The 287,663-nt window shown below is 46.6% G+C and overlaps 5 protein-coding genes, 1 long non-coding RNA gene, 2 other non-coding genes and 1 pseudogene across 12 annotated transcripts in view; 4 read left to right on the top strand and 5 right to left on the bottom strand.

Moving 5' to 3' along the window:
• Positions 1-3,973: 3,973 nt before the first annotated feature.
• Positions 3,974-21,587, top strand: CAPG (capping actin protein, gelsolin like). 2 transcript variants are annotated; one of them, XM_065929099.1, is made up of 10 exons: positions 3,974-4,054; positions 13,518-13,553; positions 13,714-13,886; positions 13,985-14,139; positions 14,362-14,529; positions 16,303-16,452; positions 16,766-16,858; positions 17,743-17,875; positions 20,301-20,389; positions 21,410-21,587. In XM_065929099.1, exons 2-10 carry the CDS (start codon positions 13,531-13,533, stop codon positions 21,473-21,475), a joined length of 1,050 nt encoding a protein of 349 aa, XP_065785171.1. In that variant the 5' UTR covers positions 3,974-4,054; positions 13,518-13,530; the 3' UTR covers positions 21,476-21,587. The 2 variants fall into 2 exon arrangements, with proteins under 2 accessions (XP_065785171.1, XP_065785172.1); XM_065929100.1 differs by lacking the exon at positions 3,974-4,054 and adding an exon at positions 6,949-7,058.
• Positions 21,588-24,301: 2,714 nt separating this feature from the next.
• ELMOD3 (ELMO domain containing 3) lies at positions 24,302-57,862 on the bottom strand. 4 transcript variants are annotated; one of them, XM_065929096.1, is made up of 13 exons: positions 57,354-57,862; positions 56,063-56,231; positions 54,229-54,515; positions 50,508-50,585; positions 49,735-49,804; positions 45,724-45,792; positions 44,675-44,766; positions 42,974-43,097; positions 42,625-42,747; positions 37,441-37,571; positions 26,080-26,156; positions 25,672-25,799; positions 24,302-25,198 (listed from the first exon to the last, which is right to left on the bottom strand). In XM_065929096.1, exons 3-13 carry the CDS (start codon positions 54,277-54,279, stop codon positions 24,996-24,998), a joined length of 1,146 nt encoding a protein of 381 aa, XP_065785168.1. In that variant the 5' UTR covers positions 54,280-54,515; positions 56,063-56,231; positions 57,354-57,862; the 3' UTR covers positions 24,302-24,995. The 4 variants fall into 4 exon arrangements, with proteins under 4 accessions (XP_065785168.1, XP_065785169.1, XP_065785167.1 ...); XM_065929097.1 differs by having other exon boundaries at positions 57,410-57,862; XM_065929095.1 differs by having other exon boundaries at positions 57,570-57,862.
• A 60-nt stretch (positions 57,863-57,922) lies between these two features.
• Positions 57,923-75,927, top strand: RETSAT (retinol saturase). The gene is made up of 11 exons (XM_065929093.1): positions 57,923-58,184; positions 60,116-60,298; positions 60,716-60,957; positions 61,669-61,870; positions 62,980-63,177; positions 68,805-68,924; positions 73,191-73,329; positions 73,558-73,667; positions 73,743-73,909; positions 74,097-74,256; positions 74,459-75,927. Exons 1-11 carry the CDS (start codon positions 58,016-58,018, stop codon positions 74,596-74,598), a joined length of 1,830 nt encoding a protein of 609 aa, XP_065785165.1. The 5' UTR covers positions 57,923-58,015; the 3' UTR covers positions 74,599-75,927.
• TRNAC-ACA (transfer RNA cysteine (anticodon ACA)) lies at positions 71,434-71,505 on the bottom strand. Its single transcript has one exon. It is a non-coding gene; the product is annotated as a tRNA-Cys (tRNA).
• A 217-nt stretch (positions 75,928-76,144) lies between the features above and the next one.
• TGOLN2 (trans-golgi network protein 2) lies at positions 76,145-84,124 on the bottom strand. Its single transcript, XM_065929094.1, has 4 exons — positions 84,024-84,124; positions 82,914-83,779; positions 80,817-80,900; positions 76,145-80,066 (listed from the first exon to the last, which is right to left on the bottom strand). Exons 1-4 carry the CDS (start codon positions 84,067-84,069, stop codon positions 80,061-80,063), a joined length of 1,002 nt encoding a protein of 333 aa, XP_065785166.1. The 5' UTR covers positions 84,070-84,124; the 3' UTR covers positions 76,145-80,060.
• A 10,080-nt stretch (positions 84,125-94,204) lies between these two features.
• On the bottom strand, positions 94,205-283,780 carry TCF7L1 (transcription factor 7 like 1). The gene is made up of 12 exons (XM_065927283.1): positions 283,245-283,780; positions 283,099-283,162; positions 282,731-282,858; positions 119,121-119,204; positions 102,731-102,863; positions 101,207-101,309; positions 100,799-100,882; positions 99,922-100,065; positions 99,076-99,235; positions 98,885-98,992; positions 97,461-97,539; positions 94,205-95,602 (listed from the first exon to the last, which is right to left on the bottom strand). Exons 1-12 carry the CDS (start codon positions 283,482-283,484, stop codon positions 95,169-95,171), a joined length of 1,761 nt encoding a protein of 586 aa, XP_065783355.1. The 5' UTR covers positions 283,485-283,780; the 3' UTR covers positions 94,205-95,168.
• On the bottom strand, positions 195,085-195,191 carry LOC136165652 (U6 spliceosomal RNA). The gene has a single exon (XR_010662656.1). It is a non-coding gene; the product is annotated as a U6 spliceosomal RNA (small nuclear RNA).
• LOC136162843 (small ribosomal subunit protein eS4-like) lies at positions 264,589-265,360 on the top strand (annotated as a pseudogene).
• A 2,615-nt stretch (positions 283,781-286,395) lies between the features above and the next one.
• The window catches only part of LOC136163263 (uncharacterized), a 16,699-nt gene continuing 15,431 nt past the window's right edge, over positions 286,396-287,663 (top strand). The window contains exon 1 of the long non-coding RNA XR_010662201.1: positions 286,396-286,430. This is a non-coding gene — a long non-coding RNA (uncharacterized lncRNA). The remainder of the gene's footprint in view (positions 286,431-287,663) is intronic.

The raw sequence follows: 287,663 nt of genomic DNA, 5'->3' as shown, positions 1-287,663 counted from the left end.
GTTTCTATAGCTTTGCCGATTTTGGACATTAATTGTAAATGAAATCATATAATATGTGATCTTTCATGACTGGCTTCTTTCACTTAGCATGATGCTTTAAAAATTCAGGTTGTAACATGTATCAATACTCTGTACTATTTTTGTAACTTCTTGTGAGTCTAGAATTATTTTGAAATAAAAATTCTTTTTTTTTTTTTTTAAAAAGCATGTTATCTAGAAAATGAGCAGAGGTAGCCTTTTATGTGTGCAGGACTCAGAGCTGACACTAGCATTCAATGCTGAGAGCAAGAGAGGCCTTGGGAGAGGAGTAGAGAGAGCAGGGCCGGGCAGGGAGGAGAAGGGCAGGTCTCAGTTCCGATGCACCTCAGGAGATCAGGGAGGCTGGGGGTCCTACCACCTGGCTCTGTATTTACTAAGGGTGTCTTAGAGCAAGTTATTTCAACACCACTTTGCCTCCATTTCCTCATCTGTAAAATGGGGATAATAAAAGGATCTAGTTTAGGACTTCCTTTGGTCCAGTGGTTAAAAATCTCCCTGCCAGTGCAGAGGACAAGGATCTGAGAAGATTCCACATGCCTCAAGGTAACTAAGCCCACAAGCAAGCTACAACTACTGAAGCCTGAATACCTAGAGCCTGTACTCCTCAACAAGAGAAGCCACTGCAAAGAGAAGCCCACACACTGCAACTAGAGAGTAGCCCACACTTGCCACAACTAGGGAAATCCTGCTCGAAGCAATGAGAACTCAGCGCAGCCAAAAAGAAAATAATTTTTAAAAAATAATCTAAAAAAAAGAGGATCTATTTTAGAGGGCAAATGGAAGGATTAAATGAGAAACCCATATGAAGGACAGCACCTGGCACTGAGTGCCAACACTCAAAAGAGTGTCAGCTATTATCAGGACCTTGGAGTGGTGCTGAGGATCCAGTGTGATCTTACCTGGGCAAACCTGTCCTGTCTTGGGCACAGTGCTCCACCTGAGCTTCTCTTGGCCTATTCATTTGCGCTGTATTGGACAGTCCCATTTTCCCAACCGGTCACCAAGGAAATTTGGGACCTCACCATCCAGGAAGCGTCTGAGTACACTTCAGTGCTTGAAAACAAACTTTTAAAGAAAAAAATCTATTTATTTGGCTGTGTCAGTTCTCAGTTTTGGCACATGGGATCTTTATTGCATCATGTGGCATCTTTCATTTGAGGTGTAGGCTTCTCTCTATTTGTGGCCTGCAGGCTCAGTAGCTGCGGCACGCAGGCTTAGGTTCCTACAACACGTGGAATCTCAGTTCCCTGAAAGTGAAATAAGTGAAGTGTTAGCGGCTCAGTCGTGTCGAACTCCTTTCGATCCCATGAACTGTAACCTGCCAGGCTCCTCTGTCCATGGAATTCTCCAGGCAAGAATACTAGAGTGGGTAGCTATGCCCTTCTCCAGGGGATCTTCCCAACCCAGGGATCGAACCCAGGTCTCCTGCATTGCAGACAGATTCTTTACTGTTGAACCACCAGGGAACTAGCCCATGTCCCCTGTATTGGAAGTCAGATTCTTAACCAGTGGACCACCAGGAAAGTCCCAGAAACAGACTTTTAAATTGTGAGCTTTATCCAGAAAATGGGCTTCCCTGGTGACTCAGATGGTAAAGAATCTGCCTGCAATGCAGGACCCAGGTTCAAACCCTGAATCAGGAAGATCCTCTGGAGAAGGGAATGGCAACCCACTCCAGTATTCTTGCCTGGAGAATCCCAAGGACAGAGGAACCTGGCGGGTTATGGTCCATAGGGTCGCAAAGAGTTGGACACGGTAGAAGTGACTTAGCATGCACATTCAGAAAAGATAACCATCCAGACTCCTGGGTGTTCCTCAGAGCAGCTGAAATGATCTAGAAAACTTCATTGTTGATCAGATTTAAAGGCTAGTAGCATCCTGAGTCAGTGTTTCTTCAATGAATATTTTGGGAGAATGTGATATGGAATGTTTAGATATTATGACAGAACCCTACCATCCCCTCAGGCTGAGGAAATGCAACAGTTCAGCCTGATCTGCTCTTCTGGACTGGAGTCAGAAGAGCCAGAAGAGGGTGGACACCAGGTGGGAGGATAGTGTCTAAGCATTCCTCAGGAGTGGAGTCCCTTGGTGTTGCCCAGATGGAAGCAGGTAGAACCAGGCTTTGAGTTGTTTCCCTTATACCCCACCAGGCAGGTGGTGCTAGTGGTAAAGAACCCACCTGCCATTGCTGGAGATGTAAGAGACACAGGTTTGATCCCTGGGTCAGGAAGATCCCTTAGAGAAGGGCATGGCAGCACACTCCAGTATTCTTGCCTGGAGAATCCCATGGACATAGGAGCCTGGCGGGCTACAGTCCATGGGGTTGCATAGAATCAGACGTGATTAAAGCAACTTAGCATGCGCATATCAGACCCCATGCATCTGGTCCCATCACTTCATGGCAAATAGATGGGGAAACAATGGCAATAGTGACAGACTTTATTTTCCTGGGCTCCAAAATCACTGCAGATGGTGACTGCAGCCATGAAAATTAAAAGATGCTTGCTCCTTGGAAAAAAAGTTATGACCAACCTAGACAGAATATTAAAAAGCAGAGACATTACTCTGACAACAAAGGTTCATCTAGTCAAAGCTATGGTTTTTCCAGTAATCATGTATGGATGTGAGAGTTGAACTATAAAAAAAGCTGAGCACTGAAGAATTGATGCTTTTGAACTGTGGTGTTGGAAAAGACTCTTGAGAGTCCCTTGGACGGCAAAGAGATCAAGCCAGTCTGTCCTAAAGGAGATCAATCCTGAGTATTCATTGAAGGACTGATGCTGAAGCTGAAACTCCAATACTTTGGCCACCTGATGCGAAGAACTCACTCATTTGAAAAGCCCCTGATGCTGGGAAAGATTGAAGGCGGGAGGAGAAGGGGATGACAGAGTATGAGATGGTTGGATGGCATCACCAACTCGATGGACATGAGTTTGAGTAGGCTCTGGGAGTTGCTGATGGACAGGGAAGCCTAGCATGCTGCAGTCCGTGGGGTTGTAAAGAGCTGGACACGACTGAGCAACTGAACTGAACTGAACCAGACTCCATCAGTGGGCCTTGGAGAAAGTCCTACTGGTTGCAGTTTTCCAAGCCCTCTTACTTCTGGGTCAAGGGGCCATACCCTAATCCTGGTGCCTCTTGTCAGCTGACATCTTGCGGGGGTTGGCCTGCTGTGCATGGCTCTCTTCATTCAAAAGCCAGCGTGGGAGTGTGAACTGTTGGTGGTTCACTTAAAGAAGACCTGGCCTCCAAGTATGGACACTGGCTGGTCTGTTTCCCTCTGAATAAAAGGAAGGGTGCGGTGTTGTATCTCCCGCACCAGTTTGAAGCCACACTAGCCTGTATTAGAATCCTGGTTCTACTACTGAACTGGAAGTGTGACCCTGAACCTGTGACCCACCCTCTCTGAGCCTCCCAGAGGATTATCTATTAGGCAGCATAATGACAAATAGTTGTGAGAACTGAAAGAGGTCACGTTTAAAGCACTAAATACAGAGACCTCCCTGGCAGTGCCGGGGTTAAAACACTGAGCTTCTGCTGCAAGGGGCATGGGTTCGGTCCCTGGTGGGGAAGTAAGATCCCAAATGCAGTGCGGGGCGTTGGGGGGTGGGGGTTCGGGGGTCGGGGGGTGGTGGAATAAATAAGTAAAAGATTTTAAAGCACGGAGTACAAAGCAGCACCAAAGGAGAAGTAGCTATTCCAGCTTAATCCAGCACAAGGATCTAACAATTGAATGGGATGTGAACACAGTCTTGCTCTGGCCAAGTTTACCACATAGTAAGGTTGTTCGTTTCCCTAATACCAGCCCAAATTCTCAGCCCCTCTCGGTGCCGAGCCTCCACTGGAGGGACGAGTGCGAGGGGCCCGGCCCTCCCCTCTGACTCAGTCGGGTAGGCGGGGAGGCTTCCAGCCGTTCACGTCGGGGACGGGGGCGGGGGCTGGGCTGGGGCCCGGGAGGAGAGGAGGGGAGGGCGGCAGAGACAGTGCCCGGAGCGAGCCAGCGAGGCGCAGACAGGCAAGTAGCGCTTGGGGTCTGACCAGCAGGCGCCTGCGTTTCCCCTGTAGGCTTCTGAGGGGCTCGGCTGGTCACGGGGCACCCTGCTCCCCCTTCTTTTCTTAGGGCTGCATCCGCGTGTCTAATCACCTCTCCTCCTTTCCCCTAAGGCTGGGGGCGCGGCCCGTGCGAAAGAAATGTTTATTTTACTCCATTTGGGACCAACTGAGCATCTCTCACGGGGAGACCGGAGAGGGAGGAGAAATATGAGTGTTAAAAAGAAGTTTTAGTGTTTGGCTACCAGATAATGTCAATAATAGCGTGTGTAGTGTTAAGAGTTCCAAGAGCCTTGAGACTCCTAAATTCTTGTAAACGACCTCCTCTTTTGTTTCCTTGTTAGTTTGCAAACCCTCCTCCGCCCTCCTCGGTGATGGGGCCCCCTTTTTTTTCAGCCGGACGAGGCTCCAGTTTAGAAAGAGAGCAGTGAGTTGGATTCATCCTTGTGCCCTTGGTCACTAGAGTCTAGAGTCTAGAGCCCCAGAGCCACTCAGGTTCTGCACTGGTGCACACTGGAGTGGACCGGCCTTGCTGGGGCGGGGTTCCGGAAGGGCGACAATGGAAAGTCAAACCCCAGGAGTGATCTGGGGTTTAACTTCCCATCTCTCTGCTAAATTGTGAACTGGGGGAGGAGGCAGGAGGATTGCTTCCAGAGATGCTGGGCACATGAACTGGGGTCCCAGGATAAATTCTCTGTTGGCCAGAGAAAGCCATCTAGGTTTATTGAGCACCTACTATTTGTTTAGTTGTTGCATAGTCTATCGGTCATGTCCTAATCTTTTGCGAATCCATCGACTGCAGCCCACCAGGCTTCTCTGCCCATGGGATCTCCCAGGCAAGGATACTGGAGTGGGTTGCCATTCCCTTCTCCAGGGGATCTTCCCAACCCAGGGATCCAACCTGCTTCTTCTGCAAGTCTCCTGCATTGCAGTCTGATTCTTTTACCACTGAGCCACAATCTATTATTTGCTCGTTAATTACACCATCTCATTTAATCTGCTTGTTTATCTTCATGCCCATTTTACAGATAAGGCACAGGGAGGCTATAGAAAGTTAAGTCACTTGCAAGAGGAAGCAAGTTGTGGTTCAGTTGCTCAGTTGTATCTGACTCTGCGATTCCATGGACTGCAGCCTGCCAGGAAGACGAAGCAGAATCAATAGTAATCAAACTGTTCAGTCTTTCCTTTACACCAGACCCTCTTTTTAAGGACCTGGAGACACTCAGGTATCAACTAGAGTTTGTGTTCTTTGAAGAGAACATTTAACTTCTCATCTTGTTCCGGTCCAGAAATTCTAACACGTGAATTGATTCTGCTCCACTGCCACTCCCTGGATGGGGCCCTGAAGGCCGAATCTTATCTTAAACTAGTCTGTTGATTAGCCCTGGGCCAGGCCTGGCCTGTATCTAGGGCAGATGGGCCAGAGTCCTGGGTTGAAAGGCCCTTAATTTCCTTCTGGAGTGTGTACAGATTCTAGCTGCATCCTCCCATACGGATTTAGGAGGGCATGGAAGCTTCTTTCCTTGTTCTGCCTGCCTCCCCCTGTGTGATAGTGGGCCAGTCACTTGTGCTCTCAGGGCCCCCCAGCCTCCTCTGGGAAGCAAACAAGGAAGTTGGACCGACTAGCTCCAGGCCTTATGATGTGCTGAAGGCGAGATGGCCTCTGGGTAGAGCCAGAACCATGATTATTTTTATTGCTGTCCTTCAGAGCGCCTGAGGCTGAGAATGTGTGATAGTCAACATCTGGTGAATGAGAAGCTGAGCAAGGGTAGACTTGAGAGGCACCCAGCATGCGTGAGTGCCTGCTAAGTCATGTCCGTCTCTGTGCCACCCTGGGGACTGGAGCCCACCAGGCTCCTCTGTCCGTGGGATTCTCCAGGCAAGAATACTGAAATGGGCTGCTATGCCCTCCTCTGGGGGATATTCCCCACCCTGCATCTCTTATGTCTCCTGCATTGGCAAGTGGGTTCTTTACCTCTAGCGCCACCTGGGAAAGGCTTAGTGACTACAGGGCATTACAGACTAACTTGCACCCTTAGAATTACTATTGACTCATTAGGAATTTGACCAAGGATGTAAGCACTCAGTTAAGAGAGATTCAGATTAAGTGCTTGTTCCCAATGTCTGCGTGCATGCTAAGTCGCTTCAGTCGGGTCCCATTCTGTGGGACCCCATGGACTGTAGTCTGCCAGGCTCCTCTGTCCATGAAATTCTCCAGGTAAGAATACTAGAGTGGGTTGCCATGCCCTCCTCCAGGGGATCTTCCCTACCCAGGGATTGAACCCGCATCTCTTTTGTCTCCTGCATTGACAGATGGGTTCGTTATCACTAGGACCACTTAGGAAACTAGCATGCAGGACAGTGCAAAGTCTGTGTCGCCCACCTCTGCCATTCCCTGGGAACTGAGCTTCAACAACTACAACAACAAAAGTCAAATGTAGTCATTCAGGCAAGGAGAAGGACAAACCAGGGAGGAGGAAAAAGTGGTGCCGAGGCAGTGACCCCACCCAGGAAATGTGACTAATTCAGCTGAAGCCAGGGCCAGGCAGTCATGCCTGCCCCGGGCTGGTAAGCCGGGGAATGTGGCCAGTCTCGGCTTTCCTGTGGTTTTCCTTGCAGGCCCCAGACTCAGAGCTGCTAGCTCTGGCCTGCCACCGGTGGCAGAGGCCACTATGATGGGGAGGCTCGGAGCTGGGGTGGGTTTCCAGCCTCCGGGCAGTGGCGGGGCAGGTCTCTGAAGAGCCAGCCTGGTCGCAGTGTTGCGCTCCTCTGTCGGGCCCTGCCTGGACCCAGCACAGTCCACCCCTTCCTGTGGAGGCCGGACCTCAGCACTAGCTGGGGCAGGAGCCCAGGGGTGGGGCTGATGGGTGGGGCCACCTGGAGGAAGAGCTGAGGGAAGTGAGATTCTGAGGTGGGGCTGGAGGAGCCTGAAAAGCAGAAGCGGGAGGAAGCGGAGCTGCGTGGAACAGGTGAAAGTGGAGGAAGGCTGAGGGAGGTCTGGTGTGGGGTGGGCTGGCCGGGACCCTCTTAGGTGGGCAGATGAGGGCAGACACAGGGACTCACGTTTCTGGAAGGCGCTTTGTCCAGGACTGCTGTGCCCCCTCCCCCAGCACACACACAGACACTGCTGTCCTGTCCAGTCCCTGGAGCCTTGTGGCTTCCCTGGGTGGGGATGAGGGACTCCTGGACCAGGGCTTGTCCTGTCTTGTGGAGAGGTGGTGTGTGACCTACTAACAGAGGCCACCACACCCGAGTGACCTGACCAGACTCCTGAAGGCCGTCTGCCAGCCCAGAGGTGCATTCAGCTTTGATGATACTTGTTCCTAAGACAGGATGGTGGTGTGACAGCAGATGGGTGGGCTGGAATGGGGGAGGGGGCAGGCCTAGCATTTGAATTCAAACCAAACTATGCCTCAGGGTTCATTATTTTTGCAAATTTAAGAAGAACCCTGATGGGGATCTGGCCAGCTGCCTAGGGTAGGGTAGGGGGAGTCGAAGGTGGAGCCCGGAAAGGGTGGGTGTGTGTACTTGTGCATGCTCAGTCATGTCTGACTCTTTGCGACCCCATGGACTGTAGCCGGCCAGGCTCCTCTGTCCATGGGATTTTCCAAGCAAGAACACTGAAGTGGGTTGTCATTTCCTGCTCCAGATGATCCTCCAAACCCAGGGATTGAACCCGCGTCTCTTTCATCTCCTGCATTGGCAGGCGGCTGCTTTACCAGCTTGCCACCAATTTGCACCTGGGAAAGGGTGGGAGTCCTACTTGGTGTCTGGGGAGGGAGCACTGACTGAGGATCCCCAGGTGAGGCTTCTAGACCCTGCAGCTCCTGTGAAAGCCCAGGTTCCCGGCTGGGAATAGTGGTGTCATCTCTAGTATTGACACTCACCTCTGACTCTTTCTTGGGGAGAGGGGCAGGAGCTGTTGGCATTTCATACCTAAGGGCAAACGATGAAGGGACCTCTTGGGAATCAGTGGAATCAGAAACTGAGAAGGGTGCAGACAGCATCGAGCACCTGTCATCCTTACAGCTGAAAGGCATTGCTGGAAAGATCTGCATAACCAACTCCCCCACTCCCAATGTGTCCTCAAAGGCCGACTCCTTCCTAAGTCAGGACCTTGGGACAGCCAGCAGGGCACCCATCCTCCCCTCCATCCCTGGCCCCTGATTTCTGCCTCCAGGGCTGTTCCTCCCTATTGAAATCCTGGGTTATCTCTTAGGCTCCATCTGATCTAATCATTGGAGCTCAACAAGTCCAGTTGATCCTGAGTGCCTGCAGGCTACTGGGCACAGCCCGAGGTTCCAGGCCAAATATGGTTCCTTCCTGAAAGGCCCTTATAGTCAATCAGGGAGATGGCCAGGCCTGTAACTCAGCACGCTGTGGCGGAGTGGGAAAAAGTAAAAGGTTTTAACATAAGAAGTGTAGAAGTGGCTCCCCTGTGAGGTGGTGAGTTCCCCACCAGGAGAAGTATTCAAGAAGAAAATGGTGAGGGATGTATGGATTTCTGTGCTCTGCTTATGTCTGGGTATGTGTTGGGAGGCAGATCTGGAGCGTGTGTGTGTGTGTGTGTGTGTGTGTATGTTAGTCTTTCAGTCATGTCCAACTCTTTGTGACCCTATGGACTGTAGTGCGCCAGGCTTCTCTGTCCATGGAATTCTCCAGGTGAGAATACTAGAGTGGGTAGCCATTTCCTTCTCCAGGGGATCTACTGGATCCAGGGATCGAACCTGGGTCTCCCACATTGCAGGCAGATTCTTTACTGTCTGAGGCACAAGGAAACCCGAGTATTAAATAAACCTTCTTCTAATGCTGACATCTGATTCTTTGACATTCCGCACCTAGGGGAAGTTTGCTGTGGTCCCCTGGAAGTGATGGCTTCCTGCTTCACAGCCCATTCTCTAGAGACCATGAGACTTTTGGGTTTTTCTTCATTTCTGGGCCCCTTCCCAATGCCAAGCTCCCAGCAGAGACCTAGAATGGAACTGAATAGACCTTGTCGTGGGCTGCTTGAGGAATGCAGAAGTGCTGGGCGTGTCCCCTGCTCTACCTGAGACACGGAGCTATGAGGTCACACTCTAAGACGCCTGTGAGCAGAAGTGAAGGTTATGCTCCCAGGTGAGGGAGCTGAGAGAACTCCCAGAGAAGGACAAAGCCGCCAAATGACAGCTGAGGCTTGAAATGGGTCTGGAGGAGTGGTGGGGCTTTGATGGTCCTAAGGGTTGAGGTTGGCACTAAGGAGGCTGATGGGCTGTGGGCTTGGGCGGAGGGGTTGTGGGGAGAGGACGAGTGACAGGCCAATGTCAGTGGGCGCTTGGTGGAGGCCAGGGAGCAGCGTTAGAGTCACCTGGAACTTCTCTAGCACTGAAACTCAGGCTCCACCCTGGAGAGTCTGGTTTTAACTGGCCTGGACATGGGGATTTTTTTTTAAAAAACCCAGATGACTCTAATATGCAGGCAGATAGAGATGCTGTTCTGGACACAGTTAAGTGGCAGAATCAGAACCACCTGGGACGTAGTTCAAATGCTGATGCCCCACTCCAGACCCATGGAATCAAGTCTCCAGGCCTGGGCTTTGAAGTTTTTGTAAGATCCCAGCTTAGTTCTTCTGCACTGCAGGAGCTGCAAGAGACATGGGTTCAATCCCTGGGTGGGGAAGATCCCCTGGAGGAGGGCATGGCAACCCATTCTGGTATTCTTGCCTGGAGAATCCCATGGAGAGAGAAGCCTGGTGTGCTACCATCCATGGGGTCGCAAAGAGTCAGATGTGACTGAAGTGACTTAGCACATGCACTCACAACGTAATTCTAATGGGTGGCCAGGCTGGAAAGCCAGAGAGATGAGGGACAGGCAGCCAGCCGCTCTCAACAAAACGCTGCGGTGGCTCTCAGAGGCCGGCACCCCACTTATGATCTGCCTGCTGTTTAGTTATGGCCTGAGCTCTTAGGTCAGGAACAACAACAAAAAATAGCTGACAGTGAGCACGCCATTTCTGTCCCTGAGCTCTACCCTCCCCGGCTTGTGCTTGGGGGTGGCCACCTCACCGCTTGGGGCCTGAGTCACAGGCTGAGCTGTCTGTTGCAGGGGATGTGGGCACAGCATGTGACCCTCTGTGGGACTGAGAATCATTGTTTCCTCCCCCAAACCTCCCACTCACTGCCTGCCCCCCTCCCTTGGGGAAGAGTGATTCCAAAAACTGCCTTCAGCTGTGTTTTGAGTAGGGCTTCCCCTGTGGCTCAGTGGTAAAGTGTCTACCAGTACAGGAGCCCCAGGAGACGTGGCTTCCATCCCTGGATGGGGAAGATCCCTTGGAGTAGGAAATGGCAACCCACTCCAGTATTCTTGCCTGGAGAAACCCCATGGACTGAGAAGCCTGGTGGGCTAGAGTCCATGGGGCTGCAGAGTCAGACACGACTCAGCACACACGTACTATGTTGTAAATTAGGAAAGAAAAGCAGAGTCATTATTCACATGGTATTTTACACCCATGGCCACTGCTCCTATTTCTTTTTTGTTTCCTACTCAGACTCCACGCCCTCTGCTCTCCCTAAAAGCACTCTTTGCACTTCCTTCTTCCCCAGCCCCCCAAGAGTCTCCTAATGGTGACTTTCAACCCTGAAATTCTCCAGGTCCTTCTCTTGCACCACTGGGGCTCCCACTGTGTGACAGTTCTTGACTGTGTGACCTCTGCATTTTAGTCAAAGAAATCCTCTAGAATTGGGCACATAGGAAAGAGAGTGAGTGAAGCTATAGCTACTGTAGTTGCTAATTTTTAGAACTATCTAGAAAGATATTTAGAACTATCTAGAACTATCTAGAAAGATAACATTTAAAAAAAATTTATTTATGTATTTATTGGCTACACTGGGTCCTTGTTGCTGCGTGCAGGCTTTCTCTAGTTGCGGAGAGTTGGAGCTACTCTCTAGTTGTGGTGTTCGGGCTTCTCTTGTTATGGAGCACGGGTTCTGGGGCGCTCAGTAGTTGTCGCGCCCGGGCTTTAGAGCATAGTCTCAGTAGTTGGGTCCCACGGGCTTAGTTGCCCTGTGGCATGTGAGATCTCCCTAGACCAGGGATCGAACGTGTGTCCCCTGCATTGGCCAGCGGACTCTCAACCACTGGACCACCAAGGAAATCCAGAAGACAATATTTTTTAAAATGCTTGCCTTGAGCTTTTTTTTTTCCCTAAATAACTTTTGTCCAAAAAAGGTTGCTCTTACTGTCCTACAGAATAAAGATGATATTCATCGTCCTTGTATTTGAGGGATGCTGGGCATATAGAAGTGATAGCTAATGCCTGGGAATGGAGGAAATTCCCTTGGTAGGCAGTTTAGAATTCAAGAAGGCGCTAAGTCTAATGTTAGCTGTAGGTTTTTCTGTTTTTTTTTTTCTGGGATTTTTTTGTTCAGTTTTGGTAGATGCCTTTTATTAGGCTAAGGACATTCCCTTCTGGAACTCCCCTGGCGGTCTAATTGTTAAGACTGTGCTCCCATTGCAGGGATAAGACTGGTTAAGACTGGGCTTCCCTTGTGGCTCAGCTGGTAAAGAATTTGCCTGCAATGCGGGAGACCTGGGTTCAATCCCTGAGTTGGGAAGATCCCCTGGAGAAGGGAAAGGCTACCCACTCCAGTAGTCTGGCTTGGAGAATTCCATGGACTATGTAGTCCATAGGGTCACAAGAGTCGGACACGACTGAGCGACTTTCACTTTCTTTCCCATTGCAGGGGCCATGCATTTGATCCCTGGTTGGGGAGCTAAGATCCCACATGCCCCACAGCGTGGCCCCCCAAAAAAGAGGAAATTCCCCTCTATTCCTAGTTTGCTGAAAGCTTTTTTTAAATAAAAAATGGATTAGAATTTTTCTAAATGGTTTGTCTTTATCTATAAAGATGATTTTATGTTTGTTTATATGGCTTGTCAATAGGGTGGATTACATTGATTTTTCAGATGTTAAAACCAACTTTGCATTTCTGGAATAAAGCCTGTTTAGTCATAATGTTTCATCTTTCTATATATTTCTGAATTCCATGTGCTAACATTTTGTCAGGTTTTTTTCTTGTGTTCATGAGGGATCTTGGTCTAATTTCCTTTTCTATATTTTTATCTGATTTTGTTACATCAGGAAAATGGTGGCAGCATGGGATGGATTGTGAAGGATTGGCATTATGCCTTCCTTAAGTTTTTGGTAGAATTTATCTGTACTTGAAATTTGGGGGTAGGTAGATTTTAAGTACTATTTCAGTTTCTTTTGGGATTCCTTAATAGCTCAGTTGGTAAAGAATCCGCCTGCAATGCAGGAGACCCCAGTTCGATTCCTGGGTGGGGAAGATCCACTGGAGAAGGATAGGCTACCCCCTCCAGTATTCCTGGGCTTCCCTTGTGGCTCAGCTGGTAAAGAATCTGCCCGCAATGCGGGAGACCTGGGTTGGGAAAATTCCCTGGAGAAGGGAAAGGCTACCCACTCCAGTAGTCTGGCCTGGAGAATTTTATGGACTGTATAGTCCATGGGGTCTCAAAGAGTCAGACACGCCTGAGTGACTTGCACTTTCACTTTCAGTTTCCTTAGTAGATATTAGAAGCCTTCAAATAATCTATTTCTTCTTCTGTTTTAAAAAATTATTTATCATTTGACTGTGCTGAGTCTTAGTTGTGGCATGTGGAATCTTTAGTTTTGCATATGGGATCTAGTTCCCTGACCAGGGATAGAACCCCGGGCCCCCCTGTGTTGGGAGCACAGAGCCTCAGCCACTGGACCACCAGGGAAGTCCCTCTAGTTCTTGTTGAGTGAACTTGCATAATTTGTGTCCTTCAAAGACTTTGCCCATTTCATATAAGTTGTTGACTATATTGGCATAAAGTTTTAGTGATATTTTGTTTATCCTTTTAATATTTGTAGAATCTGTAATGGTGGTCATCTCTCTTATTTCTGTATTGGAAATTTGTATCTTTTCTTTTACTTAATCAATTTGTCAAAAGGGTCATCAATTTTTTTCGAGGTTTCCAAAACCCAGCTTCATCGAGTCTCTATTTTTTTGGTTTCCTCTCCATTGATTTTAACTTATTGATTTTAGACTTTTCAAATATAAGCCGTTATTGCTTAAAGAGGCATATCCCAGCCTCATGCAATGCCCAGAACTAGGACTCCTGTCTAGAAGCAGCAGAGGTCACAGCAAGGGGAAGACCCTGGTCCAGGGAGCCCAAGACCTGGCTTTCACTAGCCACTCACTAGTCACTGTGTCACTTGGGATTTAGACTCTCTGAGCTTCAGTTTCTTTGCCTGAACAATGGAGCCAGGCAAAGAAATCTGCTCTTGGAGATGAATTAGTTGATGAATAGTGAAGCACTTGGCCTCCCGGAAGGACCTCCCCAGACCAACGTGAAGGCGGGTACTCACGACATTTGTAATCATAATGGCTTTGATTCTGTCTTTGCAGATCCAGAAACAGCATGTACTCACCCATCCCCCAGAGGTAGGCTGTGCACCCCTTCCCCTTTCACCCCTCTCCTCTTCACTTCCAAGGGCGCCCCTCCTCTCCCCCACACCGCAGTCCCCAGGCCTGCCCCAGGTCTCTCTGCTTGTGTCCACCGCACGCGGGCCTCGGCCTTCACCAGCCCGCGCCCCTCCCGCAGCGCCTCTCCCTTCCCACCGACCGTGAAGCTCCCTGGCCTGCACATATGGAGGGTGGAGAAGCTGAAGCCAGTGCCGGTGGCCCCTGAGAACTACGGCATTTTCTTCTCGGGAGACTCCTATCTGGTGCTGCACAATGGCCCTGAAGAGCTCTCCCACCTGCACCTGTGGATCGGTAAGGGAGGGAGCTGGGAGGCCTGGTGGTGGCGGGGGCTGGCCCTGGCAGGGGTCGGGTCTGGCCTAGGTCTCACCGGCAACTTCCCCCCACCCCAGGCCAGCAGTCTTCCCGGGACGAGCAGGGGGCCTGCGCCATGCTGGCCGTGCACCTCAACACCCTGCTTGGAGAGCGGCCCGTGCAGCACCGAGAGTCACAGGGCAATGAGTCCGACCTCTTCATGAGCTACTTCCCCCGTGGCCTCAAGTACCAGGTCAGAACCCACTGCCCACACCCTCTCCTGTGGGTTCTCCCTGAGCTCCCCTTCCCGCTGGTCGTGACCCAGCAAAAGGCCCAAGGCCACTCAGGGCCGGGGCCTCCCCCCACCGGTTTCCTGCTTGCCTGCTTTCCTTCCTGCCCAGTGGGAGGGGGCATGGGATGCTGGCAGGAGGGGACGGGGCGGGGGGCCCACTCAGGCTGGCCATCCGGGCTGCAGGAAGGCGGCGTGGAGTCGGCGTTTCACAAGACCTCCCCAGGGACCGCCCCGGCCGCCATCAAGAAACTCTACCAGGTGAAGGGCAAGAAGAACATTCGTGCCACCGAGCGGGTGCTGAGCTGGGACAGTTTCAACACAGGGGACTGCTTCATCCTGGACCTGGGCCAGGTAGGTGGGCAAGGCTGACTGAGCACCAGCTCATGCTAGCACTGTGTGTGTCTCTCTTTTTTATGCCTGTGCTAGATCTTAGTTGTGGCATCAGGGATCTAGTTCCCTGACCAGGGATTGAACCTGGGGCCCCCTGTGTTGGGAGCCGGAGTCTTAACTGTTGGACTGCCCAGGAAGTCACTGAATTGTTTTTTTTTTTTTCCAGTCACACTGTGCACACAGCTTGTAGGATCTTAGTTCCCCAACCAGGGATTGAAATGGGGGCCACAGCAGTGAAAGTGCCAAGTCCTAAGCACTGGACCTCCGGGAACTCCTTGGCGCTGTTTTAAAGGGCAGAGACTAGGAAGCCATAGCAGAGGGAAAGGGGCTGAGAAGCTGTAAGCCCATTCCAAGTGGGGTCACTGTGACTGTTAGAAGACATCCCTGTATTTGTTTGGACAGAAACCTCCCTCTGCTGTCTAGTCTTGGCCTCTAACCCTGAGTCTACTCTCTAGTGCTCCTGGAACCTTTGAAGCTCTGAGTTAGCTGCCTCCCATCCCATGCGTTAATCAGTTCATTCAACTCTTCCCTTGGTGAATCTATGGCACCTGCTCTGAGCCAGCATGTGTGCGTGCTAAGTCACTTCAGTTGTGTCCAACTCTGTGACCCCATGAACGCTGCCAGGCTTGTCTGTTCATGGGATTCTCCAGGCAGGAATACCGGAGTGGGTTGCCATGCCCTTCTCCAGGGGATCTTCCTGACCCAAGCGTTGAACCTGCATCTTATATGTCTCCTGCATCAGCAGGCAGGTTCTTTACCACTAGCACCACTTGGGGACCACAAGTTGTTGGCCCAGGGCAGGCAGCCAAGGCGGGGTGTGTCACTGGCTGTATTATAACCCATGACAGGATGTGATGAGGGTCCTCTTAGGAGCAGTGGGATGGGCTGGGGGAGCTTATGGCAGTGAGGGGTCTTCTAGGCCAAGCCACTGCCCCAGGAAAGTGCCGTTTGACTAGACTAGGGGAAATGCCATTCCAGGGGAAGGTGATGGGTGAGCTGAGGTGCTGAGCAGAAGGGCATAGACATGCCTGTCGACAGCCAGGAAGGATGCAGCCTGACTTGGACCCAGGGTGGGGACAGGACCAGTGGGAGTGGAAAGTGCTAAGGAGCTGGAGGAGACTGAGTCTTTGAGGGTCTGGACTGCACCTGTTGTGCTAAAAATTTGGAACAGGAAGAGGAACCTGGATGCTGTTTAGAGGGAGGACTGGAAGCAGTGAGATGGAGGCAGGGGACCTGCTCAGTAGAGCTGATGAGGGCCATGCCTGGTGAGTGCACAGAGGCATCTGAGATTCTGGGCCCAGGGCTGCCATTCACCTGTTCACCCATTCACCCTTTCATTCGCTCACTCACCAAGTCATTCTTGCATAAATATTTATTCTGGGCCTAAAGATGTGCCTGTTTCTGTTTGGCACTGAGCATATAGCAGTGGGTCTCAGGTCATGCCAAACAAAACAAAACCCCTCATGCCCTAATGAGGCTTACTTTCTAGTCAGGGAAGATAGATTATTAATAAGATAAAGATGTTTCAATATATGACACAAGTGATGTGGAAAAAAATAAAGTCTGTGGAAGATGGGGGTGTGGGGCAGAGAAATGCTGTCTCAGAGACCGTCATTCCTGTCCCCAGAGGCCTTGCTTCCCTTGCCTTCTTGCTTGTCTTTGATCGTCTTGCCTCAGTTCTGCAGAGAACAGGATGCAAGTGGCTCTAACCTGAGCCTCCCCACTTCCTTCTAGAACATCTTTGCCTGGTGTGGTGCGAAGTCCAACATCCTGGAGCGGAACAAGGCGCGGGATCTGGCTCTGGCCATCCGGGACAGCGAGCGGCAGGGCAAGGCCCACGTGGAGATCGTCACCGATGGGGAGGAGCCTGCCGACATGATCCAGGTTGAGAGATGTGGGGGTAGCAGGAGGGTGGCCTCTGCTTGAGGCCACCAAGAGGGGCAGTGATGACAGCAGGAGGGCTGTAGGGGCATCTAGGGCCCTGCTTAGGGCTTGGCTGGCTCATCAGATGCCTTGGTGGGACTCAGAGTCAAGTACCCCTTGGGATGAAGGGACTGGTATCCAGGGACTGAGCCCTCCCCAGCTCTGCCCGGTCCCTTGTGCAGACATGGGTGTGGGGGTGGGAGTGAGGGGGTGGTCCTGGGCATGATAGGTGCTCAGGAATCCCTGGAAACGTGGCCTGCCCTCGTCCCCACAGGTCTTGGGTCCCAAGCCGTCTCTGAAGGAGGGTAACCCTGAGGAAGACCTCACAGCTGACCGGACAAACGCACAGGCTGCTGCTTTGTATAAGGTGGGTGCCCTGGGCCTGCCCTAGGACCAGGCATGGGGCCAGGCCCCAGGGTGGTTTATCAGGGCATGGAGTGAGGGGAGGATGGGAAGTGGGTGCTCGGCCCTCCTGGGGAGGTAGGTGAATGTCACTTCCCTTCCAACACATTCTTAGATATGGAGGTTTGAAACAAGCCAATGCTAAACTTTACTGTTTTTTTTTTTAAATGTCTATTTATTTATTTATTTATTATTTGGCTGCGTTGGGTCTTAGTTGTGGTGCACAGGCTTCCCTAGTTGCAGCCCACAGTCTTCTTTCTAGTTGTTGCATTTGAGCTTAGTTGTCCCATGGCATATGGGATCTTAGTTCCCCAACCAGGGGTCGAACCTGCATCCCCTGCATTGTATATACTGACAGGAAGTGTTAGTTGCTCAGTCATGTCCAACTCTTTGCGCCCCATGAACTGTAGCCCCCCAGGCTCCTCTGTCCATGGAATTCTCCAGGCAAGAACACTGGAGTGGGTAGCCATTCCCGTCTCCAGGGGATCTTCCCAACCCAGGGATTGAACCCCGGTCTTCTCCATTGCAGGCAGATTCTTTACCATCTGAGCCACGAGGGAAGTCCCTGAACTGTACCTTTTTTGCATTCTTTGCATTTACTTGTTAATTTGGAGTCTACTTAATTGCCACGGATTCCGGGGCTCTGGGAGGCGGTGATTGAGGCTGAAGTGGGGGTGGGTGTTGTCTGGGATTTGCCTATCAGCTGTCAGTTCTTCCCCTTTGTCCGGTCTGCTGTTCAGCCTGGGGTGGTGAGTGGGACATCTACTGGAGGAGGGCTGCTCCTTGGTGGAGGTCAGAGCTTTGAACTGCAGGAAGGAGGGTGACACAGCACTGCCCACTCTCCCCCAGGTCTCTGACGCCACTGGACAGATGAACCTGACCAAGCTGGCCGATTCCAGCCCCTTCGCCCTCGAGCTGCTGATACCCGACGACTGCTTTGTGCTGGACAACGGACTCTGCGGCAAGATCTACATCTGGAAGGGTGCGTGTGGCCTCCACACCAGCCTGAGGCCCCTGTGGCCTCTCTAACCAGGAAGGCTTCCCACGGGAGGGCTCAGCCAGCCCATAGGCACCTGGCTCAGTGAGCCTCCGTGGCTGACGGTTAATTCCTGGCAAGGGTTCTGCACCTTCGGCCCACCTCTGAATCACCTGAGGGCCCTGTTAAGACCCAGGGTGAACCACACCCCTGAGACTCTGATTCTCGAGGTCTGGGCTTCCCAGGTGGTGCTAGTGATAAAGAACTCACCTGGCAATGCAGGAGACATAAGAGACACAGCTTCAGTCCCTGGGTAGGGAAGATCCCCTGGAGGAGGGCAGGGTAACCCACTCCAGTACTCTTGTCTGGAGAATTCTATGGACAGAGGATCCTGGTGGTCTACAGTCCATGGGATCACGGAGAGTTGGACATGACTGAAGTGACTTAGCACGCATGAGACTTTGCAGGCTCTGGGAACCATCTATTGGGTTCCCAAGTCTTGCTGCTGACTTTGTGTTGAGGACCACTTGCCACAGAGCTCTCCAAGGCCTTCAGTGCCACTGGCACCCCGGCTGCTGCCTGTCTGCCTTGACTATGACCAATTCTAGATATGAAATCTCACCTTATGCACCGGGTAGCAAACTGGTAGGGCTTGTTTTTCTAAGAGGTTGTATTGGCTGGAAATGAAACACCCTTGGGCAGAAGCCTGTTTGCTAGATCAGACTCTGAAAATATTGTAACAAAGCTCTGAGTCTGTGAGTAATTCTCTGTGCTTGTCTTTTCTTGTTTTTTTTCCCCCTCTATGCTGGGTCTTTGTTGCTACATGCAGGCTTCCTCTAGTTGCAGTAGCAGGGGCCTGCTCTTCGTTGTGATGCTTGGGTTTCTCATTGTGGTGGCTTCTCTTGTTGTGGAGCACAGGCTTTAGGTGGATAGGCTTCAGTAGTTGCAGCTCGCGGTTGTGGCGCATGGGCTTAGTTGCTCAGAGGCATGTGCAATCTTCCCAGAGCAGGGATCAAACCTGTGTACCCTGCATTGGCAGGTGGATTCTTATCCACTGTAACACCAGGGAAGTTCTGTGTCTTTTCTTGTTCTTGAATGTGTCTTGACTGCCCAGATTATAAACCGCTTGAAAGGAACCACATTCTCTCTAGTGCCTTGACGGGATAGCATTTGCTCAGTAAATATTTGTGACATGAACCAGGGCCAGGAGAAATTTCCAGCCAGGATGATGGAGAAGTGTTAGGTGTTGTAACTTGGCAGCTACTATGCATCACACTCTTGCCTCAGGGAAGGACCAGGAGTGGCAAGGCGCAGGGCAGGTTTCTAAGAGGTGAGAAGGATGGTGGTGGGGGCAGGGGGGAGGATTGTGCTGCTGGGGCTGTCTTTGCATGCCAGGCTTCCCTGTCTTTCACCATCTCCAAGAGTTTGCTCAAACTCATGTCCATTGAGTCAGTGATGCCATCCAACCATCTCATCCTCTTCCTGCCCTTATTCTTTTCCAGCATCAGCGTCTTTTCCAATGAATCATCTCTTTGCATCAGATGGCCAAAGTATTGGAGCTTCAGCTTCAGCATCAGTCCTTCCAAAGAATATTCAGGGTTGATTTCCTTTAGGATTAACCAGTTTGCTCTGGTTTGGAAGTGTCTTTAGCCCCAAGCAAAGAATGGAGAAACAGGAAACTTGGGAGCTGGGAAGAGAAGTGTCAGGCAATCACAGAGGAAGGATACAGCACATTAATCTCAGATACACTGTGGCTAACTAGACTGGCTGAAGAGCCAACCACAGTTGACAACATTGTTTCCTTGGAAAAATGCCTCCAGGTGCAGCAGCATTTGGTTAAAGGCAAGAAGGAAGGGCACAGCTGTTCCTTTTTACTGACTCTTAGTTGGTATAACCACTAGGCTGATGTTGGCATCTAGCTTGTGGGAGTAAGATTGCAATAAATCATGCCCTTTTTTTCTGTCCAATTTAATTTTGCAAGAAAGGCTTGATAACAGTACAGCTGACAAACTCAAAAGGCGAGGGGCCCTGGAGAGGGAGAGAGGGGCCTGAGTGTCTCATGCAGGGGCAACATTAGTTCTCCCTGAATATCCATGGGGTCCTGGCCCCAGTGAAGACTCTGATGATTGGAGCGGGCAGAGGGCTGTTTTCAGCTGAAGCTGTGAGTTGGGAGAGGCTGACTTCTCACTGAGCCCCCTTAGGGTTTTCTTAGCGCCTCCTGGTCCATTTATTTTAAAAGTGCCAGCTATTCTGTGGGTATGTGTGCTCCGTTGCTCAGTTATGCCTGACTCTTTGTGACCCCATGGACTGTGTAACCCACCCGGCTCCTCTGTCCGTGGAATTTGGACCTCCTTAAATCTCCTCGAGACAAATGGGATGTGGGCTCGAGAGGGTCCCTGATCTTTTAAAATTTCTCCTCCTTATGATCCAGGGCGCAAAGCTAATGAGAAGGAGCGGCAGGCAGCCCTCCAAGTGGCTGAGGACTTTATCGCCCGCATGCGGTACGCCCCAAACACTCAGGTGAGGAGCCCTCCCTGGGCCAGCACACCCTCTTCCTAAGACTCTTCCCTGGCCCCCTGCCCCTTGGACTGGACAAGAAGAGTGAGAAAGCCCAGGGCACAGTCATGAGCAATCAGACCTCCCCTCCCAGAACCACCCAGTGGGAAGGCCCTTCCCAGTCCTTCAGAGTTTTACAGTACATGTTATTTTCTTTCTTTCTTTTAACTTGTTAATGCACTTAAAAACAATTTTTTTTAATTTGTTTTTAATTGGAGGATAATTGTTTTACCGTGTTGTGTTGGTTTCCGCCATTCGACAATGTGAATCAGCCCTAAGAATACATATGTCCCCACTCTCTTGAATCTCCCTCCCACCACCCCCCCACACACGCTCCATCCTACCCCTCTAGGTTGTCACAGAGCCCCAGGCTGAGCTCCCTGGGTTACACAGTAACTTCCCACTAGCTATTTTTACACGTGGTAGTATAGGTATGTCAATGCTGCCCTCTCAACTTGTCCCAGCCTCTCCTATCCCTGCTGTGTCCACAAGTCTGTTCTCTCTGTCTGCATCTCTGTTCCTGCTCTATAAATAGATTCATCAATATCATTTTTCTAGATTCCATATGTATGCGTTATTATATTACATTTGTTTTTCTCTGACTCACTTCACCCTGTATAACAGGCTTGAGGTTCATCCACCTCACTAGTACTGATTCAAATGCGTTCCCCTTCATGACTGAGTAATATTCCACAATACATGTTCTTTTCTAAGAGGATGATGGGCAGTGCTCCCCTGGGGGTCCTGCTAGCCGAGTGTGCCTCTGGATGACTCATGTGGCTCCTCTGGGCCACGGTTGCTAGCTAGTTCTGACCCTTCTCACTGTTTTCTCAACCCATGTCCCTGTAATCTTTCTTGTCTCTTGGCTTATCTGGAGGAGCATCACTGGCTGGAAGGCCTGGTGCCCAGCACCCTCCTCCCTGGCTCTGGAAGAGGCAGAGGTGGCAGCCTTGTGAGCCAGACTCTCCCCTGCCATCCCTACAGGTGGAGATTCTGCCCCAGGGCCGTGAGAGTGCCATCTTCAAGCAATTCTTCAAGGACTGGAAATGAGGGCGGGCGTCTCCCTGCCCCTACCTCCTACCCACCTCCTCCTCCTCTGGCCTCCTGGTCAGTGCTGAGGTGCCCCTGCCCGTGGTCAATAAAGGAGACCAGTGCTTTTCTTGCTCTTTGCCTGCATTGCCTGCCCTGGGCTAATACTCCCTGCCCCACTGGTCACCCAGCTCCTGCCCCTGCTGGGCAGAGTAGATGTGTTCTATGTATGCTACGTCACTTCAGTCGTGTGTGACTCTGTGACCCCTATGGATTGTAGCCAGCGAGGCTTCTCTGTCCACGGGATTCTCCAGGCAAGAATACTGAAGTGGGTTGCCCCTTCCTCGTCCAGATCTTCCCAACCTAGGAATTGAACCTGCATCTCCTGTTGTCTCCTGCATTGGCAGGCAGGTTCTTTACCACTAGCGCCACCTGTGCGAGGCCAGAGATGGCTTTGCAGAGGGGCCAGCTCCTGAAGGGGCCAGGCGCTCCCAGTGGGCCTGGTTGGCACTGCTGCAAGCCCAGTAGGGAGGTGGCATGGGGCCAGGGCTGGGATCACTTTCAGCCTGTGGTTCAGTTCAGTCTCATATTCCCGACCGGGGGCAGGTTGTGCAGCGGGCATGTGCCTCCGTCCAAGCTGGAATTTCCTCAGGTGCTCCAGTGAACCATTGCCAGGCAGCTTCCAAATGATGTATGTTCACCGAGCAAGAGCATAGCTCTTCACATCCATGTAGGAGGTCAGCTCGTCATGTCCTCAGTACACGGTATGGGCTCAGGGCCACCGGGGGTCATGGGAAAAGCACCAGACTAATGTCAGGAGGGTTGTGGGTTCGGGTTCTCACCTGCCTCTCTTTGAGCCTGGGCAAGTTGCTTTTCCTCATCCAGGTCCTAGTTTTTTGTTTTTTTTTTTGGCCATGCTGCACAGCATGTGGGATCTTAGTTCTCTGACCAGGGATCGAACCCACACCCACCCCTTGCAATGGAAGTCTGCAGTCTTAAACCACTAGACTACCAGGGAAGTTTCCCTAGTTCATCCTCTTGTGTACTGGGGTGGTGACTAGAATAGCAGAGAAACTAGGGAGCTAAACAGAGGGAGAATGGAGTAACCCCAAAAGTCCCACCCTGGGGTGTGGCCTGGGGGCAGGATCGAGGTGGGAGCTGGGCAAGCCTGGACTGGACAAACCAGAGTCCTAGAGGCTTGGCAGGGCTGCAGCCATCCTGACCCACGGTCGCTCCAGGCCCTCAGAACTGTATGGCTTTAAAGCCCTGACACACTGGATCTTCCATCTGAAAAAGAGTGGTAGTAGTGTAGTGTTAGTCATTCAGTCGTGTCCGACTCTTTGGGACCCGATGGACTGCAGTCCATCAGGTTCCTCTGCCCATAGACTTCTCCAAGCTAGAATACTGGAGTGGGTTGCCATTTCCTTCTCCAGGGAATCTACTTGACCCAGGGATCCAACCCGGGACTCCTGTATTGCAGGCAGATTCTTTACCATCTGAGCCACCAGGGAAGCCTATTCCAAACAGAAATTCTGATCAATTTCATCTCAGTGGTTTTGTGTTGAGAAGCACAGAAAAATCAGCTCTTTGCATATCCCCCTTGTTCTCCAACTTTCTCTCCACACAGAGACATCCCGGCCATCCCTGGATAGCCTATGCAAAGACCATGTGCCAGGGGTGAATTTTCAAAGGGGAAAGAGGGATGTTTCCCCTAGAAACTGAAATTTTTAGCATTGTAAAGCATTTGGGGTCTCTCATGAAAAGCCTTGGAAGGTTCTTCCCAAGAAAAATGCACAGATTTAAGATTTTTGTTATCTATTTTCAGAGGGTTTAGGCATCCCTCCACAACCACAGAATTCTGTCCATCTGCAGAATCGCAGCTTAATCCCTGGACAGTTATTGCTAATGTCTCCAGGTCCTAAACTGTATGGAGAGCATCCCACTGGCAGTAACACAGAATAGGCTTCTGCAGGGGCCACTGGCCTCCCCTCCAGCCAGAGGCTCTCTTGGGCTGGTCCCTGCCGTGCCAGGGGCTGAGCACTAACGGTCAAGGTCTGTTGAGGTGGCCTCCAGGTCTTAGAGCAAGGGAATGGAATCTGCAGGAATCACTAAACTTGACACTCCAGAGTTGGGATGGGGTGGGGGGAGGGTTACATTCTAAGCCCACCAGGCCCAGTAATCTCTCTGCTGCCATCTCTGCTGGTCAGGACGAAGGAGGAGGGCACAGGATTAGTTCAGGTCAGGCAAAGACAAACAGCAAACAGCAGATCTGTTACCAGCCCTACCCTTGAGGCATCCTGCTGACGGGTTCCTTCCATGCTTGGGTGGCCGTCTGTCATCTTCACCTTTGTGATGGGTTCCCCTGTACCTGGTCAGACTTGGAGAGGCCCGCGGGGGCTGGACAGCTATCTTCCATGACTACTTGAGGGAGGTCAGAGGATAGGAGAAAAGCCAGGTGGGGCTCTTGCCTGGCCCCTGTTCCCTAGCTCCAAAGCCCTGGAGGCCCCTTTGTGAGTGAAAAGTGACCAATAGCTTCCCCAGAAGCAAATGTGGGAAAAACCCTGTGTGGATGCCTCATAACAGCCACCCTTAAGAACAGCCAGGGCCAGCTCGACCAGTGGCTACAGTGTGCAGTCTCTGGGTCTGTAAGTGCAGCCGGATGAGGCTGGATGGCCTGTGAACTAGGCAGGAGTGTGGCTAGGGCACAGTAGCCTTCTCTCCCGGGGCCTGTGACCAGTGCCGGAAACCACCAGGCTGTCAGCTGGCGAGTGCCTGGCTGTCACGGGGGACCCTGGGATAATGGCCACAGGATGGTGCAAAATGTGTCTGGAAGGAAAACACTTGAGATCCTAAACCTAGAAGAATTATTTTATTCAAAAACTGCTGGTGTGTGAATTTCCTCCTTCCCTCAACCAGGCCAGAAAACCAGCCCTGATGGGACATGTGCATCCTCCGTGAGGGGAGCCCAGCTGCGGCCTGGTTCCCTATCACGAACAGTGGGAGGAGGGATGGGGAGAGATGAGGGTGGGGTGAGCGCCAGACCAGAAAAGGCATGCACTCTCTAGCTCACACCGCCCCCTGTCGGCTGCTGCCGCGACTACCCTCTCCCTTCACATTCTAACTACTCAGCCCCCGTCTGGTCCCTGTCCTGTGGACTCCAGGGCCTGAAAGACCCACTGCCAGGTTCTGGCGCTTCTACTTGGGAGCATCTTTGATGGAGGACTGTGTGGAACATGCATATGGGGTCTCCCTCCTGATGATCCATTCGCTGTCACTGATATTACCTGGAATTCGACTATGGAAGCTGTCGCCCACCTAGTAATAAAGCAAATCTCTCCTCGCCCTGAAAGCAGGGCTCCAGAGAGTGAGTCTAATCTAATGGCTCCTGATGTCTCAAGCAGGTGAGGGCCCCTGGCTCCACCCACCAGGCCCAGGGACGTCCTACATTCCTTGGGCTAGGACCGGAAGGGGTGAGGCCCAGCTAGGGTCCGCCCTCTGAAAGCCCCTCCAAGGCTTCCTGGCCGGTAGCCACCGGGGTTGGTCAGATCAGCCACGTGCCTTTGGACGAGTGTGATGACAGGTCACACACGCCTGTGAAAGTGAGATCCTTGGAGTGAGGGGCCTGTGGCCCAGAGCACTTCTGTGTCCCCAACAGGGAGGCCTGTCCCTTTGACACTCCAGCCAAGTAGATCTCCAGGGTTTTGAGCAGCCGTTTGGGGCTCTTCTTGGCCGACGCCTCCAAATCTGGAACAGAGAGGATTGGGAAACAGAAGGCTGGGGGAGGGGGCTCCGGGATGCACCACCCAGAGGCTCTGGAGAGAAGGGGGAAGGAGTCTTCTAAGATGGAGAGCTCACCAGAGAGGAGAACCAAGACACCAGACTCGCGCACAGGGGCCACACACTCTACCCTGTCCGGGACAATCTCAATTTTGAATAGTCAGTCTAACTGAGCCAAAAGTTGGGCCCAGCTTTTGATTCAGAAAATACGGTCACCAGAGTTGTTTGGCCAGAAAGGGAGGAGAGCGGCAGGCTCCCAAGGGTGGGGTGATGGAGACTTGGGATGATGGAGACATGGGGAAGCTGAAACTTGAGAGGGTATGAATGGGGGTGGGGGGAAGGGAAGCCGGCCAAAACCAGCTGAGCAACCACCCTGGGGTCCCTGAGCCCAGAGACTCTAAGAGTGCAGGTGCTAGGCACCCTCAGAAGAGCGAGCGCACCCTTGAGGACAAAGCCTGAGTCTGAGATGGTCTTGTGCTGTGTCCTCCAGACGTGCGCCAGGCGGAGGAAGGTGGCGGCATAGAAGCTGTTCACCACGGGGATCACTTTCTGCTGTCGGTTACACTCCCTGCAGGATGAGGATGGGCACCGGCTCAGCAGTGGACAGACACCTGGGGGCGCCTACACCCTGTCCCCCAGGGGACCCTTCCCAGGGCAGCCTTCACATCTGAGGTCAGGGTGAGGAGGAGGGAGGGGTTGGGAGGCTGGTGCAGGGGTAGTCTGTCCAGGTCCCCTGGAGCCAGAAGGTTTGGAAGAGAGCTGGGGGGATAAGATGGTGGGGGGATGAGGTGGTGGGGTGAGGGAACCAGGCTCTGACAGCCAAGGCAGTGAGCAGCGTGAGGACTCACCTGGAGAGACACTCCTCCCTTAAGGCCTGGATGGCGATACGCGTGATATTCACAGACATCAAACAGAAGGGGAATTGCTAGAATGGATGGGGTACCAGGTCAGTGGCATTCCAGGCTCTCACCTTCTGTGCTTCCCGTTGCCCATAATCTAGACTGGCCCTCGGGAGATGACAACAATCACAGCCAGAGGCAAGCAGCCGGCATTATTGATGCTTTACACTTAATGTTCACCATAATATTCCCATTTTACAGATAAGGAAACTGAGGCCTAATGACCTTAAGTAACTTTGCTAAGGCACAGAACCAGGATTCCTACTGAGGTCAATGCACTCCAAAGCAGGTGCACAAACCTCTGTGCTAGTTCTCAGCCTCTTTAGCATCCCACCCCCCAGCTCTCCTTGGCCTTCATCAGACCCATCCTGTGTGCTGCTTGTGGACCACATCACCCCCTGGGGTTGGATGGACACAGGATGGGTGCGGTGCAGTTATCTAACCAATTCAGTAGGTTCTTAAAATCCCTTCTCCCTTCTGTAGGCTTCCGGTTATTTCACTGCTCATAAGCTCTTTACCCAAAAGCTGACAGAGAAAGTACAAGTAAGCAGAGAGTCAGCCTTGACTTGGGGTGCACCCTGACTCTTGGTAACACAGAGGCCTGAGAATGGGCTGTGCAGGTCACACTCCTGAGAGGGGCTGCCGGGGTCCACCAGGGTGCTTCACCAAAAAGGGCCTCGGAATTCCCTGTGGGGTTCACATGAATGCTGTAGTTTTACAGTGGCCACTTCCTATTCTTTTATAAAAGATTTAAAAAAAAATAAATTTATTTATTTTATTTTTGGCTTTGCTTTATTTTTGGGTCTTCATTGCTGTGTGGGCTTTTCTCTAGTTAGAGCATGTGGGGGCTACTCTTTAGTTGCAGTGCATGGGCTTCTCATTGCAGTGGCTTCTCTTATTGAAGAGCATGAAGCTCTAGGCATGCGGGCTTCAGTAGTTGCAGCACATGGGCTCGGCTGTTACAGCTCCCGGGCTCTAGAGCACAGCCTTATAGTTGTGGTGCACAGCATACAGGATCTTCCTGGACCAGGGATCGAACCTGCATCTCTTGCACTGGCCAGCAGATTCTTTACCACTGAGACACCAGGGAAGCCCCTTTCCTATTCTTTAACAACAAAAACCCAACCAAATGAAAAGGGGCTTTTCCCAGAGGATCTGCAAATATTACATGTTAGTTTCCGCCATAGTACCCACAAAAGGATGTTGGCTGAGAGCAACACGTAGACCAGTGTGTCCCTTAGTTTAGAACAAGAACCAAAAATCTACATGTTCCATCTGCTTCCCCCCAAAAGAAAATCTGTTACATTATGAAGTAGAACTGTGCTATCCAGTACAACAGCAAATAGCCATATGAAGCTCCTGAAATGTTAATTAATTGAAAATTAAGTAAAATTAAAAATTCAACTCCTTAGTCAAAGTAGCCATATTGCAAGTGCTCAACAGCCACACATGTTTAGGAGCTGCTACACTGGACAGTGCAGACAGAATATTTCCTTCATTGCAGAAAGTTCTGGTGGACACATTCAACTGTAGAGGGTCATCTAGTTCCACAAGGTCTTTCTCAGGGTCTTCCATGACACCTGGATTCCAGATCTTGGCCTGGCCATCTGTTAGCTGTGCGTCCTCAGGAAGGCCACCGAAACTCCATGAGACTCATCTCTCTCTTCTCTCGAAACCAAAAAGGAAATAAACATTGAGTGCTGGGGCTTCCCCGAAGGCTTAGTGGTAAAAGAATCCGCCAGCCAGTGCAGGGGACATGGGTCCCATCCCTGATCTAGGAAGATCCCACATGCTCCATAGCAACTAAGCTTGAGTGCCACAAATACTAAGGCTGCACTCTAGAGCCTGGGAGCTGCAACTACTGAAGCCTGTGTGCCCAGAGCTCACGCTCCACAAGAGTGTGTGTGCTTAGCCACTCACTGGTGTCCTACTCTGCGACTCCACAGACTATAGCCCACCAGGCCCTTCTGTTTATGGATTCTCCACGCAACAATACTGGAGTGGATTACCATTTCCTTCTCCAGAGGATCTTCCTGACCCAGGGATCGAACCTGGGTCTCCTACATTGCAGGCGGATTCTTCATCATCTGAGCCACCAGGGAAGGCCCACATCAAGAAGCCTGCACACTGCCACTAGAGAGTAGCCCCTACTTGCCGCAACTAGAGAAAAGCGCTCCTGGCTATGAAGACCCAGCACAGCCAAAAATAAATAAAAGAAAAACCAAAATACCTTGAGTGCTGTGCAGAAAATAGTGAACAAAGCAGACCTGTGGCTGCCCTCCTTAGAAAAGCATGCTTCGAAGGCTGGCATCTGGGAACCTGTATTTTGAGAAGGTTCCCACCACTCCCCCAGGCTGACTCACTGTACCTAATCTGTTTGTGCCAACCATATGGTTTATGCTGAACACCTGCTTTCCATCCTATTCTGGAATTCTGGTACATGTTACACAGATGGTGGGCTTCCCAGGTGGTACTAGTGGTAAAGAACCCACTGTCAGTACAGGAGACATAAAAGAGGCAGGTTTGATCCCTGGGTTGGAAAGATCCCCTGGAGGAGAAAATGGCTACCCACTCCAGTATTCTTGCTTAGAGTATCCCATGGACAGAGGAGCCTGGTGGGCTATCGTTCACGGGGTCACAAAGAGTCAGAGATGACTCAAGCAACACACACACACACACACACACATACACACACACAGATGGTGTCACAAAGAGTCAGACATGACTCAAGCAACTTCACACACACACACACACACACACACAGATGGTGCCTGCATGACCAGCCCCCAGTAGAAACCTCAGATATTGAATCACTAGTGAGGACCTAAGAGGGTAACAGGCAGGAAGGCCACAGGTCTCCAAATGGAGGAAATAGGCAGCAAGTGTCAGACATTTTTTTATCTCTCTCTTAAGCGGCAGGAGGAAACAAACTACAAGTGTCAGATTTTTTCCCCTTCTCTATACAAAATTATTATTATTATTTTTTAATATATAAAAATTTATTTTTAATTAAGATGTGCTATATTTGGTACAAGACTTAAATTTCTCTGACCCTCCAGGCAACACTGTCTTCATGAGGTGATAACTTTCACAAAGGGGCCTATGATAGAATTCGAGTTATCATATTTTCACAGCATCCCAGCGTGACTGTAGGCAGCAGTTGTTAACAATTGTTAAAAGAAAAAGGGGCACTCATTTCCTATCTCCCCTTCAACTCTCACCACACCTTGGTAACTATTTTCTCTCTTTAGATTTGCTATTCTGGACATTTTATGTACATGAAATCATAAGACGTGATTTAAAAGGTTTCTATTAAAATTCTGTGTTGCCATGACCACACCTGGTTCCACCTGAACTTAACTTTTCTCAAAACTTGAGCTAACAAATGCATTTTTCTTATGGAAATGTTTTTCCTAAGCTATGTTAATGAACTATATTTACCCTAGACTGTCTTTCTTCAGGTCGGTTCCCGCTTAAGACTCAGAACACATAAGGGTTCAACGAACCAGTATGCCACTGTTCTCCTAATCTATATTAATTAAACTATATATTTACCTGGAAATCTGCCTTTCTTCAAGATTCATGTCAATTGTTTTATGGCCCGGGATGACTCACCTTGTGCCAGTGTTATTGCAAAATGCATGTTGTGGGTGAGGGGCCTGGTGCCACTCTAAGTTTTGAGACATTTCCTTTCTCTAATTAACAGCTTGCTGATAGGTACATAACATACTGCCAAAGGCTAGCAGAGGGGCACACTTTCTGCCCCCTTCTGATGTCTACATCAGAAACTTTCTCTGTCTCTTCTATACTTTAATAAAAATTTACTACACAAAAGCTCTGAGCGATTGAGCCTCGTCACTGGCCCAGGATTGAATTCCTCTCCTTTGGAGGCCAAGAATCCCGGCGTCTTTCACGGCTCAGCAACAACCTTTCAGACCCTAGCTGGCAAGAATCCACGTGTTGGCCAATGTGATGCTGCTGGAATTCCATGCATCTCATGTGCCTCCATGGGGAAAGGAAGCTCCTGGAAGCCTGTGTCTGGTGTCCGATGGATTTTGTCCACACACTTCTTCCCTCTGCTGATGTTGCTTTTGCTGCAGTTAATCACAGCTGAGAGAACAACTATAGGCCAAATCCTGAGAGTCCTCTCAGTGAACCGATGAACCTGGCAATAGTCCTGGGGACCCCAACACAAGGGCCATGCTGGGTGGAGTCAATTTGTTAACCATTACACAAATTCTCTGAGACAGCATTTATGATTCACAGGCTACATTTTCTACTAGCCCACAACCTGCCTCGCAGAGCTGCTCTGAGGAGTCATTTAGATCACACGGGTAAAATGCTAATAAGCGCAGCGCTGGCCTGAGGAGGTGCTAACAGATGTTCATAATTATCCATAGCTGAGGTCAGCAGCCATGCATCTGTACATTCAGGCATTGACTACTTAATTATCACAATAGTTGTGTAACATCATGCCTTCCCTTGATTTCCTTCAGTCTAAAAATAAATATGGGAACGAGAACATGTAGTAACATAATTAACGCAGGGTCTGAACTTAGCATTCATTCACTCTTGGGAACATTTTTTTTTCCCAAAGTACTTTATTTTATACAATATCTTTTTTTTTTTTCTGGTTGTGTGGCTTGTGGGACCTTAGTTAGTTCCCCGATTAGGGTTTGCACACAGCGCCCACCCCCACCCCCAGAGCGAAAGCACTAGTCCTAACCACTGGACCAGCAGAGAATTCCCTGGGGAAGATTCTTATAAAAACTTACTAAAAACAATGAAAAACTGGAATTCGGAGCAAAATATCTCCTTTCCTTCAGCAGTTCCCTTGGACCTGAAAGGTGTGGCTTTGAGCTAAAACATTACACTGAGGTGGTGTTTTGGGAACTGACTAAAAGAACAGCAGAGGGAATCAGACCTGGACACGTCTGAGTCTTCATTTGAAATTTCATTTCTCTTCATGCCTCACCTCTGAACCCTGAAGCAGGAAGACCAAATCCAGATCGGCTGGTTATTTTTGTGGCAGCTGCTGCCAACACAGCCCCACCCCCTGGAGATTCCAGTTCAGTAGTTCCGTGGAGGGAGGGGCCTGGGCACCTGCATTCCCCCAGACGACTGTGAGGTGGGCTGCTGGCCAAGATGCCCACTGTAAGGAGCACACTGCTGGGCGAGCTGTCGGGAGATGGGGGTCCTCACGCCAGCTTCACCACTTCCTAGCTGTCCAACTTTGTGTAGACACATTTCATCGCTCTGATTCTCATGTTCCTTCACTGGGAAATGAAGACTTCCAAGGATCATCTCTGCCCAACCTCTTGGCAGGCTCATCATGTTGATAGAATAAAATAACAGGTAGATATGGCATGGAAGATGATACCAGTTGTTGACTGTGAGTGACTATTGTGGTGAGCTGCTTCTCTGCCTGCCAGCAATCAGCCCGATGTAGCATGCATCTCGCCCTCTGAACTGTAGCACTCCCCTCCTCAGGACAGCACGGATCACATGCTTCCATGGAGTCCCAGGGTCCCCCAGCATCTGTAATGTCTGGCCAATTCCTCTTTAGCAGGATGTATCACTGAGGCCTCAGCTCTCTCCTGAGGGAACTATGCTGTGCTTGGTTTCTTCAGTCATGTCCAATCTTTGTGACTCTATGGACTGTAGCCTGTCAGGCTCCTCTGTCCATGGGATTCTCCAGGCAAGAACACTGGAGTGGGTTGCCATTTCCCCCTCCAGGTGAATCTTCCTGACCTAGGGATTGAACCCACATCTCTTAAGTCTGTATTGGGATTTCCCTGGTGGCCCAGTGGTTAAGACTCTGCACTCCCAATGCAGGGGACCCAACTTTGATTCTTGGTCAGGGAGCTAGATCCCACATGCCTCAACTAAGAGTCTGCATGCCACAACTAAGACCCCATGCAGCCAATTAAAGAATACATAAAATATTAAAAAAAAAAAAAAAAAGTCTCTTGTATCGGCAGGCAGGTTATTTCCTACTAGCACCACCTTGTGGCTGACTGTATTTGGCCTTAGGGTAAGTTTTTCCAAAATTGAATGTCGAACCCTTAAACTAATGCACTTTCTTTCCCCCCAAATATTTACCAGCTGTTGTTTCAGCCTCTGAATTAGGCCTCTGGTTTCCTTTACTCTTGGCAGTCAAAGGTGTATCAAAAGTCAGTCCAAAGTTAGGACTGACTGCTGGTAGGGCTGTGTCCCTGAGCTGCTACTATGGCTGCCTACGTGCCTCCTGGAAAACTGTATTTTCAAGATTCATAAGGGCCTGAAGTGAAGTTTTAAGACACTGAAGGAAAGAAAAAGAAGGAAAAAAAAAAGGCACTGAAGGACTTAAGAGTTCAAAGAACTATAAAGGTGGAAGGGATCTTAAGATCATTTAGGCCAAATCTCTTATTTCATAAAAGAGCAAACTGATACCCAGAGAGGGTAAGTGCATTCGTGCTAAGTCGTTCAGTCGTGTCTGACTCTGTGTGGCCTTATGGACTGTAGCCTGCTAGGCTCCTCTGTCCAAGGGATTCTCCGGGCAAGAATACTGGAGTGGGGTGCCATGCCCTCCTCTAGCAGATCTTCCAGACCAAGCGATTGAACCCGAGTCTCTTACATCTCCTACATTGGCAGGTGGGTTCCTTACCACTAGTGCCACCCAGGAAGCCCATAGGTGACTTGCCTCAAATCACAGCTAAGTATTCATACCACAGGTGGAACTAGGATCTAGATTCTTGACACCTACACCTGCCCTCTTATTATTTTAAGCTGCTGTTCCTTTTATTGTCTGGCAATGCATATTGTGGAGTAAATATAAATTCACTATAAATTACATAAAGGCCAGTGGGCAAAGGGATGACGAACAGGTTAGTCAAAGTGGTCAGGCTGGTCTGTACCCAGATGGCCCCGTACCCAGGGCTTCCTCTCTCGTCTTGCTCTTCCCTCAGCCTGGCATGTTCTTCCCTTGGATATCCAGGGACCTGCCCCCTTCACCTCAGTCAAGCCTGTCCTTGAAAACAAACGAGGGATGCTGAACTGGCAATAACCCTCTATCCTGGCTTCCCTGTTTCTACAGGAAGGTCTAACAAGAGAGCCTTAATACCCCACCAGAAGGGAGGTACTGAGCTCCGAGATGATTTCTAGGAAATACTCATGAACTGTGGGACCCTGGGCAAGCCATCTTCCCTCTCTGGGTCTCCACTGCCTCTACAACCAGAGGCTAGCCCATGATTGCTAAGCTACCCCTCAACCTTTGGGACACTTTCTTTTTTAACTATTTTTTATTTTTGGCTGCACCGGGTCTTTGTTGCTGGGCATGAGCTTTCTCTAGATGTGGAGAGTAGGGGCTACTCTCTAGTTGCGGTGCACAGGCCTCTCATTGTGGTGGCTTCTCTTGCTGTGGAGCACAGGCTCGAGAGCTCGGGCTTTAGTAGTTGCAGTGCATGGGCTTAGTTGCTCCGTGGCTTATGGGAATCTTTCCAGACCAGGAATTGAACCCATGTCCCCTGCATTGGCAGCCAGATTCTTAACCACTGGGCCACCAGGGAAATTCTGGGACTCTTATGATGAAGCAGCGTTGCTGTAGGAGATTGCACTGTTTCATAAGCTAACTGATCTGGTTCTTAAACTTGACCGAGACATTACCTCCCTGCATCATGAAGACCACTGAACACACCCACATTCTCAACTTTTGGGTCCTGATCTATCTCAGAACCAGATCCTCATGAAGTGCCCTCCTGCCTCCTCCAGTGTCTCCTGGAAGAGACAGGCGAATGTGAAGTCATCAGATGTAATGAGTGTTTTTTCCTCAAAAGATAGTAGAGATATTCAGTGAACATCAGAAATGAGAAAACTGCCCACGTGATAGGAACTGTGTGATTATTTGTTTTTGTAGTCCCAGGTGGCACTAGTGGTAAAGAACCCACCTGCCAATGCAGGAGACATAAGAGCCAAGGGTTTGATCCCTGGGTCAGGAAGATCCCCTGCAGGAGGAAATGGCAAACCACTCTAGTATTCTTGCCTAGAGAATCCCATGGACAGAGGAGCCTGGCAGGCTATAGTCCATGAGGCCACAAAGAGTCACATACAACTGAGTGACTAAACACACACAAGAAGTTTTAGATTCAAATGAATCTACTTTACTTTACAATGGCTGTATATATACGTGTATGATGTTGTGTGTGTGTCTGTGCACGCTCGTGCCAGTACAGATAGAATTTTGAAAACACGATTATGTATTACATATGTTTATATTATCCATAAGATGTATATAAAAATATATTTTTACTCATGGAAATCAAAAGTTACTATGATAACTAACATACTCCTTGAGTGACTAATGTGCTTAGCACTTTATACAGTTTTTCTCTAACTCAGCATCTATAGGGTTGGAATTATTTTCTCACGTTACAAAGGAAGAAGCTGAGGTTCTGAGAATTAAGTGATAATGACCAGCAACATGGTTATTGGAGCTGTCTGTTCTTGCAGCACATGCTGGCCTGCCCAGGCTCTAAGACACAGTGATCTGATGAGAAAGCTGCAAGTCTTACCTTTAGTTACTCATCCTCAGCTCCTCTCTCATTACACCCTACTTCCTATTCTCTGTGAAGTGCGCTGGCAGCTGGGTGGGTCCACTTACCCCTGGAGACCATTGCTATTAGAGTCGAGGGAATCAGTGACACATACACATCTCCTAAGCTCTGGCCGCTGAGAGCGTCTAGAAGCAGGGAGATCATAATGGCAGTGGGAACACCAGCATTCAGATCTTGGTTTTCAGATACCATTCTCCAACTAAAGAACAAAAGTTCGTGCAGAAGTGTTTGGTTTCAGGGCTGGGAATCACACAGGGAAAATAAAACATGAGCTGAGGGTGTCTTCTCAGATCTACAAAGTAGAAAAGTGCTCAAAAAGGGACAGGGCATGTTCAAAGGGCACAAGTACCAACCTGAAAGAGCTCTTAAAGTGGACATGGCTGGAGCAATTTGAGCAACAAAATATATAATACATAATGAGAGTACTGGATTATAACCTATAGATAAAATAAATATCTGATATATAAAGTACCTGAATAAATACATAGCACAGATACTTCTTTCTTATAGAAGAATTCCAACTAATAAACGGTAAGGGGAATGAGGGAAACAGAAAATCACCATTAGAACCAAATCTGAGGAAAAACAAGATATTTTTCAAGGTATCATCCTCCAAGACAGTGATTAATTATGGTGGCTCAAATGGTAAAGAATCTGCCTGCAATGCAGAAGACCCAGGTTCAATCCCTGGGTTGGGAAGATCCCTTGGAGAAGGGATCTTCTACCCACTCCAGTACTCTTGCCTGGAGAATCCCATGGACAGAGGAGCCTGGTGGGATATGGTCCATGGAGTTGCAAAGAGCTGGACACAACTGAGCGACTAACATGTTCATATTCAAAGTATATTCCCCCAAGAGTGATTATTTACAAAGGGAAAAATAGTGACTTTACAGAGGAGAGACCTGGCTGGTACCACCTTAACCGTGTGCTCCAGGTTAACCTCACCAGTGGCATGGGTGCTCCCGACGTGAGGGCTGTCACTTCCGTAGGGTTCCTGCCCAAAATGCATAACCTCAATCTAAAATTCATATGGCAAATGGAACCCCCGCCCCACCCTTGCTCTTTTCCATTTCAGTCGCTTGCCACTCTGGGTTTGCAGCTGCTCAGGCTAAAAAGCACCACTGACTCCTCTCTTTTTCTTACACTTGCATGCAATCCATTCAAAAAATATGCTGGCTGTATTCTCTACAGCCCATACACGCAAGATTCTATACCCAGGATCTGATCACGTCCTACCTCCTCTGAAAAATACTCTGGACCAAACCACCATCACCTCTAGCTTGATTGTGAAAGTCCTCACGGAGACCACTCTCAACCCACTGGCTGGTAGGATGCATTCAAGAATGTAAGTTGGACCCTGTCACTCCAGGCTGTTCAAAACCCTCATTTGACTCAGAGTAAAAGTGAATGTCCTCATTACAGTCTATCAGGTGTGATACCACCTGGTCCCTGTTACCCCATCACCTCCTTCCCACTGCCCTCCCTGCTCCTTCTGCTCCAGCTGGCCTCCTGCCATCCCTTCCCATGAGACACACTCCTTCCTGGAACCTTGGCTCGTGATGCTTCCTTTGCATGGAATGTTCTTCCTCTAAACACCAGCTTGGCTAACATCCATCCCCCAAACTTCAAGGCATGGTTTAAGTCTCACCCTCTCATGAGAGCTACCCTAATACCCCATGAAAACTGTAATCCCAGGACTTCCCTGGTGGTCCAATGGTTAAGAATCTGCTTCCAATGCAGAGGATGGAAGTGGGTTTGACCCCTGGTTGGGGAACTAAGGTCCCACATGCCGCAGGGCAACAAAGCCCAAGTGCTGCAACTAGAGAGCCTGTAAGCTGCAACTACTGAGGCTACGCCACAACTAGAAAAAGCCCCCATGCTGCAATGAGAACTCAATGCAGCCAAAAAACCACTGTAATCCACCCATATTCTCCCAACCTTGCCTACTTAGTATTTAACATACCCTATTATTTATTTATGTATTAGACTTACTGTCTTGTCCTCTCTGCTAGATGGATCTCATTGATGCATCCCAAGCACCAAGAACAATAACTAGCACAGGGAATGCTGAATAAATATCTGTTTAGTAAATGAATGAATTCCAGGCCCCATGAATCTGGGATAGATGAATGACAGGAAACAGGTCAAGTTTGTTGTTTAAAATCAAGGGACTACCATCTTTACTACAGGGGAAAACCCTAAAGAGAGACCTGGACAGAACCTGAGGGCTACAGGAGCCACTTCTGAGCTTTCAGTAAGCCCATGTGTGTCACCCGGCTCTAGGAGGCAAAGCCTCTCCTCTGGGCATGTAAAGGCCGAATGCCCCCTCCCCCAGGGTCAGGAGAACATGCCGGTGTTGGGAGTGCAGTACGCTGAAACACTGATGCCAGGGCTGTGTCCCGTGCTTATGTACATTACCTCATTTAACTTCCCCAGCTACACAGCTGAAGTTTCCATGATCTCCTCTCTACGGATGAAGAAACCAAGGCTCTGAGCAGTTGAGGCACTAGCTTGAGACATACACTATAAAGAGTGGTGGAGCTCAGGTTCCAGCCAGGTCAGGGAAATGGGGGTGCCCATGCCTGTTTGCCTTAGCTCTCCTGAGGGCCCTCAGCAATTGGAGATCTACCCACGAAGCTGTCCCCCCTACTCAGGACAGCCCTGTGCCCAGGTCCTAGCCCTGCAGCCTTCTCTGCTGGGCTTCTCACCAAAGCCCCACCTGGATATGATGACGAGACAGGCGGAGAATCTCCCGGGCCATCAGCAAAGTCTTTGAGTCCATCACCAGGTACAGGAGATGCAGGAGGGCAAGGAAGCCTGCTCCTCTGAGGTCTGTGGCTGGATTTGTTCCTAAAACAGAAACCAAGAGAAAACTGAGGGAGTTTAATGAAACCCTTGGACAGCAAGAGATCAAACAAGACAATCCTAAAGGAAATCAACCCTGAATATTCATTGGAAGGACTGATGCTGAAACTGAAGTTCCAGTATTTTGGCCACCTGATGCAAAGAGTCACCTCAATGGAAAAGACCCTGATGTTGGTAAAGACTGAAGATAAAAGGAGAACTCTGGGATGACAGAGGATAAGATGGTTGGATGGCATCACTGACTCAGTGGACATGAACTTGGGCAAACCTGGGAGATAGTGAAGGACAGGGAAGCCTGGTGTACTACAGGCTTTGTGTCCCAAAGACCTGAACATAACTTAGTGACTGAACAACAACAACGAAATCCCTGCTCCCTGAGTCAATGACCTTGATCACGGCCCAGGTGGTGAATCTAGACTTCCTCTGACTGACTGCAATGAGGTGGCCCTCAGCTCTGCCAGGGCAGTCAGAGATGCAGGGAAGGGGCTTTTATCCTTCCCTGGTGCTAAGGAGCCCACCAGTCTCTATGGGATGTCAGGGGAGGTGACATGCGAACAGCAATGAGGCACCCCTGCCCCTCCCAGCCAGTGGTATCAGTGGAGGCTCAGTGGGATACTTGGATTTCTATCCCCACCTGGCAATAATGAGGTGACATCACCTTTCCCCCACTGCCCAGTGTCAGAGGAGGCCTGCTACAATAGAAGATTTAAAGAAGATCCACAGTGTCATTATATACTATGCCAAATGTCTAGGACAAAATTAAAAAATCACTTATTACACGAAGAACTAGGAAAATCTCAACTTGAATGACAAAAGACAATTAATAGCAACATTGCTGGGGGAAGGATGAGGGAAGGGATAGAGTCTGGGATGGTCATGTACACACTGCTATATTTAAAATGGATAACCAACCAGGACTTACTATATATTACAGGGAACTCTGCTCAATGTTATATGGCAGCCTGGATGGGAGGGGAGTTTGGGGGAGAATGGATACGTGTATATGTATGGCTAAATCCCTTTGCTGTTCTTCTGCAACTATCACAACATTGTTAATTGGCTAAACCCCAATACAAAATAAAAGACTTGCACAGCAAGGGGGAAATCAAGATTACAGTGAGAATGAAGGCTGCCAATCAGGATAGGGAGACTACCCTCGCTATTTGGCTGGGCCCAAGGTAGTCAGTCATGTCCAACTCTTTAGGACTCCATGGACTATACAGTCCATGGAATTCTCCAGGCCAGAATACTGGCGTGGGTAGCTGTTCCCTTCTCCAGGGGATCTTCCCAAAGCCTGTGATCGATTCCAGGTCTCCCACATTGTGGATGGATTCTTTACCAGCTGAGCCACCAGGGAAGCCCAAGAATACAGGAGTGGGATGCCTATCCCTTCTCCAGGGGATCTTCCCAACCCAGGAGTTGAATGGGGTCTCCTACATTGCAGGCAGATTCTTGACCAGCTGAGCTACCAGGGAGGCTAGTAAAGTAATGCTCAAAATTCTCCGAGCCAGGCTTCAGCAATACGTGAACCATGAACTTCCAGATGTTCAAACTGTTTTAGAAAAGGCAGAGGAACCAGAGTTCAAATTGCCAACATCCGTTGGATCATTGAAAACGCAAGAGAGTTCCAGAAAAACATCTATTTCTGCTTTGTTGACTATGCCAAAGCCTTTGACTGTGTGGATCACAACAAACTGTGGAAAATTCTGAAAGTGATGGGAACACCAGATCACCTGACCTGCCTCTTGAGAAAACTGTATGCAGGTCTGGAAGCAAGGGTTAAAACTGGACATGGAACAATAGACTGGTTCCAAATAGGAAAAGGAGTAGGTCAAGGCTATATATCGTCACCCTGCTTATTTAACTTATATGCAGAGTACATCATGACAAATGCTGGACTGGAAGAATCACAAGCTGGAATCAAGACTGCCAGGAGAAATATCAATAACCTCAGATATGCAGATGACACCACCCTTATGACAGAAAGTGAAGAAGAACTAAAGAGCTTCTTGATGAACATGAAAGAGGAGAGTGAAAAAGTTGGCTTAAAGCTCAACATCCAGAAAACTAAGATCATGGCATCCCATGGTCCCATCACTTCATGGGAAGTAGATGGGGAAACAGTGGCTGACTTTGTTTTTCTGGGCTCCAAAATCACTGCAGATGGTGATTGCAACCATGAAATTAAAAGATGCTTACTCCTTGGAAGGAAAGTTATGACCAACCTAGACAGCATATTAAAAAGCAGAGACATTACTTTGTCAACAAAGGTCTGTCTAGTCAAGGCTATGGTTTTTCCAGTGGTCATGTATGGATGTGAGAATTGGACTATAAAGAAAGCTGAGCACCGAAGAATTGATGCTTTTGAACTGTGGTGTTGGAGAAGACTCTTGAGGGTCCCTTGGGCTACATAGAGATCCAACCAGTCCAACCTAAAGGAGATCAGTCCTGGGTGTTCATTGGAAGGACTGATGTTGAAGCTGAAACTCCAATACTTTGGCCACCTGATGCGAAGGGCTGACTCATTTGAAAAGACCCTGATGCTGGGAAAGATTAAGGGCAGGAGAAGAAGGGGACAACAAAGGATGAGATGGTTGGATGGCATCATCGACTCAATGGACATGAGTTTGGGTAAACTCTGGGAGTTGGTGATGGACAGGGAGGCCTGGCGTGCTGTGGTTCATGGCGTCACAGAGAGTCGGACACAACTGAACAACTGTGGCCCCTGCACTGGAAGCACAGAGCCTTAACTGCTGAACTGCCAGGGAAGTCCCCTGTATTGTTTTAAACCACTAAATTTGTGGTAATTTTCTGGATGTAGTCAGAAGAATCCCTAAACGTGTGACAGGGAGGTATAAACACAGTATCAGAAAGAGGGATGTGAGGACAGATTCAGCTCTGAGAGATGCTGTGTTCCTGGCTTTGAAGGAGGAGGAATGTGGGAGGCCTCTAGAAGGTGGAAAAAGCAAGGAAATAGATTTTCTCCTGGAGAGTCTAAAAAGGAATACAGCCCTGCGATGACCTTGATCTTGCCTCAGAGAGACTGCGTCAGACTTCTCAACTACAGAACTAGAAGATGGTAAATCTGTGGGTCTTTTTTCTTTTGGGGATGTACTGCGCAACATGTGGGACCTGAGGTTCCCACCCAGGAATCGAATCTGTGGCCCCTGCACTGGAAGCACAGAGCCTTAACTGCTGAACTGCCAGGGAAGTCCCCTGTATTGTTTTAAACCACTAAATTTGTGGTAATTTTCTGCAACAACAAAAGAAACCTACAAATGCCTTTGATAAAGGTCTCAGTAAAGAAATATCAGATGTAAAGAACCAAACAGAAACTTTAGGACTGCAAAATATAATAACTAAAATTAAAAACTCACTGGGTGGGCTCAACAGCTGAATAGAGACAACAGAGGAAAGAACCAGTGAATTTGAAGATGGAACAATATAAACAGCCCACTCTGAACAACAGAGAGAAAAAACAAAACAGAATGAGCAGAGCCTTGGAGACCTCTGGGCGATACAGACATCCCCTTAAAACGAACAGAGCCTCTGGGACTAAGAGGAACAGTAACAGAAGATCTAGCATATGTGTGGTTAGAATTATACAAGACAGGAGAGAGAGAAGGGCTGAAAAAAGTACTCAAAGTAATAATGGCTGATAATTTACCAAATTTGCCAAAAGACATAAACGTACAGATTCAAGAAATTGAGCGAAACCCTAATAGGATAAACCCAAAGAAATCTCCACTAAGACATATCATAGTCAAACTCCTACAAACAAAAGAAAAAAGTAAGCAAAAAAGACCTTGAAAGTAGAGACAGAAACCACTCCTCATCTACCAAGAAGCAATAATTCAAGTGCCAGCAGAATTCTCATCAGAAACTATGGAAGCCAAAAGGAAGCAGCCTATTTATTTTCAAGGTATGAAAGAAAAGATCTGTTAACCTGGAATTCTACATTCAGAGAAATTATCCTTCAGGAGTAAAGCGGAAATCGAGACATTTTTAGATGAAGGAAAGCTAAGAGGATTTATGCTGGCTGACCTACTTTAGAAAATGGCTAAAGGAAGTTCCTGAAACAGAAGGGAAGTGAAAAAAGAAGGAATCTTAGAAGATCAGAAAGGAAGAAATAATAAGGGATAGAGTAAACATATGGATAAATACAACAGAATTTCCTTCTCCTCTTGAGTTATTTAAATTAATGGTTGAAAGAAAAATCATAACACTGATGTGATTCTCCATGTACAAGCCAATTATATTATAGACGAGGGAGGGTAAAGGGACTTAAACACACCGTCAATACGAACAGAGCACCAATAAATTTTGAGCATAAAAGTTTCCTTTTCAAATCAAGATCTTTTCCTGTTTTACACAAATGTAATTTTATATATGGTTTAGAAAAAAAAACAGACAATTGAAAAACAGGTGAAATAATTTTGTTTCACTCAAAAAGTGAAATAATGTAAAACACAATTTTCATCAACACTAAAAGAAAAGAACAAACTAATAAAAATAAATGGAAAAAAAGAAAAGAACAAAAAGAAAACACTAGAGGACTTCCCTGGGGGTCCAGTGGCTAAGACTCCAAGTTCCCAATGGAGGAGGCCTGGCTTGGAACCCTGGTCAGGGAACAAGATTCCACATACCCCAGCTAAAAGTTCTTGTGTGCTACAAGGAAGAATAAAGATTCCACGTGCTGCAACTAAGAACCTGAGCAACCAAATTAATTAATTAATTAAAAAAAAAACAACAACACTGGATTCTAAATCATATAGCTCCCATGCTTTCCATTCCACTTAGAGTAAATGTTTCACACTGGCCTGCAAGGCCCCGAGTGAACTATTCTTGTCCACTTCAGCCACTGCTACTTCTCAGGAGGCCTCAGGGCCTTTGCATTTACTGTCCCCTCTTCCTGGAATGCCTTGCCCCAGATATTCCATCTAATGGTGCTGGCATAACAGGAAGAGGACTATCTGGGTTCTCACGCTAGTCTTGGAATAAGGAGTCAGGGAGAAGATGAACCGTTTCTCTCTCTTACCCTGAAAGCCCAGATCTTCCCAGTGGTCTCCATGGAGGGCACAGTCGAACTTGGAGCCAGTCAGCTTCTTATAGATGGTCTGGAGGACTCGGCCATGCATGGGGTCTTGGCTATCCAGGCCACCTGCCCCCAAACACAAACATGCTCTGCTGGATTGGCCCTCAGGGGAGGACAGAGTGCTTCCCAGAGAACGTACAGCCAAGACAGACCCAGCCTGGATGCCCACACCCGGCCCTCCCCACAACGTGGTTAATGCAAGAGCCTCGGTTTAGTCTCAGTCACAGGATGGACAAACCGTTCTCTCTGTCTGACCGCTCACGCAGCACCTGCCTTGTGGCCATGCACTCACACTGAGCGATGGTCAAGACCAAGTCCCTTTCTTCACGGAGGCCCTGGTGGAGCTTTGGAGGCCCGAAGAGGCAGTGCCGGAGGGCAGCAAACCCGGTCCTTCGGATGGTGGGCTGGATTCTTTTCTGGGGAGAAAGGTACAAGAGTGTGCAGTGCTGAGTTCATTAGCTTTCGTGACCTTACCATGAGGCTCAGTACAGGACTGGTCTTACAGAAACAAATTGTTCTCAACTAACTGGCTGGCCTCTGAGCCAGGGAAACAGGGCAGAAGCTGTGAAGCATCTGCTATTAATAAATCTCCAGGGGACTTCCCTGGCGGTCCAGTGATTAGAACTTCACCTTCCATTGCAGGGGGTGTGGGTCCTGGTTGGGGTGTTTGATCCCTAAATGGAGAGCTAAGATCCCACATGCCTCCAAGCCAAAAAACTGAAACATAAAACAGAAGCAATACTGTAACAAATTCAATAAAGATTAAAAAAATAAAAATAAAAAAATAAATCTCTAGGGACAGGTTCTTCCAGCTCTCAGGTTCTTTGTAAGCAGAAAGAGATGTCTCTAAACCCAGATCTAATCAGCCTCTATTTAGCCTGTATCACTCTATATCAGTCTGTATTTAGCCTCTGGGCTTTTCTAGAAATGGCTCTGTCACTGACTTTCAAAGAAGCTAGAGGGCATTGGCTATGGGGACTGGCATCTGATAGACAGACAGACAGACAGACAGACGCCAGGACAAGTCTCCCAGCAGGGCTGCTTCCACCCTTTGTATGTCTGTGTTTGTCTCTCTCTGTAAAAGACATACAGTCTAACGGCCCTCTCAACTTCCAGGATAAGACAGTTGGTGAGAAGGGGAGTCTAGGGCACTTTCTTGGAGCTGGATACCCCTTAGGGGTAGCTGGCGCCTTCTGGCTACACCAGGTCCTGCTGACGCCTCCGTGTTCAGAGCCACTGCTGCAGGGCTTAGGATACTCTGATTTCAGCAGCTTCCGGCTCTCTGGGATCAGTCTGATTCCTATCTTCAGCCTCTCTCCTCGAGTCAGGCTTTAGGTTGAACATTTGAATTCACAGTCCTCTAAACTTACCACTAGGCACTCAAGATGTCTGCCAGCTTTTCATTTCCTTAGCACTCTTTTTCCAACCCCACATATTTTTTAAATTCCCAAAGAACTTCTAGTTCCTCTAGGATATGGAAAATTTTCCTGTATTGGCCATGAATCACTTAGCTCTCTGCAGGCCACCCTGCTTCCTTGAGGGACTTCTAGCATCTGATTCCAGACCCCCCCATCCCTAGGACGGGAGAGTGGGGAGCAGCTCCACGGACCCCTGTAAGACAGGACCACTAGAGCTCCGGAGACACAGTCCCTGAGACCGCACGACACATGGGTCCTCGGCCATGTGTGATCCTGTACCCTCGGATTTCTTAGTTGGGACAGAGCCCTCGACTGGAAGCTTCCCTCTTGCCTGCCCAGTGCCCTGTCCTGAGCTTAGTCACTCAGTCGTGTCCAACTCTTTGCAACGCCATGGACTGTAGTCTGCTAGGCTCCTCTGTCCATGTGGATTCTCCAGGCAAGAATGCTAGAGTGGGTTGCCATGCCCTTCTCCAGGGGATCTTCCCATGGCCTATCCTGATGGGGTAGAAACCTGGCTTCGGGGAAGAAAGTGCTTTGCTCAGGACCCCATCACCCCACCCCCCGCGGTGTCATACCTTGAAGGAGGAGAGGTCCACTGTCTGGAAATGCTGCAGGGCCTCACTGAAGGAGATGAGCTGCCCAGGCTGGTCCATGCTGGCCCGGCTCCCTGTGGCAAAAGGGAAGACACTCCAGGACTTGTGACAGGAGCCACTCTATCAGCAAACATGTACCAAGGGCCTTCTGGTTGTCACCTCTAAGCCCAGCACAGGCTTCCAGCTGTCAGTGTCAGACACCTACAGCGACAACCAAGCCGGTGTCAGGGGGCTGGTGGTGTTCACAGGGCGGACTCCCTTTCAGAGCTGGCTGGGTGGAGGTGGGCCAGGCCGAGCCCTGCAGAGTAGGAGCTGATCTGTAGGAGCCCCCAAGTCCACTCATCCCTGAGTGGGATGCGTCACTGCCTGGAGGAGGTATCCACACAGAAGCACGCGACAGTTCTGTCTGGGGGCCTTTCCCGGTTTCTACTTCTCCCCTTCTCATGCCCTGGAGTTGAATGATTTCTCCTCCAGCCTTTGTTCCAGGGAATTAACTCATCAACCAGCAATTTAGGCGATGGCTGATACAGCCCCTGTAACATCTCTCCAGGTGCTCAAGTGGGGCTCAGGTTAGATTTAGGTCTCAGTTCTCCCCTCCCACAGCTCCATCCAAACCTCCCAAAAGGAATGAGACACAGTTCTGACACAGCCCTCAGAGCCTTCCAGCATATGGCCTCAACCTCCATCTCCAGAGATTTCCTTGTACAGTGAACAACCTGCTCAACCTGATGCAGGGGTCCTGGCTGCCCACCTCCATCCTCTGCCCAACCTCATCACCCTGCAGAAGCTGACCCTGACCATGGTCCTCTTCGTCCTCTCTCAGACCCTGTGGCATTCATCTCCCTTTCCTCCAGAGGTTGGAGGACATCACCTTTGAATTGGGAAAAAAGGTTTCCTTCTATGTCACATATCAAAAATGAGAACACTCGGGAATTCTGTCTCCTAATCCCAAACAGAGCATCAGACTCGTAGGTGGACAGTGCCTTTAGCAGCAGCGGGCTGTGGGGAGAGGGTGCCATTCCTCTACTTACCTGTCTCTGGGTGGATGCTGTCCACAGCTTCCCATTCTTCTTGGGCTTGGAGGACTTCTGTACTCACAACTGCAATAGTGAGACAAGGACACACCCTGAGATCTAGGTATGTCTGGATCACTGTTGTGGTGCCTGGCTTTATCTGCCTGTCTTGCCAGACAGTTGCCAAAGTGAGCTTTCAAAAAGGCCAGACCTGATGCCAGCCCACTGCATGGAACCCTCTATGGATTCTTCGTAATTCTCACAATGAAACCCCAACCCACCTTCAGCTCCAGCTCCTCCTGGTGCAGCTCCATCTCAGCCTGCAGCCAACTTAGCACCGCCCTCCCCTGGCACCTCCTTCAGCCTCTGGAATCTGCTTCTAGGAGCAGCACCATGAGAGTCCCCGACACTCCGTTCTTGTCACAGTGTTCTAACTGTCCTGCCTGCTGCACTGGGAGCTATAGGAGGGCAGGGTTCTTGGGGTTCAATGGGTGCACCATGAATGTTTTTGTTGCTGTTTTTGTTTGTTTTTGGCCACGCCACCTGGCATGCAGGATCTTAGTTCCCCAATTACCTGGGATCAAACCTGTGCCCTTGCAGTGGAAATATGGAGTCCTAACCACTGGACCACCAGGGAAGTCCTCATAATGAATGTTTGATGAATGAATGAAAAGCACAATGAAAGGAGGGGGGACAGAAGAAAAAAACAGCAGCAGGACAGGCTCTCTATAATCACTGCACAGCCCTTTACTAAAGAGGACACAGGCAAACAGTGGGGAGGATGGGGAGGCTTCTGTTCAAACCAAACTGGTGAGCATTCCAGCCTGGATAGTGTAAGCAAGTTAAAACAGCTCCCCTCTGCCTTGCAACCAGGGCTGAGGACTTTCTGTGACAGTGAACTGTTCTGGCAGTACACTTGCAAAAGGGCTTCCCTAGTGGCTCAGACGGCAAAGAATCTACCTGCAATGCAGGAGACCTGGGTTTGATCCCTGGTTGGGAAGATCCCCTGAAGAAGGGAATGGCAAGTCACTCCAGTATTCTTACCTGGAGAATCCTATGGATAGAGGAATCTGCTGGGCTACAGTGCATGGGGCGTAGAGTCAGACATGACTGAGCGACTAATACACACTTGCAAAATTAAAGAAAAACCTACCCCAAACTCAAAACACTAATGGATAATGAGGATGAGGAGGCTGCTGGGGAGCAGGAGGGGACCACAGTGAAAGCACCCTGTAGAGCCAAATGGGTTGTGAACTTTTTAGCTCCCTCATGAGCTGTGCTTCTTCAGGCAAATTACTCAACCATCTGTAATCATTCTTGAGATTACTATGAGAACAGAGTCTAGGGGAGCATGTGGCCCAAGGTCACTTGCTTAGTACATCTCAGCTAGCATGGCCGACCCAGTTGTGGACTCAGGTCTAGCAGGACTGTAGATGTTGGTAGCAGATGAGATGGATCTAGATTCTAGGACATTCAATCTTGCCAGTCCTTGCCCAGGGTAGTAGATGGTACAATAGGGCTTCCAAACTAGGTAACTTCAACAGAACACGGGATATTCAACCTGGGACAATGAGGAAAATAAAGACTTACGTCCAGCATGCTGGACCCTTGGGAGGTGAGCTACAAGGACAAAGGGGTTGAACAAGAAGAGTGGACTGGCTGCCATGGAAGTTTATCAGGATGATAAGAGCTCCCCCACCCTTCACCCCTCATCTACATCCAGCCTCACTGACTTGTTAACCTTCAGATCATCACAATGCAATTAATCTTTTACCCCATTTATCCTTGCCTATAAACAAGTTGGTCAAAGGTTGTGAACCAGGATTAGGAACCTCATGGGCAAGGGTGTAGGAGTTTACTGTGATAGCAATGCAATCAAGAGGAAGCACATGGTCTCAAGGGGTAACTTCAATCTGGTGCCCGAACTAGAGACAAACACCCAACCCATGTAAGAGCATATTGCTCCTTTCCCAGTTCCTTTAGGACTCAGGGAGACGACTCCCACCTCTGCACACAATCCTGACGTAAATTCTGTTTTCCCCACATGAACAGAAAAGCGTGGAGCCAAAACCCAAATCTCCAGGAAGACAAAACCAGTTCACGTTAGTATGGCTCTTTATCATTTTTCCTTTTGTCAATTACCTCCTTTACTTAAGCCCTTTTCTCTTTATTCACATAGTAAACGGCACTGCTGATTTACTCAGCCTATTAATTTAAATTAGCTGAGTGCAGTCTGGAAAAAAAATGTAATTGTTTAAACGCATATGTGCGCGTGCTCAGTCATGTCCAACTCTTTGTGACCTCAAGGACTGTAGCCTGCCAGGGTCCTCTGTCCATGGAACTTTCCAGGAAAGAAAACTGGAGTGGGTTGCCATTTCCTTCTCCAGGGGATCTTTCTGACTAAGGGATTGAACCTCAGTGTCCCGAGTCTCCTGCATTGACAGGCGGATTCTTTACTACTTTACCACCTGGGAAGTCCAGTGTAATTGTTCAATATGACGGATTCTTTACTGCTTTACCACCTGGGAAGTCCAGTGTAATTGTTCAATATGATCAAAAATATCTGGGACATAACTGCCAGTTGTACTGAAACAGAAGATATTTTGGCATTTAAGGCAACATCTCTAATCAACGTTAGGTTTGTCCACATGTGGTAAAGACAAAATTCAATTAAAAGAAACTTTATAGGGACTTCCCTGCCCATCATAGTGATTGAGACTTTGTCTTCCAACACAAAGGGTGTGGGTTGGATCCCTGGTTGGGGAGCCAAGATTCCACATGCCCGAAGGCCAAAAAAATTAAAAACATAAAACAGAAGCAATGTTGTGACAAATTTAATATCCACATGGTAGGGCAGGGGAGGGAGGTTCAAAAGGGAGGGGATATATGTATACTTGTGACTGATTCATGTTGTTTGTGGCAGAAACCAAGACAACACTGTAAAGTAATAATTCTCCAATTAAAAATAAAATTTAAAAAATGGTTCTCTTTAAAAAAAAGAAACTTCTGAGACCTTCAAATAATTTTTCTACATTCGAACTTTTCTAATAGACTCCCATATTCTCGGAGATTACACATTCAGTTTGCAAGATTTTAAGATAACAAAACACACCAATGAGTGCTTGCTATGATTCTGTGTGCTAAGCACTTTCCATTATCTCGTTTAATCCTTATAAAATTTATATCATACAGGTTCTGATATAACCCTGATTTTACAGGTAAGTAAAGTGAGGGTTAGAAAGATTAATTTCCCCCCCCCCCCAAAAAAAATGAAGATTAATTCCCTTGCTCTGGGTCATGGAGCTGGTGGGTGAAAGAGTCAAGACTTAAGCCAGAGATATCTGACTCCAGAAGTGGTCCTTCTGAATTGGTGCAGTATGCTTTCTCATGCAGTATATTAGCAGGCAGAGTGAGCTTTAAACAGAGTATGGGAAACACCATGTCAAGCAGGTAAAACAAGATTAACTTTTCAAAGCCTTTTCATCTACTCTGTATCATTTCAGTATCACAACATCCTTTAGAGCACAGAGGAGATATTGATATCTCCACTATAGACAAGGAGATAGTATGATTTTCCCAAAAGGCAAATAAGCCACTAGCAGGGCTTTGGGGACCAAGTCAGAACTCAGGTCTCTCAGGACTTCCCAGGCAGTCCAGTAGTTAAGACTTTGCCTTCCAAAGCAGAAGATGTGTGTGGGTTTTAATCCTTGGTCAGGGAGCTAAGATCCCACATGCATTGCAGCTAGAAAACCAAAACATGTGACAGAAGCAATACTGTAACACATTCAATAAGAGACTTTAAAAATGATCCACATAAAAAAAAAAACCTTAAAAAGAAAGAATGAACTCAGGTCTTTTGACTCCTAATCCAGTGTCAGTTCTAATTTCCCTTGAAGAAGGATAAATCTATAAAATTCTATAGGAAAAGTAGTGAGAAATTCAAGGGAAGAAATTCAAGGGAGGAAAGGAAAGACCCATGTGCTCTGCCTTGAGTCCCACTCAGGCTGCGGGCCCCGAAGGGGACCTTACCAGCGGGCTCCCAGCCGTTCGCCTCTGCTGTCAGGGCCTGGAGGACGCTGTGGTTCTTCAACTCTGAGATCTGTAGGGGCAGGTGACCTTTAGTGTGAGGGCGGAGTCCACATCCTCCTATCCACACACACACATACTGCCCACTGTACCAAATGTTCTTAAAACTGGAGGCCATTAGAATCTGTCTTCCCAGATGCGTTGGTTAAAGCCAATCTTAATGAGTCCATGCTCAGTCGCTCAGTTGTGTCCGATTCTTTGAGATCCCACAGACTGTAGCCTGCCAGGCTCCTCTGTCTGTGGAATTTTCCAGGCAAGAACACTGGAGTGGGTTGCTGTTTCTTCCTTCAAGGGATCTTCCCTACCCAGGGATTTAACCCATGTCTCCTGCATTGACAAGTGGGTTCTTTACCACTGAGCCACCGGGGAAGCCCAATCTTAATGAGAGGCACCTGGAAAATACCAACTATGATGGAGAAGTTGGGCGATGTGGGGACAACATATGCCCTCCTTGAAGAGTAAATGGATAAAAATCTACTCAACTGAGACAGTGGTGAGCTGTTGATATCCCCACTGCACTTTATACTCTGCTTCGTTACAACAATTTTCTGATTAGGCAGAGATTGTTTTGCATGTCTGTTCCCACTCCTAACCCCAAAGTATGTACTGTTGGAGGGCAAGGTCTGTGCCATCCTATGTCCCGGCACCTGGCACCACACAGCGGCATGATACACGAGTGTCTACTGATGAGACCCTGGGCTGCGGGCAGTACGTACAGAAATTCCTCTGAAAGCCAGAACAGCACTGCCGTCCTCGTCAGGTGGTGGAGCGCACCCAGCAGATACACTTCCAACCTGCAAGGCAAACGAGAGTCAGTCTCTCAGGCACATATCAGTCCCCCAGAGATGAAAGCTTGAACAGCACACCCTTTCCCTTAACACACACACAATGCATTAACCCTGGAGAAGTCAACTACAGGTAATACTGTAAGGACATCTCCTGTTTAACCTGGTCTGCAAAAAGCTTAATGTTAATATAATCTCATACAGATTTCATGGCCCCGTTCAGTCTCAGGGCTCTGAGTAAGTAAAGTTGAGTAAAGCGGTTTCTTCATGTTCTGCTCAGCCAAATCTTTCCCCTGCTGTAGCTTAAAAACTATTCAACAAACCTTTTGCAACTCATATCAAAACACATGGCTGACTTTCCTGCCTTTGGTGTTAAGTTGCTAAGTTGTGTCTGACTCTTTGCAACTCCATGGACTGTAGCCGACTAGGCTCCTCTGTCTATGGGATTTCCCAGGCAAGAATACTGGAGGGGGTTGCTATGTCCTTCTCCAGGGGATCTTCCCAACCCAGGGATCAAACCCAGGTCTCCCACAATGTAGGCAAATTCTTTACTACTGAGCCACCTGGGAAGCCCTAATGCTCTTAATGTTAAAAAATAAAATAAAATCCTACAAGTCAGTAAGGGAAAAAAAAAAAGAAAAGAAGAAACCAGCAGAAAAATGGGCATGGATGTAGATGGTTTGCATAAAACAAAACACAAACAGTTCTTAAACATGTGAAGAAACACTCAACCTTACTCATAACAAGAGAAATGTCAACTAAAACCAACTAAAACTACCCTTGAAATAACATTTTTCACTTCCCTTGTTATCAAAGATCAAAAAGTGTGGTAACACTGTGCTGGTTAGAGGACCAAGAGCTATAAGACACTGGAGAGTGAACGGTTACCACCTCTCCGGGTTGATAATATCTGACACAATCATGTATGCTGTGTCTATTTGGGGCCTGCAACTGCTTTTGAGGAATTTATCTAATATATATACTCATCCATGTGCAAAATGACATGCTTACAGTGTTATTCATGGCATTGTTTGTCTGTTTTTGTTTGTTTGTTTTGGCTGCACTGGGTCTTTGTTGCCATGCCATTTCTAACTGTGGTTCGAGGGCTTCTCACTGCGGTGGCTTCTCTTGTTGTGGAGCATGAGCTGTAGGGCACATGGGGTCAGCTGCCCCGGTGGCATATGGGATCTTCCTGGACCAGGGATCGAACACATGTCCCCTGCATTGGCAGGCAGATTCTTAACCACTAGACCACGAAGGAAATCCATGGTAGTACTGTTTATAAAAGCAAAAGGCTAGAAAAACTCTGAATGTCCACTGATGGACTTCTTATTTTACTTTATTTATAACTGCCCCCCCAACCCTGCCCCACCGTTTCACCGAGATGTATTGACATACATCAGTGTACAAGATGCAAGGTGCACAGCATAATGATTGGACTTAAACAGATTATGAAAGGATGACCAGGATAGGTTTAGTGATCATCCATCATCATCTCTTAATACTACATCAACAAACAAAAAATGTTTTTCCTTGTGATGAGAACTCTTAGGATTTATTCTCTTAACTTTCATTCTAACATATAGTGGTGTTACCTTTATCATGTTGTACATTATATTCCTAGTACTTATTTATCTTCTAACTGGAAGTTTGCATCTTTTCACTATCTAATCCCCCTTCCCCTATCTCTGGTAGCCACAAATCTAATCTCTTTTTCTACGAGTTTGTTTTTGAGTTATAATTCACTTACAACATGATATTAGTTCCTAGTGCACAACACAGTGATTTGATATTTCTATACATTTCAAAATGATCACCATGATAAATCTAGTTGTCACTAGTGAACTAATTTTAAATAAATTAAAGCATATCTGCTTAATGAGATCCTATACAGTCATTAACAAAAAGAGTAAGAAAGTACTTTATAAATGATTTGGAACAGTTTTCATGATATTAATATATTAAGTGACAAAGCAAAGGTCAGAGTATACTTTACCATTGGATTTTCTAAAAACAAAACAAAATAAAACAAAACACATAAATATATTTGCTTGTCTTTACAGAGGCTATTTCCAGAATTATAGTCTTCAAGGAAGTACTAACTTTGCCTCAGCAGGAAAACAGGGTGGCTGGGGAACAAGAGTGGAAGATAGTTTTTTCACTATATGTACATCCTCCATACTTTTGGATTTTGAACCATGTGCAGTATTATTTTCTCTAAGGCAGATAAAAGAAAAATAATGATAATTAAGAGAAAATAACTAATAAAGGTATCATTGCTATGTCAAGGCCCTGGAATCCCAGACTGTCCTGTTACTCTAATCCTGTTTCACGTATTTTTGCCAACTAACACTCCTTAGACACAACTTTGATTTTTTAATTTCTTTTTGCCTTCATTTTTGCCAGAAGAATGAACCATAAACACACCACAGCAGAGCTATTCCTCCACAACTGGCCTCCTGATGTCTAAGCACCATTACTTCCCACTTAGCTAGAGTGAACACACTTGCTGCAACTCCTCTCACCTCTAGGCCTTGGTCATGTGGTCGTGCCCCCACCTTCACCTTCTCAGTGTTTTCTGGGCCCTTCAAGATCAGTTCCATCTCCTCAGGGTGGCTGAGCTACAACGCTTTCCTGCAGCTACAATGGTTTCCTCACATCTCTATGTCCCATAGCCCCTCTGTATGTGGCATAAGGTCCTCTGCAAAAGACCTGTCTCCCCAGTCAGACTCTTCTGGTGTACTTGTTTTATATTTCTCAGACCATCTGCACAGCACTAGGCTTAAGATGGGCTTCTCTGGTGGCTCAGACGGTGAAGAATCCGCCTGCAATGCAGGTGACCCAGATTCAACCCCTCGGTCAGGAAGATCCCCTGGAGAAGGGGATGGCTACCTACTCCAGTATTCTTGCCTGGGAAATTCTATGGACAGAGGAGCCTGGCGGACTACAGTCCATGGGGTCACAGAGAGTCAGACATGCTCGCAGGCTCAAGATACGTTCTCAATAATATCTGGTGATTCACCGTGCTGCACAACTCCCTTGAGGAGACTGTGTGCTCAGGACTCATTGCATCCTTCTCTTCCTCTAGTGCCCAAAGATAAATGCTCTCTGGAAGAACAGTTCACCTGTCTTAGGACAGTGAAGAAAACCTCCCTGGACTCCCAAAGCACAGGCTTTGTCCCCATTCTAGCCACTGAACCCCAAAGGCTCCATTTAAGACCATTTCTGGGCAAGGTAGGGAGAAAGATGGGGAATACAGGGTGAGCTGCCAGGCTCACACAGAAACATAACACATGGAACCAGGGATCCTGATGATAAACAGGTCAAAATGGGCGTATGAGAGAGAAAGGGCCAGTATACAACCCAAACTGATTGAAATACATACTTCCTGGGAGATTCTAATTGAAATTTTCCTCCCACCCAAGCAAATCTAAACCCAAATCGTATAACCTACTCTGAAAGCAAGCCGTCAGGAAAGGCAATTGACCCAGAAGTGACTAGGAACTTCTTCTAAAAGAACAAGAGAACTGTATAGAGAATTTTTCCTACACACTTCTAAAGGTCCACACCCTCTTGATATATGCTCTCTCATTATTATTAACAATACATCCCATACCAACACCTTCTTTCCCAAACGGATATGTTTGCTTACCTGTCCATCTCTTCTTGCTTTCTCATGGAAAGAGTGAGAGTTTTCATTCATGACTCAAACTCATTTGTTCAAGTGACTTTTGTCCTTGGGCTCAGAAAGGAGTTTAACAAGGTCTGAGATTAGAAGCTATGGGGAGAGCCTGGGATTTGACTGTTCTACCATTGCCCGCCTTCTTGGCAGTCGTTCAGACTAAGAACAAGAAAACAGTCCCTCTGTGCCATCACCAGGGTGGAGGTTTCTGTGAGTCCTGAAAGCAGTCCTTGAGGACTCACTCTGGAGTCTCAGCCCTGAAAAAAAAAATTAAAGAAGAAAACTAGTTTCATCATTCAGTTATGCCTCTGACTTGAAAAATCTTCAAGCAGGTACTTCCCTGGTGGTCCAATGGTTGGGACTCTGCTGGTTTGATCCCCGGTTGGGGAACTAAGGTCCCACATGCCACAATCTGTGACCAAATAAGCAAATAAAAATAAAGTGATTATGGGATTTTAAATCATTAAAAAAAAAAAACCTTCAAGCAGCTGTAAACATATTCTGAATAAACAGGCCGTCTTAGTGAATGCCTGCTTCTTACTATCCATGTAATGGGACAGAAAGAAGTGGTCCCTGCAGGAGTCTAACAGCTGGATTCTCAGTGTCCAGGAGGCAGCATCACGTAAGTGGTGGGGATCTGTTTTTTTATTTGCTTTTTAAATTTATTCTTAATTGGTGGATAACTGCTTTACAGGGATCTGTTTTTGACAATGAAGTTACTGAGATCTGGGGCAGTATCTAAAAGTGAAAGTGTTAGTCGCTCAGTCTTGTCCATCCCTTTGCGACCCCAGGGGCTGTAGCTTGTAGGTTCCTCTGTCCATGGAATTCTCCAGGCAAGAATACTGAAGTGGGTAGCCATTCCCTCCTCTAGGGGATCTTCCAGACCCAGGGATCAAACCCAGGTCTCCTGAATTGCAGGCAGATTCTTTACTGTCAGAGCCACCAGGAAAGTCCACGTGTCTCAAAAGGGTGAGGATAATTTAGGGTGACACATTGGTGGGTGGTCTTAGCTGAAGTGTTCAGGCTTTACTCAGGTCTCAGACCTGGCTGGGCCTAATACTCAATTCAGTTCCTATGATGGTATTAACAGAAACTCAAAATGCAACACAATGCCGCCCCTTCCTCGTGAGCAGCAGTACTGTACATGTGGCAGCTTCCTGGCCAGTGAAGCTAACTCTAAGTATTGCCTCCCATGAGTCCACCTCAGGAAGTGAGTTGGGCAGGCCCACACCTCACCATGGGAGAACTGGACATCATAAGTGCCTGTCACAATAAGAATCTGGGTAAGTGGGCAGGTGACAGATAGTCATACCTCACAGACTTGGTTTACCTTTTTTTTGGCTGCACTGTGTGACTTGCAGGATCTTAATTCCCCAACCAGGGATCGAACCCTGGCTCTCTGCAGTGAAAGCATGGAGTCCTAACCAGTGGACCACCAGGGAATTCCTCAGTTGACTAAGAAAGGCTGACTAAGAAAGAAAGGTGGCATTGCTTTGGGGTCAGCTCTTCAGAGAACACAATCTGGGTTCCCTACAAACTGGAGGCCAGTAACAAGATGGACTCTGTCAGGGAACTGGACGCACTGACTGTTCCTAACACCGACAGCCAGAATACCTCATGATTGCTGGGCGGGACGCCTGGCTTATTGTAACAGGGCGCAGACAGTGTCCCGCAGTTATAGCAGCTCAGGAACCAACTCTCTCCATGTCCTCTGGCGCCTCAGCATCTACCTCCCTTTCCACTCCTTCCCCGCTGACCTTCTCAAGTGTTCTGCATATGACAAAACACGTACACATCGACCAACCTTGGGAAGATGATTGGCAGGTATGGCTACCACAAGCTCAGGGAGGCTCTTCTATTACTGGGCTTGAATTGAATCCAGCAGTGCTGAATCATGACCAGCTTTACACGCCTGCTAGTGCCTCAGTTCTGGCTGGAGTCCTGCCGGGGACTCCAAGAGGGACAGTTACGATCTGTATTAGAGAAAGAAATGAGCAGAAACTGTCAGACGAGCAAGTACTAGAAGTTATCACATCACTCCTAACAATATTAGGGAAGTTCCTTAATGGCTTTCCTATAAAGATGGATCCTTTCAAAATTCAGTATTTATGGTGCACCCACTGTATTTTGTTACTTTTTTTTTTTGTATTTTGTTAATTAAAAAAAAAAAAATTGAAGTAGTGGCTACCCTGGGGGTCCAGTGGCTAAGACTCCACACTCCCAATGCAGCTGGCTTGGGTTCAGTCATTAGCCAGAGAACTAGATCTCACATGCCGCAACTAAAGAACCTGCATGTGGCAACTAAGACCTGGCACAGCCAAATAAATAAATAATTTTTAAAAATCGAAATATAGTTGATTTAGAATGTGTTATTTTCCGGTATATAGCAAAGTGATTCAGATATATAACACATATACGGGCTTCCCAGATGGCACTAATGGTAAAGAATCTGCCTGCCAATGCAGGAGATGCAAGAGGCACCGGTTTGATCCTGTGGATGGGGATGAGCCACTGGCGCAGGAAATGGCAATTTGCTCCAGTATTCTTGCCTGGAAAATTCCATGGACAGAAGAACCGGGTGGGCTACAGTCTATGGGGTCGCAAAGAGTCAGACACAACTGAGCCTATCTACCTATCTATCTACAAAACTGAATACATTCTTTTTCCGATTCCTTTCCATTACAGATTATTCAGTTCAGTTCAGTTGCTCAATGATGTCCGGCTCTTTGCGACCCCATGGACTGCAGCATGCCAGGCTTTCCTGTCCATCATCAAATCCCGGAACTTACTCAAACTCACGTCCATAGTGTCGGTGATGCCATCTAACCATCTCATCCTCTGTTAGTACAAGATACTAAACATAGCTCCCTGTGCTATACAGTAGATCCTTGTTAATTTTTATGATGCATCCACTTTAGGAAAGGAGCTACATTAAAGCGAATGATTTTAAGTTTAAGCTTGCTGGGGCTTAAACGCTAAATACGTATTTAATCTGGAAATTGGGGCCACACCTTAAGTATAAATGCACACAAAGGTAGGATAGTCCTTTCATCGGCCTTGCCGCTGGGCGCTCCCCGCCCCCCTCCAGCCCTTACCCGACCCCGGCCGTAGGCGTCGCCATCCCAGGGCGCCCGGGCCAAAAACTATTGACTAGTTTGAGGGTCCCAGAATCCGGTGCTCGTCGGCTACGATGCGCAGATCTCAAGGGAGATCTCAATCCAGCGAGACACCCAGCCAGACAGGGGCTGCGTGGGGACTCTGACCAGAAACCTTCTCAACTGTTCGGCGGGGAAAACAGGAAAGTAACTTGCCACCGGTCATCCAGCGAGTCCGCGGCAGAGTGCAGACCACAACCCAGGTCTCCTGTCTGCCAGGATCGGGAGTCTCTCTCGGTCCTACAGCTCTCAGCCTTGTCTCGCCCCAGGGCGACCATTTCCGCCCCACATTCCTCCTCCTCTGACCCCCGCCTGGGGATCGCCGGCCGAGTCCCCGAGTTCCCAGTTCTTTGCTATTGGGGTCTCGCAGCCCCTCCGGGCCTCCTCTGCGCAGGAGCACTGCCCTCCGTGCCGCAGACGAAGCGAGTACGGGGAGCCGCGAGGGTCAATCTCCGCGGGCGACTTCGCTTCTCCGCGTGCAGATCAGTGGGCACGGTTGACTCCGCCTCCCTGGTGGGAGGACAAGTTTAACCCGCAGAGCTGAGGCCCCGATCCCAGGCGCCGTCCAAGCGAAAGAGTTCCCGGTACCCGGCGCCGGCGCGATGTGGGTGTCGCTGCTGCTACTGGCTACCCTGCTGCTGGTCATCCTCGGCAAAGTTTACAAGGGGCTGTTCTCAGGCAGCTCCCCGAACCCCTTCTTGGAGGATGTCAAACGGCCACCCGCACCTCTGGTGACCGACAAGGAGGCCAGGAAGAAAGTTCTTAAGCAAGGTGAGCGGGGGAGACACCCCGGGGACCTAGGCTGCGCCCGAGCATCCTCACGGGTTAGCGTTTCCCAGATGCAAAGTGTTGGGAGGGCATCTTTCCGTGTGTAGGCGCCCGCTTTAGAATCCACTCCTGGCGAGAGCCTTGGTCCCCGCAGGCCCGGGGAATCTTGGCCTCTAGGGTCTCGGACATCGTCCTCGGCGAGCAAGGTTCTTGTCATAGCCCTGCCACTTGGTATAGCGATGGCTAACGGTTTAAACAAGAGATCTTTCCCCGTCTTTGACTTTAAGACCGTAACATTTTCACTTATCTTCCCCAGGGGTTCAAGGGCGTGGGAGAGCTGCACAGAAACCTTTGTAGGAAATTGCATTTGGTTCATCAAGGAATGTGACTGACTGATTATGCTGGTCCCATCTCTTGTGGTTGAAGCGAGGTTCAGTGGGGTGCCTCGGGCTCAGAGCTCTTTGTTTACGGAGGATCTGTACTGTCATCTTTTAAAAAGTATTTGTGGGTTTCTTTTAGAGTTTAAAGAAAGAGTTCGGCTGCTTAAAAAATAAATAAAATAAAGACAGTGTTGTTGTAAGTGAAAGGCCTATTATTTCTGAGATCAGAGGTTTAACTGGACTCTGTCACAGTCTCTGCCGAAGAGAGTCAAACAGGACTGAGCAACTGAACAACAAACACTTGTTTACTCTGTAAAAAAAGTGAAAGTAAAAGTGTTAGTCACTGTCCGACCCTATGCGACCCCATGAACCATAGCCCTCCAGGCTCCTCTGTCCATGGCGTTTTCCAGGCAAGAATACTGGAGGGGGTTGCCATTTCCTTCTTCAGGAGACCTTCTCCACCTAGGGATCAAACCCCAGCCTCCAACATTGCAGGCACTTTCTCTACTGTCTGAGCCACCAGGGAAGCCTGATTTACTGTGTAAACATTAGCAAATCACTCCATTTATCTGGATTGGTCTAAAGATGAGATGATTAGTTTGTTTTTCAAACCAAGTTTTGATCTTTCCTAGTGGGTCATGATATCAATTTAGTGAGTTGCAACTAGCATTTTAAAATTCAGTCAAATGGAAAAATATCAGTGTATCCTATATTGTTCTGGTAAGTATTGTTAAACTTCTTTATATTATACACTGACGTATGTTCTGGATTATGAAATGTATTATTTTTCACTGTAGGTCTTTTAAAAACTGTTTGAAAAGTTCAAAGTTTACCGAGTTCTCTGGCAGCTTGAAAAATTCCAAAGCTCAGTTCTGGAGTGATCTTGAAAGAATAGATCTTGTGGAGAAAGTGCCCATACAGCACCTTGGGCTGTCCAGTTTTGTCTTGTTTAGGTGCCTCCTCCTTAATCCCACATCCAGGCTTCCCCAATGTGAAGGGGTGGTGCTGTGATTTCTCAGAAGAGCTCTGTCCTGCCTCTGTATCAAGATCTTTAAGAATCAAGATCTGAGTGGGCTGCACCACTACTGCCTGCTGATCCTGCATTTTCTGAAGATAACCTGCTTGTGAATGGACTGTGGCATGAGCCACCATCCAGCCCCATGACACTCTTCTCCTGTCCCCCACCTCCTTGGTTTCTTTCTTCCCTAGCTCGGTCTCTGACTGCGCTAGGTATTCTCCACTTGGATCACGGTCAGAATTTGTGTGTTTGTGTTATAGTTTATGAATTATTCTTTCTTTGCAAGTAGGGAAAATCCTCAGCCTATGTAGTGGTTTTGGTCTGAATCAGTTCAGATCAACCTAAATCACTTTGTTCAACCTTCTCTGGTGGGTCCTGAGTATTTCCCAGGTAAAATGTTTGAGATATTTTAGTGAGGAGCCCTGTGCCAAACTGCTCTAGAAATTTTCTGGAGCATCATATAAGCTAGAACATTCTGCCTTGGTTTCCACCTCATTGTCCTTTCATTGCCTTCTCCATCTCCTCTTTTGCTGCAGCTTTCTCGGTCAGCCAAGTGCCAGAGAAGCTGGATGTGGTGGTGATTGGCAGTGGCTTTGGGGGCTTGGCGGCAGCTGCGATCCTAGCCAAAACTGGCAAGCGAGTTCTTGTTCTGGAACAACATACCAAGGCAGGAGGCTGTTGTCATACCTTTGGAAAGAATGGCCTTGAATTTGACACGGGTAAGGCTGCCAAGGCAAAGGGGTGGGAGCAGGAGGTTTGGAGCAACCATAGTGGGACAAGCCTGGGCTTTTCAGTGGTTTTGGAGGCCCGGGTTTTCTTCTCCCTGGGCACTGTTTGTCTGACAGCTTTCCTGCCCAAATTCCTTTTGAAAAATTCCAGTCTAATCTCAGATGAAGGGAAAAGGGGTTAGAGACACAGCACATGTATCTCCATGGTCTGACAGCTGTACCTGATGACCTGGGCGGGGATCTGGTGGTTTCTGCTGCAACTCCCCTTTACAGAAAGGGTGGGTACCCCCTCTGTGAGCATGGACTTGGCCCTGTAGGACGCCTCTTTCACCTTGCTTCCTTGTTGGAGCCTTTCCAGGGCTTAATTCCCTTATTGCTATCATGCCTTGTTTTTCTTTCTCTCAACAGGAATCCATTATATCGGGCGTATGCAGGAGGGCAGCTCTGAGCGTTTTATCTTGGACCAGATCACTGAGGGGCAGCTAGACTGGGTTGCCTTGCCCTCTCCCTTTGACATCATGGTACTAGAAGGGCCTGATGGCCGAAAAGAGTTTCCCATGTACGCGGGGATGAAAGCCTACATTCAGGGCCTCAAGGACAAGTTTCCCCAGGAAGAAGCTGCCATTGACAAGTATATGAATCTAGTTAAGGTAACACGGACATATGTTATTCCCAACAAGGCTCACCTTCCTCATTAGTGGAGTGACGGATGAGGGAGGCAGGAAGGAGGAACAGACATGTTTGTCTGGAACTCAGCCCTGGCCTGAATTGACCTCTGTGCTCAGCCAGGCCCTCTCTCTGGAGCCTGGGCTCAGCAGCTGCCACTCACACTCTGGCCTGACCAGGCTGGCTTCCATGTGGTTACATCTCTAACCTCTTTTCACTTCATCTGAGACCAGATTGGAATTTTTCAAAAGGAATTTGGGCAGGAAACTGAAAAGCAAAAAAAGGACTCATCTGAGGGGGAGAATGGGAAAAAAAGAAAAAAGAAAACTTAGAGTACAGAGTTTTATGATCCAAATTTAGCCAAGTTCTGCTTCCCTGATAGCTCAGCAGGCTCAGAACCCAGTCCAGGAGACCGCCTGCAATGCAGGAGACGCAGGTTGGATCCCTGACTTGGGAAGATCCCCTGGAGAAGAAAATAGCAACTCACTCCAGTATTCTTGCCTGGAGAATCCCCATGGACAGAGGAGCCTGACAGGCTATATTCATAGCGTGGAAAAAGTCGAACATGACTCAGTGGCTAAACCACCACCACCAAGTGCTGTTGGTCCCTTGGACTGTGCAGGCTGTTGGACAGGCAGTTCTGTCACAGCGGGTCTGGAGGTGAGCCCTGTTCCTCCTGCTTACTCCTCTCCCAGGTGGTATCCCATGGAGTCATTCATGGTATCCTGCTGAAGATCCTCCCGCTGCCCGTGGCTCAGCTCCTCACCAAGTATGGGCTGCTCACCCGCTTCTCTCCGTTCCTTCGTGCGTCCACCCAGAGCCTGGCTGAGGTCCTGCAGCAGCTCCCCGCCTCTCCAGAGCTCCAGGCCGTGCTCAGCTACATCTTCCCCACTTACGGTGGGTCCTGGCCTTGGGCCCTGGGCAGCCCCTGGCTCTTTGTCTTTCTTCCTGAGCCTGGTTTATTCAGTCACTCAGTCATGTCTGACTCTTTGCAACCCCATGGACTGCAACACGCCAGGCTTCTGTGTCCTTCACTACCTCCTGGAGTTTGCTCAAACTCATGTGCATTGAGTCAGTGATGCCATCCAACTATCTCATGCTCTGTCACCCCTTTCTCCTGCCTTTGCTTTGTGAGCATTAGGGTCTTTTCCAATGAGTTGGCTTTTTGCATCAGGTAGCCAAAGTATTTAAGAGCTTCAGCTTCAGCATCAGTCCTTCCAATGAATATTCAGGACTCATTTCCTTTAGGATTGACTGGTTTCATCTCCTTGCTGCCCAAGAGACTCTCTAGAGTCTTCTCCAGCATCACAGTTCAAAAGCATCAATTCTTTGACTCTGAGCCTGCCTGGCTGACTGAAGTGGAGCTGCACACACTCCAGGTCCGCTGGAGCTTAGGGGAGAAATGCCTGTCTCCCTCCCTGCTGGATACCCTGAGAAAAATCCCCCTCACCAACGTCCTGGCTGGTTTTCTTTCCAGTCCACACACTCTTCCCTGGCAGCATGGCAGTTCGCAGGGAGGCCATTCCTACTGGCCCAAGACCTGGAACGCTCCCTGTTTGCCTGTTTGGATAGAAAGAGGCTGCCTGAGAATCACTCGGATCCTGGGAGGCATAGACTCAGGTTGCATGTTTGTTTTTCTTTTTTTTTTGGTCATGCTATGCAGCTTGCAGGATCTTAGTTCTCCAACCAGGCATTGAACCCAGGCTCCCCGCAACAGGGAAAGCACCTAGACCTAACCACTGGACCACCAGGGAATTCCCAAAGGCTGCATGTTTTCTGACAGGAACCTGTGTTCCTTTTTAAAATTTATTTTTTCATTGGAAGAAAATTACTTTACAATATTGTGTTGGTTTCTGCTGTCCAGCAATGTGAATCAGCCATAATTATACATGTATCTCTTTCCTCTTGAGCCTCCTTCCCCTCCCCCCACCCCATCCCTCCCATGTTCTGCTCTGAATGGTGTCGCTGCCTGCTCTTGCCTCATCACCCTCTCCTTCCTTCTGCAGGTGTGACCCCCAGCCACACCACCTTTTCCATGCATGCTCTGCTGGTTAACCACTACTTAAAAGGGGCCTTCTATCCCCGAGGGGGCTCCAGTGAGATTGCCTTCCACACCATCCCTGTGATTCAGCGGGCCGGGGGCGCTGTCCTCACAAGGGCCCCTGTGCAAAGCATCCTGCTCGACTCAGCTGGGAAAGCCTGTGGTGAGAGCCCTGCACCGTCCTCACAGTCCTTGGCGCGGGTGGGAGAGACGGGGGGTGCAGAGCAAAGAAAGCTCCGAGGGCAGAGACCTCCAGATCGGGGGTTACAGCTGGAATCTGCCGCAAGCTGGGGCCTACTGGGAATAGCCGTTGACCTGGTCAGGAAGTGAAAAGGACACAGGAAGGATAAAGGGTGGTATGGTCCCCAGAGAACATATCTTATCATTTATTCAATAGAGACAAGTAGTCATCCTTTAATCCAGGAGTTCCTTGAGTGTAGAGGCGGTGTCTTTTTTATCTTTATGTCTATAGACCTTAGCACATACTGGAGCCCAGTAAATGTTTGTTCAGTGACTGATGGAGTGAGTTGTAACCTGGGTGCTCCATAGGGTGGTGTGGAGGCCGCCAGGATGCCCTGTAAATGGCAGAGTGGGGCTCAGACTCTACCCTGGCTCAGGTGTTTGCTGTCACCTGTACAGAGAGTCAAAATTCCACCAAGGATAAACTCTGTGAGGAAAGGGTCTATGCAGGGAAGGGCTCTGGTAAACAGACAGGCCATCTAGGGTAACTTCAGAAGCCTCAGTGAAGGGAGAAGAGAGAGGCCTGAAGGAAACAGGGCTGGTGTGATGGTGAATTCACCCAAGTAAGCTTTCAAGGAGGAGGTGGTGAGTGGGTGGCCCAAGGCACCCAGAAGTCAAGGGAGAAAAGGCCGTCAGTGATCTTTGAGGACCTATCTGTGGAAGAGCCTGGAAAGTTCCCGGCAGTGAGGCGGGGGCGGCCATCAGCTGCGCAAGACTTTCTCTCACGGTCACAGACCAGTTTTCCTTCCAGCTGTCAGGCGGTCTGTGAACCAAGGAGGGTTTATCAGTTGAATGAAGTTCAGTTCTGGATATATTTATGTTTTTCACATGCTATGTGATAAAAGATGGAGGTAAAAGATAAGTAAATCCTAATCTCTAACTCAGGAAGTTTCCAGCCTCAGAGGGCAGCAGATGACTGAGATATGATCAAGGTGCCGCATGGAGGCACGCACTGAGGCTGGAGTTGGCACAGGATGGTGGGACAGGGAGTCTCCAGAGGGAGGTCGTGATGGGTGAGAGGAAGCTGGTCAGAGGGGAGAGGAGGTCACTCCAGGCAGGGGGAACAGAATGTGCAGAGGCACAGCGATAGGAAAGAGCTGAGTTTCTTTCTTCTCTGTTTTGGTTGCACTGGGTCTCAGATGCAGCACATGGAATCTTTGGTCTTCTTTGTGTCATGTGAACTCTTAGCTGTGGCATGTGGGATCTAGTTCCCTGATCAGGGATCAAAGCTGGGCCCCCTTCATTGGCAGCTCAGTGTCTTAGCCACGGGACCACCAGAGAAGTCCCATGAGCTGAATATGTTTAGGAATCTGAAAATGTTAGGTTGAATCATAAGAGACTGTCACATTTCTAGGTTAAAAAAATGATTGACTGTCAGCTCTTGGGGGCTTCCCAGATGACACAGTTGGTAAAGAATCCATCTGCAATGCAGGAGCTGCAGGAGACGTATGTTTGATCCCTGGGTCAGAAAGATCCTCAGAGAAGGAAATGGCAACCCACTCCAGTATTCTTGCCTGGGAAATCCCATGGACAGAGGAGCCTGGCAGGCTACAGCCCATGGGGTTGCAAAGAGTCGGACACAATTGAGCATGATTGCACACACATGCTATTTGCATATCAGTTCAGTTCAGTTCAGTTGCTCAGTCGTGTCCAACTCTGCAACCCCATGAATCGCAGCATGCCAGGCCTCCCTGTCCATCACCAACTCCCAGAGTTTACTCAAACTCATGTCCATCGAGTTGGTGATGCCATCCAGCCATCTCATCCTCTGTCATCCCCTTCTCCGCCTGCCCCCAACCTCTCCCAGCATCAGGGTCTTTTCCAATGAGTCAACTCTTCTCATGAGGTGGCCAAAGTATTGGAATTTCAGCTTCAGCATCAGTCCTTCCAATGAACACCCAGGACTGATCTCCTTTAGGATGGACTGGTTGGATCTCCTTGAAGTCCAAGGGACTCTCAACAGTCTTCTCCAACACCACAATTCAAAAGCATCAATTTTTCGGTGCTCAGCTTTCTTCACAGTCCAACTCTCACATCCATACATGACCACTGGAAAAACCATAGCCTTGATTAGACAGACCTTTGTTGGCAAAGTAATGTCTCTGCTTTTTAATATGCTATTTAGGTTGGTCATAACTTTCCTTCCAAGGAATAAGCATCTTTTAATTTCATGGCTGCAATTACCATCTAGTGATTTTGGAGCCCAAAAAAATAAAGTCTGACACTGCTTCCACTGTTTCCTCATCTATTTCCCATGAAGTGATGGAACTGGATGCCATGATCTTAGTTTTCTGAATATTGAGTTTTAAGCCAACTTTTTCACTCTCCTGTTTCACTTTCATCAAGAGGCTTTTTAGTTCCTCTTCACTTACTGCCATAAGGGTGGTGTCATCTGCATATCTAAGGTTATTGATGTTTCTCCCAGCAATCTTGATTCCAGCTTGTGATTCTTCCAGCCCAGCGTTTCTCATGATGTACTCTGCATATAAGTTAAATAAGCAGGGTGACAATATACAGCCTTGATGTACTCCTTTTCCTGTTTGGAACCAGTCTGTTGTTCCATGTCCAGACTGTTGCTTCCTGACCTCCATACAGGTTTCTCAAGAGGTGGGTCAGGTGGTCTGGTATTCCCATCTCTTTCAGAATTTTCCACAGTTTATTGTTATCCACACAGTCAAAGACTTTGACATAGTCAATAAAGCAGAAATAGATGTTTTCCTGGAACTCTCTTGCTTTTTTGATGATCCAGCAGATATTGGCAATTTGATCTCTGGTTCCTCTGCCTTTTCTAAATCCAGCTTGAACATCCGGAAGTTTATGGTTCATGTATTGCTGAAGCCTGGCTTGGAGAATTTTGAGCATTACTTTGCTAGTGTGTGAGATGAGTGCAATTGTGCGGTAGTTTGAGCATTCTTTGGGATTGGAATGAAAACTGACCTTTTCCAGTCCTGTGACCATTGCTGAGTTTTCCAAATTTGCTGGCATATTGAGTGCAGCACTTTCACAGCATCATCTTTCAGGATTTGAAATAGCTCAACTGGAATTCCATCACCTCCACTAGCTTTGTTTGTAGTGACGCTTTCTAAGGCCCACTTGACTTCATATTCCAGGATGTCTGGCTCTAGGTGAGTGATCACACCATCGTGATTATCTGGGTCATGAAGATCTTTTTTTGTACAGTCCTTCTGTGTATTCTTGCCACATCTTCTTAATATCTTCTGCTTCTGTTAGGTCCCTACCATTTCTGACCTTTATTGAGCCCATCTTTGCATGAAATGTTCCCTTGGTATCTCTAATTTTCTTGAAGAGATCTCTAGTCTTTCCCATTCTATTGTTTTCCTCTATTTCTTTGCATTGATCACTGAGGAAGGCTTTCTTATCTCTCCTTGCTATTCTTTGGAACTCTGCATTCAAATGGGAATATCTTTCCTTTTCTCCTTTGCTTTTCACTTCTCTTCTTTCACAGCTATTTGTAAGGCCTCCTCAGACAACCATTTTGCTTTTTTGCATTTCTTTTTCTTGGGGATGTTCTTGATCCCTGTCTCCTGTACAATGTCACGAACCTCTGTCCATAGTTCATCAGGCACTCTGTCTATCAGATCTAGTCCCTTAAATCTACTTCTCACTTCCACTGTATAGTCATAAGGGATTTGATTTAGGTCATACCTGAATGGTCTAGTGGTTTTCCCCACTTTCTTCAATTTAAGTCTGAATTTGGCAATAAGGAGTTCATGATCTGAGCCACAGTCAGCTCCCGGTCTTGTTTTTGCTGACTGTTTAGAGCTTCTCCATCTTTGGCTGCAAAGAATATAATCAATCTGATTTTGGTGTTGATCATCTGGTGATGCCCATGTGTAGAGTCTTTTGTGTTGCTGGAAGAGGGTGTCTGCTATGACCAGTGTGTTCTCTCAGCAAAACTCTATTAGCCTTTGCCCTGCTTCATTCCGTACTCCAAGGCCAAATTCGCCTGTTACTCCAGGTGTTTCTTGACTTTCTATTTTTGCATTCCAGTCCCCTATAATGAAAAGGATATCTTTTTTGGGTGTTAGTTCTAAAAGGTCTTGTAGGTCTTCATAGAACCATTCAACTTTAGCTTCTTCAGTGTTACTGGTTGGGGCATAGACTTGGATTACCGTGATATTGAATGGTTTGCCTTGGAAATGAACAGAGATCATTCTGTCATTTTTGAGATTGAATCCAAGTACTGCATTTTGGACTCTTTTGTTGACCATGATGGCTACTCCATTTCTTCTAAGGGATTCCTGCCCACAGTAGTAGATATAATGGTCATCTGAGTTAAAATTCACCCATTCCAGTCCATTTTAGTTCGCTGATTCCTAGAATGTCCACATTCACTCTTGCCATCTCTTGTTTGACCACTTCCAATTTGCCTTGATTCATGGACCTAACATTCCAGGTTCCTATGCAATATTGCTCTTTACAGCATCGGACCTTGCTTCTATCACCAGTCACATCCACAACTGGGTGTTGTTTTTGCTTTGGCTCCATCCCTTCATTCTTTCTGGAGTTATTTCTCCACTGATCTCCAGTAACCTATTGGGCACCTACCGACCTGGGGAGTTCCTCTTTCAGTATCCTATCATTTTGCCTTTTCATACTGTTCATGGGGCTCTCAAGGCAAGAATACTGAAGTGGTTTGCCATTCCCTTCTCCAGTGGATGACATTCTGTCAGACCTCTCCACCATGACCCGTCCATCCTGGGTGGCGCCACACGGCACGGCTTAGTTTCATTGAGTTAGACACGACTGTGGTCCTGTGATCAGACTGGCTAGTTTTCTGGGATTATGGTTTCAGTGTGCCTGCCCTTTGATGCCCTCTCGCAACACCCAGCCTCTTACTTGGGTTTGTCTTACCTTGGATGTGGGGTATCTCTTCACGGCTGCTCCAGCAAAGCGCAGCTGCTGCTCCTTACCTTGGATGAGGAGTATCTCCTCACGGCTGCCCTCCTGACCTTGAACATGGAATAGCTCCTCTCGGCCCTCCTGCCCCTGCGCAGCCACCACTCCTTGGATGTGGGGTAGCTCCTCTCAGCCACCGCCCCTGGCCAGTCCTATCCAATAGTTTGGTGAAAACGGTCAGACAGTCAGAGATGAGGCTGGATGCACAGAAGGGAACACATCACAGAAGGCTGATACGAGACTCTGGAGTTTAATTAGAGGTTGAGGTGTCACTGGAGGGTTTAAAAGAGAGTGTGTTGGAACCAAAAACTCTGGCAACAGTAAAGAAGGACCTGGCATTCTAATGAAGGCTGTTAGCTCACAGGCTCTGTCTGAGTTAGTGTGGAGGTTGGCTGGTAGCTAAAGAGAAGAGCTCCCATATCAGGTAGAGAGAGAGCTAGAAAGCCAGTGTGGGGACTGTGGACCTTTTGGGCCTTGTAGGCAGTGCTTTGGGCTGATCCCTCACTCTGCAGTTTTAGCTGGGGCCCATCTGCCTGGGTCAGTGTGGGAGAAATGGGGGAGGGTAGGAATGGGGGCCTTTCTTGTTTTCTTGGAGTGCACAGAACCTCAGCCAAGCTCTTGTGCCTGCAGGTGTCACTGTGAAGAAGGGTGAGGACCTGGTGAACATCTATTGCCCCATTGTGATCTCTGATGCGGGATTGTTCAACACCTACGAGCGCTTGTTGCCAGAGCAGGCCCGCTGTCTGCCAGGTAAACGAATGAGTTGCGTGGCTCTCCTCCAAGTGCCCTGGACCTGCCCTCTGCTTCCAGCTGACTCAGCCTGGCTGACGCTTCCCCCAGCATCAGGGCTGCCCTTTGACCCTCCTTAGGCAGAAAAGGTGATCACACCAATTTCTATTAATAACATCCATCCCCAGCAGGCCTCTGTTTAGGGGGTGGGATCAACTTCCTTTGTACTGTATCCTCCCCAAAGACCCTTTAGTTTTTATCTCTTATTTCATTCTTGGCAAATATACACCCCTTCCCCTGATAACCTCAACCACGTTTCCCTTTCCTCTTTCAAGTTTCCAGTCCCAGTTGCCCATTTCCGTTTCCCTTGACTTAGATCATCTCCCTGATAGTTACTGGTGGTGGATTGAGTCTTAAAGGAATGTTTCCTGGGCTTTTCATTAAGTTTGCCATGGGAATTCTGCTTCTTTCCTTAATTTTGCACTTGTTCGGTGTCGGGAAGTCTGGCCTGACATTGCTGTTAAGGGAAGAGAAGGCTGGAGTGGAGACGAAAGTCTTGATATCATTGCTGTGGGCCTTATTTGGGACCTAAGGTTATGTTTTCCTGCCTCTGCAGGAACCAGCTTTGTATTGGTGCTGAGGCTACAGGGGTACCCTCCTGGCTTCGTCTCCTGAAACCCTGCTCTCAAAACCTGGGACCCAGATAGAAATAAGCCTCAGTCCAGTCATCTCTGGGTTTCCCAGGTGGCTCAGTGGTAAAGAATCCATTTGCCAGTGAAGAAGATGCAGGAGACTCAGGTTCAATCCCTGGGTGGAGAAGATCTCCTGGAGGAGGAAATGACAAGCCACTCCAGTATTCTTGGTGGGATAATCCCATGGACAGAGGAGCATGGTGAGCTACAGTCCATGGGTTTGCCAAGAGTTGGACATGACTGAGCACGCACACACATGCCAGTCATCTCCACTGACAGGCTGTGTCCAAAAATGAAAGCTTGTGGTTTTGGGTGGGGAGGCATGTTTGTGTGCGAGCTTTACCTTTGTCCTTGCATTTGATCCTCAGCTGCTGGGTAGAGAGCTCATGTTGATGGCAGGGGAAATGGAGGCACACAGTTGAATCACTGCCCAAGGCCCACCCAGCTGGAGGCAGCCAAGTGGAGAGGAAGAGGCTGATGTTTCTGACTCCTAAGCCTGGACTCCTTGCCCACTCTGGGCTGGGAAACATGGCTTCCAGAGAGAAGGCCTTACTAGAAGGAGGAGGAGAGCGGATCAGCTCATAAGGGACAGAGTGACTGAGCCAAGGTTAGCTGGGGTGTCACCATTTGGAAATGGAGCTGGCAGCTCCCCATGTGATTGAGGGAAGGACACCACTGGCCAGCAGGCGGCCAGCGATCTAGGAGGGTGAGAGAGAGGGTTCTGTGTCCAGGCCTCTGGCTGGGGCGGGAGGTGGGGAGTAAGGAGCAGCCCAAGATGCGTTTGGAGTGGAAACCTGAGGAGGAGCCTAGAGCCCAGTATAAGGAGCATCCACTCTGGAGGGTTCTTGGGGAACTCGGGAAGGAGGCCCAGTAGAAAAGTGAGGTCTTGGCTTTCCTGGTCGGGGAGAGGGTCAGCGGCCGCTGTGACTGTCTCTGGGGTACAGGACGTGTACTTGGGTAACAGGCCCTCAGCCCTTTGCCTCCTTTCACTGGGCCTCGGCCAATGTCTGCTGCCAGCGAAGGCCTCCCCTCTCTCAGGCTGGGTGAGCTGCGCGGCGTGAGGTAGAGACCGCCCAGTGGCCTTTGGTACTTCCAACCTCCCTCTCTCCCAGGACCTTTGAACCCTGACGCTGCCTCCCGGTGGGCCTGGGCGCTCATCAAGTGCACTTCCTCAGGTGACAAAAAATCCACAAGGAAGGGAATGCAAATAAATGACATGGAGTTATTGGAGGGACACCTTAAAAAAAAAAAAAAGTGAAAGTATTTTCCTGCCTAGAATGATTCCTAGTCTCCTTTGAATCTAAGAGGCATTAAGAACATAATTTGTTTTTTGTTTGTGTGTGTGTGCTCAGTTGTGTCTTGCTCTTTGCAACCCCGTGGACTATAACCTGCCAGGCTCCTCTGTCCATGGGATTCTCTTGGCAGGAATACTGGAATGGGTTGCCATGCTCTCCTCCAGGGAATCTTCCCCACCCAGGGATTGAACCCGAGTCTCCTGTGTCTCCTGCATTGGCAGGCGGATTCTTTACCCCAAGCCACATGTGTAAAGAACATAATTTCTTTTACACTTAATGTTCATACAACCTAAGTGAATAAGGAAAGGACCCTATGAGGGAGTTCTGTATTTTATGAAAATTCCTTTCCGTGCTTAGAGATAGAGGGGAAGATTAGTCCTGTATCTGTGGGCTCTCCTTGTTCCAGCTAGTTATTGTTTAGTCACTAAGTTGTGTCTGACTTTTTTGTGACCCCATGGACTGTAGCCTACCAGGCTCCTCTTTCCATGGGCTTTCCCAGACAAGAATACTGGAGTGGGTTGCCATTTCCTTCTCCAGGGGATCTTCCCAACCCAGGGATCGAACCTGGGTCTCCTGCATTGTAGGCAGATTCTTTACCAACTGAGACACCAGGGAAGCGCCACCTTAGTCAACCTCTGCCCCCCCGCTCCCCCCAAAAGACAGTACATGGTTTTGACTTGGTTATTCCACTCCAGCCTTCTTTCCCATCCCCAAATTCTATTTTGGTCACATGGTGCTGGGTACAAAAACAAAAAAGGGAGCTTGCCCCTCCTTCACTGGCAGGTACAGCTTCCACTGCTCCTATGTATCTCAGCCCTGAAGACAGTCTCTTGTGCCAGCACCCTCCCCCCTCCACCTGCCTGAAGGACCAGCCACCCCTCCTGAGTGGGAGTTGGAAGAATCCCAGTTTGAGAACATTTCAGACAGTGGTGGCAGTGATGGTCAACCTAGAGGCCCCAGAGACTCCTGGGATTCCTGATGTTTCCAGCTGTTTGGGGTAGAGATTCTGACAGTTCTGTCTATGTCTCTGAGATGGAAACAGGATATCTGGTGGCCTTGGGGACCAGGCAGTGCTGGTTGGGGTTGAGGGTATGGAGGTGAGGTGGTCAGACCGAGGGAGTCTTTGTGAATAGGACTGTTGTTCTTAAATTCTGGGGCTGAGCTTGGGCATTATTGGGGATGTTTTGAAGAGGACATTTTTTTGAGTGAGGAAGGCTCATTGACAAAATAAGTAAAGGAGCTGAGGCTGGTCTGGAGCAGTAGGGTTTGGTCTCATCATTGTGTGACTGATTTGAGACCCAAGGTTCTTTTTTATAATTGATTTTTTTTAATGGAGTATAGTTGCTTTACAGTGTTTTGTTACTTTCTGCTGTAGAACAAAGTGAATCAATTATATGTACACATATATCCCTTCATTTTTAGATTTCCTTCCCCTTTAGGTCATCACAGAGCACGGAGTAGTTTCCTGTGCTATATAGTAGGTTCTCATTAGTTATCTATTTTATGTGTGTATGTGTGTGGGGGGTAAGTTAGTCGCTCAGTCCTGTCTAACTCTTTGTGACCCCATGGACTGTAACCTGCCAGGTTCCATGGACAGAGGAGCCTGGCAGGCTATAGTCCATGGAGTTGCAAAGAGTCAGACATGACTGAGGGACTAACATTTTCACTTTTCTTCATTAGATGGTTTGTATTCAACTTAATACTGAAGCCAAGGCTTATAACAGACTACTGTTCACAGCCATGGTCTTTGTCACGTGGAGCCCTGTCCTTTGCTCATAACATTTATTTATTGGCTGTGCTAGTCTTTGTTGCTGCACGCGGGCTTTCTCTAGTTGTGAGCAGGGGCTACTCCTTCTTGTGGTGCACAGACTTCTCAGTGCAGTGGCTTCTCTTGTTTTTGAGCACGGGTTCTAGAGCGCAGGCTCAGAAGTTGTGGCACACGGGCCCTGAGGTATATGGGATCTTCCCCAACCAGGGGTTGAACCTGCATCCCCTGCATTGGCAGATGGATTCTTTACCACTGGACCACCAGGGAAGTCCCTGCTCTTAACTTAGACATTAAGGTAACAATGGGACCATCACGCAGATGCTGTGAATGGCTCAGGAGCTGGCATCTCTGCTTCTCAAGGCACTCAGAGCAGATGTCTGGGGCCATGGCCATCACAGGCAGGAGACTGAGGAGCAGGCTGAGTGGTCCAAACAGCTGAGGCTACAGATGAGGCGAGCAGGTGTCTGAAGGCTCCCGGGGTGGCAGCAGATCTTGGTGGTCTCCTTTTCATGGCTCTCCTAACTGTCTGCAGGTGTGAAGCGGCAGCTGGGGATGGTTCGGCCCGGCCTGAGCATGGTCTCTGTCTTCATCTGCCTCCGAGGCACCAAGAAAGACCTGGGGCTGCCGACCACCAACTACTATATTTATTTTGACAAAGACATGGACAAAGCGTAAGGCATGGGTGCAGCCTGGTCCCCCAGAGCCACAGATGCTAGGAGAGAAGCGGCAGGATACAAGATGGGAGGAGATGGGCAAGGATCTACTCCAAAAGGAATTTTTCCCACCTGGGCTGTGCCTTGGCTTCATCCCTTGGGGGTCCCTGGGGATGAGCTGTGCTCGGGGTGGGGCTGGTGGCTGTGGGGAACATGGCCGGGACCAACAGCCCCTCTCCTCCCCAGGATGGAGCACTATGTCTCTCTGCCTGGGGACAAGGCCGCCGCGCACATGCCTATTCTCTTCATTTCCTTCCCGTCGACCAAGGACCCAACTTGGGAGGACCGGTACCCAGGTGAGGCTTGATGTGCTGGGAGCTGGGGCTTGGGTGGGTAGGGGCAGCAGCAGTGACCCGGCTCTGCGTCCCCAGACCGGTCGGCAGCGATCGTGCTAGTGCCCACCTCATACGAGTGGTTCAAGGAGTGGCAGGACGAGCCCCAGGGAAAGCGGAGCAGTGCCTACGAGACCCTCAAGAGCTCCTTTGTTGAAGCTGCTATGTCGGTCTTCCTGAAGCAGTTCCCACATCTGGAGGGGAAGGTAGGAGGGCAGAGTTGGTGGTCGGTGCATCTCTGCCCCTTCTGTGGGGCTGGGAATGAGGCCTGGGGTGACTGAGCTCCAGGGGAGCCCATGCTGGCTGGCAGCTCATGCAGGGGCAGGGAAGGAAGAGGCGAGGGTCTCACAAGGTCCCCCTCCCACTCTTTGGCCACTTTTTTTGCCTCTTCAGGTGGACAGTGTGACTGGAGGGTCCCCGCTGAGCAATCAGTTCTACCTGGCGGCTCCCCAAGGGGCCTGCTACGGGGCTGACCATGACCTGGGCCGCCTGCATCCTGGCGCGATGGCCTCCATGAGGGCCCAGAGCCCCATCCCAAACCTTTACTTGACAGGTACGCTGAAGGCCCCATCCTGCCAGGAAAGCTGGGCCTCATTGTCACTCAGAGTGCTGTTTCTGTTGCCTCGGTGGCTGGGGCCCCTGGTCCTAGTCTGAAGGCATCTCTGTGGCCCTGGCTCAGGGGCCCTTGTCTTCCCACTACCCTGCTTGGAGGTGGGGCAGAGGGATGCTTACAGGCCTCCGCTCTTGTCCCCCAGGCCAAGACATTGTCACCTGTGGGTTGGTTGGAGCCCTGCAAGGGGCCTTGCTGTGCAGCAGCGCCATCCTGAAGCGGAACTTGTACTCAGACCTTCGGAAGCTTGGCTCGCGGATCCAGGCCCAGAAGAAAAAGAATTAGTTGGCTCAGGCAGGAGTCAGAGGAACTGGCACATCCCCTGCCTCACCTGTTTTTCTGCATTAGTTCCTTGATCACGTAAAGCACTCTTATTGTTTCTCATTTTTGGATACAGGTCCAACACACAGGTCTAGCATAGATGGTGGTTCTTAAACTGAAGCTCCTTCACACCTTTTAGAACATGCTGTTCCTACAAAACGCCCAGTGTGGCTACTGACATGGGTGGCTTTCATGACCCGTCAAGCTGCGCTCTGCATCCAACACCCACACCTCCTAAGTCTGAGCCATCAGATGGAATATTCTCATCAGGTGGCTAGAACCCTTGAGAGCTTGGGTCGGCTGAAGCAGGGGGGTCGGTCCCGTTGGCCTGAGGCTTCTCCTCCAGTTCCCCCTTAATGCCTCACTGCAGTTCTATGCAACAAAGAGAAGGTGTCTGGTGAGCATGGTTTGGCTTGTAGTTCCACAGGCTCAAGAGGATGCAGATCCTATTTTTCTGGTTCCAGTGGCTCTTCTGAGTGTGGGGAAACTCCTGTGATATGGCCCATGTGGATGTGGGGGCTGGCAGTGGACAGGACGCGTTAGCTAGCAAGGTATATATGTTATGGGAGAACATCCAATTCGTATGCGGCAGGGGCCTAGGCTTGTTTTCCTTATGATTGGGGTCACGCTGGGTTCTCACCGTGTCAGCACCAGGATACCCTCCCAGACCTCAGGGCCTGAGCCCCAAGGCGTAGCTTCCTAAAATACACAGCAGTCAGGGCAGAGGCCTAGAAAGACAGCTTCACTGGGGTTGACACAGGCGGAAAGCATTCCAGCCAAGGGTACAGCAAAGGACAAACACTGGGAGGTAACGAGTGTATTATGACAAGCAGCCCAGTTACCTCTGACCTAGAATCAGGGCTGCCTGGTGAGGAGGAATGGGGTTGGAAGTAAGGATCAGGTCATGGAAAGTTACAGAATGTATGCAATGCCTGGGAATGTGTTTCCAGTGTGTTGGAACTTACATGGGGATCAGGTGGGAAGGTGAGTGAAGGTGCTAAAGGTTAAAAAAAAAAAAGACCTTTTCCTTATTAACGTGCCTTATTTCAGTCAATTTTAATGCAGTACTAATAACCTTAATATTTAGAGCGGGATTAAGAGGTACAATATAATCATTAATACTAAAATAACTTCATATGGGGACAAATGGTTACTAGACTTATTGTGATCAATTTTGTAATGTATACAAATGTCAAATCACTATGTTGTACACCTGAAATTAATACAATGTATATCAACTATACTTTTTTTAAAAAGAGGAAAAAATTAAATTTATTAATTTTATAGCTTTAATATTTGAAATTTATTTTGGTTTCTGTGCAGAGATACAAAACTACGTGGTGATGGCATTCACAGAAGCTCAGTAAAACATTATATGGAAAAATACTTATCGTTGAACCAAATAAGCTTTAAAGAAATAACTCATCATTAAGTTACAAGCTAGAAAAATAAAACATTGCAAAACAGTGGTATTCTGCTAATTGGGTGAACAAAAAAGAAGGGAAACAACTTCAGCAATCAACCATTTATTGAACACTTTAAAGAGTTCTGAATTAAAGGAATACCAAAGAGTGTGAGGAAGCTGGCTTTGCTGGCAGCTTGAAACCTGATAAAGCTCAGACCCAATGCCTTTATGAGGAGTTTCAAGATTGGGGTATTTGGGAAATCCACATGTGACTTCATAGAACTCGGCTGTGATTCAGTCTTGGTTCTGGATATAGTTAAATTTGAGAAATCTCTCCCCAGGTTTCCTTCTTACGCAAGGCAAAGCCAGATACAATGGTCCCACCCAGAATGTTTAGGAGATAGCTGGCAGAAGTACAGGGTCTGGTGTACCAGTGTACTCTCCTCTCTGCTCAAATGATTCAGAACATGTGCAAGGTTTGCCAGTTTTCATCTCACATGCAGCAGCATTCCATACCAAGTCACCCTCCCGAAACGAGGGGCAGGCTTGTGAATTAAATGATGTGAAATGGGAGGAGGAAATGAGAATCACTATTGGGAATTTGAGAGGTTTAGAGGTCTATCACCAAAAGTTTCACGAAAAGCCATCATGTGGCAAGAAATGTGAGTGTACAGAGCTAGTTGTCAGGTCTTTCTGAGTTAACTTAGCCTTTTTAGGTAGACTCAAATGATTCTAAAGCACAGATTCCTCCAGAGAGAAACCACTCTTCAACCAAAAACTGGGTGGCAAAGCAAGCACAGAGCTGACTGGATAGGGCACCTCTCCTGCCTGCCCCGCGCCCCACACCTGGCTAGAGAGATCCTTCCCCTACCACCAGCTCACCCTCATCTACACGATCTCTAGGAAAACACGATTCAAAGAGTCTATCTTCAAAACGACAATGACCCAGAAGACAACTTTTCCTTTGGTGTGGGAGGTTTCTTTCAGTGCAATTTCTAAAGTGAAACTTAAACTCAACTGTATTCTTTCACACAAGAAACCATCCTGCTCAGAGGCTCAAAAAGTGAAGCTACATGGACTCCACAATACGTATGTGTCCACCTGGTGCCAACCTGCTCTCGGTGCCTGAAACCAATCTTGCTTTCTGCTCTCCTCCTTTCTAGCAAAATCCATCAATAAGGGCAGCAACCAGCAGCCGGAAAGCGGTGTGTGAGGCGTCAGTCAGGTCACAGCCAGATGTCCTAAAGAAAGAGCATGTCTCCATTGTGAGGAGAAATGAACTCAGGTCCCCAGGGACTGCCCCATGTGAGGCAGATTTGCAGATGGTGCCATGGGCGCTCCCGCGAGGAGCTTCATTTTCTTGGGGAGACCAGACAGAGATGTCAGATACTGACTGCTCTGCTCTGCTTTAGTTCCAAAATGCACAAGTGACATTCTGTTTACTGGAGTAAAACAGAAAGAGCTGATCAGGTGAGGTGGGGGATTAGGAAGGTGCATGGGCAAACTGGAGCTGGGGCCTGAAAAAACAGGTTTTGGGGAGGCAAAGGAAAGAAGAGAAGGGGGTGTGCCCTAACTGAAAAACAGCCACGAGAAGCCAGGGACTGGAGAATGTAGCAAGGATGTCGAGGCCTGATGGTTGCCTGCCAAGAGGGGCCTTAGGCCCCAGAAGGATGCAGGGAAAGATGGGCAGGACATCACCAGCCTGCAGAGCTGTAAACACCAGGGTCCATGAGCTTGATTCTCAGAGCCACAAGACAGAAGCTTCGGATCTCTGGTCTCTACACACACAAGATGAAGTGGGCAAGAGATCAATGAAGGTGGCTCCTAGGGAAAAAAAAAGATCCAAAAGGATAGTGAAATCGGTGGGGGTGTGGGTCAGGGAAGCAAGGAAATTGGAAAGAAAGACTGCAGCTAGAGATATTTTTCCTTTTAATAGATAGGAGTTTTGTGCCAAGAGATAAGACTGGGCAATTGAGAGGGGCGGCTTCATGTGTCAAAGAAGAGAAATTCTGTTTTAGTGACAACAGGATGACAAGCTGAAATGTTCACCACACGGCAGGACAAGGTTCTCTGGGAACTAGGCCGAAGATAGAAACTTGGGAGTCACTCATCAGTCACTCATCCAGAGGCTAAAGAATGAATAAGTTTCTGAGGAGACACAGAGATAGACCAGTCTTTGCAGGCATTCTCCGCCACCAGCGCAGGGAAGGCAGAGGAGTTCTCAAGAAGCCAGGGCACAGAGACCACAGAGGGGAGGCTGAACTTGGATGGTGTAGGTGTCCAATTCTGTTCAGGACAAGACTAAGCTTGGAGAACAAGCCACTGGATTTGGTGATCTGAACCTCTGGGAAAACATTCTTGGCAGAAAGACAGGGACTAATGAGTTTGTAAAGGTTATGAGGAGGATGAATGGCAAGGGAATGGAAGCTATACCTCCTAGAGAAGATGAACAGCAGAATGGACCACAAACAGGATGGAGATGGGAGCAGAGAATACGGGCACACACATAGGTGGAAGGAAAATGGTGCCAGTGGAGACAGGCAGAAGTAGAAAACATCAGAGGGGAGGAAGAAAGGCAGGGAAGAGGGAGACAGAGAAGGAAATAAAGTAACCATGGTCTTAGGGGATGATGCCAAGAGTCTTCATTCCTCACCTTTACAAATGTCACCTGGAGAGGATGAAAATCTCCACTCAGTCATGGGCTGTTTTAAGTGAGGTGGAAGATAGCATGGCAAACACTATGGCCCCTTTTTCCACCAGACTTCTTCAACAGCTCAGAGCTCACCCTCTTCCTCTCACTTCCTACTTTCTTAGAATTTCCCTGAGATTAGCTATTCTCATTCAGGTCCTTCTTTGCAGAAACAACTCTCTTTAGGCTCTCTATAATAGGGTAGCACAACATTTAAATGAAACTTCAAACAATGGTCTTATCTAGGTTACCCTTGGTTACCCCCCAGGGAATTCTCTAAATTTCTTAAACTTTAATAACCCCTGACATGGGACAGAGGGTGGAATTTTTACTAATTAGCCTTGCCATTTTTTATCAGATAAGAGGACCCTTAACTAGATTTAGGTAAACAAGGGAGTATAATCTGTTTGTAAATATAATACAAATATTTTAAGCAATAAAGGCAAAATAAGAATTTGTGGGAAGCCTGTTTCTTAAAAGTCCTTTAAAAAAGTGCAGACCCAAACCAAACAGTCCTACATGCTTTCAAAGCATGAACTCACTCTACTTCAAAAAGTTCCTGTAAGGATGGTAAGCAGGCATAAACACAGTGTTTCGATATCGTTAACTGTTATTTTTAAAACATCTGTGACAGGGAACAGTGGCTTTAAGCTTTCCTCCCAGAATCCCCAAGTTCAGTTTTCTGCTCAGTACAACTAAATGCAACTGGATTCACTTTGCCTTAAGTGATATGAAACTGTCAGAAGAGCACGAAGAGCTTGCACTAGGCAGGCTGGACTTGAGGGCAAGAAAGCCTGTTTTGGTTTGCTGCTGGAGACTTTGAAGAGAATTGTTTTCACAGGAGCCCTCAGGCCACCAGCAGTTACCATCTTCTCTATTTTTGTGGGGTACACATCCCCACAAAGGAAAAGGCCTTGGGAGCAATGGGCCTTAACCTGCAGTTTTCTCCTAGGCCCTCGAAGGTAAATTGTGTTGAGCGCAATGGTGTTTTCAAGGGCTAACTACCTTTAAGCCAAGGCCCCAGGCAGGGCACCTACCCAGGGCCAGGATCTCCCTTTGGTCACAGCTGGGTGCCCGCATGCTCCTCCACTCACACTCAGAGGGGGACAGCCTGGAAGACACCAGCATAAATAACGGGAACACAGGAGGACAAAGTCACCAAAGTGCAGGTGCAAAAACTAAAGCAATGCCCCTTCCCCACCTCTGCTAGCCCCGACTTGCCACCAAACCCTGGAGGAGGGGGTGTCTCTTAGGTCACAGTGTTTTTCTCTTCATTATTCTTGATTTAGAGACAAATCAGCAGGGAGGACAAGGTTCTCAAGAACAGAAAAATCAGATCTGAAACGAGAGCAATACAATCCATTGGTAACTTTCATCTGTTTTCAGAGGAATATATCTTACTGCTGGGAGGCTTGGGCTGAGGGGAAGAGATCTCCTAGGATCTTCAGTTCAGTGGAAAAATTCAAAATGAAGACAAACTGACCCTCACTGTACAAAGAGCAACAGATAAAATCAAAGATTTTAATCCCAATTCTCAGGGTGAGTCAAATGCCTGTTAAATCTTGTTAGGTGCTGGTCAAGTGTGAAAAGTATAGGCAGGGAGTCGAGGGAATTGCTCTGAGGTCTTGATTTTTCCAGAAACTAAGGGGGAAAAGATCACGTGTTTTGGGACTTCCCAGTGGGATTGCATTGGTCCAATGGTGAAGACACTGCCTTCCAATGCAAGGATGCAGGTTCAATCCCTGTTTGGGGAGCTAAGATTCCCACATGCCTCACCTGCCAAAAAAACCAAAAGGAAACCAGAAGCAACGCTGTAACAAATTCAATAGACTTTTAGAAAAAAAAAAAAAATATCACAGCGTTTCTGGGTCTGAGCTTCCTCATCTATTGAAGGAAGATGTTGCACAGGTTCTGAGAATCTTCTAGCACTAACACTGCAGACGTGCTTACAGGGATGTTTGTATGCTGTGGTCTGGGAGGGGCAGAGGCAATGGCAAACAGCACGCCCAGAATCAGCTGCTGCCGCTATACCAAACACAAGCCCATGGGTGCGTCCATCTGAGATTGCGTATTCCTCCCTCCTCTTACCTTCTGGTCCAAACGCTGGTAGTCAGTGGCCTTCGGCCGCCGTGTAACTTTGGATCTTTTTCCTTCCAGGACGAAAGCTATAATCTGGGGAAAAGGACAAGAGAGTGATTAACAAGTGATTAACAATCTGTCATTTATGGTGACAGATTTCAGTCTCTGAAATTATAGGTAATCACCTGGCGGCCCATTTGTTAATGATCTTGACAGCAAAAAGAGTAGGCCATTTACCGAAAGGCCCTATTGACAATTATAAGGAGAACAGGGCCTAGTTACATCAGAATCCTTTATCCTAAACAGGAAATGACAGGTGCAAGACAGCTGTTCTAGGCTCTAGTCAGCTGGAATCTGTGTGATTTACTCAAGAGAACGTAGCCTATTTAAAAGCAGAAACATCACTCTGCTGACAAAGATCTGTATAGTCAAAGCTATGGTTTTGCCAGTAGTCATGTATGGATGTGAGAGTTGGACCATAAAGAAGGCTGAGTGCTGAAGAATCGATCCTTTTAACTGTGGTGCTAGAGAAGACTCTTGAGAGTCCCTTGGACTACAAGAAGATTGAGCCAGTCAAACCTAAGGAAAATCAACCCTGAATATTCATAGGAAGGACTGGTGCTGAAGCTGAAGCTCCAATACTTTGGCCGCCTGATGCAAAAAGTCGACTCACTGGAAAAGACCCTGACACTGGCAAAGACTGAGGGCAGGAGGAGAAGGGGGTGACAGTGGATGAGATGGTTGGATGGGATCATCGACTCAATGGCCATGAGTTTGAGCAAACTCCAAGAGATTGTGAAGGATAGGGAAGCCTGACATGCTACAGTCCTTGGGGTACAAAGAGTCAGATGGGACTTGGTGACTGAACAACAACACAGTGAAAAGAACTGCCAACTCCTCCCCAACTGAGACTCCTCCAGGCTAAGCAAGTCCTCCACCTTTCATCTTAATATTAAGCAATAATTACTTCTAATCTGCAAATGTACTCTTTCACCCCACACTTTACTTCATCTGAACCTTACCACTCTCATTTCATACTTAAGGTAACTCTCCATGATAAACACTTGGATGTAGAATAAGGAATGTACCTTAAAAAAATTTTTTTTTCATGGCCATATTTATGTGGCATTGGGGATCTTAAGAACCCCAACCAGAGATGAAACCTGTGACCCCTGCAGTGAAAGTACAGAGTCTTAACCCCTTAACTGTCAGGGAATTCCCAGGAATGTACTACTTTCACTAAATGTCTTCTCTCACTTCTCACAGTCCTAGGCCTTTTGACTATCATGAATTGAACCCTTCAATTTTAGTCATACTATTAGAAACTACTAAATTCTTAGTGCTCATAAGAAATGCAATCATTTGGGGAAGAATCTGAAAATGAATATATATATAAAAAAACTGAATCATTGTCCTGTACACCTAACACAACATTGTAAATCAACTATACTTCATGTTTTTTTACATTTCAGTTAAAAACAAAAAAAGAAATGCAATCATTTTGTCGTTGGGAGTGGTTACTAAACAACACAACAAACCCTGCTGAAGTAAAAGATGAGTGTATTCATATGCAATTTTTAACCTTTCTTCTAATCAGAAACTCAGCTGCAGAACATAGAACCCCTGGGTGCTCTACTGCTGGTATTGAAGACTGCAACCATTCTTTCTGTTTCTGCAGGTGGAAGACAAACGCTTGGGAGAGGAAGCTAGAAATAAGATGACAGGAAGCACTGAAAACAGGAAGATCACTGCTTTAACTACATACAAACTGTCAGGTCCTCAGGTCCTCTCTCAGGATGTGAAAGATTCTAAGTTCCAAGATTATGGGAGGAGACCTTCATTTGGGTCAAATCATAATAATGTACTAAGCGTCACATCTGACGCAACAGCAGAGGGCACTCAGAGGAAACAGATGTGAAAATAAATGATTTCTAAAACAAAGGGGGAAAAAAACGAAGTTTGTTTATTAAATTCCCAAGGCAAAAAAAAAAAAAAAAAAAAAAAATTCCCAGGGCTTACAGGCTGATGAGTGATGGATACTCACACACCAGGCTTTCTGCAGGGGAGGAAATCCTACTCCTCCTCCTAAGGCCATTCTTGCCTTACCTTCCGCTTATTGTGGTAGGCGATATAGAGGATAGCGACGAGAATGGCTGCTGTCACCAGATATGCAAAAAAGTGGCTGCTCTCTGCACTGGCATTTCCAAGGTTATCCTTATAAAGGTCATCCTTCTTACTCCAGGTATTCGAAAGTGTCCCTTCACGGTTCTCCCTGGAGGCAGGGCCAACCATATCTTTCTCTTCTTTGAGTGGTGCGTCTTCCTCTGGCTCTGTATCCCCTTCCTCAGTCTCCTTGGGCTCCACATCTTCAGTTAGTTCTAAGGGCTTACCTTCTCCCTCCTGCTGGGGAGAAGAGGGGTCTGCCAACACTTTTTCCCCAGGTTCAGTTCTGGAAGTCTGCAGAGGTTTGCCAGCTACTGTGTTTACATGAAGCTTGGTGGACTCCTTGTTATCAGAAGAGGGGCTGGAGACCAACTTGTTGGATTGGTCTGTGGGGGAATTGCCAGGGTCGGCTCTCCCGGAGTGCTGTTCGGTTCCCGAATTGTCAGAGTCGGTTGTCGTGGGGCGCTGCACCGATCCCGAATTGCCAGGGTCGGCTCTCTCGGGGTGGTGTTCGGTTCCCGAATCGCCAGGGTCAGTTTTCTTGGAGTCCTGCTTGGCTACCGAAATGTCGGAGTCGGTTTTCCCGAGGCGCAGCTCGTCTGTCGAATTGTCAGGGTTGGTTTTCCCCGGGCCCTGGTCGGCTCCGGCACTGCCAGAGCCGGTTTTCGCGTCGGTGTGATTTAGAAAGGTTTGGTTAATGTGTTCTTTCGACTGAGTGATCAAGCCGTGCTGCCCGGAGCTTCCTGCAGAAGCCTGATCTTCCTTTGGAGCGCCTGCTCCGGCGACTGGAGCAGAACTGAGCAGCAAGTCTGAAACAGAGAAACTATGGGGCTGAAGAGAGGCAGTCGGGGAGAAAGGACTCCTCAGATCGTGGCAACGGGCAAACCGGAGGGGAGGGCTGGCGAGCGGAGCGGTGGCGAGGTTCGGGCAAGGAAGAAGTGAGGTCAGGGGCCGACAGGCCACGGTGAAGATGACGGGCCCGGGGGCGAGAGTGGGATTACTGGGGGCTAGTCTTGGGACGGCGGTGGGGTGGGGTCGGGGGGGAATTCTTACCCGCTGCCACGACGCTCAGTAACACGAACGAAACCGGGAACCGCATCCTTCACTGATTGCGCTTCCGCCCCCTAATGCTCTCGCGAGATCAGCACGCGGGGGTTAGTGTTACGCCCCGCCCCTTCCTGTGTGCGCCACCGAAGCCCCACCCAGGCAAGGGGCGGGGATTGGCAAAAAGGCCGGCAAGGTGGTGTTCCGTTGTGCTCCGCTGTTTCCCGCGAGGTGTGACTTCTTTTCTTGGTGGCGGGGCTGTATTGTTGCGTGTAGAAGGCGTATTTGTCTTTCCCTGCTCTCTTAGCTCCGCAGCGGCCGCTACAAACTTAGTCCCTCTTTCCTTCTTTGCTCTCGTACTTACGAGACAATACTCTGTCGTTGGGGCCTGGCGCTTGCTCGCTCCCATCCTCCATCTGCCTTTCTATCTTCTCCCTCATGGCTCTTTCCCTGCAACGCACAGACGTGTGGAAATCTGGAAACAGAAACCCACCCTGTCACCTTTGTAGCGGGAGTCTTCGCAACCCTACTCCCTGCTCTTTTGATCCCCACGGAAACGGTGTCAAAGATCTTTTCTAAAAAGTTAATCCGTTTTCTGATCGTGTCAATTACTCATTCACGCTAGAAAATTCACCGAATGAGTACAAGTAGAAAACAGAATCTCTGCCCCACGCTTCCAGAGTAGTGACTATCAACGTTTTAGTGTATTTCTGTCTTGCAAGCAATATTTTTGATTAGGTAATATGATCTAACGGTTGAAAAATCAAAATGGGATTTATTTTTTGAAAAGTTCACATTAGACCTGTAAGATTTTAAAAGTCACCTTTTGCCCTGGCCGGTTTTCTCTCACCCTTCATTCTTCAACTTTCAAAATTACTTGTTTACTGTCAGCTGCTGTGTTACTTCCATTATATGTAATCTGATGACTTGGTTGAGTGGGTTTCTCTCTCAAGTGCTTTTGAATTTGGTTTTTTTAACTTTAAAGACCACTTACCATTCCAGTATTAAAAAGTAGTAAATTCTATTCATACCTGAGATTAACAAACATAGCTTACTGTATTAAAATGATTAGTAAAAATCTATTCTGCCTAGATGGAAAAGCTTTCTTATATCCAGCAACTAAATATCCAGCAACTAAAAGAGTAGCCCAAGAAATCTGCATTTTGTTTAACAAACACCTCAGATAATTCTGGGGCAGACTGTCCTAGGGCCAAACTTTGAGAAACAGTTGTGAGACTACAGAGTCCCACAGAACTTACTCATTTACCAACAGTGTCTATTGAATGGAGGCTAGATGTTTTTTTAAAGGACTAATTTACACTGCTTTAAGGTTTGGCACCCTGACAGTTTTTCCTTTCCTGTACTATTATTACTTAAGGCTTTGAATCTCTGTCATTATCTGGTATTTGGTTTCCTAGTGTTTCTGTTTTTTCCTCCTTTCCATAAGGTTTGTCTTTTTTTTTTTTGTCCCCATGCAAATTATTTTTCATTGTATGTATCAGACTTACAATCTTTTATTGTTGGAACTCAGTCACATTAAAAAAGTTTTCGTGTTCCCAGATTAAGAAAGACATTTACCCATGGTTTCATTTCGTTTGACGTTTAAATTTCTGATTCATGTAGATTTTGTTTTATGGTGAAATATGAACACAATTTTTGACCTTTTCCCAAAGGACTGCCTATTAATTAAAAAGTCCATGTTTTCCACTACTGATTTGAAGTGCCACATTTTTCAATGTTGTATTTCCATATACACTTAAACTTATTTCTCAATTTTCTGTTCCCTCTACTAGTTTATGTCTTTTTATGCCCCTCTATCGTTGTCTTTATAGGGACTTTATGGGAGTTTCAAAACTTTCCTCATGGAGGTTTTCCATATTTCTTGATGCCTTGACCTTCTTTTTTCCTGGTAATACATATAAATGGAATCTTTGAGTCTCTCTTCTAATCGATTATCACTTGTATATATGAAGATTATTGATTTCTGAATTTTAATTACTAAACTGTTATTGTTTATACTATTTTCCAGATATATATATTCTGAAAACCAGGCTATCTTTCTTCCTCCTTTCTCTCCAATTCTTAGATCTCTCACTGCTTTCTCTTATGTAACTGCATGACTGCTACCTTATATTTAGTGTAAAATAGCAGTGAGGATGGTGGATATCATTGTCTTGTTCCTGATTTTCATAGGAATGCCTCTGGCTTTACCCCATTAAGTAAGATGCTATGGAATAAGCTGGTTGTGTATGCTTAAAATCACATTAAAGTATTACCTATCAAAAAAAAAAAAAGAAAAGTTCACATTAGAAAGTTACTGAAGCAATTATCTTTAAATTAAAAACCCTAAAAAGTTATTGTGGGATTTCTCTTGTGGTTCAGTGATTAAGAATCCACCTGCGGATGAAGAGGATGTGAGTTCTATCCTTGGTCCCATGGGGCAGCTAAGCCGGTGGGCCACAACTACTGAACCCAGTGACACAGAGCCCAGCGCAACAAGAGAAGTTGTGGCAATGAGAAGCCCCTGTTCTCTGCAACAAGAGGAAGCCTGAGCAGCGAATAATAAATAAATAATAAAAGAATGTTTTTGCTCTCTAGCCCTCCTCCACAAGTTCCAATTCAGTGATTTTTAAAAACAAATACAAGTAGGATAAATATAAATATACTCCAGCCCCCTGCTTCTTAAGTAGTGTATTTTCAGTCTTTTATTCTATAATTATTTTCACCCAAATTGCAATTATTGGATATATAGTTTTGTATCGTGCTGTTTAAAATTTCTGTTGTGTTCATACAGACGATGGGAAGAAAATAGTGTGTTTAGGAGTTAAACATTTAGGAAGCTGTTGCAGTAGTCCTAGAAGGACTAGCATAGGTACAGTGAAAATGGAGGGAAGTGGTTGGACTCAATATAAATTTGGGAGGAAATACCAACAGGCCGTGGAGATAGATTGGCTATGGGAGGGAGGTGTGATGTGAGGAAGATGTGGAAAACCAGATTTAATACGATTGGGGGACTAAAACTGAATTTATTCTTGCCTGTGAGACAGTCAAGTAGAAATAACAGAGAGGTAGCTGGAAACGTGAGCATCAAACGTGAGTAAAACGGCACTCTCCCCTAATTAATTTAAATATTGTCAAACATGACTGTTAATGGTTTCATAAAAATTTATATTTATCATTGATTTTGTGACAGTTTCCTTATTATTGGAGTTCTGAATTATTTTCTGTTTTCTTCTGTTAGTGATTACTGTTTATAATCAGATACTGATTAGGTGCCTGAGACAGAACCTCAGAAAACTTAAGCAGCTTGTTTAAGTCATGCTGTTATCTTACCCATCCTTGGTAAGTGACTATGCTTAATCTGCTAATTTGATAGGAGAAAAATAGTCCCGGTTATCTTTTTTAAATTAATTTTTAAAAAATTTTATTTATTTTCAGCTGTGCTGGGTCTTCACTGCCGCACAGGCTTTTCTCTAGCTGCGGTGAGTGGGGACTACTCTTCATTGCAGTGCATTGGCTTCTCAAAGTGGCAGTTTCTCTTGTCGCGGAGCATAGGCTACTCGGGCAAGCAGGATTCGGTAGTTGAGGCGTGTGGGCTCAGTATTTGTGGTTTCCAGGTTCTAGAGCACAGGCTTAATGGTTGTGGTGAAGCCTTAGTTGCTCCAAGGCTTGTGGGGTCTTTCTGGACCAAGGACTGAATCCATGTCTCCTGCATTGGTAGGCAGATTCTCTACCACCGAGCCACCAAGGAAACCTGTTATTCTTTAATGTTTATTGCATAAATAATTCACCTGACTTTGGGCAATTAATTGTTTTAGGTATCAATTTCTTCATTATGAAATGGGAATAAAAGTGTTGAGGGTGAGATAATTCATACAGCGTATTTAACAGTATCTAGCATATAATTGGAGAAGGCAATCGCACCCTGCTCCAGTACTCTTGCCTGGAAAATCCCATGGATGGAGGTGCCTGGTGGGCTGCAGTCTATGGGGTCGCTAAGAGTCCGACACGACTGAGCGACTTCACTTTGACTTTTCACTTTCATGCATTGGAGGAGGAAATGGCAGCCCACTCCAGTATTCTTGCCTGGAGAATCCCGGGGACGGGGAAGCCTGGTGGGCTTCCGTCTGTGAGGTCGCACAGAGTCGGACACTACTGAAGTGACTCAGCAGCAGCAACGGCAGCAGCAGCAGCATATAATTAAGGCTCCCCCAAATTGTTATAGTTAATATGTTCACTATAGAAAAATTAAAAAAAAAAAAGATAAACCAAGTAAGAAAATAAAAAGGTCCTGTTCAGTTCAGTCGCTCAGTCGTGTCGGACTCTGCGACCCCATGAATCACAGCACACCAGGCCTCCCTGTCCATGACCAACTCCTGGAGTTTATTCAAACTCACGTCCATTGAGTCAGTGATGCCACCCAGCCATCTCATCCTCTGTCGTCCCTTTCTCCTCCTGCCCCCAACCCCTCCCAGCATCAGGGTCTTTTCCAGTGAGCCAACTCTTCTCATGAGGTGGCCAAAGTATTGGAGTTTCAGCTTCAGCATCAGTTCTTCCAATGAACACCCAGGACTGATCTCCTTTAGGATGTACTGGTTGGATCTCCTTGCAGTCCAAGGGACTCTCAAGAGTCTTCTCTAACACCACAGTTCAAAAGCATCAATTCTTCGGTGCTCAGCGTTTTTTATAGTCCAACTCTCACATCCATACATGACCGCTGGAAAAACCGTAGCCTTGACTAGACGGACATTTGTTGATAAAGTAATGTCGCTGCTTTTTAATATACTGTCTAGGTTGGTCATAACTATCCTTCCAAGGAGTAATCGTCTTTTAATTTCATGACTGCAATCACCATCTGTGGTGATTTTGGAGCCCAGAAAAATAAAGTCAGCCACTGTTTCCCCATCTATTTGCCATGAAGTGATGGGACCAGATGCGATGATCTTAGTTTTCTGAATGTTGAGCTGTAAGCCAACTTTTTCACTCTCCTGTTTCACTTTCATCAAGAGGCCCTTTAGTTCTTCTTCACTTTCTGCCATAAGGGTGGTGTCATCTGCATATCTAAGGTTATTGATATTTCTCCCAGCAATCTTGATTCCAGCTTGTGCTTCCTCCAGCCCAGTGTTTCTCCTGATGTACTCTGCATAGAAGTTAAATAAGCAGAGTGACAATATACAGCCTTGACGTACTCCTTTTCCTATTTGGAACCAGTCTGTTGTTCCATGTCCGGTTCTAACTGTTGCTTCCTGACCTGCATACAGGATTCTCAAGAGGCAGGTCACGTGATCTGGTATTCCCATCTCTTTCAGAATTTTCTGAGTTTATTGTGATCCACACAGTCAAAGGCTTTGACATGGTCAATAAAGCAGAAATAGGTTTTTCTGGAACTCTCTTGTTTTTTTGATGATCCAGCGGATGTTGGCAATTCGATATCTGGTTCCTCTGTGCTTTCTAAAACCAGCTTGAGCCTCTGGAATTTCATGGTTCACGTATTGCTGAAGCCTGGCTTGGAGAATTTTGAGCATTGCTTTACTAGCGTGTGAGATGAATGCAATTGTGCAGTATTTTGAACATTCTTTGGCATTGCCTTTCTTTGGGATTGGAATGAAAACTGACCTTTTCCAGTCCTGTGGCCACTGCTGAGTTTTCCAAATTTGCTGACATATTGAGCGCAGCACTTTCACAAAATCATCTTTTAGGATTTGAAGTAGCTCAACTGGAATTCTATCACTTCCACTAGCTTTGTTCGTGAAGATCTTTTTTTGTACAGTTCTTATGTGTATTCTTGCCACCTCTTAATATCTTCTGCTTCTGTTAGGTCCATACCATTTCTGTCCTTTATTGAGCCCATCTTTGCATGAAGTGTTCCCTTGGTATCTCTAATTTTCTTGAAGAGATCTCTAGTCTTTCCCATTCTATTGTTTTCCTCTATTCAAATGGGTATATCTTTCCTTTTCTGCCTTGCTTTTCACTTCTCTTCTTTTCACAGCTATTTGTAAGGCCTCATCAGACAACGATTTTGCCTTTTTGCATTTCTTTTTCTTGGGGATGATCTTGATTCCTGTCTCCTGTACAATGTCACATATCTTGACCCATAGTTCATCAGGCACTCTGTCTATCAGATCTAGTCCCTTAAATCTATTTCTCACTTCCACTGTATAGTTGTAAGGGATTTGATTTAGGTCATACCTGAATGGTCTAGTGGTTTTCCCCACTTTCTTCAATTTAAGTCTGAATTTGGCAATAAGGAGTTCACGATCTGAGCTACAGTCAGCTCCTGGTCTTGTTTTTGCTGACTGTATAGAGCTTCTCCATCTTTGGCTGCAAAGAATATAATCAATCTGATTTTGGTGTTGACCATCTGGTGATGTCCATGTGTAGAGTCTTCTCTTGTGTTGTTGGAAGAGGGTGTCTGCTATGACCAGTGCGTTCTCTTGGCAGAACTCTATTAGTCTTTGCCCTGCTTCATTCTGTATTGCAAGGCCAAATTTGCCTGTTGCTCAAGGTGTTTCTTGACTTCCTACTTTTGTATTCCAGTCCCCTATAATGAAAAGGACATCTTTTTTGGATGTTAGTTTTAGAAGGTCTTGTAGGTCTTCATAGAACCGTTCAACTTCAGCTTCTTCAGTGTTACTGGTTGGGGCATAGACTTGGATTACCATGATATTGAATGGTTTGCCTTGGAAACGAACAGAGATCATTCTGTCATTTTTGAGATTGCATCCAAGTACTGCACTTCGGACTCTTTTGTTGACTATGATGGCTACTCCATTTCTTCTAAGGGATTCCTGCCCACAGTAGTAGATATAATGGTCATCTGAGCTAAATTCACCCATTCCAGTCCATCTTAGTTCGCTGATTCCTAGAATGTTGGTGTTCACTCTTGCCATCTCTTGTTTGACCACTTCCAATTTGCCTTGATTCATGGAACTAACATTTCAGGTTCCTATACAATATTGCTCTTTACAGCATCGGACCTTCTTTCTATCACCAGTCCCATCCACAACTGGGTGTTGTTTTTGCTTTGGCTCCATCCCTTCATTCTTTCTGGAGTTATTTCTCCACTGATCTCCAGTAGCATATTGGGCAGTTACTGACCTGGGGAGTTCATTTTTCAGTGTCCCATCTTTTTGCCTTTTCATACTGTTCATGGGGTTCTCAAGGCAAAAATACTGAAGTGGTTTGCCATTCCCTTCTCCAGTGGACCCGGAGTTATTATTAAGAATAATACTTTCTTGGTTCTCCCTTTGTATAGGCAACTATGGGCATATGATCAATTATTAACTGGAAACAAAGCAAGTCACAGAACCACACATGCAATTCTCATCTTGGTGGTCTCATTGTCACTTTTGTGACAACTAGTCATGTCACCTCTTTTGGGACACTAACATCTCCTTATTTCCCAGTTTCTTTACTCAGCATCCCTTGAGGACTCTCAGTTGTCATAGAACTGTTTTCAGAAGGATAATGAAATTGACAGCACAGAGTTGAAGTAAGATAAGGAGTTATTAGGTATTTCAGTAGAGGGAGTGAAACCTGGTTGCAGTGGGATAATTAGTGGATGGAAGGTAAGTAGAAACTACCTTTTCCTGAAAGTTTGTGAAACAGAGGGATTCTAATATGGAAGAGGACTGAGTGTTTTTACCTGACTAGAGGGATAATTTATTAGACAGCTAAAGATTACAAGACAGAGAGCTATGATGACTGCTGGAAGGGCTGAGATTCAGGCGACAGTTCACCCTGAGTCGACCTTGAGACCTGTGGAAGAGCAGTTAGAATGGCTGGAGGATGGGTGGATACTTAGGTAGGGATGTGGGAGATCAGAATAGAATTTTTTTTTTTTTAACCTTTTTTGGCTGTGTGGGATCTTATTTCCCCAACCAGGGATTGAACCTGTGCCCCCTGAATTGGAATCTTGTTGGAATTTTAACCAGTGGACCACCAGGAAAGTCCCCAGAATAGAACATTTTAGCTGGCCTCAATTTTCTTAGTATTCTAAGGGGCAGCATAATGTTTGAGAGAGAAAAGGTGGGGATTAACCTGAGGGCTTGCGGATGGTGGAGAGAAGAGTTGTTGAGCTGATTAATACAGGAAGCTGATAAAGGGTAAGTGTAGTAACTGACAGCGGTGCTGACAGCCTAGCTTATGTTAGGCACACGTCTACTGTGGCACCTACTGCAGGTGTGTGGTTTTGCTCCAGGAAATGCTGCTAAAATAGGATTAGAGAAGGTAGATTTTAGAACTAACTTCTTACACCAATACTGGTTTAAAGGAATGATAGGGTCATAACTTGAATAACTCTTAAATTTCCTGGCACTTCTATATATAAAAATACTCAACAAACTTGGAAAAGAAGGGACCTTCCTCGACCTGAAGAGGGCATGTACAAAAACCTTACTACTAACATAATGGTAATGGTAAAAGACTAGATGCTGTCTCTGAGATAAAGAACCATGCATGACTGTTCTTACCACTTTCATTCAACTTTGTATTGGAAGTAGCCAAGATAATTCAGCAAGAAAAGAAAATAAGAGGCAGCCAGATTGAAAGGAAGAAGTAAAACTGTATCTATTTGTAGATAACATGATCTTGCCTAGAGAGAATCTTGAGGATTTTCTAAAAATTTATTAGGACAGGTTAAGCAAGGATGTAAGAAGTGAGATCAATATATAAAAAATCAACAGCATTCTTATACACTTTCAATAGATAATCTAAAAATGAAATTAAGAAACAATTCCATCTATAATAGTATCAAAAATAATAAATCCCTCAGGAATAAATTTATCAAAAGAAATGCAAAATTATACTCTGAAAACTACAAATATTATTAAAAGAAACTCAAGAAGCCCTACATAAATGGAAAGGCATCACATATTCATGAATTGGAAGATGTTAATTGTTAGAATGGTTGTACTTCCCAAATTGATCTACCAGTACAATCCCTATTAAAATTCCTGGTGGCTTCTCTGCAGAAATTAATAAATTGATCCTAAAATTCATACAAAAATGCAAGAGACCCAGAATAGCTCAAAGAGGTTTGAAAAAGAATGAAATTAGAGGACTCTCATTTCCCAATTTTAAAACTAATTACAACATTGATTAGGACAGTGTAGCAGAGGCATAAAGACATATGGCTAATGGAAGAGAACTGAGAGTATGGAAATAAACCTATATATTTATGGTCAAATGATTGACCAAGGTGCTGACTTTTCATCGGGGGAAAGAATAGTCTCAACAAATGGTGTTGGGATAACTCACTAATGTATGGATGTTCACCATCATTAGTATTAGTTACATAAATGCAAATCAAAATTACAATGAGACACCACTCCACACCTACTAGGATGGCTGTAATTAAAAAAAAAAATAGGAAAATGCACCAGGGAAATGCAAATAAAAAACCACGGTATCATCTGACACCTGCCATAATGGCTGTCATCAAAAAGAACACAAATAGGACTTCCCTGGTGGCCTTCCCTGGGCCACAGCTGCTGAAGCCTGTGCACCTAGAGCTCATACTCCATCCACAGCAGGAGAGGGCACTGCACCAGCAGGCTAGCACACCACAACTAGAGACTATCCCACACACAGTAACGAAGACCCAGCTCAGCCAAAAATAAATTAGATAAATAATTGTTTAAAAAACATGAAATATCCAGAGCAGACAAATGCAGAGACAGAAAGTAGATTCATGATTGTCCAGGGCTGGAGGTGGTGGTGTGAGAAGGAGGAAGTGGAAGGTAAGTTCCAAAGAGTATGGGGTTTCTTTTTGAGGTAATGAAAATGTTCTAATGTGATGATGGGTACACAACTTTGAACACAAAACCACTGAATGGTACACCTAAAATGGGTGAATTGTATGAATTATATACCTCAGTAAAGCTGTACAACAAAAATGAATTCCAGTGCTTGGTGTGTGCAAAGAAACCCAAGGATACCCCTCCCATCTTGGCAATTACAAGAAGACAAATGAAAATAAAAAGATTCATCCCTTTGGATCTCAGTTATCTATACTGACTGGTCTGTGCACATTCAAGGCTGAAAACGGGATTAGATTTTTCTAGTTCTGTCGGGCATGACTTACATCCCCTTTCAAGAGGCATTCCTCCTTTGCATTCTGTAAAAATCTTACACAGCTTTTGGTGTGAAGAAAGGGGCTTGAGTCAACAAAGGACTAAAATACTCAGCCAAGTCTTGCAACTGCAATTTTATTTTCTTTTGTGAAAATAAACAACTGGGAGTTTAAATTGCTCCAAAAAACCCCATAAAAATGAAAAGAAATACACACAGAAGAAGCATGTGAGGTGATTGGGGAGGGAGGAGGGTCTCAGAGCTTTGGCAGATTGTGCTAGCACATTCCCGGGTGACAGGAGCCAGGCCTGTCTGCCACTCCAGGGCTGTGAGGGGACATCTTGACTGGTAAGGGGGTGGAACACAGGCTTCTTCGCTGAGGAAGTGGCAGGCACCTTGAGTCCCTTTAAATGCAGGGGAGAACCACTTTAGAGGACCTCTTCCTCCACAGAAAGCTGGAGGCTGGTGGGGTGGGGGTGGTTTAGGGCCACTGAGGGAAAGGTGCGCTGGTGGAGACAACGGAGGCCAAGGTGTCTTCTCACGTGGTGACAGCCTTACACTGGGCAGAGGACGAAGATGAAGGCATGAACCCACAGGAGAAAAACGTGGGCCAAGTAAAAGGGAATGTCAAGGAATGGGTTGTAGATGAAGAGGCTAGAAATGGCAACAAGGGCCAACATGTAAGCTGGATTGAGGGGAGCCAGGAAGCAGGGGGTGGGGGGTTGGATGTGCAAGGACGATGGGGAGAGGAGGGAGGGCAGAGAGTCCAGGAGGTAGAGAAAGGGGTGCCTTCTGCCCAGGTCCATCCACCGCTGCACATACAGGAAGAATAACACACTACTTTTCGGTTCTCGTTTTCTTTTTTTTTTTTTAAGATTTTTGTTTGTTTGTTTTTTTTAAAAAAGCCTTAAGATCAGCTACTGGTTACATCTACAAAACGTAAAGTGCTGCTGTTACCAGTCACTTTACAGAACAGTCCAGAGTGGTCAAATATTGACCAATAAAGTTTCCTTTTTTTTTTCCTTCTGCATCCTTACTACTCGATGAGTCACGTGACAGCCTGCATAGGTCAAGGGGGGCAGCTTAGTGGGCAGACTTGGTGACCAAGGACAGAGGCTGGGCCTGGAGCACCGGGAGGGCCTGGTGGGCGTGGAGCGTGGCGGGGAAGGATGGAGGGGACGTCAGCAGAGCTGTGGGCATGGACCCCAAAGGGAGGGGCCGGGACAGGAGCGGGGGCTGGCTACCCATCTGGCCAGAAGAGGTGGCGGCAGCCTTTGATGACAGGAAGGCAGCCGAGTGGAGAGCCAGCTGGGCCCGGGTCTCTGGCTTGGTGGTGAGGGAAAGGGGCTGGGCTTGCTCCGAGTGGGTGGCGGCCGGGGCGGCCGGCGAGGCCAAGGCCGCGGAGGGGGTAGCTGGGGAGTCCAGCATGCTGCCGTGGGAGGAAGCAGGGCTGTCACAGGGCTTCTCGGGGGGCAGGTACTGGACACATGGCTTCTTGGTTTTGGAGGCCAGAGCACCTGCGGGCGGGGCGGGGCGGGGTGGGGGGGAAACAAACAAGAAAGAGTCAGCCGCTAGGAACGCTGGGAAAGGCGGAAGTAGTACGTATGACCCGGGAAACAAGCATGCGTACAGGGAGGTACGTGAGACCCTGAAATGACGTCTAAGGCTTTCATGACACCTAGAGCACGGAGAAGGAAATGGCAACCCACTCCAGTGTTCTTGCCTGGAGAATCCCAGGGACGGGGGAGCCTGGTGGGCTGCGGTCTGTGGGGTCGCACAGAGTCGGACACGACTGAAGTGACTTAGCAGCAGCAGCAGCAGAGCACAGAAAAGGGCCAGTGCCAAAATGCCGAAGACCCCGTTCAGTATCTGCCTGGAGGGAAAATAGCTGAGCTTATCAAATTATCATGCTGTGCTCTGCTCAGTGATGTCCGCCTCCTTGCACCGCTATGGATTGTAGCCCGTCAGGCTTCTCTGTCCCTGGAATTCTCCCGGCAAGAATAATGGAGTGGGTTGCCATTTCCTTCTCTAGCAAATTATCATCTTCCTGCCTAAATCTTATCATTTGGGGGATGGACCTCCATTCAGTTTATTTTAAAATCTTTGGTTTATGATCCTCTTAGAGATAGTAGAGCGCCTGCCAAGCACCAATTCAACAGATTTTGCGTCTATACACAGTTAACTTATGTGTACTCCTATGGAGATGAATACACAAATTATAGAGGTATTAGAAAGCTAGGAAAGGAAGTGAAAGGAAAGGCGATAAAAAGCAACTTAGTGTGTGTGTGTTAGCTGCTCAGTCACATCTCACTGTTCACAACCCTATGGACTGTAACTCACCAGGCTCTTCTGTCCATGGAATTCTCCAGGCAAGAATACTGGAGTGGGTTGCCATTCCCTTCTCTAGGGATCTTCCCTACTCAGGGATCAAACCCAGGTCTCCTGCATTGCAGGAGGATTCTTTACCAGCTAAGCCACCTGCAAAGCCCTTTAGATGGAACTAAACTAGTTCTACCCTTGTCCTGGAATGAGTGTGAGATGGGAGGTGTGACTGAAATACTGGCCAAGGTATGGGCTAGTTGTGCTGGGTGAGATTCTGATGTAAAAAGATATTTGTGGCACAAAGGGGCCTTCCTAATCCAAGCAAATGATTATTTCTGATATTCGGCCAACCAAACATTGAAGGAAAACCTGAATCTACTGGATTCACTGTAAGGTGGTATGCTAGTGTCTAAGGGGCTGGGTTCCTAAGGGAATTTCAAGGCTCATTTCAACAACATTCAGTTTTTACTTTTACTGCATTGATTTTAGAACCTAACCCTCAAATAAGACACAAATCAACTGAATTGAAGAGCACCTTTCGAGTGACAAAGTGCTGGACCAAATCCTCCCTCCATTTACCAAGCAGCATGACCGGGAAAGTCCTTTCACTTCTCTGAGCCTCTGAACTGATCATCTCCAAAAGAGGGGTAATAATAACACCCACCTGAGTATACCCAGGTGGTGCTACTGGTAAAGAACCCGCCTGCCAATGTATATAGACATAAGAGACACAGGTTCGATCCCTGGGTCAGGAAGAGCCCCTGGTGGACAGTATGACAACCCATTCCAGTATTCTTGCCTGGAGAATCCCCATGGACAGATGAGCCTGGTGGGATGCAGTCCATGGGGTCGCAAAGAGTTGGACACAATGAAAGTGACTTAGCATGCACGCACAAGTGTATATGAGGCAGAGTCCTTGAAAATGGCAGCTATTAATATTAAAACACAGAGTTGACACGATGTCCATCAGAGAGCAAAGCACAGGGTGCCAGCAGGTGTAGCTGGCACAGCGGGTAAAAGAAGTAAAGGCGCAGTTCCCTCCTGAAGACTTACCGTCTGCCTCTTGGACTTGCTGCTGCTGGGACTGCGTCTGGGACAGCTGCTTTTCTCGCTTCCTCTTCTTTTTCTTACCCTGAAAGATATGGCCAAAGGAAAAGGTAATAACCAGGGACAGAATAACGGCTTTTCTGATGGATTCAGTTATGAAGTGGGGAGACAGGATATTTTCTGTACCAGGCGCCCAGGTCACATTCTGTGCAGCAGCCTTACGAGGAGGCACGGTGAGCCTTTCTGGGGGGCCACCTCCCTCCCCTCAGCTCAGATAGGCCCTGACTTTCTTGGAAGGTCTCATTCTTTCCCTGCCCTGCGGGCTTAGTTTTCTATTTCTCTCTCTGGAACAGTGTCAGGTTCCTGATCTTTTTTGAGGCATCCCTGGTCTCACTGAAAATCTCATCCAGCTGGAAATCCCTGGCGATTCAGTGGTTAGGACTATATGCTTTTACTGTTGAAGGTGTGGGCTCAGTTGGCACCAAAGGGGGAAAAAAAAACTAACTCAGCTATGAAGATTTTTAGCAGAAAAAGAGCAAGTAAGAACATACATACAAGGACTTCCCTGGCAGTCTGGGGTTAAGAATCCACCTGCCAATGGGGTTCGATTCCTGGTCTGGGAAGATCACACATGCTGTGGGGCAACTAAGCTCGTGTGCCACAACCACTGAGCCTGCATACTCTAGAGCCTGTGCTTCACAAGAGAATCCACTGCAATGAGAAACCTTCCCACTGGAACTAGAGAGGAACCCCCTGTACATCACAACTAGAGAAAGCTCGTGCAGCCCCACCAAAAAATTTTTTAAAAATAAAATTTAAAAACCTGTCCAGTTCCAGGGAGGTATCAGAAATGTAGGCAGTAGCTCATGGCATTGTGAGCCTCAGGTTGGGAACCCTTTGCTAGAGACACTGATCATCAGAACTAGCATACAGCTGACACCACACTCTGAATTATGGAATTAAAGGCTGAGTCCACTTCCAATTCCAATTGGCTTCCCAGGTGGTGCTAGTGGTTAAGAACCTGCCCTCCAATGCAGGAGACTTAAGAAACACAGGTTTGATCCCTGGGTCCGGAAGATTCCCTGGAGGAGGAAATGGCAACCCACTCCAGTATTCTTGCCTGGAGAATCCCATGCATGGAGGAGCCTGGTGGGCTACAGATCACAGAATTGCAAAGAGTCAGACACAACTGAAGTGACTTAGCATGCATGCATGCCCCACTTGCAATGGGATAGGCACAAATTTAAGTCTGTCCTCAGCACACCAAAACCATGTCCTTGTGGCCCTCCTGAGAAATAAAGTGTCTTCCTCATTTCTAGAGAAATACAGACTTCTCCCTGGCCTTAAGGGTCCTCTATCACTGGAGTCAGCTTCCTTCTCCCCCAAATCCTCACTTGGAGGCTGCCCCTGGTGTCTGAGTGGGCACGTACGTAGTTGTCCCGGGCTGACCAGGTCGGGTAGAGCTGCGAGTGAAGCTGCCGCTCCTTCCGGGCCAATTCGTAGTACTTGGCCTGTTCTTCTCGGGACAGGTTGTGCCACTGTGGAGAGGACCAAAGAGGACAGAGTGGTGGGCGTGGGGCACGTGGAGCTGCACAGCCTGGAACACAGGGGCGGCCCTTACCTTCCTCCCCAGGATCTGGTTGATGGCTGCACTCTCCTTCAGGGTGCACTCGGCCACCACCTTGGCCCTCATCTCCTTCATATATAACATGAAGGCATTAAGAGGCTTCTTCACGTGGGGCTTCTTTTCTTCCTCTTTCTTCACTGTGACTGGTGATTTCCTGGGAAGTCACAAGGCTGTAGGTTAGCATTTGTCAGCTGTCATCTCTCAAGGAGGCTAAGGGCTGGCTGCCTCTGGGGAGGAGGGATGAGCAACTTGGCAGCTAATGAAAGTTGCCCAGGGCCACTTTCAGCACCTGGGCACCCAGTTCCTAGTCTCTGACTGACCTCCAGCCATATATATTCTAGGAGAGGACAACTTCCTAACAAAGGAGCAGAGGGTGGTGGGGGAGCTGAGATGGACTGGCCCCAGGTGAGAAAGAGGAGGGGGCAGAGCACTGGAGGCAGAAACACAGCGGGGGCGGGTCTCCTTGGCCATGAGACTTTGATTTTCAGTGGACAAAGCGTGGGCCGTGGTGCTGGACTCAGCTCTGACCCAAGTCAACCATGTTGACTTGAGAAAATTTCCCTTGAAATTTTCAAGTGTTTGGGGGGACATGGAAGGAAGCTAAAAGCTCTCTCAGTTTCTCTTTCACTTTGAAAATCCTGATTGTAGGGCTTCCCCTACTGTGAGAAAAGATGTATGGTGTCTTTGAGAGGATGGGAATTCCAGGGGTCAAAGAGAACAGTTCGCAAGGAGGGGAGGATGGGGCCTAGGGAGCCCCCGGCTGAAGGTCCCCAGGAGAAGAATCAGTGGCACTTGCTGCTCAGAGACTGGCCACCTGCCACCAGGCTGCCCATTACTCACGCGCTCACAGCCGGGCTCAGGCTGGGGGGCGCTGGTTCCTGCTTGACGATGGGGGAGACAATGGCGGGGTGAGGGATCCCTGAGGTGGGCAGACCAGGATGGGCCGGAGCCACCATGTGAGGGGAGAACCGACTGGAAACCAGGCTGCAAACCAGGAGAAAACAAAAACAACAGAGGGATTCAGGCTAAATGCTTGTCACTTGCAGAGGACCTGGTGGAACCCAGCCTTGATGGCAGAGGCATGTGAACATCTCTGCCATGGCAGAGCTGGAGCCAGAGAAGGCTATTGACTGACCTCGAAAGAACTCATTTTGGGAAACACCCAACAAACCTCCCTTCCCTCACAAACACACAGGGTTCCTATATCCGGTGCTGAAAGCAGGTGGGATGAAAAACAGAAGATGCAGGAGGTCGGAGGCCAGGTACACAGGGGAAAGGAAAGAAAGGCTTATGCTCTGGGTTGTATTTTTTTTTTTTTATCATTGGTGGTACCATTGTCAGGTAGGTCGACCCCTGAGATGGACATCCTCTTTCATAGTTCTCTTCTCATGACATCATTTCAGGAACAATTAATCTCCCAGCCTCTGGCTCCAGTCTGACATATTCAAAATGCTTCAATGCCACCAAGCCCTGCCCAGCCCGTAGGGGAACATGCAGGAGGACTGAGTGCAAGGGCTTTAAAATTCTCCTCTTAGAGACAGAGATGGGGCAAGAGTGAGCAGAGCCTGTTGTCTCCACCCCACAACTAATCAGAGAGGCGGGGAGGAAAGGTGAGCACCTGCCTCTTTGCTTACTGCCAAGAGAAAACTGTGCAGGGGAGCCAGTAGACAAGCATTCCCTGTGCTGCCACTTCCCCGCTCACAGCCCCAGGACTCACCTGGACATCGAGGCATTCATGGCGAGGGCAGGGTAGGGGTGCCTGAAGCCACCGGGAGGAAGGGAGTACATGGGCTGTCCTTGCCTATAAGGGCCAGGAGTAAGGAAATCTGGTCAGGAAACTGGCTGAAATGGGAACGTTCATAGGGCCGGAGAAGGGGTTGGGAAGACAGGATGATAAGTAAAAGGCAATAAGTAGGAAGTGGGAGTTGGGAAGATGCTGTCTGGGGAATTTGTTCTGATGCCCTGGGGAAGTTCTGGGCTTGGTGAGAGGCCTCCACTGTGGGGATGGGGATTGGGGGGGGGGGGGCGGGCCATCTGTATTTGGACCCCAAAGACAAGCTGGAGATACAGGAGGCAGAGCTCAGTGTAAGGAAGGAGGGATAAGAAAGGTTGTAAGTTTCCTTACTGTGGGACGAGCCAGCTGAGGGGATGTGGGATTTGCCCAACAGCTCCAGGAGACAGTGGGTAATATGGAGACAGCTCGGATGGATGAGGGGGCCGGGGAATTCCTGCTTCCAAGGAGAAGTGTGTCAGACAGTTCCTTGGCCCTACACCTTAAAGTCACATCAAACAGGAGGCTACCCTTTGTTCCCAGATGCTCTGCAGCTTGCAGTGCCCTTTCTTTCACTGTTTCTGCCCTCAGTCACCAGTAACTTCCAACTGCTTATATTGGAGGTGTCCAAGACACAGGCAGGAAATCTTGGACTGAGAAACCCAAGCTTATCTCCGGAGTCATCAGCTGGAAAACCTGTTTCATTCGTGGAAAAATAAACTTCAGATTTCCGTGTAACAGGGAAGAACAGTAGCTGATTCCACGTTGGATCTGTTTTTTTTTTTTTTACTTTAACCTTTGCTCTCCATGCTCTTGTTACTATAATTGTTGAAAAGATGCTGTATATAAGCTGCAAGCATACATAATGGCCTGTCTCAGGGAACCTCTGTTGGAAACAGACTGTTCTGATGATCTGGCCCACCTGTGACTGGCTGCAAGAAGAAATTAACACATCTCTGTCCTGATGCAGGCCAAGCCAGGAGATATTCTGCAAGACTTAGGGCCTTTTTATTTTACTTCCTCCCCCTCTCTGTTCTATAAAAGAAACTGGCATCCAGACTCCGATAAGATGGTTCTCTAGGACATTAGTCCACTACCTTCTTGGATACCCAGCTTTCTGAGTAAAGTTGTTATTCCTTGCCTCCCAATTACAGGCCTGTCATGTGGTGAGCAGACTGAACTTGGACTCGATGACATCCGTTCCACATTTATCCTCCCTATTATCTGTAACTTGTAATAGCTGTCTAAAGAGGGACTCCAGAAATGCTCTGAGCCACAGCAACTCTATGGGAATTTTATGAAAACGATGGCTCTCTCTGGGATGAACAGTGTGGGTGAGCAAGTTGAGAAAAAAGTCAACTCAGTCTCTTGCCTTGTATCTCTACTTATAAGTGGAAACTATACTTGTATCTATACTTATAAGGGGAAACACACTGACTGAAACTGCCCACCCTGGCCAGGTACCATAGAAACCATTTGTGGGAGTTATTTTACGACAGGAGGTCCTGGCAAGGAACATGGAACTAATAAGCCACCACCAACCGGGAGAGTTTGCGAAAGGTCAAAATGAGACGCCATGTATCCTACCACCTCCCAGGATCCTTCCAACTGCCATCCATCTTGGCTGAGTAATGTGTGCGCCACCAGGAAGGACCCTGAGTCAGAACAATTGGCTAAAGACAACTCAGAAACTAACCCCATCACCGTAAAACCTGAGTCTGTGAGCCACATGTCAGAGCCCTCCTGGGCTCCCTTATCATACTGTTCTCCATGGGGGTGCCCCTTCCCAATAAAGACTCTTGCTTTGTCAGCACGTGTGACTCCTCAGACAATTCTCTTCTGAGTTACCTGGGCCAGCCTGAGCGGCAGCCAACTCACCTGTCTTTGGATCGATCTCTGGGGAGAGGTGTGTGGGAGGGGAGCCGGGGGAGAAGTGGTCGTTGCTGTAGGTGATGAGGGGCGTCAACGGATGCATGTGGTGCGGGTGCTGAACAACAGGAACTTTATTAGACTGAAAGACAGAGAGAAAGAGACTAGGGCCAGTTGCCAAGGAGATGGAGTACAGACGGGCCTCAGAGATACTGCAGGTTTGCTTTCAGACTGCTGCAGAAAAGTGAAAGACACAATGATTTTGGTTTCCCAGTGCATATAAAAGTTACACTTATACTATTCTATAATGTTAAGTATGGGGAAGCCCTGGTGGCTCAGTAGTAAAAAATCTGCCTGCAATGCAGGAGACTCGAGTTTGATCCCTGGGTTAGGAAGATCCCCTGGAGGAGGGCATGGCAACCCACTCCAGTATTCTTGCCTGGAGAATTCCATGGACAGAAGAGCTTGGTGTTCTACAGTCCACTGGGTTGCAGAGTTGGACACGACTGAGCACATGCAGTGTTAGGTGTGCAATGGCATTATATCTTAAAAAAAATACATTTGTTGTTGTTGTTCAGTCCCTTAGTTGTGTCTGACTCTTTGCAACCCCATGGACTGCAGCACCCCAGGCTTCCCTGTCCTTCGTCATCTCCCGGAGTTTGCTGAAACTCATGTCCATTGAGTCGGTGATGCCATCTAACCATTTCATCCTGTGTCATCATATATATACATATATATATATATATATATATTTGCCTTTTTATACTGAGAACCCCATGAATAGTATGAAAAGGCAAAAAATCCCCATACATACTCTAATCAAAAACACCTTGTTAAAAGATGCTAATCATCAACTGAGCCATTAGTGAGTTGTAACCTTTTTGCTACAGTGACATCAAAGATGACTGATCACAAGCCACCACAACAAATATAATAATAAGGAAAGAGTTGGAAATATTGCAAGAATCACCAAAATGTGACAGAGATACAAAGTGAGCAAAGATTGTTGGAAAAATGATGCTGATAGACTTGCTGGATAAATCTCTAATTCATAAAAAAATGCAGTATCTGTGAAGCACAGGAAAGTAAAGTACAATAAAACGAGGCATGCCTGTAAAATCTGTGGTTATTTACTGAGTTGACTATGTGCCAGGTATTTTCCATGCAGCATCGCATTCAGCCCTTGTAGAGAACTTAAGAGAAAGTAGCAGTCTATTTGCCCCTTGGAAGAAAAGCTGTGACAAACCTAGAAAGTATATTAAAAAACAGAGACATCACTTTGCTGACAAAGGTCCGTCTAGTCAAAGCTATGGTTTTTCCAGTAGTCATGTAAGGATGTGAGAGTTGGAAGAGGGCTAAGCACTGAAGAGTTGATGCTTTCGAACTGTCGTGCTTGAGAAGATTCTTGAGAGTCCCTTGGACTGCAAAGAGATCAAACCAGTCAGTCCTAAATTAAATGAGTTCTGAATATTTATTGGAAGGACTTTAGATCCAATACTTTGGCCACCTGATATGAAGAGCCAACTCGTTGGAAAAAAGACCTTGATGTTAGGAAAGACTGAGGGTAGAGGAGAAGGCGATGACAGAGGATGAGATGGTTGGAAGGCATCACTGACTCAATGTACATGGATTAGAGCAAATTCAGGGAGATAGTGAAGGACAGGGAAACCTGGCGTGTTGCAGTTCGTGGGGTCACAAAGAGTTGGATAAGACTTCATGACTGAACAACAAATACAGCAGAAAAAGAAACAACAGAATTAAAAGGGATTAAACCCAGCCTCCTACATACCCTCTTCAAAACAGCCCACCATCACTCACTTCATGTACACTGTGTGCTAAATGGTACAGACTGCTGAATTATGAATCATGCTCTGTGTAATCTCAGTGAATTTTGAAAGGCTCAACACTTGCTTGCCAAATAAACTTCTTAGAAATAGTAGCTCATGGGTTCAAGTCTGAGACTGGGAACAGAGCACTGAGAGAACTGTCACCACCAGGCCACATATAACCACTTGTCATGTTCAAGGTTTACATTTACAGATGCTACCAAGGGCACTTAGAACTGTTCTCTCTGGAGCGTATCAAACACCCTGCTGATCTAATTATCACATTTCATTTTAAACATCAGCAAATGTAAGGAGCACATTTTATAAAACTGTTAAGAAAGCAAAAACAGGGACATCCCTGGTGGTCCAGTGGTTAAGACTCCACATTCCAATGCAGGAGGCCTGGGTTCGATTCCTGGTCAGGAAACGAGATCCTACATACCACAACTAAAAGATCCTGCATGCCACAAGTGAGACATGGTGCAGCTAAGTAAATAAAATAAACATAAATTTTTTAAAAAAGAAAGTAAAAACTCAGGCGTGTCACCAACACATCATGATTTCAGAAATGTTGAAAAGGGGGGGAAACCTGTGTGCCCTGGAATCAGTAAACTGTATTTTTAATTGTTTTAACCTAATCTCACTTAACAGTAAGGATTTTTATTACAAAAATGGCTAGTGTCCTTATTATAACCTACTAAAGGAGCTATGATTATCTTGGTTTGAGGAATAAGGAAACAGAGTATGGAAAGATGAAGTGATGTAGCCTGAGTCACAGAGGTAGTAAGTCACAAAACTGGATTCATATTAGCCCTTTACATGTTAACAAACCAGGGTGTCTCCTCTTGCATCACCTGCCAACCCAACAGCCCAATCAAAACATCTATCAGAGAAAGGACATATACTCATCTTTTTGGATAATAAGGTAAATGAGTTCCAAGTGGAAGAGAGATGTCTTTAAAAAAAGAGATCTGTAAAAAGGATGATAATTTGATGGCATCTCAGGGGCCAGAATTCCAAACTTCTGTCTTTCCGGTTGAATGTTTCATTTCATAGATTCCATGAGCAATTTTTGCCTTTTAGTTGGTGCCCCTTTGGTGCTCATCATGCAAGCTACGATAGGTACATCTCCTAAGTATTCGTGCACTGACAGTAGCCTTGCTCTGTTTTCAGTAGTCTAAGCGGAGATGAGAGGCAGAGTCCTGGGGCAAGGCTTGGAACCGAGAGGCCCAGCTCCTAGACCTGCAGAACCGAGACGGAGATTTCAGACGTTCGCAACCACAACCACTAGGTGGCGCTGGTACACGGCTGGGCTGCCGGTACCTCCTCTTGGACAACTTCCTATGGCTTCCCTTGGTGGGCTCCTTGGGCGTTGCTTGTAGTTGCAGGTATACTAAATTATTTTCTTCTTTCACCTGTTCCCTTACTGGCTTTTGAAGAGGTCTCCACGTACAAGAACACGTAACACAAATAAGAATATTAAAAGATTATTTTAAGGTCAGATTTCTATTAACAGGATTCTGATGCAATCAATGATGCATTCAGGTTTCATGGAAGCAGCTTTATCTGAAGGGCGATTTTAATTTTATTTACTTATTATTAACTTTTTTAAAAGGTGTTTTTTTCCTTCCCAAGGCATAATTTAGCTTTGGGAGGTTCTTTTTAAAAAATGTTTATTTATTTGACTGTGTCAGGTCTTAGCTGTGGCATGCATGATCTTCACTTGCGACATTCGAACTCTTACTAGAGGCACATGGGAACTAGCTCCCTGACCAGGGATCAAACTGGGGCCCTCTGCATTGGCAGCCAGGGTCTTAGCCCCTGGACCACCAGGGAAGTCAATAAAGGGAGATTTTTTTATTATAAAAACCAATAGAATTATTACTAAGAGTGATAGTAAATGATAAAAGAAATACACAGAATGAATGTGCAATTTAAAAATTACAGTTTTTTTAAAACATGTAAATTTTATGATAAAAAAATTAAAAAGACTAGCGGGTATTCCCTGGTGGTCCAGTGGTTAGGACTCGGCACTTCACTGCCATGGCCTGGGTTCAATCCCTGGTTGGGGAACTAAGGTCCTGCAAGCTGCACATCACGGCCAAAAAGAGAAAAGAAAAATAGAAGCATACCAAAATGTAAACAGTAAGTATATTTGAATGGTGGGAGTACAAATGATTTTGTTTTTCTTGTGTTTTCCAACTTTATTATCTATTAAAAATATACATATGACGAATGTAAATTTCCTAAGGAAGAAAATACAGGCTATATTTTAAAACATTTAGAAACCACAATCACACACACAATAAACCCCAACAACCCCACCATGTCCACTGTCACACTAGCATAACCCAGTACCTATTATCATTTTGACATATCTCCATTCACTTGGACTTCTTGTGCATCTGTTATTTACATCATTTATAGCCATCTTTTTTAAATTAAAATTTTCAGCTTTATTTAGATATAATTGACAAACAAGATTGTAATATATTTAATGTGTATTATGTGATAACTGAATATAGGTACACAGAGCCATCCTAAAATACTTAACGGTGTTATGAAAGTAGGACTGGCCATGTGCTGTCTTCATCAGAAACTGGTGAACAGCACTGAATGGGTGTCAGAGTTAAGCACAAAGCAGGGAAACATGAGTTATATTGGAAAATGCAGTCTCCTCACTTAAAACACTCTGTGAGTTATTATTGGTTTCCATTAGGTGGCATCATTGTCCAGAAAACGGACGGGAAGGTGGTGAGTTCACAGAAAGAAAAAGGAAGGTAGACTTTTCCTTATCAGGCTGGGAATATGCAGTCTCTGGAGATGATTAGCAAAACTTGGTCTCTTGGGCTCCTCTAGTGGTTCAGTGGTAAAGAGCCCATCTGCCAATGCAGGAGCCATGGGTTCGATCCCTGGCCCAGGAAGATTCCACATGTCCCTAGCACCACAATCAACTAAGCCTGCTTTCTGCAGCCTGAGCTTTGCAACAAAAAAAGCCACTGCAGACAAGAAGCCTCCGCTTGCTGCAACCAGAGAAAGGCCGCGTCGCAGTGAAAACCCAGTACAGCCAGAAATAAACAAACATACAAAATTATTTTATAAAAGATCAACTCCTTTAGGGCTGACTCAGGGAAAGCTCTCCTTGGAGGCTCTCATCCCAAGAAAAGTTTCCCACTGATTTTTCTCCTTTGCTGTCCTCCAGGGACATGATGTTTGCAGCACGAAGCCAGGTCAAGGACAGGGATGTGGAGAACCAGCGGACAGTCCCTTGTACAGTGCAGAGAGCACACACAAGCCAGGACACAGATGTTACCTGGGCAAGGGAGCTAGGCAAGGCCAGTTTTACCTAAAGCAAAGCATCTCAGCCTGCCTTGTGCTCCAATCCTTCCGTCCCGTCACACAGACCCAACCCTTTACCAGCGCAGGTATTCCTCGTCTATTCCCTGTTTCTAGGGTGGTTGTTGTGCAGTCACTCAGTCGTGTCCAGCTGTTTGAGACCTCATGGGCTGTAGCCCACCAGGCTCCTCTGTCCATGGGATTTCCCAGGCAAGATTACTGCAGTGGGTTGCCATTTACTTCTCCAGAGCATCTTCTCAAACCAGGGATCGACCCTGTGTCTCCTGCACTGGCAGGCTGATTCTTTACTGCTGAGCCACCAGGGAAGCCCCTTTCTAGGGTTGGTCCAAGCCAAAGTTCTGGAAACTCCTGGTCCCCAGGAAGCAATGTATCCTCCCTTCTACTGTTCATGACTTTACTCCAAGCTGTAAGTAAAGCCAATGCTCCACTACAGACGAACCAGCCACCTCTTCAAAAGTTGTTTCTTTCAATAACTGCTTTGCATTCAGGCATGTTCAGTTGCTCAGCCATATCTGACTCTTTGCGACCCCATGGACTGTAGCCCACCAGGCTCCTTTGTCCATGTCATTCTCCAAGGAAGAATACCAGAGTGGGTTGCCATTTCCTCCTCCAGGGGATCTTCCCGATCCAGGGATCAAACCCACATCTCCTGCGTCTCTTGCATTGCAAGCAGATTCTTTACCACTAAACCACTGGGGAAGTTAGTGGTTTGAGGTCTTTACAAAGCCTCCTGCCTCCTAGGCTTCGTTCACTACCTCCTTTTCTTCCTGATCTGAATTTCAGAGATCAGAAAGATAAGGCTTTCAGGTCAGGCAAAGGGGAGCCTTAATTGTGGTATCCATGTCCCGCAAAGCAGACATAGACCAGTCAACAGGCTGCCCAGCAAAGATCCCCAGAGTTGCACTGGGTCACTAACTGTAACTGATTTTATATATTTAAGAAATATGCTCTATCCACAATCAATTGTCTGTTGACTGCTTGAGGGAATCTTTTCTTAAAATTATTCTCAGGAGACTGCTTAAATGTAAGACTTCAGGAGAAAAGGAAGTTGGTTTGTTCCTAAAGGACCAGTCCAGGATTTTCCCGGTGGTCCAGTTGTTAGGACTCCCAGCTTCCACTGCAGGGGGCATGGTTTCAATCCTTGATCATGGAATAGGATCCCACAAGCCACACAGCACAGCCAAAAAAAAAAAAAAAAAAAGTACCTGTACACTCATAGTGGTGGATTAACATATAATAGAGGCAAAGGCAAATAGGAACCTAATGAAAATTGAGGGGGAAAACTCTTAATTCTAAGTAAACATACCCACCACTCTCTAACAAATACTGCTTAAAAGGAAAAATGTAAGTTCTTTGCTAATTCTGTCATCGTATCCTATTAAAGAAAGGAAATTTGCATGTATGTCTTCTATACAGAATTTTCCTGGCAATTCACACATTGATTTATTGGGTGATTGTCTGTGAAGACTGTCTACACAGCAGGCACTGAGTTGGGTAGCCAAAGGGCTGAAGGCCAACAGCAGAAATGGAAAGAACCTGGGTCTCCAATGGCATGGTTTGCTTGTTGAACTAACTGGCCTGGCAGAAAACATGACTCACAACAAGTATTCATGCTGTATCTACTACGTGCCAGGCACTGTTCTAGGTCTTGTGAATGCATTAGAGAATCTGTCTATCTAGACAATAATCCAAACAAATAAATAAGATGCCGCATGCTACAATGAAGATGGAAGATCCTGTGTGCTGCAACTAAGACCTGGAACAGCCAAAATAAGTATTAAAAAAAAAAAAAGAAAGGTGAGGCAGATGTAGGTTATAAGTTACACAGGCCAACCAGGGAAAGCCTCAATGAGAAAATGACTTCTGTTTGAGTTTTATTTATTTGACAGCACAGGGTCTCAGATGTGGCACGTGGGATCTTTGGCTGCGGCATGTGACCAAGGATCAAACTCAGGCCCCCTACATTGGGAGCGAAGAGTCTTAGCCACTGGACCACCAGGGGAGTCCTCAGAAAATGACTCTTGAATGACTATATGAGGGCAGCAGAAGCGAGATGTGTGGGCAGGGGAGGGAAGGGCATTTGGGCAGAAGGCACCCAGAGTGTAGTGGCTCCCAAGTAGACAGGAAGATAGGTGTGTTTGAGCAACTCCACGGAAGACAGTGGACGGGGCGCAGGGAAGAAAACAAGGGGATGAAAGTCTGTCTTAATGTATGAACACATACATTTTGAGCTTCTCAAGTAGGCGGCAAGCAGTGTGCTGCAGACTGGGAAAGATGTGAACACAAATCCAGGATCTCTGGAGGGCAGCAGCATAGAGAAAATGCTTCGGGGAATTAGAATGTGCTTCAGGCTTCCCTAATGGCTTCGACAGTAAAGCGTCTGCCTACAATGAGGGTAGACCGGGGTTCGATCCCTGGGTTGGGAAGATCCCCTGGAGAAGGAAATGGCAACCCACTTCAGTACCCTGGCCTGGAGAATCCCATGGACGGGGAAGCCTGGTAGGCCTACAGTCCATGGGGTCGCAAAGAGTCGGACACAACTGAGCGACTTCACTTTTCAGGTCCTTCTTGGAAACAATGGTACATTTCTGAGGACTTTGTAAATTGGACTGGGCACAAAATTCTTGGGTTAAAAAACTTTCCTTATCAAAACTTATCTATGGCTTGCTGGCATTAAAGGCAGCACATGAGAACCCTGTGTTTACCTTTATTTTTCTTCCTTTGATACTGGCCTTTCCCCTGATGCATAGATGAAAGTGAAAGTGTTAGTTGCTCAGTCGTGTCTGACTCTATGTGACCCCATGAACTGTCGTCCTCCAGTCTCTGCTCATGGAATTCTCCAGGCAACAACACTGGAGTGGGTTACCATTTCCTTCTCCAGGGGATCTTCCCAACCCAGGGATCGAACTCGGCTCTCCTGCATTTCAGGCAGATTCTTTACGATCTGAGCCACTAGGGAAGCCCTGCATAGATGCTTATAAGGGGAAAAAAAAAATTAAACCCTTACAATCCTGATTGTTGCCAGGATGTGTCTAAGTTTATGTGAATTTTCATTTACTTCGTAGAATTCAGGTGAGCACTTTCAAGCTATACACCTTAGTTTTTATTTATTTATTTTTAGGCTGTGTTGTGCAGCATCTTAGCTCCCCAGCCAGGAATTGAATCCAGTCCCTTGCAATGGAATTGAGGCGTCTTAACCACTGGACTGCCAGGGAAGTCCCTAGTCTTTCGTTTTAAAGCCCCGCTTTGCTTTCTTCTCTCATTGCCTGTTGTTTTCACTGGTTGTGGTCTCCTCTTAAGGAACACTATTTGTAGACTGTTTTTCAGTTGTCTCCTCTATCTTCTTCTTTTGTGTCATCAATGTACAGACTTGACTTGCCACAGTGTCCACTCTGGTCTACACTAAGAATTACGAACTGGGAAATATGAGTTGTTGTTAAGTTGCTAACTCCTATCTGACTCTGTGACCCCATGGACTATAACCTGCCAGGCTCCTCTGTCCATGGGATTTCCCAGACAAGAATACTGCAGTGGTTTGTCCTTTTCTTCTCTAGGGGATCTTCCTGACCCAGGGACTGAACCCGCATCTCCTGCATTGGCGGGTGGATTCTTTACTGCCGAGCCACCAGGGAAGCCTGGGAGATATGAATAAGGTTTCCCCAAAGCTAAATCTCAGTGGCAGGAACTAATAAAGGAATGATGGCGGTAGATAATTACCAAGGCATGCCATGAATCGTGGGTGGAAATTTAATAAGAAATAGGACATTTATGCAGCTTCTAAGCCTCTGCCTACAGAGTGACTTATTAAGTACAAAAGGAAAGAATAACCTCAAAGAGAAAACACATGTCAAACATCACCTTAATTAAATGATCCAAGCCAACATCACTGACATTGGGACAAATGGACATCACAGACCTGCCTCCCGATGTGAGGCCCTGAGAGGGACACCTGAATGTGGTCCTGTTCTTGCCAAAACACACAACCGGAATCTAACCACGAGGACATCTCAGATACACCCGGATGGAGGGATGTTCCACAAAATAGCTAGTTTGTACTTCTCCAAAGAGTCAAGGTCAGGAAAAACAAAGGCTAAGCAACTCTGGGAGATTCAGTTCAGTCAGTTCAGTTGCTCAGTAGTGTCTGACTCGTTGTGACCCCATGGACTGTAGCACGCCAGGCTTCCCTGTCTATCACCAATCTTTTTTGTATAGTTCTTCTGTGTATTTTTGCCACTTCTTCTTAATATCTTGTGCTTCTGTTAGGTCCATACTGTTTCTGTCCTTTACTGTGCCCATCTTTGCATGAAATATTTCCTTGGTATCTGATTTTCTTGAAGAGATCTCTAGTTTTCTCATTCTATTGTTTTTCTCTGTTTCTTTGCATTGATCACTTAGGAAGGCTTTCTTATCTGGGACATTAAAAGAGACTAAAAGACATGGCAATGAGATGTAATTTGTGATCCTGGGTTGAACTCTGGACCAAGAAAAACACATCTCAACAGACATTACTGGAACATTTATGAAAATTTGAATAAATACTGTGAATTAGATAATAATTCACAAAATATATTGTGTGTTTTACTTGCTCAGTCATGTCTGACTCCTCTGTCCATGGAATACTCTAGGCAAGAATACTATAGTGGGTTGCTGTGCCCTCCTCCAGGGCATTTTCCCAAGGCCAGGGATCGAACTCAGGTCTCCTGCATTGCAGACAGATTCTTTACCACTAGTATCACCTGGGAAGCCCCCTTTATACACACACATACTTTACTTTTCTGGTTTCAAAATAATTTAATTAGGGACGTCTGTGGCGTTCCAATAGTTAGAACTGACATCATGCTTCCAAGGCAGGGGCCGTGGGTTCTATCCCTGGTTGGGGAACTAAGATTCCATATGTCTCATGGAAAAATTTTTTGGCAGGGCCAAAATATAACAAAGATTTTTTAAAAAGATTTACTTAAAATTCCTGAATGTGAAGAGCAACTGGACCCAGGAGCAAAGAGGGGTTCAGAGGCGGGCATCTACCTGTACCCAGATCACTGATTCTCCAACCATTCATAAATGCACCCTGAGAATCTATTCTGCCAGGCATTATGACAGTTGCTGTGTAAACAAATATGAACAAAACAGAGTGAATTTTACCTTGAGTTGGTTATACTCTGGAAGCCAATTTATCTGCCTTGTATGGTTGGGCACCATGTTCCATGGAGAGAGTGGAGGGCCTGAGAAGGGGCCGGGTATGTGGGGCCACAGTGAGGGGTCAGGATAACAGTCCACATGCAATAATCAGACATTACTACTTAGTTGTTAGAGATTGTTTTGAAGGCACACAAATTCAAGTGGTAATAACACTTAACTCCATCCCCAGCCTGGCCTCGTTATGGCTTGTTTATATGCATTTCCCTGACGGGCAGCTTCAACATGACTCACTCCATCTCTCCTAGTATGCAGGCTGTTTCCTTCACTTGCCCTTTCCCCAGGGCCAAACTCATCCTAAAATATTTTGCTCGTGATTCCAAAAGAAATTTCTTAATCAAGTCTTTTCATTTCTCTAAAAAAAAGAAAGTGTCCAAACCTCCAACCACTTCCGGTAACCTGGTTACCTGCTGACACTTCCAGCTTAGAAAAGCTGGCCGACAGCAGACCGGAATGTTTTCTGGTCTCTGCTTCCCTTTTGCCTCTGGTTTGCAGTGAGGGCAGTGATTCTCAATTCTGGTTGCCGCTGAGAACCTGCTTCCCTTTTGCCTCTGGTTTGCAGTGAGGGCAGTGGTTCTCAGTTCTGACTGCTACTGGGAATCTTCCAGAGAATCTTCTGGCTTGCGTGTGATAAACTATGATACCAGCCACCATCCCAGACCAGTTTAATCATATTCTTGGGAGCACTGATGCTAAATTCTATAGGCTTATTATCTCTATTATCTGTGAAATGTGTCTGTTTGGTCTGGCATCTAATTTCAAAATTCATCACCTCCTAATCTGCTAAATAAACTGTACTTTTATTTTTAATTTTTAAAATTCTCATTTATTTATTTGCCTGCATCGGGTCTTAGTTGAGGCACGAGGAATCTTCGCCGTGGCATGTGAGCTTAGTCATCCTGGAGCACATGGGATCTTTGGTTCCCCGACCAGGGATCAAACCTGCATCCCTTGCATTGGAAGGCGGATTCTACATTGCTGGACTGCCAGGGAAATCCCAACAATATTTTATTTAATTTCTTTCAGATTTTATTATTATTTTTTAAAAATATTTTTATTTATTTGGCTGTGTCAGGTCTCAGCTGCTTCGTTGCAGCATGTGGGATCCAGTTCCCTGACCAGGGGTTGAACCCGGGCCCCCTGCATTGGGAACATGGAGTCTTAGCCATTGAACCACAGGAGAACTCCCTATTTTATTATTTTTTTAAAATTGAAGTATAATTGCTTTATAATGTTCTGTTAGTTTCTGCTGGGCAACAAAGTGAATCAGCTATATGTATACATATAACCTGTCTCCCCAAACACTCCTCCCATCTCATCACTCTAGGTCTTCACAGAGCACTGCAATGAGCTCACTGTGCTCCATATAGTAGCTTCCCATAACAGTATTTTAATTGTTCTTTCCCTCTCTTATTAATAGCAGTGCTCGAGGTGGTGGGCAATCCCAAAGGGCAATGCCAAAGAATGTTCAAACTACTGCACAATTGCATGCCTCTCACACACTGCCAAAGTAATGCTCAAAATTCTCCAACCCAGGGTTCAACAGTACATGAACCATGAACTTCCAGATGTTCAAGCTGGATTTAGAAAAGGCATAGGAACCAGAGATCAAATTGCCAACATTGGTTGGATCATTGAAAAAGCAAGAGAATTCCAGAAAAACATCTACTTCTGCTTTATTGACTATGCCAAAGTCTTTGACAGTGTAGATCACAACAAACTGTGGAAGATTCTTCAAGAGATGGGAACACCAGACCACTTTACCTGCCTCCTGAGAAATCTGTATGCAGGTCAAGAAGCAATAGTTAGAACTGGATATGCAACAACAGACTGGTTCCAAATTGGGAAAGGAGTATGTCAAGGCTGTAGGCTGTCACTCTGCTTATTTAACTTATATGCAGAGTACATCATGCAAAATGCTGGGTTGGATGAAGCACAAGCTAGAATCAAGATTGATGAAAAAAAGAAAAAAAAAGATTGATGGGAGAAATATCAATAACCTCAGATATATAGATGACACACCACCCTTATGGCAGAAAGTGAAGGGGAACAGAAGAGCCTCTTGATGAAAGTGAAAAAGGAGAGTGAAAAAGCTGGCTTAAAATCCAGCATTAAAAAAAAAACAAAGATCATGACATCTGGTCCCATCACTTCATGGCAAATATAGATGGGGAAACAATGGAAACAGTGACAGACTTTATTTTCTGGGGCTCTAAAATCACCACAGATGGTGACTGCATCCATGAAATTAAAAGATGCTTGCTCCTTGGAAGAAAAGCTATGAGCAACCTAGACAATATATTAAAAAGCAGAGACATTACTTTGCCAACAAAGGTCTGTCTAGACAAAGCTATGGTTTTTCAAGTAGTCATGTATGGATGTGAAAGTTGGAGTATAAAGAAAGCTGAGCACCAAAGAATTGATGTTTTTGAACTGTGGTGTTGGAGAAAACTCTGGAGAGTCCCTTGAACAGCAAGGAGATCCAACCAGTCCATCCTAAAGGAAATCAGTCCTGAATATTCATGGGAAGGATGCTGAAGCTGAAACTCCAATACTTTGGCCACCTGATGTGAAGAACTGACTCATTGGAAAAGACCCTGATGCTGGGAAAGGTTGAAGGCAGGAAGAGAAGGGGACGACAAAGGATGAGATGGATGGATGGCATCACTGACTCAATGGATATGAGTTTGAGCAAGCTCTAGGAGTTGGTGATGGACAGGGAAGCCTGGCATGCTGCAGTCCATGGGGGTCGCAAGGAGCTCAGTTCAGTCACGACTGAGTAACTGAACTAAACTGAGAGGTGGCTGGGCATTTCAGGTTTGGCTCCCATTCACACACATGTGTATCTCAGATAACAGAATGAGAAGCTCTGACTTGAAAATGGAAGACGGTGGTCTCCTTTCACTTTCTAGAATATCAAGTTCAGGTTTTCTCCCATGAAGTTCTCTTTAAGCTTTTGAGGCCTGTTTTTCTGCTTTTCTGTATGAGAGTACAGAGTGTGATAATATACAGCTTCCTAGAAAAGTATCTATTTTCCTATCTACAATGTAATGTATCCACTATTCATGGTTTTCCACTCTCAGACATAACATGAGCCCCTGCTCCACCAGCTGTGCTGAGATGTCTTGCAGTGGCTGCAGGTTTGTCTGGCAGTGGATGCTATGGGTAGAGAACCTTGTGGAGAGCTTAGGGATTTCATGTATTTTTATGTCGCTTACACTGAGATAATAAGTAAGGATGAGTAGTTGATTTATTTGAGGAAAAGGGTCTTAAAAAATGGAATCACAGACAGGGCAAAAAAATTTGGTAATGTATATTAATACAGCTATAGTCTTTCCAATACTTATGAATGGATAAGAGAGTTGGACCATAAAGAAGACTGAATGCCAAAGAACTGACGTTTTCAAGCTGTGGTGCTGGAGAAGACTCTTCAGAGTCCCCTGGACTGCGAGATCAAACCAGTCAATCCTAAAGGGAAATCAATCCTGAATATTCACTGGAAGGACTGATGCTGAAGCTGAAGCTTCTATATTTGGCCACCTGATGCAAAGAGCCGACTCACTGGAAAAGATTCTGATATTGGAAAAGACTGAAGGCAAGAGGAGAAGGGAGTAACAGTGGATGAGTTGGTTGGATGGCATCACTGACTTCAATGGACATGAATCTGAGCAAACTCAGGGAGATAGTGATGGACAGAGAAGCCTGGTGCACTGCAGTTCATGGGGTCGCAAAGGGTTGGACACGATGTAGTGACTGAACAACAACAATCCATACAGTTTCCTGGGGCCAACAAAAGAATTATAGGAAGCAGAGGACTGAGAAAAGGTGGGCAAATGAGTGCTGTTAGGTATTAGGTGACAAACAGATCAGGGATGGCGGTGGAAGGTCTAGCTCTTGTGTGAAGTTGGGTGGTGAATACTAGAAGGGAAATATAGGAGGAAGAGGAGGGCTGATGGCAGGCTTTTTGTTTTATTTTTCAGAGCTGGATCACTCTGTGCAGCAGGAGGGATGGCAAACTCAGTCTATGTGCTTGTTTTAAAAATAATTCACCTCCTCTGAATGCAGATGGAGATTTTTGAAGATATGCAAACAACAGGATGTGAAGGATGCTGGATGGGGATGTGGCACAGGATGGGTGGGGGGCATGAGCAAGGATTTGAAACAGTTAAAGAGGGCTTCCATGGTGGCTCAGTGCTCAAGAACCCACCAGCTAGTGCAGGAGACTTCAGTTCCATCCCAGGTCCGGGAAGATTCCACATGCCTTGGAGCAACTAAGTCCGTGCGCCACAACTCCTAAGCCTACGCTCTAGAGCTCAGAAGCTGCAACTACTGAAGCCCGAATGCTCTGAGAGTCTGCTCTGCAACGAGAGAAGCTACCGCCATGAGCTGAACACCACAGCTAAAGAGTAGCCCCTGCTCGTTGCAACTAGAGAAAAGCCTGTGCAGCAATGAAGACCCAACACAGACAAATAAATCGGAAAAAAACTTTTTTAAACAATAAATAAAGACAGATGGCTGTGCTGGGAGGGGGCAAGCCAGTTTTGTGGTGGTGATGGGGGTCATTGGGATGCCTAGTCCTCGACTGACCACTAGTGGGCACTTGCACCTCGCACTTGGCCACCAAACAGTTGTCTTGGAATCTAGAGGGTCACAGGCAACTTCCAGGACTGCCCACCCCCGCCGTGGGGCGTGTTCTTTAGGCTGCTCAGATCTTGGTGACAGGCCATAGGACCTCTCAGGGCAGCCTGCTCGGGATGGCTGTGACAGTCACCTGAGAACTACACCGGACATTGGTCAAGGGCTCAGACCCTGGAAGTTGGTCTCACGATTACTGGAAATCATACAAGCTCACCGTGCCATGACTTATCTCTCTAGAGATACCTTCCTTCTCCTCAACTAAATTCTAAATTATTTTTTAAGCTTTTTAAAAAATATTATTTTTTATTGATATATACTTGATGGGTGTGCTGTGTGCTCAGTTGCTCAGTCATGCCTGACTCTTTGAAACCCCATGGACTGTAGCCTGCCAGATTCCTCTGACCAAGGGATTTCCCAGGCAAGAATACTGGAGTGGGTTGCCATTTCCTCCTCCAGGGGATCTTCCTGACCCAGGGATCAAACCCACATCTCTTGCATCTCCTGCACTGGATTCTAAGCTTTTAATGAAAAAAGACTGTCAGGAGATCTTAAAATAAGAGGAGATGAAATATGAATGAGATGAAATTCTACATCTGGGATTTGCTTGCAAACAACCCAGCATGGTAGAAGGGGGAGCGTGAGTGAGGAAAACCATTGAAATTTTACAGAGTTAAGTTTTAGAAGCATCATATATTCCCAGGTCTCCCTTCTATCTGTCTGCTCTGTGTTTCTGAGACTCACTGCACTTGAACAACACTAGTCAGCTTGTGGGGCACGTGGGTTGCCCCAAGCTCCTAAGAAAGCCCAGGAAAGAGGGATACAGGGTCCTAGCTGGGTGCATCTCCTGGCCTATCAATTTCAGTCTGTCCCAAGCCCTGAGGTGAGGAGACTGATCCCATTGCGCCTCCTCCCAGGACCCTCCAGACCTTCCTTTGTGAACGTGTTGCCTCGGACACTGATAGAAAGACCTCGGTTGCCCCTGGGGATTTTTGTTTGCATATATTTTAAATTACTCTTTCCTATAACATCTGGTACAGAACAGCCTCTTCAACTGTTGCTGTGCAGCTCCGAAGAGGAAGTGAGGGCTGTGAACCGAGCTCGAGTGGGAGAGAGAGAACTGGGCTGCCACGGTGGAGGGGCGGCGGAGGAGGACCAGGGTCACCAGCCAGGGGCAGGGCTGGCATTTCTGATCACATGACATCCCGGGTGGTGTGTGCATGTGCCGAGGTGGTAGCGGTGGGGATATGCAAAGGCAATATTCCTGACCGTCTGGCTCACGCACTTAGGGCAGCGCTGCTAGACCTTCGGGAAGGTGGAGGCAGAGATATGGGACAAGCTCAGTGACATTGTCCCTTCTGCGCTTTAAGAAGAAACAGACTTACCAAGTGTGCTGGCGATGGTGACCTGGCGTCCTTGACTGTGGCGCTGGCGGGGACATCGAGGAGCGGCCATTTCATCTGCAGGTACTACATAGGGGACAAAAACAATGTGGCTGGTGAGAGGGGGCCTCGCAAGAGCTCCAAGTGAGCCAGGGCCAGACATCAAGCTTCATTCGACCTGCATGCTCCTGACTGGGTCAACGTCCAGAGAGTGGAACAGAGCAGAGCATACACCGACACCACTGCCAACACCAGCCCCTCCATCATTTCGGGGTAAACGCATGACAGCACAGCTAACCAGAGTATAATATTCAAAGACCCTACTGGTGAGGGTCATTAGGTGTGAAGCAAGCAAGACTCATCAAGGGACCCAGGGCTCCAAGATGGTGATTCTGCCTGTTCATTCCATCTCTCACAGCATCACACACAACACTCCCCAGGAAACAGCCTCTCCAGAGCAGCCTGGGGAATGAAGGAATACGAACCATCTGCCTGACACCTCCAGGGTCATGGGGAATATCTGTCCTTATTCAAGGATGTGAATCTTTACCTCGCTGTAGTATTTCTTGATCTTGAAAAGATTTTCCAGTATCCTGCCCTCTCCCCTGCATCACTGCAAAAATGCCAACCAAACCGTCCCTAATACACACACACACTTACACATACACTTTAAGTGAAAAGTGATCTCCTCAATGCCAGCCTAGTAGTCTTGGGCAAGAGCCTGGGAGAGAGTGGGTAGAGAGGCAGTGGGGGGCTCTGGAGTTGGGTGTTCATGGGCTCAGGTTCTCACTCTGCTAATTATGCCGTGTAACCCTGGATAAGTGTCTTGACAACTCTGAACTTCAGTTTCTTCATCCATAGAGCGAGGTGATTATCACTAACTTGACAGGTTGTTGGAAGGATTAGGGACAGTGTCAAGTCTTGAGCACAGTCCTGTGCCCATGGATGGCGTTTGATATATGGCAGCTATTATTTTCATAAGCAAACCATTAATCTTTGCCGGGAGCAAAACACACATGCTGGCTTAGTGTCAACACTGATACGGTGCTTCTGGGCAGCAGACCAGCCATGCAGGCTCTTTGCAGAATTCTTGAGGTTGCTTTGAAAATTTGAGCTCTCATGGGAAGTGATGGCTCCAGGAAGTGTTCCCCCAGGGAGAGAGAAAGAAGTCTTTGAATTACCCCCTTGCTTCAATTTCAGGACTGGGGAATAAAATCGTGTTTTGGCTTGAGCTCTGAGCACAGGTCAGGAAAGAAGGATGGACAGTATCCCTTTGCTCTCCATCAACCACAAAAATATGACTGAGAGGGCAGGGGCTGGACTTGCCACAAGGTGTCCAGAGGCAGGAATCACAACCCAAGGACACATTAGCCAAGGCCCAGGAAGTGGACAGACAGCAGCTGGGGTGGGCCAAGTGGGCCCGGCCATGGGAGGTAGAAATGAATGGGGACCTCGTGAATAAGGACAGGTCCACTCTGAGCCCTCTGGTACCCTGCCTCTCCCCCAACTGAGAGTCATCTCTGTCCCTACCTCCTGCCGATCTTATCTGCTTCCTTCCTTCACACCCCCACTCATCTATTTCCCTTCTCAGAGCCTACATTTTGTGGATGCACTAACTGCGATTTAAATGCCTTTGGCAAGTCAACGGCACTGGACAAATGTATCATTAGTAAAAACTCATTTCCTCAGTGAATAACAACATTTGTGACACCCTGACAGTTTTCACAGCAGACTTACATATGTAAACCAGTTTAATCTCCATGGCAACTCTACCATGACATGCTGGGGTGGCTGTCCTAATCTGCAAGACCAGCTAATGGAAGTAAATTCAGGGCAGATGACTTGCCCACGTTATGAAGAACTGGAGCTGAGGTCTCTGGACTTCAAATCCTACACTCTTCACAACATGAGTCATAAAGCTTTTCTTAACACCATCTTCTGGAACATTCCACTGCACTCCAGAGCCTTTTCTTTGCTCTGATGGGTTTTTCTCTCTCCTTTTATGTCTTGAACAGGGCTGGCCACCCAGAAGCTGAATGAATACATACATGGCAATGTATTACGGTAGGAACTCTTGAGGTGGCCGGAGCTTGCATGTGAGTACTAATTATCACACTTGTTTCTCTACAACCACAAATACCTGGTGAAGTGTTCCAAATTTACCCACCGCCACGTGATAACACCAGTGTTCCTAAAATCCATCAACTCTTCCAGCATCTGATTCCCTAACGACAGGCACAAGGGTCAACACTGAACACTCTTTACTCTTGTTGCTTTCCAGGGATGTTCTTAGACACGCATGTTGGGGTGGTCCAGAGGATTGATCTAAATCCTGATTTGGGACAGTGCTGGAGTTTGGGCTCTTTAAGAATACTATCTGCTGACCTTATGGGCTGGTAGACATAGCAAGCTTGTAGGATTCTTGCAGTTTCTCAACTGCTACACCACTGACATTTGGGGCTACAGAGGTCTTTGTTGTGGGGGCTGTCCTGTGCCTTTGAAGATGTTTAGCAGCATCCCTGGCTTCTACCTACTGAATACCAATAGCACTCACTCTTTTGCCTGGTTATAATAACCGAAAATGCCTCCAGACTTTGCCAAATTTCCAGACTTCACTATCTCTGGGAGGAGCAAAACTGCCTATCTGTGTGTTTGTGTGTGTGTGTGTATACATTCCTTTTCATTATAGGTTATTGTAAGATATTGAATACAATTCCCTGTGCTATACAGTAGGACTCTATTTTATACATGACAGTCTCTATCGGCTACTCCCAAATTCCTAATTTAGCCCTCTCCCACCCCTTTTTCCATTTGGTGACCATAAGTTTATTTTCTAAGTCTGTGAGTCTGTTTAGTTTTGTAAGTAAGTTCATTTGTATCATATTTTAGATTTCCACAAAAGTGATATCATATAGTATTTGTCTTTGTCTGAGTTACTTCACTTACTATGATAATATCTAGGTCCATCTATATTGATGCAAATAGCATTATTTTACTATTTTTTATGGCTGAGTAATATTTCATCATGGGCTTCTTAGGTGGCTCAGGTAAAGAATCTGCCTGCCAAGAAGGAAGAGCATGTTTGACCCTGGGTTGGAAAGATCCCCCGGAGAAGGAAATGGCAACCCACTCCAGTATTCTTGCCTAGAAAATCCCATGGACAGAGGAGCCTGGTGGGCTATAGTCCATGGGGCCAAAAAGAGTCAGACACGACTTAGCAACTAAACAACAACAACAACATTCCACAGTGTATAGGTACCACATCCTCTTTATCCATTTATCTGTCAACGGATGTTGAGGTTGCTTCCGTGTCTTGGCTACTGCAAATAGTGCTACTACGTACGCGGGGGTATATGTATCTTTTCAAATTACAGTTTCCTCCGGATATATGCCTAGGAGTGGGATTGCTGGATCATAAGGTAACTCCGTTTTTAGTTATTCCAGAGTGGCTGCTCCAACTTACATTCCCACCAACAGTGTAGGAGGGATCCCTTTCCCGCACACAGGGTCCATTCTCACTAATTATAGCAGAAACCTGGAAGCTTGGAGGGTGGCTAAAAGATCTTTAGCCTGGTCCACTGCTGAAGTCTGGCTCCTCACAGATATAGCAGGCAGGCGTGGAGAGGGGGCTCAGGGAACAGTATGCATCTTCCCAGGACCCTTCCAGCTCCAGCCGATCATGGAGGTTGAGGGTGTGGCACATGGTGGGCCTGTGTTCAGAAACAATTCATTCCAAAAGGTAGGGAAATGGAGGGCTGTCATTTCCCTCTTTCTACTCTTTGGCTGATTTTTTTTTTTTTTTTATTTTTTTTTTAAAGATTTTGAAACCAGTAGTGGGGGTAAGGAGTGGGGAGAGACCTGTAAGGATTGGAGCCCCTGTAGCTTGGTGTCATGGAATATTATCATAATTCCGAGGAAAGGAGCCTTCTAAAGGGACAGCTGAGCTTCCCAGCACCACAGGCTGGGACAGAAGGAGCCAGCAACACCCCCCTGTAAGCCTTCCCAACCGCATCCCCAGACCTTTGGAGGTGGCTGTGCACTCCTGAATTCTTAAGCCAGGCTCAGCCCGATGTTCAGCGGAAATAAATCTCTCTTGGCTGTAATTCTCATCTGCGAGCGGCCAGCCCCACGGGGCTCATCACTCATTGGTGGAGAACATGTTCTTGGGGATTAAGAGATGTGTGGCTGAGCCTAGATGCTCTGCACAGTGATGGCATGTGGGCAAAGGAAAACTGCTGGTTTCTCCAAGCCCAGCCTAGGGTCCGTCCACCTGGCCACAGCTGGCTCCTGACCAGTGTATCATGGTCGAACTTCAGCAGCTCCCTACTAGGGGATGCTCAATGGGGTGGAACACAAGGGACCTGGGGGGCCTCAATGCACTGATGGCCAAGCAATAGCAAGAGTCACCACTTATGGGATAAGCACTCTCTTTTGACTCTCAAAAAAAGAGAAAGAATGGTGAAGACCCAAATGGTGAGGACTGCTAACCCTCGACTTACAAATGCTACTTAATATGCTGTTGTGTGCAGTGACTTTCTGAGACAGGCCGGGTAGGCAGCTTCCCAATCTTATTGAATCTGGGAAACTCTTTTCCAGGTGTGAGGGTTCCATGGAACACACTTGAGGTTTTTTAAGTGTTTTTTTTTTTTAATTTTCTTTTCTTTTGGCCAGGTCGTGCAGCACATAGGATCTTAGTTCTCCAACCAGGGATCAAACCAGTGCCCCCGGCATTGGAAACGTGGAGTCTTAGCCACTGGACCACCAGGGAAGTTTCCTGCCTCTACTTTTTTATAGTTGATTTACAATGTTGTGTCAGTTTCAGGAGTATAGCACAGTGATTCAGTTATATACACACATACATATACACACATATGTATATAGGAAGATCCGGTATTGTGGTTCAGTTAAGTAGAGTGAGGCTGTGGTTTAGAACATGTCTTTACCTTGTTAAGGAAGGATGATTCTATTCCTATTTTCAAACCTCTTTCACTGGGACAGTTGTTGACTTCTCTTAGGATCTACCGAAAAGGTGGTTTCTCTTATTTGACCCAGACCGGAGATTATACCTAGAAACAGATTTCCTTACATTGAAGCACCCTCGCATTCTCCAGGTAAATCCTATTCTATCATTGTGGCTTGTTTGTATGTATTGTACAATGGTAAACATGAATATTTTCAGAGTTTTACTTCTATATTCTTAAGTGAGACTGAACAGTTTTCTTTCCTTCCTACCTTTCTTTCTTCCTTCTTTGCTGATGTCTTTATCCAATGTTGCTATCAGCACTGCCTGCCTGTGGGTTTGGTCGCATCTGCCTCTCTACAACCACATGGGCTGTAGCCCGCCTGGTTCCTCTGTCCATGGAATTCTCCAGGCAAGAATACTGGAGTGGGTTACCATGCCCTTCCTCCAGGAGACCTTCCTGACCAGGGATTGAACCTGCATCTCTTACATCATTGGCAGGCAGGTTCTTTACCACTAGTGCCAGCTGGGAAGCCCCGCTATCAGTGTTATTTTGGCCTTATTATTTATAAGGGGTGCTCCTGCTCTTTTTCTGAATGTTCTGGATCCTTTCAGCATCTCGGGCCCCTCCCCAGCCCCCTCCGTGGGGATAGCCCTTGGCCAGGTGGGAAGGGGCTTCCTTGGTGGCTCAGACAGTAAAGAATCCACCTGCAATGTGGGAGACCTGAGTTCAAACCCTGGGTTGGAAAGATTCCCTGGAGGAGGGCATGTCAACCCACCCCAATATTCTTTCCTAGGAAATCCTAGGGACAGAGGAGCCTGGCGCACTATGGTCCATGAGGTCACAAAGAGTCAGTCACAACCAAGCGACTAAGCACAGCACAGGTGGGCAGTTTCCGCTCAGGTCCAGCCTGGGGAAGGGTCCCTGTGTAGGGTCTCTCACTGGAGAACCAGAGCCCTTCTCCTGGAGGGAGGTGGAGTGCTGGGCCCGCAGAACCGTGTTGCGCCTGGAGACTGTGCAGCAGATTAATTGCAGCTGTGCCCTGGAATTTCCCCAGCACACAAATCTTCATGATGTAAAACAGCTGGGAGGAAATCCCAGCATGCCCTGTCCAGAGGCAGAACTGCCAATGAGCTCTGGAGATTAACCCTCTGCCTCCCAGAAGGTAGGGACAGCCCCTTCCCTAGCCAGGCCCCCCAGTTCCAAACTTGCTGTGATGGAGACAGGACACTCCAGGACTCTTGGCAACGCCCACATTCTCCCCCATCTAAGTGTTCTCACAGAAAACCCTGTAAGCATGACCAGGCAAGAGAGGAAGCAAAGCCTCATGGTACAGATGTAACATCAGTGTTCCCAGTTAGGGGCTCCTTACAGCCGGAAGCCAGAAGGCAAGTCAGCTCCACTCCACAGAATCCCTCCTCTTCTCCTTGCAGGGAGGGACAGACCTGGCATAGAAAGAAAGGGCCCCTGTCTCTACCTTTCTTGTCTCATGGTTTTCATGTGTTGGAGCAGCTCACCAGCTTAGGTGACCAGTCTTTCCTGCCTCTCTGGTCCCTCATGGTGAATGAAGATTCTGGGACACTAGAATTGGGCCCCTTTTAATACAGAAAAGATCTTCCCCAAGCCTCCCTCCCAGATCATATGGTGGGCCAGCCACCCAGAAACACAGGCCAGAGACCCACCCCCAAAGGCAGATGACCATCCACCCTACAGCGACAAAGACACCATGCAAAACACTCTCTGATTTCTTTTAAAGGCGATTTTTAACATCAATAATTGTATCATAAGGATTTCCCTGGTGGTCCAGTGGCTAAAATGCTGCACTCCCAAAGCAGGATGCCTAGGTTTGATCTCTGGTCAGGGAACTAGATCCCACACACTACAACTAAGAGTTTGCATGCTGTAACAAAAAAATACAAGCTGAATTTAGAGAAGGCAGAGGAATCAGAGATCAAATTGTCAACATCCGCTGGATCATAGAAAAAGCAAGAGAATGCCATAAAAACATCTGCTTCAGTGACTATGCTAAAGCCTTTGACTGTATGGATGACAACGACTGTGTAAAAATCCTTAAAGAGATGCGAATACCAGACCACCTTACCAGCCTTCTGAGAAACCTGTATGCAGGTCAAGAAGCAACAGTTAGAACAAGACATGGAACAATGGACTGGTTCCAAATTGGGAAAGGAGTACATCCAGGCTATATATTGTCACCTTGCTTGTTGAATTTACATGAGGAGTACATCATGCGAAATGCTGGATGAAGCACAAGCTGGAATCAAGATTGGAGGGGGACATATCAATAACCTCAGATATGCAGATGACACCACCCTAATGGCAGAAAGCGGAGAAGAACTAAAGAGCCTCTTGATGAAGGTGAATGAGAAGAGTGAAAAAGCTGGCTTAAAACCCAACATTCAAAAAACAAAGATTATGGCATCCAGTCCCATCATTTTATGGCAAACAGATGGGGAAAAAAATGGAAACAGTGACAGATTTAATTTTCTTGGGCTCCAAAATCACTGCAGATGCTGACTGCACCCAAAAGACATTTGCTCCTTAGAAGAAAAGCTATGACAAACCTAGACAGTGTATTAAAAAGCAGAGACATCATTTTGCCAACAAAAGCCCACATATCAAACCTATGGTTTTTCCAGTAATCATGTATGGATGTGAGAGTCGGACCATAAAGAAGGCTGAGTGCTGAAGAATTGATGGTTTCAAATTGTGGCGCTGCAGACTTTTGAGAGTCCCTTGGACTGCAAGGAGATCAAACCAGTCAATGTTAAAGGAAATCAACTCTGAATATTCACTGGAAGCACTGATGCTGAAGCTGAAGCTGCAGTATTCTGGCCACCTTATGCAAAGAGCCAATTCATTGGAAAAGACCCTGATGCTGGGAAAGATTGAGGGCAGGAGGAGAAGTGGGTGACAGAGGATGATATGGTTGAGTGGCATCATTGACTCAATGGACATGAGTTTGAGCATCCTCCAGGAGATAGTGAAGGACAGGGAAGCCTGGAGGGCTGCAGTTCATAGGGTCGCAAAGAGTCAGACATGACTGAGAGACTGAACAACAACAAAATTAAGAAGATCCCACATGCCACAATGGAAAATAAAAGATCCTGAGTACTGCAACTAAGACCTGGCACAGCTGAATTTTTTAAAAAAAAGTCGCTGAAAAAGATAAAATGAAAGTAGTAGAAGAACTGGCTTCCCCGGTGGCTCAGTGGTAAAGAATATACCTGCAATGCAGGAGACACCGGAGACCCAGGTTTGATTGTTGGGTTGGAAGATCCCCTGGAGGAGGAAATGGCAACCCACTCCAATATTCCTGCCTGGAATGTCCCATGGACAGAGGATCATACTCCATGGGGTTGCAAAGAGTCAGAGACGATTGAGTGACTGAGCATGCGTTAGAACTGGTTCCCAAACTTGATGGATTAGACACAGTTACAGGAGCAAAAGTATAAAAAACAAGGTTTACACTCTTATCCCTTATTTCCTGTATCTATAGATGAGTAGTTTCTGCATCTGCTTAATTTTCTGAATAGCTCTAAACCCCCAATACAACCACCTTTTTTGGTTTTGCTCAAGTGTAGATGGCTGTGTTCCTTCTTGAAGTTTTGTTGATAGATGAGTTGTTACAAATAAATCCAATTAATAAATCTATAAAGCCCTATGATAAGTGACTTTTCAATTTAATACAACAGACCCAATTTTCCTTGGAAAAGTTATTCAGAACCACATTTGGCTAGTGTTTTAAGCCAGGGAAGGGAATTTTGTCTCTCCAGCACCTGTCACAGCAACTTAGTCAATAAATATTTTTGGAGCCCCTCTGTGCGCTGGCATCAGAGGGGCTCCAAGAACATTCCATGACTGTAGAGTAAACACAAAAACAAGAGTGGGATGGCTGGGTTTCACTTTCCCCATAAGTACCCACTTCCTGCCCTTTCCCCCCAATAATTCCCCTACTTTCCTGGATGGCCTCAAACTATTCTCTTCCCCTCCCAATTCAGAGAATCTGGCCATTTTGCCTACCAGATATTTTTCCCCCTTTTTTTGACCACACCTTGTAGCTTGTGTGATCTTAGTTCCCCAAGCAGGGATCAAACCAGTGCCCCCTACATTGGAAGCACAGATTCTTAACCACTGAACTGCCAGGGAACTCCACAGTGACAGATTTTATTTTCTTAGGCTGAAAAATCACTGCGGATGGTTAACTGCAGCCACGAAATAAAAAGATGCTTGCTTCTTGGAAGAAAGGCTTTGACAACCCTAGAGAGCATATTAAAAAGCAGAGACATCACTTTGCCAACAAAGGTTCATATAGTCAAAGCTATATTTTTTCCAGTAGTCACGTACAGATATGAGAGTTGGACCATAAAGAAGGCTGAGCGCTAAAGAATTGATGCTTTTGAACTGTGGTGCTAGAGAAGACTTTTGAGAGTCCCTTGGACAGCAAGGAGATCAAACCAGTCAGTACTAAAGGAAATCAACCCGGAATATTCATTGGAAGGACTGATGCTGAAGCTCTAATACTCTGGCTACTTGATTCGAAGAGCCAACTTACTGGAAAAGACCCTTTTGCTGGGAAAGATTGAGGGCAGGAGGAGAAGGGGGTGACAGAGGATGAGATGGTTAGATAGTATCACTGACTCAATGGACATTGAGCAAACTCCAGGTGATAGTGGAGGACAGAGGAGCCTGGCGTGTTGCAGTCCATGGGGTTGCAAAGAAGTGGACAGGACCTAGCAACTGAACAACACCAGAGCTGAATAAAGAGTTGTTTTTAAAAAATATCTCCACCAGAGGCCAATTTCTAGTGGTGAAAGGACAGACCACAAAAGGTGAGAGAGCAGGGTTCCAGGCTTCTCTAACCTCTCTGAACTAGGTCGTCTCACCTTTTAAAATGAGACTGTTTCACTTCATCAGCCTGAAGCTTGGGACCCTAACCAGATGGCCTTCAATGGAAGAGAAATCAAATGCTTGTCTAAAGTGCAGGGGGTGCCCGGGAGTAGAGCCTGAGTTGAGGGGCTCAATGGAAGCAGAACTTGGGGAATCAGACCCCCACTTCCGAGCTGTTTTCCTAAGGACATTTCTTGACCTTGAATAACCTCTGCTTTCTCTCCAGCAAAATGGGAATAAAGGGTTTTTAATTTACAGGATTGGTCATCCAGGAGAGGACCAAGGTCAGGCACATGACAAGCTCTCAGGAAATATGTGTTTAGTCACTAAAACGTAGTAATTTTTGTGCAATGAGCCTCTTCCCTGCACTTTTCCCAGGGGCAGGGAAGAACTAATTAGTAGGATTCAGTCCCTCACTCATCTGCGGGTGCTCTGTGGGGAGAGATCCTGTATGGGTAAACATTTAACTACTGGCTGTCTAAGTGAAAACAGAAAGATGAAGCCTGCTTTGCAGCACTTGCTGGTATTCATGGTGAAAACCTTCCCACTGTGGCTGACTGTGAGCTCCCACGGTGAGTCACCTACCGCAGTGTGGAGAAGAGATGCTTATGACTGGCTGGGGCAACACCAGGGCCTGTGGGCAGGAGAAGCTGAGGGAGTCTCAGGTCTGCCCCAACTGGCTGGGGCTGCTGGCTGTGTCCACAGGTGGTGGAAGGCTGCCACGCGTGGTCCTCAGCTGAAGTGGTCTGGAGGGGGAGCAGGACACCTGACCAGGCACGTCTTCCTGACTGCAGTGTCCTCCTCCTGGAGGGAGCAGGGGAACTCTGTCCCCGGAGCTGTGGGGGCTCCCACTCTGTGGTAAAAGGGCCTCTGGGATGGAGACCTGGGCTTTCCAGGAAAGTCAGAGTCAAACTGCTTTTGGGTCCTCATTTCCAAGTCTGGAGTTACGTGCCTCCTATGTCCTATGTACCCTCTTGCAGTGGCTTTGACCTTGGGCCTGCTGGGCCCACGAGCTTCCCCAGTGGCTCAGCAGCAAAGAATCCACCTGCAATGCAGGAGCCGCAGGAGATGTGGGTTCAACCCCTGGGTTGGGAAGATCCCCTGGAGGAGGGCATGACTACCCACTCCAGTATTCTTGCCTGGAGAATCCCATGGACAGAGGAGCCTGGCAGGCTACAATCCATGGGGTCGCTAAGAGCCTGACACAACTGAAGCAACTTAGCATGCATGCATGCTGCTGGGCCCAGGCAGTTTCTGTGCTCACTGCCTGACAACGGACATATCATAGAGAAAGAAGCTTCTTCACAGGGACTTGTGTTGAAGACCTGGCCATCTGTTCCCTGGGCAGACCCCTGCCTGACCCCTTCTCCTCTCCCTTCTAGCTCTGGCCTTGCTGTGGCCACGTCTGGTATATACTGACAGCACACCCCTGCCTCCAGGTACAATCGTCTGCCACGGCCCTGCTATGGCCTCTGCCCTTGCACCACCATCACGTGCACCTGGGGCTGATCACACATTGGCACGCGCAGAGCTGCCTCATTCTGGTAACGGCCCATGCTGTCCACAGCATGAAGGTAACACAACCTTCTAACCAGCTGTACAGTCATAGACATACAGGTGCTTCCCAGTCTTTTGCCACCATGAATAACCTCATCACATTGCTCATGTCTGAGTACAGTTGTAGTACCTATTTCCAGTTGCGAGGGAACTGCTAGGTCAAAGGTATGCACCTTTGGCTTTTTTAAAAGAATATTTATTTTACTTGGCTACTCCGTATCTTAGTTGCAGCACATAGGATCTCTTAATTGTGGCATGTGGGATCTAGTTCCTGGACCAAGGATCGAAAGCCGGTCCCCTGAATTGGCCGCACAGAGTCTTAGCCACTGGACCAGCAGGGAAGTCCCTGGACTCCTGGCTTTTGGAGAGTATTACCAAAGACCTCCCTGTCTACACCCTTACCAGCAATGCACAAAGGAGCTCATCTCCCCAAGCCCCTGCCCACATAGTGTTATTCAATGCAATGATTTTTGCCAGGTGGGCAGGTGAAAAACAGGAGCTCACCATAGTTTCCATTTGCATTTCTCTTATAAGTGAGGGTGGGAATTGTCATATGGACAGGTACTGATTTGAAAGACAGAAAAAACATGTGCAGCCAAAAAGGGCTTTACAGTCTATGGGGGTGGGGCAGGGGCAGAGAAAGGCTGAGAGCGCGAAATGAGCAGGTGTAGAGGCAGGTGGGAGGAAGCCTAGGAGAGGGGTCTCCGGGGTTCCTCGTAATTCCAGAGAACTGTGCAGTCTTTGTCGTATTCAACTTTCACTAGGAAGGGAGGCAGGCAGGTCTGATGGGAGCTCAGGACGCGTGGTCTATGGGGTGTGGACATGTGCAAAGGCAGCAGGCAGCCCAGGAAGCCACTCCACTTCCACTTCCCACCCATTTCGTTACTACCAGGCCCCTGATGACCTGAGAAAGAAAATAAAGGCAACTGGCTTTTTATTCGCCAAATGCTATGGACATCTCTAGGGAAACACATTTCCTGCCCGTAGGCCCTCCCCCATTGTGGCTCCTGTGGCTCTCGGCTCTGTGTGCCCCCTGGTTGGTCTACGCTTACTGACCTACGTAAGTGTCTTGGGCAAACTGTTAAGAGAGAAAGGCCAGCTGTGGAACCCAGAAGGAGAGTCACCGAAATGTTCTCACTGGGTTTTGGCATTTCGGGCAATTTTACTTTCTTCGTTGTGCTTTTCTCACTCATTTGACATTTCCACACAGCCTGGCAGGTGTGGTCCATGGGTTTGCAAAGAGTCAGACATGACTGAGCAACTAAGCATAGTGCAGCACACAGAATAAAGTATACTATTGAAATCGTAAGCAAAGCTATGAAAATAATAACAGCTCTAGATTATTTTCATCCCCCCAAACTGCACCTTCAGTTTCCCCAACTAGAAACCCCCAAATCCACCACCTTAACGCCTTCAGCCACCCCCCCATCTCCTGTTGACCACCAAGTTCCATGGATCCTGAGCATCTTTCTAGACTTTAGGGTTCAGGTCCTCCCTATTTCACAGCTAGGCCACTGCAGGATCTGCATTTGGTCTCCTGGGTCCTGTTGAGTGTTTGCTCGACTATCCAGGAGGCGGGCCTTCTCAGGTGGCCTAGTGGTAAAAAACCCGGCTGCCGATGCAGAAGACCCAGGTTCGATCCCTGGGTCGAGAAGATTCACTGGAGGAAGAAATGGCAACCCTCTCCAATATTCTTGCCAGGATAATTGCATGGACAGAGAAAGGGGTGAGGTGTGGGCTGCAGTTCATTTGGCCCCAGACTGACAAAAATGTCTGTTGTCCACATCAAAGAACAGGTTGTTGGATGGAGATTATGGGGTCTCAGTCCTCTTCCACAATGTCACCAATGCATCTGCCTCTCTATCCATCTCTTCCAGCTCACCCTTCATTGGTCCTCCGGAAATATCTTTCTAAAACATTTTCAGTGCCCATATATGCGTGCTTAGTGTGTCCGACTCTTTGTGAACCCATGGGCTGTAGCCCACCAGCTTCCTCTATCCATGGGATTTCCCAGGCAAGAATACTGGAATGGGTTGCCATTCCCTCACTTCTCCAGGGGATCTTTCTGACCCAGGGATCGAACCCAGGTCTCCTGCACTGCAGGCAGTTTCTTTACTGTCTGAGCCACCAGGGAAACCTTCTAAAACATAAAACTATGTTATTTAAAACTACCAGGTGTCTTCTCATTCTCACAGAACTGCCTACTTGTACTTATAAAACTGACCAAGAGGCAGCAAAAGCTCTGTGCAAAACACTCCATAAATGTTTAATGGGTACCTCCCCTATCAGGTGGTGGTTTATGTGCATGATATGTCACAGGGGAGATTTTTTTTTAAAGGCGTATAAACAACTGGAATATAAGCAGCAGATGACAGGTTCAGAGAAGAGGACTGCAGTGGGCAGGATCCTCATGGAAACACTGAAGACTTCACACAGGAGACGGCATCTGAGCTGGGGCATGCAGGCAGAATACACTTCTGCAGTCACTTACTTGTGAAAGCACTTTAGTTAACTCATTTGATCTTGCTGATCCCTGAATAAGGATAAAGCAGATACTATCATTCTCATTTTAAAGATGGAAAGGGACATTTCTGGCGATCCAGTGGTTAAGACTCTGAGCTCTCAATGCAGAGGGTGAGGGTTCAATCCCTCGTTGGGGAACTAAGATCTTGCATGCTATGTGGTACTGCCAAATTTTTTTTTTGCCACTTTATTTTTTAATTGAAGGATAATTACCTTATAGAATTTTTCTGTTTTCTGTCAAACATCAAAAAGAATCAGCCATAGGTACACCCATGTCCTCCCCTCCCTCCAGAGCCTCCCTCCCCACCCCACCCCTCTAGATTTTCACAGAGCTCCTGTTTGAGTTCCCTGAGTGATATAGCAAATTCCCGTTGGTTAGCTATTTTACATATGGTATTGTAAACTTCCATGTTACTCTCTTCATACCTCTCACCCTTTCCCTCCTCCCTCCCGCTATGTCCACAGGTCTGTTCTCTCCATTGCTGCCCTAAAAATAAATTCATCAGTGCCATCTTCCTAGATTCTGTATATATGCGTCAGCATACGGTATTTCTATTTCTCTTTCTGACTTACTTCACTCTGTATAATAGGTTCAAGATTAAAATGTATTCCTTTTTTACGGCTGAGTAGTATTCCACTTTATATATGCACCACTACTTCTTTATTCATTCATCTGTCGATGGACATCTAGGTTGCTTCCATGTTCTAGCTATTGTAAATAGTGCTGCAATGAACAATGGGATACATGTGTCTTTTTCAATTTTGGTTTCCTCAGGGTGGATGCCTAGGAGTGGGATTGCTGGGTCATATGGTGGTTTTATTCCTAGTTTGTTTTTTGTTGTTGTTTTTTTTAAAGGAATCTCCATACCATCTTCCATAAAGACTGTGTCAACTTACACTCCCACCAGCAATGCAAGAGGGTCCCTTTTCTCCACACCCTCTCCAGTATTTATTATTTGTAGACTTTTTGATGACGGTCATTCTGACTGGTATGAGCTGGTATCTCATTGTAGTTTTAATATGCATTTCTCTATTGATGATTGATGTTGAGCATGTTTTCCTGTGTTTGTTAGTCATCTGGATGTTTTCTTTGGAGAAATGTCTGTAAAGGTCTTTTTCCCACTTAATGATTGGGTTGTTTGTTTTTCTGGTATTGAGTTGTACAAGCTGCTTGTATATTTTGAAAATTAATTCTTTGTCAGTTGTTTCATTTGCTATTATTTTCTCCCATTCTGTGGGTTGTCTTTTCATTTTTTTCTTTGTAGTTTCCTTTGCTCAGCAAAAGCTTTTTTTTTTTTCCTGAAAAAGCTTTTAAGTTTAATTAGGTCCCACTTGTTTATTTTGCCTAAAAAAATTAAAAAAAAAAAAAAAGAACCTTCCTTCCTAGGACTTCCCTGGTAATCCAGTGGTTAAGACTTAGCCTTTCATGGACTCTGTGTCAACCTAGAGGGGTGGGATGGGGAGGGAGGTTCAAGAGGGAGGGGATATATGTATACCCATGGCTGATTCATTGTTGAGGTTTGACAAAAAACAACAAAATTCTGTAAAGCAATTATCCTTCAATTAAAAAATAAATTAAAAAGCAAACAAACAAAAACCTAGGCTTCCAGTGCAGGGGGTGTGAGTTTGATCTCTGATCTGGGAGTTAAGACCCCACATGTCTTCTGGCCAAAACTTCAAAAGGTAAGACAGAAGTAACATTGTAATAAATTCAATAAAGACTTTAAAAATGGTCCACATTAAAAAAAAATATTAAAAAAATAAAGATAGGGAAACTAAGCCTGCTGAACGCTCTTGGATTTACTCAAGGTCATAAACTAGCTGATGGCCCAGCTGGCATGGGAAATATGGGGCTTTGGACTTTTATGATATGACTCCGAGAGTACAGGGAACGCTCTCTGTCCTCTAGAGGCTTCCACTTCGTCTTGGAATCTAGGGATTCCCAAGTGGTTCAATGGTAAAGAATCCACCTACCATTGCAGGAGACACAGGTTCCATCCCTGGGTTGGGAAGATTCCCTGGAGAAGGAAATAGCATTGCACTCCATTATTCTTGCCTGGGAAATCCCATGGACGGAGGAGCCTGGTGGGCCACAGTCCATGGGGTCTCAAAGAGTCTACACAACTTAGCGACTAAACAACAACAATCTTGGGATAGCAAATATGGACATGGGTACTGCCACACACCCCTCGTGGACCCACTGCAGACACTGTAAATAGATCATATCACTCTTCCCAAACAATGCTGGGTAAGACCCTCAGAATCTTCAACCCAGTACACCAGGCAGCCCCTAACTATGGTTAAAATCGATCTGTGAGGTACAGTCTGTTTATTCTGATCTAAGCCTGAAGGTAGGTATGGACATTCTGGCGGGCAAGAGGGAGAGGTGGGACCAGGCCTCATGAACATTGCCCTGCTGGCCGGCACAATGAGAAACTACGTTCCTAGACAGAGGGGAAGGAGCCACAGACAATGTGACTGGACAGCAGGACCAGTAATGACTGCAAAGCCCATTGACCAAAAGCAGGCCTGGGAATTCTGAAGTTTATGGATTTTCCCTGTGGGAGGAGAACCTGGAAGGCATCCCAGGTATTGAGGAGACAGGAAGCAGGATCTGCGGATAATCAATGGGGAACAGGAAGTGCTTATCTGGGGCCAATAAAGCACACAACAGAAAGGAACAGCCAGGCGGGTCCGAGCTGCCTCCCAGAGCCCGAGCTCCAAGGGCCTCTCTCCAGAAGTCCTCTCCCTGGCTCCCGCAAGCCCAGCAGCTGGCCAAAATCAACAACTCCTGGGCACCAGGAACTGGGAAACGTCTGCGGAGGTCCCTAAATAGGTAGGCAGCTCTGGGAGAGACCTCGGACCCCACAAGCAAGAGAGGATGCTGAGAATAATAAGGCCACACCAGCCACCTCTACCCAGTGATTCCTGATAAAGGAGCCAGGAGGCCGGCTCGTGCATCTGACTCTGCTGTGTGTGCTCGAGTGGGTTAGTCACGTAGAGGGAACCAAAAATGATTTCATATTCATATGGAAGCAAAGGTGGAGGAAATTAGAACAGGATAGTGGGAGGGCTAAGAAAGTAATGTTGCTGGTGGGTATACTGTATTTTGATACTTTATATGCATTATCACAGGGCTTCCCAGGTGGCTCGGTGGTAAAAAATTCACCAGCCAGTGCAGGAGAGATGCATTTGATCCCTGGATTCGGAAGATTCCCTGGAGGAAGAAATGGCAACCCACTCCAGTATTCTTGCCTGGAGAATCCCACGGACAGACCAGCCTGCTGGGTTACAGTCCATGGGGCTGCAAAAAGTCGGACTCGACTGAGCAACTAAGCAGGCACACAGTATCTCGATACCTAACTCATGCCTCCTCCTCCTCACTTCATGAAAGACTATAGCACCTCATTCCCAATTCCCATCTCAATTCTATTAAAAAAACATCGCTTATTTTTTTAATTATTATTTTTTAAAACCTAGACAGTTTTAAAAAGCAAAGACATAAATTTGCCAACAAAGGTCTGTATAATCAAAGCTATGGTTTTTCCAGTAGTTATGTATGGATGTGAGAGTTGGACCATAAAGAACGCTGAGCACTGAAGAATTAATGCTTTCAAACTGTGGTGTTGGAGAAGACTCTTGAGAGTCCCTTGAAAGGAAGGAGATCAAACCAGTCAATCCTAAAGGAAATCAACCCTGAATATTCATTGGAAGGACTGTTGCTGAAGTTGAAACTCCAATACTTTGGCCACCTTATGTGAAGAGCCAATTCATTGGAAAAGACCCTGATGCTCAGAAAGATTGAGGGCAGGAGGAGAAGGAGGAAACAGAGGATGAGATGGTTGGATGGCATCACTGACTCAATGGACATGAGTTTGAGGAAATCAGGGAGATAGTGATGGACAGAGAAGCCTGGTGTGCTGCAGTTCATGGGGTCGCAAAGAGTAAGACACAACTGAGTGACTGAACAACAACAACATTTTTTTCTTATTTTGTGGCTCCATGCAGCATGTGGGATCTTAGTTCCTAAACCAGGGGTCTAGCACCCAACAGTGGAATCACAGTGTCTTAATCACTGGACCACCAGGGAAGTTTCAACCTCTCCTATTTTTATTATTAAAGTGAATAGTTTAACAGACATTAAGACATTAGAATACATATATATGTGTGTGTGTGTGTGTGTATCTATATTTGTTGGGTTGGCCAAAAAGTTCGTTTGGGTTTTTTTTGTTAAGATGTTATGGAAAAACCTGAATGGAACTTTGGCCAGCCCAATATACAGATGTGGAAAACTGGTTTCTTGGACATGGTTGCTTTCAACAAAGTTCCATTTTAAAAAGTACAGATAAAGTGAGTCAGTTCAAAGAAAAATATTAAGTAAATGCCATAGGTGCTATGTGGTAATGATTATGCACATAAGGGACATTTTAGGAACACATGGACATTCGTGTGTTTATGGGCATCCAGAGGGTATACTAAGTTTCAAGCAGCAACCTTAGGAACTGGGAGAGGTCTGCACACAAACCCTGGAGTCAACATGGCCCAAGATACACCACTATTTTATTACCAAATGCTTCTCACCCAGGCCCACCATCCTCTGGTGCTCTCCCGGGTCAAAACCTCAGAAATCTTTCCCTCCACCCTTTCCCTCACTGTTTGCTGGCTAAGCCCTGTTCATGGGCCACCTCAGTATTTTTCCCATCTCTATCATCCCAGGCCTTGCAATGGCTTCCAAGCCCCTCTTGCAAGTCATGTGCATACCTTGTCACCCTCACTGACTTCCCTGCTCATAGCGAAGCTCCTGGATGCTCCCTCATCTCCCCTGAAGCTTCTAGGGCTCAGAAACTAAAACTTGTTTGTGCCCTGGGTGACCACAGTCCTTGGCACAGCACGTCATTTGAGAGGTGCTTGATGGTTATTGCAGGGTGTTTCAGAGTTAACAGAATCAGACACATAAGTGCTTCTACACTCTAAGTGTTGCTCCCCAAGTTCTAGGTGCAAACTGAAGACCCTACTCTTGCTGGCCTAGGACAAGAGCAAGGATAACCACAGCCTTTTGGGAAGACAGTGGATAGAGCCAGCGGGTCCATCTGCTGGCAGTGGGTGGTCCTGGGCTCAATCATGTCTGACTCTTTGTGACCCCATGGACTGTAGCTCACCAGGCTCCTCTGTCCATGGAATTTCCCAGACAAGAATATTGGAGCGGGTTGCCATTTCCTTCTCCAGGGGATCTTCCCAACTGAGGGGTCGAAGCTGAGTCTCCTGCCTCTCCTGCATTGGCAGGTGTATTCTTTACTACTGAGCCTCCTGGGTCTACCAGTTGATAAAGATTCCATTTTCTTAATACAATAAGAGTGATCAAATAAAAAAAACTCACTGATATCACATCTGCTTCCAAATATTTTAACACTTCTCTCTAGAGTTTATACACTGATCACAAAAAATAACCTGGTATATAGCTTAGTTCTTCTGTAGGGGAGGATGATGCAGGGTTTTCCTGCCCAGCGTTGCAGTGCAGTGCAGCATTTCTGGAATTCATATTCTGTCTGATACTACCATTCACATAAGCAGGCAAGTAGGTGCAAAAGCCTATGGGCAGCAGACTCCACGGAAGAGCAAAGAGTTGTCTTTAGACATAATATTACCTTGTACCAGGCACTGTAGCAAGCTTTTTCCACATGTTATTTCATTTAACCCTTATAGCCTTATAAGTATATTATTATCCCCACAGAACAAAGACTTCAAGTAACTAGCCTAAGTCCTCATTCTCAAAGGCCATATTCTTAACCCTTTCATTAAACTAATGTTGGAAGAGAAATAAAACACACTACTTTAACATACTATCCTGGCATTTCTCAGATAAGTGCCCTGTAAGAGCTGGGATTAGAACAACCCAGGCATCCTGACCCCTAGATGCAGACGAGCTTATTTGGATCAGGTTTTTTTTTTTTTCAACCAACATATAACCCAATAGAGGAAAATATAAAAATAATCAGAAGGGGATGAAGTATTATGCATAAAAAATAAATATTATGAATGCCAATCAGCAGAAGTGATATAACACATAACAAAGGAATAATTGTATTATTCAAGATTGTGTTTTGGCCAATCCAGACATTCCTCGTGTGGCGGTAGCTCCCCACTGCCCCCTGGCGGTTCCCAGGCACTCTCTGGGAGCAGGCCAGGACAAGAAGGAGCCTGAAAAAAAGGCTCTGATGAGGATCTATGTTGTAAGCACTGAAAACTGCAACAGGAAAAAGCCTCGGAAATCCCAGAGGCAGTAAAGCTCCTTTGGGCTAGGTACTTACCCAAACTAACCCAAAGTTAAAGGAAATCTCTGGGTTCCACTTCCATTTGTATGCAGAATTTGAGATAAAGAAGTTATGAACTCAGTAATGAGTTAAATACTCTCTGTGAAATTGGCTAAGGTTCTTTCTCTCTTTAATTACCATGGGCACCTTTTCATACCCTGTTGATGGGAGAGTAAATTAGTAAAGCTTTCTTGTGCAATTTGGAGGTATGTACCCAGCTTTCCAAAGGCTTACCACCCTTTAGAAATGACTCCTAAGGAAATAATTAAGGATGTGAGCAAATATAGTTCAAGAATGTGCACCGAAGAGCTATTTATAATAGCTGAAAGATATTCGGTACTTTACGCTACAAATATGATATCCAAGTTTATGAAGTAGGTGAATATTTACAGACGTGGAAAAGCATATGTGCTGTTAAAATGAAAAAGCAGGCTACAAAACAGGTACAGCATCCTAGTTTTGAAAAAAGTATATATGTGCTGAAGAGAGGTCTGGAAGGATATCTGTACATCAGGAGGTGAGCTGAACTTAGCTCTGGATGACGAGATTATGGGTGTTGTAAGTTTATTCTTTTGGTTACACATACATTGCTTTTAAAATGTAAAAACAACTAGAGGCAAAGGGAACTGCTTTTTAAATAGAAATTTTAAATACAAATAAAATTGATGCTCCCCCCCCCCCCAAAAAAATCAGTAAAGTCTACATTCAAATCTCCAGCCTCTCATTTCCGAATTCCTAAAGGCTGTTTTTCCTTCAGCCGGATCCTGTCCCTGACAACTCTCCCCCACCATCCCCACTGGGGTATAAAAGCAGTGATCTCAGCCCCTTGAGAATCTCCATTTGTCTCTGAGCAAGATGTGCAGGGCCAGTGGTGACCGCCAGCTGCACACTCCGTCCCACTCCACAGGCCCTGCCCCTTGACACGTCCTCCAGCTGTTTTCCTTCCCCGACTGAACAGATGGGTGCCCCAGAGGGGTCAAGTTTAGGTTCTATTTCACCAGAGGGGAAGGGCTTTGGAGACACCCAAGTCTACTGGAAATCAGACCTCCCTGGGACCTGCCTGGGGGAACTTGAAAACACTGATTTCTGTTCCCCTATCCCATCTATTCTAGGGTACAGCTTCAGCACCCCCTTCCCTTCTTTTTTAAGCTCCCCAGGTGCTGCTAAAGTGAGTTCAAAGTAATCCTCAGATGCTAACGACCCCTTCCCCCTAAGAACTTCCTGCAGTTTCTACTCACTGAGCTTCTTGTTAAAAGATGACTTTCCTGATGGTCCAGTGGCCAAGACTCCATACTCCCAATGCAGTGAGCCTGGGGTTTGATCCTTGGTCAGGGAACTAGATCCCACATGCTGCAGCTAAAGCGTCTTCATGCTGCAACTAAGACTGAACACAGCTAAAGAAATAAATAAGTAAATGAATCCTTATTTATAAAAAAAAAAAAAAAAAAAAAAAAAAGATGACCCCTGAGGATCTGATCCTGTTCGTTTGACACTCTTCTTACCCCCAGAGCCAGCATTCACCCACTCACCTTTTAAACACTTTTTCATGCTTCTTACAAGATGATGCTGTGAAAGTGCTGCATTCAATATGTCAGCAAATTTGGAAAACTGAGCAGTGGCCACAGGACTGGAAAAGGTCAGTTTTCATTCCAATCCCAAAGAAAGGCAATGCCAAAGAATGCTCAAACTACCGCACAATTGCACTCATCTCACACACTAGTAAAGTAATGCTCAAAATTCTCTAAGCCAGGCTTCAGCAATACATGAACCATGAACTTCCAGATGTTCAAGCTGGTTTTAGAAAATGCAGAGGAACCAGAGATCAAATTGCCAACATCCGCTGGATCATCGAAAAAGCAAGAGAGTTCCAGAGAAACATCTATTTCTGCTTTCCTGACTATGTCAAAGCCTTTGACTGTGTGGATCACAATAAACTGGAAAATTCTGAAGGAGAAAGAAATACCAGACCACCTGACCTACCTCTTGAGAAACATGTATGCAGGTCAGGAAGCAACAGTTAGACCTGGACGTGGAACAACAGACTGGTTCCAAACAGGAAAAGGAGTACATCAAGGCTGTATATTGTCACCTAGCTTATTTAACTTATATGCAGAGTACATCATGAGAAATGCTGGGCTGGAGGAAGCACAAGCTGGAATCAAGATTGCCGGGAGAAATATCAATAACCTCAGATATGCAGATGACACCACCCTTATGGCAGAAAGTGAAGAAGAAATAAAGATCCTCTTGATGAAAGTGAAAGAGGAGAGTGAAAAAGTTGGCTAAAAGCTCAACATTCAGAAAACTAAGATCATGGCATCCGGTCCCATCAATTCATAGCAAATAGATGTGGAAACAGTGGCTAACTTTACTGTTTTGGGCTCCAAAATCACTGTAGATGGTGATTGCAGCCATGAAGTTAAAAGACGCTTACTCCTTGGAAGGAAAGTTATGGCCAACCTAGACAGCATATTAAAAAGCAGAGACATTACTTTGCCAACAAAGGTCTGCCTAGTCAAGGCTATGGTTTTTCTAGTAGTCATGTATGGATGTGAGAGTTGGACTATAAAGAAAGCTGAGCTCTGAAGATTTGATGCTTTTGAACTGTGGTGTTGGAGAAGACTCTTGAGAGTCCCTTGGACTGCAAGGAGATCCAACCAGTCCATCCTAGGGGAGATCAGTCCTGGGTGTTCATTGGAAGGACTGATGTTGAAGCTGAAACTCCAATACTTTGGCCACCTGATGTGAAAAACTGACTCATTGAAAAAGACCCTGATGCTGGGAAAGATTGAAGGCAGGAGGAGAAGGGGATGACAGAGGATGACATGGTTGAATGGCATCATCGACTTGATGGACATGAGATTGAGCAGGTTCCGGGAGTTGGTGATGGACAGGAAAGCCTGGTGTGCTTCGGTCCATGGGGTCGCAAAGAGTCAAACACGTCTGAGAGGCTGAACTGAACAGAACTGTAGGCCAGGTACCATGTCTGGACTCTGCCTACATCCTTACCCAGAACATATCTTTACTACAGAGAAACCATTATATGGATAAAGCTTAAAGAGGAGGTTTCTGGAAAATACGGAGACTCCTTAACCTAAAAGCATCCACTACAGAGTCTAACAAATTAACCATCAGGAGTTTAGACAGGAGACACCCACACTGTGATTCCGGCTGATGTCACTGGGCAAATTCACTGTCACAGCCAGCATCCTTTAACATTCTTCCTGGCCTCAGCACAAGACGTGCCTTAGTGCTCTGATGGGAGAGCGGCTGTAGCACTTTCCCCGACCACTCCAACCAAATCGAGGACTTGGTCTTTATGGAATTTCAAGCATCTGGGCTAGGCGAGTTGGGTTGGGGAAGGGGGATACATTTCAGCACACAGAAGCCCTAAAAACATATCTTGAATCACACGTCATTTCCCAAGTGACCCGGTAGCACACCAGCTCTAGGCATAGCCTGTGCGTGAGGCTGCTTACAGCTGTTTAGGGAGTGGGGCTGGGAGGCGATCAGGCTTCGTTCAGGGTCTGCATCTGATGACCCCAAGATTCCACATTTCTGCCACTTCCTTCCTGAGGCCCTGGTTCCCCTCCACAGACTCTGAAAGGCCATCACTCAACTGGTGACAGCGCTATCTCCTTGTCCCAGGATCTGTGATGCACACAGAGCCAGACTGGCTAAATTCAGCTCTTCTGAACGATTTTGGCAAGTTGCTGGCCAAAATTTCTATTTGATCCACCTTTATTTTCTGTGTTACATTCCTAAATGCCCCACACTACTTATCAGTTCCTTGAGGTCTGGGTACTTAAAACACCAGCTGAATGAAATTCCAAGAAATGGCTTAAACGGGTCATTAACTTCTTCTCCATTTCCATTTTTCTCCCCAAAGCAGCAAAATCAGTGTAGTTGGCCAGCATCCCACAATTGGGTAAATCCCTGTGAGGCTACCATTTCTCCCTTATTGTCTTTTTTGGGGAACTTCCCTGGTGGTGCAGCGGTTGAGAATCTGCCTGCCAATGCAGGGGACACAGGTTCGACCCCTGGTTGTGGAACTAAGACCCCACATGCCTCAGGGCAACTAAGTCGGTGCCCTGCAACTACCAGCCAAAGCTCTAGAGCCTGCGAGCCTCAAATACTGAAGCTGATGTGTCCTAGAGCCCACACACAGTAACTAGAGAGTAGCCCCTGCTGCACCAGGCTCGTCAGAGGCTCCAGGGAACAGGGAGATCATCTCCTGAGAGAAAGCCCTGAGCTCACAGCATAGCTTTGAAAAAGCCGGCTTCAACTCACCCTGATCGCTCAGGCTGGCTTTGGTCACAACTAAACCATCTTGCCCTTTCCTTATAAATTCTGGTAAGACATTTGGGTGCTGGTGGAATCATATATGGCTCCGGCTTTTCAATATCCTCTCCTTTCAATATCCTCTGTCAGGTGGATGGCCGTGGGCCCAACCTCAAATGCTTCATAATCTCAAACCCACTGAAAATGCCCCTTCCTTAAATGCCTGCATAGAGTGGCCACACGGAGAAGGGAATGGCAACCCACTCCAGTATTCTTGCCTGGAGAATTCCATGGACGGAGGAGCCTGGAGGGCTACAGTCTATGGGGTCTCAAAGAGTTTGCACACGACTGAGCTCCTAACACACACAAATACAGAGTGGCCACAGGAGTGGAAATCCAGAGGACTGGGCTTTGTGATACATCTCAGTAGAAATCAAACTGCCTTCATATATAGGCATTATAGTTAATATCATGGTTAGGTATTATAGTTAACTTTTATGGTGGGTTTGAGGGGACAAAATAATTCTACTGATATTATTATCATTTTTAAAATTATTTATTTATTTATTTATTTTGGATGTTATGGGTGTTTGTTGCTGTGAGGGCTTTTCTCTAGTTGCAGAGTGGGGGCTACTCTCTAGTTGCATTGCATGGACTTCTCTTGTTGTGGAACATAGGCTCTAGGGTTCTTGGGCTTCAGTAGTTGTGACTCCTGGGCTCTAGAGGAAGAGGTCAATAGTTGTGGCCCATAGGCTTGGTTGCTTTGCAGAATGTGGGAATCTGCCTGGATCAGGGATCAAACCCACGTCCCCTGCACTGGCAGGCGAATTCTTTACCACTGAGCCACCAGGCTCTTCTGTCCATGGGGATTTTCCAGGCAAGAATACTAGAGTGGGTTGCCATGCCCTCCTTCAGGGGATCTTCCCAAGCCAGGGATTGAACCCAGGCCTCCCACATTGCAGGTGGATTCTTTACCACTGAGCCATCAGGGAAGCCCGTACTGATATTATTATAAGTACATCTTATAGCTTTGGCTTTGGAATACACTCCCTCACATAAATACACACACACCAGCAGTAATTCCATAGGTAGTTAAGAACTCTAACGATGCTCTTGAGTATACATTCAAGTACTACACAGTAACTATAAACCACAAAGGTACTACTTAGAAATGGGAGAAAGGTTACGGGCAAGAAGGAGCTCAGAAGATGTGAACAGGGCCTGTCACGAGAAGACAGGATACCTGAGAGTGAGCAAATGCTTAGCGATTATAATGAAATCTCCAAATCCCAACAGAGCTACTTCTACATCCTGGAGTTGAGGACCGCTCTTTTGGGGTTTCACTACTTGGATGTACCTGTATCTATGGTACAGGTCACAGCATGATATTCAACACATCTTTACCAACCGAAGGCTGAAACATCTTTCAAACAGGTGCTGACAATGGCCACTCCCATCACACCATCTTTACATGATGAATCAGAAGCATGGACCTCTTTTCTTCAGTTTAAATTCCAGCCTCCCCACCTGTAAAACAAGGGTGGCAACACTGCCTACTGCACACGGTTATACTGAGGATTAAATGAGGAAAGGCACATCAAGTGCTGGCTCCTTGTAAATGTTCGACAGCCATTAAACCAGCATCATCTTCTTTTTTCTTAGTTAAAAATTTTTTTAAATTTTTTCACCACCCCGAGAGGCATGTGCAACCCTAGTTCTCCAATCAGGGATTGAACCCTTCTTAACCATTGGACCTCCAGGGAACCACCAGGGAAGTCCCAGTATCACTTCTTCTTCTTGATGTTACTATAGCACTGTGGACAGAGCAGGGTTTGCCTTAATATATAATGGTTGAGTCTGCAAGGTTTGTCCCGGGGGATTTTTTTTTCCCTACCTTTTTGACCACATAGCATGAGAGATCTTAGTTCTCTGACCAGGGATTGAACCTGGGCCCTTGGCAGTGAGAGCTTGGAGTCCTAACCACTCATTGGCTGCTGCTGCTTCTAAGTCACTTCAGTCGTGTCCGACTCTGTGTGACCCCATAGACGGCAGCCCACCAGGCTCCTCCGTCCCTGGGATTCTCCAGGTGAGAACACTGGAGTGGGTTGCCATTTCCTTCTCCAATGCATGAAAGTGAAAAGTGAAAGTGAAGTCGCTCAGTCGTGTCCAACTTTTAGCAACCCCATGAACTGCAGCCTACCAGGCTCCTCCGTCCTTGGGATTTTCCAGGCAAGAGTACTGCAGTGGGTTGCCATTGCCTTCTCCACCTAACCACTATACAGCCAAGGAATTTCTGTGGACGACTTAGTTCCAGGTGCTTCAATATATAGTCCAGGAAATGGAGAAACCAGATAATCCTGCAGTTTGGGGCAGGCATTGGGGGTCTGCTGGGGGTGCACCGGTCCCTTCCTGAGGCCCCTCCCTCACACGTCTGGTGACCCAGTCTGTGCCCAGGAACACCCAGCCTCCTTTCTCTTCCCGGCATTTTACGCCTCTCCACCAGCATTTATTGTCCATTGTTCAGAAAAAAAATGAATCAAGCCAGGACTTGAGGCTTGAGTTCAACTTAAAAAAATTGTGCGGTTCTAAAGATCTCCATCCAAGTTTTTCCCAAAAGATTATTCTCCAACAGGAAAAAAAAAGAGAACAAAATGGATACATCTCAAAAATTTTCAGTCTGTATGATCCCACAGCTCTCTTTAACCCCCTTGAGACACAATTTTCAATAGTAAACTGGGCTGAAGTTGGAAGGCAAGGCCTAGAGAAGCCGTTTAATTCCTACCACTAAAGACTAACTCAGGCTCTTTCACAATTCGCCCTCAGGCTGGCCCTCCACTTCATAGGGCCAAACCACTGACAGAATAAATGAATGCAAAAAATTTGCCTGCTAGCAGCGAACGCTAAGATTTTTGACAGATACAAATTCCCAAGCAAACCCACCCCAAAGATAATAAAAACGAGGGTTGGGTTTGATTGGGCTTGTTAGAGGCTGGGTGCCTGATTTTCTTTAGGGGCTGAATATGTTGACAGGGGGCGGGGGGAGCTTACTGACACAGCAGTTTGAGAAAAATCAACACAGGCCCACAGAACACTAATTAGTCTGCAGACAGCTCACCTCTCATTCCACAAATACTTGCAGTGCACCTACCGTGCTCACGCACTGCGTGTGGGGACATGGGGGCAGAAAGACAACGTGGCTTGGGATGGAGTCAGCCCAATAGAGAAGACAGGACTTGTGCCCCGAGTGTTAAATGTGAGCGGGTAATGCGGGCAAAGAGGTGGGACTTGACCTAGACTTTGAACATGGAGAGTGCACGTTGCCACTTGTACAATTTACACAGAGCAGGACTCGATTCTAGACCGAGTGTCTTAAAAAATATGCAAACCTTCTGAATGGGAAGGATCTTGGACAAATGTCTTTTTCAAGACAGCTATGGAGGGGGTCTCAGAGGTCACTAGCTGAGACCTCGGAAGACGGGGCACACAAGCAGGCCCAGCTCTAAGATCTTGGGGCTCATGACCAGAAAGCCCATGCAAAGGAAAACCCATGTGTAACATTTAAAACTGAAAACTCAGGCTAACAAACTGTTAAATATATTTCATCCTTCTGCCTTGACAAACGTGCCTTCCTAATGTTATGAAAAGTATGGTGTTAGTCACTCAGTCATGTCCGCCTCTTTGCGAGTTGATGGGTTGTAGCCCATCAGGCTCCTGTCCTTGTGATTTCCCAGGCAAGAATTCTGGAGTAGGGTGCCCTTTCCTTCTCCAAAAGTTATAAAAGGCTGGGCTAAAATTTAGACCTCCTAGACTTCTGAGTTCTGGACCAGAATGTGGTGGAGGGGGGCCTAACCCAAGACCCCTCCTCTCTCTTCCACTTCCCAGTTCCAACCTGTAACATGAGACCTCAGGACCACACATGGCAACACCTCCAGACATCTCAGCCTCAGGCAAGCCAGGAAAACCCTGACCCCCTCAATCCAGGGGTGTACACACCATGTTCAGGGCACACGCAGGAGGAGGGACCTAAGCAAGAGACCGGAATTGGTCCTGGACTTGGAACTCCCCTGGCTCCTTGGGAGCCATGGCAGGGGTCCCTTCTGGCCAGCCTAACAGTGACAATGGGTACATGGAAGAATTCAGTTTGCTGGATGATGAGACATAGTGTCCTGTGGTTATGACAATGCTAGAGGTTAACCTTCATCCCTAGATAATGATTACAATATTGTGTGTGTGTGCCAAATCCCTTCAGTCATATCCAACTCTTTGCGACCCCATAGACTGTAGCCCACCAGGCTCCTCTGTCCATAGGATTCTCCAGACAAGAATACTGGAGCGTGTTGCCATTCCCTTCTCCTGATGATCTTCCCGACCCAGAGATTGAACCTATGCCAGGCAGGCAAGGCCTTGCAGGTCAGGAAAGAAGATTTTTCTCTTTTTTTTCAAAATTGATTTTTTAAAACTTTTAAAACTGAGGTATACATTTTATGACTTCTCCAATGGCTCAGCAGGAAAGAAGCCACCTGCAATGCAGGAGACCCAGGACATGCTGGTTCTAGCCCCTGGAGAGAAGGAAATGGCAACCCACTCCAGTATTTTTCCCTGGGAAATCCCATGGACAGAAGAGCTTGGAGGGCTTCAGTCTGGGTGGGGTTACAAAGAGTCGGACACGACTGAGCACGCATGTACGCGCACACATACATCTTATATGGGGAAGTGCCCAAAACCCGTGTGTAGCTCAATGAATTTTTAATAGGTATAATATTATGTAACCACCACCCAGACCGAGATAATGTTTTAAAAATTGCTTGTAAATTGCCGAAGTAACACATGAACGCATTCTCCTTGTAAAGCATTCACACAGGACATGTAAGCTGACCCCCTTTGACCCCCCTCTCCCAGCATCCCCCTCCACACACACAAGGCCCCACTGTTATAATTCAGTGTGTCCGGAAGCGGGGGGCTCCCCCACCCCCAGCCTTCCCAGGCCTTCAGGCTGCAAAGCAGCCTGACCAAACAGGTTTGGGGTCTTTCTCCTAGAACATTCTCTCCTGCACACTCCACCCCCCATCCAATTCCTGCAAGGGACAGAGAGCCTGTGATTCCTCCAAGGAGGACTCCCTGAGGAGTAGGGGGCTGCGGGGACCTCTCTCCATCCTCAGGTCTTAAAGCAGCCTCACCCGGACCCCTCTGAAACTTGGCTGCTGCAAACAAAGAGAGGCCCCTGGGTGCCTGGGCTGCTGGGTCTACACAAGGTGGAAGGAACGACTGCGCGGGAGAGGGGGGCACCAGCCCTGAGGTGGGGGCACGCCTAAGCCAGAAACCGCCCGAACTGGTTACATTCCAGCCAGATTAGCACAAGGCCCAGGCCTGCTCCAGAGCCCACCCCTCCCTTCTCCCCGGACCGTGAATAGGAGATTTAACTATTTCCCTCCCACTTGCTGTCCAGCCTCACAAGCTGACAACGCTCCCTGCTGTTTGCACATTAACCTTCCATTTGCCAGGCAGCTTCTCAGGGACTGTGGATTAACACCCTCCACTAACCCAGACAATGGGCTCCAGGGAGGGAGGCAAGGGGCTCAGGCGAGGGCCCAGACAAAGGCTTGGGCCCCAGGCCCAGTCAATCACTGCCCAGTAACCGCTGCCCACGTAGGGTGGGGCTCCCAGACAGGCCCCACTCAGAGCTTGTGCCTCAGAAGCTGGAGCAAAGGCCTAAGAAGCTGGAGAAGACTCTTGAGAGTCCCTTCGACTGCAAGGAGATCAAACCAGTCAATCCTCAAGGAAATCAACCTTGAATATTCACTGGATGCTGAAGCTGAAGTTGAAGTTCTGATACTTTGGCCACCTGATGCGAACAGCAGACTCACTGGAAAAAACCCAGATGCTGGGAAAGATTGAGGGCAAAGGAAGAAGGGGATGATAGAGGATGAGATGGCTGGAGAGCATCACAGACTCAATGGACATGAGTTTGAGCAAACTCTGGGAGATGCTGAATGACAGGAAAGCCCATGGGGTCTCAAAGAGTCAGGCACAACTTAAGGAGTAAACAACAAAGAAGCTGGGAAGTACCCCCATCCAATCCTATCAGGATGTGCTGGCCTTGTGATGACTGAGTTGAAGTCTGAAAGGAACCCCCTGCTTCTAGGAGAGGCCTGCAGCGACCTGGGATAGGGAGCCCTCTGGCAGGCCTGGCTCTCCAGCTCACCAAGTTTAGCTTTTCTCCTGGCAAAAGTGGTTTCTCAGGAGACGCAGCAGCAAGAAGCAGACGACCTTGGCCCCTGCCCTAAGGCTCCCAAGGAAGGTTGCCTGTCCTCTCCTTAAGCCCTGACTGAGGCGACTAGTAGACACTGTCACGTCAAAGTCATCTTCCGATGGTCACGTGCAGATGCACCTGCATGAACATGGAAGAGAAGCAGAAAGGGAGGGAAGGGGTAGGGGAGAGAACAAGAGTATTAGGTGTGGAAAAGCGAAAATGTTAGTCGCTCAGTCATGTCGGACTCTTTGCGACCCCATGGACTGCAGCCCGTAAGGCTCCCCTGTCCATGGAATTCTTCAGGCAGGAATACTGGAGTGAGTAGCCATTCCCTTCTCCAGGGGATCTTCCCAACCTAGAGAACGAACCTGAGTCTCCCTCTTTGCAGGCAGATTCTTAACCATCTGAGCCACCAGGGAAGCCCCAATAGGTGTGGAAATGGTTCTTAAATTTGTTGCTCCTCAGCTCAGACTACAAGATAAAGGCCTGGCCTCAGGATGCAAAAATTCTACTCCAGGTGACTCTAACGTGACCTTGTCCTGAAAAGCAGCACCTCTGTTCATGTGTGTCATCCTGGGATCTGATTAAATGCAGATTCTGGGTCAGTAGGTCTGGGGTGGGGCCTGAGACACTCCATTTCTAAGGAGCTCCTCAGAAATGCTTGTCCAAGGCACTAACACTGCCATATCCACCAGGAGGTTGATTCTTCTCCAAACCCTGAGCAGTTAGTTGCCTGGCTTTAGTTTAAGTGGGATCTTAGCTCCCCGACCAGGAATCAAACCCATGGACCCTGCAATGGAAGCATGGAGTCCTCACCACTGGACTGTCAGGAAAGTCCCCAGTTTGAACCATCCCAGTCCTTCCTTACATGGAGACGATACTGTGACAATCCAGTCCCTCTTCTCTTGACTCAGAAGTTTCTGGGCTTCTTGAGAAAACCATTTGGCTTCCACTCCTATTTTCCCTGCAGGCCCTTGGCTCCTAGTCCTGGCCAGCAAGACCATTTTTCTGACCTTCATTCTGTTCATAGTACTAATACCAGACAGAGGGTGGGTGGGGGCGGGGTACAGATTGGTGAGACTTTTGGGGGCTGGAGTGGGAACAGAGACCCCATCGGAAACAGAAACCAGAGTTCCAGCCCTGGGGCAGATCACACACAAGAAATTTAAGGACAATTAAAAAGCAACAGACACAATTAACAGGGTTTACACAGGCAAAAACTCATTAGTGTGGGTCAAGGTGTTGCAGTTTACCTTCACTGGGCAAACCCTTTCTTTACAGATAGTATAAATTAACTGCAAACAAGCCTGCAATGGGGGATATTTAAAAGGCTGTGAAACAACTTTTGTGCTCACCAGATGCAGGTAGAAGAACCGCTGACCTGCAACGGACACACGCAGATCCTTGCTTGGGGGAGCCTTTGCCAGTCTGGCTCAAATTCCTAGTGAAGTTCAGATGCAATAAACCTGTGCTCCATTGGAGAGGTTTTCTAATCACCGTGCTCAGTAGCTCAGTTGTGTCTGACTCTTTGCAACCCCATGAACTGTAGCCCACTAGGCTCCTCTGTCCATGGGATTTTCCAGGCAAGAATACTGGAGTGGGTTGCTATTCCATTCTTCAGGGAATCTACCCGACCCAGAGATTGAACCCATGTCTTCTCTCACCACTGAGCCATCTTGGAAGAACTTTATAATTCAGGAAGACTCCCTAATTGACACCGACCTCCACCCTGAGACCAAACCAACTATGTTTCCAGGCAGTGCCACCCTGGCCCTTGGGTACTGCTAATCCCTTAGCAGTACCTTAGTCACCTCATGGCCATTGCTGCAGCGGAAATTTGAGCAGGGCTTATGATTTGCAGTGGCAGCAAGTCTACAAATGATTATCCCGAACAAGATGATGTTAAAAGCAACCTCAAATAAAGCACTCATCCGGCCGCCCTTGTGCTCCACACCACTTTCTGCCCTTCCACCTGCTCCAACCCACGAGCCCTCTTCCAGGCTCCCAACAGCAAGAGGCTGTTCTGAAAGTTAAAATGTCCCAAAGACCCCAGGGCTCCTGCAGACACCCCCTGCCCCCTTAAAGGTCAAAGACCACAGTATGGTCTGACTGTGATAAAAATGCATCCTGCTTGCATCCCTTATGAACTGTATTGTTGTTGTTATTTTAGTTGCTAAGTCGTGTCCGACTCTTTGCGACCCCATGGAATGTAGCCCACCAGGATCTTCTATCCATGGGATTTCTCAGGCAAGAATACTGTAGTGGGTTACTATTTCCTTCTCCAGGGGATCTTCCTGACCCAGGGATCGAACCCACATCTTCTGCACTCGCAGGCAGGTTCTTTACTGTTGAGCCACCAGGGAAGCCCATCAGCCTTGGTCTAAAATTACCCTTTCTGAGCTTTGGTTCCCACTTGTTAAAAAGATATCATTATAACTCAGTTCATAAGGTTGTGCTGAGGTTTTTTTTTTGTTTTTTATTTATTTTTAATCGATGGATAATTGCTTTACAGTATTGCACTGGTTTCTACCAAACATCAACATGAATCAGTCATAGGTTTACCCACATCTCCTCCCACTTGAACATCCCTCCCACCTCTCTCCCCTTTCCATCCCTCTAGTCTGTTATCGAGCCCTGGTTTTAGTTCCCTGAGTCATGTTTGTTTGTTTTTCGTTATTTATTTGGCTGCACCAGGTGTTAGTTGCGGCATGTGGAATCTTTTTAGTTGTGGCATGAGAAGTCTTATTACTTGTGGCATGCGAGCTCTAGCTCCCTGGCCAGGGACTGAACCCTGGCTCCCTGAATCCCGCTCCCTGGGAGCGTAGAGTCTTGGCCACTGGACCCACCAGGGAAATCTCTGTGTTGAAGTATAACTGAGTTAAAGTTTGGCAAGCATAGGCTCTGGCTCCTATAATGATATGAAAAAATGAAATCTTGTTTATTTTAAGGTGGGAGGCTGGTCTCACACCCTTTCTTCTTTGAGACTCAAAAGACATCATTCTTCACTTGAGACACTGACCTTTCCCTGACTTTAGGTCAGTTCAGCTACTAGTCTTGTTTCCCTGAGAGTTAGGCAGGTAGGAAGTTTCAGGTCACAGTCCTCCTCATCTTTGGACTCCCTGCGATGCTCCACCCAATGCTTGCAGGCAGTACAAAGCTGCTGGGTACTTGTGGCTGATTTTCCAGCAAGAGTCAGCCAACACAGGGCGAAGTATGGACCCCGTAACCAGGTGGGCCTCATGGCAGCGCAGATCAGACCTCCCTCCCACTGTAAGCAGGTGCTAGTCCTGTCCTTAAAAACACCTGTCAAAGAGGAATTGCATTTCTGATCTGGTGCCAAACTCTTCATGCATATGATCGCCAGCACTGTATTTTAAAATCAAACACAAAAGAGCGACTTCCCTGGCAGTCCGGGGGCTAAGACTCCGAGCTCCCTATGTAGGGGACCCAGGTTCAACTCCTGGTCAGGGAACTAGATCCCATATACCATAACTAAAAAGATTCTGTATGTGGCAGCTAAGACAAGGTACAGTCATAAATAAATAAATAAACATATTAAAAAAAAATCAAACACTAAGTGATATGTCAGTCACACAATGAGTAATTTTAAATCTCTGTAGTTTCAGAGGCCTGCTGATTCTTCTTCAGAAGTATGACCCCGAATGTTTATGTTTAATGTGACAGAGAATGCATCATTTAATAGTCTTTTTGCACTGTCCCTGTTCTTACAGAAATGGGTCATAAGGTAAGAGGCCACCTTCTCCTAGGCTGTGACAGACTTTGACAGGATGATCTCTTCTGGGGTGGCGTTGGTCTAATTTTAGGCCTCCTGAGAAACTGCTGTGTTATCTTCCCCAGGCTTAACTTCCTTGAGTAGGCAACAAAGATGAAGATTTTAGATTTTCTGAGGTTTTAAAATCAGTAAGCACTTCTGTCGGTTTGTGCTGCGTGCGTGCTCAGTCGTGTCCAACTATTTGCAATCCCATGGACTGTAGCCGGCCAGGCTCTGCTGTCCATGGGGTTTCCCAGGAAAGAATACTGGAGTGGGTTGCCATTTTCTCCTCCAGGGGATCTTCCTGACTCAGGGATCGAACCCATGTCTTCTGCGTTGGTTTGGGCTGTCATCTATTGGGCCCTGGAAGTTTCAGCCTGCCCTTCTGGGCACCAAGAGGGGCAGGACTAGCGCTAGGAAAGCTTCCCGTGGAGCTGGATAGCAGTGGCTGAGCAGGTAGGGCAGGACTGAGCAGGCAGATGCCCACAGTTCTGGGGGAGCTCGTGGGGCAGGCGGCTCAGGAACCACATGCTCATTCAGGTGACACTGTGTGTAGACACTTCTGGAACTCTGGTCAGGGGGACCAGTAGCTTCATTACAACATACTCTCTCATGGCCATTTTCTCTCCCCTCTTGTCTCCGATCCACCACTTCCTCCCTGGAGCCAGGGACTCCCCAAACCTGCAGGCAAGAGCAGTGCTGGGTGGAGACTTCTTTTGGAGGGGTCCTGCCAAGGGGTCCCCCTGAGGCTTGGTTTAGGTGACATAGCAAGGAGACGGGCGGTGCACACTTGCTTTGGGGGCCTGCCTGGAGAGCTGTCTGCACGTTATAACAAGGATGTGTCTGTGACCATGTCTGTGAATTCTCTAGAAGTCCTGCAACTATACAGGGGTCAGATCCTGTGGCTGCCAATTCACACGCATGGCTATGGCTTCAGTAGAAGGGAGAGAGTGTTTCTTAGCTGAGAACCACTGAATACCAGAGGCACAGGTGAACCGGTGTGTGTGTGTGTGTGTGTGTGTGTGTGTGTGTGTGTGTGTGTGTGTGTGTGTGTGTGTGTGTGTGTGTGTGTGTGTGTCTGAAAGAAACTGGGGCGTGTGTGTGTGTGTGTCTGAACGAACCTGGGGCTTGTGTGTATGTGTGTGTGTGTATGTGTGTGTGTGTGTCTGAACGAACCTGGGGCTTCCTGTTCCTGCAAATGTCAATCACTTTTATTCCTTTCTGTTATACTATCTCCTTCCTGCCGACACACACACACACACACACACACACACACACACACACACACACACACACACACAGCATCTCCAGTAGGGAAATTTCCAGAATTTCTCTTAATTGCAGTCTGAACTAGAATGGGAAACTGTCTGATAGTTTAAAGGGCCAGCAGACATAGATGCCAGTCACAGGGAACAATCTAGAAGCAGAGACCTGCCATAGTGATTCTAGAGATGGAGGGCAGGCATCCAATACGCAACTGTTGTCTGGTCCTCTCCTCCACTGCCTCTTAGGTCCACCTGGTCCCTTATGAGGCACTGAGAGATGTAAACAGCATCAGGCCGGGGCCAGAGACTTAGGTTTGGTCAACTCTGCCCCACTAGCAGTGTGACTTGAGGCGCGTCCCACCCCTCACTGAGCACAGCTGCTAGAAAAAGCCTTAATTGAGACAAACATGTATTAAGCACCCACTGTTTACACTATATCCTGTGTGCACAATAAAAGGCGGAGCCTTTTTATTTCTTCCCGGTAAGCCTGCTCTTTGTGTGTGGTGAGAACGAAGGCTGGTCATCACTCCAGACAATAATCCCATCCAGATATGGGTCATTAAGCCGGGCCATGACCTACCCACTTGTTACACTAACCTATTCTTGGTTATTCCAAAACATTATTCAGACAGCAAGAAGAAATTGCTTCATTTTTCTTTCCACTCCTAGATTGTTCAATTAGACCCAAGCCCCCAAAACAAACAAACCAAACAAAACTCCTAAATACAAAGTAGGACCTGGGTATTAACATCTGTTTCACTCCCACAAGGGGCAGGGAGGTGCAGTGCAGTGTGGGGAAAGTGGGGGCTGGTGGTCCCCCCTCCCTCACTCCCCCTGTGGTGGCCTCCCACCTTTGGCCCCTAACTCTCAGCTGCTATTTAGAAACGTGCTAATTACTCCTTTACCACCTTTTTGCTGCTCAGGCTGAACACTCCTATCCTCCAGGGGCTCTTCTTTCTGCTTTCCCTTTTCTAAGTCGCTCAGAAAGGTCTCTCAAAGGTTACTTATCTGTCCCCCAGACTGCTGAATTCCGTGCGTGCAGGGCTTCCTTTGGGAGACCACGGCACAGCCTGGGGGTTTTAGACTTAACACAGGGTAATATGAAGTTGCACAGGCTTATTAGAAATCCCACTTTAGGGCTCCCCTGGAGGCTTAGTGGTAAACAATCAGCCTGCCAATGCAGGAGACCTGGGTTCGATTCCTGGTCTGGGAAGACTCCACATGCTGCAGGGCAACTAAGCCTGTGCGTGACAACTACTGAGCCTGTGCTCTGGAGCCACACCACTGAAGCATGAACAACCTACAGCCCGTGCTCCGCAATAAGAGAAGCCCCTGACGTGAGAAGCCTCTCACTGCATCTAGAGAGTAGCCCCTGCTAGGCACAACTAGAGAAAAGCCCCTTGCAGCAACGAAGACCCAGCACAGCTTCTCTGGTGGCTCAGCGGTTAACAGCCCAATGCCAGTGCAGGAGATGCAGGTTGGATCCCTGAGTCAGGAAGATCCCCTGGAGGAGGAAATGGCAACGCGCTCCAGCGTTGTGGCCTGGGAAATCCCATGGACAGAGGAGCCTGGCAGGCTACAGTCCATGGAGTCACAAAGAGATAGACATAACTGAGCATGAGCACAAATAAATAAAAAAATTTTTTTTTTAATCTCAATTTAAACTATGGTTTTAAGATCTCATCACTGAATACTTTCTAAAAAGGCCAAATTCCCATCTCCTACATGTGGTAGAGGCCACCAGGGGTGCCTGCAGCCTTGTGGTTTCTGTCTGTCACAGACAGCTCCCAGCAGTGCAAGACCGTCAGCTGGTCCTGGGTTATTAGCATTTCTTCCGAACCCAGGGTTCACTGTTGCCACAAGGGGAGCTTGCAATCAGTCGTGGTGGGAGTTTTAACACCATGGAAAATGACAGACTCTACAAATCAGGGTTCCCTTCACTCCCAGGGCATGTTGTTAAACATCTACCAGCCCATCATGCTTGTAACACACCCCTCCCATCATTAAATTCAATGAAGTACTTATTGAGCATTCCGTCCACTACATTAGACTCTGGAACCCAGATGAGTGGAATAAGCTCATAAAACAGAAAAAAAAAAAAAAAAAACACTGCTAATGCCACACAAAACCCACAGTGTGTGTTGTATGTGTGTGCTCAGTCATGTCCTACTCTTACAACCCCATGGACCATAGCCCACCAGGCTCCTCTGTCCACGGGATTTCCCAAGCAAGAATTACTGGAGCGGGTTGTCATTTCCTTCTTCAGCGTATCTTCCCAATCCAGGGATGGAACTGGAGTTTCTTAAATCTCTGGCATTGGCAGGTGGATTCTTTACCACTGAGCCACGTGGGAAGCCCTAAAACCCACAGTAATAACAGTTAACTTATTGCATCCAGTGCTGCCCTAAGTCTTTGCATATGCAAACTCACTTAATCCTTAAGACAACAGTGTTAGTCAAGAACTACTATCTTTTTATCTTCTCCTTCTCTCAGAGCAGGAAACTGAGCTCTCTTCCTTCCTCCACGGGAGCCCAGGGGTTTTCTATTGTCCCAGGAAAAGGCCTAAGTGTCCCTCAAGTGCAAAAAAAAAAAAAAAAAAAAAAAAAAAAAAAGAACACCTCAGAGAAAGGCTCCAGCAGAGTTCAGACTCAAAAGCAAATCATTTTATGGAGGCCTTTGTGTCAAGAAGCGTTCTTGGAAGTGACAAAAATTATGTAAGCTCTGAGGAAGGTTCCAGAGACCCCAGGGAAGTCAGTGGAGTGGCAGTTTGGGCCAGCTTGAGAAGAGGGGTGTCTACAATACAACAGGCCCCTTGTCACAAAGCCCCCTTCTCCTGGCTCATTTTGTCAAGCCAGGGAAACCCCTTCCAAGTCTGGAAGAGAAAAAAGGAAGAGGGCACCGTGTGCAATTATGAGAGAACAAACACATCCTTAGATTCTCACAGCTGAACAGCCAGGGAAAAGTCCAAGCCTTAAAGCATCCAGGACCTGGGAGGCGCCAGAGCAAACACACACCTTCAGGTCTCTGTTCATCCTCACAGAGGTGACTGCAAGAAACAGGGTCCACATCATCACGGGACAGTAAGGGGCCCTATTTTCCAAGCAGTGGTGGTGATGGTGGCAATGGGTTTTCCTGCTGGGTTCCCAGTTGAAAATTCTGGAAAGAACCACTTTCTGCCTTTAAGCATCCAAAGAAAGAAACTGCAATTGGTGAATAACAGAAATTACATTTCTTAACGCTATTTTAGAAGATGAAAATAGCCATATCCTGCAAACAATCAGACAGTGGGCTGGGCCTTTCCTTAGGATATTTAGGAAAGACAGAAAACCAAGTCCACTCCCCTTTTCTCGACTTCCTCCTGGCTTTTTTTTTTTTTTTTTTTTTTTGCCCAGGGAATGAGTCAAGTCAGTCAACAACTATTTATGGAGCGACCACAGGATTGCAGGGTCTGGGAGGAGACTTGGGTTGCTGGAAGAAGCCCAGGATAGCTCTCACTCGAGACAGTAAAAGGAAATGTCAATCCTCAGGCCAGGTCTAAACAGAGCAATGAAGAACTGACTGCCACCCTGGGTGGGTTTATTCTGGACCAATCACTCCCTTCTGGCTGAGCGGCCTGTGTTATCATAAGGCCAAAATGGGTGGGTCCCCCCGATCATGCACATTTTTGGAAAAATACAGGCACAATACGCACAATCTTGATGACTTTGGGGAGGGGACTGGCAGCTGGTTGGGATGCTCTCCTTTCCCTCAACTCCCAAAGGGCCCCACAATAATCAAAATTAAACAAATGTTGTCAGATGTTCACCATTTTATCCTCTGCAAAAGTCAATGTGTACGCGCCAGAGGGGAGAGGCTAGGAAAATCTAGGGCCGATGGAAACAGTCTTCTGGGGACCTGATCCTCTTGAGTTTGGAAACTGGGTTGCGTTTACTTGGCTCTTGCGGCTTTCTAGGTGGCTCAGACGGTAAAGAATCTGCCTGCAATGCAGGAGACCTGAGTTTGATTCCTGGGTTGGGAAGATCTCCTGGAGGAGGGCATGGCAACCCATTCCGGTATTCTTGCCTGGAGAATCCCATGGACAGTGGAGCATGGTGGGCTACAGTCTATAGGATTACAAAGAGGCTGAGACGAAGTGACTGAGCACGCTCGCACGCACAGAGCCCCGATACTCAAAGTGAGCTCCACGGACTAGCAGCATCATCACCACCTGGAATTATGTTAGAGATTCAGAGTGTCAGGTACCACCCCAGACCCATGGAAGCAGAACCTGCGTGAAATCAACAAGGTCCTCAGGAGATCCCTATGCGCATGCAAGTTTGAAAAGCACCAACCAGATAACCACACATGCACGAGTGCTAAGTTGTCTCTGTCTTGTCTAACTCTGCAACCTTATGAACTGTAGCTGGCCAGGCTCCTCTGTTCATGAAATTCTATAGGAAAGAATACTGAAGTGGGTTGCCATGCCCTCCTGCAGACCCAGGAATCAAACCTGCATCTCCTGCATTGGCAGGCAGCTTCCTTACCACAGCCCCACCTGGGAAGCCCACGCAGTTGTCATTAAACCCTGAAGACTCCCCCTAAACTCACATTTGGGGAACACTTGTCTTCCATACTGCAGGGGGCCAGTGAGCAGGCTCCCTAGATTTTTCGTTCACAAAAAAGCAAGTATGAGGAAAGCCTAAAGGTCTGTAATGATATTATAACTCCTGACTTATAAATAAGTCACCTGGTGGACTTTCCTGGTTGGTCCAGTGGGTAAGACTGTGCTTCCAATGCAGGGGGTGCGGGTTCAATCCCTGGTTAAGGAACTAAGATCCTGCATGCCACTGGGTATGGCAAAAAAAAAAAAAAAAAAAAAGTCACCCGGGACAATCCAGGTCGATTACATATTTGTTTAATCAACATTGGAAGATACCTTCTTGGAGATAAGCGGAACTGATCAGAGCTCACAAGACACTCTCACTTCTGCATTACTCTCCTCTAAAAGCACATGCCAGCCTAGATTCTCTTTGGTTTTAAATAGCCAAGTATGTCTGAATAACCTGTATGGTTACAATTAGGGTCAGTACATCTGGGGAGGTCACCACAAACCCCCACACATAAATATGGTGATTTTAATAACAAATAACATGTTTGGAGACTGGAATATAAGAATGCAGGCAGAGGGAGCCACCGAAGAGTGTTAATTTGCATGTTCACAAAGGAATAGAATCCGGCTACAACATTTAACGCTGCATTCTACAGAGCCAAGTGAAGTGGAGTGAAGTGAAGTCACTCAGTCGTATCCGACTCTTTGCTACCCCATGGACTGTAGCCTACCAGGCTCCTCTATTCATGGGATTTTCCAGGCAAGAGTACTGGAATGGGTTGCCATTTCCTTCTCCAGGGGATCTTCCCGACCCAGGGATCGAACCCGGGTCTCCAGCATCGCAGGCAGACACCTTGCCGTCTGAGCCACCAGGGAAGCCCAGGGACTTGCAAACAAGCTCACCATGGGCAAGCTCTAAACTTAAGGTCAATTTTCAACCCCTCATGATTTTGTCTAAAACTCAAATTTAGCTGCTTGAGAAGGAGACTGGATTTTATTTGATTTACTGTGAATCCTGAAACACTGCCAATAGGGAAAAAAAAATCCATTTTTTCAAGTTCTGTAAGTTAAAAACAAAGATTGGAATAGGTTTGATGCAGGGTCTCCAAATATTTGCCTTGTGTGTTAAGTCTCTTCAGTCATATCCGACTCTTTGCAATCCCATGGACTGTAGCCCTCCAGTTTCCTCTGCCCATGGGATTCTCCAGGCAAGAATACTGGAGTGGGTTCCTGTGCCCTCCTCCAGGGGATCTTCCTGGCCCAGGGATCAAACCTGGGTATTCCACATTGCTACCAGGGAAGCCAAACCCTGTGTGGCAAACAGAATTGGTAAGAGCAAATCAATTAATTTTGTCTCAGTTATGGGCACAGATATAGAATCTAGAAAAATGGTACTGGTGAACCTGTATGTAGGGCAGGAATAGAGGTGCAGATGTAAAGACCAGACCTGTGGACACAGGGGTGGAGGGGAGGGGAGAGTTGGGATGAACTGAGTGAGTAGCATGGACAGATATACACTACCACACGTAAAACAGCTAGCTGGGGGAAGCTGCTGTATACAGCACGGGGAGCTCAGCTTGGTGCTCTGTGATGACCTAGATGGTTTGGATGGGGGTGGGGGGTTGGAGGGAGGGGGCGTATTTATATTTGTATTTCAGTTAAGTTCAGTCGCTCAGTCATGTCTGACTCTTTGTGATCCCATGGATGGGAGCATGCCAGGCCTCCCTGTCCATCACCGACTCCCAAAGCATGCTCAAACTCATGTCAAACTCATGCTCATCGAGTCGGTGATGCCATCCAACCATCTCATCCTCTGTCGTCCCCTTCCCCTTCTGCCTTCAATCTTTCCCAGCATCAGTGTCTTTTTCAAATGAGTCAGTTTTTTGCATCAAGTGGCCAAAGTATTGGAGCTTCAGCTCCAGTTTATATTTGTATTTATATGTATACAAACAGGGGATTCACTTCACCGTACAGCAGAAACTAACACTAGATTAAAGTAATGTCAGTCGAGTTAAAAAAACTGTCTCAGTTATGAAGGAAATAACTAAGAAACCCTCCCACTCAAATGGCATATATCGCATTGAAAGTTACTGGCATTCACTCTTTACCGAGACTGGTGGGTAGTCAGGGCCTATGGTGACAACAGCCACAGGGCAATCATCCCCTCCTACACATGACCAAGAAGGAAGGAAGGTTGCTTTTCATCCCCATCCACCAAGTAGATATGGGTCAAATCCTATGCGCTTGGGGTGCATGTATCAGATTATGACTAGGATGGCATGATTTCATGAGTTTAAAAAAAAAAATCTTGAGAGTTAAATGCTGAGGAGTCCTTAGCATTGCAACTCTGCTGAAGCCTTGCCCCATCTGTTCTTAATAAATGCCGGTGGCAATATCCGTGAATACACTTGTCAGAGGGGCTACTTCCTTTCCCCTTCCTCATCCATCCTTCCCCACCAGATGTGGAAATCAGAAGACCCCGGGTGAAGGGTCTGGCCCTGCCAGGGGCAAATTCGTCAGCTGGATGAGCTCAGCTCATCGCCTATTCAACAGGAGTGATTACACCAGCTTTGATTAATTCTTAGAACTATTTGGAGAATCAAATGAAATAATGGATGTGAGTCCTTGGGTAAGTCAGTTAGCCAGGAACCCAAGCACCTTGGAGATAATCTGGTACTTCCATGGGTGAGCCTGGGTGTGTTGGGGGTGTTTCCTTCTTCCATGTCAGAAAAGACTCCTCAAAGTACTTCCCCCTCCCTGGCCCCCAGACAAATTTGCCTTTACATTTAACATATTTAGGATCCATTAAGAAACTAAATCCAGTTTTGATCTAATTGAGTTTCCTCCGAGGGCAGCTTAAGGTTTCTCTAAGCCTGTGAAGCTTATGAGTAATTGGAAGCTGGAACTCCACCCCACTCACTTGTGTTGAGAAGCTCATCATCAATTTTCCTCCAAGCATGACTTAGGCTCTCTGCACAGCTTTGTTACATCTGGAGGCCAGAGCCAAGCCAACCTCCTTCATTAGCGGCAGCACGTGCTAAGTCGCTTTAGTCGTGTCCGACTCTTTGTGACCCTGTGGACTGTAGCCCGCCAGGCTCCTTTGCCCATGGGATTCTCCAGGGGAGAATACTGGAGTGGGTTGCCATGCCTTCCTCCAGGGGATCTTCCTGACCCAGGGATTGAACCTGCATCTCTTATGTCTCCTGCAGGTGAGTTCTTTACCATAGCGCCACCTCAGATAATACTATTGCATCGACTCAGCAGTATGGATGATCCTGCCTGAGCCTCTGGTCAGAAAGAATGCCTGGCCATCTCTCAGATGGAGACGTTTCTAGGGGAAGGACAGTTGGGCTGGCTAGTCACTCAAGAACCAAGGCCAGCACTGCTCTGCCCATGAGGGGCATGGCTGTCCTCCAACAGAATCCATCTGACAAATCCCTTTCAGCTTATTACAGTCGCTGGTTTGTTTTAAAGAGGTCACCTTGGGCCTGATCCTGGAGCTCAAAGATTTCTCACTGTGGTTCCTAGTTTCCTATCTGGGGCTCCTTGTTTGCACTGTGTCCAGACAGGAGCCTCTTTAGCCATTCACTCCATCGAAGACTGCATGGGGAGTGATGACTGACCCTCCAGGCCGTCCCCCAGATCCGAGGCTCCTAAGTCAGTCCTGGACCATATGTAAGCATGCTAAGTCACCTCAGTCATGTCTGACTCTTTTCAACCCTGTAGACTGTAGCCGGTCAGGCTCCTCTGTCCATGGCATTCTCCATACTGGAGTGGGTTGCCATGCCCTCCTCCAAGGGATCTTACTGACCCAGGGATGGAACTCATGTCTATATAAATCTCCTGCATTGGCAGGTGGGTTCTTCACCATTGCACCAGTTGGGACAAGAAGCTTTAGTCCTCTCCACTGTGGGAGTGCAACACTGACCCAATGATGACACCAATCTCCCCAGATCAGGGAGTCCAGTGCAGATTCCAGGGTCTCTCCTGAGGTTCCTCAGTGGCCAGTCAGGCTTGAGATTTGGGGGAAGAGCCTCGTTTGCCCAGTGTCTACCTGGATGTCCCACTCTAGAGTCTGTCTTGCTTTCCAGCAGGGTGCTATGTTCATCTTGTGAACTCCATGGCAACCAGGCTCCTGAGGACCTCCATCAGCTCAAGCTCTATCCTACTTGGCCTGTAAGTGGCACCTGAGTGATCCCTCCCTCTTTGTCCACACACTCTTCCCTTGGTTCAGGGACCCCAGACTCTCCAGGCTTTCCTCCTAGCTCTTTGGCTGCTCCCCTCAGTCTCCCTGGTTAATTCTTGCTCGTCTCTCCAATTTGTGAAAGCTGAAGTGCCAGGGCTCAGCCCTTTGCCTGTCTTTTCTTCAGCCCTCACATCCCAGAGGTCTCCTGTCTGGGTACCACTGTTATGCCGATGATTGTGAACGTCTCTCTGTCTTTAATCCAGGCCTCCTCCCCGAAGGGCTTCCCAGGTTCTATTGGTAAAGAACCCACTTTCCAATGCAAGAGGCATAAGAGACACAGGTTTGATTTCTAGGTGGGGAAGATCCCCTACGGGAGAGCATGACAACCCTCTCCAGTATTCTTGCCTGGAAAATCCCCTGGACAGAGGAGCCTGGTGGGCTACAAAGAGTCCATGGGGTCGCAAGGAGTTGGACATGACCCAAGCAATTTAGTACACACGCAGGCACTCCACCCTGCGTGGAGTGCCACACCTGAAATCAGGTACGCTACTGCCCATCACTGTTCCACTAAGTCAAAGTTGCTCAGTCGTGTCTGACTCTTTGCAACCCCATTGACTATACAGTTCATGAAATTCTCCAGGCCAGGATGTTGGAGTGGGTAGACTTTTCCTTCTCCAGGGGATCTTCCCAACCCAGGGATCGATCGAACCCAGGTCTCCCACATTGCGGGCAGATTCTTTACCAGCTGAGTCACAAGGGAAGCCCAAGGATACTGGAGTGGGTAGCCTGACCCTTCTCTAGCGGATCTTCCTGACCCAGGAATTGAACCAGGGTCTCCTGCACTGCAGGCAGATTCTTTACCAAATGAGCTAAGAGGGAAGCCCACTGGCTGTCCCCCCAAAGCAGTTCAAATACAACGTTTCCTAAACACAGCTCCTGGTGATTTCCTCTCCATATCTGCTCATCCCACAGTCTTTTCCATTTTGGTTAATGGCATTTCCATCCTTCCTGTCACTCAGGAGATATCCCTGACTCTTTTCCTCTTCTCATACCCTACCAGCAAATTCAACATTTCCCCTTAAAAACAGATCCAGAATACGACAGCTTGTCCCACCCCCATTTCTACCCGCATCACCCAAACCACACTGACCCCCTAACTTGTCTCCAGTTTTCCACCTTTGTCCCTCTTCAGTTTTTTTTTTTTTAATCACAGCAGCTCTAGAGCTCTGCTGAAACCTAGATCAGATCATGTCACCCCTCTGCTCAAACCCTTCAACATTCCTTATCTCAGAGTAGAAAGACCCCAGTCTTTGCCACTTTCTACAAAGCCTCCATGACTGGCTCCCCATGGGTTTTTATTTGTCTATTTTTGGTTGCGCTCAGTCTTTGTTGCTGTGTGCAGGCTTTCTCTAGCTGTGGAGAGCGGGGGCTACTCTCTAGATGTGGTGCGTGGGCTTCTCACAGCAGTGGCTTCTCTTGTTGGGGAGCACGGGCTTAGTTGCTCTGCAGCATGTGGGATCTTCCCAGACCAGGGATCAAACTCGTGTCCCCTGTATTGGCAGATGCAACCACTGGACCACCAGGGAAGTCTCCCTGCTGCCTTTCTGACTGCACCCACTGACCCTGTCCTCACTGCTCCAGCCACAGCGGTTCCCTTGCGTCTTCAAACAAGTTATCCAGGTTCTGCCTGAGGACTTCTGCATTTGCTGTGCCCTCTGCCTGGAAGACCCTTCTCTCCATGTGGCTAGACACTTGGCTCCCTTCAGTCTTTACTGAAAAACCACCCCCCAGTATGGCTTCAAAGGAGAAACGGATTGTCTTTCTATTCAAACGCCTGGGTCCCCTGTGAAGAGCCTGTGAGCACAGCTTCCCAGCATAGAGGCCCTTTGCTCACCTCTATTGGCTTATCCTAAACATCCGCAGAGGTGGGTGCTCTGTCACAATTACCTCCTTGTGAGTAAGGTATAAACTGACACGTGACGAACTCAAAATGAAGCAGGGCAACCCCATCTGAGCTATTGAGAAGCTTCCACTTGGCAACACCATTCCTGGCAATAAGCTACAAACACTCAATCTTCTTTACTCACCTCTGGGTGACCTCTGGGCTCAACGTCCCCTCCATCAAAACAGAAGAGACAGTAAGGGGATCTCTAGTACCTCATGACCCCAAGGAATAACCATTATGCTTTCCAGAATCAGGTCTTTTGCAATAATATGCCAAGCGATTATGAATCAACTTTGAAAAAAGCTGAGGGTAGAAAACCTGGAACTGAATGCATACCAGTCTTGCCCTGTTAACCAAGACCCATGAAGTTCAGCTGCAGGCCAACTCAAGCTACATGCTTCTATGTGTGCTTGCCCAGTCTCTCAGCCGTGTCTGACTCTTTGTGACCCCATGGACTGTGGCCCCCACCAGGCTTCTCTGTCCGTGGGATTTTCCAGGCAAGAATACTGGAGTGGGTTGTCATTTCCTTCTCCAAGGCATCTTCCCAACTCAGGGATCGAACCCAAGTCTCCCGAGTCTCTGTCATTGGTAGGTGGATTTTTTACTGCTGTGTGACCTGGGAAGCCCCAACTTACTGATGAATGACTACTGTGTGCTGATATCTGGCCACACTGAAGTCTGTATGGCTTCTAGGAGGCTTTACCTGGAGAAGTTTGTCAGGTAAATGAAGAAAGGAAAATATGCACTTTCATTCAAGAGCTTTTAAAAAAATGCAACAGCAGACTAGGAAAGTCTGAGGCAAAATAGCCACTTCTAACAATAGGGAGGTTAGAAAGAGGGAGAGAGAGGTGTTGGGGAAATTTCTTGCAGGAGACAGAGAACCAGAGATTAGCAAAGAGAAGAAATGGCAAGAAGCAAACATCCCACATGGAAGGGGGGCTGCAAGCAGGGGGCTCAAGGGAATGTCTCCAAGAAACATGAGTCTAGGGAAAAGGCTTCATGCTTGCCGCCTACAAGCTACAACACAGAGCCCATTTAAGGAGAAGGACACAGAATCGAGTGCACCTTCTGAGGTCCTGAGACCTGGGGTTTGGGTTCTTATTGTTATAATGGCATGGTTGGGTTTGGAGAAGAAAGTTAAGCTGACAAATCTTCAAGGCAGTGTAGGACCGTTCTTTCTGTTCTTTGAGGCATTCCGTAGAAACAGAAAGGAAAGATTCTTACGCGCATGTGTTCAGACACGGACTAGTGTGGATTTGTACAGTTGTTGGCATTGTACTGGGCTTGTGCTTTAGGTGACATGGGGTTCTGTGTTTGCATTTGGCAGCCCAGGGGTAGGAGGAATGCTCTGGAGAACCCAGTAGCCATAAGGTTGTCAAATCTTATGGTATCTATGAGAGCATAAGTGTCAGAGATGGAGAAGACCTACTGGGAGACATCTAAGTCTCCCTCCCTCTGGAGCCTGTAGGTAAATGTTGCTTTGATTTGAAGCGATTCAAATAGTGAAGTGATTCAAATTAAAAGATGCTCACTCCTTGGAAGAAAAGCTATAACCAACCTAGATAATATACTAAAAAGCAGAGACATTACTTGGCCAACAAAGGTCTGTCTGGTCAAAGCTGTGGTTTTTCCAGTAGTCATGTATGGATGTGAGAAAGAAAACTGAGTGCTGAAGACTTGATGTTTTTGAACTGTGGTGTTGGATTAGACTCTTGAGATTCCCTTGGATTACAATGAGATCAAACCAGTCAATCCTAAAGGAAATCAGTCATGAATACTCATTGGAAGGACTGATGCTGGAAGCTGAAGCTCCAATACTTTGGCCACTTGATATGAAGAAATGACTCATGGGGAAAGACCCTGATGCTGGGAAAGATTGAAGGCAGGAGGAGAAAACAGAGGATGAGATGGCTGGATGGGATCACTGACCCAATGGACATGAGTTTGAGCATACTCCAGGAGTTGGTGATGGACAGGGAAGCCTAGTGTTCTGCAGTCCATGGGTTCTCAAAGAGTTGGACACGACTGAGAGACTGAACTGAACTGAACTGAAATAGTGGAGGATTTCTCTTCATTTTCTTAAAACATAAATGTTTTTAGACTCTGGACGATTCAAAATCTTCCCTGGCCATAAAAAAGATACAAAGCAAAAAGAAACCTGAGAGGAATATTTATGGAGAAATAGAAGCAAACTATTCCTTGTGCTTGTGTGCTAAGTCACTTCAGCCGTGTCTGATTCTTTGCAACCCCATGGACTGTAGCACGCCAGTCTGCTCCCAGGCTCATCTGTCCATGGGGATTCTCCTGGCAGGAATACTGGAGTGGGTTGCCATGCCCTCCTCCAGGGGATCTTCCCAACCCATGGATCGAACCCGAAGTCTCTTGTGTCTCCTGCATTGGCAGGAGGATTCTTTACTGCTAGTGCCATCCTGGGAAGCCCAAAACTATTCCTAGACTCATGTAGTTATCTAGCTCCTAACGCTTAGGAGAGGTTAGTTAAAATACTAAAAATATGAAATACTAAAATACTAAAAACAGTGACTGTATTTAACTTTTTTAAAAAAAGTTTATAAAGGAACCAATAAAATAAAAATACACCTGGAACCTGAATTATCTCCTATGAACAGGGACTACTTATAAACACAGCCAGTCCTCTGGGCCAAAGAAGGAGAAGCGCACCCTCCCCAGTGCTCCCGGCCCTTGAGGGCTGGTCTGTGAGTCATTCAACACACTTCTGCTGAGAGTTACCACGGAGGAGGCATGGTGGACAGGGTACTGGCAGTCAAGTGAGAAAACCCTAGGGTTCCAACTTCTGTTCCCACACTACCAAAGAAAGAATAATAACAACAACAAAAAAATGCTGAGCTCCAAAAGACACACTGTGAAAAATGTTGAAAAGGAAGACAAACCCTTTAAAGGGGTGACCTTGGGTGTGCCCTTCCCAATCAAGTTAAATGTCGCTGCCCTGAGAACTTGTACTCTCTGATTTCCTGATGCTGCAGAATGCAAAGCTAGCATAACGAATTTAAAGCTCCCAGCTTCCTTCCTTTCTCCATTTCCTTAAAAACAAAAACAAAAGCCACAGGTTTAATATTTCCATTAAAATACAACCTAACAAAAAGCGTCACACACACTGTTTGTTATCCTGGTGTAGAGGAAAAAACACACCTTTTTTTCTTTGGTGGAAAGACTACTTTTTCAGATCTTAGTGAGAAGCTAAATTCTGTCTCCTGAGTAATTTTAGTCCTTAAGTATATGTGCTATTTTAGGCGATTTATGGTTTTAATCGTCCGTGCATGTTTCTGTTAGTTCTCACTACTAACACGGAGACTGTTAGAATCAGGATGGAGAGTCCCACATCGGCCCTCTCACTCCTACTCTGGCTTTCCCATCCACACCTTTACAAGATCCTAAGTTTCCATCGCAGTCCTTGGGCTTCCTCCGCTTTGTATTCACAACAGCCTCCTGAGGGAGGGACTCATCTCCATTGTGTAGAAGAGGAAAGGGAGGCTTCCAGAGCCACGAGGCCACTCCCACACGTGGCTTCTGAGCACCTGAAATGATGGTGCGCACGGAAAACACATGTTAAAAACTCAGTGTGACGTACGGCTGAGTCGCTCTGCTATGCACCAGAACCCATCACAACATTGTTAATTGTCTATGTGTCTGTGACTGCGTGCAAAGTCGCTTCAGTTGTGTCTGACGCTTTGTGATCCAATGGACTGCAGCCCGCCAGTCTCTGGCCATGGGATTCTCCAGGCAAGAACACTGGAGTGGGTTGCCACGCCCTCCCCTCCAGGGGATCTTCCCGACACAGGAATTGAATTCCAGTCTCCGGTGTCTCCCGCATTAGCAGGTGGGTTCTTTACCACCAGTGCTATCTGTGAAACCCTAATTGGCTATACCCCGACATAAAATAAAAAAACTTAAACACACACACACAAAAACTCAATATGGAAGAATATAAAGTACCTTGGGAATAACTTTTTATACTGAGTATGTGTTGAAATGATAATATGTGTGCTCAGTCATTAAGTCATTTCAGACTGCTTGTGACCCTGCCAACTGTAGCCCTCCAGGCTCCTGTGTCAGTGGAATTTCCCATGCAAGAATACTGGAGTGGATTGCTATTTACTTCTCCAGGGGATCTTCCCCACCCAGGGATCGAACCGGCATCTCCTGAATCACCTGCAGTGGCAGGTGAATTTTTTACCACTGAACCATGGTGGAAGCCCTTGAATGATAATATTGTTGATAAACTGGGTTAATTATAATACATGATTCAAGTTCATTTACTTGTTTCCTTTTAATTCTTATTTAATGTGGTTACTAGAAAATTTTTAATTACCTCTAGAGCTCACTTGTATTTTTATTGGGCAGCTTTGCCTTAGAGAGCTCCATGCAAAGTCATCCACTGGAACAAGGGCAGGCCTCCTACCGCCTTTGGAAGGCCCAGAGTTTCCTAAGGCTTCAGGAATTGGGGAGAACTTTGCACATAGATAGGCTTCCCTGGTGGCTCAGATGGTAAAGAATGTGCCTACAATGCAAGACACCTGAGTTCGATCCGTGGGTCAGGAAGATCTCCCAGAGAAGGAAATGGCAACCCACTCCAGTATTCTTGCCTAGAGAATCCCATGCACAGAGGAGCCTGTTGGACTACAGTCCATGGGGTCGCAAAGAGCAGGACACGACTGAGTGACTAACACGTGTTCCCACATAGATGGGAGATGGTCTGCACTGTACCCAGGAAGGAAGGGAAGGATGCCCTTTGTCTGCGTGCGTCGTAGGCACAGGGAGAAAACAATACAAGGGCCCTGGAGGGACAGGGGCTGACTGCCTGCTTGGGTCGGAGCCTGCACAGGGGTGACAAGGGGACATCAGTCTGGATCCAACGAAGGAGCTGGGGCACATGCACCTCCAAAATAGGCACCTCTAAAGGACCCAACTCCTGTCCCTTCCTTCTAGACCCTTTTGACTCAGTAGCTGCAGAACTGTTTTGAAATTTATACTGATGATGAAGTCACACCTTACTACTTCAAATCCTCCAACCCATTTCTCTGCACACAGAGTAAAATCCAAACTCAACAGTTTGATCTGACATCCACCTTCCTCTCTGATTCTGTCTCCTACATCCCACTGCATGGCCTCCCATGGCCTTTTTAATTGTTCCCTCCGCCAGAGACACTCTTACCTGGATGTCTGGGACAATCTATCATCTCACCATCTCAACTTCCAATCTAGAGTCGTTCCTCAAACACGACGTGCTCCCCTGTTTTATTCTCTGCCCAGCACGTCATTAGTGACGGGTGGTGTTTTATCTGCGTTGCCCCCACCCTCATCCACACCGAATGTGATGTCTCTAAGGGCACCCTGGGAGCTGCCATCATCTGCATTTCAGAGGACATGCAAGAGCTCAGATCAGACAGTGCCTAGTGAGACATGCATGCTAAGTCGCTTCAGTTGTGTCTGACTCTTTGTGACACCATGGACTGTAGCTCACCAGGCTCCTCTGTCCATGGGATTCTCCAGGCAAGAATACTGGAGCCTGCTGCCATTTCCAGGGGCTCTTCCCAACAGAGAAATCGAACCTGGGCCTCCTGTGGCTCCTGCACTGCAGGTGGATTCTTTACCACTGAGCCAGGTTTAAATCCAGACCTGACTCTAAACACCCTGTTCCTCCCAGCACGGCCACTGTTTCTTGCCTTTTTGCTCCAGCTCTTCCTCGCATACCTGGAAGAGAGGCCCCAGCAAGGCACTAAGCCTCCCCGCCCCTCCCCCCCCAGCTCCCTGAAGCCTCTGCTCCCTCCTTCTCCCCGACACCCCCTCCCAGGACACAAAAGGCCAGGAGGGGAGTCATTTGTGTGCTGGCCTTTCTTCCCTACCAGCTAATGGACTCTCTGTGAATAGAGCCCAAGTCCCACAAAGGAGTCTCCACCCCCTGCCCGCTGCCACTGCACAGAACTGTCCTGAGAACTGCTCTCGGTATACAGCAGGAACCTAATAATCACTGGCTGCTGGAGCAAACAACCCGGTGGAGGAGAGCCCTTCCAGACGCTGACACCAGGGGCAGGGCCTGTCATCTGCCCCTCCCCCTCCCCCATCACCATTCCCATTCACTTTCCTTTCCTTCCTTTTCCTTCAAGGAGGCCCAGACCACTTGGGCTTTTCATGACTTCTCATCACCCCTACTTGTGTCCTCCACATGAGAAAAAGCCCAGAGCTCACGTACACCCCACTACAGTCTTACCCGACCCTCCCCCACCTGGCTCAGAGTCCTCCCAGGGCCCCCAGGGAGGCCCCTCGATGGGGCACCCTCCCTCCTCCCCCATTATCCTCGGCTCCCCCTCTCCCCCTGGACTGTTTACACAGCTGCGGAATGAAGGGACGCTCATTTCTCAGCTCCCCAAGCCCAGGGTTAATATACGTAGATTTCCGGCTCCCCACAACCTGGGGCAATGGAACTGCTACCCCAACCGAGGCTCCTGTAAATAGTCAGTCTGCTGATGACGGCACCTTCGAGGGATTGGAAACAAACGAGAAACCGCTTACAGTGAATGAGCTCGCAGATGCCAGCCCACTCAGGTTGCCTTTCCACCGCCCGTCTTGACCGCAGCAGCTGTTCCACAACCTGAGCCCTGTGAAATAAGCGATGGAAAGGTAGGCACACCATAGACCTCCAAGTGACCTGGGGTCCAGCCAGGGACAACTTCAATGGCATCCTTGTTTGAGTATCATAGGACCCAAGGCTTGACCAAGCTGTGGGCAAGTTGAAGGGAAAAAAAAAAACACAACCCACTAGACAAACTGTCCAAATATCTTAGAACTAAACTAACTAACTGGGCTTCCCTGGTGACTCAGTGGTAAAGAACCCTCTTGCCAGTGCAGGAGACACGTGGGTTCGATCCCTGGGTCAGGAAGATCCCCTGGAGATGGAAATGGCAACCTGGTCCAGTATTCTTGCCTGGGAAATCTCATGGACAGAGGAGTCCGGCGGGCTGCAGTCCATGGAGTGGCAAAAGAGTCAGATACAACTGAGCGACTAAACAACACAAACTAACTGAATAAATAAATGCCTGTAAAGTACTTTGGACCTCTCCAATCCTATGAGGTGCCTCCAAATGATTGCCTCCTTGACCATGCTCTAAGCCAGATGGGAAAATCAAATTAGAAACATCTTGAAAGCATCCCCCTCATTAGCCTCTGTAGTAATGGAGGTATTCCAGACCAGTGTAGATTACACAAGATCAAAGTACAAATAAAAGAGTTCAAGATAGTGACTTGAGGTCTGAAGAATACAATTCCTGTAATTCCTGGAAAGCCAGGAAACTTCTGTCTCTGACAAAGGATTATTACTTTGCATTCTGACTAACTTTCTCCAAGGAACTGGTCTGTAGCTCTTGTTACCTCCTGTGTTTCCACTCCTCCCCAGGGTGACACATTCTCAGAGGGATAAACATACACAACCTCCCCCCACCCCGAATTCACCTCATGCCGGATCTTAGTACTGCAGGAATCAAGGGTCGCTTTCCTTTTCCACTTATGGAATAAAAAGATTCTTTTTCAAGGGATGACCTAACTTGTCTGATGGGGGCAGCCCTAGCCAGGAACCTGACAAGTCAGCTTTTTCTTGAAATATTCACTTTTACACTCTGGTCTCCAGGGACAAAGTAGCATGTTTATACTGTCCCATTTAGAAGCCTCCGCCACACACCTAGGAGAGGAGCTCTGGGGGTCTGATCCCATCCAGGGCACTCCCTATAGGGAAACCTGTGGATGCCAAGCCTGATTCTGTCTGTGATGTCTTCATGGGCAACTGTGGGCAACTATGACAACCCAAGTCAGCTCAGAGCAGAAGATGGAGGCTGAAAAAAAAACCTGCTTGTATTCAGAGAATGCCACGGGAACTAAAGTGTTTACCATTACAGACAGAGCATAAGGTGAAGAATCACTGGAGTGCTGCGAAATCCATCTTGGCCAGGGTTGGCATGTAGCCAAAAAGGTGCAAGGTTTACCCTTGTGCTTGAGATCCTAATGCCTGAGCTCGTGGAGAGGCTATCTGAGCTTCACACAGTCCTGGGTGTGAGTTCTGTTGTACAGATGAGGGACTATGCCCACGGTCCCACCAAAGTGACTCCCTGCACAGGGTCCTTTCCCTTAGGAACTGTACTCTGGGGCAACTCCCCAAGCAGGGATGACAAACCAATTCTACCAGTGGGGCTTTTACATCACAGGATAAGGAAAAGGCTAAGCGGAGGGCAAGGGAAGGACAGACAGAATCTGTCATTAAATTAATCTCCTAACATCCAAGAGTTCTGAGTTAATATTGGTGTGTTATGTCAACTTAGTGTGGACCCAGGACCCAAACTAAGGGAAAACGAAAACAACTTTGACAGCCATTTCCTTGCTTTCTTTCTCCACCCAAGAGGCACCAGTAGTTAACAGTATGGTGGCAACAAGTGGGTCAAAGGTCAGCCCCTCAGCCTGAGCCGGTTTCCATGGAGATGGGGCCTATTCATCCAGCACACAGAGCCTCTTCATAGCCACTTACACACAATTGAGCTATTACTGAGAGCCCAGGAGAGCTCTGTCTGGAGCACAGTGCACTAGACAGGGCAGGGTTTAATGGAGCTGATTAAATGGTATTGGGGAATTATCCCAGAGCAGGATTTGGGGATGCCCTTCAGAGGCAAGTTAAATCTCCAAGCCTCATCGCAATCCCCCCCACACCTCTCCCTTGTACTAGGATAATGCCAGCATCCACACACTCCTGTTCACCTCACTTTTCTTCCTATGTGTCCAAAGCTGAGGACAAACCATCAATCTGAGATTCCCAGAGTTTGAGTATCTCTATCATTTGCTCTGCATTGCTACATTTTTGTGATTTAGAAACATATCAACCCAAAGGCAAAGAATGGATCACTTGGAGCATAAAATAAATTCCAGTGGATGGAGAATGTGGTTCAAAACCAGTACGTCCTAGAGGCGAGAAATTCTTCAGCATTTGTTTGGGAATTCTTGAAATCCTGTTGCGTTTTTTTTTTTTTCCTTTTCCCAAAAGAATGGGAGCACATTCCTTTACAAAATGAAGTGCCATCTGCAATTTATCAGACATACATTCTACCAAAACTCCCACAGTCTTTCAGTCAGAGTGGAACAATAGAACTGAAAAGTAAAATGACTAAATGACTAAAAAGTCCTATGAAAAGGGGTATTCTCTCACACAAACTTTAGGTGAATGTTTAATACATAACCACCCAAATCTGGAAATAACCAAAATATCCTTTGATAAGTACATGGATCAGCAAATACGGGCTCATCCATGCAGTGGAATACTATGCAGTCATGAAAAGGAAATGGGGATACAGACAGTGACAAGAACAACTCCCAAATGCAATCTGCTAGGTGAACGAAGGAAACCACTTATACGTCATTCTGGAAGAGGGAAAACTACAGGGATAGAGAACAGATCAATGGTTCCCAAGATTTGCGACTGATTATAGCGCAGGGGTTGACTATAAGGGGATGCCCATGGGGAATCTGGTGGTGAATGGACTTGTTCTATTCTGTTACTTAGCGGTACAATTTGTCAAAACCCATAGAACTGTACTCCACAAAGAGTGAATTTTATAGTATGCTTAAAAGAAACAAACTCGGGGCTACCCTGGTGGTTCAGTGGTAAAGAATCCACCTACCAATGCAGGAGACCCTGATTCAGGAAGATCCAACATTCTTCCAAGCAACTAAGCACAACTATTGAGCCTGCGTTCTAGAGCATGGGAGGTGCAACTACTGAGCCCGTGCGCAGAAGCTACTAAAGCCCACACACCCGAGAGCCCGAGTTCTGAAAAAAGAGAAGCCACGGCAATGAGAAGCCTGCACACCATGATTAGAGAGTAGCCCCTGCTCACTGCAACTAGAGAAAAGTCTTTGCAGTGACAAAGATGCAGCACAGGCAAAAGTAAACTAAATGAATAAACAAAATTATAAAAAAAAATCTGAATTAAGTCTTTTAGAAAACAAGTAAGGAAACAGTATACTGACTCTCCAGGTCAGGATAAAACAATAAAGAATCTGCTCCGTTCTAAGTAAGACCTGCCAAGCTCTAAGTGCAGTCCACTCTTTATAATCCCAGTTGTTGTTATCTCTCACCAGGTGAAGGTAAAGAGGAATATATTCAGGAACTGAAGCATGTCTCGTTTTTTGTTGGTTTTTTGGCCATATCACATGGTATGTGGGATCTTTCCTGACCAGGGATCAAACCTGTGCTGACTGCATTGGGAGAGTGGATTCTTGTTTCTGTTTTTTGAGGCCTTGTCTTCCAGAGTATGATTTGGGAAGAAGAAAATAATAGTGGAAGAAACAGGGCTTAGGAAGTAGGAGAGAAAATAGTGGAAAGAGGATGAAAAGAAAATACTTATGGTCTCAAGGGGGTTAGTGTCTGTAAGCGGAACAAGGAAGAACAAATTCAAAGTCTTTGCACAGAGGGTCCCTGAGACCTCACAGAAGTCACTCAGCATTAGATCAGACATACAGATGTCTATCCTGATCCCTGGAACGGCAGTGTCACCACCACTCATAGCACTGTAGTGGCCCTGGTGGCCAGGACAAGATGGCACCCATGTGCTTATGACAATATCATAGTCAGTGCTGTTGAGTGATGAATATGTGTGAGGTAGGAACTCACAGGCCCCCCAGGCCGACCTGAAGAGAACATAGTGAAGATCTCAAAGCATCTCAACAGGTCAAACATTTCCATTGTCTCACAACATCCAGGCACTCTTTACTATACCAAATTCACTTTATCTTCATGACTATCATCTGTGGTGGAAAGTGTTAGTCCCATTTTATAGGTGAGAAAACCGAGGCACCAGGAAGCTATCAACTAGCCGAGAGTGGGATCTGAAACCTATCCTGACCCAAGAGTCTGCATGCATAGTCCCTACACTATTGGAAAAAATGAGATAAACCCACGAAGACAAAGGTTCACAGAGATTAAGCCCTACACTCATAGATATCCCAAGGCAAAGGGTAGGAAGGGCATGGAAGCGGGTCAATTCTTCCCCATGGTGCTCGAGGAAGGAAGCTGCTTCAATGTCTGAGGGTCCTCTCCAGCGCCCAGAAAATGATGCTCTGCTCCGGAGCGGAGTGGCAGGCCACGGATATTCAAAATTTTGCGTCTGGAAAACGGTCGAGGTGAAGGGAAGACAACACAGGCAGGCTGTCTTCTGAGAGTGACAGGCTGTCGTGTGGACAAGCAGGAACTTCGTTTGCTCTGCACTGCCCTCATCACTGCAGGTGTCCAGGCAGAGGCTGGACAACAAGTGGTTGGACCAGACCGCTTTCTGCTCTCAGCCGATGAGGAATTATTCTCAGATGCGAAATGATTCTTCAGTCTCTGAGAGCAAGTGGGGAATGGAAAAGCCCACTTCTACCTCAAAGAAGAAATGCAAACCAGGCTGCTAGGAGGTGGTGGCAAACAGCTGGGGAGAGGTGTCCTGTGGGCCTGAGTCGGCAATGCAATTCCTCAGAGAACCCAGACAGACCCCACATTTTCCATGGGTGGGCAACTGGCAGGGGCTGTTCTTTCTGGCTGCCTCAGCCGTCTGGTCCATTGGCAAGACTTCTGCCAATGTTTCAAAGAATTTTCAGTATACCTTATAACGGGTCAGCATTAATCCCCAAGATTTCAAAAGTCAAACTAAGACTAAGGTTTGGAAAGTTTAAGACATTTGTTCCTTTATGACAAACTAACAGTGAAATAGGGCTTTCCACGTGGCGCTAGTGGTTAAGAACCCGCCTGCCAATGCAGGAGGCGAAAGGGACATGCATCTGATCCCTGGGTTGGGAAGCTTGCTGGAGGAGGGCATGGCAATCCACTCCAGTATTCTTGCCTGGAGAATCCCATGGACACAGGAGCCTGGCGGACTGCAGTCCATGGGGTCGCAAAGAGTCAGACACGACTGAAGTGACTTAGCACGCATGCAACAGCAAATTAAAAGGTGATGTCCAGGGACTTTCCTGGTGGTCCAGTGGTTAAGGAATCTGCCTGCCAATACAGAGGATATGGGTTTGATTCCTGGTCCTGGAAGATTACACATGTCTCGGAGCAACTAAGCCCATGAGCCGCAACTACTGAAGCCAGTGCTCTAGCCTGTGCTCCACAACTAGAGAGGAGTCTTCGCTGGCCACACTAGAGAAAGCCCTCTGGCAGCAACAAAGACCTAGTGCAGCCAAAAATAAATAACCGAAAACAATTTTAAAGAGTGGTATCCACCCACCTCTCAGGCTTTTCCTCTGGCAATACAATCAAGTTGACTGTATAGGGTGGATGGTCTGGGAAAACCAGTAAAAACAGACAACTTGAAGCTTTTTTTTTTTTTTAAGACTTTGTAATCCTACTGATTCTGTTCCAAAGAACTGGAGTGCCATGCAAGGGTGAGGGAGAAATAAGGCAGCTCCAGGTATAAACTGGTTCAGTCCACTGTAAGAAACTTTGGCAATATGATGAAGAACTTTGAAATGTGTTCTAAACTTCTACTCCCTGATTTCACATCTGGGAATCTAGGGTAATAATCCTAAATTTATAAAAATCTTCACACAAAAAAGACCTGCACTGGACTATGGTTTGTTTATAAAACACCAGAAAAACCCGAGTTTCTAAAAATGGGGGAATGCTTAAGTGTTATCAGCTGGAGACAAAGCCTGTGACTAAACACTACGTGAAAAAAGCAAGACACCAAAATCTACCTCAGTATGGAGACATGGATGTTTGAAAAGAGAAGCAAGTACATAATTTACACACCAGAAGAAAGGTCCAGCAGAAACTGGACCAATATATTTAAATGGTTATACTTGGGTGACAGGATTAAGGGGGCATTAAAAAAAAAAAAAATCTTGTCCCAAGTTCCGTATTTTCTTTCATAAACATGCTTCTCTCTTCCTTTCTCTTTCTTAGAGTAACACAACTAAAACAAGGAAATAGTCTCTTTCCACGTGCTTCCCCATCATCTGGTGTCAATCTTTTCCATCTCCTTTCAAGAATGTACAGTCAGGAACTTCCCGCCTTCCAACGCAAGGGACGTGGGTTTGATCCCTGGTGGAGGAACTAAGATCCCACATGCTTTTGGGCAACTAAGCCCAAGAGCCACAGAGCTGAGTCCATACCACCGCAACTAGAGAGAGGCCCCACTGCCACCACTAGGACATGAGGAAGCCAAATAAGTAAATAAACATTAAAAAAAGGATGCACAGCCATAAACAAACAAGCACAAGTTCACATCTTTCTGACTCTTCCCTCCTCCTCTTCCCCCTTTTTCCTTTTTTCTTCCATTTGGAAATATAAATTTGTATTTATTAACAAAGGTCTTTTCTAACAGCTTAGTTACATTCTAGCAAACGTTATTAATAAAAACAGTTGGCATGTGTAAATATAATTCAACTAAATGTAGTTAAAAGGGTTACTTTTGGCTTTAATTTTTTAAAAAAAATATATAATTAACTTACTTTAGGAAAAAAGTCAAAGAGCCAACAAATACTAATTCAGTAAATCAAGTGTAAGTGTCCTTGTCCTGGGTCATGTGGGACACTCTTCATAGTTGACTGGTTTAGCTGTCTAATAACTATTTTTTTTTAAACTTTATATTTTATATTGCAGTACAGTTCATTAACAATATTGTATCAGTTTCACATTACGTATACACATGTATCTATTCTTCTCCAAATTCTTTGACCACTTAGGTTGTTACAGAATATGGAGCAGAGTTCCCTGTGTGCTACAGTAGGTCTTTGTTGGTTATCCATTTTAAATAAGGCAGTGTATACATGTCACTTATGACTCCTCCTTTTTCTTCTTCTTTTTAAAAATTTAAACAAACCTGGGATTATATCACATTTTCCCACTTGTCCCTCAGCTTCCTTTAAAATAAGGTCTTCATTTCCAAGATCTCTGTGACCTTGGCAGCCCATTTCAACCTCTCCTTCCTTACTTGCTCTCACTAAATTCAAACCATCCTGCACTCCTCAGGAGCCTCAAGATGTGAAGGTTGAAGGGGGTCCCGACCCACCTCCTCCCAACCTTCTTCCTTCAAGTTCCCCTAGAAGGCAAGAAGGATTCATTACTCACGTGGGCTGCCCTTCTCCAGCATGAAGTCCTTACATGTAAATGGACACTGACATGGACCACTTGTCCCCTTGAAATGCAGTATTTCCAAGTCTGGGACACTATCTTTTCTTTTTTTAAATATCTCAGTCCCTAAGACACTGCTAGACTACAAGGAGCTGCTCAACGATTACCTATCGAATGAAAAACAAATGCCCTGATACCATCGAACTATTTATGACTGATTTTAAAGCCAATCAAGTGTCAAATGTTGAATGAATAACTTCTCAACAAAGACAGAGTCCAAGAATCCAAAGAGCTTATAATGAAAATGGGAAATAAGACACATGTGCTTTCAAAGGCATGGCACACACCAGTGGTTCCTGTCAAAATGGTAGGAAAAAAAGGACTGAGAGAAGTTAAATGTATACAATTTAAAGGACCGTCCTTTAGTCTGGGGTAAGTTTATTCTCTCTTTTGGTTATTGTTATTAAACTGTTCTTTTTGAAATGAGATTATAGAGATAGTAGGGGACAGCTCTTTCTTTTAATACCCTTACTTGGTAAAAATACAAACTGATGTTGTTCTGCCAACACCTTCCCCTACCCAAGTTTTCTGGAATCTGACTGTCTTGCAAACCCAGGAGTGGGATCCAAGTGGTAAATATTCTAATACTTTGTGGGAAGAACGAATCCCCCAGCCTGAGTGGGATGCTCTTTTAGTTGATCTCTGAGGATGAGTTTGATTTTTGAAAGCAGAGAGATCAAGCCAGTGATGAGAGCTGAAAGTTCTAAAGGATGCAGGTAAGAGAAGTCCAAAGATATTCAGTAGGTAATTTTTTGTAGAGAGCTGTCATAAGATGGTGGCTCAGATGGTAAAGAATCCACCTGCAATGCAGGAGATGCAGGTTCAATCCCTGGGTAGAGAAGACCTCTACCCTCCTGGAGAAGGGAATGGCTACCCACTCCAGTATTCTTGCCTGGACAATTTCATGGACAGAGGATCCTGATGGGCTATGTTCCATGGGGTCGAAAAGAGTTGGACATGACTGAACAACTAAACACTTTAAATCATAAGGTGCTAGAAAAACAGCAGAAGAGCTTAGGAGTGAAGACTTAAGCATTCATTCACTCTGGAGACCAAAAGCTTATACTGTCCCAGGCACTTGATGTTTGTATTTTTTTGCAAGTTTGATCATCTCGAAGCCCCCATTTTGCAGAGAAGATACCATAGATAAGTTTCAGTGTAAAAAGTGACAGAGATGCTATTCGAATCAAGGTCCACCTCCATCACCTTTGTACTCACTGTCCTGACAACAAGAACCTACACTCAATGTATGGTCAATGAGGATGCTCTGAAGGTTTGTGGGCTGGACAATGATGTAAAGAATGTGGTACCCATCAGAGGTTTTTTAAAAACTGGCAACAAACAGGAGGCAAGAGCTGAAGTCAGGACACCACTGCAGTGAGCCAGGCCTGATGTCCACACCATGTCCTCTGGGGGTACCTCTGGGGTTGGAGGATAGTTTCACAGAATCAACAGGACCTGGAGACTGAATGGTGTTTATGGAACTTGAGGGAAAGAGAATCCGAAGACAGACAGCTTGGGTGATGGGGAGAATGGGAACTATGGGAGAATAGAGAAGCTGGGACGGGAAACATTTACTGTCATAGATTTCACCAAAACACGACAGTGGCACTGACCTGAACAAGTGCAGCGGAGCACAACGGTTAAGAGCCCAGGTTCCAGGTTTGTTCAGGCTCAATTCCTGCCTTGACAGGCACGGGTCACCTTAGGCAAGTAATTTATCTATGACTGTTTCATTAAGCTTAAAACAAGAATAAAGAATCAATTTCCTGGGACTTCCCAGGTGGTCCAGTGGTTAAGAATCTGCCTTCCAATGTAGGGGACGTGGGTTTGATCCCTGGTCGGGGAACTAAGATCCCACATGCTGCAGAGGAACTAAGCCTGCACGCCTCATTACTAAGACCACGTGCCACAATAAAGATCCAGTGCAGCCAGAAAAAAAAAAAAGAATCACTTTTCTGTACAGCAGAAATAAACACAACATTGTAAACCAACCACATGTCAATAAAAAATAAATGAAATCTATCATTAAAAAAAAGAATATCATGCTCCTCACAAGGGGGTTGGCTTTAAGGATTAAAGGACTTATTACTTGCAGTGCTGTGTGAAATTGCACAGCCTCCCATATTTGGCAGTCTCTTGTGCACTTTCCCCCGAGCTTTTGCTTCCCTTTTTTCTTATCCCTCCTTCTCATTCTTGGCACACCCAAATCCAGTCCTCCTGGGGAAGTCCACATCCTTGCATGGCTTCTTGGAGACGCTTCTCCTGCAGGTCTCCTTCTCTTCCCTCCCTCATTTTTACTGGTCCTGCTCAAGCATTCAACTGTCTGGCAAGCACTCCAACTCTTATCCAGGATTCTTCCAGGTGAATAAAAATAAACTATATAACGATTTTTATTTTGAAAAATGTCAAACATATACAAAAGTAGAGAGAAAAATACAATGAAGCTGGTCAAGTCCCCACTCATGTTCCATGACTAGCCCATGGTCCATCTTGGCTCATCTATCCCCATCCACTCCAGGGCCAACCCAATTTGAGCCAAATTACTGTGAAGCAGAGCTCAAATAACACAACATTTCGTCCATAAGTATTACACTGAGTATCTCAAGAAGACTGACATGATATGCAGATGATACCATTCTAATGGCAAAAAGAAGAGGAACTAAAAAGCGTCTTTATGAGGGAGAAAGAGGAGAGTGAAAAGGCTAGCTTAAAACCTAATATTCAGACAACTAAGATAAAGGCATCAAGTCCCATCACTTCTTGGCAAATAGATGGGGAAAAAGTGGAAACAGTAGCAGACTGTATTTTCTTGGCCTCCAAAATCACTGTGGATGGTGATGCAGAAATGAAATTAAAAGATGCCTGCTCCTTGGAACAAACCTAGACAGCATGTTAAAAAGCACAGACAACATTTTGCTGACAAAGGTCCATACATCAAAGATACAATTTCCCTAGTAGTCATGTATGGATGTGAGAGTCAAACCACAAAAAAAGCTGAGTGCTGAAGAATTGATGCCTTTGAATTGTGGTGCTGGAAAAGACTCTTGAGAGTCCCTTGGACAGCAAGGAGACCAACCCAGTCAATCCTAAAGGAAATCAACCCTGAAAATTCATTGGAAAGGCCGATTCTAAAGCTGAAGTTTCAATACTTTGGCCACCTGGTGTGAAGAGCTGACTCACTGGAAAAGATTCTGACGCTGGGAAAGATTGAGGGCAGGAGGAGAAGGGAGTGACGGAGGATGAAATGGTTGGATGGCATCACCGACTCCATGCACAAGAGTCTGCACAAGCTCCAGGAGATAGTCATGGATAGGGAAGCCTGGTGTGCTGCAGTCCGGGGGGTCTCAGAGTCGCATATGACTGAGCGATTGAACAACAATCCTTAGGATGTCATTTACCACATCCTCTGAACCATGTACTTCTTGTAAACTAATAATGAGATCTAGAGGCTTCATCAAATTGAGGCATAATATTATTTTATCTTAGGGAGAGGAAACAAAATTACTTCTTCTTCCCCTAGCAGCTGGGATACCTCTATAAAGATAAATCTTCCTCACTACTATCGGGTGGGCCAGTGCCCACGGCACAGGTGGGACAAAAGTCCAGTCTTTTCCTTTTATATATCAGGCTTGAAATATTGACTATGGCTCCTTTTTATCCTCCACAGGAGACCAGAGTTTTCTGTTTAGTCTCAAGTCATTAATTTAAAGCTTTAAATAAATATGTTATTGATGTTCACACTATTTCATCTTTTCTCTGTTGTTCAGAATGACTCCTGAGCCTTTTTGACCTAGTGGCCCTAGTACCCGAGTCTCTTGTAGGATACTATTAGTATTTCAGTGGGAAATAATATTAAGTGGTCACAGTCTGAGCACTAAAGAGTCATTGCTACTCAAATGATGATTATTTCTAGGACTTTTCAGTGGAGAGGCTAGGAAAGAAATTTTCTCTTAACCTAATGAAAATAGATGATGAGTTTATAACTAGTCCTTCCAGTTTGCATTCAGAACTACAATTTGTTTCTCAGCCTTCTTGATCTTCCATTTGTACCTCTTTTTAGCGCACTGAAAATTCTTTTCTCAGTGACACCAACATGATTACTCATTTACTCCCTTCATAAGACATACACAACAAACTTGGAATAACAACACTAATACCACTGCATCAACCTGGTTAATGAAAACAGTTCAGGACTTTTATTTGGGGGGTTGGGGTATATACCTTCTTCTTTAGCTCCTCAGGCTATATCCTTTCCCTGGTGGTTTAGTGGTTAGGATTCGGTGTTCTCAAGTTATATCCCACTACGGGAGACCTGGGTTCAATCCCTGGGTTGGTTAGATCCCCTGGAGAAGGGTATGGCTACCCACTCCTGTATGCTTGCCTGGAAAAATCCCATGGACAAAGGAGCCTGGCAGGATACAGTATATGGGGTCGCCAAGAGTTGGACATGACTGAGCGACTAACACTTTCACACACAGGGATATATAAATAATTGTGCTTGCACCAATGGGTTCTGCCGAGATCTCCTGATTTCCAGTCTGGTTCTGTCTCTTGGACTTAAGCTTGTCCAGCCTTTAGCTGGAGGCATGACACCCTGTCTATTCTTGGGCAGTTCCAACGTTGAGTTGGACCAAAGCAAATCAGAAAGGTAGCATCATCCACAGCAGATACCTGACCTCAGACTTTGCTCATCCAGAAATTCTGCGTGCTCAGACACGCTTAGGTCTGGGATGGGATGGAGACTGAGCATGCTTTGCCCTTTGGGCAGTGATCTGGGTGGATGACTATTCCCAAGGGGGCCAGGCCTAGAGCTGACTGGGCTTTTCCTGCGGTCATGTCCATGGTCCACCTTGCTCTGGCAACTTCTGAAATTCTGGTGTGCCGTGAGGTGATGTCGAGGCAGATGCTCGACAGGCGTCTATCAGGGAGAAGGAGGTATTCCACAATCCTTTAAGCAACAAAACACTTTCTTACAATAAATTTTCATTAAAGATAAAACTATACCATTTACCTAGGTCTCTGTAAAAAAAAATTCCTATTTAGTTATGGAACTATCTATAGATGATATTTTTTTTAATTGAGAAAATAACTGGAAACATCAAAGGACTCATTACCCATACTGAATAATTTAACAGTTTCTCATAATGATCTCAGAGTTCTCCTGACATTTTTTCTAAAGAAATAAAGTGTCACTGATACCCAGCTAAAATACCCAATCTCAACCATCCATTTCCCCACCTTCTCAGAAGTAATTATTGTCCCAATGTGCTATTTATCATGCCTCTTCATGTTTCTGTACTCATTACATATAAACTGCTATTATCTACAATTTATAGACTCAATTTGAGTGTTTTATCCAACTTTTTATTATTTAGAAAAACTCCAAATTTACAAGAAAATAGTAAGAGAAGAAGAATGAAAATCCATTCCTCCTTCAACCAGGTTAATCATCATTACCATGTTTTCAAATTTTGCTTTAAGTTTACCTTCCTCTGTATATATGTGGGTGTGAGGATAACATGACACCTTATCCTCTGTTGATAAAGTGATGTCTCTGTTTTATGGTTCTACAATACCATAAAAGCCAGTGAAAAATTCATTTTATGTTGGTCCTAGTCAAAACTAAGATTTGTAGAACTGATCCTGAGTCATCAGAAACAAAATGAAACAAAAAAGATTCTATCTTCACCATTTAGGAAGTTAGAGGAGTGTAGGATGCCTTTTAGAAAATTCCCATCAAAAATTGACTAAAGCTAATACTATTGTCTTGAAAAATAAGCATTTATTGTCTAGAAAACCAAATTCCTTAAGGAATAAAAGACATATATATGTGAATTTTTTTACCCCACAAACACACAGTGAACACCTCTCGGGTATGCTTCTAGGCATGGGGAGAGAAGAACACCATTTCTGATAGGAAGATATTAATGATCTGATGAAGGAGACAAATAAGAAAACAATGATTTTAATATAAACTGACTGGTGCTATTTGATGCTAGTATAGGCAATGGTGAAGAGGGGTACAGAAGTCAATGACCATCAAGAATAGGAAATTCATTATGCTTGCCAGTGGAAGGGATGGGGTGGAGGGTGGGAAGGGATAGTTAGGGAGTTTGGGATGGACATGTACACTCTGCTATATTTAAAATGAATAACCAACAAAGACCAACTGTATAGCACAGGGAACTCTGTTCAATGTTATGTGGTAGCCTGGATGGGAGGGGAGTTTAGGGGAGAATGGATACATGTATATGTATGGCTGAGTCCCTTTGCTATTCATCTGAAACCATCATAACATCACAACATTGTTCATCGGCTGTACCCAATACAAAATAAAAACTTGGAAAAAAAAAAAAAAGAATAGGAAGTTCACTGGCTTAGCTGGCCCTGTCATTTATGAACATTTATTGTTGAGTGAATATGCCCCTAATGCATCAGCTTGTTCTAAGATAATGTCAGTGTCTGGAAGTAGTTAGGGCAGAAGGTGTCTACATGAGTCATGAGATTCACCTTCTGAATGAAAACAGTTAGCCTCTGAAAATGGCTGGTGAATCCCCAGCATTCTCTAGGGACAACAGGGCCACTAAGAAGGCAGCTCCCTCCCCTGCCCTCCCCAGGGTGTTCCTGTCATTGGAATGGCAGCAAGCTCAGGGGACCCTGGTTACAACTAGAACTGATACTTAGTATTCTCCTGTGGGGCTCGGCTCACACACCTCATCAGGGCCCCCTTCACCCCTCCAAGCCTGAGCCGCTCCTATTACACATATTCCAGGTGACGTTTCACTCTGCTTTATGGTAAGGACTGGTCTTCCTGTTTGTCCCCCCTGCCTTTCAAGGTCCCATGGGCTGGGACCCTATCAGATTCTACTTGGTAACCCCAGAAGGTGTTCTGTAATTGTTAAATGGATGCATGGATGCATGCACACCAGGCATTCTTCCAAGGCAGGCGGGGAGCAAGGGGGCTGATAATGTTGGCCTGATTAATTTCACCACATGTACACGTTCTAGAAGCAGAAGAAAGCATGGAAAATGTTTGTGGGCTGGTATGTTTGTTTTGATTTGTTTTATTCTCTGAGGCAGAGTGAAGAGGGTAAAAACGCAGAGTTAACATCACTAACCACTCACTGGAAGTCGTTTGGAATCCATCATTTCCGAAAACTCGAAGCACAGCAGGACGCAAGGTTCCCAGATGGCAAGTGGGCTGGCGGGTCTTCACGGGCAACGGAAACGGGCAAATTGCATTTTGCACAGTCACATACCTTCCCAACGGATCCCAACTAGGATTTCCGCACCAGTCAAGTAATCCAAGGGCGGGAGCAGGGTGGTGGCGGGTGGAGGGAGGGGTGAGAGGGGTTGGGGTGGACGGGGGTGGTGGCAGGAGATAAAGGTGCCTGTAGACCTGCATGAGGGGAAGGCTGGGCAGAGAGGGCTCCAACTTGCCCATACTTTTTAGTTTCCTTTCATTCCTGTTTGAATAAAGTCTGCATTCCTTTTCTCCGAGAACAGCCCCACTCCCCATCCAGCACAGCCCTGAATATGATGGAGCCCCTCAGGCCAAGCCCGGCAAGGAAGCTGAACCCCGGCCAGCGTGAACACAGGAAGAAGAAAGGCAGATTGTCCCCCTGGCCCGGCTCAAGCGGTCCATTCTCTTCCTAGGCCTCCAAACCCTAATTTGACCACAAAAACCTGGCCTCTGGTGTTTCTGTTATGAGTATCGAATTCCTTCGGCTGAACTTGGCTGTTCACTGCCTGAACAAATTACATTAACAATACAGAGAAATGTATACAGGGCCTTAAAAACACTGCTGAGCAGGGACCAAAACAAAGACGGCGGTGTCCTAGCAACAAACCTCACCCCCCCCTGCCAGGGACTGTGGGCCCTGGAACTCCGCTCTTCTCTGCAAACAATTAGGGACAGAGAAGTCACAATTACAGATGGGATTTACAGCCAGGGGAGCAATCTATAAATCACCAGGCTCCCACCCCCAGCCATTCCCAGCCAGATAATCAGAGCCAGATGTTCGCCACAGCTGCTTCAACGTGGGTACAAGGCTGTCCAACTTGAGCACGCTCCTCCTCTGAGAACCGGCAGAGGCTCCAGCCAGAGAATCCGGCCAAGCCAGAGGGGGCCTTCGCGCCCTGGAGCCAGCCCAACTGTATGAAAAGCTGGGTCGTGTGGGAACTGTCTGTTAGGAGCTGCTGCAGAGGTGCCCGGTGCTTTCGCTGGCGAGCCTGTGGCTTCCTGAGTTCTCCAGAACTTTGCACAGTTTGGTGACAGTGGCGACAAAAATACTCATCACCAGCAGCATTAACATTCATTATCACTTGTGAAGTACTGAGCAACCGGTGGGTCCTTTATAGGTCCTCCCTCACTGAAGAACGCTCTTAGGAGATCAGCAGAGACCAAGAAACTGAGCCTCAGAGAGGGGACAGCGATTTTCTAGAAGGTTCCAGGACTGGTCAGAGGCAAAATAGCAACTCCACAGCTGAGTCAGCTTGAAACTGACGCCCCAACCATCTCATTAAATTGTGCAGTGATGGAGACTCTGATTCAGGAGGAGGGGCTGGCAGGTTTCAAATTAGTCTCTCGACTATCAACATGGAAGAGACTTGTCATGATTTTATTCCTCCAAAGTGGCTGGCGTTTTAAAATTTCTAGATTGAACCAAGTCAAACTATGAAGACTTGGGGCCATGGAACAACAGACTCCAAGTGTGGTAAAAGCTAGGCTATTCAAATGTTGCCAAGGTACTTTTCTCTATAGCCCTCCTTTTTAATGCATGTCTAAATTTTTTAAAACATTTATTGAGATAACATGCATGCAGTTATATGATATGCACACATCTTAAATGTACAGCTCAATTAATTTTTACATCTGTATAAACCCGTGTCACCACCACCAGATCAAATTATGGAACATTCTAGAACCCATTCTGAAAGGTTCTCACATGTCCCCTCCCAGCCAATATTCCTCTGCCCCCAAGATAGCAAGTGTTCTAATCTTTATCACTATAGAGTTTTGCTTGATTTTGAGTATATGGATTCACACAGTATGTCTTTGATGTAAAGACATGTCTTCTGTGCAGTTTTAGTTATTCTCTGGGTCAAACCCAGGTTCCCAATTCAAAACTATCAATAGTCAAAATCTGAGGTTACATGATGAGTGCTCTCTGCTACACCAGCTATGCAAGCCAATTCCATGACACTTGAAATTCCTCTTTCTACTGCCCTGTTGGTGGTGTCTACATGCCCTGTCCTCAAGGGGTGGACAAGCCCCTGGCCATTTGTCTTCGGGCACTGCTGGTAACTGAATCTGGTAGTTAACAGGCTGTGTTTACTCCACTTGTCACCCTTCATCCTTCACCCGGTGACAGCCAACATCTTTCACCCCTCAGGAAGTGCAGGAGGAAAGGGAGGATGTGGCTGGGGGCTCTCAAGGTGAGGAACAGGATTACCCAGTCGGAATGTCTGGGCTCTGAGTGCCCTCCACTTTGAACTGTTCCTCACTCTCTCACTAGTCCAGGAGCTCCTGCATTGGTGGAGGGAGGGGGAGGGACAGAACGGGGGAGTTTCCCACCTGGGCAAGAGGAGGTGCCCATTCACCAACCATGCATATGGGCCCCATGCAGGTGTGGGCCTCCCACTTAGAAACCTGGGCAGGAAAGCTAGGCAGGGTGAGCGTGGGGGTGGAGGTGATGCAAAAAATGCCAGTGCAACCGGAAGACGCCCTGAACACAGTGCTGAGGGGCAGGATTTTCTTCTGCTGGCATTCTCCCCAGAGTCTTGACCTTGGCCCAAAGCACAGGGGTCCTCACCTTAATTCCTTGGCACTGCTCCAATTTCACTTCCCAGGGTGCTTATTTTTAGCTACTCGGAGCACCTGTTTATTTCCATTACTGCTTTAAAATTCTAAATCTGTGGGCATATTATGACACAGGACACTTCCAAAGGAGCTCGTGCTACCAGCCGGAAATGGCAGATCCTCAGGAATTCATACTCTCATCCGAGTGTTTATGGCTGACACATAAAGACAGTGGCCTAACTTCCAAATAGAACTGTGGAGCACAGAATGCCACGAAGGATATTTTGGGGTATGACTTCTACATGCAACAAATAATTGAAGAGATGGAAACAGCCGAATTATAGCACTGCTTTTTTCTTTTTTTTTCTTGGTGGCACCAGGCAGTTTGTTGGGATCTTAGTTCCCCAACCAGGGATGGAACCTGGGCCCCTAATAGTGGAAACAAGGACCCCTAAACAATGGACTGCCAGGGAATTCCCTTATAGTATATTCTTGACTTGTAGGCTTATATCTGATTATCTGTGATGAGGACTGCTAGAGAAGGTCAGAATTTGAAACTGACACAAACACAGGCCACTCCCAAGTTCAGCATTTTGAATGCAGTGGAAACAGCAACCCACTCCAGTACTCTTGCCTAGAAAACCCCATGGACAGAGGAACCTGGTGCAGGCTACTGTCCATGGGGTCGCAAAGAGTCAGACACAACTTAGCGACTTCACCTTCTTTCTTCTGTGACAGCACTCTGGTCCAAAAAGGAGCAGGGGCCCATTGCCACACCCTGTCCTAAAAGCCCTCCCTGGCCCCTGGCATGTAGAAAAACTGGAGGTTTCCCATTTGAGGCATTTCCTGAGCTCCCCAGTCACAGCCTATACAACTACATTCTGCCTCACCACCTACTCCACCCCACCAATTAATTGCCAGAACTCCTCCCAGAATCAAACAGATTCTCAGGCCGGTAGATGAGATTTGTCCTGTTCTAGTTCTGGGGTTTTCTAAAGGCCAGTCTATTTCCTAATCCGGTAACTGACACAGGTGTGAGACTTGGACCAGAAAGAAAGCTGAGCACCGAAAATTTGATGTTTTCGAACTGTGGTGCTGGAGAAGACTCTTGAGGGCCCCTTGGACTGCAAGGAGATCAAACCAGTCCATTTTAAAGGAAATCAGTCCTGAATATTCATTGGAAGGACTGATGCTGAAGCTTAAGCTCCCATACTTTGGCCACCTGATGCCAAGAGCTGACTCATCGGAAAAGACCCTGATGCTGAGAAAGATTGAGGGCAGCAAGAGAACAGGGCAACAGGATGAAATGGTTGAATGGCATCATCAGTTCAATGGAGATGAGTTTGAGCAAACTCAGGGAGATAGTGAAGGACAGCGAAGCCTGCTGTACTGCAGCCCATGGGGTCGCAAAGTTAGACATAACCGAGCAACTGACAACAACAACTGACATGACTCTTCCCATACCTCTCTTGGGACCCCAACAGTAAACCCAAGCACAACCTGCTGAGTGGGTGGTGTTGTCATCCAGAGGGGGAGTGTCTGTGGCCAACCTGTGACTGAGCATATCATTCTCCAGGATCTGAGGGTACAGAGGTGCATCTGGCCCCAAATCTTGAACAAGGCACATGGAAGAAGGTGAGAAAACGCAGCAGATGGAAGGAAGGCTGAATGGTGGCTAAGTGGTAGAGAATGTGCCTACTAAGCAGGAGATTCGGGTTAGATTCCTGGGTCGGGAAGATCTCCTGGAGGAGGGCATGGCAACCCACTCCAGGATTCTTGCCTGGAGAATCTCATGGACAGAGGAGTATGGTGGGCTACAGTCTATAGAATCAGATAGGACTTAGCGACTGAACAACAGCAAAGCAATATGCACCTTCCTACCTCTCCAAGCTGTTACCCTTGCTGTTCCCCTGTCTGCTATCCTCTCCTCACTCTCCAAGCTCAGACTTGACTCAAAAGACAACTCAAAAAAAAAAAAAAAAAAATCAAAACCCCAGACTGTGATGAGCTTTCCTTCCTTGGAACCACGGGTCAAACACATCAATGCTTCCTAAGATCAGGCACAGGGTAGTCCTGATAATAACAAAAGCCACAATAATCACAGTCTGGTGTTTCCTGTGAGGTGGGCCCAGGCCTTTCACATGGACTAAGCATTGAAGCCCACAGCAATCCTAGGAGGTGGACGCTGCCACTGCCCAGACATTGAGGGGTCAGGTAAGCTGCTCACAGTCATGCCAGTGCTAAGTGATGGTATTGTGCATGCTAAGTTGTCTCAGTCATGTCTGACTCTTTGCAACACCATGGACTGTAGACCACCATGCTCCTCTGTCCATGGGATTCTCCAGGCAAGAATACTGGAGTGGGTTGCCGTGCCCTCCTCCAGGGGATCTTCCCGACCCAGGGATCAAACCCATGTCTTTTATGTCTTCTGCATTGGCAGGCGGGTTCTTTATCCCTAGTGTCACCTGGACAGCCCAAGCTAATGGTGGGGTCAGCGCTGAATCTGGCCTTGCACTTGAAACCCCAACAACAAGGCTCTGCTGGAGGAGTAGGCACGGACCATTGGAGGGGGGCCGCCACCTGTTACCCTGCAGGAATCCAAGGCCAGCCCTGCTATGCCATGGATTTTTCAAAAAATTTTACATATTTTCAAACTTTGTAAAATCTCTGTTCTAGCCCCAAATTGCATCTGAGATGGAACTGGGCCAGTGGGCACAGGCCATGCCCACTGAGAACAGCGCATTCTGCACCTGACCAGGTACGGTCCTGTGGCGTCTCGCCTTCTAGGCCTGAAATCCTCATTTCTGTGTCTGTGGTTTCAGTTGGCACTTCCCTAATTTACAAGCTCAGTGAGGACGGAGAGCTGGGCTTAGAATACATCATGTTTTGTGAAATCCTCCATAGCCTCTTGCTCTCTTGGGAAGAGCAGGGGAGAGACTTGCCCTTATAGAAATCCTGCTAGGTGCCAAAGCTGTTCTAGAACTTTCCATGTAGCAGCTCATGTAGTCCTCACTTGTTGGGGTGGTACTGTTGACCTAGCTTTTTTTATTGTTTTTAAACAGGCAGAGCCCAGAGATAAATCCCCGAACCTATGGACACCTTATCTTCGACAAAGGAGGCAAGGATATACAATGGAAAAAAGACAACCTCTTTAACAAGTGGTGCTGGGAAAACTGGTCAACCACTTGTAAAAGAATGAAACTAGAACACTTTCTAACACCATACACAAAAATAAACTCAAAATGGATTAAAGATCTAAATGTAAGACCAGAAACTATAAAACTCCTAGAGGAGAACATAGGCAAAACACTCTCCGACATAAATCACAGCAGGATCCTCTATGACCCACCTCCCAGAATATTGGAAATAAAAGCAAAACTAAACAAATGGGACCTAATGAAACTTAAAAGCTTCTGCACTACAAAGGAAACTATAAGTAAGGTGAAAACACAGCCTTCAGATTGGGAGAAAATAATAGCAAATGAAGAAACAGACAAAGGATTAATCTCAAAAATATACAAGCAACTCCTGAAGCTCAATTCCAGAAAAATAAATGACCCAATCAAAAAATGGGCCAAAGAACTAAACAGACATTTCTCCAGAGAAGACATACAGATGGCTAACAAACACATGAAAAGATGCTCAACATCACTCATTATTAGAGAAATGCAAATCAAAACCACAATGAGGTACCATTACACGCCAGTCAGGATGGCTGCTATCCAAAAGTCTACAAGCAATAAATGCTGGAGAGGGTGTGGAGAAAAGGGAACCCTCTTACACTGTTGGTGGGAATGCAAACTAGTACAGCCACTATGGAAAACAGTGTGGAGATTTCTTAAAAAACTGGAAATAGAACTGCCATATGACCCAGCAATACCACTTCTGGGCATACACACTGAGGAAACCAGATCTGAAAGAGACACGTGCACCCCAATGTTCATCGCAGCACTGTTTATAATAGCCACGACATGGAAGCAACCTAGATGCCCATCAGCAGATGAATGGATAAGGAAGCTGTGGTACATATACACCATGGAATATTACTCAGCCGTTAAAAAGAATTCATTTGAATCAGTTCTAATGAGATGGATGAAACTGGAGCCCATTATACAGAGTGAAGTAAGCCAGAAAGATAAAGAACATTACAGCATACTAACACATATTTATGGAATTTAGAAAGATGGTAACGATAACCCTATATGCAAAACAGAAAAAGAGACACAGAAGTACAGAACAGACTTTTGAACTCTGTGGGAGAAGGTGAGGGTGGGATGTTTCGAAAGAACAGCACGTATATTATCTATGGTGAAACAGATCACTAGCCCAGGTGAGATGCATGAGACGAGTGCTCGGGCCTGGTGCACTGGGAGGACCCAGAGGAGTCGGGTGGAGAGGGAGGTGGGAGGGGGGATCGGGATGGGGAATACGTGTAACTCTATGGCTGATTCATGTCAATGTATGACAAAACCCACTGAAATGTTGTGAAGTAATTAGCCTCCAACTAATAAAATAAAATTTTTTTAAAAAAATAAAAAAAAAAGTTTTTCTAATCTGTAAAAAAAAAAAAATAATAAAATAAACAGAGGCAGATGGTGAATGGTTGAGGCGTTTGGTCTCTCACCTAAAGGCACGGGCATTAGAGACAGCCCCTTGCACGCTTCCCTCCAGCTGAGGGAACACTTGTAAATGACCGTTGATGTGTTCTATCTCCATGGTTCCGGCAAGGAAATCAATTCTTTTCTTTTTGACTGAGCTGTGTACAGCTGGTGGGATCCTAGTTCCCCAATCAGGGATCAAACCCACACCCTTGGCAGTGAAAGCTCAGAGCCCTAACCACTGGACTGCCAAGGTTGTTGTCGTTCAATGGCTAAGTTGTATCTGACTCTTTGTGACTCCATGGATTGCAGCACGCCAGGCTTCCCTGTCCTTCACTATCTCCCAGAGCTGGTTCAAACTTATGTCCATTGAGTCGGTGATGACATCTGACCATCTCATCCTCTATTGCCCTCTTCTCCTCTTGCCCTCAATCTTTCCCAGAATCAGGGTCTTTTCCAATGAGTTGGCTCTTTAAGTCAGGTGACCAGGGTATTGGACTGCCAGGGAATTCCCATCAATTCTTTTTTTTTTTAATACTACAACTAATTTTTTTTTCCATTTATTTTTATTAGTTGGAGGCTAATTACTTTAAATATTGTAGTGGTTTTTGCCATACATTGACATGAATCAGCCATGTGTTCCCCATCCCGATCCCCTCTCCCACCTCCCTCCCCACCCCATCCCTCTGGGTCGTCCCAGTGCACCAGCCCCGAGCACTTGTCTCATGCATCCAACCTGGGCTGGTGATCTGTTTCACCCTTGATAATATACATGATTCGATGCTGTTCTCTCTATAACATCCCACCCTCGCCTTCTCCCACAGAGTCCAAAAAAAATATGGAACGCTTCACGAATTTGCGTGTCATCCTTGCAGAAGGGCCATGCTAATCTTCTCTGTATCATTCCAATTTTAGTATATGTGCTGCCGAAGCGAGCACCCCATCAATTCCTAAATTAACTACTGAGGGGGCTGTTTATGTTCAAAAGGCTCGCAGTAAGAAATAAAGTACTCAGACTCCTGAATACCTAAATTCTCAGAGTTTGGGGGGCCATCCTGTCTGCCTTGAAGACTGAACACTGCTCTAGAGATAAAGGTTTATTCAGCAATATTACTCAGGAGTGTTTGCTAAACCCCTTGGAGGGTGGAGGTGAGGGGTCCCAAAGTGGAAAAGCAAGGTGTCTCAGGGGATAGACCCCTCACACTGTGTGGCCAGAGGCAGCCCAGAGCAGACAGAGCATGGATCCTGGGTTCCATAGCTCATGCACCATGCAATCTGGGCCAGTCTCTGCCTCCTCCACGTTTCAGTTTCCCACCTACAACAAAGGGATGATGAGGCTGGACCTAATAGTGCTCACTAACTCACGGCTGCTCTGAGAGTTAAATTAGTTGAAATCTGTGTTTATAGCCATAACTGACATGTGGCAAACCTCCAAAGTGGTGTTAGTTAGTATTTAGAATCCCACATCAAGACCACTGGTGGTCCAGTGGTCAAGAATCTGCCTTGCAACACAGGGGAATCGGGTTCAACAACCTGGTCTCAGAAGATTCCACATGATGCAGGACAACTAAGCCCATGCGCCACAACTACTCAGCCCTAGAGCCCATAAGCTGCAACTACTGAGCCTGTGCTCTGCAACAAGAGACGCCACACCAATGAGAAGCAGAGAATGCAACTAGAGAGCAGTCTCTGCTCACTGCAACAAGAGAAAGCCTTCAGGCAACAGCAAAGACCAAGCACAGCCAAAAATAAATACTTAAATATAAATGTATACAGAACCCTATCAAGGCACCTCTGCCACCCTCCATGGAAGGGACAGGTCCTAACAGACTCGGTCAAAGAGTCAGGAAGAGCCTGGATGAACCCAGCCCTTCCGCACTGCCATTAGATGCTCCCTTGGGCAGTCTAGAGAGAACTTTCTCCTCTGGATGGGTCTCAGCTGGGTCTCATTATTTATAGCGGGTTTTGCTCCATCTTCTTAGGTTTTCCAGGTAGATGATTTGCAAACAGGGATCGTTTTACCTACCATCTTTATTGTCATGGCTACTCTGTCAATGCAACCCCTCTCCATTCCTAGCTCTTCACATTTGCCATTTATTCAAAGGACAAACCTCTCCTTAGCAATGACCTGGGGTCACTGCTAGAGATGATTGCCAAGGGGAGAAATTGGAGGGCTCAGTAAGGGGCTGGCTGCAGCTGTGCTAGGTCGAAGGTTGCCCTAGAAGGGTGGGCAGCTCCTGAGAGAAGTAGGAATTCAACCCCTGAATGAGGACACTCAGGGCTTGTGGAGTAGGGGATAGGCAGGAAGGGAACCTCTCAGGGGGCAGAGGAGAGCCAGAGCTGCGGTCACCATAGGACCCAATAATGGTCCTGTGGCTGGGAGTGTCCCCTACCGGACCGGACAAGGGGCTAGGACCCAAAGTGCTGTTGAATCAGCACTGACCTGTGAAGGTTACACCCTGTCCCCACAGACACCACCTAGCAAAAGGTCTTCTAGATGATCTCTCCCTCCAGGATTTTAGGTATATGGAGATGGAAATGCCTTTAAAAAAAAAAAGAGAGACACCCATGTCTCAAGTGGGAGATCCCATTAAAGAAGGTAAACAAAAAACCCAAAACAAACAAACAAAAAAAAGAAGGTAAGCAGTTTCCTAACTCACTAACAATCTTACTGGGACTGTCCAGGTGGCCCAGTGGTAAGACTTTGTGCTTCCACTGCAGGGGGCATGGGTTCGATCCCTGGTTGGGGAACTAAGATCCTGCAAGCTGAATAATGCGGCCAAAACAAAAACAAACACACATACACCCACATACACATACAAAACCCCCAAAACCAATCTCACTGATTTCCATGTCTAGGCCCACCCCAGGTTTACTAACCTTCCAGGACTGGACATATCGGTCATATATGTGACGGGAATTGTCTAATAATTTGGAAACGGAACAGTTGCAGCAGAAGGTTTCTGTGCAAAGGTGTTGCTTCACATCACTGAGACCCTGTGTCAGCCCTGGAGATGGCCCTTCCATCTCAGTGCTATATCTTCTACTTCTTGGGATGGCGCAGGAATCTGCATTTCAACAAACACCCAGGGTGCTTCTGGAGCAAAGGTCTGGGACCACACTATGAGAATTACTGTTCTGAGAGTTCTGCAGGCTCAGAGCCCCTGACCATGTACATCCCTACTCCCTCCTCTGACCCAGGGGGCCCTCTCAGACATTCAACTGTGAGCAGCTCCCTTTGGGAACACAGGCTCCCGGTCAGTGGACACACCACAGGAAAAGAAGCAAGCTGACCAGTGACTCCAGACATTGCATCTCCCATCCCCAATTATGGAGGATGGATAGGGCTATAGAACATCCAACGAAGCTCTCCCAGCTCATTCAAGTGCCAACTAGTTTCACGTGCACCTGTGGTCATGGCCTCAAGCAAAGGAAGGAGATGTCCCATGGGTTTCTGTGCCTTTGTGGGTCCTACACTGGGGTCCCCAAATCACCATGCTCCTCTGGGTTGCTGCCTGGGGACTGACTTCCTTATTCACCCTCAGGCCCCTTCCCAGGGGCCTTGGATGTACATATTCCTCTGTCCCACTTGGAGAAAACTCTCCTAACCAGAGCACCCTCTTCACCTGTTCACCCTGTGGCACCTTTTAGATGAAGAGAAATATTCAACCCTGTTTTTCAACGACTCCTATAAAACCTATAACAGACGTGGAGGAAAAAGAAATCGATGACATACAAATGGGGTTGAACCTGCCAGGCTCAGAATATTTTGAAAAAAATAATCTTTAGCAATCTCTTATTAATTTCATATTGACTCCCATGGGGAAGAAGAAAAAAATTCATTTTTTAAATAATCTATCACTTCCTCAAGATAATAAAAAATGAACTGAAGATAGCAAAAATGTAGCCTATAAACATTTTTTTTTCTTCCTGGAATTGTCCCTTACACACACAAAAAAAGGGAGTTCCAAGCATTCCAGAATCTTTCCCTCTGTATTTGCAGGGGATTGGTTCATGATCCACATCTGTGGATGGTTGAGTCCTTTATAAGAAACAGCGTTGAATTTGCAGATAACCTAGGCACATCCTACTATATCCTTTAGACCATGCCTAGATTACTTATAATACCCAATACAAGGTAAATGCTATATACAAAGCTGTCACTGTGTGATAAATTCAAGTTTTCCTTGTTAGGGCTTTCTGGAATTTTTTCCCTGAATATTTTAACCTGCAGTTGGTCAAACTGGTGATTTGAAAGCCGCAGATATGGAAGGCAAACTGTATTTGGCCCCAGATATGTGGGAAAACTAAAACTGCATGTGTGACAGATAAATGCATATCTAGAAATCACTCTGAAAACATGCTATGGTAAGAATTTAGCTTTTCAACCACGAAAGAGATATGGCTCACCCCCTCACTTCCTTCGGCCATCCCTGCTATCTCAAACAGTAATCTGCCTGCAATGCAGGAGATTTGGATTCAATCCCTGAGTCAGGAAGTTCCTGGAGAAGGGAATGGGTATGCATTCTAGTATTCTTGCCTGGAGAATTCCATGGACAGAGAAGCCTGGCAGGCTACAGTCCATGGGGTGGCAAAGAATCAGACATGACTGAGCGAATAACACACTTTCACCTCCTCCAGGTCTCTGCTTAAAAGTCACATCTGTGAGGCATTTCCTAACATTATACAACAGCATCCCAACCTTTACTCTCAGTTTCTTGCTCTCTTCTCTTTTCCTCATCAATACCTAACACACTGTTTATTTATTCAGTCTCTCTTTCAACCAGAAGGTAAGCAACTTAAAAGCTGACATTTTCTTCCCTGCTATATACCCAGTACCTTGAAAGTGCCTGACAGGTCAATGAAGTGAAGGACCCTGCCCATCTGTCCATATGAGTGTGTGTATGCATGCAGATAAGTCACTTCAGTCGTGTCTGACTCTTTGCGACCCCAGGAACTGTAGCCTGCCAGGTTTATCTGTCCATGGGATTCTCCAGGCAAGAATACTGGAGTGGATTGCCATGCCCTCCTCCAGGGGATCTTCCTAGCCCACGGACTGAACCTGAGTCTCTTATGTCTCCCACATAGCACCACCTGGGAAGCCCATAAATGAGTACTAAAATTCATTATCAAAATATGGGCTGAAATCCCCATTTGTTTCTGTATCAGTGAAGGTGCCTCTGAAATGTTTGAGAAAAACTTGGAATGAGGAGTAATGTAGCTAAACTTTTTTTGGTGATAGATTACCATCCTTCACACCATCGTTCAGAATGATATTTCTGGCTGGAGAGTCAAGTCCACATTCCGCTTTGAGGGACTGGGTTTCAAGTGCTCAGTCTTAAAGACAAATCCGTAGAAGACTGGATTTTCTTTGTTACTAGGGCAAAATATCTTGTATTGTTGTTGTTTCCTGGGATTTATTTTCTTCTCCTAAAATTACAATACATGCTACAATTTTCTGTTGCATAAGATGAACGAGAATCTCCTTATTAAACTATTAGTTCCTTGAAGGGAGATATTAACTGTAGATTCACAGCACCAAGAATAGCGGCTGGCCCAGAAAAGAGCCTTAAAGCAAGTGTAATGAGATCAAAGAACCTCAGCTTAAAGACTCTGCCTGGTCTGGTTTAGCACAAATCCTGTTCTCAATTCGGTGTCTGCCTCATGCTGTAGGATTTCAGGCTCTGGAACTGATTTTCCAGAAAATTAAATGAAATGATAACTTACAAACAGCATCCATTTTGAAGCCTGGGGTTAGCTTGGCAGTCAATCGGTAAGTGGCAGGGGTGACTGTTTTGTCCCCAAAATGCAGACAGAACGATGATTGTTCATGTAGCTTTTGCATTATCATTTTAAGTGTCCACCAGAATCTTGACTTGGCACACAACCCTAAACCCCACTAACACATTCTGTGGTCACATAGCCCCATAGGGTCAGGGAGGAATGCAGCTAGTCTGGTCAAAAACTAATGCAAAAGGTCTCAGTGATAAAAGGGCCACCAACAAGGCGAGTCAGTTTGGCGTGGGTGGGAGAAAGGGCACTAACTTTCCCACAAGCTGGAGGTAATCCCAACAGAGAGGTCACCCTCGGGCCATACACTCCCGTTTTTCTACCATGGCCCTAGCCCCAGGACTCCCCGGCCAGAGTACCTGAGCCCAGGAGGAGGGATTTAATGCCCCTAGGGCTTTACCTTCAGTTGGAAATGTCCTTCTCTGTCAATGATAGAAGGTCAGTTGCAGACAGCATACTAAGAAAAGAAAGCCTCTAAGTAGGTGATTGGAGAAGGAAATGGCAACCCACTCCAGTACTCTTGCCTGGAAAATCCCATGGACAGAGGAGCCTGGTGGGCTATAATCCACAGGGTCGCAGAGAGTCAGACATGACTTAGTGACTAAACAACAACATCAAAGTAGGTGATAGTCCTTATCGATGATTTATCAATCCCAGGATCCAACTAAAGTGCTAACATTTAATTTTTACATAATGTCCACTGTTTGATTCATGGATTGATTGATTGGGGCTTCCCAGGTGGTTCAGTGGTAAAGAATCCATGTGCCAATGCAGGAGACAAGGGTTCTATCCCTGAGTCAGGAAGATCCCCGGGAGAAAGAAAGGGCAACCGACTCCAGTATTCTTGCTGGGAAATCCCATGGACAAGAAGCCTGGCAGGCCACAGTCCATGAGGTCACAAAAGAGTCAGACACAACATTTATTTATTGGCCGAACCACAATGCATTTGGGATCTTAGCTCCCCAACCAGTGATTGAACCTGTGCCCCCTGCCTTGGAAGCGGGGTCTTAACGCTGAATCATGAAGGAAGTGCCTCCACTGTTCTTAAAATCTGTTAGAGTTGGGAAGTCATTATATGAAAAATATCAAATAAAGGATGGGAGTTGACAAGCACTCCTGTCTGCTGCCCCCAAAGTCTTCCATCAATATATCCATCACCCCTGAGTGCAGAGGCTCATGACAATTTATCTGGACAGGAATCTATCACTTCAAGACTAGAAATACTCAACCTTTGGTTGACAATCAGTTCTACAGATGTGTGGTATCTTTGCTGCCAGAAAACAAAGACTGTCAATACACACCTTTCCCGCTGCCCTCAGCTCTAAGGCCAGCACTGTACTGAGAGGGAAATGGGCAGTAACCTTCCTGTAAGGGCCGGGGGCCATTGTCAGATATTGTTTTTAAAAACATCTTTCTTGTTTTTTTCAATTTACAAAAGCAATATATATATTATTATTATTTTAAAACAACCTGAAACATGACTCAAATTTAGAAAATGAAAAGTTCTCCAAACCCCATGAACTTCCAGGTAGTTTTCCATGCACAGATTAAAGAAGATTAAAGAAGAAACCTAAAACATACCTTTAACAAAGATATTTTCTCTTTGTTAGAAAGAAAACCAAAAAATGAGGTACGAATTCTGCCCATTGACTTAGTTTAAATTTAAAAAGTTGTTGAGACTATGGAAAGTCTGGAACAGACATGCTGTGAACAGAAGTATAATTTCTATTCACATGTCTGTTTACAGAAAGTCTTTCTAGATGGCATTTTGGCCAAATTTATTAAAATTTAAAATGCACCCACACCATTAGACCCAGTAAATTTGCTATCAGGAATCTGTTCTAGAGAAAGACTAACTTATGGGTATAAAGAGACATGTACAAGAGGTTTTTTCTTTCTTTCTTTTTTTTTTGAATGTTCATCAAAATGGGAATGGTTCCAAGGTAATCTTTACTGCGGAATGTAACACAGCAGCTAAGAAGAATGAGGTTGACCCATATGTACTGATCTGGAAAGGTCTCTGAGATACACTAAATGGAACCACACACACACATGTTACTGAGTATGAATAATATGACTGTGTTAAAAAAAATTTATGAAATAATCATAGCAGCTATGTACAACTGGCCTTCCATATCCTCGAATTTCATATCTCAGGAATTAGCCAACTGCAAAACAAAAATATTCCGAGGAAAAAATAAATTCCTGAAAGTTCCAGAAAGCAAACCTTGAATTTGCCATGCACCAGCCAATGCTATTTACACAGCATTAAAAAAAATTTTTTTTTTTCCTTCACCAAGCCACTCGGCATGCAGAATTTTAGTTCCCCGGTCAGGGATTGAACCCTTGCCCCCAGCAGTGGAAACATGGAGTTTCAACCAGTGGCCAGGGAAGTCCCATACATAGCATTTACATTGTAGTAAGTATTATAGGTAATCCAGAAATGATTTAAAGTATAAGGGAGGATACATATGGATTATACACAAATATTACAGGCATACCTTCGGAGATATTAAGGGTTCAGTTTGAGCCCATTCAATAAATAAAGCAGATGATATAATAAAGCAAGTCACATGGATCTTTTGGTTTCCCAGTTCATATAAAAGCTGTGTTGAGGTCCAGTTAAGTGTACAATAGCATTTTATCTATAAAAAAGTGTACATATCTTAATTAAAAACCACTTTATTTGGCTTCCCTGGTGGTTCAGTGGTAAAGAATCCACCTGCCAATGCAGGAGACTCAGGTTCAATCCCTCGTCTAAGAAGATCCCATGGGCCTCAGAGCAACTAAGCCAGTGCACCGCAACTATTGAGCCTGTGCCCCGGAGCCCAGGAGCTGCAACTACTGAGCCTACGCAGAGGCTGTGCTCTGCAAGAAGAGAAGTCTGAGCGCAGCAACTGGAGAGTGGCCTTGCTCTCTGCAACTAGAGAAAAGCACCGAAGACCCAGCACAGCCGAAAAGACAACAACAACAACAAAATTTTATTGCTCATCATCTGAACCTTCAGGTTATAACCTTTTTGCAACAATAATATCAAACAGCACTGATCACAGACCACCAAAACAAATATGCGAAAGTTCGAAATGCTGCTAGAATTACCAAAACATGACAGAGACATGAAGTGAACAAACGCTGTTGGAAAAAGGTCACCCGAAGACTTGCTTAATGCAGGGTTGCCACACGCCTTCCATTTGCAAAAAACGAAATTTGTGAAAATTCTGCCAAGTGCAATAAATCAAAGTACAATAAAAACAGGGTACGCCTGTATGCCATTTTATGTAAGGGACTTGTGCATCCTCCAATTTTGTGATCCACAGCAGGAGATCCTGGAACAAACCTACCACAGGTAACAGAGGAACAACTGTATGTATGTGTTCAAATCAGCCTGGAAGCCCAGAGTGTGGAGTAAACTGAAGCTAGAAAGAGAGAGAAAGGAAGAAGAGGTCAAGACATAATTTTATTTCCCTTGTATTGTTTGAATGTTTTACTACAATTAGCATGCATGACCCTCATAAGTGTAAAAACGAATGATGAGAACACTCCTGGTGGTCCAGTAGCTAAGACTCCATGCTCCCAAATGCAGAGGGCTCGGGTTTGATCCCAGGTCAGGGAACTAGATCCCACATGCTGCAACTAAGATTCTGCATCCCGAAAATAAGACCTGGTACAGCCAAATAAATAAATATTTTTACAAAAATCTATAAAAAATGATGAAACAAAATCTTTAATCCAGTTGACATACTTGATTTTAGCATGACGTAGGGATTTAGCTCCCCCTTCAAAGTCATCCTTTTCTCTCTATGTGCTTGAGCCTGTTTGAGTTCTTTTAGTCCATTATCACATCATTATCACTTGCTGTGGTTTTACAGGATACTTCAACATCCTTTACAATACTTTAAAAAGTATCTTTTAATTTCTTTTAAACTTCTAACATTTTAATCCATTTGGAATTTTCTTTCATGAAATAATTTCCTATTTAGTCTTGAGTCTGATCTATCCGTAATATGAACTTGCATTTCAGTGACTCTGGGCTGTCTAGCTACTCAAGAATTAATATCTTCATTTCTTAAATGTTATTTATTTATTTTTATTTTTGGCTGCACTAAGTCTTCACTGCTTTGCTCGGGCTTTCTCTAGTTGCAGCGAGCAGGGGCTCTCTAGTTACAATGAGCTGCTTTCTTATTGAAGTGGCTTCTCTTGTTGCGGGGGCTTCCCTTGTGGCTCAGCTAGTAAAGAATCCACCTGCAACTCGAGAGACCTGGGTTCGATCCCTGGGTGGGGAAGATCCCCTTAAGAAGGGAAAGGCTACCCATTCCAGTATTCTGGCCTGGAGAATTCCATGGACTGTATGGTCCATGGGGTCGCAAAGAGTCGGACATGGCTAAGAGACTTTCACTTTCACTTTCTCTTGTTTCAGATCATGTGCTCTTAGGGTGTGTGGGCTCAGTAGTTCAGGCGCATGGGCTTAGCTGCTCCAAGGCATGTGGGATCTTCCTGGACCAGGGATCCAACCCATGTCCCCTGCAATGGCAGGTGTATTCTTAACCACTGGACCACCAGGGAAGTCCCAGAATCAGTATCTTTAAACACATGATACTGAGTTAGTATCTCATCTGTGGTAGAGTGACTTGCAGTATTCTGGTCATTTTAGTTAATCTGATGTTAAGATGGACACAGTACCTGAGGCAGAGTGCTAGGTTTCAAATGTGAGAAATGCTATTGAAACTCACAGATCTTGGAGAATACACACTAACCTCTCATAAGAGTAAGGAAGGATTTTAGCTTTCTATAACATCCTAGGGTCCGTATTTGCCTCTCCGTTAAAATAACTCAGTACCTCAATTTTCTTGCCACTACAGTAGGAGGCCGAAGCCCTCATGTCCTTTAGCCTGCTCTACTGTTCTAAGATTATCAAACTGCCTTGCACAGAAGGAAGCTGGAGCCCTAACTTTTGGGGATGATAAAAACCTGCTGGTCTGTCTGCTAAGTCGCTTCAGTTGTGTCCAACTGTTTTTGACCCCCACAGACAGTAGCCTGTCAGGCTTCTCTGTCCATGGGATTCTCCAGGCAAGAATACTGGAGTGGGTTGCCATGCCCTTCTCCATGGGATAAAAATCTACCCCTTACATTAACCAAAGACCTCAAATGTAAGAGCTAAAACAAAAAAACTCTTAGAGCGTAGACATAACTTTTCATGACAGGATTAAATGATTGTTGTTTAGATATTACATACAAAGCACAAATGACAAAAGAAAAAAATAAATTATCGATGTTTAAAACTTCTGTTCCTCAAAGAATACTATCGAGAAAATGAAAAAACAACGCACAGAATGGGAAAAAAATATTTTAAACTCACAAGTCTAATGAGGATCTATTGTTTACAGTACATGGGCTTCCCAGGTGGTGCTAGTGATAAAGAATCCACATGCCAATGTAGGGGACATAGGAGACACAGGTTCGATCCCTGATTTGGGAAATGGCATCCCACTTCAGTATACTTGCCAGGAGACTCCTAAGAACAGAGGAACCTGGCAGGCTACAGATCATGGGGTGGCAAAAAGTCAGACACGACTGAGAATCTGAGCCCATTTAGAATACATAAGAACTCTTATAACTCAATAATAAAAAGACAAATAATCCAATTTTAAAAGATCAAAGATTTGAACAGATATTTTTCTAAAGAAGACATGCCAGTGGCCAAGCAGCACATAAAAAGATGCCGAACAGCACTGGCCACAAGGAAAATACAAATCAAAACTATAATGAGATATCCACCCACACCCACTAAGATGGCCACAATCAAAGGGACAGGCAGCAACAAGTGTTGGTGAGAATGCAGAGCCCTGGGATTCTCATACACTGCTGATGGCAATGTAAAATGGTAGACCCACTCTGGAAAACAGACTGGCATTTCCTCAAATTTTAAACAGAGAGCTGTCATATGGCCCAGCAATTCCACTCCTAGACACTGACACATACCCAAGATAATTAAAAACACACAAAACCTTATACACAAATATAACCCCAATGGAGTGGGTTGCCATTTCCTCCTCCAGGGGATCTTCCCAACCCAGGGATTGAATCCGAGTCTCCTTTGTCTCCTGCATTGCAGGTGGATTCTTACCCACTGAGCCATCAGGGAAGCCCTGCACAAATATAAGTATTCAAAATTGTTGCTGTTCAGTTGCTAAGTTGTATCCGACTCTTTGACATCATGGACTACAGCACACCAGGCTTCCCTATCCTTCATGTCTCCCAGAGTTTGTTCAGATTCACGTCCAATGAGTTGGTAATACTATCTAACCATCAAATCCTTTGCTGCCCTCTTCTCCTTTTGCCTTCAATCCCTCCAAGCATCAGGGTCTTTTCCAATGAGTTGACTGTTCACATTAGGTAACCAAAGTATTTGAGCCTCAGCTTCAGCATCAGTCCTTCCAATGAATGTTCAAAGTATTCATAATACTACTCAAAGTACAAAAAAGTGGAAATAATCTAAATGTTCACCAACTGATGAATGGATAAACAAAATGAGGTATATTCCTCAAAAGGAATATTATTCAGCCATAAAAAAGGGAATGTATACTGATTTACATTGTAATATGAATAAACCTTGAAAACATTATGCTAAGTGGAAGAAGCCAGTTACAAAAGGTCACATGTTGTAGGATTCCATTTATGCAAAATGTCCAGAATAGGCAGCTCCATACAAAGCAGATGAGTGGTTGCCAGAGGTTTGAGGGAGGAGAAAAGGGAGTGTTAGTCACCCAGTTGAGTCCGATTCTTTGCGACCCCACAGACTATAGCCAACCAGGCTTCTCTGTCCAAAGAATTCTCCAGGCAAGAATACTGGAGTGGATTGCCATTTCCTTCTCCCTCTCTGCCTTTGAGGGAGGAGACAAGGGAGAGTGACTACTAACGGGTTAGGTTTCTTTTTGGAGGGATGAAGATGGTCTGGAATTAGATAGTGGTGATGGTTGCACAACTCTGTGAACATACTAAAACCACAGAATTTTTCGCTTTAATAAAAGGGTGACTGGTATGGTATGTAAATTATATCTCAATAAAGTAAATAAATAGGATTTTCAAGTCATTAAAGGAATGAGAGAAAATATCTTGTACATTATTTCTGGAAATAAGCCTGAATCTTTACATCCAACTGTCATACCCCAAACACTGCTCCTCAATCTTGGTCTCCCATGAGAATCACCCAGGGAACTTTTTAAAACACACTGATGCTTGGACCTTCTTCCCAGAGGTGGTGATTTAATTGGTCTGGGGTGGGGCCTAGGGACTGTTGGTTCTCAAAAGCTCCGCAGTTGATTCGAATGTGCAGACAGAACTCAGAACTGGCTGCCCTAGAATTTGAGCTTTCAAGAGTCCCTGGTGTTGGTTTAGATATCTGTTATTTAATCCTTTCTCATAAACATGAGACAAACAAAAAATTTAAATGGTTCACAGTTTCTGGCTTGTTAGAGCTGGGATTTTATTGTCTCTTCTACATTAAAAAAAAAAAAAAAAATCAGTAGGTTGCCATTTTACAGCCAGAATCTGAAGTACAAAATGGCTAAGACACACACCGACGTCACCACAGTGAGCTGGGGTGGAGATTGAATTACAGCCGAGTCCCTGGGAACCTAACTTACTTCTTTTAGTAACTTGAATGGAACATACACTCGGCACCAGTACTGCTGGCCCAGGAGGATGGAGGACGGATGGATCCTCAATCTGAGAAAACTGCAAATGCTCAAGTCCACCAACCTGACCTTCGGATTTGGTTAAATGGAGCCACTCCTCTGCCTCCCCCGACAACAAAGCCTTTTTCTTAAAAGGCTGGGAAGATGAGGCTATTTCACTTCCTCATCTCAGGTAAACCACCTCTCAAGTGCTCATCTACCTAGAACACTGCTTGTCTGATTTTCATTTTTTTCCCTAAGCTGGTGAAACCCACGTCAGGTCTGCTTTAGGCTCTATGTTCGTTTAGAAACCCCAAAGCTGTTTCCAATTGGCAACATCACGGCCAGGGTGTGTTGTTCATTAGTCTATTTGTGTGAGGCTATCTGGGCCCCTATCCAGCCCCCACCTGTGGGAAATTCTTCCCTGATTTGAGAACCCACCAGGCGCCCCTGAGACCAGGAATGAGGCGGCCGCCTCCACCTCCCCTATGCTCTAAACGCACACACACAGCGGCTGTCTGGGTTCTGATCTTGCTGAGGAAGCCCTCGATGATTCTCTGGGCCTTCTTTCTCTCTCACTGAGCTGTTTTATAAGTTGAATGCTAATCTGGGTTTCTTCACAATGTCGCCTTTGACGAAAAGCTAATAAAATCCCAAACGGGAAATCCAGGAGTCATGGAGATGCCACGTGACTGTAACCTAAGGTTGCTGGTCAACTTGATTGGGTTTTTGAGCTTGTACACCATCTGGGGGCCTCAGTTCCCCCATCCACCTTTGTTCAAATAAAGAAGATCTTTGTCTTTCCTTGCAGCAAATAAGGGGCCTGAACCTTTCTGAGGAGTCCTGCAGATCCAGGACCACTGCACGCCCCCCTCTAGACCTGTGACCCCACCAGGGCTCTGGGCAGAGGTCCCCAGCTCTGCCCACCTGAGCAGCCGCCTCCACAAGAGCCAGAGGGACCCCCTGCCCCGAAGCTGGCCACTCCACACAACCAGGAAGCTGCCAAACATGCAGGGAAGGAAACCTGTTGGTTAAGGAATGCAAATCCTCTACATGAAAACCAGATAAGTCAGTGAGAAGGATAAGTGTGTTTTTCTGTGTCCTGACATCCATGGTTATAAGGTTGGGCACCGTCTTCTATCAGTCACATCACCTAGTAATTTATTTCTTGTTTTTAATGGAAGAGTGTTGAGAAAAACCTTGATTTTCACAGATAAGTGGTAGCAAATGCGAATAGGCTTTTAGGAGACTGCTCTCGGACCTTAAAAAGGTCTTTACTTAAACCAGTGTTTCTCAGCCTTTCTTTCATTATTGCCCACCCCACCCCCCTGAGGAGCCGTGGTGGACATTTCTGTCTCACTGTGCCCTTCCCTCTTCCATGAAACACTGGGCATCTCTTTACATGCAGTGACCCTGTGGAGGGCCATGCGCCATTGCCATCGCTAAATTTTCTTCATCTCCTCGGGGATAATACCTTTCTGGTTGAGAAGGCATGAGTTCAATGGATCCAAGTCTCTTTTTTAAAAAAAAAATATTCATTCATTCATTCATTCATTTTATTATTTATTTGGCTGTGTCGGGTCCTAGTTGGGGCACATGGACTCTCTAGTTGTGGTGTGTGGTCTCCAGAGCACGTGGGCAAGCGAGAGAGCTTAGCTCTTTCGCAGTCTGTGGGACCTTAGTTCCCTGACCCGGGATCGAACATGCATCCCCTGCATTGCAAGGCAGATTCTTGACCACAGAACTACCAGGGAAGTCCTTGGATCCAAATCTTGAAATAATGATAGAAAATTTTTGTTCCAAAGAGTCATTAAAACAATAATACTAGAAACAACAATGGAAAATTCTTATGTGGTATTTATTATTTGTCAGATGCTGTTCTAAGTGCATATATATATATAAACTTGTTTAAAAGCCTTGTAATATCATTACTATCACCCTTATATTTTGGTGGTGCAGTTTATGGGACCTTATCTCCCTGACCAGGAGCCCGGGCAGCAAGAGCACTGACTCCCGTCCACTGGCCCACCAGGGATGTCCCTCCTCATTTTATTTTATTTATTTTTTTAGTTCTACCACTTTATTGCTACCAACCCATCTCCCTCCACCTTCGTGCACACATCCTCAGTCATGTAATCCCATGGACTTCAGCCCGCCAGTCTCCTCTGTCCATGGACTTTTCCAGGCAAGAATACTGGAGTGGGTTGCCATTTCCTTCTCCACCCTCCTCATTTTAAAAGATGACACAATTATGGCACAGAGAGGTTAGGTGACCTGCCCAAGACCACACAAGTGGTATACGGACTCATGCCCAGCCTCCACACCCTGAACCATTAGGCAATGCTGGCCTCCCGTGCTACTGCAACAACTGCTTATTTCCTCATCAGACATACAAAAGTCAAATAAGATGCACCCCAAACTTCCCACAACCCTGAAACCATCCATCAGGGGACAATTACACAAGGCAACATACCACACTTAGCGGACTGGCCACTGAACCAAGAAGACGCACAAGCCAACCTCACCAATGGCAGGTGTGAGCATCTAGATGACGGCCAGAGAGCAAACTGCGCATGCCTGAACCCTGAACGAAACTGGGGCTGGGCTACAAGCATCCTAACCAACACCACATTTACAAGGAATTCCAATACTGACAGAAAGCTGCAGGGGCCTCCCCCACCCTGACGTGAGCCTCCCCGGCAGCTTCATCAGCGCACTGGTGGTCTCTAGTACGTTGAAATGTGGAATATTTAATCACACATGTTTTACTTTGATTACTTGGTAAAAAGAGAAAAAAAAATCAAGTCCAATGTTTGAGCAACTCTCAAAACACCAAACCCACAAAGAAGAATCTGAACCATGAGATGACCCTGCAAGGCTCTTGGTCTCAAAATTCAGCCTCGCACAAGGTCCCAGCACCCAGGTCCTAATACGGATTCCCAACTCTGGCCCCTCTGATCTTCCAGTCATGTCTCTCAGCCTCATCTCCCACCAAAGACCTGATTCAATCTGAGTCGGGGGGGCAGGGACCCACCATCACTGGCCCCTAAGCTCCCCATGCATGCATGCTCAGCTGCTCAGTCGTGTCTAACTCTTTGCGACCCCACAGACTGTGGCCCACCAGGCTTCTCTGTCCATCAGATTCTCCAAGCAAGAATACTGGAGTGGGTTGCCATTTCCTCCTCCAGGGAATCATACCCACCACTCACACATTTCCTGCATTGGCAGGCAGATTCTTTACTACTGAGCCACCTGAGAAGACCCCCTATGCTCCCCAGGTGATTCCAACGTGTGGTGGGCTTGAGACCCACAGTTCTAGTCCCGTTTGTCTCGTTTTCAGTAGCTAACCCAACTGTGAGCAGGATCACGCTCAGCTGGTCCGGTCCCTCAAGTATACCTGAAAATACACCACTTGAACGTCTGTTCTTACTCCTCACCACCGTCAGAGGAGGGGACGAGCTCTCTTGACTTTCCACCTGAGAGTGTGCCCCCACTCATCACTGCTTTCTCTCCATTTATCTATTAGTTACTGAATGTCTACTTAGCGTCAGCAGCTGGGAAATCAAAACATATGCACATATTCATGTGTTGCTTCCAGTGTTACAAAGAAAAAAGACAGTAAGGAGATCAAACCAGTCAATCCTAAAGGAAATCAACTCTGAATATTCATTGGAAGGACTAGGCTGAAGCCGAAGCTCCAATACTTTGGCCACCTGATATGAAGATCTGACTCACTGGAAAAGACCCAGATGCTGGGAAAGTTTGAGGACAGGAGAAGAGGGTGACAGAGAATGAGATAGTTGGATGGCAGCATTGACTCAATGGACATGAGTTTGAGCAAACTTTGAGAGATAGTGAAGGACAGGGAAGTCTTGCGTGCTGCAGTCTATGGGGTTGCAAAGAGGTGGACATGAATGAGAGACTGAACAACCAAAGAAAAAAGAACAGGGTGGGGGGCGGGTAAGTGGGGATTAGTTATCTAAGTGAGAAGTGAGGGTAATAACCTTTTAGGCAAAGCAAATTCCAAGCTTGAGTCCCAGGAACAGAGGGGTTTGGACAATCTGAAACCGGGCTAACGAGGCTGGGAGCATGAAGGGCTGAGGATGAGGCGGGGGTTCCTCTGTGGAGGGGCCTGCTCCCCACACGCCCCCCACCATGACCATCCAGGAAGGCAGCAGTGAAATCACTGCACTGGGGTGTGTGCTGGGCGGTAAGAAGGCCTCACTCACTGTGGCTTGGCTTCCTGTCTGTCAGTTAAGAATAATCACAATGCCAATTCCAGGTCAGGGTGGTGATGAACTGCCATCTAGAAGCAGTAGTTCTTGACTTTGCCTACATGCTAGAATCACCAGGAGTCTTTTCAAGTCCTGGTGCTTGGGTCCCACCACCAGGTGATGCATTGTCAAAGCTCCCAGCTGATTCTAACCCACAGCTGGATTGAGAACCACTGCCTGCAGAGTACTGGAAGAATGCCAGGCCCAAGGGATGAGCTCGAAAAATACAAGCTGTTACCGCTGGTGTCTCCAGTCCTTCCTCCTACCTGTCTTTAAAAATGTTCAAGCTCCCAATCAGAAATATCTCTTAGCCTCCCTGTGCAGATGACTTCTGTGATAAAACTTTGAAAACTGTTTAGCAGCCAGATTCATAGAGACACAAGGTAGGTGGGGAGTTGCCTTGGGGAGTTATTATTTAGTAGGTGTGGAATTTCGGTGTAGAAAGATAAAATCCTGGAGATGTATGGTGATGATGGTCAAATAACACTATGAATATACTTAACTGTACTAACTGATGTGCACTTAAGAATGGTTAAGATGGTAAATTTTATGCGATGGGTGTTTTACCATAATTTTTAAAAACCTGCTTAAAATATTGTTCATTGGAAGTCCCTAGCAGTCCAGTGGTTAAGAATCCGTCTCCTAATGCAAGGGATATGGGTTCGATCCCTGCCTGGGAAGACTCCACGTGCCTCGGAGCAACTAAAGCCTGAGTGAGGCAATTACTGAGCCTGTGCTTAAAGGCTGTGCTCCCCAACAAGGGAAGCCACAGCAATGAGAAGCCCACGCACCACAACTAGAAAAAGCTCATGTGCAGCAATGAAGACCCAGCACAGTAATAAAAAAATTAATTAACTAAAAAATAAAATATTGTTTATTTATATTCACAATGGCTTTCAGTGCCCACAGGATATAAGAAATGTTAACTTGAAAAACAATGAGAAGAATACATTTATCCTTTTAGTTTTTAAGAATTTGTCTGACAGAAATGTCACATTCGTGTCAAGACACAAATATGCTCAGCGAGGCATGTTGCAATAGGGCAAAAAAGCATAAACATCCTAGAAGTTTGTCACCAGGGGAATGGTCCAATGAATCAACGACCATCTTGGGAATACTATGCAACCATGAAAAAGAATGAGATGAGCTGTCTCTGGGGGTGCTGACATGCATGAACAACACTATTCAGGGAGAGATTTGGCCCCCTGGCATCTAAACTCCCTTCCCACGTTTAGGAATCCTGCCGCCTTTATGAGTCCGGGTGGGAGGGAGGGTCCACCTCTCACCCTGAGGCTGCAACAGCGGCAGTGTCCTCACCACTCCGGTTCTGTGGCATATTTGTGGCCACTGCCTGCTGCTGTCTAGTTTCCACAGTTTGAGTCCACAGCCTTCCTGGCAAGTCTGGGAACCACCCTGAGGTCCCTTAAAGAAATGCCTCTTCTGCTGATATCAGTCAGTTGGTATCTACTGCTTGCAACTAAGAACCCTATAAAAATATTCAGAGTAAGACTCTGGTTCCTCCTATTTTGGTGGAAAAAGTCCATGTTCAATGACCATTTCTCTCTCAGTTTATTCACCCTCTTCTCCTCTCATCACTCAGATAGTCTTCATCTCCCCACTCCTAAAGGCCATGGTCCTGGGCCCTCTATCCATGCACATGCCTACCCTCACCCCCACCAAACACAGGGCAAAGGTTTCTAGAAACAGTGAGCTTATTCTGCAATAACTCTGACACCCAAGTGCTATTATTTTACATGAGCCCTAATCACATGAGGGTTATTTTTAACTTACAATTTTGAAATAATTTCAGACCTACAGAAAAGTTGCAAGAATAATAAAATAAACTCCCTCCCCCTAAATACCCCAAATGTTAACATTTCATTTATCCTCTCGCTCTCCATAGAGCTTTTTTCCCTCAGAAACACTTTAGTCTAAGTTGCACAGAAGATACCCTTTTGCCTCCAAATACTTCAGCGTGCATTTCCTTAAAAAGACATTTTCTTATGTTACCAGGTTAATTATTTAGTCAGGAAATTAACACTGATACAATGCTATCATCCAATCTGCAGACTTCATTCAAATGTTGCCAATTGTCCCAATAATGTCCTTTAAAGCAAGAATAAAAGGGAGAGAGAGAAAGGAATAGAACAAACCCAAGGTCCAGGATCCAATCCAAACTGAATAATGCTCAGACTGGACTTGCCAGCTTCTAGACATGTCCATCCAGATTGGATAAGCCCTTTCCTCTCTGGGCTCCACCCTTCCTCACCCATGAGAATAAAAGGTCAAAGAAGCCACGGGAACTTTAGTGACTTCTCTGTTTGTTAAAGGCAATCAGCCAGTGAGGTCACCGCCTCCCCAGGCAAGGACATGATTCAACCAATTGAAAAAAGAGAAGCTAATTTTACTGAGTGAGTACTAGGTGTCAGTGCTGTATTTGTCAAGTGTATCATCTCACCTAAACCCCCTTCCTGCCCATTTCCACTGTTATCCCCTTTTGCAGATAAAGAAACTGAGTTGGTAAGCGTTAATCTACTCAAGGTCTTTCAATACTTAACTCAGAAATGAGGTGGGAAGAAAACACACCTTGTCATTCCCATTCTGACTAATCTTCTCTAGACTGAAATAAGTGCCCTAGATTGCATGCTCAGTCACTTCAGTCCGAGTCTTTGCAATCCCACAGACTGTAGTCCTCCATGAGCTTCTGTCCATATGATTCTCCAGGCAAGAATACTGGAGTGGGTTGCCATGCCCTCTTCCTCCAGGGGATCTTCCCAACCAGGGGATTGAACCTGCATCTCCTGTGCTGCAGACGGATTCTTTACCCACTGACCCACCAGGGAAACCTGCCCTAGATTATCGGGGAGCCAAATCTCCAAGGCTGCAGCAGCCTTGGATACAGCATAGAATCCCCTAGGAAGAGGGGACCTCAGTGGAAACAAAATTGTACCAAGGGGACTTCCCTGGTGGTTCCGTGGTTAAAGATCCGTCTTGCAACACAGGGGATGTGGGTTTGACCCCTGGTTGGGGAACTAAGGTCCCACGTGCCATGGAGCAACTAAACCTTCACGCCACAACTACAGAGTCCATGTGTTACAATGAAAGATCTTGAGTGATGCAACTAAGACCCAACACAATCAAATAAATTAATTAACTTTAAAAATATGTCAAAATATATACGTAAAAAAAAACACAACTATACCAAGTTCCATGCTGCAATATGATTTCTCTTGGTGGCCTGGGGCTGAATGTTTGTCCACTTGTCAAGAAGAGCTTTTCCTGTGGAGCTGAATATAAAGTCTTGTCCCTTCCTGAGACACATCTAATAAAGAAAGGACTTTCTAAGACACTAAGTGCTTCCCAGGTGGTGCTAGTGGTAAAGAATCTGCCTGCCAGTGCAGGAGATGTTAAGAAACATGACAGATGCAGTTTTGATTTCTAGGTTGGGAGGATCCCCTGGAGGAGGGCAGGGCAACCCACTCCAGTATTCTTGCCTGGAGAATTGCATGGACAGAGGAGCCTGGCAGGCTCCAATCCATGGGGTGGCAAAGAGTCGGACATGACTGAGTGACTTAGCATGCACGAAAGGCACTAAATATTAGAGAATTGACCACAGACTCTGACTCCATTGCTGACCGTAGGAGGGATCCCATTTCACAGCCAGGTTCCACAGAACCCACTCCAGGCTGAGCTGATCTTGGACCCAGGTTTGGGAACCCTCACGGAGTGCCTGCACCTTTCAGAACAAGCTGTTGGAGCCAGATATTCTGAAGCTGGCATCATAGTAAGCAGATAGTCATGGAGCAAGTCTTCTTCCCCAGCAGGAAAAGACCATGCATTTGTCGTAGTGGGTTCTCGACCACCTCCCAAGGTTATGTGACACGTGTCCCTTCATGTCCTTGGCACAGATGCAGCTGCCACCCAAGCTTCTGGCAGTTTGGAAAGTATTTCCATTTGTGTGTTGCATTTCTCCAACTAAATCTCAAGACTTCTTAGTGTTAGTTGCTCAGTCGTGTCCAACTCTTGGAGTAGCCTGCCAGACTCCTCTGTCCATGGGATTTTTTAAGATGTCTACTTTTTGAATATCATGGTCCTAATCAAAGTACGTTATTTTCTTCTCTTCCTTTTAGATTAACACTTAAAACAGAGGTGAAAACTATGATGATAACTTGGTTCACTGCACCAGAGTAACACTTGCAGCAGCCATTCCCTTCGCTATACTGAGCTCTTGTTTTCACTGAAGTTCTGCTGCTCACCTTGGGTAGTCAATATTTTTGAGCCTCACTTGTTCCAGCTGTAAATGGGAATAATAATCTTAAAGTACTTAAAATGCACACAATGTATACATTTTACACATGGGTGGGTGCATACACAACAGCATAACAGCTTAAATCAAATGAAGTATTACATACAAAGTACTCAGCCCAGTGAATTCCCAGTACATAGAAGATTGTACCACTTCTTTGCCTACTACTGCCACTGTCTGCAGTTTATACTGGACAGCTTTGTAAAGTTGGAGGGCACTAAGCCTCCTTGGCATTTTGGCTGGTCATTTTCATTCCCTGAATGTTTTCAGCATTGTCCTAGGATGCCTGAGCCTCAGCGAGGGCACAAGCCAGAACTCAGAGCAAGTCTTTGAAGGTACTGGCTCCCACATGGCACAGGCTGTGCGTGTATGTATGCACATAGTTGCTTCAGTCGTGTCTGATTCTATTCAACCCTATGGACAGTATCCCACAAGGCTCCTCTGTCCATGGGATTCTCCAAGCAAGAATACTGGAGTGGGTTGCCATGCCCTCCTCAAGGGGATCTTTCCCACCTAAGAATCAAACCCAAGGCAGCTTCTTTACCACTAGCGCCACTCAAAAAGCCCAGTATAAGCTACAGAGAATCAATTAAGTCCAAGCTCACAAATTCACATCTACTCTATCTGGTTCCAAACCAGCCCAAGGAATGGCCCCTTCCTGCAAAGGGCCTGAGGCTGATGTCTGCAGGGGCCTCAGGCACTCCTTACACAACCTTTCCAATTCCAGATGCAGGTATCTGGCAGCCACAGGGCCCTTTGCTGTGGCCATATCCCACCTTGAAAATGTCCTATGTCCTTTCAGGGTCTCATATCTACTGTCCTTCCAAACATGAGGTGAGCCCAGTTCTTCCAGTAGGCTGCCTGGACCCCAGGGCAGAAGACGCCGCAGCACTGCATGTCCTGTGCCAAAATGGAAGTTTAATATTCAACAAGCATTTATTGTCTCGGGTATGTTGCATCCCAGATGGCTCAGTGGTAAAGCATTTGCCTGGCCATGCAGGAGATGCAGGAGATGCGGGTTCAATCCTTGGATGGAGAAGATTCCCTGAGAAGGAAATGGTAACCCACTCCAGTATTCTTGCCTGGAAAATTCGATGGACAGAGGAGCCTGCAGGTCTACAGTCCACAGGGTCACAGAGTCAGATACAACTGATCACGCACGTACCTTAATACCCTCGGGTATGCAGGGCTATGATGGTTAAAAAGACAAGGTCTCCATTCTTAAGTAGGGGATCAGACGGGTGATACACAGATAAAGGCCGAAGGTCAGAGCCAGAGATAAGCTCAAGCCAGCCTGAGCTTGCACATTCCTCCTTCGTGGCAAGGTGTTCCTTCCCCTTGCTTCCCCAGCCCCCAACTGCACCAAATGAATGAGCCCCAAATGGCTGCCCAGCATCACCCCTCTGGGCTCACTCCTGGGCCCCGGGCTTGGGGAAACAATCGGGGGCTCCTGGAGGCAGGCTGAGCCGGCTCGTTCTCATGTGCGGGGCCCGCGGCGCCCTTCTCAGCTGATTGTGTCCAGGCGGCCGGGGTCTCCGAGGCGCATGAATGCCCTTGAATGGGCCCATTCAGGCTGATGGACAGGAGCTGAAAGCTGCACACACACAAAAGCCATTGGGCAGCCGGGAGGGCTCCAGCCCCGAGGGTTTGCCCACGGGAAGGGAGGCCATCCCACCACAAAGAGCAGTGTGAAGACATCTCTGTGTTTTCAATGGCATCCTCTGGGTGTCAAGGGCCAAGCATCGCCCCCGCCCCCTTCAGCCAAGACCTTGAAGGCAGCAGAGGATGGCACTCGGTGGAGAAGGCTGTGAGGGGTACAGGCCGAAATGGAAATCCAACAAACAACAAACTAACAGAGTCCATTTCTCTGGACAAGCAAGACGGGGCTCTGGGCCAGGGGTGCTGTATATGGTGCCTCCACAAGCCTGTCGTGTACATCGGTTAGCACTGCATTCCTGACACCCACGGTGACCTTCAAGAACTCTGGCTGACCTGAGATCGCTGAACATGTCACCAAGAAAAATTGCCTCCAAAGGACACGGACAACATTTAAACGAGGACTGGAGAAAACTGGTCCCCGTTCTCGTGTCACTTGGTTGGTGTTTTCCAGGAACGGAAAAAAAAAAAAAAATCTCTGAAATGACACTTGGATTTTTAAATAGGGCCAGGAATGGGGAGCCACCCACCTGGAATTCTTTTAACTGCTTCAAGGGGAGGGCAGGCTCTGACAGCGGCGGAGGTGGGGGTGGGCGTGGGGGGTAGAGAAGTCTATTAACACTGTTGTGCACAAATATTTTAAGCCCATTGTCAGATGGCCACTTGGGAAAGGGTGATTCTCAGCTCCCCACATCAGATTACTTGAGAAACAAGCACCCAAAAAGATAATTAAAGATAGTTTCCTCCTCATGATACAATTCTATAATGAGCAATTAAAATTAAATTAGCTTGTCATAATAAAAATGATGAATTGCGTTCTTGGGTTTTCTGACCCAGAGTTACTAATCCATGGGAAGAAGCAATACATCTGTGACTGAGTAGTTTTACTAAGGAAGTAATAAATGTGAAGACCGATTCAGTGAAAAGATCAAAATAACATGGGCATAGATATGCACCCTTGGCATAATTACTAGTTTTGCTGGTGGCTCAGAGGGTAAAGAATCTGCCTGCCATGTAAGAGACTCGGTTCGATCCCTGAGTCAGGAAGAAGGTCAAGAGAAGGAAATGGCAACCCACTCCAACACTCTTGCCTGCGAAATCCCCTAGGCAGAGGATCCTGAGGGACTACAGTCCATGGGGTCACAAAAGAGTCAGACACAACTCAATGACAACAAGAAAACAACAACACAATCAGAACCATGGACACAACCCAGAGAATTCATTCAGATTTTACCAGTTTTACAAGCACTCGTGTGTGTGTGTGTGTGTGTGTGTGTGTGTGTGTGCGCGCGCACGTGCACGCATGCAACTTTGTGTAACCAATCAAAATACTACACCATACCATCAGAAGACTCCCTCAGGCAATTCCTTATTAGGGACACCAATCACTCACTCCCATCATTAACCTCTGACAATCACTAAGCTGTTCTCTATGTCCAATTTTATTATTTCAAGACCTATATAAACAATTATAGTATGCAGCCTTTGGAGACTGATTTTTTTTTTCACACAGCATAATTTCCTTGAGGTTCATCCACACTGTTGCATGTATTGATCATCTGTCCCTTTTTACAGCTGAATAGTATTCCACATACATGTAGATATACCGTGGTTTGTTCAACCACTGACCACTGAAGAATATCTGGGTAGCTTCCATTTTGTGCTTGTTTTGAATAATGGTGCTATGATCTTTCGTGTACAAATGTCTTTGTAAAAATAAGTGAAAAGCCCTAAAAAAAACCAAATAATTTTGAAAGTTACCCCTTTTTCCTCCAACTACAGTAATTGTGACAGCATGGTATCGGTTGAAGGCTAGACTCACAGATTAACAAAATAGAGAACTCACAGTTGGCCCCACACAAATACACCCAGGTGATATTTTATACTGTGCAATGAATTCAATGACAAAGATGGCTTTTTCAACAAATGATGCTGGAGCAACTGGACACCCATATGAAAATTCCATACCGATAGGAAAAGTCACTCAAAGTGGATGACGGACTTAAAACATAAACTGTTAAACTTTTAGAAAAAAGTAGGAAACGTGGAGATATCTGAGCTCAGCTATTCACACAACACCAGGAAGTACTTCTCACTACATCTTCTCCTCTGGTCTCTTCCAAATGACTAAAATTCCACTATTAGACTGTCATACCTTTGGCTTAGAGGCTCATCCACAAAATTCCTTTGGGAGATAAGACGTGAGCTTTAAATCTTGGGGCGAATCAGTATCTCCACTGAGAGCTGAGAGGGGGTTCTGAAAGGATGTAAAATGAAAAAAGCACTAAACACCTGGGGAATAGAGGAGGGTGAAAGAGAGTCAGAGGAAAAAAGACAGCATCCTGACAAGTTCCACCTGCTTGATAATGCCAAGGTCATTTCTTCCAAAATCTATCTGGTTTTACCTAACTAGCAACAGTAGGGGTGATCATGGGTTTTCGCCAAATTACACCTACCCAACACGAGCAGACACCCATCCAAGGTATCAACCAACTTATATGCAAAGACAAGAAGAGTGTGTATATAGATATCAGGGGATTGTGGGAGGGAGTTGATATTCCCTCATTAATAAGCACAACTCTAAGGCAAAACAAAGAATTTATATTCCAATCAAGGTAACAGTAAGGAAGATGTATTTATTTCCTGTCTAGTATTTTCCTTCCTGAGTTTCTTATTTCTTTATGTAGCTATTTAATGGAACTACTTAGGCAAATGCCCTTTGAGGGACTTGTTCTTGGAGAACTCTCATTACAGATACAGTGGGTATTCCACCAACTTCAAAAGAATCAATCAAGTGCTTTTAACCCTAAAACTTTGTAGAAACAAAATTTTTACCTATACTAATTCAGAAGGCACCATAAAAGCCATAGGGTCATGTAATCAAACCATAAATTTATCTCATATAACCTGAGTAACATTCATATAAAAACAAGAGTTATGAAAAAAACTTAAATCCAGGATGTGTGGTCCATGCGAGCTATAGCTGCCACTTGCTTGCTATCCCATGGACCTGGGAACAATGTTCAGACAGAAGGCAGCAGGTCTCGATGGTGCCCCCTGAAGGCAAGGAGGAGTCACAGTTGCTTAGAGCCAGGCTCCCCAACCCCTGGACCAAGGACAGGTACTGGTCCATGGCCTGTTAGGAACCAGGCCGCACAGCAGGAGGTGAGAGGACATAAGCAACACACTTCAGGTGTCACTGTTTCCCATCACCCCCGAATAGGACCATGGAGTTGCAGGAAAACAAGTTCAGGGCTTCCACCGATTCTGCATTATGGTGAGTCGTATAATTATCTCACTGTATATCACAATGTAAGAATAATACAGGAGAAGGAGGGAACAACAGAGGATGAGATGGTTGGATGGCATCACTGAATCAATGGACAAGAGTTGGAGCGAACTCCGGGAGATGGTGAAGGAAAGGGAAGCCTGGCATGCTGCAGTCCATGGGGTCACAGAGTCAGACACGACTTGGCCACTGAACAACAGCAAAGAATAATAAAGTACACAATAAAAGTAACGCACTTGAATCACCCCAAAACCATCCTCCCCACCCAAATCTGTAAAAAAAAAACCTGTCTTCCCCAAAGCTGGTCCCTGGTGCCAAAAAGGTTGGGGACCAGTGGCTTAGAGCAAGCCCTAGGTTTTGACCTGCCACTCTGAATGGACCCTGAAGCCATTTCCCCTGTGTTCTCCCCTGATTGGCAGGTAGATACTTATCTCCTCAGAAGATAGGATCCTCAAGTTAAAATGAGCAAAGAGCGACTTCCCTGTGGTCCAAGGGCCAAGACTCTGTGCTCCCAAGGCAGGGGACCCCAGGTTGGATCCCTGTCAAGGAACAAGATCCCACCTGCCACAACTGATATCCAAGGCAACCCAATAAATAAATACAATATATATATTTTTAAATGAAGCGATAGAACACAAAAACAAACAAGGAGTCAGGGCCCCAACCAACCTGGGCCACAGGCACCATGAGGGCTCTCCCAGTCTGATTCTCTTTCTTTCCACCAGCAAGTCACAAACACCCACCTTCCACCAGGTCATGAGCTACCACACCTTAATGCAGGTGGCACTTCAGGCTGAGACACAGTCATTCTCTCCCTCAAGGCAGGCTCCAGAGAAAACTCACAAGCACAGACACGCCAACGCCCTCCAGAGCTGAGGCTGCCCTAAGCCCAGCAAGCTAACTGGTGAGGGCCCTGGATGGCCGGAGGCTAAGTGCAAGGCTCCTGCGGGTCTGGCTCCTGCTTGGGGCCGGGCAACCCACCCAGCCCTTCTGAACCTCAGCTGCCTCCTCTGTAAAATACTGTGATGTGAACTCACAAGTCAATATGCAGGCCTAGGCCTTTGTGTTGTTGCTGTTCAGTTGCTAGGTTGTGTCAGACTCTGTGATTCCATGGACTGCAGCACGCCAAGCTTCCCTGCCCTTTACCATCTCCCTGAGTTTGCTCAAACTCATGTCCATTGAGTCAGTGATGCCATCCAACCATCTCATCCTCTGTAGCCACCTTCTCCTCCTGCCCTCTTTCCCAGTATCAGGATCTTTTCCAATGAGTTGGCTCTTTCCACCAGGTGGCCAAAGTTTTGGAGCTTCAGCTTCAGCATCAGTCCTTCCAATGAATATTCAGGGTTGATTTCCTTTATGATTGACTGGTTCCATCTCCTTGCAGTCCAAAGGACTCTCAGGAGTCTTCTCCAGCACCACAGTTCGAAAGCATCAGTTCTTCAGTGCTCAGCATTCTTCATGGTCCAACTCTCACATCTGTACATGACTACTGGAAAAACCACAGCTTTGACTATAGGGATCTTTGTTGGCAAAATGATGGCCCTTGGTACAAGTCGGTGATAGTGACTTCCCACCTTCATGCATACTTGGCTAAAGTTGATTTCCCAGGCATCTCCTAGTCCCTGCTATGGCAGCTGCATTCTTAAGGAACGTGAAATTCTTCATCCAGGGCTGTGAAAGATGCTGAACCCTGGGATGAAGTCCAGATGTGAGGTCAGAAAACTGAGACACAGGCAGACCTGTCACTCAACTGCACTGTGACACTTGGGGGCAGGCCCTTGACCTCTCTGAGATGCTGAGGGGATCAGAAGGAAGACTCACGTGACAGCCCTCACCCTTGGCCATAGCAGAGCTCCTGGGCTCAATCAGAGGGCAACAGCTCAGCTTCCTGACACAGGCAGGCTCACGTAGGAGAGCTCACATAGGAGAGCTGGGTGCTTACATAGCAGAACACAGCCTCTGAGAGCCCGCCTTGCCCTGCCCCACATCCCCTGGAACAGAAACATCAATGCGACCGCCCTCTCAGTCCAAGCCCAGAGAAAGAGTTCAAGTGTCGCAGGCTTGTCCTCATATGTGTCCAGGACAGGCCAAGAAAGGGATGTGCTGATGGGATCACTTATACCAGGCTCTCTAGGTAAGCTACCTCAGCCTTCACAGAACTGAAGACAGTTAGGGCCTTGATCTGGATAAGGCCTTGGCTTAAAGGAACATTGTGGCTGGTTTGATCTCTGCAGACCACTAAAACTTTCCTCGTATCAGCTTTGAGGCTGCTTCACTCCCTTGTCATTCGTATGTTGACTGGAGTAGCAGTTTTAATTTCCTTCAAGAACCTTTCCTTTCAGTCCACAACTTTGCTAACTGTTTGGACCAAGAGGCCTACTTTTCAGCCTCCTTCAGCTTCAGACATGCCTTCTTCACTGAGCTTCGCCATTTCTAGCTTTTGATTTAACATGAAAGACTTGTAACTCCTTTTTTCATTTGAACACTTAAAGGCCAGTATAGGGTCATTGACTGGCCTAATTTCAGTATTGCTATGTCTCAGGGAACAGGAAGGCCCAAGCAGAGGGACAGAGATGAGGGAGCAACCAGGGAGGGGAGCAGTCAGAACACAGACATTTGTAGATTAACTTTCCCATCACATGAGCACAGTTCCTGGTACCCCCAGATGACTACAACAGTAGCATCAAAGATCACAGATCACAGAACACCATAACAATAATGAAAAAGTCTGAAATATTGTGAGAATGACCAAAATGTTTCACGGAGACCCAGAGTAAGCAAACGTCATTGGAAAAATGACACCAACAGACTTGCTTGACAAAGGGTGGCCACAAATTTTCCATGTGTAAAAAAAACACAAAACACAGTATCTGCAAAGTGCAATAAAATGAGGAATGCCTGTATTTGTATTGCTCTGGGCTCTACAAAGAGATAAGGCCATCGAGGATGGCCTGGAGCATGTTCTCTTGAATCCTCCAGCACAGACAGGTATGTAACACCTGCTGATTCACTCACTCTGATTTTATCCCAAATTTTATCCCAAATCGGGCCTGAGCTACATAACATGCCTATTCACCATGGCTAAATTCAAATTACAAAACACTTGCTGGGGCCTCCACGGTGGTTTGGTGGTAAAGAAACAACCTGCCAAATCAGGAGACATGGGTTCCATCTCTCTGCTGTGGAGCAACTATGCCCATGCGCCATAACTCTTGAGCCCACGAGCCATAAAGCGAGCCTGTGCTCCACGAGAAGCCACCATAATGAGAAGCCTGAGCACCGAAACTACTAGAGAGTAGCCCCACTCGCTGCAACTAAAGTCCACGTGCAACAACGAAGACCCAGCACAACCATAAAAAAAAAAAAAAAAAAAAACTAAGCATACATCTTTGTATACAAAAAACCCCAACACCTTCTGCCCTATACAAGCCAGCAGGGTTATAGGCTCTGACACTCATGAGGCAATAAAAATCAGGCTAGACATTGAGCAGTAACTGGTAAGATGCAAAAAAAAGTCCACCGTGTACAAGCTGGCTCCTGTTTGTAGCTTGCTTCCACAGGCCTAAGCTATAAAGGCGGACTGGGGATGCCAAGGACCATCCAACACAGGAAACTGAGTCTCAAATGACTCACACGGTGGAACCAGTCAGACATTCAGTAACGAGTTCCATGAAGGTTCGGCCTTCTTGAAAGGCCCTGGTGCCACGGAGGTGGTAGCTATTTAGTCAATCAGTCATGTCCGACTCTTGCGACCCCGTGGACTGTAGCCCACCAGGCTCCTCTGTCCATGGGATTTTCCAGGCAAGAATACTGGAGTGGGTTGCTATTTCCTTCTCCAGTCTGGTGCCATGATTAACTGCAAATCATAGTTGACCTTCTCCACGCATCTGAAAAGCATTTTGAAATCTACTGTTCTAAGCAGAGACCAATGAGACCAGGATCTGTGTTGCCCTTTTAGATAGTGGCAGAGACAAGGCCATCTCACCGTTCTCCTGGGCCCACAGGATGACTCTGTTTCTCGGGCTCTCTTGGAGTTCAGTGCAGCCACAGTGACTGAATTCTGCTCCCTCTCATCCATCCCTCAGCTCCTGGCTGGATGCAGAAGCTTCAGTGGAGAACTATGAAGCCCTAGAACGGTGGTTTGCAAAGTGTGGTTCCTGGACCAACAGCAGTGGGAACTTGTTCGAAATGCAAATTCTCAGGCCCCCCACTGTGGTAGGGGGGGCTCAGCAATCTGGCTTCCCAGGTGGCACAGCGGTAGAATCTGCCTGCCAATGCAGGAGACAGGACACGAGGTGATCCCAGATTCTGAAGATCCCCTGTAGAAGGAAATGGCAACCCACTCCAGTATTCTTGCCTGGGAAATCCCATGGATTGAGGAGCCTGGCAGGTCACAGTCCATGGAGCCGCAGAGTCAGACATGACTGAGCACACACACATGGGACTTAGATTTACACTCAAAGTGGGAAATAGTTCCAGAAGATGACTGAGCTCTTAGATGGGAAGCCCTGGGCTTGTGCTGGAGATAGGAATAAACCTTAACACCAATGTTGTGTTAAGCCATCTGGGAAGTTATTTCGCAAAGTAGATTTTCTGTCCCAATTAAAACAATTATAATCCCCAGGCTGCGAGTCCATCCACTCCTTAGGGCCACGTCCCACCTGGGGTTTTCCAATCCCAAAGGCTGGCAGGCCAGCAGGCGGAGGCTATTTTATGTCGGCTGTGAGAGCCTGCACTGGAACCCTTTCCACCCACTCATTCATTCATTCACAGTCTGGCTGGTATGTTAACAATGGGGGAAGCGGAAGTCGCTGCTGCCGCTGCTGCCACAGCCAGACCAGGATCAGATAGCAGCCATCCGCTGGAGTTAACACATTCCTGCCGCCCTGCAGTCCTCCTGACTGCCACAGCTGCCTGGCAACCAGGCCAGCACCCACCTGCTCATCCGTTAAGGGGGGTTCAGACCCCACATCTGTGCCCAGGAAGCGTTAGTGGTATAGAACCCGCCTAACACAGGAGACATGAGATGTTAGTTCGATCCCTGGTTCGGGAAGATCCCCTGGAGGGTATGGCAATCCACTCCAGTATTCTTGCCTGGGGAATCTCACGGACAGAGGAGCCTGGCATCTCAAAGACAATCTATGGGGTCACAAAGAATTGAACATGACTGAAGTGATTTGGCACACACACACACTGACACTGTGCCTGCGGCCCCTGCAAGGCCAGCAGCTATGGCTGGAGAACAAATCGGGTCCCAGGCTTCTTCAGAAGCTTGGATGGCCGTCTTTGCATCCAGGACACACGAGAGCTGGTCTCTCCTCGCCATCTTCCCCTTTCATCTCCAGGAGAACCCCACTTATTCTTCAAGGTCTCCCCCACATCCTGCCTTGTCCACAAATCAGCTGGCTTTCCCTCCTCCTGTTTCCTTAGACCCTTTATGTCTGACACTCATTGTGGCCCTTGATCTCACTGAGCCCCCCGTGTCGTTTTTACTGCTTTATACCAAGTTCTGTATCTTCCCATTAAAACTCAGTTCTTGGAGAGGGGGATCACGTTTGCATGCCTCCCATGCACCCCTGGACTTGGCACTGGACACAGAGCTCTTGTCACACTTTCCTGACTGATGGGTAAGATATGGGGAGAATGGCCATGCCAGGGGAACCCCATGATGATGTATATATACCCACAGGATCAATGAACCTAGATGTATGATACACAGACACAGACAGACGAGGCTTCTTTGCTGGGGGCACACACACTGTGGCTCTGGACTTTCTCTTCCAGTCGGCCTCTATGTTCCTCTACGATTATTCAATCCCATAAAAGAATGGGACCTGTCTGAGGTTTCCCTGTTGTACTGAAAACTCTCTCTGCCAAAGAGTCTTTTTCTACAAGCTATTAATTTCCCAGGCCCAGGGCAGAAGCACACACACCTCTGCGAGCCTCCTATCCATCCTCTACCTTCCAAAGCAGGGCCTTTCCCTGGGCAATTTGAAAGGATGTGGCTTCCTTCCTTACACTTGGGTTTTTGGCCACCCACCAAACTGGACAAGGAATGCGCTCCATCCAACCTCCCCCACCCGCATTTCTGCTGGCTACTCCTGTTAGGCAAGTCTGCTCACCGGGTGATCCAGGTCTCTCTCAGGGGCCCCCTGCTCACAGTACCTCTCTCTCTTTTGCAAGTCTCCTCCTCAACCCTCCCCACACCCACCCCCCACCCCCCACCCCCCAAAGAAGCCCAGAGCCAAGCCCGTTGGCCTCAGGGCAGGCTGCTTGGAAATTTATGAAACTTGAAACCACCAGCCTCCTCTTCTCATTTTCCATCAGGAGAAAACAGTTGACTGCCCCAGTTGAGCAGCCACATGCAGGCAGAAGGGGAAGGGTGGCGAGGCGCGCTCAGCAAGCTGGGTGTGGGATACACTTGTTTCAGACTTGCAGGAGAACGGGCGGTCTAGCTGCTTGTTATCTGCTGGCTGCAAGCGTTGAACAAATCCCAAAGAATCCCTCTAGTTTTCCAGCTGTAATACTAACCTCCTAGGGCTGCTCCAGAGATTACAGGAGGGAATTAACACAGACACCTGGACCAGCACCTGGTGCATAGAAAGTGCTCCCAGTGCATAGAAAGTGCTCCTCAGGGGCCAGTCTTACTCTTATTATGGTTATTACTATTTCATCAAGCCTCACTTCAGGAGGTCACTAACCTCTAAAAATGCACAAGGCAAGGAGCAGAGACCATTGTGAGCTAGAAGATAAAGGTGAAGGGGGAGCTCATGACCACATAACCTTCTAGAACTCCTGACCTCCATGGAAGAGCATCTGGTGAACTCCACAAGAAAGATGCTGGGTGAATCTCAATCCTTTTGATCCCACACCGAGGAGTTAAGTCAAGTAACAACTGACCAAGCTGGCAAGGATGATCTTACATTTGTTGTTCGTTGCTAAGTTTTGTTCAGCTCTTTGCGACCCCACAGGCTGTAGCATGCCAGGCTCCTCTATCTCCTGGAGTTTGCTCAAACTCATGTCCATCAAGTTAGTAATGCTATCTAACAATTTCATCATCTGCTGTCCCCTTCTCCTCCTACCTTCAGTCTTTCCCAGCATCAGGGTCTTTTCCAATGAGTCGGCTCTTCACATCAGGTGACCAAAATATTGGAGCTTTAGCATCAGTCCTTCCAACGAACATTCAGGGTTGATTTCCTTTAGGATTGACTGGTTTGATCTCCTTGCAGTTCAAGGGACTCACAAGAGTCTTCTTTAGCACCATAATTTGAAAAGCATTAATTTTTTGGCATTCAGCTTTCTTTATGATCCAACTCTCACATTCATACATGACTACTGGAAAAACCACAGCTCTGACTATACAGATCTTTGACCACAAAGTGATGTCTCTGCTTTTTAATACACTATCAAGGGTTGTCATAGCTTTCCTTCCAAGGAGCAAACGTCTTTTAATTTCTTGGCTGCAGTCACTATCCACAGTGATTTTGGAGCCCCCCAAAATAAAATCTGTCACTGTTTCCACTTTTCCCCCTTCTATTTACCATGAAGTGATGAGACCAGATGCAATGATCTTAATTTATTTAATGTTGAATTTCAAGCTAGCTTTTTCACTCTCCTCTTTCATCCCGATCAACAGGCTCTTTAGTTTCTCTTCACTTTCTGCCATTAGACTGGTATCAACTGTATATCTGAGGTTGTTGATATTTCTCCAGGTAATCTTGGTTCCAGCTTGTGATTCATCTACCCCAGTAATCTGCATGATGCACTCTGAATAGACGTTAAATAAGCAAGGTGAAACTATACAGTCTTGTAGTACTTTTTTCCCAATTTGGAACCAGTCAGTTGTTCCACGTCCAGTTCTAACTGTTGCATCTTGAGCAGCATACAGGTTTCTCAGGAGACAGGTAACGTGGTCTGGTACTCCTATCTCTTTAAGAATTTTCCACAGTTTGTTATGATCCATACAGTCAAAGGTTTTAACATAGTCAATGAAGACTTTACATTTAGAAATCATTTAATTAAACATTAGATTTAATTCAACACATTTCAATTTTGCAGATTTCTTTATTTTGGAAAAAGTACACATGTGTATATAGTCATATAGATTTTTTTCAAGTTTGCAAATATTCTTCACATGTAAGTATGAGGGAAGGCTCCTAGATGTTCAAGAATGTTACGGTCTAATAGAAGCCCAATAGACCTCTCTCCTTTAAGGGGACTCAGTTTTGCCAAGAGAATGCACTGGTCATAGCAAACATCCTCTTCCAACAACACAAGAGAAGACTCTGCACATGGACATCAACAGATGGTCAATACCGAAATCAAATTGATTATACTCTTTGCAGCCAAAGATGGAGAAGTTCTATACAGTCAGCAAAAACAAGACCGGGAGCTGACTGTGGTACAGAACATGAACTCCTTATTGCTAAATTCAGACTTAAATTGAAGAAAGTAGGGAAAACCACTAGACCACTCAGGTACGACTGAAATCAAATCCATTATGATTATACAGTGGAAGGCCTTACAAACAGCTGTGAATAAAAGAGAAACAAAAGGCCTTACAAATAGCTGTGAATAAAAAAGAAGCGAAAGGCAAAGGAGAAAAGGAAAGATATACCCATTTGAATGCAGGGTTCCAAAGAATAGCAAGGAAAGATAAGAAAGGCTTCCTTTCTTATGTAAAGGAAAGACTAGAGATCTCTTCAAGAAAATTAAAGATACCAAGGGAATATTTCAAGCAAAGATGGGCACAATAAAGGACAGAAATGGTATGGACCTAACAGAAGCAGAAGATATTAAGAAGAGGTGGCAAGAATACACAGAAGAACTGTACAAAAAAGATCTTCACGACCCAGATAATCACAATGGTGTGATCATTCACCTAGAGCCAGACATCCTGGAATGCGAAGACAAGTGGGCCTTAGAAAGCATCACTACAAACAAAGCTAGTGGAGGTGATGGAATTCCAGTTGAGCTATTTAAAATCCTGAAAGATGATGCTGTGAAAGTGCTGCACTCAATATGTCAGCAAATTTGGAAAACTCAGCAGTGGCCACAGGACTAGAAAAGGTCAGTTTTCATTCCAATCCCAAAGAAAGGCAATGCCAAAGAATGCTCCAATTACCACACAATTGCACTCATCCCACACTCTAGTAAAATAATGCTCAAAATTCTCCAAGCCAGGCTTCAACAGTACATGAACTGTGAACTTCCAGATGTTCAAGCTGGATTTAGAAAAGGCAGAGGAACCAGAGATCAAATTGCCAACATCCGCTGGATCATCGAAAAAGTAAGAGAGTTCCAGAAAAACATCTTCTTCTGCTTTATTGACTATGCCAAACCCTTTGACTGTGTGGACCACAAGAAACTGTGGAAAATTCTTAGAGTTGGGAATACCAGACCACCTGACTTGCCTCTTGAGAAATCTGTACGAAGATTAGGAAGCAACAGTTAGAACTGGACATGGAACAACAGACTAGTTCCAAATTGGGAAAGGAGTACATCAAGGCTGTATACTGTCACCCTGCTTATTTAACTTATATGCAGGGTACATCATGAGAAACCCTGGGCTGGATGAAGTACAAGCTAGAATCAAGACTGCCAGGAGAAATACCAATAACTTCAGATAGGCAGATGACACCACCCTTATGGCAGAAAGTGAAGAGGAACTAAAAAGCCTGTTGATGAAAGTGAAAGAGGAGAGTGAAAAAGCTGGCTTGAAACTCAACATTCAGAAAACTAAGATCATGTCATCCGGTCCCATCACTTCATGGCAAATAGATACGGAAACAGTGGAAACAGTGGCTGATTTTATTTTGGGGGGCTCCAAAATCACTGCTGATGATGACTGCAGCCATGAAATTAAAAGATGCTTGCTCCTTGGAAGAAAAGCCATGACAAACCTAGACAGCATATTAAAAAGCAGAGACATTACTTTGCCAACAATGGTCCATCTAGTCAAAGCTATGGTTTTTCCAGTAGTCATGTATAGATGAGAGATTTGGTCTATAAAGAAAGCTGAGCGCCTAAGAATTAATGCCTCTGAACTGCGGTGTTGGAGTAGACTCTTGAGAGTCTCTTGGACTTCAAGGAGATCCAACCAGTCCATCCTAAAGGAAATCAGTCCTGAATATTCATTGGAAGGACTGATGCTGAAGCTGAACCTGATGGGAAGAACTGACTCATTGGAAAAGACCCTGATGCTGGGAAAGACTGAAGGCAGGAGACAAAGGCGATCACAGAGGATGAGATGGTTGGATGGCACCACCGACTCAATGGACATGAGTTTGAGTAAATTCTGAGAGTTGGTGATGGACAAGGAGGCCTGGCGTGCTGCAGTCCACGGGGTTGCAAAGAGTCTGACACAACTGAGCAACTCAGCTGAACTGAACTGAAGGGAGGTTTCAAGGAAGACTCATGAAAGAGCTGGCTAGAAGGCTTAGTGGCACCTAGGATAGCACATTGGGGCTACTCTGTTTGGTTCAGATAATTAAGAATCTGCCTGCAATATGCAAGACCCAGGTCAAGAAGATCCCATGGAGAAGGGAATGGCTACCCACTCCAGTATTCTTGCCTGGAGAATCCCATGGACAGAGGAGCCTGGTGGGCTACAGTCCATGGGATCACAGAGTCAGACATGACTGAGCAACCACATACATACACCACATAGCGCATGCACCAAAGACTTGCGGCTTCTGTAGTCAAATAAGCAGAGGAGTGATCCAGACTAAGAACATAGGGTGAGCAAAGGCTGGGCAGAGTGGATGGGTGTGGTGTGTTTGTTCAAAGAGCAGAAAGGAGTCTGGGGCAGACACACTGTAGATGACATGGTGAAAAGGCAGTTGGAGAGGTCAGGGCAATTACATCAACTAGTGTCAGCACATGGTCTCAGCAAACATTTGTTTCGCTCCTGCTGTGGGGCAGGCACTGGGGACTCCGTGATGGACATGACAGGCAGGGGTCCCTGCCATGTGCAGTGGACATTCTCCGAGGAATGCCGGGCACACTGGCTGCCTGAGCCCAGTATAGATTCATGGGTCCCTCCCTGAAAGATGTGGACCCAACAGGTCTGAGCAAGCCCCGGAGTCCAGGATCTTTTCAAAGCATCCCACATAATTTTCTTTCTTTCTTGAGGTGTAGTCGCAGTATGATATTTTGCAAGTTTCAAGTATACAACATAGACATTCACAATTTTTAAAGGTCATACCTCATTTATAGTTATTACAAAATATTGACTATATTCCCTGTGCTGTATAATATATCCTTGTAGATTGTTTACTTCAGACATGATAGTTTGTATCTCTTAATCCCCCAGCCCTATCTGGCGCCTCCTCCTTCCCTCTCCCCACTGGTAAACACTAGATTGTTCTCTGTATCTGTAAGCATCCCACATAGTTCTGATGCACATGTGGAAAACATCCATTTGGAGGCACCTAACTTTCAGAAGGGCCTGAATGTGCTCAACAACATCCTTTCCTGAACTGAAATCCTTCCAGAGAAGAAGGGCTTGCCACCTCTCATGCAAACACTCTGCAACTGTAAAATGTCCCACAAGAAACAAGGTGGTATTATTATTGATACTGGGCTATTAGTCTACCTTTGGACCGTCTGATCTTTGGATTGGTCATCCTTATAAAAAGCCAAATTTGCACATTGCAACATCCTTCAACCTAAACACTCAGTTGTGGTCCCCTCTCTCTCTTCCTTCCCTCCAGAACTCAGCAAAGCATCTTCTCCTCTGGTAAGGATTTAGACCCATGGCACCCTGACCACCCCTCCATAGGCAACCTCCAGTTGTCTAAGACCCTTTTAAAGTCTGAGTCATGACCTTGACTCAGTATTCTTCCAGGTGATTCAATGGGGCAAGTGCTTTGGGGGTCCCTCCAAAAGTCTTCCCAGACCCAGACCCGGACCCTCTGTGTTGGTTTTAGGACTGTTATTTACAAAAGTGAGATAGACGTGGAGAAGCTCCTATGTTCTCTATCAAAGTGACATAATGGGACTTCCTTGGTGGCCCAGTGGTTAAGAATTTGCCTTCCAACACAGGGGACAACAGGTTCGATCCCTGGTCCAGGAAGATTCCATATGCCGCAGGGTTACTAAATCCATGCACCACAACTATTGAGCCCACACTCTAGAGCCTGAACTCCACAACAAGAGAAGCCACCGCAATATGCACTGCAACTAGAGAGTAGCCCCCACTCGCCACAATTACAGAAATCCTGTGTTTGCACAGCAACAAAGACCCAGCACAGCCAAAAATAAAATAAAATAAGTAAATAACATAATGGATCCCAAGCATTAGAAACATTGAGTGTCTACTTCCTCAAAAGTGAAAGTGAAAGTCGCTCAGTCATGTCCGACTCTATGTGACCCCATGGACTGTAGCCTGCCAGGCTCCTCTGTCCACAGAATTCTCCAGGCAAGAATACTGGAGAGGGTTGCCATTCCCTTCTCCAGGGAATCTTCCGACCCAGGGATGAAACCCAGGTCTCCTCCACTGCAGGCAGATTCTTTTACCGTCTGAGCCAAAACAAAACTAAAAAGCCCATTTATTGTCTTCAGCAAAGGTTTTCAGGTCTCAACTCACTTAGGAACCTCAGCCAGTGGAGGTGGCCATCAGCAGTCTGGACCTGGCCTTATAAGGAGGACTGTCAGAACCAGGTCTCTTCAGCAGTCTTGCCAATGCCCACGGTCTAGAATGGGGCCTTTCTTAGCCAGACTCAGGGAAATCTCTTCTTTGTGACTGGGCCCTTCTCCTTGGCTTTCTCTATCGCTCCATAACACTGCCTCTCCCTCCCATTTCACTGGTATCCTCCTCCTCCTTCAAACTTAAGTCAGCAAATCTTCTCGCTGGTGGCTGTCCTCTGATAACCATCAACTTGGCAAACATACTCTTTTCAGCAGCTGGAATACCCAGAAGCAATCAGGACTGTCAAGACCCTCAGCAGCATCCACGCTGTTACTCTGGCCAGACAGGACAGACCCAGATAGGAAAGCTAAGATGCCAAGGCCATCAGAATTTTCTCGTGGGCCATGGGGAACCATCAAAGGTTTTGCACTTCCCAGGGAAGTGGGGAGCAGCCTGAGCCCAGAAGGTGCTAGGATGGCAATACAGTGGTGGTAGGAAGGGCAGGGAGGGAGGGAGAGAAACAGGAGACTGGCTGCAAACTACTATAATTATCCAGGCAAGACACAAGAGCAACCTAAGAAGGTGGCAGAGGCATGAATACAAACCTGCCTGGGGTGTTCTAGGGAGACTGCTACTGCTAAGTCACTTCAGTTGGGTCTGACTCTGTGCGACCCCATCCCTGGGATTCGCCAGGCAAGAACACTGGAGTGGGTTGCCATTTCCTTCTCCAATGCATAAAAGTGAAAAGTGAAAGTGAAGTCGCTCAGTCATGTCTGACTCTTCGAGACCCCATGGACTGCAGCCTACCAGGCTCCTCCGTCCATGGGATTTTCCAGGCAAGTGTACTGGAGTGGGGTGCCACTGCCTTCTTGGAGAGTCACTATTTCGAGGGCCAAGGAAGACAGTGGCATGGACAAGTGAGAAGACTGACCTGGATGGGGATTCGAAGCACATTTGAGAGGAGATGGTAACAAGCTGGGTTTCTGGCTACGCGGAAGAGATGGATGAGGGCTGGGCAAGCAAACACCCCACTAGCAGAGACACCTATGGCTTACACGCTGAGGCTCCAAAGTGAACCAAAGAGAGCACTTTGCAAACTGGAAGCCTCAGGACTCAACACAAAATTCCCAGCCCCACATCTCTCCTCCTGCCCGGACGGAGGTCTCCTGACCCTCTCCCCAGTGCATCCTGACCAGCGACATCCTTCACAGGAGAGCGGGCCTCTCTCTACACACACACACATACACACACACACTCGAGGCCTTTAAAAATTAACTCACGAGATCTTCTGAGAGCAAAAGAAAGTCAGAGAAAATTGCTTAGAAGAACAGAGCGTTAACTGTCTTCTCTCATTCAGCATCTAACAATAGTTATGACTCAAAAGAAATGTCATATTTCTTTCTTTTCAAAAAGGATAAGAAATCTTTTTTATGCACTTACCACGGAAAACGCTTAGATCATCAGATTTCATGTGCTAAGAGAAGCTATGGTCACAGTGAGCTTTTCTGCACCGGCTCACTCAGCCCTCTTCTAACCTTTACTGGAGGGGTTCAGCCTCAGGGGAGGGACAGACTGGGGTGAGGGGAACTCAGCCAGTCTCTTGGCTACTCTATGCTGCAAGAAAATAAATTCTTGTTTAGACCATGGCTCTCTACCACACTGACTGTGTTGGATTTTGGGTGTGAAGATGGGAGCAAGGGACTTACCCAATGGCTCAGCAGGTAAATAGTTTACCTGCAATGCAGGAGATGCAGTTTCAATCCCTGGGTCAGGAAGATCCTCTGGAGCAGGAGATGGCAACCCACTCCAGTATTTTTGCCTGGGAAATCCCATGAACAGAGAAGCCTGGCAGGCTATAGTCCATGACATCACAAAGAGTCGGACACAACTGAGCAGGTACATAATCAACTTACTTCTCTTTTTGCTGTTACAGAGCAAAAGAAGACAACATCTGCAGAACACAGATGGTTTTGGAGGGAAGGCAGCTCAACATGTCTGAACAATAACAGTTCAGCCTGTCAGGATCCTTTTCTTCCCCAGGAGGGCCTCTGAAAGGCCTCATCCCATGGGTGGCCACTTTCTCTCATCTTGGGTTAACTGGCCCCTATCTATTCCTATCTGCTTTCTTCTGGGTGTTTTTTTTTTTTTTAAGCTTTTTCTTCTTCTTCTCTCTCTTTTTTTTTTTTTTTGATGTGGACTATTTTTAAAGTCTTTATTGAACTTATTACAATATTGTTTCTGTTTTATGTTTTAGTGTTTTGGCCAGAAGGCATGTGGGATCTTATGTCCTCCATCAGAGATTGAACCTGTGCCCCCTGCATTGGAAGGTGAAGTCTAACCAACAGACCACCAGGGAAGTCCCTCCACCCTCTTTTTGACTGTCTCCTCTACCCAAGTCCAACTCACCCACAACAGACCCCAGCAGAGCTGGCTGAACCTCCACAGTGACCCCTTCCTCACTGTCTCTGGGGCTCTCAGAGCTTGGACAGAAGGGCTAGCAGCCACAGCTAAGCCAAGGCTCTAGCGAGGCCATGCTGATTTCTGATTCTAGTGAGTAACTTGGTTTTGATTTCCCTATCTATAAAATGGAAAAAGTACTGTCTAGGAAGAGCTCATTATATGACAGCATTCAGGCCCTGGAGAGAGCAGCCCTCTGGGAGGGTGGGTAGAGCACCTGGATGCTAGGATTCCAGCACCCACTACCCTCCTACAAGGCTGCCTGCTGCCCCTCAACACCCCCCATCACAGCCCCTTCTGGAACCTTAAGTGCACAGTGGGAATTCGATAAATTAAGGGGAGAGAGATGGAAGCAAAGAGCCTTGTTGTTATATATGACTCAGGCAAACAGAATTGATCAGGAATGGTACTTGAAGAGAAAAGAAATTGCTAACAAAACAGACGGTGCTTACTATCATGGAAAGAAGCCAAAACAGTAACCAGCTAACATGAAACACAGGAAATTCCAAAAAGTATGTAAAAAGGGCACTGTTTTTTTTTCCCCGTCTTCTAAAAGGTTAAAATGATTCCCAAACACGCTCCTTTCCCTACATGTGGTGATGCTCCTGAGAGCCAGGAAAGTAGCCCTACCTCATATCAATTCTTCCCCTGCCTCCAAGGTCCCCATTTCCTCCCAGGTACGGGGGCCCCCAACTTCATTGTTCTCTAGGCAGTGTCACAATTCTGAGTCTGTTCCTCTGAATGAGGTGCACCCATCTCAATGCTCATTGAAGCTGCAAAACATTTGTTTTCTTAAGTCTTGGTCTTAAGTCTTGGTCTTTCTTAAGAAAACATAAGTTTTCTTAATGCCTAGAACTGTGGGGGAAATTATTATACAGTGAATGAAGAAACCGCCAAAGCTGGGTTACCAAACTGATTTGTTGTTGTTTTTCAGTTGCTCAGTTGTGTCCAACTCTTTGGGAGCCCATAGACTGAAGCATGCCAGGCTTCCCTGTCCTTCATTATCTCCCAGAGCTTGCTCAAGCTCATGTCCATTGAGTTGGTGATGCCATCCAACTATCTCGTCCTTTGTTGTCTCCTTCTCCTTCTGCCCTCAATCTCTCCTAGCATCAGGGTCTTTTCAAATGAGTCAGTTCTTCACAACAGGTGGCCAAAGAACTGGAGTTTCAGCTTCAGCATCAGTCCTTCCAATGAATATTCAGGATTGATTTTCTTTAGGATGGACTGGTTTGATCTTCTTGCAGTCCAAGGGACTCTCAAGAGTCTTCTCCAACACCACAGTTCAAAAGCATTAATTCTTTGGTGCTCAGCCTTTTTTATGGTCCAACTCTCACATCCATACATGAATACTGGAAAAACCATAACTTTGACTAGACGAACCTTTGTTGGCAAAGTAATATCTCTGTCTTTTAATATGCTGTCTAGGTTTATCATGGCTTTTCTTCCAAGGAGAAAGCATCTTTTAATTTCATGGCTGCAGTCACCATCTGCAGAGATTTTTTGATTCATCAGACTAAAGACAAAGGAAATACTCAAATGAAAACTGGTTGGTTTAGCTGATGGAATTATCATCCTTTTTTTCTACAATGTGATAGATACTGACCCCATGCTTAAAATATACAGATACGTGTGTGTGTGTGTGTGTGTGTGTTAGTTGCTCAGTCGTGTCCAACTCTTTGCGAGACCATGGACTACAGCCCGCCAGGCTCCTCTGTCCATGGTGTTTCCCAGGCAAGAATACTGGAGTGGGTTGTCATGCTCTTCTCCAAGGGATCATCCTGACCCAGGGATCGAATATGGGTCTCCTCCATTGCAGGCAAATTCTTTACCACCTGGGCCACGAGAGAAGTCCATATATATATACATATTTCTATTTCAATAAACCTATATATGTTCCTTTTTTAATTCTCTTCTTTCTCTGTTCACTACTATCTCAGTAGACAATGATATATCATATATATACATGACATATCAGGGTTCCAGGATCCACTGTTCTTCCTTTGTTAACAGGTGACTTGCAGAAAACTGTATTTGACAGAATGGTGTGGGAGTGAGAAGGGAACAGCCCATTCAAGTCACCCTGAGACACCACGGTCTGATATGTGGGGATAAGAAGGAAGGTGAGATCTACACTGGGGGGTTCCAGAGTGAGACGATAACAGCTAAACACAGGGAAGAAACTCCCCCAGAAAGGGAGCCGCCCAACAGCGGAAGTTACGGCCAAACCCTAGTCTCCTGACCATGCAGATGTGTGGGGAGGAAGGCATTGAACAATCATCTCCCTGTGGGAACTGGTGGGCTCAGGTGCCTCCAGGCCTCGGTTCTTACCACTGTCTGCTCCTAGGTAAACACGTGGTCAGAGGATGACCAGAGCCCCAAACCAGATCTCACAAGGGCCCGGACCAACACACCAGAGCTTCCGGTCAGTTGGTGCCTGTTGGCCTCACAGTGGACTAGGGTACACTTGAGGCAATTGAGCCTCTGGGGTTGGCTGGCTGCAGCCTTTTTGTTCATCCCAGTACACCCTATAGATATCATCATGTTATACCCTTCCCATGAGAGGGAAAGGTTGAGAGTGCCTCTCACTAGAGGCAAAAAGGAAGAGATGGTTTCCTACAAAAGCTGGTCAATATTTCATAACAATGAAATCTGTTTTCATTGGAACTGCTTCATCTAGCTGTCCAGTCTCTAACTCCGATTTTAAGTGATCCATCTGATCATCTTCCCTTTTCTTCAAGAACAGCAGCTCCCCACCTCCCCCACCCTCTGCCCTCCAAAAAAGCTGACCTAAACAGGCCTTGTAACAGAGAGGAAAGAAGTCAACCAGAATGAAAGTGCAGGGGGCCTGTGCCCGGACAGTCAGAACAGAAGTGGCTTCTGTTACAGTCAATGTTTGTGTACCGGGCCTACAGATTCTCTTCCTGCTCTTCCCAGCTTCCTAATTTAATGTTGTTCTTATTCTGTTCACTATTATCTCAGCGGACAATGAAATCAGACAACAGAGGAAGACAGAGGCAGTGAAAAAACCAAGTTACCTGCTAATGTGGATTACCTGAGTCATGTGGAAAACAGAGAACGGGAATGGACAAAGAGCAGGACAACCTCGTTGTTATGGTTGCAGTTATCTCAAGTCACCCACTGACCCCCAAGCCTAACCAAATGCTCACATCTGTGGCCAATAGGGAAGGGAACAGGAGTTATCAAAGGTCCCACTAAATGGTACCCAGGTAATGGCTGCAGTTTTGCAGAATTTATGCAGATGGGCAGGGTTACCAAGAAAAGTACTGACAAAAATCCAGGTTACTTGTTAGCGAGTTCAGCCACGCATTTTCAGGAATCAACAATGGCAGGTTAAAGCAGGATTCGCAATGATTTAAACCTGATCCCCCCCTCCAAAGACCATTGTACAGCGGAGCAGGTGCCTCCATTCACCCTTCCAGCCTCTCCAGTTACATGGCAAAGGGCTTGAAACTCTCAGACACCCAAGCAGCCGGCATTCAGAGAACCCACTGTGAGCTGTGCCTAGGGGATGCTGGGGACAAGGCTGCTAGGAGACACTGTCTGGCCATGTAGCAGTTATGGTTTAGTGGAAGCCATGATGCAAGACAACACCACCTATGAGGGAAAAATACACAGTAACAAGAAAACACATTTAAACACAGGTAAGAGTTTGAGGTCGGTTTCTCTGGTGGTTCAGACAGTAAAGAATCTGCCTGCAATATGGGAGATCCTTGGGTCAGGAAAATTCCCTAGACAAGGGGGTGACTGCCCACTCCAGTATTCTTACCTGGGGAATTCCATGGACGGAGGAGCCTGGCAGGCTACAGTTCATGGTGTTGTAAAGAGTCGGACACAACTGACTGACTACTGCTACTACTAATAACAGTTTGAGGTAGTAATGTCAAAAAGATCTGTGGTGGCTGTAGAAGTGGACCAGGATGCCTGGCAGGGGAGGGCACAGCTGGGGGTGCTGAAGGCCCTTGGAGCTGACTGTAGAGAAACCAAGTGGGTAAGAGTGAAGACTGGAGGGTAGGGAGTGGAGTCCAAATTTGACTCACAGGTCAAAGAAGAGGAACACTGTGATAATCACACACATCATACACCAGCACAGAAAATCCACAGAAGTGGGAAAGGTCCACTTTCAGAGTGGACAACAACCTAGCTAGATGAGATGTCTACACCTTTGCAGATCCTCACACCCACCTGGGAGGTGGGCCACAATCCTCCCATGTAGGAGCAAGGGGCCCCTTCAGCATCAAGCCTTTCATGACATTTCAACATGGCTCAGTGGCAGCCAAAAAGTAGGAAGATTGCAAATGCTCACCAATGAATGAATGGATAGACCAAATGCAGTATGTCCATACAATGGAATATTATTCAGCTGTAAAAAGAATAGAGTGCAGTTACATGCTACAACAAAGATGAACCTTAAGAACATCAGCCTAAATTAAAGCCAGCAAGATACAGGAGATCAAATGTTGCATGATTCCATTTATATGCAACATCCAGAACACAAAAAAAGATAAGGTTGGGTAGAAGGGAGAATGAAGAATGACTGCTTATGGGGTGATGAAAATGGTCCTAAACTTAGGTAGTGGTGATGGCTGCACAATTCTGTGAATATACTAAAAAAAAACCCACTGAATTGTACCCTTCAAAAGGATGAATTTTAGGACATGGAAATTCAGTCTCAGTAAAACGCTTGCTTTAAAAACTGGCTTGACCACAGTCATTAAGACAGTATGGTACTGGCACAAAGACAGAAATATAGATCAATGGAACAGAATAGAAAGCCCAGAGATAAATCCACGAACCTATGGACACCTTATCTTTGACAAAGGAGGCAAGGATATACAATGGAAAAAAGACAATCTCTTTAACAAGTGGTGCTGGGAAAACTGGTCAACCACTTGTAAAAGAATGAAACTAGAACACTTTCTAACACCATACACAAAAATAAACTCAAAATGGATTAAAGATCTAAATGTAAGACCAGAAACTATAAAACTCCTAGAGGAGAACATAGGCAAAACACTCTCTGACATAAATCACAGCAAGATCTTCTATGATCCACCTCCCAGAATATTGGAAATAAAAGCAAAAATAAACAAATGGGACCTAATGAAAATTAAAAGTTTTTGCACAACAAAGGAAACTATAAGTAAGGTGAAAAGACAGCCCTCAGATTGGGAGAAAATAATAGCAAATGAAGCAACAGACAAAGGATTAATCTCAAAAATATACAAGCAACTCCTGAAGCTCAATTCCAGAAAAATAAATGACCCAATCAAAAAATGGGCCAAAGAACTAAACAGACATTTCTCCAAAGAAGACATACAGATGGCTAACAAACACATGAAAAGATGCTCAACATCACTCATTATCAGAGAAATGCAAATCAAAACCACAATGAGGTACCATTACACGCCAGTCAGGATGGCTGCTATCCAAAAGTCTACAAGCAATAAATGCTGGAGAGGGTGTGGAGAAAAGGGAACCCTCTTACACTGTTGGTGGGAATGCAAACTAGTACAGCCACTATGGAAAACAGTGTGGAGATTTCTTAAAAAACTGGAAATAGAGCTACCATATGACCCAGCGATACCACTTCTGGGCAGACACACTGAGGAATCCAGATCTGAAAGAGACACGTGCACCCCAATGTTCATCGCAGCACTGTTTATAATAGCCACGACATGGAAGCAACCTAGATGCCCATCAGCAGATGAATGGATAAGGAAGCTGTGGTACATATACACCATGGAATATTACTCAGCCGTTAAAAAGAATTCATTTGAATCAGTTCTAATGAGATGGATGAAACTGGAGCCCATTATACAGAGTGAGGTGAGCCAGAAAGATAAAGAACATTACAGTATACTAACACATATATACGGAATTTAGAAAGATGGTAACGATGGCCCTATATGCAGGGCAGAAGAAGAGACGCAGAAGTACAGAACAGACTTTTGAACTCTGTGGGAGAAAGGGAGGGTGGGATGTTTCGAAAGAACAGCATGTATATTATCTGTGGTGAAACAGACCACCAGCCCAGGTGGGAGGCATGAGTCAAGTGCTCGGGCCTGTTGGGCTGGGAAGATCCAGAGGAATCGGGTGGAGAGGGAGGTGGGATGGGAGACCGGAATGGGGAATTCGTGTAACTCTATGGGTGATTCATATCAATGTATGACAAAACCCACTGAAAAATTAAAAAAAAAAAAAAAATGTAAAAAAAAAAAAAAAACCTGGCTTGACAGGAGTTTTTCTCTCTGTATTTGCTATCCCTGTACCTTCATATCCAGGGTGTATTTGATTCAACTTAATCTTTACTAATAATTCAAGGCCACTGTTTCAATGATCAGTCAATGAGCACCATATGCCACAATTAAAATAATGTGCCCCCCACTGAGGTGCTTCTAAACATCCCCGCATGGTGCCCTTTTGGGTTTCTGCCTTGGGCCCCCAGGGCTCACTGTCTGGCTGACAGACAACACCTGACTGCTGTCAGGATGGCTCATTCCCCTGCATCTCAGCATCTCAGCGCTGGTCCCTGCTTGTGCGGATGCTCAGAGCGAACCATCTCAATCAGGCCCCTGAGTGAGTTCCCTCTGAGCAGATAAAGGTGGGAAGAAGATCATTTTGCCGTCTTCATTTTCCTTTAGAAGGAAAAACTTACCAGAGGAGTTTAATTTTTCTCTGGAACCAAGGTTTTTGTGGTAAAGGAAGGCAAATTCGGATTTCTTAAAATATCGCTGCCACTTGTTCACCTATTAAAAACTGTTTATTGGGCACCTACTGTGTGCTCAATGCTGCTGACAAGCTGGTGGTGGCAAGTGCTGTGGAGTGGCATAAACCCAGGGAGGGGGAGAAAGAGGGCTGCAGTTTGAAATCGCATGTCCAGGAAACTGAGGAGGTGATAGTTAAACCACAAAAGTGGGAGAGTGAGCCACGCAGTCATCAGGAAGAATGTTCTAGTGGAAGCAGGCACACAGCAAGTAGAAAGGGCCTGAGACAAGAAGGAGTTCAGGGGGAACGGGAAGAATGGGTGGAACAAGGTATGTGAGGGGGTGGAGCCAGGGGGTCACGGGAGGTCAGCTCAGGTAGAGAGAACACTGGCTTCTACCTGGAGTGAGAGAAGGACTATCACCTCGTTATGACCTCAACATCACTCACCACCCGAACGTCACTTCCTGGTACCTTTCATACTGCCCTGTTGGGTACACCAGGTTGGACATACAGATGAGCAGGGCATGAGGCAGGAAGCCCCCTGAGGAGCAGAGGCAGGGCTTGTGGTGGAGACAAGACTGGAACCCGCCTTCTGAAGGCAACATCAGGAGACATTTCCATGGCCCACCTTGCTGGATAGCCCAGGGGAATACACAGGGGCTGTAGAGACTGACCACTGGTCTCCCCAAGGTACCACTGGGACCTAAGCACAGGCCATGCCTCAGAGTGAGGAGTAGGTGAAGTTATCCCAAGGATAAAAGCAGAGCAACTGCTTACAGAGCCCCTCAACACGCACGCATGATCTCCACACCTTACAAGCCCCATCTTACAGGTGACAAGACAGAGATGCTCAAAGGCCAAATGACCTGGCCAAAGCTAGGAGGCTGGGAGAAGGGGGATGCTTGGCTCCAAGTCCAGGCAGTCCTCCTTTTGGGGCCTTACTCTCAGTCCAGCCACAGGGAATTGTTGATCAGCAACTATTTTTGAATTATAAGAGAGGCAGTTTCATATGGAGAGGCCTGACACTCCATAACAGAAATGTTGAAGGTTCTTGAAGTAGAAAACACCTCTCATTCAAGTCTACTGTCAGGCTCTGTGAGTTGGGAGCACACACTGCAAGGTTTCAGGAGGAAGGACTAATGCTGAAGCTGAAGCTCCAATATTCTGGCCGCCTGATATGAAGCGAAGAGCCCACTTATTGGAAAAGACCCTGATGTTGGGAAAGATTGAGGGCAGGAGGAGAAGGGGGTAACAGAGGATGAGATGGCTGGATGGCATCACTGACTCAATGGACATAAGTTTGAGCAAACTCTGGAAGAAGGTGAAGGACAGGGAAGCCTTTGTGATGCAGTCCATGGGGTCACAAAGAGTCGGACATGATTGAGCATCTGAACAACAACAACTGTCATCACAGTTACCCTAGGAGTCTTCCAGACGCCCAGCCCAGACCTACCTGAATCACAACACCTGGGGCCAAGTCCAGGCAGCTGCTTCCCATCACTCTGACACAATTCTTACCCCCAAGACTGAAAACCCAACTGCCTCCCTATTCTTTTGGCAAATGGAAATGAAACTAACTTCAAGGTGTGCCTTTTTCAAAGAGTTCCTACACAGGAAAACCCAAGGGAATTCTCTGTCCAGAGGCTACCAGCACGTCCTCCAGTTGAGGGTCTCATCAGGGAGTGAGACCTTCACACCTCCTGGCTTCCTGGGCAGACGGGAAAAACTAATTTTCAACACTCCACTCAGGGTGCGTTTTCCGGGCACCATGTTGCTTTCTTGAGATGTTCAGTACTAAGCTCTGTCTGCTCCAGTTAACAGACAGACAGGTAGAAAGAATCAGATAGAACTCCTTCCATTCACTATAAGGAAACTCTGGACAGCAGCAGAAAGATGGTGGCAAAAGTGACAAAAAAGAAGCTACTGGCTATAACTGGAAATTCTGGAGTGTTTTTTATTTATTTAAATTTCATTAATTATTTTTAGTTATTTATTTTTTAGCTGCGCTGAGCGGCTTGTGGGATCTTACATCCCCAACCAGGGATGGAACCCACGACCCTACAGAGGAAGCCCAGAGTCCTAACCACAGGGTAACCAGGGAGATCGCCTGGTGGGTTTTAGAACAGAGTGTGATGGTGACTGGAACAACCCATGATGAGGTACTCCAAACCAGAAGCAGAGTTATTTGCTTCTCATTTTTTTTTTAACATTTCAATTTTCTCTATGGCTCAAATTTCCTTCTGATGAATATGTATGACTTTCTCTCCACAAACTGACTTAATTCTACAGTCAGACATGGCTCACTTTGTTCAAAATGCTAGACTTGATGCTTCTGAAAATAAGGCCCGTGTACAGAACAAATAGTCTCCGCCCCAACCGTAAGATGACACAGCATAATGAAGTCAGCTCATCTCTCCACACTGATGGGAAGGTGATGTGGACATCACCACTCACTGAGCTGAGGGAGCCTTCAGGAGAGTCAGCAAATATTTGACCCTTGGGATTTCATCTCTCACCCTCTGAAATTCTTATCCCCCAAGTCTACTTGCCCTAGATTTGAGTTTGCAGAAATCAGGTTTCAGCTATATCAACTTTCAATTCCAAGAAAATATTTTCTTTCCAATTCTGATCTTTCAATTATCTCCAAAAGACTTCAGCTGACTATCTCATACTCAAACAAAACCTAACCATTCCCTAAAATATCCTGATTGCCAGCTCCTTGCATTCCAGGCTAATGACTACTAAGTAGACAGCCAGCAGTTATAAATTCCAGTTTGCTTTGTTAGAGCCTGCAGGATAAGGACCCAGACCAGAGCTGTCAGGCATTTCATGAAGGCGGCTGGCTGTACCCAAGGTGAATAAAATATACCGCACAGGCTCCCTGGCCTCCCCCTACTTAGGGAGACATGGCCTGCATAGCCAACAATTAGGGAAAAACACAGTATGCTTTGTCTTACTCACTGATCATATAGACATAAGTAACATACAGAAGCTATGAAAATAAAATTACCATGATATCACAAACCAAATGTGTTTGACTGTGAAATACACAAGAAAAAATGTGGCACTGGGCTAATCTGGAGCTCAGCTCATCAAAGCCAGGGTTAGAAAAGGGACAGGATGTGATGGGATGAAATCTGGAAAGGAAGCAGACACTTTAAGTGTGGGGAAGGGGTGGGGCTCAGAGACTGATGAATGACAGGTTGAGGACTTCCCTGGTGGTTCATGCATGCTTCATGAATGCTTAGTTGCTAGCTGTGTCTGACTCTTTGTGACCCCATGGGCTGTAGCCCGCCGGGCTCCACTATCCATGGGATTTCCCAGGCAAGAATACTGGAGTGGGTTGCCATTTCCTTCTCCAGGAGATATTCCTGACCCAGGGATCAAACCCAGGTCTCCTGCATTGCAGGTGGATTCCGTACCATCTGAGCCACTAAGGAATCCTTGGTAGTCCACTGGTTAAGAATCCCCCTGCCAATGCAAGGGATATAAGTTTGGTCCCTGCTCCAGAAGATTCCATATGCCAAGAGGCAACTAACCCCTTGAGCTGAGCCCTCCTGCCCTAGAGGCTGTGCTCTGCAACACAAGAAGTCACCTCAATGAGAAGCCCTCACATTGCAGTGAAGAGTAGCCACTGCTCTCAGCAACTAGAGAAAGCCCAATGCAACCAAACAAAAAGAAGTAAGATTGACCTGATGGGGTGAGATCAGATGTGGAAGGGAAAGGAAGCAACTGCTGCTTTCCTGGAAGTGAAGGTATATGAGATAACAGTGTTTAGGAAGATGGATCTGACAGTATAGGGCAGGTGAGTTGAATGAAAGGTATAGAGGCAGGACATCTCCATCAGATTTCCTTCCTGGGATGGTAGGGACCTTGGTCTTCTGCCAAATTTGGTTTCAAAAATTATATTTACAAAAACATTTGAGGCCCTCCTCTGACAACCTGCATGTGGCTGCAGCACCCACGTTCCGTCTAAACCCCAGCTTTGCCAATCAGTAGCTGGTGCTTATGCTGGCAGCCATGTAGGCTCCTCCGGTTCCCTGGCACTGAGCTACCCTCTTCCTTTGGGCGTTGGCACCACCTCTGCCTGGGCTCCTGGAGCCTCTCAGGGTCTGTGTGGGGCTTGCCTGTCTGAACCAGCCTGTCCTCTCCTCCCTTCTCCAAATATTTTTCCATCTAGCATCCCAGCACTCACTCTCAGAGCTGGTCTTGCACTGTGTACTAGCTCTTACCCCCCAGGCAGCTCCATGTTGCTAGAATCATCCTGCAGAGGTTGTGGCTGCAGGGTTAGAGAAGGCTATCACCTCTGACTATAATCTTTAAGTTACTGTTGTTGTTTAGTTGCTAAATCATGTCCAACTCTTTGACGACCCCAACGGACTGTAGCCCTCCAGGGTCCTCTGTCTATGTGTCTCCAGGCAGGAATACTGGAGTGGGTTGCCATGCCCTCCTCTAGGGGATCTTCCCAACCCAGGGATAGAACCCGCATCTCTTGCATCTACTGCATAGGCAGGCAGTAGTATTATCACTAGTACCACCTGGGAAGCCCACAGACCCAGTAAGCACTGTTGTCCTGTAATGGTTGGAGAATGGAGTGTTCCGCTTAATCAGATGTCCTGTAACTGGGAAATGCCGAAGTTACAATAAACACATGACTGGCTTTGGGGGAAAAGTTACCATCTTTGTTTTCAGTGTACTCTGGAATTTGTATCAACCATCTTTTCTTCTACCATGACATCACAATAACACCAGCAGCGAAGGGACTAACATTCCCATCCTGCCTCCAGAAGCCATGCCCAGCAGAGCAGCTCAGTACAGTCAGGTGAGGGGCACAGGGAAGGATGAGCAGGGCCCCTGGGTACCCCCCACACATCAAGCTATGGCTTTTCCCCACAACCTGCACCATGTCTTCCCAGGAATCTGCCTAGTCCCTACCTGGCTCCTCATCCCCCAGGAGGCCTGGCGCCTTTCTCCAAACTCCAGGGAGCTGGCTGCCCTATTATCCTGACTCTCTCTCTTGCTTTACTCCCTCTCCCCAGCCCAGAGAAACACTGATCCCCAGGACACAGGGAGCTGTGTCTACATAGTGCAAGCAACTTCGCCAGCCAGGACTCCAGCTGCAGGGCTCCAGGCCCAGACTGGGCCTTGTAAATGCTAACCACACCTAGCACTGGAGTCCAAATGCTCCAAAGGTCTCTGGACAAGTCAAATTACTACCTCCAGCCCCACGGCTGACAGTGCTCTGATTAATGGAACAACTGATAATAATTCACTATGTGCCACACAACCAAGTTCAAGCACATGCTTCGTAAACTGTTCTGTATCATGACTGTTGGGGTAGTTACATAAATCTCTAAAATCTCATAGAACTGTATAGACACATACACACACATATCATAAAGGTGTGTTGTAAGTGGTGCGAACTGAACAAGGTCTGTAATCTAGTTAACAGTAATGTGCCTACAATGCAGGAAACTCAGGTTTGATCCCTGGGTCAGGACAATCCCCTGGAGAAGGAAATGGCAACCCACTCCAGTATTCTTGCCTGGAGAATTCCATGAACAGAGGAACCTGACGGGCTACAGTCCACGGGGCTGCAAAGAGTCAGACGACTGAGCGACTTAACACACCCCAAAATCAATATCCTGATTTTGATATTGAACTTGAGCTATGTAAGATGATGTGCATGTGTGCTAAGTCACTTCAGTCATGTCCAACTTGTTGCAACTCCATGGAATGTAGCCCAAAAGGCTCCTTTGTCCATGGGGTTCTCCAGGCAAGAATACTCAAGTGGGTTGCTATGCCCTCTTCCAGGGGAGCTTCCCGACCCTGGGGATCCCGACCCCTGTGTCACCTGTGTCTCCTGCATTGGCAGGTGGATTCTTTACTACTGTGCCATCTGGGAAGCCCTTATAAGATGTTATCCAGGGACAAAGTGTTGGAAGAGTTCCCAGGACCCTTATACACTTTTTCTGCAACTACCTGTGAGTCTAATTATTTTGAAAGAAAAGTAAAAAGTGAAAAAACCCCTCTAGAACCCTATAACCCTAATCACCTTCGATCAAATCATTTTCACACCCCCCGGGTCTGTGAGCTGGCACCATGTTGTTTTTCCAGGTGACCTGGAACGGGTCCTCCGAGGCCAGCTCTCTTCTCCAACAAGGGCAGCTCAGGCACAAACGCAAAGCTTGTGCATTTCCAGAGTGACCAAGAAGAACACGCCCCTGTGTATTTAGCTCTGGGAAGAGTACATGGTTATTTCGCCAAAAGCCACTCTCAGTCCCACTCCCATGAGACAGGGACCGGCTTCCCCAAGCAGGACCCAACAGGACTGAAGGGCAAACTTAAGGCTGGACTTGTTCTAAAATGTCTTCCTAATCCTTGATGTATGTTAAGCACGTGTGTATACACAGCTTAGCCCAAGGAGCCAAAAATAGAAGTTTACAAATATTAACTAAGTCAGTGATTGTCAAGACTGTAGCTAGAACTATTTCCATTTATAGGATTTACCCACCCACTGGGGACCATGAGGGGTTATGACAAACACAAACCAAGGTTTCTAAACCTCTTCAGTGCCACAGACCCCCACCCTAGCCGGCAGCCTGGAGAAGCCTGTGGACCCTCCTCAGAATAAGTACACAAACTAAATACATGGCATTATCCAGGAAACCGATTACAGAAACACGAGCTATCAAAATATTTCAAAATTGTGCTATGGTAATTAACACATTAAATAAGACCTAGTGGTAAGGGATTTCCCTGGTGGACCAGTGGCTAAGACTCTCCCAATGCAGGGGCCCAGGGTCAATGCCTGGCCAGGGTACTGGATCCCACATGCTGCAACAAAAACATCTAGCATGTCCTTGTCGTTGTTGTTTAGTCTCTAAGTTGTGTCTGACTCTTTGTGACCCCATGGACTGTAGCCCAACCTCTGTCTATGGGATTTTCCAGGCAAGAATACTGGAGTGGATTGCCATTTTCTTCTCCGGGGGATCTTTGGGACCCAGGGATCCAACCCAAGTCTCCCGCACTGGCAGGTGGATTCTTTACCATCTGAGTCACCAGGGAAGCCCCTCCGCATGCTGTCATGAAGATCAAAGATCCAAGTGCCAAAACTAAGACCCAGGGCAGCCAAATAAATATTAAAAAATAAATATGTAGTGAGTACCACAGCCACCTTAATTTTGAAGTACCAATGAGGATAATGATACATCAAGAGATTCAAAGTATCTGAAGTATCTCAAACATTAAAACAAAATCTCAGCAGTTCCTACTAGTGGCAATCATGGTACCGCTAACATCACCAAGGTTTGCTGTCTACTTTCCCAATCAAAGGAAATGCAAACTTTCAGGTAGTGAAAATAAAACGTAACTTTTTTCCATTGAAGTTTTTGGAGCCACCCTTGAATTTTGTCCATGGGCAGCCTCATGTTAAGAACCTCAGGGATACAAAATTAAAAGATAACCTACAGAATAAGAGAAAATATTTGCAAACAATACAACTGAAAAGATAGTAATCTCCCAAACGTATAAATAATTTATAGGGCTTAATATTAAAAAAAAATTAAAAAATAGGCAGAACAGCTAAACAGACTTTTCTCCAAAGAAGATAATACAGATGGTCATACAGATGGAAAGATGCTCAACGTTACAAATTATTAGAGAAATACAAATCAAAAACTACAATGAAATATCACCTCACATTGGTCAGAATGGCCACGATTAAAGTCAACAAGTAATAAATGCAAAAGAGGGTGTGGAGAAAAGGGAACCTACCTACACTGTTGGTGGGAAGGTAAACAGCCACTTTGGAGAACAGTATGGAGGCTCCTTAAAAAACGAGAGTTAGCATGATCCCACAATCCCACTCCTAGGCATATATCCCGAGAAAATCATGGTTCAAAAGGATACATGCACCCCAATATTCACTGCAGCACTGTTTGCAGTAGTCAAGACATGGAAGCAACCTCAGTGTCCATCAACAGATAAATGGATAAAGAAGATGGAGTACATAAACACAATGAAATATTACTCAGCCATAAAAAGAATGAAAGAATGTCATTTGCAGCGACATGGATGGACCTAGAGATTATCATACCACATGAAGTCAGGCAGAGAAAGACAAATATCATATGACATCACTTACATATGGAATCTTTAAAATGGTACAAATGAACTTATTTAAAAAAACAGAAAAAGATCCACATACATAGAAAATAGGCTTATGGTTACCAAAGGGGGAAGGAGTGGGGAGAGAGATAAATTAATAGGAGTTGGGGATTAACAGAAACACAGTACTGTCTATAAAATAGATTAACCACAGGACCTACTATAGAACACAATAAACTATATTCAATATCTTACAATAGACTATAATAGAAAAGAACCTGGAAAAGAATACATATACACATATACATACATATGTATATAACTGAATTATACTGAAAGTCAACTATACATCAAAAAAATTCTTTAATTAAAAAATTTAAAATCCAAAAAGAAAAAGACAGAAAAAGAACCTCAGGAGTGAGCAGCTGATATATGACTCACAGGGCCATGAAACACATTTCCTATCCACACTCCCATCATTCCTCACCATTTACCACTTACATGCATTACACATGATAACGTATGTACATTCCAAAGACATCCCACCACCAACACAGAGCCTCCATCCAATGAATTTTCATGCACCCACTCAAACCGATGTTTAACACCAGCACCTGACTCCAGCTTTTACCTGGGGCAGGGAGGCCCACGCACCCCACATAGCTCACCTCTTCATCTAGCTTCTCACCAGCTCCTGCCATTGTGAGGAAATACACCATCTCTGGGGGAGCCTGAACATAAACCATCATACTCCAAGTGTACCCAGAACCAGGGGACCAGATGTCCCTGGCAAGTTAGTGCTAGATGCTGAGAAATCACCAGCCCTGGGGTTCATGCTCTGTGTGATTTGACAGTGGGAATAGATATAAAGAAAAACTATACTATCGGCTTTACAGATTAAAGGCTGCAGCTAAGAGACTTCCATGGTGGTCCCTTTCCTTATGGTTAGCAATCCACCTTCCAGTGCAAGGACAGGGGTTTAATTGCTGGTCACAGAACTAAGATCCCACCTGCCTCGGGGCAACTAAGTCTGTGTGCCACAAATACTGAGCCCTCGCCCCACAACTAGAGAGAAGCCCTCGCTCTTCAATGAAAGATCCCACATGCTGCAGCTAAGACGCAGTCAAAAATTAATAAATATTCAAATAAAAATTTAAAAAACAGCTGCAGCTAAGGTGGAAAGCTTGGAGAAGAGTAGTTCAAGGTTGAAGAGGTGTGTTCAGTTGCTAAGTCTGATTCTTTATGACCCCATGGACTGCATCATGCCAGGCTTCCCTATCCTTCATTATGTCCCAGAGTTTGCTCAAACTCATGTTGCTTGAGTCAGCTGAAGAGACGTGCATGCTAAGTCACTCAGTGGTGTCCGACTCTTTGTGAGCCCACAGACTGTAGCCCACCAGGCTCCTCCGTCCATGGCATTCTCCAGGCAAGAATACTGGAGAGGGTTGCCATGCCCTCCTCCAGGGAATATTCTCAACCCTGGGATTGAACCCATGGCAGATTCTTTAAAACCAGTGACACCTCCGAGTATGACTTTGTCTAGAGACAGGGTCTTTCCAGAGGGACTCAAGTTAACAGGAGGTCATTGGAATGGGTCCTAATCCAGTATGTCTGGTATCCTTCTAAAGGGGGAGTATTTAGACACGGACGCATACCTAGGGAAGCTGTGAAGACACAGGGAGAAGATGACATCTGGAAGCCAAGGAGAGAGGCCAGGGAGATGCTCCCTGGCAGCCTCAGAAGGAACCAGCTTTGTTAACACTTTGGTTTCAGATTTCTAGTCCCCAAAACTGTGACACAATAAATTTCTGTTGTTCAAGTCAACCAGTGTGTGGCCCTTTGTCACAGCTGCCCTGGCAAGTTAATAACATTCAAAGTCACATATATGGCTTGAAAACAGGAAGGCCTTCGCTCAGAGCCCATCTAACTCTGTTCCTTATGTGCCACTCATCAGTCTGAAATTACATTCTGATCAGGAGTTGGTTTCTGGTCCCTGGGCAGGAAGGATGATCGAGGCCAATGGAGGGGCTCAGGGAATCCAGGGGTCACTGTTGGTGAAACTACCTCCAGCCCATGGGCTTTGGGGGAGCCATCAACTCACCAGGCAGAGACTGCTTTAATCCTTTGATTCAAATATTCAGTGAGGAACTCTGGCCTAGAGCAGTGGTTCACAAACTTGGCTGTACAACGGAAGCCCCTGTGGAGCTTTAAGAAAATTCCACCCAAACCCAAGCCCCACCCCAGACCAGCCGAATCAAAATCTTGGGAGTGGGGGCTGGGTCAGAGCAATTTCTAAAAGCTCCCCAGATGATTCTAATGTGTAGCCTGGGTTGAGAGCCTCTGGACCCTATGACCTTTGAAGGCCTTTCCTTCTCAGAATTCGGTGAGAGTGCACTCCATGTTTATTTTAGTGGTTCTCAGGAGCGTGCTGGGGGTTGCCTGGGGCTGGTTTCTTGGTCCAGACCACAGCCTCCTTTACTGAGTTTGGGTGAATGAGTAATTCTCATGAACAGTGGGCCAGTGACAAAGAGGGGAGGAAATTTTAAAAGACTTTTGCCTTTTCATTAAAACATTAATTCAATGAGCTTTGGTTATGAAGCTCCTGAATATTCACTGGAAGGACTGATGTTGAAGCTGAAGCTCTGATACTTTGACCACGTGATGCGAAGAACTCATTTATTAGAAAAGACCTGAGGCTGGGAAAAATTGAGGACAAGAGGAGAAAGGGGCAACTGAGGATAAGATGATTGGATGGCATCATCAACTCAATGGACATGAGTTTGAGCAAACTCCGAGAGATAGTGAAGGACAGGGAAGTCTGGCATGCTGTAGTTCATGGGGTCGCAAAAAGTCAGACATGACTTAACAACAATAAAAGAAGCTCCTACATGCCAGGAACTCAAAGATGAACCAGAGACCAGTATCTAGACCTCCAGAAGACTAGCCTCATTCCAGAAATAAACAGACAGCTGTTAAAGTGGGAATACCCCAACTGAGGTGTATGAGAGGAAGGGGTCAAGACATCACCCCTAAAGCAACAGAAGGTGACCCCAGAGATGATCTTAAAGGAGAAACAAGAGTGTCTTCCATGAGGACAAAAGAGCACGGAAAGGCTTGATCCGTGCTAGGCTGAAATGATTTTGTTCAGCTAGAAATAGAGGAGATAACACATCTGCAGAGACCGAGAAAATGTGAGACCACTGCTCTGTGAATCAGGGATTTAAGAAGGGGTGGCCTGGTTTGGGTAAGGCACTGCCCCACCTCCTTGTTCACTCACTGTCCACCTGGGCCCAGCTCTCTCTGGACCCACAAAGCAGCCTCCAGATCCCACGTCTGCCCAAGGCAGGGGGGTCTCTATATGATCTACGCACCAACATTTTAAAGGGAGCTCTTAATAAGTACATGTTTCAGAGCTCCACAAGCTAAAGATTCTGGGCACCTGTATTAGGCATGTGAACTTAGCACGGGTTCCCTGGAATTCTGATGGATAACTCTTTTTTGTTTTGTTTCCAACTTTTTATTTTGTATTGGAGTGTAGTTGATCAACAATATTGTGACAGTTTCAGGTGTAGAGCAAAGTGATTCAGTTATACACATAGATGTGTCTATTCTTTTACAAATTATTTTCCCATTTAGGTTGTCACATAACATTGAGTAGAGTTCCCTGTGCTATAGAGCAGGTCCTTGTTGGTTGTCCATTTTAAGTATAGCAGTGTTGTACATGTCCATCCCAGACTCCCTAAGAACTTTTCTTTTAATAAACACCTAGGAGTAGAGGATAAGCTTGATTCTGGACCAGCAGTTCTATAAATTTAGCATCTCTGATGGGTAATTCTTAACTTCAGGGGCACTCCTGGTTCTGAGCTCCAAACCTGTTTCTGAGGGCAGTCTGCCAGGCCTGTGGTCCACCACTGGTTTGCCTTGCTGGGCCTGCCTACTTACACCCTTGGCCTCTGTCTCCCACAAGGGTGCTTACCTGGCTCCCACCTAGAAGGTTGATCCAGGAGCTGGAGTTCTCCCTGAAGGACCCCACCAGGCCCAGGACCCCTCCAGGTCTCGTTCCTGCTCTCAGGCCAGAGTCTGGCACCAACCTAGCCACGGGGCTGCCCCAGAGGGCAAGCCCCCTGGCCAAGTCCATCACCACAAACCCTCAGCCCGCAGTGTGGAACTTCATCCTCAACCTTTCACATAAGCTGCATCTGCACAAGTGCAGAAGCCCCGAGTTCGCTCCCTGGGTCAGGAAGATCTCCTGGAGGAGGAAAAGGCCACCCACTCCAGTATTCTTGCCTGAAGAATCCCATAGACAGAGGAGCCTGGCGGGCTACAGTCCATTGGGTCACAAAGAGTCAGACAGGACTGAAGCAACTGAATATGCATGCACACACGAGGGTACAAATGGGGACTTGTATGTCCTGTGTGCTTCAGGTGTTAACAGGGCTCCCCACAAAGACTAGGATAACAGGGGTATAGGGTTCTTCACACAAGGAAGTCACTCCTTCCCTGGCGGTCAACCATCCCATTCCAGAAGGCAGACATCCCAGGAGGTGGGCAAGTCCTGGGCTGGAGGAGGGCCTGGAGCACAGGGAACCAGCCCCACCCACCTGGGCGCACCTCCCATCACTTATAGCTCAGAACTGGACTTAGAGAAGACCACAGTCTTCAGACTCTTCTGTTCCTGTCTCACAAGGGCCAATCACTTCAAGCCCTGGCACCGAAAACCAAGCACCCAAATCACATTTTATAGATTTTATTTACCTTAAAATACACCCTGCTTCCAAACCACCAAGGAACCTGGAAATTTACCAGGAAATTGGGCAACTGTAACTTCTCCTAGAGACTCTGGAATCAACACTTCATTAAATGAGAAAAATTTCTGCGAGTCAAAGCTGTCACAGTACTCAGAAGGATGCGGGCAGGGGAAGTGGGTGTTTTTTCTGAGGGCAAGGTGGTTGGCAAATCCTTAGCTAGAAGGATGCTGGCATGTTCCCCAAAGTCAGCCCAGTAAAGGCATTCATATGTCTGCGAGCTGATGGAACATGTCTGTGGCACTAATTCTTCCACACGGGCTTGGGAAGTCCAGACAGCCCTCGACAACCACACCCTGTGTTACCCCAATTAAACAGGAATGATTTGTGGGTTCTCAATACAAATGACTAGCAAACGATCTTCTGGCATAAAATTAAGCCTCTTAACTTAAAACAAACAAACAAAATGCACCAAGACGTCAAAAAGATGAGCTCAAGTCCACTGTCAAGAGTTTCCTGAGCACTTTTTTTTTTTTTTTTTTGAGCACTTTTTTTTCAACTTGTCTTTCTCCCTTGGGCGATCTCCGGCCTAAGGTCATTGTTACACACAACATTCTTTTCAACTTAGACTTCATCTATTTCTTCCTATAACACATAATTTTGAAGCACTGGGCTAAGGGAAGCATTTTTACAATGAGCAGGAAAACAGGGTTGCAATAGATAAAAAATGTTGATGCACAGAGGCAGCTGAGAATGGGGAGGAAGAAGGTTAGGTTAATGCTGACTTGGAGAAGTACTCAGGGCTCAGCTCAATTATAATAAAGTACAAAGGAAGGTAGAGGCTTTGAGTAGACTTCATTGTCATGCTTTTCTCTCGTACCAGTTAAAGGTATTGTTGTTTAGTTGCTAAGTCACGTCTGACCCTTTGAGACCCCATGGACTGTAGCCCACCAGGTTCCTCAGTCCATGGGACTTCCCAGGCAAGAATACTGGAGTGGGTTGTCATTTCTTTCTCCAGGCGATCTTCCCTGACCAAGGACTGAACCAGCGTTTCCAGTTGGCACACACTGGCAGGCAGATTCTTTACCACAGAGCCACTTGGGAAGCACATGACATTTATGGGAAGATGCAGTGGATGTGGACCACAGATCTTTATGGAGCACGTTGGAGGAGAGAGTAATGGTGGCTGGGGAAAAAGGTGGGTGGGAGAGCATGACTACAAAGTGGTTGCAGCACAGGGATTTTAGAGGTTTGGAACTAGCGGTGGAATTACAGGAGTCTATTTACATGAGTCTATATGTGTTCAAACGGGTAAAACTGTTATTATTACTATGTTTTAGTATGAAAAAGAAAAAAAATCAACAACACCACCTCTAGATAGGGGAGAGAAGGGTAACACACTTCCCCCGTCACGTGAGGGGGTCCCCGGATCCCTCCAAGCACATGTGGATACTCAGCAAGGCTCTCATCAGGGTGGCGGGCAGGCTTGGAAACCCAGCAACCCAGTGACCATCGCCCAGAGCGCCGAGACCCCAGGGAAGCAGCAGAGACGCTGCTGGAGGAAGCTGGTCCCCTCAGTGGCAGACGGAGAGAGGGAGCAGAGAAGGACTTGGAGGGGTAGAAGGAAACTGGCCGACGTGGCGGAAGGATGCTGCCAGGGCAGCAGGGCCAGGGGGATGCCTGGTCCAGGCCCAGGCCTGCTGTGAGGGGTCCTGGAGAGGAGCCAGATGTCCCACTTCTCCCCAGGCATCCCTTTCATCAGGGCTTCCATGGGCCGTGGGCCAAGAAAGCCTGAATAAGACCTTTAATTTTCTCAGGGCTTCTCCCTTCTCAGATGGCAAAAGGCCCAACCCCCAAACCAGTCAAGAGGGCAGGCCCCGATACGGAAGGTGGTACAATGGCCAAACCTGCCTCTCTTCCCACCCCATGAGATCTCCAAACTGCAGGCAGCTACGGGTGCCCATCTCAGCCTCCAGGGTTCTTTCTGCAGAGGACCTCACTGGGCATGCGCACAATGACCCACGCATAAAGTGTGAGGAAAAGCTGAAGCTTTTCCTGGTTCCTTAGGAAACCTGAGCAGCCCAGAGTGAACCTGAGGGGCAAGGCACATCTCTCTGAACCACAAAAAGGGTGCAGACCGGGGTCTTGAGGGTCAGTAGTTGGTCCAGGAGCTCCAGGAGTCCAGAGGAGTTCCAAGAGAACGGGCTCCAGGGCTTCCCATAGACCATCTGAAAGGCTCCTGAGGGCGGAAGAGGCTGCAGAAGCTTTAGAAGAAACACCAGAGTTTCTGGTCTCCGGCACAAGCCTCTCTCCGATTCCAGGAATCCCCTTGGCCTTATGCGGGCGCCTCCTATTTATTTACACAAGGCTGAATCCCACCTTCTAGGGCGCTGCAGAGCCCTCCTCCAACACAAAGCCCGATTGTGCTGCCACCTCCTCACAGCCAACTCGGAGACAGAAACTCGCCAGAGGGAAGACAATTTGTACCAGAGATGGAGACGCAGGCAGATTTAAGGGCACGGTCCTTCAATAACGGCGATCTTTCTTAGGGTGGAAAACCACCTTCGGAGGACAGACAGGAAGGTGTGGTGGGGGTTTCTGGTGCTAGGAGGCTCTCCTGCAGGTGAGCTCGGGCTGTTCGGTTTTGGACCATCTCCAAAGAGCCAGGCCTCACGGCAGGCCTGACTGAGAGAGAAATTAGCATGCTGCTCTACTCAATTATCCACTTACAGAGAGGCATGACAACATTTCATTAGAGCAGGACATGCAAATCCAAGATGAATCAAGAGTAGAAAACCCCAGTGTTGTGGGGGTTTTTTTCCCCCCAAAAGGAGACAGGAAACTTTATCATCTCCCAAAACTATGCTAGCCTAACCTAGAGTGATTCTAGCAATTCAGACACAGTGATTTTTCGCAGGACTTGCAAGGTGATGCTTTCTCTCTGTACCCAAACCTCTCTCAGCACAGGATTTGGATAACATTATATTTATTTCTTTAATTTTATCTGTTAATTTAGTTTTGGATGCACTGGGTCTTTGTTGCTGCGCGTGGGCTTTCTCTAGTTGCAGCAAGTTGGGACCAGTCTTTGTTGCGGCGCGTGGGCTTCATAGTGGTGGCTTCTCTTACTGTCGAGCGCAGGCTCAGGAGTTGTGGCACACGGGCTTAGCTGCCCTGGGGCATGTGGGATCTTCCTGAACCAGGGATCAAATCCATGTCTTCTGCATTGACATGTGGATTCTTAACCACTAGACCAACAGGAAAGTCCCAGACTTTATTTTAAAACAGGTTCTTATCTTCCCACAGCAAAATACACTTGAAAAGTGCTGAAACAGCCCTCAGGAAAGCTGGACCCCAGAGCTCTGGGTGGGTTTCAGCTTCCCACGGAGTCTGTAGATGGTCTTCGGGTACCAAACCCAGAAAGGCAGAGAGGCCCCAAACAGAAAGCAATGGGCGCCTATATTCTAAAGCACCCATGCCAGAGGGGACAAGGCAGCAAAATGCAGCCTGTTCATTGCTCACCTCCTGGGGTTCTAAGGCCAGGTTAAGGGAACCTCTGGGCTGATGTTGTGGCCACCAGCTTTCCAGCTGCTGCCCACAAAGCAGGCACTTAAACGGCAGTGTGCCTGGTTCCTTGTTTATACTTTGGATTGTTATTGTTCTTGCTCAGTGGCTAAGTCGCATCGGACCCTTTGTGACCTCATGGACTAAGGGATGCCAGGCTTTCCTACCCCTCAGTATCTCCCGGAGTCTGCCCAAATTTGTGTCCATTAAATCAATGATGCCATCCAACCATCTCATCCTCTGTCACTGGCTTCTCCTCCTGTCCTCAATCTTTCCCAGCATCAGGGTCTTTTCCTATGAGTCAGCGGCTCACATCAGGTGGCCAAAGTATTGGAGCTTCATTCCATCCAATGAATCAGGGTTGATTTCCTTTAGGATTGACTGGTTTGATCTCCTTGCTGTCTAAGAGTCTTCTCCAGCACCACAGTTTAAAAGCATCACTTCTGAGGCACTCAGTCTTCCCTATGGTCCTACTGTCACAACAGTACATGACTACTGTATACTTTGGATACTAGAGTATATACCTCTAGGCTCCCCTCCCCAAGAGGCTACTCTGTACCTTCCGTACTTCCTGCAGAATGCTCGCTTTCCTCTAACACTTTGTTTTAAGTTTATTTATTTATTTTTGTCTGTGCTGTGTCTTCATTGCCATGTGCAATCTTTCCCTAGTTTTGGAGAGCCAGGGCTACTCTCCAGATGCGGAGCACTGACTTCTGTTGTTGCGGCTCCTGGGCTCTAGAGCAAGGGCTAGGCCTCAGAATGCAACCACTGGAAGGAGCCCCACAGGCCACCCCGCTCAGCATCTCCACCGTACAGGCCATGTCCAGGCCACATACCCCAAACTCACAAAGCCCCTTCCACCACCACATGGCCTAGTGGGAGGTGGTGCCCTGTGGGAGGAGCCAGCAAAAGTGAGTTCTAAATCAATCCTCGCCACTGGAAGGCTGAGTGGCCTCAGACAAAGATCTTGACCTCTCTGAGCCTTGATTTCCTCCAGAGCAAAGCAGGAATCACAGTGCCCACCTGTAGGGTCATTCTGAGGATTAAGTGAGCTAATATATGCAATACTCCTCTGGGACACTGAACACCCACAAGAAAGAGACTATTATTTCTGCAAAAAAGTACTGCTCAGAAAGAAGAAAAATTCAGGTACAACTCTTGCTATGTTTCCCTTTTTTTTTGGCCATGCCTTGCAGCTTGTATATGCATTGTGAGTGTGCGTGCTCAGTCACTTCAGTCGTGTCCAACTCTTTGCAACCCCATAGACTATAGTCCATCAGGCTCCTCTGTCCATGGAATTCTCCAGGCAAGAATACTGGAGAGGGTTACCACGCCCTCCTCCAGGGGATCTTCCCAACCCAGGGATCAAACCCTTGGCTCATGCATTGGCAGGTGGATTCTTGACCCACCAAGCCACCAGGGAAGCCCATGCATATGCATATACAAATATAATGACATATGCACATGCCCACAGCCACATGTTTATGAGCATACACACACATGCATATGGTTTTATTCGTGTATGATACACTATGTTGTCTGTATACCAGGGTTTTGCAGCCTCAGCACTATGAACATTTGCGGCAAGATAATTTTTGCTATAAGGAACTATCCTGTACCTTTTAAGGTGTTAAGCAGCATTCTTGGCCTCCACCCACGAGATGCTAGTAGTAACTTCCCACTGCCCCCACCACCAAGTCATAACAAACCAAAAATGTCTCCAGACATTGCCAACTGTCCCCTGGGGGACAAAACTGCCCCCACTGGAGAATTAACCGTGTACACACACACACACATTCATATGACATGTGCTTTGACAGAGTGACAAGGGAAGCAAGGTAAGAACAGTAGAACTAAATTTCCGTGGACAGAGCCCTTGCAGTGCGCTCATGGAAACTTTACAGGGACTGCGACTACAAACATACACAGTACTTTTGAGCTTCTTTACATCTGTAAAAACGGTTACTGTGCTCGTAAAGACTGCCCGCAGACTTAATTTGGCTCAGACATACAGAGTCCCATTTAGTGTATAAAATCACTGGGCCCCAAGGCTCCCCAGCTCCAGTCAAGAATATGCTTGGTAACTCAGCCTGGGGGGCAGAATACAGGGGGATCCTGTGTACTCTCGCCTCCCGTGCTGGCCTTGAGCTCCCTCGAGCAGGCCACTGGGGGCCTTGTCCGAGGAAGGGGGCATTTTGTCAAATGTGCAATTCCCTTTTTACTTGATGCGATAGTAGACTGAACTAAATGTCCTCCTGCTGGGTGAACCAACTTGAGTACACGGACATGAGACCATAGGTACACACATACCTGCCTGGCTAATGGAAGTAAGAGTGAACAGTAATCATAATGACGGGCAGAGAGGTGAAGTGGAAGAGGGGAGGTGAATGTCTGCTTTGGAGAGGGGTCTGTTTACCCCAGTGTTGAAAAACAAGAATCCTGAACTCCATCTACCTCATTATGACTTCTTTAACATTTGTTTTTAATTTACCTGAGATCATAATCTCCACTGAGGACCACATGTGAGCCAAACTTGAACTTGAAAACCAAGCTGGGCCTTTTGTTCTGCCTGCCTTAATGCGTACACAAAGGGGCATCTGATTTCTCCCTCCCCCGTGGCCTGAACACCAGCTCTCACTTATGTAACTAATAATGTGAGAGGGGGCTGCAGGCTGTCTGGGGGTAATGGGCCCAGGGACAGGTATCAGGAAATGAAGGTTCCAATCCCAGCTGATTCACTATGTGCCGCTGAGGCAAGAGATTTCAAAGACTGAGCCTCATCTTTAAAAATATTGAGAGTTTTCCTTGCTAGGTGGATGCACTGAGGACATTCAGTAGCATTAAGAAGGTCTACCAGAATTCCAGTTATTCACACTGAAAGTGAAGACCAAGCCATGGTTCCCAAAGTGGGTTTGCTAGAGCTCTGGTCCTGTGAGATGCTATTCAGAATGAAGGGATCGACAGACCCTTCACTCATCCAACAAATATCTGTGAAGAGCCTTCTAAACGCCTGGTGCTGGGCTTCCCTGGTGGCACAGTGGCAAAGAATCCGCCTGCCAAAGCGGGAGACATGAATTCGATCCTTGGTCGGGGAAGATCCCACAGGCTGAAGAGAAACTAAGCCCACACACAACGATCGAGCCCATGCCCTCGAGCTTTTGTGTGTGTGTGTGTGTGTGTGTGTGTGTGTGTGTTAGTCATTCAGTCCTGTCTGACTCTGCGATCACCAGCTTCTTCTGTCCATGGAATTCTCCAGGCAAGAATACTGGAGTGGGTTGCCATTCCTTTCACCAGGGGATCTTCCCAAACCAGGGATCGAACCCAGGTCTCCTTCGTTGTAGGCAGATTCTTTGCCATCTGAGCTACCAGGGAAGCACTGGTCTAGAGCTTGGAAATCGCAACTACTGAAGCCCGCACATTCTAGAGCCCGTGATCTGCAACAAAAAGAAGCCACTGCAGTGATAAGCCTGAGTTCCACAACTAGAGTAGCCCACACTCACCAAAAATAGAGACAAGCCTGTGTAGCAACAAAGATCCAGCACAGCCAAAAATAAACAAATGAAAAACTGTAAATGCCTGGTGCTAGAATCCCACAGAAAACAGGCCCCTTCCCCAAGTTCTTCAGTGAGGTTAGGCTCCAGAGAAGACAAGCGCCTACTGGGTCATTGTTAAGTCACATATTCACCAGTAGAACAATGTGCTCAAGTACAGGGAGCTCAGCATTTGCATCAGGGACCACGTCTAAGGCTGGGAGCCAGGGACTATGAAGTGAAATGTGTGCATTGGGTGAGGGACACTGGGTAGATGGTAGTATTTCAAACACAAGGAAAGCCTTGGTCAAATAAGCCAGAGGACTCTTGCATAGCACACTCCCCTCTAAGAGACCACACCGGCATGTTAAAGTCTTGCAGAAATGAAGCAATAGTACTACCTCTTAACATCCCTAGGATGTTACTCTGGGAAATGCTGATAGAGGCTCTATTGTTCCCATAGCCTGTAAGAAACTTCAGCATAAAACAAAAGCTCTTGTTTGTATAATTGGAAAACTACCATGTGTCCTCTCAGAACAGCCAAAATACCTTGGAGTTGCTAATGTAATTCTAAAGTATTTTCCTTGGCAAAGGCCTATGAAAACATATGGCTTCTACAACTGCTAACATACCCCCAGTATTACCGATGAAGGAGTGTCCACAGCTACATACCAGTGGGAACTCTGTCTCCAGCACAGACATCTGCTTCATTTTTAAAAGAATGTACAGCCTTAAACTGGGATGAACTGAAGAAATCTTCATAGAAAGTAACATTCAGGGACTTCCCTGGTGGTCCAGCGGCTAACACTCCATGCTCCCAATGCAGTGGGCCGGGGTTCAATCCCTGGTCAGGGAACTACTTCCCACATGCTACAACTAAAGATCCTGAGTGCCACAATGAAGATCCCAGTGCAGCCAAACAATTTTTTTTTTTTTTTAAGGAAAATTAAAAGGATCAACCACCAGTGATCAACTTCTCAAAGATCACACCCAGGACTCCCCTGGTGGTCCAGTGGTGAAGAAGCTGTCTTCCAAAGCTGTTGATGCAGGGTTGATCCCTGGTCAGGGAACTAAGCTCTCACATGCCACAGGCAACTAAGTCTGCAAGCCACAACTAGAGAGAGCCCTGGTGCTCTAGGATGGCAGTCCCCAACCTTTTTGGCATCAGGGACCAGTTTCACGGGAGACAATTTTTCCACTCATCCTGAATGGAGTAGGATTCGTGCTCCTATGAGAATCTAATGCCACTATTGATCTGACAGGAGGCGGAGCTCAGGTGAAAATCCTAGGGATGGGGAACAGCTATAAATGAAGCGTCACTTGATCACCTGCTGCTCACCTGCTGTGCAGTCCAGTTCCTAATGGGCCCCATATCGGTACCATGGCCCGAGGATAGGGGACCCCTGCTCTAGAGCCCACGCACTACAACTAGAGAGCCCTCATGGCTCAAATCCTGAGCCCCCACGCCACAACTAGAAAAGCCCAAATGCTGCAACTAAGACCTGACATAATCAAATAAATAAATATAAATAAATAATTTTTAAAAAAACAAAGATCACACTTGAGCTCTTATTGTGCCTAGCACAGCCATGGCTCAGGGTCGCAAGAAGCACCTGAAACTCGTAGCAGCTCCAAAACATTGGATGCTGGATAAATTGACTGGTGTGTTTGCCCCTCATCCATCTGCCGGCCCCCACAGCTGAGGGAATGTCTCCCCCTAATCATCTTCCTAAGGAACAGACTTAAGTATGTCCTAACAGGAGATGAAGTAAAGAAGATTTGCATGCAGCGATTCATTCAGATCAATGGCAAAGTCCGCAAAGATATAACCTACCCTGCTGGTTTTATGGACGTCATCACCATTGACAAGACTGGAGAGAATTTTTGTTTGATCTATGACACCAAGGGTCGGTTTGCTATTTATCATATTACACTTGAGGAGGCCAAGTATAAACTGTGCAAAAAAAGATATTTGTGGGGACAAAAGGAATCCCTCATCTGGTAACCCAGGATGCTCATACCATCCTTTACCCCGATCCCCTCATCAAGGTGAATGACAACATTCAGATTAACGGGGAGATTGGCAAAATTATTGATTTCATCAGATTTGACACTGGTAACCTGTGCATGGTGACTGGAGGTGCTAACCTGGGAAGAATTGGTGTGATTACAAACTACACTTTTGATGTAGTTCATATGAAAGATGAGAAGGGCAACAGCTTTGCCACACAGCTCTCGAACATTTTCGTTATTGGCAAAGGCAACAAACCGTGGATCTCTCTTCCCTGTGGAAAGGGTATTCACCTTACCATTGCTGAGGAGAGAGACAAAAGACTGGCAGCCAAACAGAGCAGTGGATAAAATGATCTCCACGTGATGTGTCTGGAAAAGTCTTTGTACTTAATTAAAGATAACACCAAATGGTTAATAAAAATAAAAAGATCACACCTGAAAGTTCTCAAAAGTGAATGATAAATTTCCCTTGTTAGCCTAACAATGTTCAGGAGGAAGCCAGATTTTTGCTGTTTATTATATATGATGTGTTAAAATGAGGGAAGTGCAATTATACAAATAACCATATAGTACAGATTTTGTGTACAAGGCACTGTGCTAGGGGCAACGGTGATCAAAAGGGAAATATGACAGCCAGGATTGCTAAGAATATGGGTTCTAGAAAACCAGCAATCCAAAACACAAGTTCATATAAGGAATGGTACAATAGAGAGACTAAATTTCATAGGGGCTAGGGAGACCTAAAAAGTCCAGGCCACCAAAGTTGATAACGAGGTTACCTTAATAAAGTCCTTACTACGTACTCAGTATTGTTCTACATGCTCCTGAAAAACTTTATTTAATCTTTGCAACCATGAGGTAGGTCCTAGGAATATATAAAAATATGGCCTCGGCCTCGGCATTCAGTGTAAATCTGTTGTTCAGTTTCAGCTCCAGTCTTCAGAAGACCTGTACTTCTGCCTGATGGATGAGCATGTGGTCATAGAGGTGACCAATATATCTAATTAGTGTCACAATGTGAGAAACAGAGAAATGAAGCATGTTTGGATTTGCTGTCATTATCTGAAGAAACCCTTTCAAAAACAGGGAAGCATTCCACATGCAATCTGAGTGGAAATCTTGTGAGCTTTATCCAGTGAAATACTAACAGTTGGCAGAAATAGATAAGCATATATTTTATGGAAAGAATATAAGCATGAAAGATAGAAAACAATTCTAATGTACAACTACAATTACTAAATAGGAGGATTAATTAACAGCATTATTAAGAGGACATTAAAAATGGAGAACATTATAACTTTCCTGGTGGTCCAGTGGTAAAGAATCCACCTTCCAATACAGATGATGTAGGTTCCATCCCTGAAGAGGGGAACTAAGATCCTACATGATAAGGTGCAACTAAACCTGCAAGCCAACAATAGAGTGCCTGCCTGCCACAACTACTGAGCCAGCATCACAACTACAGACTCCGTTTGCCACGTGGAAAGATCCTGCATGATGCAATGAGGAAGATCTCGAATGCCATGACTAAGACTCCCTGCAGCCAAATAAATAAATAAATACCAAAAAAAATAGAGAACATTACATACTTTTAGAACAAAAGAAGTGATTGTGTGTCTTAAAATCACAGCTATTACATTCTGCTTTCAAATTCTACAGATTAGTTAATACACTCATAACATTAAACAGAACACCCTTTGGGAGTTTTATATATGCACCCTTAGCATTCAGACTATGGTCTCTAAATAACATCTTTCACTGAAAGGAAGCAGAGAGCCTAGAAATATCTGCCTTAGGTCTACGGCAGGAAATCCACAAGATGAACCTGGAACACCATACCAGTAATCCCGGAAGCATCAAAGACCGCTAAGACTGTATACACAAAAACTCAGGAACCAACTTGAAAAGGCTCCCACTGGCTAAATATGTGGCAATTTGAGCTTCAATAAAGATAATAATTGTAAATCAGTTGAGCTATATCAAATAGGTTTACATCCATGAATCTGTAACAATATTAAAAAAAAAAAAAAAACTTCAGTGGTCACCTTTGCAGGATAATAGGACAACAACTGAACACTGAAGAAAGGATCAAACATTTAAACTGCTTTTTACATATGATCTAGAGCAGGGGTCAGCAAACTGTTTCTGTCAAGGGCCAGATCTTTTCAGCAATGTGAGCCACTTAGGGGGCTTCCCAGGTGGTGCAGTGGTAAAGAATGTGCCTGACAAGCAGGATCAAACTTGTGCCTGACAAGTTTGATCCTTGGGTCAGGAAGATCCCCTGGAGAAGGAAACAGCAATCCACTTCAGTATTCTCACCTGGAAAATCCCATGGACAGAGGAGTCTGGCAGGCTACAGTCTATAGGGTCACAAAGAGTTGACTTTAGCGACTTTACGACTTAGCAACTGAGTGAGCATACATGCACACATGGGCCACTTATGGCTCCAACGGCAACTGCTCAACCCAGCCGTTGCTGTGCAAAAGCAGCCATAGACAATATGCAAATGAATGGGCATGGCTGTTTCAATAAAACTTTAATTACAAAAATAAACATTGGGTTGGCTTTAGCCTGTGGACCTTAGTTTGCCGATCTCTGATCTAAGGTAACTTAGCAATTGATGAAAGGTAGTTTCTCTTTTTGAAAATGTTACAGCTGATAGATGGAGAAGCAATGATACAGACAGACTATGGCCATTTTGAAACTGCTCACAGGTGATGTGGGTGATGATTATCAGTGGTTGCTAATACCACAAAGAGACAGGGAGACCTTCAGTGCCTCTCTGTGAAAGGCCATTTATGAAAGAGTCATGCAAAAATAAAGTAAGAAAGTCTATGAAAGTCAATTTACAGAACCCAAAAAATTTAAAAATAAAATAAATTTTAAAAGGAGAGAGAGAACCTTGGAGCCTGATCAAGAATCTAAATCTAGCTAACGATTTTCAAGAAATACAGGAGGCAGAAAAACAGGTTTAAAGACCCCTGGGGTTGCATTTGAGAAAATCTAGACAGACTACGAGAAACTCCAGTCATCAGATAAGAACCTAAAAATCCCAATTAGGAACTTCTTTACATTCTATGAAGAACGAAGAACAAAATGCCAACTCTGCTACCTCAGTATTTCACAAGATCTCAAAATCATGAGTCGTTAAGTTCTTGGTAAAACTGATTTATCATTGATGTTGGCATAATGAAGGTCATAAAAACTATGAAGAACAAACTATTATTTTTTAAAAAGGACCAAAGTCATCTTGTTCCTTCATCTTAGTATTCGCAAATATGATAAACAATTCAACAACTTACAGAGCTGAGAAATTGTTCCTGAGTTAAAATAACAAACTTTAAAAATCCAACCACCATACAATTTTCATCAAAAATACAAAAATAAATAAATAAAACAAAAAATTTGGCCACTACCCCAGTGATAACTGTTTCTGGTAAGAAACATCAGTGGATACTAAAACCAGTAGTTGAAAGTGATGAACAATGCTATACTTACATAGTCCCAAAGTATCTCCTCATAAGATATTCATAATCACAAACAGTAAAAATAGTAACTTTCACATTGTGAAGAAACTATCATCCAATTAAAAATAAATTTAAAACACACATATACACACACAAAGAAGAAACATTAAAAAACAGTAACTTTCTTGGATAAATCTGGTTCAGTTCAGTTCAGTCCAGTTGCTCAGTCGTGTCTGACTCTGCGACCCCATGAATCGCAGCACCAAATTTTAACCAAATGATCAAAATTAACACCACTTATGAATGGGAAAAACAGATGGTACCTCTTAGGAGAAGCATTGAGAAGGACATCAATTTTGCAGTATTCTTGCCCAAAAGCTACTTGAAGAAACATTAGGGGGGAAAAAAAGTTCAAGGTCCTACAAAATAAATGGCTTGTATTCTTAAAAAGTCAACACAAGACACAGTTCAAAAATCTGTCCTAGGGCTTTCCCTGGTGGCTTAGTGGTAAGGAATTTGCCTGCCAGTGCAAGAGACAGGGGTCTGGGAAGATCCCACGTGCTGGGGAATGACTGAGCCTGTGCTTTAGAGCCCCAGAGCTACTGAAGCCCACATGTCCCAGAGCCCGTGTTCTGCAACAAGGGAAGCCACCGCAATAAGATGCCCAAGCATAACCAAGAGCAATGCCCCCCAATCGCTGCAACTGGAGAAAAGCCTGTGCAGTAACAAAGACCCAGCATGGCCATAAATAAATAATTTTTTTTTAACTTTTCTAGTCTGAGGGAGACTAAAAATAAAATTATTTAAAAAAAAAAAAAAAAAAACTATTTTAGACTGAGGGAGGCTAAAAATACCTGACAACTAAGTACAGCACATGGTCTTAGGCACCTTCTGGACACCTCCCATACCCACTAAAAATTTTTAACATTTTCTTTTATGACAAAAGCCATTAGGAAGACAATCAGCCAACAACTGAATAAGGTCTGTAGTTGAGACAGCAGGGCTGTCTTGATGTTAATTTCCTGATTTGGATAATTATATCACGGTAAATGTCCTTGGTTTTAGGACAAACACACAAAGCTATCTAGTGGATCACTTCCTCTCGATTCAGAAAAAAAATTATAGAAAGAAAGATTTTTAAAATGTAATAAATGTTAACATTTGGAGAAATCTGGAGGAAAGTATATAGAAATTCTCTGTATGAGTCTGCATCCTTTCCTATGTCTAAAATTATTCCAAAATAAAAAATTAAAACTTGTGTGTGTGTATGAATTAGTTGTATGCACATCATCCTATTGATAGATGATCTCACACAAACTACTAATCTGTTTTGTTGCTTTTTTGATACAGATCACTTTTCAAATCTTGACTTAATTTGTTACAATATTGTTTCTATTTTACTTTTTGGGTTTTTGGCCACAAGGTATGATCCCCAACCAGGAACTGAACCACACCCCCTACACTGAAAGCAGGGGAAGTTTTAACTTCAGATTTCGAAGGAAGTCCCCAAACCCATAATCCTTTGAAAGTCATATATAAGTCTTTTCAGAGGGAACTGATAGCCATGTAAACTTCAAAACCACGCACCAAGTACTGAAGTTGATGTACTAACTACTTTGTTTAAGCATTTCTGGTTCTCCCCTGATGATACCATTCCATCGTTTCCTAAAATATATTTTAAAGTACTGCAAGAAAGTATCCATGTATTAAAATATTAGTTAAAATTTTTGGTCACTAAACATATTTATAAAATTGTAATAATACTGACATCTCTTCTTATATCCCAGAGACTCATTCTATGATGTTGCTATTTAATTTAAGACTTGAACAAATCCTGGTTTTAAAACGTAGTCCACTCAGCCAAAACGTTAATGCAGTGACTCTCAAATACTACCACTATCCCTATTTTGCCTAAGAGGGCCCTGGGGCACAGGAGCACAGAGCCAGACCATGGCTGGGCTAGGGTTCAAAGTCTGACTGCAGCCAAACCCCAGTCGCAGACCCCTTAGCCACAGACACCACCGGTCACTGGAGGATGCTTTTATACCCTTCAATCCTTGGGCTTCTCTCCACCAGTCCTTTCTCTTTTCAGTGCAAGGTGAAAGGAACACTTATTAAGGGACTCTGGCTAACTCTAGGCTCTCTTACCCTCTCCACTCCTTCCTGTATTAACTCTGCTTAGGAGGGCCTGGGAACACATGGGTGAAGATCTCTTTCCCACTTCAAAGCTTCAGACCAATGTCTCTCCCCCTGACAAGCATTTTATTAACAGAAACGTTTATGCTGTAAGTTAAATATGATGTGTTTTCATCTCACGTATCCCTAAGACTCCCACTCCCACATACCTCTCCTTTATGCAACCCACCTAGAAATGTTTAGATAGATGATATGATTAATAAGTAATGGCTGTATCTAATTTGCATACAAATACTCACACATGTACAAGCAAGGGGGGCTGGTCAGGAGTGGCAGTAGGCAGTAGACCGAGTCACCAGATGTACAGACCAATACTGCATATTGCAGTATCTAAGGACCCAAGTTTACCTCCTCAAGATGTCAAAGCAAAACGCAAGGGAAACTGAAGGGGGTAAAAAGCAGATCACATGGAGCTGCACAGCAAAGACAAGCAAAGAAAGATTAAGATTGCAATGAATACTGTCTCTGAAACTATAAAGACACCCACCATTAAGGCTCTGACTCTACCCCAGGCAGAAGCAGTGATCACAGTTCCTCCTCTTAAAGGGCTGGGGAAGCCACTGAAAAGAATGAATGTAGAGACGTTGCTTATTACTCATTTTTTCACTTGTGCGCCATTTCTTTGTATCTTGCTCCAAATGGCACTTATACATTATTTTGGCCTGTCCACTTCCAGGAGAGGGGAAATGGCAGCACTGTCCCTGGAATGATGGCTTTACAACCTTCAGGAGAGGTGACTCTGGGCTCTTCCACTTACTCAGTCTCAGCATCTTTGTGGATAAAACAGAGATTGTACCATCAGACATGGTACCAGTAGTAAATGGTATAACACTACAGGTGCCTACAGGCTGCTTTTTAAAAATATTGAGGTTTAAATATTCATGCTATCAACATTCAACACATGTCTATGAATCATTCATCATGGGTCAGGTGTTCGAGTTTAACAAAGAAATATTTCAAGGTGCATTTCCTCCATAGCATTGCTTTCTGCCAGAGTTGCTGTGGATCTCCCTGAGGGGAGGAGGGTAAAACTCCAGGGGATACAGCTGAGCTCCCATCCTGTTTTCATCACTCATAACTGTCTGATCTTGGGCAAGCCCCCCATCTCCCTGAGCTTGTGCTGCTTATCCCTGGGAGAGCTGGATGGGCCTTCCCGGCTCAGAGGGCTTCAGGGTACCCAAGCAGAGTCCTTGCACAAGAATCTCAGAGAGGAACACCCAGCGCACTCCTAGAAGGTATGTGTTATAAATCCATCTGATTCTAGTGACTCTGGTATACGATTTTTGAAATTTACAGAGAAGAGTATAGTCCCAGACATCAGAAATCACTACTGCCAACAAATCTGGATGCACAAATTGATCGGCTTTTCTTTTCCCCTTTCTCTCCCTTGTTGGTTATTTATTTTAAATACAGCAGTGTGAAGCTGAACTTTTCATACCGCCATTCCTATTTCTTTTGTTTTTCTTCCTTATCATCAGATCCATCTATTTCTTAATCACAGTTACTATCTCATATTTACATCTCTGCTCTTCCACACAATATACTTTCTATAGACATTCCTACAAATAACGGCCCTGTTTACAAAGTATGTAAGACAATTACCTCACTAAGATTAGTGCCTTGTAATATGCAAATTCCCAGGAGGGCTTAGCTAGGACTTCCGGAGCCTCCCCAACTTCTATTAACCATAGTTTTGCAGTTAGCGCTGTCATGTCCAACTCTTTGCAACCCCTGGAAGCCCCTTATTATTCTTTCTGCCATGCTATCGCTTTCAGAAAGAGACCACCTAGAAGGTAAATTTTGGAAGTGAATGAAAATGTATCAGATTACTTGATTCCTAATTTTAAACCATCTTACACACATGCGCACACACACAGAAAAGGGGTGGTGATGGGGACTAACACATTGTCTGTAAATCTCTGTGTAAATATTTAGCATTTACTTCTTTCACAATCAATTTACTCCAAGAATTACAAGTGATTGGGGGGGGATTTTTAATTTCTAAAGAACTTGTTTAAAAGCAACCAATTTATAAAATATTTTACAAAATGCACAATAAGAAAATAATATTTGCATACTTGGTTCACCAGAGCTCGGTTTGTTAACCAAACTATGTTGTAATCCAAATCGCAGGGGTAGGAGCCAGCCTGCTCCGCCCGCCTCGTTCCTTGCAAGACACACTTGCAAGCCTCACTGATTTCAACCAGGAAAGACAGTCCCTCAACCCTGTTTAGAAAAGTTCATGCCTATGTTAGCAGATAGCCACTGTTTTCTCTGAAGGCAACAAGCTAGTGAAGCTACTGGGGTTGCCTTCTAAAGGATGCTTAACACCTGTGGAGCATAGACAGTATACTAGAGGAAGAATTTGAACCACAGCTGCTCACTCACTTATACAACTATTTATTTGGGAAGCTACCTTCTCAGGTCCAAGTTGGAACAAACCTACCCGCCCTTCACTCAAACTGATAACTCACAGATTCCTGAACAGAAAGACAAAGGTCACCTGCCCTTCTTCCAAGAGAAGGAGGAGGAGCTAGGGGCATCAGGCATGCGTAGAGAGTCACAAGGGTGGAATGGGAAGACCCAGACCTTGCACTCACAACCAATTTCAAATCTTTGTGCTGTTAATGACCAGTTGTGTGACCTTAGAGAGACACTTGACCTCTACGAGTCTGTCTGCCCAGCAGCAAAATGGGAATAGCAAGTATTTATTTCTTAGCAGGTCAGAAGCAGTGACAAGTGTTCAAGTTTTAGGAACCATTGCCAAGTTCTTTCCTGGTGGGTGCGCTGTCAACAGCCTTCAAGAACAGCAACTAAGAACACCCACTTCATTTGCCATTTAACGGTCTTAGTAAGACAAAACCTTTGTTAATCTGGTGGCCAAAAAATGGTGGTTGTTTTTAACTATTCACATATTTAGTAGACATTCAACGTTTCTTCTTCTCTGAATTTTTTGTTTACACTTATTTTATACTTATTTTCTTCAACTGGGATGAAAACTTAGAGCTTTGTTCCTCCTTTTGAATGAAACACGGGGTTGACCAAAAAGTTTGTTTGGCTTTTTCTGTACGATATTACGGAAAAACCCAAATGACTTTTTTGGACAACCCAATAGATTTCTAATGGGCTTCCCTGGAAGCTCAGTTGGTAAAGAATCCACCTGCAATGCAGGAGACACCAGTTCAATCCCTGGACTGGGAAGATCCCCTGGAGAAGGGACCAGCTACCCATTCCAGTCTTCTGGCCTGGAGAATTCCATGGACTGTATAATCTTTGCTCTGCAAAGAGTCAGAGCAACTTTCACTTCCAATAGATTTCTAAACTGCTGGCATGGTTTGAAAGTGTGCCTGTGACTTCATTTCCTGTCCTGAGGACTCCAGGTGACTGGGTCTCATCCCTTACTACTTCCACAAAAACTCATGAAAAGAGCCATGTTCAGGGAAATATTTTTATGATTTAATTTTCAAATTTTGAAGTGTATTTCTAAACTAAAAGGTCATTTTTCCCCTGTAAATCTGTAGGCTATACAAGGAGATCAAACCAGTCAATCCTAAAGGAAATCAACCCAGAATATTCATTGGAAGGACTGATGCTGAAGCTGAAGCTCTAATACTTTGGCCACCTGATGTGAAGAACTGACTCACTGGAAAAGACACTGATGCTGGGAAAGATTGAAGGCAGAAGAAGGTGATCACAGAGGATGAGACGGTTGGATGGCATCACTGACTCAATGGACATGAGTCTGAGCAAACTCAGGGAGACAATAGAGGACAGGAAAGTCTGGTGTGCTGTAGTCCATAGGGTCACAAGAAGTCTTAGTGACTGAGTGATTTAGTGACTGAACAATACACATAATGAAAAGAAAAGAATTAGGATTCTGAACCTAAAGCCTTTAGAACCTTAAAGGTGTCTGAAAAATTGAGGGAAAACTCAGAGCATGTCAGAAAGAAGTTGACCGGTACCCCAGAAACGTTCCCCGGGCAGCACACGCAGTATAGAGGAAAAAGCAAGCCCCCTTTACCTCCCCCATGTTCCCTCATTCCCAAATGCCAAGGTTTTGGAAACTGCAATTATTTCATTGCTCCCTTAATCCAATCCAGTTTAGGAGAAGACAATAAAACATGGAACATATAAAAACCGCCTCTAAAAATACATTATTAGATTAGCCAACATGGGGCAATTTTCTACAAGCTTTTATGCGGTCAGTCCTTTCCCATCCCCAATTACTTATCACGTCCCAACATCTGGCCCTGACTGCAAATGAGTTGGGTTTTGGTCCCCCACCTCTGTCCCCCATCAAAGTCAGCCAGCTCCAGACAATAAAAAGAGGAAAAATTTCCCAAGTGTGTGTCATATCTTTCAATCAATGCACAAACATTTCATTATTAACATGTAGCTAAAAGGTTCCCAACAAGTTTGGCTTTATAACTGGGTACAGAGAAAGGGCCTGTAGTTTGCTCACTGCCAACAAAAACCCCAGCCAACCTGCCCTTGGTTTTTCTGAGAATCTCAAAGCCATCTAGCCAACCAATGCACTCCGTTCTCAATTTCTGCAACTCCACCTCTGCATTTTTCTACATCCTCTTCAGCTCTTGGGCTCACCTGCCAAGTCAGGAGGAAAACGCCTACCGTTTGGTAGATGGAGCTGCACAGTATCCTCCATCTATGAGGGAAGAAGACTGCCTTCTTCTCAAAGTTCTCAGTCTCATCTTTTCCTCCCTCTCTCTCCCATTCACCCTCCACCCTACCCTGTACAAACAAGCTCCCTCTCCAGCACCCTGCAAGGATTCTCCACAGCCTGCAGCTCTTCCCCTCCATCTGCCACAGCACATCTGTCCAGGGTCTGGTTTTCCAACACCTCCCAGGTTATGGTAGACCGGAAGTGACGTGTGTAGGATACAAGGCTGCGCGTGCGTGTGTGTGGACCGGAAGTGAAGTGTGTAGGATACAAGGCTGCGCGCGCGCGTGTGTGTGTGGACCGGAAGTGACGTGTGTAGGATACAAGGCTGCGCGCGTGTGTGTGTGTGTGTGTGTGTGTGCGCGCGCGTGTGTGTGTGGACGGGAAGTGATGTGTATAGGATACAAGGCTGCTCGTGTGTGTGTGGGGGGGGGACCGGAAGTGAAGTGTATAGGATACAAGGCTGCTCGTGTGTGTGTGTGTGTGTGTGTCTGTGTGTAGGTTATGGTAGACCGGAAGTGACGTGTGTAGGATACAAGGCTGCGCGTGCGTGTGTGTGTGTGGACCGGAAGTGAAGTGTGTAGGATACAAGGCTGCGCGCGCACGCGCGCGTGTGTGGACCGGAAGTGACGTGTGTAGGATACAAGGCTGCGCGCGCGCGTGTGTGTGTGTGTGTGTGCGCGTGTGTGGACGGGAAGTGAAGTGTATAGGATACAAGGCTGCTCGTGTGTGTGTGGGGGGGGGGACCGGAAGTGAAGTGTATAGGATACAAGGCTGCTCGTGTGTGTGTGTGTGGGGGGGGGGGTTATGGTAGACCGGAAGTGAAGTGTGTGGATACAAGGCTGTGCGTGTATGTGTGTGTGTGTGTGTGGACCGGAAGTGAAGTGTATAGGCTACAAGACTGCTCGTGTGTCTGTGTGGGGGGGGGGGGGGACCGGAAGTGAAGTGTATAGGATACAAGGCTGCTCGTGTGTGTGTGTGTGTGTGTGTGTGTGTGTGTGTAGAGTCTGGTGTGGGTTCTGGCTGAGGAATGAGTGACGGGCCACAATGCAGGACCTCTGTGTGTGTGTGTGTGTGTGTGTGTGTGTGTGTGTGTGGGTGTAGAGTCTGGTGTGGGTTCTGGCTGAGGAATGAGTGACTGGCCACAATGCAGGACCAGTCCTGGTGATATGATAGCAACTGAACGCCTGACTGAGAAGCCTGAAGCTAGTATCTATCCCTGACTACCTACCTTTTTTTTTTTTTTTAACTTCTCTACTTTTGGCTGCGCTGGGTCTTCCTTGCTGCATTTGGGCTTCCTCTGGTTTCACCAAGCGGGGGCTACTCTCCAGTTGCGGTGCACAGGCTTCTCAATGCAGTGGCCTCTCTTGCTTTGGAGCACAGGCTCTAGGTGTACGGGCTTCAGTAGCTGTGGCACACGGGCTTAGTCGTTCCTTGGTATGTGGAATCTCTCCTGGACTAGGGATCAAACACATGTCCCTTGCATTGGCAGGTGGATTCTTAGCCACTGGACCCTGGAAGTCCCCCACCTACCTTTCTCATCACCACACACCTGAATACTGCTCTCTGTGGGCACCAGTTACTTCCCGATTAGTGACTTCCTAAAACTCCTTTTGACTTCTCAGTCCTCTTATTGCCTCTCTCTGTGGCATCTGACCCTGAGGACACCCGCTCCCCTCTCTCTTCCCTCCAGCTTCTGTGCCATCACCATACCTAAGGTCTCCTCCCTCCTTAGCAAGCGTTCCTTTCCATCCTCCCTCAGTGATTTCTCTGCTCTGATATTCCCCCTCCTTTCTTCTCCCGCTCCTTGCATCATCTTATTGCTTCAGTTTCAACTATTCCCTTAATATCCCCTCAAACTCAAGGTGCCGCCAATGAGACTAAGCAGTTCCTTCAAGTGAGAGCCTCTGATAAACTTGTGTGGACTTTCATTACTCAAACAGTTCACGATAAGCATCCGTCCAGCACTGGGGAGGCAAAGATGGCAGAGCAGGGCCCCACCTGCTCCAAGTCACCCCCCAGGTCATCTAGGCTCAGACATTAGCAGTTACCTGTGATATCAGCCACCCCCTCCCTCCCTCCCTCCCTCCTTTTCTCCCTTCCTCCCTCCCTCCTTTCCATCCTTCCATCTACCATCTCTCCAAACACAAATTCAAGCAACCACGCCAGTCTCCCACATCCTACTCTTCCTTCCCATTCAAATATTCTAAGCCCCTTTCACCTCATCCCTGGACTCCCCTGAGTGTCCCAAGCATTCTAGCTCCTCCCAGGTCCTCTCTCCACAATCACTATTATCCTTCTAAGCACAAGTACAAGTCAATTGCCTCCCAGCAGAACTTTGGATGGTTCTCTGCTGCCTCTTAAATAAGACCAGATTCCTTCACTGGCTTTCTAGGTCTGGCCCTTTATCTTTCCAGACCCAATGGAAGAACTTGCATTGCCCAAACGGCCCTGACCTTTCCCTTCCTCCATGCCTGTGCTCTCTCTCTGCTGTCTTCTACCTCAAGACATGGGTGCAGAACTTCCACTTTTCATTCTAACCACCTTAATACTTTTAAGTTTTTTATTATCAACAAGAATTACTTTGTTACAATATTGCTTATTTTATCTTTGGGGGTTTTTGGCCAGGAGGCATACGGGATCTTAGCTTCCTAACCAGGGATCAAACCCATGACCTCTGCACTGGAAGGTCTTATCCACTGGATTACCAGGGAAGTCCCTCAACAAGAACTACTTTGAACTAAAGAATGGTGAGTGACAGGGACCAATTTAAAACAATTTCCTTTACCTGCTTTCCTTGACCATGACCATGCCAGCCCAAAACAATTTTTCTACTCTTTTTATTCTTCAAATTTTCCTCTGAATTAGCTTGACTCTTAACAAGAGCCTTCCTAATGGTCTGTACTAACATTACTTCCTCCTAACTCACTTTTTAAGTCCCTCAGGGCAAAGTTGGTTCTAATTCATCCTAACTCTCACAGCCCCTTAGTCATTGGCCATGATAAGTCCTCAATAAACATCAGATGAAGTCGAGGAGTTAGGACCTTATCTTAAGGATGCCAATCTAAATTTCCCCAGCTTAGCCAGTAAAAAAGGACTCTAACTTGGACTATAAGTAGGATCTTTGCATAATGCATTTTCCAGTGAGATAATCATTTAAATTCCTTTTTTATGCCACAATTTTTGGGGTAACTCTGCACATCACTGTAAAGCCTGGGGCACTCTGTGTTGTAGGTTAGATGTGTGTGTGTACAGGCACTAACCTACTTGCTCCTCAAGATTCCCTAGAAGTGAGATCAATGAAGAATGAAACCAACCCAAAACTTTCCAAAACTATAACAGAGCAAGCAGGTATTCCCTGCCGGATCCACCCACTCAAAGAAAAGGAACTCCGCAGAGTCTGTCACTAGCCGTCACCCCAGCAATCTAAGTGCCAAAACTTCAGCAACGCAGACAGGGCCCTCGTAAACGCTCATTCCATGTGAAAAGACCTCATTAAACCCTGAGTTATATTTAGAAAAAAATGGAACAGAAGTTATATTTAGATGAAATGGCTTAAAAGAACTTTCCCAAAAGCAGCATGTTTATACTGATCTTTTACACTGATCTTCCAAAAGAAAAAGTTTGACTGGGCTTTTACATACACCTCCAAAAAAACCCCAGAAAACTTCTCTATACATACACAAAGATTTCTGCTTGGGTTCCTCTGTATCAGATATCAGTAAGACTGCCCATGGGATGCAATGGGATGCCAAGGACTTAAAAAATGGGCCCATGTTTAGAAGACAGAGGAACTGCATACAGAAATTTGAGTTGTAATGGCCTGAGAAATGTATGAATGAATAACTTGGAGCTTGAGCAGCACAACAGTAGTTCTAAAATTTATAAATAGGACCCCAAACTATCGATTTCCTCAGTGACTCTACCTGCAACCGTTCTTTTCCAAAATGTCATTAGCACTCACACTACGGTCACACTCAAAACTCCTATCACTTTGTAGACTCGCTCGCTGAACCACACTCCGCGTTTTCTCTTTGGTTCTGACTCGTCAGGCTATTTTTGACATCTGCTTTCTTCTGCGTTGACTTACATTTTCCTAACAAAATTCTAGTCAACAGCACTGAGGTGGTTTAGTAAACTGGTGAAGTCTTTTCATGAATGAATGTATAATTTTGGGTGACTCTTGGAAGGAGTGAAAAGTGGTTTGCGGCAGTTAGTCCTCTCTTCACAGGCCACAGGGTCCCCCCGGGCTCCAGAGGAGAATGAATCACGGCTCAGAGGCTTGGCACACGCCCCAGGTTAAGGGGACCTCTTCTCTAAAGAGGCTCAGGAAGAGGCCACTTCCCAGCCAAGCCAGATTGGAGGGCAAAGGACACAACGCGTGGGGAGGAGACAGCCAGACTGGAGGACTGGCTGGCCCCCAGTTGTCCCAGAAGGAATTTTGCCAGTGGGCGAGGGTGCTGCAGCCCTGCTGTTCACTATTCCTAGGGTCAATTAATACTCTGAAAAACACTCCAGCCAAATCTCATTTTTGCCTCTGGTTTGATATTTCCAAGCAGAAGAGAACTGAGGTTGCCTGGTTTTATAGACCTTAGAGCAGCCAGCCCAGGCTTGTGAAACTTGGAGGTGAAACCAAAAAAGACCAAGGCTGCTAAACCAGAGAACAGGTCACACATTCCAGGCACCACTCTCCTCACCCTTCAGCCACCTTCCTCCCCCTTCTTTCCTCCCAATATCCACCTAAAACATTTTACCAGGCAAGGATCCCCACAGAGGGCCACTTTGTCTGCACCTATAGTTTGCCTTCAGTGAGAATCACATTAATTTCACTAATATAATCATTCAGCGGAAAAGCATCATCTCAATCTGAGAGTTCAGACAATCAAGTGCTTAACTAACAGTCACTGATGCCCAAAGATAGGATCAAATTAGCAGGTTCTACTGAGCTGATATAAATGCAGGAAACTTCAATGAACTCCGTAACCCGGCAGGTCAAAACCCAATGACAGACACATAAGGGGCACAGAATCCAAGGAGGCATTGAACTTACTTCTGCAAGGGCAATTCACCGGGGAGGCAAGATAGAAACAGAAGAATGAGATGAGACATACCAAGTCTCTTATGAAGGGTAACGGAGAGGGTGAGTGTTCTTGGAGGCTGAAAAAGCAGGATGGCAACATGGGCTCAGGCAAAGAACAGCTGAAGGGATAAGCAGGAAAAAGTCAAAAGCATGCAGAGGGGAAAGTTCAGCTTCCGCCAAGAAGGACTCCAAAAGTCCCATGCAGGTCTGGATATAGTAATCAGGAAGCCCCAGGACCAAAAAGAAGCAGCCTTTGGGAGCTCTTAGTAAAAGAAGACATAAAATGGTAAAAAGAAAGAAGGGTGGTAAAAGATGGCAGCAGGAAGGAGGGGACTGACACAAATAAAATCTGTCCCACTTCAGGGCTCTTGAGGGGGAAGGGAGGAACAGCATAGGAAGACAGGGAGCTGTCACCATTCTGTCACCAGAAACCCACTCCAGTATTCTTGCCTGGAGAATCCCACGGACAGAGGAGCCTGTCAGACTACAGTCCATGGCAAAGAGTCAGACATGAATGAAGTTACTTAGCATGCAGTGAGAAAGGGGAAAGAGCGAGCCAGATCCAGTCAAATAACTGGTGATATTTGGAACACTTCTGGTGACTTTATCTGCATCAGGACATGGATCTGGATCGGTGCTGAGTCACAGAAATGCCAAACTCCTTTTCCCAGACATCTAAAGGTAAAAGGGAGAAAAGGGGCTGCGGTAGTGTGACGTCACACACAACTACAGAAACCCTACTAAAACCTTGGGAACTGAATTACATCTGCGGACACCTACGAGAATCTGTGAAAACCTAAACAAAGGCTTGTTTTGCTCAACTTTTACTGACACCTTTCTTTTTATATGAATGAGAAAAAGCAACAGCCAGATGTCCCGTTTCTAGTCAGGACTTCTATTCGGGAGGTACCAGGATGCTCCAAGCCTGGGCCAAGGATGCAGGGTCTTCCCTGCTTGAAAGGGGAAGCTGTTGTGGCCCCACTCCGCTCTCCGTTGGTCAGAGTTCTCAGCCTTCACTTGCACGCCCCAGGGGCCTGCCGAGCGACCCTTCTGAACCTCCGCACACGTCTCCGCTCTCCACGGACCGCTGGACCATGACAGCAGGGACGGTCCATTCAGCACCGTTTCCCAGGCAGCCCTTTAATTGTGATCGTCATTGAAGGGCAGCTTGAGCATAAAGTGAGTTTGTCCGGCCAGCTCTTAAGGAGCCAAACACCTCCCACCCCCAATCAAGCACGAACTGGCAGGCGCTGGGAAACTGGGCAGGAAGCAAAGAGAACCACTGTGCTGTGCGTGGCGCCCAAGCAGCGCGCAAGAGCCTGGCACGTAGTAGGTAGGCGTTCACCCAAGATCTGCCAGCGGACCTAGCACCTGGGCTGGGGCCCTCGGGTGGGGTGGCAGCTCAGGGCACACACACACACACACACAAAACCCGGCCAGCCCAAAGGGCTGCAGCCCTCGCGACGCGGGGGGCGGGAGTTAGAGCCTGGGAGGGGGCGAAGGAATCCGCCCTCATTTGCACGTCGTCTGGGGCCCGGTCAATTTGCTTAATCACCGCTCTAAATGCCAGCGCGCAGCACACAATGCGCGCCCATTAACAGGTTTAAAGTGTCGCAGCGCTCGCTTTAAATGAGAAAAGCCGGCAACAAAGGGAGAAAAAGCCAAGTTCCTCAACTTGAAGAATGCCTCGATTCGCCCTCGAAATCATCTCGGCGAGTTTAAAATCCCGAGCTCTACAGAAAAGTTGAGGCCCCAGCGCGAGGGATGGGGGTGGGGAGGGGGTGTGTGTATGTGTGTGTGTGTGTGAATAACCCGCCACGAATACTGGGTTTCTTAGGAACCGACTCTTAGCAGCCCAGCGAAGCTAGAGTCGCGGGGCAGCGTCTCCAACCCACCTCCCCCGGCCCCATTGCCCAACTGCCAGGGAAAGCGGACCGATTTCCAGGAAGAAAGCAAGACCACCTCCCCCCTCCACGCCCCGCGCAACACACACTCCCGCCCAACCGGCACAAATCCAAGTTTTTCTTTAGCGCGAGCAAAGAATTCTGGACACCAAGGAGAACGCCAGAAGTGGACCCGAAGCGGCTTCCCAGCCAAAGGGGAGAATGTAAGGGAATGTTCCAGGCACTCCCAGCGCAGCCTAACCCTCGACTGCCGGAGTGGTTCATCTCCGTAAGCAAGTTCTGCCTAGGATCCTCCCGGGACGGCCCCATCCCCCACCCCGTCGCCGAGCCCGGGGGCGCATCTCTCGGGCCCCGACCGCCCGCGCGCCGGGGCGCGGCGGGACGGGGACTCACCGTGCGCGCTCCTCCGGGAGACAGGGGTCCGTTGGGAAGGTACGGACTGCTCAGGTCCGGGATCATCAGGAACGGGTAGCCAGGGTAGGGGGGCCCCTTAAAGAACGCGCCGTCCTGGGGCCTTCTCACTGCCGGTAAAACCAAGGCGGGGGTGAGGCCGGGGCCCTCGGGACAGCGCCTCGGTAAGGGGTCCCGGGGCGGGGACCGGGAATCCAAGCGCCCCCCACGCGCGCCCCAGGACGGCTGAGGCCGACGGGGGCGAAGAGCAGGGGCACGGCCACCGGGGCGAGGGGGACCGAGGGCGACCCGAGCCGAGGCGCCAAGCGCAGCGGGGCCAGGAGCGGGAGACAGCCCGGACCCGCACGTACCTTCGGCGAAATAGTCCCGTGGCTTCTGGAAAGCGTCCCGGGCGGGCTGCGGGCGCCTCTCCGCCTGCGAAGGAGACACAAAGGCGAGGGCGGGTGAGCGGGCGCCGGGCCGGGGTCCCGGGGGTCGGCCGCGGGGGCTTCCTCACCTCCGAGTCCGAGCTGCTGCTCTGGTTCTCCGACTCGTTGACCAGGGACGACTTGACTTCGTCCAGGTCCCGCTGCGCCGACGCGCTGTCGCTGCTCGGCTCCTGCTCCTCGCCTCCCTCGTCCTGGAAGGGGATCAGCTCGTCGTTGGCCCCGAGGTCGTCCCCTCCGCCGGCTGCCCCGGCGCCCGAGCCGCCGCTGCCGCCTCCCGAGCCGCCGCCGCCGCCGCCGAGCTGGGGCATGATGGGGCCGCGGGCCGGGGCCGCCGCTCTCCGAGCCCCTCGCCGCCCGCGCCCGGCCCGGCCCGGCGCCCGCCCCTCCCTCCCTCCCTCCCGTTCGCCGGCCTGCTCCGCTCGCCGCCCCGGCGGCTGCAGCAACAAAGTTTTGACAGGGCGTGGCCCGGAGGGAAGCGGGGCCGGCGCGACCGGACGGGGGCGGGGGCGGCTCGGCTCCGGCCCCTAGGGCAGCGCGGAGCCCGGGGCTCCCCAACTCGCTGCTGCCGCCGCCGCCTGCTCCACCGGGGCGTCCCAGCGCCTGGCCCGCCGGGGAGGGGCGAGCGGGGAAGGAAGGAGGGACCGGCGCGCGGGGCAGGGGGGCCGGAGGGAGGAGCCCCGGCTGCAAGCTGACACCCGCGCGCCTCGCGGAACGCGGAGAGCCCCGGCGCGCACACACTCGCCCTCACACTCGCACGCCGCTCGCTCACACCTTCCCAGGCTGCGCCTCCCCGCAGTGCGCGCACGGCCTGGCCCCCAGACTCACCCGGACCCCTTCCCCGAGCCCCATCCCGCATCCCCGCGGGCCTGCCCCCCGCCCGGCTCTGGGCCGACCGCTCGGGTCCCGCCCCCACCCCCTAGGCATCCCCTAACTTTCTTCCCGAGAACCCCGAGAACTCCGCAGCAGCTCCACACCCCCTCCCACCGGATCCGCGCGCTAGCGGGCGGCACTGCCCCCTGCGGGAAAGCTTCGGACCTGCCCGGACCTTCGGTGCCTGGAATCCTCGAAGCGCTGGATCCCGCCCGGCTTGATCGCTCTTGCCTGCCTAGGGCAGAGGATTAGGGAAAGGTACGGCACCCGGAATATGCCCGGCGGCCTCCAGCTCCTCTCTTTCCTGTGGGGTTCCAACGCTCCCCCCGCCCCAGTTCAGGTTTTCAACTTTGTTCAGCTGTCCAGAGTCACCCAGGCTGAAATCCCCCAAATCACCTTCGCCCCATAATTCCAGACCGGGTGCTTAATCGAGTAACTCGCGGTGCAGGGTTCAGAAAGAATTCGGATTTGATTCGTTGTGAAAGAAAATGACCCAGTGACCTCTGAAGCGTTCACGAGGCTGCCTTGGGAGCCAGTGATCGTATGAAAAATGCCCAGCCGGCCGCATGCTTAAAGAAATGCCAGATGCCTCCTGTGATAACATTCAAATATCGTCTCTCCACCCAGTTCGGCAAAGTTTGAAAAAGTGAATCTTGTGTCTTTCGCAGTAGGGAACTATTGGTGAGAGCATCTGTTTTAAAAGGCAGAATGGGAATTCTTAAAACAATTTTAAAGACGACTGAGAGAGGCGTTTTCTCCAGTGACGTGTACACATATGGTCAAAGTCACAAACACAGGAAAGTTCCAAGCAGCCTCTGTGTGTGTTTGTGTGTGTGTGTTTAATCGCTCAATCCTGTCCCACTCTTTGCGACCCCAAGGACAGTAGGTTCCTCTATCCCTGGGATTTCCCAGACAGGAATCCTAGAGTGGGTTGCCATTTCCTACCCCAGGGGATCTTCCTGACCGAGGGATCCAACGCGCCTCTCCTGTATCTCCTGCGTTAGCAGGTGGATTCTTTACCACTGTGCCACCTGGGAAGTTGAAACCATCAGGGAGGTTTATAAAGAGTTCTGAGTCTTTACTACAGTGAAAGTCCGTGGAACAACCCACTGGGAAGAATGAAGCAGGTAAGGATGCAGGAATGATTGTGAAGAAACACCCTTAAGTAAAAATGTATATGGTACCCACACTTCATTTTTGTTCTTGAAAAATGGCATACTGGCATTTATTTATTCATAGAAAAAAATGTGAGAAGATGCACACCAAATTATTATCAATAAATATTTCTGGGAAAGGGGATAAGTGAGAGGAGAGGGACAGTTTTTTTTTCTGCTTTCTACATACTTTATTATATACAGCAAGCAGATATGACTTACCTGTATTTTCACACAATTAATACATAAATATAGTCTGATAAAGTTTCTTCAAACAATAGAGCTACATCTATGAGCAGTGTCTTGAGTAAAAAGTAAGACTTCACTTACTTCAAAAGTAAAACCATCGCTTCCCTGGTGGTCCAGTATTTAAGAGTCCCACTGCTAATGAGGGGGTATGGGTTTGATCCCTGTTTGAGGAAGATCTCACATGCCAAGGAGCGACGAAGCCGGTGGGCCATGACTACTGAGCTGGAGCTCTAGAACCCAAGAGCCATAACTGCTGAAGCCAGTGGGCCTAGAGCCTGTGCTCTGCAACAAGAGAAACCACCACAGTGAGAAGCCCGCACACCTCAGCTAGAGAGTACCCTCTGCTCATTGCAACTAGAGAAAACCCTTGAGCCACAACCACTGAAGTTCACCCACCTAGAGCCTGTGCTTCAAAACAAAAGAAGCCACTCAAGTAAGAAGCCCAAGCACCTCAATGAAGAGTAGCCAGCGTTCGCTGCAATTAGAGAAAAGCGTGAGCAGCAATGAAGACCCAGCGCAGCCAAAACTAAATAAATAACATTAAAAAATTTTTTTTAAGTTAAAATTACTCTTTCCCTCCTTCCCACACCTCCCTGCAGTTAATCATTGTTACTAGTTTGGTGTATATTCTCCCAGATAGTTTCTTAAGCAGTTATGTACACATGCAAACACATATACAAACATACTGTATATGTTTACTCTCATGGAAATAGAATTCTGCGGTTCCTATTACTGCATGATATTTCATTTTTACAAGCTTTTAAAAGTCAGAAGGTTTTTCATGTGGTGCAGAAATATGTGAAAAATCCATTGCATCAGTTTCTCATGGTTGCTATAGCAAGTCATTGCAAACTTGGTGGCTTAAAACACCAGAAATGTATTTTCTCACTGTTCTCCAGGCTGGAAGTCCAAAATGAGTTGCACTAAATCAAAATCATGGTGTTGGCAGGATCACATTCCCTCTGAAGCTACAGGAACAAGGTACTCCTTGCCTCTTCCAACTTCTGGTAGCTGCCGGCGCTCTTGCCATCTCATCACTCTAGTTTCTGCCTCTGTGGTCACGTTGCCTTCTCATTTGTCATTGTCAAATCTCATTCTCTGCTTCCTACTTATGAGAAAGGACACTGTGATGTCATTTAGGGCCCACCCAGATCATCTTGATTAATCTCCCCATCAAGATCCTTAACTTAAAAAAACCCTTAACTTAATCACACCTGCAAAGACCCTATTTCCTTATAAGGTCACATTCACAGGTTACAGGGATTAGTACCTAGACATATCTTTGGGAGTGAGCCATCATCAACCTACCACACCCATCAACCTCGAAGAAATGCAAATTGAGACAGCAGAGAGAGACCATTTATCATCTATCAGTTGGCAAAGGTAGAAAAGAAGAACAACATCCAGCTTTGGCCCCAGTGCTGAGAAACATACAGCTGCTGGGCATGCCCTTGTGTAATATTTCTGAAGAGAAGTGTGGCAATACCTGTGAAAAAAGTCTTTAAAAGTGTAAACGCTTTGACTCAACTCTGTGTTTTCTAGGATTTTATACTTAGGAAATAACGAGGTACACGAGGAAACCCGTAGAACTGTCATTATCACAGTGAACAGCTAGAAACAACCCCGAGGTTCCCAAATAGGGAAATGTTAAATAAAATCCTCTTAACCTGATTTTTATTTCTTATTTAACATGGTGTGGAGGCTGGTAGGTCTTCCTGGGATTGACAATTGAACTGTATGTGGAAGAGGAAGATAGGAATGAGGGTCATCTCACAAAAAACAAACTTGTGGTTCCCAAAGAGGAAGAGGGGAGGGATAAATTTGGAGTTTGGGATTAAGAGGTACACACCACTGTATGTAAGATAGACAAACAGGGACTTCCCTGGTGATCTACTAGTAAAGAATCTGCCTGCCAATGCAGGGGACATGGGTTGAATCCCTGGTCCTGGAAAATCCCACATACCCAGGGGCCACTAAACCCGTTTGCCGCAACTACTGAGCCTGTGCTCTAGAGCCCGTGCTCTATGACAGGAAAAGCTACTGCAATAAGAGGCCTGTGCACTGCAACTAGAGAGTAGCCCCCACCATTAGAGGGACTAGGCAACTAGAGGGTAGCCCCCACCCCAACTAGAGAAGGCTCTCGAGCAAAAACGAAGATCCAGCACAGCCAAAAATGATTAAAACTGAATAAATAAATATAAGAAAACCAGGAGG

The sequence above is a fragment of the Muntiacus reevesi genome, chromosome 3, assembly GCF_963930625.1.
Source record: "Muntiacus reevesi chromosome 3, mMunRee1.1, whole genome shotgun sequence".
Taxonomy (NCBI): Eukaryota; Metazoa; Chordata; class Mammalia; order Artiodactyla; family Cervidae; genus Muntiacus; species Muntiacus reevesi.
Note: the sequence above shows the minus strand (reverse complement) of the source record. Positions and strands in the feature narration are given on the sequence as shown.

Bases quoted from the DNA above. Each gene is read 5' to 3' on its own strand.
- CAPG (XM_065929099.1), top strand. From the start codon at position 13,531: ATGTACTCACCCATCCCCCAGAG. The intron at 16,453-16,765 runs GTTGAGAGATGT...TCGTCCCCACAG, and splicing joins AGCCTGCCGACATGATCCAG to GTCTTGGGTCCCAAGCCGTC. The intron at 17,876-20,300 runs GTGCGTGTGGCC...CTTATGATCCAG, and splicing joins CAAGATCTACATCTGGAAGG to GGCGCAAAGCTAATGAGAAG.
- ELMOD3 (XM_065929096.1), bottom strand. From the start codon at position 54,279: ATGAATGAAAACTCTCACTCTTTCCATGAGAAAGCAAGAAGAGATGGA. The intron at 45,793-49,734 runs GTAAGGTCCCCT...TCACTATTGCAG, and splicing joins GAACGGCTGGGAGCCCGCTG to TTGTGAGTACAGAAGTCCTC. The intron at 26,157-37,440 runs GTGGGGCTTTGG...CATCCATTCTAG, and splicing joins TGTCTCGTCATCATATCCAG to CAATTCCCCTTCTGTTTGAT.
- RETSAT (XM_065929093.1), top strand. From the start codon at position 58,016: ATGTGGGTGTCGCTGCTGCTACTGGCTACCCTGCTGCTGGTCATCCTC. The intron at 68,925-73,190 runs GTAAACGAATGA...AACTGTCTGCAG, and splicing joins GCAGGCCCGCTGTCTGCCAG to GTGTGAAGCGGCAGCTGGGG. The intron at 73,910-74,096 runs GTAGGAGGGCAG...TTGCCTCTTCAG, and splicing joins TCCCACATCTGGAGGGGAAG to GTGGACAGTGTGACTGGAGG.
- TGOLN2 (XM_065929094.1), bottom strand. From the start codon at position 84,069: ATGCGGTTCCCGGTTTCGTTCGTGTTACTGAGCGTCGTGGCAGCGG. The intron at 83,780-84,023 runs GTAAGAATTCCC...TCTCTGTTTCAG, and splicing joins ACTGAGCGTCGTGGCAGCGG to ACTTGCTGCTCAGTTCTGCT. The intron at 80,901-82,913 runs GTAAGGCAAGAA...CCTTTTCCCCAG, and splicing joins CCTACCACAATAAGCGGAAG to ATTATAGCTTTCGTCCTGGA.
- TCF7L1 (XM_065927283.1), bottom strand. From the start codon at position 283,484: ATGCCCCAGCTCGGCGGCGGCGGCGGCGGCTCGGGAGGCGGCAGCGGC. The intron at 283,163-283,244 runs GTGAGGAAGCCC...TCTCCTTCGCAG, and splicing joins GCAGCAGCTCGGACTCGGAG to GCGGAGAGGCGCCCGCAGCC. The intron at 101,310-102,730 runs GTGAGTTGGCTG...CCTTGGAAGCAG, and splicing joins AGAGATCGATCCAAAGACAG to GAATTCCCCGGCCCCCTCAT.